Source organism: Epargyreus clarus, unplaced genomic scaffold (assembly GCF_041222505.1).
Source record: "Epargyreus clarus isolate Ecla_fem2 unplaced genomic scaffold, WU_Ecla_fem_2.2 ptg000007l, whole genome shotgun sequence".
NCBI classification, from domain to species: Eukaryota; Metazoa; Arthropoda; class Insecta; order Lepidoptera; family Hesperiidae; genus Epargyreus; species Epargyreus clarus.
The window spans coordinates 4,244,751-4,533,108 of record NW_027332215.1 but is presented as its reverse complement, the minus strand read 5'-3'; the positions used below and the strand labels follow the sequence as shown (position 1 = coordinate 4,533,108).

At 35.3% G+C, this 288,358-nt stretch overlaps 5 protein-coding genes and 1 long non-coding RNA gene across 12 annotated transcripts; 3 read left to right on the top strand and 3 right to left on the bottom strand.

Annotated features, from left to right (window-relative positions):
• Positions 1 to 12,076: 12,076 nt before the first annotated feature.
• LOC140743092 (ras-related protein Rab-21) lies at positions 12,077 to 40,928 on the top strand. Its single transcript, XM_073074156.1, has 4 exons — positions 12,077 to 12,378; positions 19,802 to 19,969; positions 25,570 to 25,688; positions 40,622 to 40,928. The coding sequence occupies exons 1-4, from the start codon at positions 12,247 to 12,249 to the stop codon at positions 40,827 to 40,829; spliced, it is 627 nt and encodes a 208-aa protein (XP_072930257.1). The 5' UTR covers positions 12,077 to 12,246; the 3' UTR covers positions 40,830 to 40,928.
• Positions 40,929 to 58,321: 17,393 nt separating this feature from the next.
• Positions 58,322 to 80,396, bottom strand: bor (ATPase family AAA domain containing bor). The gene is made up of 10 exons (XM_073074415.1): positions 80,065 to 80,396; positions 73,008 to 73,162; positions 72,547 to 72,659; positions 71,889 to 72,095; positions 71,401 to 71,558; positions 70,663 to 70,922; positions 70,077 to 70,200; positions 69,317 to 69,608; positions 65,854 to 66,052; positions 58,322 to 65,502 (listed from the first exon to the last, which is right to left on the bottom strand). The coding sequence occupies exons 1-10, from the start codon at positions 80,261 to 80,263 to the stop codon at positions 65,335 to 65,337; spliced, it is 1,875 nt and encodes a 624-aa protein (XP_072930516.1). The 5' UTR covers positions 80,264 to 80,396; the 3' UTR covers positions 58,322 to 65,334.
• Positions 80,397 to 90,494: 10,098 nt separating this feature from the next.
• Positions 90,495 to 95,804, bottom strand: LOC140743263 (LITAF domain-containing protein). 2 transcript variants are annotated; one of them, XM_073074414.1, is made up of 4 exons: positions 95,579 to 95,804; positions 95,245 to 95,391; positions 94,290 to 94,443; positions 90,495 to 92,404 (listed from the first exon to the last, which is right to left on the bottom strand). In XM_073074414.1, exons 2-4 carry the CDS (start codon positions 95,387 to 95,389, stop codon positions 92,299 to 92,301), a joined length of 405 nt encoding a protein of 134 aa, XP_072930515.1. In that variant the 5' UTR covers positions 95,390 to 95,391; positions 95,579 to 95,804; the 3' UTR covers positions 90,495 to 92,298. The 2 variants fall into 2 exon arrangements, with proteins under 2 accessions (XP_072930515.1, XP_072930513.1); XM_073074412.1 differs by having other exon boundaries at positions 95,573 to 95,787.
• Positions 95,805 to 97,790: 1,986 nt separating this feature from the next.
• Positions 97,791 to 108,087, top strand: parvin (beta-parvin). The gene is made up of 8 exons (XM_073074411.1): positions 97,791 to 97,908; positions 98,031 to 98,162; positions 100,106 to 100,195; positions 100,712 to 100,983; positions 102,254 to 102,444; positions 103,197 to 103,311; positions 104,039 to 104,282; positions 107,821 to 108,087. The coding sequence occupies exons 2-8, from the start codon at positions 98,045 to 98,047 to the stop codon at positions 107,895 to 107,897; spliced, it is 1,107 nt and encodes a 368-aa protein (XP_072930512.1). The 5' UTR covers positions 97,791 to 97,908; positions 98,031 to 98,044; the 3' UTR covers positions 107,898 to 108,087.
• A 3,869-nt stretch (positions 108,088 to 111,956) lies between these two features.
• On the bottom strand, positions 111,957 to 254,717 carry Evi5 (ecotropic viral integration site 5). 6 transcript variants are annotated; one of them, XM_073074404.1, is made up of 17 exons: positions 254,584 to 254,711; positions 202,632 to 202,689; positions 171,675 to 171,834; positions 162,118 to 162,279; positions 151,403 to 151,635; positions 141,337 to 141,528; positions 140,055 to 140,219; positions 139,118 to 139,312; positions 136,154 to 136,312; positions 135,003 to 135,236; positions 132,546 to 132,764; positions 130,504 to 130,611; positions 129,015 to 129,206; positions 126,834 to 127,097; positions 124,057 to 124,155; positions 120,038 to 120,087; positions 117,091 to 117,159 (listed from the first exon to the last, which is right to left on the bottom strand). In XM_073074404.1, the coding sequence occupies exons 3-17, from the start codon at positions 171,766 to 171,768 to the stop codon at positions 117,153 to 117,155; spliced, it is 2,373 nt and encodes a 790-aa protein (XP_072930505.1). In that variant the 5' UTR covers positions 171,769 to 171,834; positions 202,632 to 202,689; positions 254,584 to 254,711; the 3' UTR covers positions 117,091 to 117,152. The 6 variants fall into 6 exon arrangements, with proteins under 6 accessions (XP_072930500.1, XP_072930504.1, XP_072930501.1 ...); XM_073074399.1 differs by lacking the exon at positions 120,038 to 120,087 and having other exon boundaries at positions 111,957 to 117,159; XM_073074403.1 differs by lacking the exons at positions 120,038 to 120,087; positions 171,675 to 171,834 and having other exon boundaries at positions 111,957 to 117,159; positions 254,584 to 254,717.
• Positions 218,809 to 220,002, top strand: LOC140743257 (uncharacterized). Its single transcript, XR_012102425.1, has 2 exons — positions 218,809 to 219,202; positions 219,381 to 220,002. It is a non-coding gene; the product is annotated as an uncharacterized LOC140743257 (long non-coding RNA).
• Positions 254,718 to 288,358: the final 33,641 nt, after the last annotated feature.

The following is a 288,358-nucleotide window of genomic DNA, read 5'->3' as shown; positions in this document are numbered from 1 at the left end:
TGTGGACTAGAGATGGGTTATACTAAGTAAATTTGGGACTAGGTATGCCTGTTCCTAGTATTGAAAAATACGTGATCCAGAAACCTGTTCCACCTATTCCCATAAAGTCTCATTAGAACAATTTGGTGTGGACTAGGTACTTATTCTCGGACTAGGAAGCTAGTTTGTTCATGCCTTAAACGTGTAATGAACCGGCGCGGCAAGCAAAAAAAAAACGGTAACCGTGTCATGAGCCGGCGTCACGAGCAAAAAAAAAACAGGAGCGCAACAAAAATGTGACACTATGTGGATCGAATATTTATAACTTGTCATAAATACTACCTAGTCCACAAACTACCTAGTCCGAAAAACTACCTAGTCCGAGAAACTACCTAGTCCGGGAAACTACCTGGTCCTTGAACCTATTCCACCTAGTCCCATTATTGGACTAGGTACATTTTAAACTTGGACTAGGTCCGACCTAGTCCAGTAAAATACTTCGTCCCTGAACCTGTTCCAGTATATACGCCTCACCTCTAGTCCTATAAAATGATAACTAAACTCATCATGGTCTGAACTTTGACTTCAGAGGAACTGTTTTGTTTCTTTTATACTATAGGACTTAGGAATCGCAGACGAGCATGCAGTCCACCTGATGGGAAGTTGCTACTGACGCCCATGGACATCTGTAATCAACCTCAGATAGGATTCCTGAGGTCGGCCACAGATGTGTCGCTACTCCTGAGGACTAAGCTGGAACGTCTTGGAGAAGTATGCCTCCCTTACACCCTTCAAACCAGAATACAGCATCGTTTAACACTGCTGTTATGAGGTAGAAATAAGTGTGGCAGTGGTGCCGCCGGAGTCGAACCACAAAGGGTTCTACCGCCTTCAGCTGTACTGTAGCTTTTCAGTCGCAAGTTTCTCACTCACCATAATTATTTGATGAATCTGTTTAAATAGAACTAGGCTAAGTAGTGTACGTAAAATTTGAGCACAGCCTCGATAGCTTAGTTGGTAAAGCGATTTTAAGGTAATTAAAAACATATTTGTGATTCCAAGTTTCTCCAGCAAAAAAAATGAATTTAAACAAATTATTTAAAATTATTGGCGCATTTTTCTCAGAAAGAAGCCGCGGGTGCTGCTAGTGTAAAATATAATATGTATAGCAAAGACACATGTCTCTTAGTATTGCGCCGCTATCCTGAAGACTAAGCTGGGACGCCTCGGAAAAGTATGTCTTCCTTACCACATCTTTCAAACCAGAACATAGCAGCGCTTAACACTGCTGTTATGAGGCAGAAATAGTACTCAGTGACCGTGTCGGTCAGAAATGGCTGGAAATGGTTAACTAAATCGACGTGAATACAACCTTATTTCCAACCAAACATTTGGAATTTAAGCTCGTTTCTGTGCCGTCAGTGAAAGCTGACGGCTTACAAAAATTGGACAATCAGCCCACGTGTCGTTATACACCGATACAGTTCTTCTTCTTCTTCCTCTTTTTATACTTTCACGAAATCATCTCGTTAGCGTGATTCAGAAATTGTACAACGCCATCTGTTGAAACTATGCAATAACTCATTGCGATCTAACCACAGACCCACAATACAGGTCTGTGGCTCTAACCCTACCACTTAAGTTTCAATCAAACTTAATTTCCAAATGTGATGTACTGCAAACTTTATATGGTGATTCTCTATTTGGAAATATATTATTTTAAATTGAGGCATATTTTCAGGGTTATAATACAAGTTAAAGATATAATAGTGTTTTTGGTACAACTACATCTAGCGGGTGGTGAATGAACTAGCATAAAAACAACTTCGTGGTTGTGGAATGTGGTTTTAGCTACAAAAATATTTTTTAATAATGAGATAATCAAATGGACAAATAAAATATCTCCCCAATAAATATGTATTTATTGACTATTAAAATAATTGTGAACACTCGTCTTATATATTTCACGTAATGTAGTGATTATATTATATTGATCCATATCTTGACGGCTCGCAACACGTGTATTGTGTTCCTCTGTGGTTCGCAATCTCATATCTCAAAACCTCACCTATCAACGTCAAAAGTCCTCTTATGTCAAAGGGTTATTTTTGATCAGTCATGATTTTGATTATATCATTAAGCTGCTAAAAATAAAATGATTACCCATGTAATTATTATTCAACACAAAAACATTGATTAAATTAAACAACACAAGTGATTTTTCAAAATCACATAAATTTCCACTAATAAAATTAGCGAGACAATTGATAATGGTATTCAATAATCAATAATTAAAGGTTTAACATAAGTAATACATTACAGTAATAAATTAAAGTAATCATATAATCATAAGATACCATGAAACAATTAATTTCATGACCAAAACCATAGATACATAATGTCAGCGAAAAAAATCTGAGTGTGACTAAACATTTAAAACTATTAACATTCCTTATGGGGCGCCTAGCTTTGGCGCATGCGTAACCACTGACGACTGTTTTGGCGCTTTGTTTAAACTTCTGGAGAAGTACGTCATTGTCCATTACGGAAATCAAAGTACGCAGTATTCTCCTGATTACCACCATTGCCACTCCTGTGGTATATAACCAACAGGATAGCAAGTTGGTGGTCGAAGGTCGACCCACTCTAAATCCGTTTTAGGAATCCATCCATCTATTTGTTTAACGATAAGCTGGTATAAAACAGATTCAAACAACTTACCAAATGCAGACAGCACAGCTATAGGCCTGTAGTCACTGACATTTGATTCAGAACTATTCTATGGAACCGGAACTACACGGGATAGTTCCCATATATCCGGATATGTACAACTAGCCAAACATAAATTATATATGTACAATAAAGGCTCCATAAACACCGAGCGACAATCTCTAATTATGTATGTATGGTGGGATGCCGTCCGGTCCCGCAGAGCTTTTCAGTTTAATATTTTTCAATGCCTGGTCTAGATCTTCCTAAGTTATAGAGCCTATCTACATTAAACCCTATATCATTAACTGCTGTTATTATTTTTTATTACCAAGTAATAAAAGCTTGTTTTTAAATATATTGTTTTCTTTTAATTTTATTATCGATGGGCTTGCAACAAATTTCATATATATACTCCTTAATTTTATATAAATGTCACCTTTCAAATTCAATACCGCTATGAGTTTTTCTTTTTAATATACGATAAGTCGTAAGTGGTTAGGTAAAAACATAAGATGTCAGATAGGTCACACAAAACATGAAATGCCTAAAAAAATAATGGAAAAGCATGGGCGCCTTTGGGGGGCACATGAAGGTGCATTTGCACGCCACTGACCAGACAGAAAGTAGATAGGCGTAGAAATCTCAGATATGTTTATCAACGAAAAAATGTGTAGGAATATTAATGAATAAAACCGTCGCCAGGATCCAAAAACCATAATACCACGGCTACATAGCCCCAGTCTTCAGGATCATTATAATTACCAAGCCACGACCGGACCTGATGGTAGACTCGGAAAGTATGAAAGCGAGCTGGGTCTTGTGTCGGAGGAAGTGAAGATAAGATCCCTTCAGAGCGCTGTAAAACCTTAGCTATTGACTTAATAAAAAAAATGTTGCTAATAAAAGTTGTTCCTCAAAAAACGAGCTGCAAAAATGGTCTGATATCATTTTTTCGGTTTAGAAATCTTTATTCTCAAAAGAATTTACATTAAGTGAATGTAAATTCTTAATGAGAACTTATCTAAACTTAAAATTAAGTACAATATTCGGCGTGCGTACAAATTGGTTATCTTAAAATATCTTAAATGTTATATTCACATTACTAAACATTTACAATGTGGGTAGTTTTGTAAAATGCAAGGTATACGAAGCGCAAGCGACGATAAATTACACGGATGCAGAGTGACTAGAAGCGGCTTGGTACGCAGGAAGTATTTTGGTTTGTAATTAAAGTTTTGTATTTTAATTTTTACTTTACATTTTATTTATTTTTTATTCATTTATTTTAATTATATTATTTTTATTTGTGTTTTGATATATGTATATTATTATTATTTTTATTTTGCGCTGTACAAAATATTTTCTGTATGATTTTTTTTTTATTTTATTTTTACTATTATTAATTATATTACAAATTTTACTTTCTTTATTTACTTTATTATTTTTGGTGAGTTAAATGTAATTTAAGTAGTTTTTTAAAAACATGTAAATTTTTTGCTTGTTTAATATTATTAGGTAATTTGTTATACAATTTTGCTCCATTATAAGTTATATTATTTTTGGCAAACTTGGTTCTTGTTTTACTTAATATTAAATTATTTACACTTCTTAGTCTTTTTAGGTACGGATGATCTTTTTTTTAGTATTAAATGAAATGTTGGTATGTATTTCGTTGGAAAGTATTTTATATATTAGAACACACGTGTTATATTCATAAGTTTGAATTATGTCCATTAATTTAGTTTATCTATATATTCGTGATGTTGGTGTGAGATAATCATAATGAAATAGTGTTTTAATAAGCGTATTTTGCGATATTTGTAACGAATTAATGTGAGTTGTTTAACTAGTGAATAATATATTGTAAATCTAACATACAACAATAACAACAATACCTCGGAGTGCGCCTGTTAAAGATTTTAATTTGGATTTATCTTCTCAATTTGTGGTTTCCAGGTTAATTGGTTATCAAGTATAAGTCCTAAATACTTCTGAGTACACGTCCTATATATTTTTTTATTGTTAATTTGGAGTGGTTCAAAATTATTATTTTTTTTATTTTTGGCTGCAAATATTACAAAATTCGTTTTTTCTGTATTTATAGTTAATAAATTACTATGAAACCAGATGTTGAGGAGATTTAGATCTTTTTGTGCTTGATCAATATTTGATTCTATTTTACGGCCAAAGTAGAATAGGCTAGTGTCATCTGCATACAATGATAGTTCTCCGTTGAGCTCAAGTTTGCTCACATTATTAATGTAGACTAGGAAAAGCAATGGCCCAAGTAATGAACCTTGCGGAATTCCATATGTCATAGGTTTCATAGAACTCTGAAATTCTGCTATCTTTACTATTTGGACATGATCCCTCAGATATGATTCGAATATTTTATGCGCTGTATCAGTAATACCTATATCAGGTAATTTATCAAGTAGAATTTTGTGACTTACTGTATCAAACGCTTTTTTTAAGTCTATAAATATACCTAGACTGATTTTCTTTTCATCTATATTAGTTTTAATTTTCGTAATTACATCAATTATAGCTGATAAAGTATTAGATTTGGTTCTAAACCCATATTGTCTGTTATATAAAAAGTTAATTGAATTTAAGTATGTTTCAAGTCGGTTGTACAGGATTTTGTTTCAAATATCTTTGATTTTACTGGCAATACCGATATAGGACGATAGTTATTAGGATCTGATCTATTCCCAGATTTAAAAATTGGTGTGACTTTAGCGATCATTAAACTTTTTGGAAACGTCCATTGCTCTAGACAGTAGTTTATACAATTTGTTAGTTCGTAGACAATTTGATGTTTAACGCATTTAATCGTTTTTGTATTGATGTTATCGATGCCTGAACTTGAAGTAGTATCTAAGTTATTGATTATATTTAAGACTTCATTCTTGGTGGCTGGTTTTAAAACTGCTAGGCAAAAATTGTTTTGCTGTTTGTTAATTAAGGCTGTAGTATAAATCTTGTTATTGTGATATTTTACAGGGATCGCCTGAGCAAGAGATGATCCGACTGTTGAAAAGTAGTCGTTGAAATGTTCGCAGATGTCAATTCCTTCAGTAACAATTAATCCTTCTCTTGCTAATTTGGACGGCATTGAGACATCTTTTATTCTATCATGAGTTAGACTATCGATTAAGATCCACATCTTTTTAGGTTTAGTTTTGCAAGCAAAGAACTTTTCTTTGTAGTATTCACTTTTCATCTTTTGTATTTCATCAGTAACTGCCTTTTTTTCTGTGATGAACGTGTGTTTAATATTTTCGTCTTGTGGGCGACTCTTGTGTAGTTGATAAAGATGGTTTTTGTATTTTATTTTGTTGTTTATTTTCGTATCTATCCAGTCTAGTCTTGGTGGATTAATCACTTTGATTTTTTTGACTTTGCATTTCTGTATATTATTAACGAATAGTTGTTCAAAATTGGAAAAAATGTTATTTTCTCTGTTGGCCATGATTTCCTCTACAACTGTTAGTAGCTTTCTGTAGTCAACTGCTTCGTAATTTATTTTGAGCTTTTTGGACGGCTGATACTTACTAATTTCAAAGAATATTTGTTCGTGGTCTGATATTGTTGACTCGATGATAGCGAGATGGAATTGATTTTCATTTAAATTCGTAGCAACGTGATCTAATAAAGTCTGTTTATGCGGTGTTTCACGGGTACAATATTTCATGGAAATTTTATTAACTATCCTGTAACCATTTTCCTGAAGAGTTTCTCTATATTCTTTGACATCATTGTTTATGTGTAGCAAGTCAAGATTAAAGTCGCCAAATATTACTGCTCTATTTCTTCGATTTAATTGCAGCGAGTAGGTGTCAAGGAAACTTTTAACATTTGTTCTCCCTGGTTTATAAACAGTTCCAATATCTATGCAAAATTTGTTCAGATGGATCCATAAAAAGTTTTTCGTAAAATGATCAAAAAAAAAAGTTATATCGAAAAATATAATTTCTTTTCTCGAATTTCGAATTTTCGCTTATAACTTTTTTATTTATAGTTCTACGACAAAAAGTTACTGAACCAAAGTTGTAGAGAATTTAGTTTGCAACAAAGAATACTCATACATTTTTTTATCTGATAAATAGTTTAAGAGATATATCGTAAAAACCATTTCAACCCCTATTTTCAAGATGGCGGCCGTGTGACAAGGGTGGCGACCCCACAAACTTGGTTTTAGCTTTACACTGACCCCCCCTACACTTCAAAAAAATAAAATTGCGTCCTCTATAAAACGCAACCCCAAATGTAACTTTTCAATGGACTATATCCAAAGGGTAGAAACGGAACCATATTACTAAGCCTCCCGTCTGTCCGTATGGTAAGCAGTAAGAACCTGTGCCGGAATTTTTAGACCTGGGAGGCTTGAAGGAGCGGAAGCCCCAAATTATCTTCCAAATGAAAGAAATGTAGCAGTTAGTTAATTGTAATTATTGATTGTACTCGTATAATCGCGAAAAATATTTTTTGGACAAATGAAACGTAAATGTTTACTAGTCAACATTTTGATTTTTTCTCTATTGTATGACCTCTAGTAGCCTCTTGTAGCCTCTCTCTTTTAGAGGACCTGGAGCGTTAGCCCTTTCTCTAATTAAACGCCAGATATGAGTTATAACCACCTACCATTCAATTAATACCATAATTAATAAGCTAAACACCGCCCATTAGCTAATGGAATGGTTCGAATGGCACGTTATAATCATTCCATTACAATAACATTTAGATTTTTAATAATGACTAGCTGACCCGGCAAACGTTGCGTTGTCATATAAATAAAAAAATATTAAGGGTGAACAACCCTTATCACTTAGGGGTATGAAAAATAGATAGTAGCCGATTCTCAGACCTATTGAATATAAAACATATAAAATTTGGTGAAAATCGGTAAAGCCGTTTCGGAGCAGTACGGAAACTAACATTGCGACACGAGAATTTTATATATAAGATGTCTATCATTTCTTTTACAGTATTACGGCTTGAAGGAGATGAACTACTACTCCGTAATGTTCGGCGTGTCCCGCGCACTCGGTGTGCTTGCTCAGCTCATTTGGTCTAGGGCTCTCAGTCTGCCCATCGAATGACCCAAATCCCTCAGCACTGACACGCTGATTAAGTCAGTTGCCAAATAAATCAACCACCCATACGGCTTAGGGCCATCTAGGGCGCACGACGAACGAACACTAAAATTTGCACATGGATAAGTACTGTCTAATAATATCAATTGTAATGCTGTGAAATTATATGGTGCGTATTATATGGTTTGCGTTTAAATCAAATATTAATCAACCATAAACTTACATAATGCAAATTGATTGCAGAATTTTTTCAAACTTTTACCAAGCGCTTCGTTCGTCGTGTGGTTTTTATAACTAAAGAAGAATATTTGAAAGTATCTAACTAGTCAATGATGTAATTTTTTACTGTTTGACACGTTGTGAGTCGATAGTAAGCGTAGTTTAAATAAAAACTTCATCGTTCTAGTTGGTTTCAGTCCCTTTCATGCAAAAACAGCCTTAACTTTTTCATTCATTTACATACATGTTTTAACCAATTTACATTTAAATATGGTAGACCAACTATCAGATAGTATTTAACAGAAAAAATAAACACTGCATCACCAAATTTGTACACGCAGTTAACGAAAGAAGATGAAGAAGGCTGAATTTGTAAAAAAACATAAAACAAGCGATAGTGCAAAAACGGTGACACTTACAACTAAGTTATTTTTTAATATAGTACTTGAAAAATGGTATTTATGAGAAGCTATCAAAGAAATCTACGTCGTACACTCGTTAGCGTGATTCAGAATACAGGTGACGCCATCTAGCGGCACCACCGCCGCACCTATATCTGACTCATAACAGCAGTGTTAAGCGCTGCTGTGTTCTGGTTTGAAGGCTGTGGTAAGAAAGACATACTTTTCCGAGGCATTCCAGCTTAGTCCTTCTAGTCCTAATCTTATTTATTATTATTTAATTTTATAATTAACATAATAATATGAGGTTCGTTTTGTTGTTTAATTACATAATAATATAAACGTATTTTTAAGTCCGTTCTAAAACCTAAATGCATTTTAAATACAAAACAATCTGAATGAATGTTGAATAAAATGTGTACAATATGTGTTTTACGAGAATTATTACATAAAAATGTCTATAAAATGTAAATCGCAGAAAAAGATTACGCAAATGCCTCAAAATGGTTTCGAGTGTGAGCTTATGTTCGATATTGTTTGCGTTATATTTCAACGGAACCGAGTGCAGTTTAATCCTAGCTGTTGTTAGTTTTTCTTGCACTAATTGCAATCCAAAGCCCTCCGTGTGTTGCGCCGGCACGCTCATACTCCCAACGTTTGTGTTAACATCGAGGACTTGCGCAGAAACTTGTCACGCCATAGAATTTGAAGGAAGAGAGATACCGCTAACAAATACTTATGTACATGTGCATCACGGGCCACGCCTAAAAGGAATAACTGGTGTAGACGGCGCTGCGATAGTGCGGATTTCAAACACGATACATAATAATTACTTTAAGCTATCCCCCTTAGAAGCTTTGTCTGCGATTGGCTTTAAAGTTTTGATCCCCAGATTTTCCAATAAGAAAATAACGTTAAAACCCGCCGTTATAACGCTATGTGAAAAAGGTTCCATGTACACTGACGGGTACTACATATGCACTGCAGTTAATGTAAATGATAGGTGCAAAATAAAACAGGGTTCCCCGCTGCTCTTTAACGGAAAAATTATTGGCATCATGGGCATTCGGAGTTTTAAAAATTGCAAGTACTTACAAACAGCATTTATTGCTATAGCCCCATTTATATCTTGGATTCAAACGGTTGTTAATTATAAAGGCTCCACAGAAGTACAAGATACGAAAGAAGAATTTTTGATAACTGCGACACTAAACAACAGATTGATTGTCTCCAATAGCTCCGTAACAAAATCAGTAGCACCATCATCTGTAGAATCTGCAATTTACATTGATGTTACAAAAGAAAATATGTACCATCACGTAAACATGGAAACGGGCTTAAAACCCACAGGGCAGACTTCATTGAATCAAACAGACACCGATCAAAATAAAATTATTAATCACCAACCATTAATACTAACGACTGATAACGAGTTAGAGTCACATAAAACCATATTTCCTCCTGCAAGGAACGTATTACGGACGAAATCCAACAAAAAAACAAAAAAAAAGTACTCTGTACAACAGACCAGCAAAATAAGCTTAATAACTAAAATAAAACCAATCAAAAGAAAAAATACTATGTCGATTGCACAGAACAGTTCAATTGTAAGTTCTACAACTAGTAAAATAAATGCAAAAACACCTAGCATAGGAAACATGGAAACAATACAATCAACGACAACAATAAAAAATATAACTGCAAAGACTTCCAGCACAAAAACAACTAATTCTACTTTGATTTTAAAAAGGAATCTTACAACAGCAGAAAAAACTACAACAATGCGACCAACAGAAACAGTGGAAACTACTGAAAAATTAGATGCAACAACACATATCAATACAGTAACGTCTTTATTATTAGAATCGAATACTAAAAACCTGAATATAGGATTATCAACAGCTACCCAGGTAACGAGTGCTATGGATTGGTTCAATAACAACATTCGAAGTAAGCTTAGAGACAATCCGCCGGTGTTTGTGCTAACAACAGAGCGGACTTCTCTAGCCTTTACTACAGAGTTTATTGATCTTACATAAAACGCACTACGAAATAAAGACAAAAAATTGTTAACATAAAAAAGACGATCTACACTCGCTACCCCACAAAACAAGAAACATACAAGAAAAATAGTCGAATACCTGGACTCAAAAACAGAAATCTATATTGATGATTTAGATATCTGGACTGGCGCGCCAGACAGGTATGGTGACCGCTCCGCCACACGGGGCGTTAAATTCATTTTAATACTTTTTATAATATACTAGCTGACCTGGCGAACTTTGTACCGCCTCAAAATGTTTATATCAAATATATTTCATATAAAATATAGCCTATGTTACTCGTGGATAATGTAGCTTTCGAATGGTGAAAGATTTTTTAAAATCGGTCCTGTAGTTTTTGAGCCTATTCATTACAATCAAACCAACAAACAAAGTATTCCTCTATATAATATTAGTATAAGCAGAACCCGCGGCTTCTCCCGCATAAAAAATATGATATGACATACAAATAACTGTAATTGTAAATTTGTACCTTTAACAATTTTAATGACAAAGTAAGTAACATTACAAAAGCCAAAACTAAACTTTTTCAGTATTCGTACAAAATTGACTTATTTTGAAAGGTTTTATCTGAAGCACCTAATTAACTCTTTAGGAATGAAATTTCCAAAATTCCTTTCTTATTGCTCACTTCAGCTATAAAAAGAACAAAAAAATCAGGATTTACACACAATCAGTACCCCTACTATTCTACACATATGGACTATTACATGCTATTCTTAAACATAATATATAAGAAAGGATCCAAGTATGGAAAAAATCAATTATTAAAACTTTTATGTCACTATATATCCAAACTCAGTTTGAATAGATTATGTCACTATCGGATACTAAAGTCGTTTTAATTACATCTTATTTTGTTTATTTTTTTTTGTATGGTGTCAAATCCTTGAAATACATTTTTCTACAGGTCATTCTGAATCGAGTGAGCCGTCATAGATTTTGATGTTTTTGTACTTGTTGACTAACAACATGAGTAAAGAATTTTTTTTACTCGTGTGACTAAACTACTTAGCACGTTGGCTCCCGGCTGCCGCAATTTTGCGCGAGTGCACTATTTGTTGCGGCAGCCAAACATTATTAGAGTACAATACACATTGCCATATAAAACCGCGGCAGTTTATTCCTTTAATATTAAATTATCGCACTGAAAATAACGCAAAACAACAGAAGACCCTTTTAAAAGAAGACAATATTTATATGAGTCTCATACAATTTGATAACATTTTATAACTTTAAAATATGAATTGCAACAACAAGATGATAATTATTATATTTCTACAATGATACCACTCTAAGCAAAACTACAATATTTTGCAGTGTAAGAACCATTATTAAAATTAAATAAGAGAAGGATAAATAGCATAAACCTTCACAAACTTTTGTATTCATAAAAATCATCCTTAAATAAAAAAGGTTGTCAGAAAAATTATTGTGTGGTAAAAATACCGTAATTTAATGTAAACCATCGACAATGCGTCTATTTGAAGATTGCAAGTATTGACAATGGCAACAAAAATGTGTCACTTTTGAAGTTGATAGATATTTGACATGACATATGATTTAGTTATCGCAGCTGTCACAGACAACAGGTCCGTGTTGACATCGCGCTTCGGAATAATATTGTAAACGCGGCGCGTACTGCACTTTGCAGCTCTGCTTTACGGAAGGCAGTCGTCTGTGAACCTCAGTTACAAACTAACCGATCATAGTTACTATTGATAAACATTAATATTTCATTTAACGGGATTAACTTTAATTGAATCACTAACGATGACGGTAAATCCTAGTGGTACGTTGAACTTCAAAGTGGTTCTGCTGGGTGAAGGATGTGTAGGGAAAACATCCCTCCTGGTCCGCTACATCGAAGATAAGTTTACCGAACGGCACATGAGCACCCTCCAAGTAAGTCTCCAACTTATAAACAAACAAAAGTGACAGTTATCATCTGTCCAACGTTGCGCAATATCGTTACAAAGTTTTAAAAAAGTTCCCATTTGTTGCTTCAATAACATTAACATTAACCTTTATTCATAAATACAATAGTGCTGTCTCACTTGTGTGTGTTGTCTCTTTCCTTCATAATGTTTATAATACAGAAGACAAAGTAAACAATGGTTTAAATACTGGTTTAAGCATTAATAAATAAGGTGATAAAAATATGCAACATAAGAAGTATCACAGTCATGTAAATTTTTAAATTTAGTTTCGTTCCTCAGTGCTTTCTTTGTTTTTATTTGTTTTAAAACTTAACAGCAGACATAAAGGATAATCTCATTTAAAAAAATTCTTAAGCGAACATTGAAATCTTATAAATTTTTCAATTATCTAACTATATCACTGTAATTTAGTTATCCCTACTAAGTATATAAGATAAAAGTTTATATTCTACCTTTCAAAATTTAAAGTGTAACTATAGGGGCTGTTCAAGTATTACGTAAGCAGATTTATTACAATTATTTACCCAATTCCTCCTTGTCAGCAAAAGTAAGAAAAGCTCTTACCCCTCCCCCACGCTTACGTAAACATTTTTCAATTAATATATATATTTTTTTTTATATTATAATTATAGTGTTATAATTATAATTTTAAAAATGCCTAAACATATGCATGATTTGCGGGAACCCCAAAAAATGTGTTTCGCTTTCAAGTAAAGACAATGTGAGGGTTGCTATTCGTGTAAACAAGTAACAAACTACTGATGATGTAATCATCATATAGACTCCCCTACCCCCCATGTCATCCAAAATAAGTAAAGCAAAGACCCCCACCCCCCTAAAAGCGCTTACGTAATACTTGAACGACCCCATAGAAAAAAGAGTGAATGGGCTGGTCAAATGCTTACTTGCATTAGCATAGCACTGTGTATGAAAAAACATATCGATACCTTAATTCGCAAATCAGCCAACTCCACTTTTTTCATAATGTTTTTTTTATTTATTTTGATTTCGTTTAACACCATTTATTATCAAAATAAATAAAAAAAACATTTTGAAAAAAAGTGGAGTTGGCTGGCGTGCTAATTAAGGTATCGATATTAAATCTGAATACGTAATAAAATCAGTAATGCTACTCCAATCCAATAGCATAATATGGGTTTTCAGAGAATTGGGTGAAATTTACCTTGCAAGATTTGATTACAAAAACTGGGACAGGTGAAACTAAATAACTGTAATGAAAAATAATTATGTTGGACAAAGTTATCCATTTCAAATTGTATACTTCCAAATAATAGACACAGTTAATTAAACAGGTTAAAAGGTATAGGGACATTCCGGTGTACCATATGGTGTTTAGTTCTAAAGCATTGGCATTGATCGCAGATGATGACACACCATACCTACACCTCTGGAGTGAACTAACCCCTACCCAATGTTGCTTCATATTGCAGATCAGTAAAGATCTACACAGGCTGTGGGCTTACTTGTACTTTGCTATTAATTAATACAGCCAACTGAAAACAATTTAATTTGTGTGACGTGGTAATCTTCGAAAATGTTATTAATTCAGGATAAAGTCATGATGTTTACCCACACATTTGTTTCATGTGTACTGATAATAAAATAACATGGCAAGGAATTATATAAGGATGTAGGTTGGGTAGTAGGTTGGGTTGGGGTGGAGGCGTTGTGTTTGGGACTGCGACCTGTGATTTTCATATACCCATAGTTCCAACAAAAGGCGTCCACAAGAACACTATGAAGTTTCAGTTGGTAGTCATGCCGCATATTCTTTCTGTTGCCCTCAAGGCTGACAGGAAACCATGAAGGGTTTCTCAACATAAAAAAGGAACACCCTGCCCTGGGCAGCTTGATTTAGGAGCTACAAAATCAGTTTTTTCATTATATAATGTGAACTTTAGTTTCTACCTCGGTGTAGCATAGTTCGCTGGGCATTACAATTTTAAAATGTTAGACATTGTATGTCCCTGAGGTGAGAAGTTCATTTTTGTGGCTTTGTACACATTTCAGAAACTGTTAGGTTCTGCCTTTTTTTTACCAATTTTATACTGGGGGATGGCAAATTCAATTATTCCGAATAAGCTGAAATTTGGCAGGTATCTTAATAACGCGTGACAATGCAATCTTGTAAATTTAGTGATTTTATTAATCCAATATTGCTACCGTAACAAAATGGCGGCATACATTCGAGACAACCCACCCATTATGGGCATCAAATGAAACGGCTTAGCTTGTAGAATACACATTATAAAAAACTCAAATCCAAGATGGCCGCCAGTACGAAATGGCCGATCAGGTACCTACATATTTTTGTTCAACCAACCCAATATAGGTATCAAATGAAGGGAGACGGATTTTATTTCAACAAATACTTTGCTGCTAGAAATCAGGGGCTGAAGATGCAGCTCGAAGATGGCCATAAGAACTCTGTAATTATGTGACTACAATGTAAAGTACAATTTAGTTAAATGAGAACAATAGAGCTAGATTAAATCAGAGAGCAATTGTTTACTACATGCCATAAAATGTATATTAATATGACAATGACTGATAAGGAAGCAGCACTAATCAATAGATAAAATATTGTGAAAATTATTACATTTTTTCATTGCTTTGTAAGCCAAAATCTGTGTAAGAAAAATTACATAGATACAATGAACATAAAGGGTACGGCAGAAAATTTTACTTAACAGCACTTAAATTTAAGCTGGGTTTGCGTAAAGCTAACATACTACAGTTTAAAAAAAAAGTATTTATACCATTATTCAATTCTATCATTGAACATCTCATAGGAATCTGGTTCTAAGATGAAAGGTACTGAAATAGGTGTGTATGATCCTTGTTTATCAGTGGATTTTCCAGAGTTTGGTACGGAACTCAAGATGTTTAAGAAAGAAGAGTTACAACTCATACACTCATACAGTCATACAAACTAAGTAGGTTATCAAACTTTGTATCCTAAAAGGCTTAAGGTTGTAATGCTACATTGTATTACAAAGAAACGAGATAATATTTGTAGCGTGTAGCGTGTAGAGTGCTATTTGGCAACCTTGAGTCTAGAGCATAGAGCAATGATGTTTCTCAAAGTGGTCACTAACAAAGGGGATGTTATTTGTGACTGGGCGCATGATGCGTCAATATCCGGGCGCTGAAACGTGTTATGGGCGATGGTTTAGTTAAAGCTTTTATTTAGTGTCACCTGTCCCTGTGTTTGTAATGAAATTTTGTAAGCTAAATTTCACCCACTTCCCAAGTGATAAAAATATGCAACATAAGAAGTATCACAGTCATGTAAATTTTTAAATTTAGTTTCATTCCTCATTACTTTCTTTGTTTTTATTTGTTTTAAAACTCAACAGCAGACAAAGGATAATCTCATTTAAAAAAATCTTGAGCGAACATTTAAATCTTATAATTTTTTCAATTATCTAACTATATCACTGTAATTTAGTTATCCCTACTAAGTATATAAGATAAAAGTTTATATCCTACCTTTCAAAATTTTAAGTGTAATTATAGGGGCCGTTCAAGTATTACGTAAGCAGATTTATTACAATTATTTACCCCCCCCCCCCATCCCCCTTGTCAGCAAAAGTAAGAAAAGCTCTTACCCCTCCCCCAGTATACGATTGAACCGAAATTTGGCATGTATCTTTATTATGTGTGACAATGCAGTAATATAAATTTAGTTTTGTTATCAATACAATATGGCCGCCGTAACAAAATGGCGGCGTACATATTGCAAGATAACCCACCCAATATGGGCTTGTTTCTAAGCAGAAATAGGATCTTTTTTTGCCGACATCTTGTAGACAGATAATTGTAAGATCAAATTCTTTTTTTGATCAGATTTTAAGGACACTAGCAAACAATTTATTTAAAAAATGGGTGCCATAGGAAATAATTTACCTCTGAAATGAAGTATTCAAGACTATAAATCCTGAGAGCGACATCAAAGTATGCATCGATAACCTCAATAATGACCATATTATTCAAACATTGACTTTTAATTATGCAATAAAATGTTTGTATGTTGTGTGTGACCGAAACCGATCAAAATATCGGTATCGGTCAAATAGTACATTACAATACGAGGACGAAAAATTTTTTTCTGACAAGTGTGAGTTTGCAGGCCGAGCCGCAGGCGAGGACTGCAATCACACGAGTTTTTGAATCACACGAGGGGTTTTGCGCACGCGAAGCGTGCGTAAAACGTCAATTTACGCACGCCGTGATATAAAATATTTTTTTTTTAACCAAAATTTATTTCTTGGCCGAAACGGAAGCACTGAAATTTACGTTTCCGGGCACTACTTTAAATCACTATTTCAACTTTTTTCACCAAAGCCCTTGTTAAAATTCCCCAATATCCAGAATTACCCATCACTATTACAGGAACTTCAAACTGTATTACGATAGTATATGACAGTATTCAATCTAAAATCAAGGTTAAGCTTTGTAGAAGGCCATTGTATGGCCTAATCATCTTAAAATTGGATAGCCACAAACTCAATGCGCAGTTATTTCATACATTTTTTGGGATATGTTGTATTTTTTAAGTTTATTTCGTGTTATTTTGTGATATTGTTACTTTTAAATGGATAAGTAGAGTTCATCGGTGATTTTCTACCTGAAAAAATAGTCAAAAACGTATTCTATCTATTTACTTACCATAACAATTAATATGAAATACTATCTATGTATAAACCATTTTAGAGATTTTTTGGATTTGCACCTTTACCCTATTCACTTTACACTCGTTCGCTAGATTATGAGGAAATAGGTTAATTATGCAGTTTGGCTACTTTTCCGAAAATCAATGCAATCATTTTTTTTAGCATGGGTGGCTTCAATTAGTCACCATTGATGATATTCCGTCGGGGGAGGATAACATTGCATAATTACATTTTTTTTCACCCTTTTTAGTGATGACATACTAAAGTCTATATTAATATAATATAAAATTGTATAGACGTGATCATGAATAAAGGTAAGGTCTGGATTGAACCCAACCGCTCGCAGGGCGCGCCCGCGCCCTGCTCGCTTAGTTTTATATTGTCTTATATGTTCCAACCTAACCTAACCAATTCAATAGGAAATGTTAGCCTCCTCCGACGGAATATCGTCAATGGTGAATGATTAAAGCAACCCATGCTAAAACAAAAATTATTGCATTGATTTTCGGAAAAGTAGCCTAACTGTATAATTACCGTAAATAGTAAATATGTAGTTGTTACTTAGATTTTTAATAAATCTATCCAGATTATACATAGGTTAATTCATATAACCATCCGACAAACTTATCATATTATGACATACTTACATATTATGTTATGTTATGTTTATGCTATCGACAACTTATATATTATGTTAAATATTACGCTTTGAAATTTACCACTTCTAAAGTAGTTTTGATAAGCTAGCAACACTAAGTGGCCCTTGCCACACGCACAGATGAGTTTGTCAGGCTGTACGTAATTGTTACTCATTTGCATCAGACACTCTGTGCTTTTCTTAGTTTTAATTCCACCACGCACGCTAACATGCTCACAAATAGCAGTAAAGACGCACGAACACTAATTAAAATAGAAAATGGCCAAGAAACTATACTTTGATACTACTCGTAATAATATTTCCACCACGTTTATAAATACCGTTCCTTATTATCGGGTCAAATATTACAAAAATCTATATAAATACAAATAAATTATATATTTACAATAAAATAATTTACTTACATGCATTATATCGACACGACATAATTTATTACGATATTCAATGAAATTACTAAAATCAATCCAGTTTTCAGTTGAATCCAGTAATAAAAAGGCAATCGCGGTTAAGCGTAACGACTCAAAACTAAAAAAGTACCCTTTTTTAATATGTAAACAGAGAAAAACACTTTATGTCACTCTGATGCATATGCATAGAAAAATGGTTTCGCTGGTATACCAAAATAATTTACACACATTCCTATGACGGCTACTGATTATTAAACGATGGACTTACTGCCATCATCACTACCAAACGACACTATACTATGCTTACCAAGCGCTAACACACGTCACGTGCGTCACGTCGTCTCCGTGCAACAGATGATTATTTTTTGCATCCTTTTTATAATTTTTTCCGTCTTCATTACACTTTTGTAGAAATCAAGTAACGTTCGTCGCTTTACACATTTGTATTAGCGTCATGCATTGCGCCATTTTAATCTATTTCTCCGACTAAACAATCATCGGAGGCATGTTTGTTTATATTTTTAGGCTGAGAATCTCGGAGTCCGGTATAGCAGTAAGTCCGTGGTCCCAAAGCGTCTCCCTTGTAGGTTGACGCCGCGGCACTTACCAGCTACTCATCGCCCTCTGGCCCGGGCTGATTCTAATTCTAGTCTGTATGAGGATGCCCCAATAATGCTGCAGTCAGGCTTGGTTTTGGTCGATTTATCTTTAGTAAGCTCTATATTGGTTTTGGCCTTATTTATAGTATAAGATATGAATACTGAGTAAGTACACGTTATCGCTTCAATTGTACGATCAATGACAACACCCTCTAGACGATTGAGCTCTACCGCTAAAACGTCCTTTGGTGCGTATAAGATTTAATTAAAATATTAGCAACGGCAATGTTCGTGCAATTTTTCGATAACTATTTAAATTTAACCATCTCAATAAAATCAACCATTTTCACTAGGTTACAGTTATTGTATGTATATAAAATAAAGCACTGCATGTTCATTACCCGTATCTCTTTAGTCTTTCCTCTTGCTCTTGCTAAATTATTCATAGGTTCTACCCCGCACGACAATTCCGCCATAATTGAAATTTATGCAACCCGTAAAGCTGTGTATACAATAAACTTTAGCTCTCTTGCGTGCATCGGCAAATTATGATTAAATGTAAAAAAATACATACATAATCGAAAGCTTTTGTTGTTAACAAATCTTATGTTTATTTTATTTTCCAGACAAAATAATTACATTGTGTAACAATAATGGTGATGATGTAAAATTATTGTTTTCATCATTGGCTTAGTCTATCGCTTTTGTCAAATGAAACGTCAACAAATATATGTTTTAAGTTGGTTTGTTCTTCGATTCCTTCCCCTACCCTTTCTGCAAAATGCGAATTATAAAACGCTTATCTATTTTTTTTTTAACGTTATTTTTTTGTTTGTCACATTTCCCCATTCTTGTCTAAACTTTATCAACAACGTTCAAGATATTTCACATATAATATGATGTATGATTATTGTTAAAATTATATTATGTGATCTATATCATAGGTTAGTTTTAAGTGAAGCGTGAAATATTTTTTCAATATTTTCTCTCTCGGATAATATTCTAATACAAATATTTTTTTATATAGGCGACCTTCATGAACAAGCGCTTGAACATCAACGGGAAAAGGCTGAATCTGTCTATCTGGGACACGGCCGGCCAAGAGAAGTTCCATGCCTTGGGCCCCATTTACTATCGCAACTCAAACGGAGCCATTCTCGTCTACGACATTACAGATGAAGATTCCTTCGCCAAGGTAAGTCCTTTGTTCTCAATAGCAATTAAAGTAGGCTGTTACTGAAATGACCGAAAAACATATTTTATGCTGTAGTATCGTTAAAAATCAGATCGACGACGAATTGGCAATAACTCCTAACTCGAAAAACCCTACTTTACATAAGAAGAAACGCTACTTTAAAAAGACATAGAACGTATTGGCCACACTTTAATATTTTGCTCAATTTTGAACCTTAGGACCCAGGTCCTTAAGCTTAAGATACCAGTGTCTTAAGGACGACCTGTGATACGTCATTTTAAGTCCAAATATGCAAAAATCGCTTTTTCGTAAAAAAAGAATGAGATACGAGTTATTGCTACTAACTACATCTTCGATATATGTAAATGTAACCGTGATTGTAAACATAATAATCATTTGGAATTGTATAGATTTCCAGCATTTGACACCGCAAGTTTTTATACCAAATACTATAAAAAATGTAGAAACATTTGTATTTTTCTTGATGTTGAACACACTGAAAAAATCCTGTGCCTCGCGATGACCTTGTTACTTATTTTATAATCAATATATGTAATTACGAATATTTCTAGGGCTTCTATTTTCTAAGGCGCTTGAAAATTTTCTCTAATGGAAAATTGCTTTTTCCTTGGATACATATATTACTTCCGTAATAACAGTATTAAAGATATTAAGCTCTGCTGGTAGCTTCAATAGCAATTGGCGTAATTAGGGGGGTTGGCGGATGAGGAGTATTGAATTTATTTTATAAGCAGATTATTCAATGTAGTTGGGATATAGGGGAGGATAAATGTCATCCACGACCTATTACAAATTATGTACGTCCACGTGAGAACAAAGATATAGTATGAAATCTTGAAAATTTCTACTCTATGGCCCCATCCCTTTGTTCATACTGGTATTCTGCAGAATGCTAGGCATTAGCTGACTTTAGGTATTAAGTGAACTGAACCCCTTAAAAGGAAACAGATTGCAACACTTTCGCAATTCCCCTTATAACTATTCTAGCTAGTTCTAAAGGCTTCCATTACGCCTGAAACTATCGTCTTCAAGAAGGGAGCTCTTTTCTCCACAATGTTTATTTGTTTATGATATTGACTCGGATATAGAAAATCATAAATATATTAACGTGAATATTAAGCTTCTCGTCGGACATAAATATCAGGTGTTATTTTGTAAACTTCAATTTATAATGAAACTAGCTGACCCGGCAAACGTTGTGTTGCCGTATAAATAAAAAATGTTAAGGGTGTAAAATCCTTATCACTCAGGGGTATGAAAAATAGATAGTAGCCGATTCTCAGACCTACTGAAAATGCACATAAAATTTGGTAAAAATTGGTAAAGCCGTTTCGGAGGAGTATGGTCACTAACATTGTGACACGACAATTTTATATATAAGATTCTAGTTTCTTTATAATATCAATTTCACTACTAAACGTGGAAGTTTTCCCAGAGTGGGCGATTTAAGACCAGAAACTACAGCGCTGAACAAGTGGGAATTGATAGACTTCACACATCACTAATATTTTTTTTAAGAACTTTCAAAGAATGTTGGTTTTATCATTATGTTTTTGCTGTTATAGCAAGCGCTAGTTTTGTTTTTAATGCACCCTTTAAAAATAAGTTGTACTTCCGAGATTTGATTTCTAGGCAGACATTATCTGCCTAGAAACCCGGAACGTTAGAGTGATAGACCGTGTTTCAAAAGTTTCAATTACTAGGCTATCACCACATCACTATATTATCAATAGAATCAAGATTATTGTTGACTTCCGCAGATGTCTAATTGAGAAATACCATGACTTGGCAGTGTGGTCGGTAGTCCATACTTTGTCTGAGGAACGTGAAACTAACTTAATAAACTATTAAATAGAATCTTCAACTATTGATTCAACTAACTAGATGAATTTACTGCATCAATGCTTCAAAGCTCGGAGTTGCTTTCGAGCGTCTAACTATTCTACATCTGACTGTCAAAGGCGGTTATCTTAATTAAATAGTTGTTTTCGAACACTCTGCCTCCGACATATCAAATTAGTAGATACTGTCAATACTAGCAGATATTACATTTCTGAAATTCTGTCTTTGCTGGAAATGATTTAATTTCTCACTATTAGTTTACGTTTGCCATTGGCTACTAATATTTTATAACTATGCAGTATAACGCCACTCGCGGACTTCTCACTACGGTTTAAATTGATTATGAAGTTGTTTAGTTTGGTGAAGTAAACATAAAAAGTTTTGATGACTATTTTAGAATTAAGATATTAAGAATAAAGAAATAGTACTTTCACGTGGTCTGCATGCATAATTGCAAATGTCGACCACAGATGCGTTGGTACCTCTGATATTCATCAGATGCTAAGATGGGACGTCCTAACAACCCCCGGGAGCACATATATTGCAGCATTGTCAGCATAAGAGCGGTCGGCAGGAAATTCGCGTCTCGAGGATACCCTCTTTGCCCGGGCAGATTCTCAGGTGGTCAAATGCCCCCTGGATTCCAAATATTTATTCATAATAATATAACGTTATTTAAAACATCATAATATAATGAACAAGTATCAAAATTAAACCAACCCCACTGTTATGTGGGTGGTTCATGAATAGGTTGGAACGTCTTGTATAAACCTGAACATTGCTGTTAAAAGCAGAAGTAGGAAAGTTTGGAAAATCCAAAAGTGCACGACTCATAATGCTCATTTAATTATGAAATATAAAAAAAATAAATAAACTTAAGTCGTTCAAAATTAATTGCCGAAAAAACAGCTGTAGTAGGAAGAAGGTACTGCACAAGCGCCCCTGGTGGAATAAATGTACATAATATCTATAGATATACAGTCTTGTAGTTTTCGTTTTTTATTAATTGCAATTAAACGACACTGAATTAATTAATCATTCGCATTCAGTGACCTACAATCGTCGATTAGAATTTTTTAAAAAAAAATTTAACTCAATTGATGGATTTTTTCACAAGTTACAGTGTTTTCAGGTTTCACACATGACGGACAGGAAATTTTTTTGACCTATTGTGGTGTTTTTTTCCAATTCTATTGCAGTAAATCAATTTTTAAAAAGTATGGAATTAATCTCCATTAAATTATCTCGACAATAGTATGCAAAATATCTTGATTCCGTGAACTATCAAGGCTATAATAATAAAAATAGCCGCCAAAATGAAGCGAAAAAAATTTTTCGATCGTAAAGCACTCTCTGATGCTTCGCATCATGAGTCGTGCAAATTGGCGGTGGCCAGTCGCCAAAGTCGCACCGCAAAGGGTTCCACTACTTTCAAATAACTTACACTCATATTGCAATAGTTGCGTGCCAGCAAAGAATATAATTTCTTTTAAACTTTTTCAATACTGAAAGTTACATTGTTTAAACTGGAATACTGTGATAACATCGGTACTAGAGCAAACCATGAAGTGCTACAAAAATAGATACTTATAATAAACAAACATTTTTTTAAATTTATAACATGGGTCGTTTCGCTGAAATGCAATCTTGTTTTCTATTAGCGGTGCTCTGAAGGATCATGTTTTCAATTGGATGAGTGTAACCTCAATGTTAATTTTTTTTTTCAATTAAAATCCACTACTTATATAATTACTAGCTTATTACTCGCGGCCTTGCTCGCGATCAAACGTAATCAAGCGTAAACGCAACAGAATAAAATATACTCTCCCAATGGTATACTTTATCGAAATGGAATTAAAATTATTGCGATGTCGCTGGGACTGAGCGGCCACTTCTATCTAGTGGACTGCAAACTGGTCGGCTACTGCTGTTGTGGTATAAACATTTACATATAATAAACATCTTGATGCCTGATATTTCTTTGCAAATATGATTAATGTATTACGATATTTTAACTAAGCTTTTTAAAACGCGTGAAGATTTCTCTATAACACTAACCGACGGAAGTTTTTGTATAAGTTTAGCTTGCGTGTCGAAATGACTTAACGGATCAGTAAAGAAGATAATGAATGGTTTCAGCACTGCTTATTAATTGTACTAGTGTCATTATCCATATTGTGTCCAATTAATGTATCATATGTCATATGCATTGTTTGTTTGTAGAGTAAGGGGGGTGCATCATATAACTTTAACGTTTACAAAACCCTAAAAAAGCTGCAAATACATGGTTAAAAATTTATTACTTGCACCATTAAATTAAAAAAGCAGTGATAGCCTAATAGTTTAGAAACTCGGCCTTTCGAACGAGGTGTCCGTGGTTCAAATCCTAGGCACCTCTGATTTTTCAAAGTTATGTGCGTATTAGAAAATAATTATCACTTGCTTAAAACGGTGAAGGAAAACATCGTGAGGAAACCTGCATACCTGAGACCTACTACCGACCTAGTCTACCAATACGCACTTGGCCAGCGCGGTGGACTATGGCCTAATCCTTCTCATTCTGAGAGGAGACCAGTGCCCAACAGTGTGACAATAATGGGTTGATGACGACGACCATTTTAGTTATGGCTGAAATCACAAGCAACATTTAACATTAACTGAACTATTTAGGTCGGTTAAAGTTTTTTTTTGTCAATTTCCGTAACTATCAATATCGACTAAAAAAGATTTTTTTTTACATTACTTTGCTATCGTCAATGTTATTTATTATATTTAACTTTAACGCAAAGGAGAATGCCCATTCTTGGTACTGATTTTTCTCATGCGTCAAAATGAAAGCAATATTAAAATTATTTTTTGATTTTTTTACATAATTTGCGGATCAGAATAGTTTCTTTGAACAGGAGATTCCATTTAAGATAAAATAAGACGAAATGTTGATTGTCGTTCTTAAAAATTAAAATGGCGGAATTTTATACTCGGAATTCAATAAGATCTATTAGTGTTTTGACTAATGATTTTTCTCATGCATCAAAATGAAAGTAATATTAAAATTATTTTTTGAAATTTTTACACAGTTTGTCGATCAGAATAGTTTCTTTGAACAAGGGGGTTCCATTTAAGATAAAATAAGACGAAATGTTGATTGTTGTTCTTAAAAATTAAAATGGCGGTATTTTATACTCGGAATTCATTATTTTAGGTTTTTAGGATTATTTTAGGTTTTTTTACCTACTACCTTTAAAAGTAAATGGAATATGTTAATCGAACTACATTATAGGTACCTACTATCAGTTAAAACCGACCATCAATCTATCGTCGGATATTTTCGATTTTGAGGTTATGTAACATTTCGGTAAATAACTTCAGAACCCGGGTGCTGATCTAAAAAATAATTATTGGTGGCATTGTCCTTTAAGCGGGCTTTCGATGCAACCCACCCAATGTTTAACTCTTTAGGCAGCCCGTACACGGTCCACCTAGATTGCGATTTGTGATCGAATTAAATGATCGCGATCCAGATTGATAATTCACGTAGCAACGAGAGATTGAGGCATCAAAAATTATCTAGATATTTTGTTTTGAAATGAAAATCGCATTACGGCTGAGATGTGTCATTTAAAAATAAATTATATATTGAAATATATATATGCAGGTCCAGCGCACATTTTATCAAAACCGCACCCTTAGGACGAACTGATATAAGTTCGAAATTGATTTCATTTCATTGTACCCAGGTTCGCAACTGGGTGAAGGAGCTGAAGAAGATGCTGGGCAACAACTTGGTGCTGATGATCGCTGGCAACAAGATCGACCTGGAGAGGGAGAGGACTGTCGACATGCAGGAGGCTGAGGAGTGAGTATACATACCCATATCTTCATTTTTTTATTTAGTGTTTAGTAGCTCCGAACGTATTGGTCATGCCATGGAAGACGTTCTACAGGGAAGTCGTAAGAAGCGTGGTATTGTAACGAATGTAACATATTTGGGCATCGATTAAACAATTTGTCAAATGAGAGTCGAAAGGTTCACGGAACATTCCGTATGGAAGCGCAGAAAAATAGCGATTTCTCGTATGGCGACCCCAATTATTTCCTATTTTTTTTAATTTTAGCATTTGTTGTTATATCGATATATGACATAGCGCCCTGTAACAGACGGACAGACAACGGGCCCTTAGTAACTGGGTTCCGATTTTACCCTTTGTGCATGGAACCCTAAAATAAAGAGTTTTCATTTAAGGTAATTTGTAAATATGTTACGACAAAAAACACGAATAGCCTGATGATGTGATAACTTGTTACAAAAACAGGAAGAGGTTAAAGAACATACAGTGAGAATCTTTTTTCTAGTATGACGAAAATCTTAAGAAAGCAGTTCCGTTGCGTATTAAATTGAAGCTGGTAGAACCCTCTGTGGTTTGACTCCGGAGGGATATTTCGGCTTCAACTCATTATTACATTACATTTTTATTACCACCGCCACGTCTTTATTTGCCTAATAACAGCAGGCTTAAAGGCTGTTGTGTTCTGGTTTGAAGTGTGTGGTAAGCGAGGCATTCTAGTTTAATCCTCGGGGGCGGCGGCGCATTTGTGCCTAGTCTGTTACGCCTAAATAAAAAAAATACATATATTAGGAAGTTTTGTAAGTAAGGGTAAGGGAAGGGAAGTAACCATCCACCATTACGGCCGAGGGGTATATTTAGCTTAAATATTAAATCTGCTTGAATATATCCGTTCGCATATTCTTCGTCCATAAATATAGGGAGATCTCTTTGAGGGAATGCAACGTAAGCCCTTTACTTTTGTATCTTCTATATAAAAGCATCCTGCCACAAGCTCTCTCACTCAAGTCCAAGCAGATTCCGCGTAGATTATCTCCCTTTGATACTAGAAGGTACTATTCATGGTTAACTTTTATAAATTATTTTTACATCTTTTAACAAGTATAATTAATTAAAAAATCAAAAACCCGACTGCACTAAAAAGCTCAAGTAGAATTTCCAAAAAACGGTGAAATAGCGTTTTATTATTTTATTATTTTATATATATTACAAAGTTTCATAGTAGGTATCTGCTTCAAAATCAAAAGATGTTCAAACAATATTATCCTATTTTATCCTCGTAGTGCTCATTTACGCTACATAAAGAACCTATGAGTAAAATTCCAGCACTCTAAAGTTCAGCGGTTTCCCTTTGCGTTGATCTTTATCACAGCAACACTACTCATATAGTCAGACAATCATCTCGATGTGTTATATATATATATATATATATATATATATATATATATATATAGGTATATATATATATATATATATATATGTATATATTATATAATGTATGTGTAATCTCCTTTAAATTTCCTTTATTTTGATATGCTACTCGATAGGTTTGCTTAACTTTTAAAACGTGTTGCTATTTCGCAAAAACAATCCACCATTTACGCTCCATAAGATATATAACTTCAGTAAATCAAAGTTCCGATCATTATTTTACCTCGTCAGAGGTAGAATTTCATTATTTTTATCCAACAAGCCAGATACAACATAGATTTTAGATTTCATAGTGTTTGCTTCAAAATGGACGATTGTTTAAATGAACTTTTAACCCTTATTTTACCCTCTACGGGGTTAATTTTGCGGATGGGGATAAATAGGTGTGTCCTTGTTCCTATCCAGAAAGCCAAATACTAAATTTTATAGCAGTTGCTTCAAAATTAAAGGATTTCAAAAAAACTGTTTTCCCCTATTTTACCCTCTTAGGGGTAGAATTTCCAAAAGGCCTTTCTTAGTACTTATTTACGCTGTATAGCGAACCTTTGTGCAAAATTTCAGAACTCTAAGTTGAGCGGTTTTGGCTATATGTTGATTTTTGAAAAATGAAAAAGTCATTTAGTTAGTCAGTCAGTCAGTCACCCTGCTGTTTTATATATATACAAATATGTTTTTATAATCTCCGTTTAATTTCCTTTCATTTGATACCCTCCTCGATAAGTTCGGTTAGCTTTTGTTTTGAAATGTGTTACTATTTCGCGCCAAAAGTCCGCCATTTTGTTTTTGTTTTTCTAACACCTATCTAAGGACACTCACACATCTAAGGTCATTGAGACGTATATAATGACACCTTAACTGTCGAAATTCATCCAGCCGTTTGTTAGATCCTATCAAATAAAGAAAGACAAACATACAAGATACGCGCGAAAAACATAACCCTTCCTTGGCAGTCGGGTAAAAATATATAAATGTTAAAATCCTTTTCTATCTGATATGAAGGTCGTTCATTTAGTCGTGTTAGTCGCGGTGCTATTTTTAGAGGCAACCCTTTTTAAGTCTGTTTGCTTTCTCCCCACTATTAGAGGAAGCCTAGATCGTGCTAAACCACGACGCTGCTGCATTGGAAATGTGCTGGAAATGTGCGAATTTACGGCAAGAAATATTTGTAGCTAATTCATTTCCGATATTTTCAAACTTCACCACAGGCTTCATACTCTGTGTTTCAAATCTTAGGCACGCATATCTAATACTTTCATATTTAAGGAATTAATTATCACGTGAAGGAAGGTATCGTGAATAGACCAGAATACCTACTTGAGATATCTAGCTACCTATTCGCACTTGGCTAGGGCGGTGGGCCATAACGTGGATGGAATATAACGTGGATATAACGTGGTGGATAACCTCTCATTTTGTAAGAAGACCCATACCCAGCAGTGGGACAGTAGTGGGTTGAAGAAAAAACGGTGTACTATGGGCACTATGGCCTTAGCCCCATTCATTCTGAAAGGAAACCCGTGCCCAGCAGTGGGACAGTAGAGGGCTGAAGATAGAACGATGTACTATGGACACTATGGCCTTAACCTCATTCATTCTGAAAGGAGACCCGTGCCCAGCAGTGGGACAGTAGAGGGCTGAAGATATAACGGTGTACTATGGACACTATGGCCTTAACCTCATTCATTCTGAAAGCAGAATTATGCCCAGCAGTGGGCTAGTAAAGAATTGACGACACAGTAAGTTATTATCACGATATGCTAGATTATAATCGTCTCCGGTTTAGATCTTATCGGCCTTTGAACTCGCCGTTCTCGCGTCTTACAACAATAAGAGTCACGACACCGAGCGCGTCTCCTATTCTTACCTTCTCCAATATAAGATATTGGAAACTGTTCAAAGAGTTTTCTGTTACAAAGGTCCTCAGAGAAGCGGAGCCTTTGTAATTTTCAAGAACCACAGTGCATTTTTCGTGTAAGTTTAAACTTTCTTTATATTGGTGTCGCGGAGGTATTACAAAATATTGGGAACTGCTGGGATTGTATTTCGTCTAAAAATCAATTTTATTGGGACGTATAAATAAATGAGTATTAGGAAAACCGTTAATTATAAATTTTTGTTTACTCGCTAAAAACATAGTTAATAGAGGCGAAAAGCGGTACAAAATGGAGGACATATTTTGTTAATGTAATAAATCTTTATATCACAAAATTTAATTTTAATTCCTTTAAAGTTTTCTTATACTAGCTATGTTTTAGTGGACTTTCATGGCCAACTCCGAAACTATGAGAAATAGCTGAAAATGCAGAAAGGAATTACAAGGCCGATTTAGATCAAGACAAAAACTGCATCATTCGTTTTTTAATCTATTTCCCTAGCCGGGTTCGAACGAGTTCATTTTGAAATAAATACACCCTGTACTATCGCGTCATCTGATAGTGCAGCACGCACTATAACGATGATAACAAACTAAATCGGAAATAAAAACAGGGTGGACATATACCCCTAGGCATATACAAATAGGTTACAAAATAAATATGAAACATTTTATACTAAACTTATTAGATACGCCACCCGTCCGTCCTATCCACTAAGGGCCGGATGCATTGGACCTTAAACAAGCCTGTTAAAATGTAGTTGAACAACACCTAGTGCTATCTTTTCATGGATGAATTATTCTTAGCGGCAAATTTTATAAACAGTACCGTATTATGAATTATTTCTGCCTAATAACGGCAATGTTAACCGCTGCTAAGTTTTGGTTTGAAAGGTTTGATAAGGTATATTTTTCTGAGGCATTCTAACTTAGTCCTCAAGGGTAGCGGCGCATCTATATATTTTTCTGAGGCATTCTAAATTAGTCCTCAAGGGTAGCGGCGCATTTGTATATTTTTCTGAGGCATTCTAACTTAGTCCTCAAGAGTAGCGGCGTATTTGTATATTTTTCTGAGGCAATTTAACTTAGTTCTCAAGGGTAGTGGCGCATCTGTATATTTTTCTGAGGCATTCTAACTTAGTTCTCAAGGGTAGCGGCGCATCTATATATTTTTCTGAGGCATTCTAACTTAGTTCTCAAGGGTAGCGGCGCATCTATATATTTTTCTGAGGCATTCTAAATTAGTCCTCAAGGGTAGCGGCGCATCTGTATATTTTTCTGAGGCATTCTAACTTAGTCTTCAAGGGTAGTGGCGCATCTGTATATTTTTCTGAGGCATTCTAACTTAGTCCTCAAGGGTAGCGGAGCATTTGTGGCCGACCTCAGGTGGGAATCTGGTCTTGTCTGGGGTTGATTGCAGATAACCATGAGCGGCAGTAGCTACTTAATATCAGATGGACGAATGCTCATCTGCTACTTCAATGTTATATATAAAAATCTCGTGTCACAAAGTTAGTTACCGTACTCCTCCGAAAAGGCTTAACCGATTTTCAGCAAATTTTATATGCATATCCAGTAAGTTTTAGAATCGGCTACTTTCTATTTTTCATACCCCTAAGTGATAAGGGTTGTTCACCCATAACATTTTTTTTATTTATATGGCAACACAACGTTTGCCGGTCAGTTATATATATAGGTAGACTAGCAGAACCCGCGGCTTCGCCCGCGTAAAAAAATATAATATGACATACAAATAACTGTAATCGTAAATTTGTACCTTTAACAATTTTAACGATAACGTAGAATTAATATTTAATTAAAAAAAGCTTTTTTTTCGTCACTGTACCTTACGTGTACCTAAATTGGTCAAGCTTTCCTCAGAAACATACACTAAAACTCTAATTAGTGGCCTGTAGTGAAACTTTCTTTAAGTTTCATGTAGGTTATAAAAATTATTACTTACACTATTCCATAGGAACCGTCCATGTTATATGGGGCCTTACATACAGTGGTTCTTTCCAGGGTCACTGCAGGACAAAATGTTGGTACGCAGTGTGTCCAAAGTAGTTGCGATGCACCTAATCAGTATACCAAAATGTAGGCCAATTTGAATAAACTTACGCATTATCATATATGAAATTTGCACCCGTCCACGTTGTCGTGTATTTGTCTGAATAGACGTTATCTGAAATTTCACGTTTCTAACTTCGAACGTAAAAGATTCCCGTATACATACATATAACACTTCTTTTACCTCCTTAGTAGAATTCCAAAAACATTCCTATGTACATATGCATCTATTATACATATTATACATATTCCTATGTACATATTCAACACCAGCGGTCGGCAACCCGACACCCACGGGTGGTGTGTGGCCCGCGACTTTCCCTTGTGGCCCGCGGGTCTGCGCGTTACTAATAATTGGCCAAGTGCAAGTCAAAACCGCACCTGGAGGGTTCCGTACAACCAAATTTTTTTTTTTTTAATTTCTAGTATTTAATATTGCAGCAGGCATTAAAGAAATTTGAACTGTCTACCTCTAACGGTTCAAAAGTTAGTTGGAAAAATATCGAATAGCAGTTTGTTGTATGGGGATTCCTTTTTGTTTTCAACTTTTTTTTTATTTTTAGCGGCCACCGTTATGCATCCTCTGCAAGAATTTCAAATGTCTATTTATTACGGTTCCATAGATAGAGCGCTGTGACACATGGACAGACGGACAGACAGCAAAGTCTTTGTAATAGGGGTCCGTTTTTATCGTACAGAACCCTAAATAACCGCTGTTCTGCACTTCAGCACGCGCAATATATTCCCATGTTAAAAATATATGTTACGACGGCCCGTGGAATTTCGTCCTAAACTAAACCTCTCTGCACTCTGTTATTTTTCCAGACACGCCAAAAGAAAGAAACTTTCTTTACTTATAGTAACCTAATGGGGTTGTTTGTTGAGTTGCTAAAAATGCTGAAACAGATGTGTAAACAGAAAGGCATAATGCATACACCCTTTTATAGCCGTCTTAAGGGTTGATCTAAAAAAAAAGTGACTCAGATGCTTCATTGAGTCTAATGATAATTTTTCATAGTGGTTGCTTCCAAATTAACGCATTATAAAATAAAGTTCCATCCCCTATTAAAACGTCCTTAAGGGTTAATTTTTCAAAAACGGTGTAATAGGTGTTCTATTATTTTCAATCAGAAAGCAGAATAACATAGATTCCATAGACTTTGCTCTAAAATCTGCGAACTTCTAAACGAAGTTTCTACGCCTATTTTATCCTCTTAAGGCTAGATTTTCCATAAACGTTGTTAAAGAAGATCTATTATTTCGTACCAGAAAGCTAACTCCTATTTTTACAGTCCTTGTTTCGAAATAAACGGATTTTAAAATAAAATTCCATCCCCTATTAAACAACCTAAGGAACCTTGATGTTCCAAAAATAATAAGTGAAATAGGTGTCCTATTATTTTCAATCAGAAAGCCAAATAACAATTTTCATAGACTGCTTAAAAAGCTGCGGACTTCTAAACGAAGTTTCCACCCCTATTTTACCTTCTTAAGGGTAGATTTTCCATAAACGGTGTTCAAGAAGCTGTATTATTTCGAACCAGAAAGCTAAATGCTATTTTTACAATCCTTGTTACCAAATTAACGGATTTTTAAATAAAGTTCTATCCCCTATAAATCGAACTTAAGGGTTGATTTTCCAAAAACGGTAAAATAGATGTTCTATTATTTTCAATCAGAAACCTGAAAACCAATTTTCATAGACTTTGTTTCAAAATCTGCGCACTTCCCAACAATCTTTCAACCCCTATTTTACCAACTTAAGGGTTGATTTTCCAAAAATAGTGAAATAGGTGTTTAATTATTGTCTATCGAAACCCCAAATACCGATTTTAATACATTTTACGTCAAAACTGAGGGACTCTCATACAAACTTACAACCCTTATTTAACCCAAATAAGGGTTGATTTACCAAAAACGGTAGAGTTAAAGTTCCACTATATCTAACCAGTGAGACAATGTCTAACTTTCATAGTATTGGCTTTCAAATTGGCAAATTTTAAAATAAGCTGTCAACCCTCATTTTACCAACTTCATTGTTCATTTTCCAAAAAATGGTGAAATAGGTGTTTAATTATTTCCTATCTAAAACCCAAATACCGATTTTCATAGGGATTACATCAAAACTGGGGGACTTTCATACAAACTTACAACCCTTATTTAATCCATATAAGGGTTGATTTTCCAAAAACGGTAGAATTAAAGTTCCACTATATCTAACCAGTAAAGCAATGGCTAACTTTCATAGTGTTGGCTTTCAAACTGGCAAATTTTAAAATAAGCTGTCAACCCTTATTTTACCAACTTAAGGGTTGATTTTCCAAAAATGGTGAAATAAGTATTTAATTATTTTTAATCGAAAACCCAAATCCAAATTTTCATAGAGTTTACATCATTACTGGGGGAATTCTATACAAACTTACAACCCTTATTTAACCCACATAGGGGTTGATTTTCCAAAAACGGTAGAACTAAAGTTCTATTATATCGAATCAGTAAAGCAATGGCTAACTTTCATAGTGCTGGCTTCCAAAATGGCAAAATTTAAAATAAGCTGTCAACCCCTATTTAACCACCTTTAGGGTTGATTTTAGAAAAACCCTTAGATTAGATTTTGATTACTTTAAATCAGAAAGCTAAATACCAATTTTCATCCAGTTTGTTTTAAAACTGACTGACTTTCATACTATCTTTCAACCCCCATTTAACCCCCTTAACGGTGGAATATCAAAAAATCCGTTCTTAGTGCGCATCTACATTATAAGATGAAACTATAGTCCAAATTTCATGATTCTAGCTTCAGTAGTTTAGTCAAAACCTTGATTAATACGTTTTGAACGTGAGTATCTTTTCGCTTTTATATATATAGATAGGTGTAAACGTTCGCGGTTGGTTGTTATCTTAGAAGAAAGAAATGTTCCCGTTTCAATAGTGAATTCAATCTTACAGCATCCGATAGCCGACGAGATGGTCACTAACATATAAACCAGCTGGAGTATGTTCGTAGCCCGCTTCAGTAAAACAGCGTCGTACATACATACATACAAGCATACAGACGCTCGAAAAACATAGTCGCTTTTTGTGGTCACAGCCCTCCGAAGTCGGTTAAAAAGAGACGACCACGACCAGAGGTCCTATACTAAAACCATCCGACATCGACCGCTTCGGACCAACATGGTAGTTTTTTTATAATATAGGAGTAGCAGACGAGCATGCAGTCCACCTGATCGTAAGTGACTACTGCCGCCCATAGACATCTGTAAGCAACCCCAGATAGAATTAGATCCCTACCTGAGATCGGCCACAGATGCGCCGCTACCCCTGAGGATTAAGCTGGAACGCCTCAAAAAAGTATGTCTCCCTTACCACACCCTTCAAATCAGAACACAAGAGCGCTTAACAGTGCTATTATTAGGTAGAAATAGGAGTGGCGGTGGTGCCGCCGGAGTCGAAGCACAAAAGGTTCTACCTCCTTTAGCCTTTTACTTTCTTTCTTCTTACTTGTTTGCTAAGTTATTACAGGGAAGCCCACGCGCAACACTGTACAAAAGCCCGGTATATAATGGCCATATGAATTATACAACGTCTCGTACCCATATAATATCGCTCGAATGCCCTAACTAATTGATGTTTACATAATCGGTTTCGCGCTCGTTTTATTAACTGAATAGTATTACGCGTGTATTTAATAATAATGACTAAATGCCAGAATAATTAATAATCATGACATTATCGGGTATGAACGAACTCTGTGTATTTATAGAATTTGAGCTGGAATCGATCTAAAAAAGTAATATTTTTTTACATACAACATTTATATTTATTACAAAGATTTTATTAACTTAAGTGGTCAAAGGTCAAAGGCGAATGCCCATTTATGGTTTCAAGTTGTCCACTAATGGAAATATAACTAAAAATCATTATTTTTTTCAATCAACTTTGCAAAATATCGGGCCATAACTTCGCCGGAAAAAATATTCTTTATAAAAAAGTAATTATTTTACTAGAGACAAATATGTTATGAATATTGAATCGGCAGTTAAAACTCTACAAAATGATGCAATATACGACATGGTACAAAAATATTTAAAATGAAACCAAACTCCATACTACAGTGGGCATTCTCCTTTGATGAATTTAATTTCGGGGTAAAATTGTCCTAACTCGATATATAATATAACACGACCTTAATAGGAAAGCCGGGTTATGTAAGGTTTTCACTTACTATTTATTTAATTTAATTTAATTTAAACCCCCACCGTGGCCACGTTGCGCATTTAGGAAAACCTCAGAATCTCATACAGAACGCATCGGTGTTTCCCTTGCGCGATGCTCCTTTTTTAATTACCCACTTCCGCTTAACCAACCGATCTGGAATCTTGTGTAACTTCAGTGCCAATGCAATAATATTATTGAGGTAATCTAATGTAAGATTCGCGGATGCTGACATCGCAACATATCAAGTTTCTCGTTATGTAGGAACTTGTTGACGTCTATTATTCGATTTACTTGCGTTAAAAAAAAATCGAATTTTGAGTAGGCACTGCCGTAAACAGACATTCATCAATGTGCAGACTAGAACTCCGACATGAAATCTGTCGCGTAGTAACATATGCGTTACTACCCCTAAAACTAAACTAGAAAATTTCGTGAGTGAATCTGACATTACCCCACTCTACAAAGCAGAACACTACACCGCTACACTTTATCATCATCATCATCATCATCAACCCATTACTGTCCCACTGCTGAGCACGGGCCTCCTCTCAGAATGGGAAGGATTAGGCCATAGTCCACCGCGCTAATGCGTCCAAGTGCGTATTGGTAGACTTCACATACCTTTGAGATTTTTTTTTAAATCTCTCAGGTATACAGGTTTCCTCACGATGTTTTCCTTCACCATTTAAGCAAGTGATAATTAATTTCTAATACGCACATAATTTTGAAAAATCAGAGGTGCGTGCCTGGGATTTGTACCTCGGACCCCTCGATCGAGAGGCCGAGCTTCTTAACCACTAGGCTAGTACTGCTTTTTTTGCTACACTTTATATGAGTTACAAATAAGTGCGGTAATAGTGTATCTCTAAGCACGAAGTGTTCTACCATCTTCACAACGTTGTACTTTATAATTGCATATATTTTGTAAGATTCGATTAATTTCTATATGATTCTTAGATTTGGCTTTGTCTTACTAAGAAAGTACAATTTAAAACCCGTTAATAATAATAAATCCGAAGCATTTTTTGGCTTCTTAAGTTCGGAACTGACAATTATAAGAAAAACCTAGTTTAAAAAAACTGTAAAATTCCAGCTTCGACAGACAAAAAATGCCTAAGATTGACGATTACTTACGAGTTAAGTTAGTATCCCATTCTTACACAAAGTCCAAGTCTGTCTCTAACTTAGTATAGTTAGCTAAGTTACAAGCGCAGTGAGCCTCCTCGCGTGTTCTACAGCGGATTAACATAATCCCTTCTAAATTTCCATATTAGATTGCACAAGTATATTAAATGGCTTTGTCTGCGTCTTCTAATTTTTAACTCATTGACACGATACTTATGTTAATACAACATATTTTTTAACCAGTGGTCTCGTACGAAACGAAACCAAATCGATAGAGTCGCCCACTAAAATCGGTATATTCGTAACTAAAATCGGTATATGACGCAACAATAATATAATATTCAATTTTGGCTACCTGTCGTCGTCCTGACGAGCTCTTTTTCGCTGATAACTGACTTCATCCCAATATAGTTCTAAATTATCAGGAATGTTTTAATTTAGACAAAAAAATTCTTAAAACTGGCCACTTTGGAATCGAAAATCGGTAAAAAAAAATCAGGATCATCTTTTGCATCCTCTAAAAATGTGGAAAATCAATGCATTTCGGTAGGACAGGGCCAATATCGGTAGAAATACCGAAAATCTGTAGGTTTGAGAACACTGTTTTAACTGAAAAAGGCGGTTCTGTTTTCGATTGCTATGTCCCTATGTATGTAAAACTAAACTTCAGAAGTGTGTCTGTGTACCCAACAGACTTGTATTTAAATTATAAACTTTACAGTGATACTGGAAACGGTTCTGTATTTGTTAAAAATGAAATGTTTGATTGCAAAATAAAATTTTCGTAGTATTCTAATACCACCGCCATCATTTCCGTGAAATCCTTATTTTGCTATCGATATCAGTGCGAAAAATAAAAAATAGAGAGTTACCAACCTCTTACGATTAATGGGAAACCATTAACAGAAGTTGCTACAGAGAAATACTTAGGCCTAATCTTGGATAATCGCTTCACATGGAAACCCCATTTAGAAAAACTACAATCTAAACTATCCTCACTCATGGGCACACTTCGGGGGACATCACGTTGTTTCCCAAAGTCAGTTCGTTACATCATATACAACTCCATGGTTAAGCCACATCTTGACTATCTAATAGAGATTTGGGGTTCAGCAGCAAAGACACACCTAAAATCCTTACAAATAACACAAAATAAAATGATTAAACAACTATTTCATTATAACTATTTAACTCCTACAGATAAAGTATATAAAGAAACAAAATTAATGACTCTTCTCCAAACATACAAATATAATACATGTATGCTAGTTCATAAAATCTTAAAAAAAAACATACACTCCAAAATATCATTCACTAAAAAAGGACAAATACTTAAACATAAAACTAGACAAAGCAACAACATACGAGTATGTCTTAGGCCGCCGCGAACTAGTTACGGAAAGAAAAACATATTATATGAAGGAGCGCAGATGTATAATAAACTTCCTAGCGACATTAAACAAATACAATGTTTTGCACTATTTAAAAAAAACACTTAAGTACCACATCTTGAAGGATTTTGTAAGACACTGAGTAATTATTTATTAAACTCTAAATAAATATATGTTTTAATTAAAAAAGTTCCGGTAACACTAAATATGTTAATAATCAATAATTAAACTTAATTCATTATTATATTTTTCCATCACAATTTCTATTTAAACGACTTCTATCAATGTCTATCTAAACCATACTTAATAAAGTAGAAGCATTTTTGATTTTTACCCACATGTAAATTGTTGAACTGTTAACCATACCTTGTAATATTCCACTATTCTTATTGTTAATAATGCAATCCTACCTACAATTGTAAAATCTCAAGAATTTTATTTTGTTCCGATGCTTGATGTATTTATTTGAAAATGAACATGTATTTTCTTATGTAAGTGAGTTGTACTCTTTTAGAAAATAAATATCTTAAACCGTTTTTTTACCTTATTAAACTAGAACGAATGCTTTGAATAAATAACTAACTAGCCAGTATTACGGGTCATTTCAGTATTTCAGTCCCAGTAATGACAGGATAGAAACGTCCAGCTTAAGTAATTTTTAATGCGGTAACTAGGTGATACCACTAAGGCATTAAAAATGCAACGCTTGCAATGGCTGTAAGTGGCTATTGTCGTCTAAGGCCGTTTGTCCACCGCCACGGTAACCGAGCCGATACAGAGTACGAGATTATTTCGGGTCGATTTTGAATGTGACGTGATGGCGATAGTTAGTCCACCGCCACCGATATCGGCGGATTATTTTGTTCCAGCAGTCGCGCGTGTGACGACAGTTTATGGACAAGTGCAAACGTGTTTTATATTGCCCGCACATTGGCCCGTCACAATTTCGGCGATCTGGCGGTCACGCCGATCTACTCGAAATATCGGCGGCCGGGATGACGGTGACGGACGTGCGGTGGACAAACGGTGGCTATAGTACCCAAATGTATGTACGCTACTTCGGCGCCGTCCTTAATTATCGGTATCGGCTGGGTGACCTTGGCGTGGGACAAACGGCGTAAGGCAATCAATATTACATATCACCTAATGAGGGTAAAAGTTCTACCTATGGTGTAATATAATATTGATAGGGTTGCCACCTGTACTGTAACGTTTATAGTGACGCTTGAAAGTCAAAACAGGAGATTGTTTTAAAGGTGAAATGTAAAAAATAAACTTACCGAATCGTTGGTTTGAAATAATTTTGACATAAGTAGAAATAATTTTCAATCCGACTATTGTGTGATTTCTTTTTATTTTTTGAAAATATTTTCATTTAAGTCCAAATCACTCTCCTCTAAATTGAGCTTAATGTCGCCTAGTAAGAATTGCCTTTCAAGCTGTCGATAGTATCTGAGGTAATAAATAGTAGCATATAAAATTATTTAAACTTTATATTTTTATCGCTAATTCAATTGACCCTCTCCCCAAATCGCTTCATAACAGTCGATTAGTTTAGGTTGGCGAAAAAATAAAGTATGTAAACATATCGTCTTAATAAGTGAGTTAGAAGTACCACCGCAACACTTTTTTTATTATATAGGAGTAGCAGACGAGCATGCAGTCCACCTGAAAGTAAGTGGCTACTGCCGCCCATGGACATCTGTAATAAACCCAGATATGATTAGATATTCCTACCTGATGTCTCTTTACTTTCTCTCTTTACTACCTTAGGTACGCCTGAAGTGTAAGCTGGAACTTCTGGGAAAAGTATGGCTCCCTTACTATACCAGACCACTTTTCAAACCAGAACACAGCAACGTTTAACACTGCTGTTATGAGGCAAAAATAGGTGTAGCGTTGGTGTCGCCGGAGTCGAGCCACAAAGGGTTCTACCACCTTCAACTTATTTCTGCCTTGTACCAGCAATACTTAGTGCTGCTCTGGTTTAACGAATTTGGTTAAAAAGAGGCATTTCACTTAATCTTCGTGAGTACTAACGCACCTGTAAGCGGCTGAAACGGAACTCTAACTTTGTTTGAAGTTGATTACATTCGCGATCCAAACCAATCTTCAAGGGTAGCAGTGCATCTTACCGTCGTAGGTAAAATGTCAATTCTATTTTAGTTGGGTTAAAGATGTCTGCAGTGGTCTACACTGTGTTGTACCAGATTACTTCAACCTAGTTTGCTCAATAATTTTATAAAAAAAGATTTGTACACAAATTCGAACCTGGTCTCTGGATTTATTTTGATAGAGGAAGCCTTATGATATGAAACTTAAACCTAAACAGATACATTATGTTTAGCCCAAAGAAAAAAATGTGCGTATTGGAAATTCATTATCAATTGTTATAATGATGAAGGAAAACATCGTGAGGACACGTTCTTTAAAAATATTGTTCTCGAAGGTGTGTCTAGTCTACCAATAGGCACAATTTTTTTATAATATTGGAGTAGAAGACGAGCATGCAGTCCACCTCATGGTAAGTGGCCACTGCCGCCAATGAACATCTGTAACCAATCCCAGATAGGATTAGATATTCCTACCTGAAGTCACAGATGCGCCGCCATCCTTGAGGACTCAGCTGGAACACCTCGGAAAAGTATGTCTCCCTTACCTCACCCTTCAAACCAAAACTCAGCAGCGTTTAACACTGCTGTTATGAGGCAGAAATAGGTGTTGACATGTCCGATGGAGTACGGCCCAAACCCCTCTTACTCTGAGAGTTAAAACACGCTTACTTTGCGAAGAGACGCACTTCGAGAGCGTTAGTAAAATAAAATCTCCCTTCCAGCTACGCGAAGGCGGTCGGCGCCCGCCACTACTTCACCTCCGCGAAGCACAACATCGGCGTTGAGGAGCTGTTCGTGGACCTGGCCCGCGAGCTCGTGGACCGCATGGAGCAGGGCCCGAGCAGCGAAGATGACGGTCGCAACCGCGTGATCGTCGTCGACGACGAACCCGCGCCCCAAAGCTCCTGCTGCGGCACCTTCAGGCGTTAAGTGGAACGCGACTTGCCGGCACGTCAGTACGTAGATTTAACTTATAGACCGTAGCGCCTGTTTTAAGTTTATTCAGATTTAACATGTAACCTATGCAGTAACGGTTGACTAACTTGAGACCAAACCTTTAACCGTTTACTTAACTATTGTAACTTAAAGAACATTGCGTTCGGATTATATTATTTGTGTATGTACTTTTTGAAAGAGACTTAATTGATCTTCATGAAAATAAGTTTAATATTTGAGCAACTGTTAATAAAAAAATGTAATAATCCATTAAAATAATGATAAGTGACCGACGTAAAAGTACACTTAGGTGTTATTTATTTTCATGACATGTTACTGATATGTCATTACTTTTCCAAACCTCCTATCGGAGTACCTTGTAACATTTTTAAGTGCACATCGCTACGTTGTGACGTCACACGTTAGATTTTTTTGTAGCTCCAATATTTTCTTAAGTACTTAATAATTTATTTCACGTCCTATTTTAATTTTATTGCGTTTTATAGTGTATTTGACGGCAAGGAACTTAAGTTTCCGGCCTCCCCTTGTTACGAGTATGTCTTTGTGAACCTCATTCTACCCCGGAACGTGTGACGTTATCACATAGCCTAGATATGACCGTATTGGGAGAACGAGCTGCCGCGCTAAAGTAGGTCTGATAATTGAATCTACGTGCATATATATTGTTAGCATTATTTATTGTGTATGTTAGATGACAGCGGACACACTGCGGAGTATTTTCAATCTTAATGTTTTATGGACGTCTATCGTGTATCAGTAGTGTTGTAGTAGTGCGTAGGAAATATCAATCTTCTCTATCTTCGATTAACCCAATCTTCGATTATTAGCGATGTTTTCATGAAGAAAATCTCTACTTGTCAATATTTTCTGGCTCGATTTTAGAATCGAAAATTCGAATTAATAAATAAAATCGATGCTTCTGTCATAAATTGGAAAGCAAATGGACACATGCTTTTACCACTATCTCCATATCATTATGATATGAATTTAATGTACAATTTAATTTTATGTTCTTTCATAGCGTACAATCTGTACAAATTAAAATTGAAATAAGCACCAGAAAGAGCTCTCAGCTTAAATACGCTTCAATCTCTCTCCCTTTGACTCATTTTCATCTCGCCTTTGAGAATTTCTCTAAAATGCGCTCCGGACTTGGCGCAGGTATGATATAAAATTCAAAACAAGTGCTCTATTCTGTGCCACCATTCCGTTAGTTCGTCCGAAGTTTCGGGGTTTTCCTACTACGGTATATTAAGGTATGTCTGTTTGATGCTTCACTGAGAATGAACGCCGTAAGACAGTTAACCGCTCTAAACCCTATTCTTCATATGGCTTCAAGCCATTACACGAACTAAAAAACTAACTCATTTCAAGAGGTTTACTGTATACTCCCGAAATCCGTAGTTTCGTCCAATTCTTCGAACATTTTCTACTCTGATGAAGTCACGATATCCTTTTAATCCGTCTTCACTAAGAATCAACGGTTTTAATTATTTAACAACAAAAGTCTACTCCATATTATATACAATATTGTATAACAAATTACTTTCGAACGGATCCGAAACTTCGTCGACGGATGTCCGGAATAGTATGTTCTTCTTGACTGCTTTTATTTAAGCTCACCGGAAAAGGGAAATACAAACTGGAAATGCACCGAGATATTTATTTTATGAAGTGAAGTGACTATGACCAAAGAACGCGACTCCGTAAAATACACAAAGCTCTTTGATGAGCACCTACACCGTAAAGAAAATGTAAAATCATTTTACATTCCAGACTAAGTTTTGCCTGCGACTTCGCGTCGGATAATCTGACACTACAAGTGGTACAACCAATCGACTATTTTCTAAAAAGTGATGTTTCATTCAAATTACCATGTCTTAACTAGTTATTTTTTTTACAAATTCATCCTTTGGAGCTAGCCCATAAAGAATGAATTTCCAAAAAAAGCCTTAATACACGTTTTGTACTATAAAGAACTGATCGAAATTTCATACGTTTAGTCACATTTATTTTTATTTACACGTGAAACAACGCGCTCCTTTCGTGCATTGGTTGTGCTATCTCAAAAATATGGTATAGTTCAGTAATGTATTCAGGACGAACAGACTATTAACATTTTATTATACGTATACCTACAGCCAAGGTTTCCATGATAATATGAATAGTGCTAGGAGTACTAATAAGACGGCGCTCAAAGCAGCGGGGCGTATTCAGTTCCACTGACGACTCCTTTGTCGTACCTCCGCCGTTATTATCGACGATGCCTTGATACCGTCAAGATCCTAGATGCACATCAACCGTATCTGTTTTACAAAGACGTTTGCTCTTTGAATGCGCTAACGATACGCCGACGTTTTCCAAGGATAAACCTGTTCTTCACGATACAAAATAGGTGTTGCCCACGTAAAATCGGAATTTCAATATAACGCCGCGCAAACAGAATATACAACGCTATTTCAAGGGAATATTGCATGTTTATAAAGTGATAGCGCTTGTGTACTTCATTTTCCAGCGCGCTATTTATATACTATTTGATGTTACAATGTTTATATAATGCAATGTTACGCATTTTTATTACTACAAAGTTACACTTAAGGTATCGTGCATCGTGCAATTTGTCGCTATATAGGATAGCTAGCGGCAACATGTGTGCTAAAGCTGTCCAAACATTAAACCAATGGTTCTCAATCGGTGTTTCGAGACGAAAATTTAATTCGCAAAATAAAATGAATAGTGTTCCACGTTGGGCACAGGTATTTTCTTACAACTTGGCTGCCAACAGCACTCTTTTCCATGCTCCCTTATTGCAGATGGATGGAAAAGGTGTCGGATATTTTCAAATTGCCTACTACTACTTCCATAAAATATTATGGCCGCTAACCCCTAAACATTTTTTAAGCCTTCCTAAGCTTGGACGCGCGTATGCATCTCTTACCGACTAAAACTCCGCGGTATTCCGCTGAAAGCTCGATCACGAGAATCGTCAGCATTACCCAAATTCGCGAGCCGGTAACGTCAGTCGGCGCTGACATTAACGCCAGTCACATTACGAAGGGGAGTGTCTCTTCTCATTGGTTTCTTTCAGAGATGAGCGTGCAGAACGCAAACATGACCTCAGGAGACTTATACACCGGAATTGCATTTACCTAATCCGCCTCCGCGGGCTCATAGGACTGCGAGTTGGTGGTTTCAGCAAAAACCGCCCTCGGGCGTCCTGTGAAGAAGCGGCAGGGAAAATTCATTATCTTCCCTGGCTCTCTCAGCTGCCTCTCTCGTGAGCATCACTGCTTCGCAGAAGGGGCGCACCGCATGACTATCACTCATCATCTCCTAACCGCGTCCAACTTTGCTCAACTTTACAGAATTGTTATATCAACACGTCAGAACTCCCCGAACTTGCGCACTCCTAACTTCGTGAGGGCAAAGAAAAATATAATAACCGTTTAAGGACCACTATACCATCTACGAAGATGTTTGAGAACCACTTTGTATGTAAAGTACACTTGCGATCTTACCTGGCTCATCTAGTTAACGCCAAATTGCACAATGTAAAGGAAAATAGTGTTGTAGTTGTTAAACGTTATAGTTCCGCAGTGTGATCCAGTAGTTCAACCCCATGAGTCTACGAGTAGTCGTCTTATTATTAATCTATTTATGAACATGGGTTGGCATTTATGAACGTCAAGTATTGACAGATAACTTTAGTCGTATCTAATTTTAACTGTACGCGATTACTATGACGTTGACGGTAAATCTATTCGTTTTCAATTGGACGTAGTTATGCAAAATGGATCCAACCCACAAAAAAAGTTTTTTTAGTTACTATCACAAATGGCATCACCACATCGACTTTCTATCAGTATCAGTGATACCAACCATAAATTAAGCAATGTAACTTTTACTAAAAGACATTTTCTCAAAAAATAGTTTTTGTCGTTGGATATATTTTGCATAAGTATATCCAATTCAGGGTATGTTTTGGAACTTTAAATATTTTATCCTCTAAATAAATTCTCTTCGTTTCACTTGCTCTGTTTTAGTAGGACTATTCTACTTTTACTTACATACTGGCCGCGTATATTAATAACCTTTTCATTTTTATGAAACTTTGTTACGTCATGCGAAAGTTTAGTTTTTCGCGATGATTATATCATATTGACTTACTAAATGTAATACTAAATGATCTTTATCTGTTTTCAAATGCTCATTGTGGATTAGAGAAATGACATCCTGATGTCATATTTATGTGTTATTAGAGGCATTCCTTCTAATTATTTCTAATCTATGTTTATTCCTATCCCGTTCATACCAAAGAGGAATGAAAGAGATAAGAGGAAACATTTTATTATGTAAATACTTAATGTAGATAATTGTTGAATTATAAATTATGCACCTTATTCACTATTTTACACGGTAATGGACATAGGGTCTACGCCAAATAACGTCCGAACCGAAAGTGCTACAACGGGGAAATCATCCAGTCCAGTTAATTACGCAAAAAAACGTAAATGAAAAATAATGTTTATTTAAAATCTTATTTTTAAAAAGTTTTTGTTGTGATCTTAGCACGCGTTCACATCATGTTTGACCGACAGTTTACTGAGACGATCAATGTGTCGGATGCATATTAATATGTGTATTACAATACCATGTTCACATTAGAACGAGCTCCGATGTCCGTTTATTACTAGATCAATGACTTTATAATCATGTTTCTTATACTCATACATACTTGTACTTGTACACGCATACGCTTTATTGATCTTATGCCTTCTACGAAATTGTTTTTTTCTTATATATATGTATAAATAAATGTATATAGCAAGTTATTGTCCTATACCGTGTCCATGTAGTTTTCCAAAAGTTATGTAACACGGTTCCATGTTTCTAAAAACTTGCCTGACACATTACCTCGTGTTTATATTTAACGCATCCAACCATAGATTAGTAAAGATACTTCGCCGCCTTGAAATTGAATGAAGCCGCAAATGGCTTATTATAGTAAGTGCTTTTTTTGAATTCTTGACAAATAAAAACATTTTTAGAGAAAATTTACGAATAAATAACTAATACTGCGTAATTTACATGATAATTAAATAATTTATAATAATAATTTCAAATATTTTAGGGACATTTTAGCACGGAGACGTGGCAAAACTTTTTTACGCAACTATTTCAATTCTCAAAACTGGGTACATTTTCTTGTTAGGAGTGAGTAATCTTTACTAATCTATGCATCCAACAATAAAGATGATAATATTGTTCTATTTTCCATTTTAAGCATAAAATATGCATTTTAATCAGATGTTGCATAAAGGTATTAACGCTCTGCTCTGGCTCTTACAGTTTGTTTAAATTTTAATAAGTCGGGCATGCTACAAAGGTTTTAATGAACCTACGAGTTTGTAGTAAAACAGATCTTAATTTGTAAGTACATTACTTAGGAAAAAATGCTTGCTATAAAGTTGAGGAATTATAATACTTTGTGTGCAAATAAAAAATAAATTTTATAACTAACAGATTTTTAACTCATGTTTACCCGAACGTTTTTGCATTATCTTGCTTATATTGGGAACGTGTTAACTTATTATAAATTTATTTATGTAGCCTCATAGGTGCTTCTAAGATCTAATTAAACGGAAAACTATTTGGGTGCGGTGTATGTTGTCACTGTGATCGAGTGGCTAATGCTCTAATTTTTAATTCGATACACTTTTTTGGATCCTCAAGTAAATTTACTTTAACTTTGATCTCATAGTTACAACATATTCGCTTTTTAATAGATATTTTATTCTCTCCGGCAAATTTTAATGTTCTAGAGCTCTCTTAAAGGATATTTTATTCCAACTTGTTATTGGCAAAGTTTTTATTAAAATAAGAACACTTTTATATATATTTTAAAGAGGGAAATCTTCGATAAATCCATTCGTGGGACGAGGTAGTCGATGTTAATCCGTACTTATTCCCGAGTTCCCGACCGATTGTTGAGATGTTGTTATAAATTTCCAATGAAAATACGCGATGGAAATAAATTCTATCAACTGGTACTTGGTGTTGAGCGCTACCTCGAATCCTTTGTAGTTGTTTTGTTTTTACGTTGTTTTTTATAAACACGCTAATACCGCTTTGTGTTTGTTTGAAGTGCATTTAAAATAGTTGTAATATGTATTAGCGAATACGCTGCAAAATGGAAAACAATTTTAAAGTTATTTTAGATATTTAAATAACAAACGAGCGCGCAGTTTTCCACATGGTAATTGCAACTTGTAACCAACCATTAAATCGAGGAAATTAGGACAGGAAACCTACGTAAAGTCAATCTCAAAATACTTCTTGTCAATTGGACCAGACAGTATCACCACCATCTTTGTCGAATTAAAAATTTGAGCATAAGTTACTAAAGTTACCTTTTGGTGGGAAGCAGGAAGTTTTACCCAAACGAACCATTAACCCGACTGACATTTTGAAGTATTTTATAACAATATTATGAAATTTGATACAACAAGAGTCTTATTGAAACCGAATTCATAATTCGATTGCGTTCCACCAAAAGGTATAGGTGTGTGATTTGAAATATCTCCATTTTCGGACGACAGGGAGGAATTATTGTTTCATAGGTAAATATTATATATTTTCATATATTTTCTCATAGTTTTTAATCGTTATGTTGTAACTACTTTGTTGTAAGAACAAAATAAAATTAATCGACTCGACTTGTATTTGTATACCCCAATTCCATTTGATGATCATAATAACTATTTCTGCGCTTTCTTATAAGTATTGGAATGGAACGTCCAAATGACAGCGTTGTGGTCGCTTAATAGAATGGTCCCTTAATAACGTCATTTAACGTAACCGGAATCTGATATTTTCGTCTAGAAAATAACAAACAAAATTAAATCTCTAATGATTTTTCATATTTCCTAAATACGCGATTGCTCAAATTAACGAAAGCATATTATAAATAAACAAAATATATTTTGTCTCAATCAGTCGAAACTATGTTGTAAAACATAGAAATTAGTTACTTTGTGTAAATTAAATTGTAATTCAAAATATAATTCGTATACTGATATAATTATTTAAATGTTTTTCATCAAATATGTAATAAAACAATATAATATATTCATAAATTATCAGATATTAATGGAATTATAAAAGTATTTTCAGTTGAGATTACGTACTCGTATATATAAAGTTAATATATATTAATTAAACATATTTAATGATTCTAAATGAATTATAAATATTGCAGTATTTTGCGAATGTTTTATAGTATAGATATACGAGTAGTTTCATTAAAAAATATCTATTTGGATTAGAAATATGTATTAATAAAATTGGTATGTATATAAATTATAAACATATGTTATTTATATATTAAACGAAATGACTTAATCTACCGACACGTTTTAAATTAGAAAATATATTGTAGTGCACAAGTTAAATCCCCAATTCATAATAGGCAGAATTATAGATATTCTACGACTTATATTCCGGTATTGCTCACTTAAGTGATTACAATTTTATAAATAATAGCGCAATATAAGATCCCGGCTTACGCTGTTGCTTTCTGACATCAAGTAGGATTGTTCTAATTGACAATTGATTGATCATTTTCATTGGACTGTAATAATTGAAATAACCAAATAGAACTAACTAACTCCTAATACCGGTAATCATATTTCATACGGTAATGCTTGTGAACTTACCGCGGTAGACATATGAAAATAATTCCATTTTACATAACACCTTTTAAAATGATGAAATACCAGATAGTGTCTTATGGCCGTTGTTGGTACTGAATCTATCCAAGTTGTGTGTACCTAACAACGAAATTTTGACAATTTCTAGTAGGTATGAAGTAATTCTTTGATCTTTGATAGTAAAAATGTTATATAGATATATCATTAATAACGGGCATTAAATTATCAGCGTATTGGTTATTTCTTATTTGGCTGCATGGAAGATGATATAAGAAGTTCTAGCTATGTATACCTCTTGATGTCTGAACCCATGAGGAGTAAGTTGGAACACCTCATATAAAATCTGACTTAGCACCTTTCACATAACATTACCGCTATTGGCGGCGATGGTGATGTACGCAAACTATAAAATACTACCACCCCAAAATTAAAACTATGTATTTGTAAACTTGTATGAGATAAACAATACAACATTCTACTAGGTATGTGTCTGTCATTGGAGGGAAAGGTAAAGTAAATAAATATATGTTTTGTTTAAAATATTTCAAGTGCTCATTAAATATTATATTTAATATTTTGTATCTTCAAATTTCACCTACTATGCTACTTGTATTTAGATAAACTTATACTTGGGTAATGTGCCAAGCTTAACTATTATAATGCAATGTAGTTTATGTAGATATCAAATAGATAACATGGATGTTACATTTTTGAGATCTATCGTTATCTTTACGACACTATAGTTAATACAATTTAAGTTTATAGATGTTTTTCAAGTTATGCACATGTTTCAAGCATTCTAGATGCAATTTGTGTAGTTGAGGGCGTAAACGGGCACTTTGCGGCAATTTCTACCTGCAATGGTATAGCCGTCGCATTACCATCTATATCGGAAAGTGTAATATTTGCAACAATCGCATAACTCGATAGCATTTCAGTTATAGATTGATGCAACAGTCACAGACTAGCGGGCTATATAATGTTGTGCGATAACACATTGCAGCTAGAAAGTATCGCTAGCAATATTTCTAAACAATTTCTCTGCGACATTTCCAGCCAAACGCATTTTTATTGCCCGTTTCCGAGCCCTACAAAGTATGTCATTGCACACATATTTCTACATGTATTATTGAAGTCTGTTTGTATTGTCAAGCGCCGGAGCTTTCATCGGACGAACAGTATATATCGTAATATGTACGTAACATTAACATAACAAAAGTTCTCGTTGCTGAAAACCAGGTCATTGTTCAATTGGAGCTTTTGTATTTATTGACGATGTAAATGTAAATTGATAGGCCCTGATCATCATTCTGCCTAGGCGAGCGCAGGATTCCATAACAATCAAGCGAATCTATCGACAACTGATACATCAATTGACAACTCTGCCTACAACGGTTGTATTGTAACTCTATTGATTTCTGAATTTCTCCTCAAAGAGTACTTTAATCCGTAATATCATAACTTTTGGGCATAACATTGGATAGTTTGATTATAAATATCGGGCATTAGTAGGAGCAGGATCATATCAGTAGCCACCTTCCGGAGTGGGTCCTCTTATTTGGTTATTGCAGATGTTCATGGGCGGTAGGGACCACTTACCAGCAGGTGCAGGTGCAGTGCAGCAAGTTATAATAATCTTTAAAACGTGAGATCCCAGTTTGTTATTCATTTGCACATTTCAAAGAGATGCTATTTTTAAAGATAGTTATTTTTACATTTCAATAAGCAAATGTTATCTATTTGCGTGACAAACTACAGCAAAGTTAGACTTACAGCAAACTGGATGGAGAATTTTCAGTTGTTGCCCTAAATTAACTATTTTATCCATTTGATGAACTTGATTTCTAATTGTAAATCTCTTGCGGTGTATTGCCCTTAGAATCTACGGTTGTTTTATGAATCATTGGAACTTCAGGGGACTTTTAAAGAAGACTACCTAAATTTTAATAACAAAATGATATTATTCCTATCCATTGTATACAACTCACATTTTACTTTTACGTGACAGAAAATGATAATGAATATAGCCTTCAATACTATGTGTAATGTAAACCAACGATAACCAAAATAATTTTATTACTATTTATGTTAACGTTAATTAGGCACATCACAAAAATATGAAATACTGTAGGTAATTAAACATCATAATTACGTCACATTGCAAGAAACAAATAATTGTATAATGTTTAAAATTTGTTTAAAAGTGTAGAGCATTTGATATAATGCTTTATTAGATTGTATTATTTAAAATGTATTTCTTAAGTTTAGTTTTATCTGTATCTGTATAATTTAATGAATTAAATAAAATATTCGTTAGAATGTTCTGTTTTATTTCCTTAAACCTAATTTTATACCAGAGAAGTCAAGTGGTTATGTAAATATAAATTAAGGCATTCCAATTCAATGGGTGATATAATAATTAACATTGTGTTATTAATTCGTATGGGTATTAGGACTATTTAGGTAAGTGGTAAGTAGGTGATTATCTAGAGGTTTGAAACGCAGCCTGTCAATCAAGAGACCCAGGTATAATAAAGTTACGTGCATATTAGAATTATAAATTATCACTTGCTTATACGGCGAAGAAAACATCGTAAGGACACGCCTGAGAATTCTTTGAAAAAGCAGGTTCACAGAGGTTCGTGTCGTCTACCAATCTACACTTATGCACCATTTGGTGGACTTTGACCTTTCTCACTCTGAGAGGAGACGCGTGCCCAGTAGTGAAACAGCAATGGATTGATGATGACGACGGTCGTAACTTGCAGGCACTAGCAGTACCCCTGATTGAATCTTATACACACTTCTAAGCGTGTATGATTTGAAAGACGCGTATCTTAATAAGAGTCTATTATATAACATGTCAGTGTCATGCAGCCTCATGCAACTATGCTGCTTTTGTTAAATATATAAAATCTGACACTAGACATTTTAAAATTAAAAGAAATAACGATTCTTAAGTCTACTTCTAAGTCGAAAAGTCAAACTAGAAAAATATACGTGCAGCCAAGGATGCATTGTTCTGTAGCATTTCGTGTGTAAATTCGTACTTAATCCTCGGGTAGAATTATGATAAATGAGGCAAGAAAAGCCGCACGTTTCTTTGAATTATGTGATAGAGGTCTATTACTCGTAGTAACCATGTTTATGAACATAAATATCATAAGCTGTGGATTGAACTGTCTTCTGATCTTTCGAAGTGTATGAGAAAATAATTGTATAACTTTATTATTTTCTGTATTAATAACGGAAAACATCGCGAAAGTACTAACTTATATAATGATATCAAAGTACATTTATATAATAATCAATAAATGTAAAGGTTTTTTTATGATATAGGAGTAGCACACGAGCATGCAGTCCACATGATGGTAAGTGGCTACTGCCGCCCATGAGCATCTGTAATCAACCCCAGATAGGATAAGATATTCCTACCTGAGGTCGGTCACTGGTGCGCCGCTACCCCGAGGACGAGGCCGGAAGGCCTCGGAAAAGTAGGTCTTTCTTTCCACACCCTTCAAACTAGAACACAGCAGTTCTTAACACTGCTGTTATGAGGCAGAAATAGATGTGGCGGTGATGCCGCCGGAGTTGACCCACAAAGGGTTCTACCACCTTCAATGATGTATAACGAGACCGATCTTTTGTGTGCCAAAGATCGACATTTGACAATTTTCATGTAATAGAAAATTGGATAGATCGGTTATTAATAACGGACGTGAGTATTACAATCAGAATAGGGCTCTGGAGTTAACCCTTCTTAATGTCCAATATGAACAGTATTGTTCATCTTCTTAACCCTATACTTGGCAGAGAATTTTATCCTAAAAAAATTATACTTTTGCTACTTCCCTGCGTTAATTGGGTTATAAGGATATTAGGAAAAATAAAATAAAAAATCTCTGAATTTCAGTTTTCAGAATATAGTATGTGTCTTTAAGTGCACACTGCCAGGTTCACGAGAAAAAAAATATGTGTCTTTAAATGCACACCGCCAAGTACTCACTAAACTAAGAAATAATTAAAAAATATAAAAAAATATCATACATTTTGAAAATACTAAAGATAAAAGTCTCGGAAGTTATGACATGTCAACAAGTTTTGAGATATTTTAGTTGAGTTGAGAGATTAGAAGACCTCCTCCCAAAAAAACACAGTTCCCACATAAAGCGACTCGAAACTTTTTCAGTGGCAATAATTTTTGTTTACCGCTGTTCCCATGACGAAACAGCAACCAGGAATTACAAACGAAGATGTCCAGGATCTGTGAGGACAATACTAACAATGGCCTATCACATTTGTACGCTATAAAGCGACTTGTCTGTTTAGACCTGCATCCATGTTTCCGTTAGAATGTTGTATTAAATTTGAGCATATGATTGGACTTTATTCCACTTGTTTTAAGGATGTGGTAAGAAGATATACTTTTCTGAGGCATTCCAGCTTAGTCTTCAGGGCTAGTGGCGCATCTATAGCCGACCTCAAGTGGGAATTTGGTCTTATCTGGGATTGATATTGCAGATGTTCTGGAATCATCATTATTGGAGATGTTTACATTTTTGACAAAAGACGCTATTGATTGGACAGGACTTGAGTTCAGGGACGTCTTGATGGGACCTACACATCTGGAATTCATCTTTCTAGGGATTTGCTGGATTCTACATCCGATTTAATTACGCAATTTAGACACCAAAGCTAGAATTTTTCGGCCTCCAGTCATCTGAAAAAAATATTGCAAGCTAAGGACTGGGAATTTAGTGGAAACGGGGAAATATTAATTTCAGTCATGAATTATAAAAAAAACTCTGTCTGAACTTTGTTCACCCAACCCCCTACCTTGTGTGCAGAACCTTAGTATATAGTAGCAAAGTTGGCAGTGTGCATTTAAAGACACAATATTGACAAACAGTAATATTGTATGTCGTTGGCAGTGTGCATTTTAATGCACACATAACAAAAGTCATGAATTACTATATATTCAAAACATTATATCTCAAAAAAATATCACCAAAACATTGCATAAAGCTTGCAGAAAGTAAGATTATATAAATTTCGTACATATAACTTAATTTCATTCAGATAAAATAAGATTCTTAGAGAGCGTTGCGCAGGCGCTGAATGACGGCTCGCTATTTTGTTTACCATTTACAATGTGTGAACGAGACAGATATTGATTTCATTTTCTTACATAAAGAAACGTTTGCTAATTCGCTTTCAATTATTATTAGTAAGATTCGATGTCGCATTATCCGAAAAAAAAAATCTGATTCTAATGTGCATTTAAGTGCACAATGTCAAGTATAGGGTTAACACACTGCATGCTCATTGGTAAATAATGATTGATGTGTAATAATGATGATTTTATTTTATAAAGAACAACCACGTCTCGGTCAACCATTGACTGAAAACGAAGAATAGACGTTAAGAACTAATTATAAAGTGGGTTTGCTCGTTTGCTGCTCCTAGAAAATAGGGAATGAAGCTGTAGAGACGCTGTGTCCAACTTTCCCCTTTCATCCGCTACGAACATCCGCTAAAGTTTCTTTGAATAGATTTCTGAACGGAGCCCGTCACAAAGCGGTTGGTAAGCTTTAGTTCAACTTTCAATATCAACACTATATTATATTAATCTATTTATTTAGACAGTGTTGTTAGTGAAACTTAGGTAACTGTGTTGGTAAACTAACTTATATGATTTCTTATATAATTTTCTTTGAAGGTTTTACTTTGTAGGAATGTGCTAACCGCTAGTTGTGTAATATGAACACATCATATTCCCGATTTCCCGATTTCCCGATTCCCGACGTATTACAGGAGCGCTTTGACATGGAGATCTTCAAACACGTGTAACGATTTCTTCTTCAAAGCCGGCGGTGCGTTGGCGACTCCTCTTGTGTTCCAAAAATACGTAGGATACATGTTACGTGTTAACAATCGATGTTATTCAATTCAGAATTATCCACACGATCACCGCCTACATTCAAATACAAACAATACAAGTAGTAAATACTTTCAGTCCATTCGTGGGAAGCATTTAACACTAGAAAGCCCGGACATTTTGCACTACCTAAAAAGCCCGCTGCCGTCAAATTGACGGCAAGTAATATAATAGTGATAAATGTTAAAAATAATAATTAAAGTCGCAAAAACTGCTACTTTATTTCATAAGTAAATATATGGCGATATAAGTTAGCTTTTATTTGCTTAATTTCTTAATTCTTGACATAGTGAACATGGAGTCAGTCAAGGATTCACTTGTAGAGATGACAGAGCTCTTCAACAGCAGAATGAATGAGTTTCAGAAGGAATTAAAAAAGGCTAGTCCTGCAGTTGTGTCTACCACATCCTTGGCATCGGAGTTCACAGCTTTCAAAACGTTTATTGTGACTGCTTTAAGCACCCTTCAACGTCAAGTTGAATTCCTGGGGCGCGAAATGGATCGAACAGAAACTACGGCACGCCTAAAGATGCTTCGGCTGCATGGTGTTCCTGAGGATGACTCTGAGGATACTTCTTCTATGGTTGCCAGGATAGTGAGGAAAAAACTTGACATAGGAACATTCACATCGGCCTCCATTAGTCGTTGCCACCGACTGGGTCGTCCCAATGATAAAAAACCGCGACCAGTTGTTGTGAAGTTTTGGGAGGCTCCTCTGCGCGACAAGATATGGTTTGCAAAAACCAAACTTAAAGGTACGGGGATCACCTTGTCAGAATTTTTGACCAAAACAAGACACGCTGTATTTATGGAGGCTCGTAGGCGGCATGGTGTCAAGCAGTGCTGGACCCGCGACGGCCTCATCCATGTTCTGGCAGCGGATGGCTCTCGTCATGGCCATCTCACCAGGCCTACTGGAATCTGGCGAAGTCGCTCCGATCAGAGACTGTAGCGTCAATGCGTCCGTTGACCAGACCGAACCTACCACCAGCGTTCGATGATATAGAAATGGCCAAACATCTGGCCGATAGTCTAGAGAGCCAATGCACACCAAGTACTCAACCGACAGATCCAACACACATCGCCCTAGTCGAAGCTGAAGTCGAGGCACGGTCTGGCCACCCGCCAACCCATCCCCCACTATTACCTGTCACGTTAGACGAAGTGCGAGCAGTCATAAAAGACATGCACGTCAAAAAGGCCCCAGGCCCAGACGGAATTACAAATAAGGTGGTTAAACGCCTCCCCCCACTCCTGCTAGGACTTCTTTTGGCAATATTCAATGCCCTCCTATCCAACTGCACATTTCCAGACGCCTGGAAGGAAGCAGATGTCATAGGAATCCCCAAACCCGGTAAACCGAAGACAGAGCCTTCCAGCTACCGTCCCATCAGCCTTTTGAACACGTTTGGAAAAATCTATGAAAAGCTACTTCTGAACCGACTTAGAGCGGTAGTCCAGTCCAAGAACCTCCTAATGGATGAGCAGTTTGGCTTTAGAGCCAAACACTCCTGCGTACAGCAGGTGCATCGCCTCACGGAGCACATCCTTGTAGGGTTAAATCGGAAAAGATCCAGAGGCACAGGTGCTCTCTTCTTCGATGTAGCAAAGGCGTTTGATAAAGTCTGGCACCAAGGCTTGCTTTATAAACTCTACCATATGGGAGTGCCAGACAGGCTCGTGACCATCATACGAGACTTTTTATCAAACCGTCGATTCTGCTTCAGAGTGGATGGCACACGCTCATCCCCTCGCTTCTTACGAGCCGGAGTCCCCCAGGGCTCCGCTTTATCCCCACTCCTATACACACTTTATACAAGTGATGTCCCGCGCCACCCAAACGTGGAATTAGCCTTGTTTGCGGATGACACCGCTCTCTATTACACCCACCCAAAACCCTCAGTCGTCACCTCGAAACTCCAGTCCGCAGCCACCGCCCTAGGCGAATGGTTTAGGAAATGGAGAATTGAGGTAAATCCAGAAAAAAGCCAAGCGGATCACTTTGCTAGAAGGGCCTACTTCCTCTCTGCCAAAAGGGACTGCTCCCATAGGACCAAACAGGTACTTAAGCAAGTATCACTTTTCGGAAAGCCCATCCCATGGGCTAAATCTGCCAAATACCTAGGTGTCACATTAGACAGTAGGTTGAACTTCACTGAGCACATCAAAATAACGCGAAATAGGGCCGCTTTCGTACTAGGGCGACTCTACCATATGTTAGGCAAGAAAAGTAAAATGGCACTTCGTCATAAAGTGACGCTTAACAAAGCTTGCGTTAGACCCATCATGACTTACGCCAGTGTAGTCTTTGCACACGTAAAACTCATTGACAAATATCAAAAGCTTCAAAATCGATTCTTGCGCATGGCCACGGGCTGTCCCTGGTACGTGCGTAATGTAGACCTCCATAGAGATCTTGAGCTGCCCACCATAGCTCAACACATGAAGCAGCTTTCCAAAAGCTATTTTGATACAGCTATTGACCACCCAAATAAGCTAGTTGTCAAGGCAGCCAATTACATCCCTGATAGGGATGCAAAGGCTCTACACAGACGCCCAAAACATGTCCTAGACTACCCTGATGATAAGATCACATTAGATAATGCTCCCCAACAAGGAGAATCCTCTCCCCAGCCCCCAAACACACTCAACAACAACAGATATTACACACACCGACCCCGCCGGCGGAGACGAGGACCCCACTACAGCACAACCGTCACAAGGTATCCCCGCGTGATAGGTCGTGTCTCCCCTGTGCCCCACATTAGCGTAACTGACCTAAGCCGAGGCCCGTACCTCACAGGAGGTGCCCTTGGATCAGCCGCAATCCCCATATGACAAGAGGTGGATGGTCAGGACTCCGGCAGTAGCTGGGTCCGCAACCGTCTCTCCCTCCAGCGAAGGTGGACGGCTTAGGAAACCGGCAACGGTGACCAAAGCTATCCCTCCCTTCCAGCCCATAGTCTTCTTGTCCCGGCTGAGCCTTAGGTTCGCCTCCTAAAACCCGGTGAAGCTGTACAGGTCGCTAGGACCAACAGTAACTACACAAATCGAAAAAAAAAAAACGGACATTGTACAGTCGAATCCTGAGCTTCTATGAATAAACGCGTAATTGGAGACAAGAACATTGGAAGGTTTTCTTCGGTCGACCGGCACCTCTCCCGATACGTCACATATGGTATAATTATTTCTCAACAATATATTATAGTGCAATTGACTAAAATGTAATACAATACTTTACATTTTCCAACCAGTGGCAAGTGACGATAGCTTTGCAACACGACGCACCTGCACATTTTCCTGAGCACACGTATGTGGCCGCGCGGTATAATTTATATTCGGTCGTCGATTGTTATTCCAAGGTCGATTTTTATTCGTACGTCAATTGTTATTTCAAGGTCGATTTTATTCGAACGTCGATTGTTATTCGAACGTCGATTTTTATTCGAACGTCGATTGTTATTCGAACATCGATTGTTATTCGATTGTTTTTTGTTACTACGAATAAATCGACAATCGATTGTTGATTCCGTCGATTGTCGATTTAATCGATTGTTTTTTTTAGAACAATCGCCCATCGCTACTTTAGTTTCAAGAAATCCCAGTTTTTATTTCAACTTATTCAGAAATAATGAATTTAAATATTTATGATCTAGGTGTTACACCCAAACAGTACACGTTTGGGTATATGGTTTGAGGCGTCCACGTAGCTATGTTAAGTTTAACACAAGTTCAAATTAAGAAAACTGTCTACAAAAACTTTGATTACCTGGTTTCTTCTTTTTTGGGTCTACAAGGGAATAGAAATGAAACAAATATTCCGACTAAAAATTCTAATAGTTGCTACACACGTAATAGATTTGACAATCAATTTACTTTACCATTCTGTAGCGACACAAAACTACATTTACCAATCAACACATACTCAAGTTGAGACACCAATTATCTGATTAAACTTACATAAGTGAATATGACCGGTTCTCAAAAATACAGAAATCAATCACCACTAGTCACTGGAATATCAGAATAACTGAACATAAAGAAAAAGGAATTCCAATAAATAAGTATTGTTCCAGCATTATTGGCATCATCTATCAAATGGTGAGCGGGACTAGCCAACAGCCAGTATAAATAAATTTGATAGTTCTAGGTGATATATAACAAATTTTAATAGTTAAAATTATACACAGAACACACTTTATTCCAGTCTAATTAGCACTTTACTAATCAATAATAATTAAACTGTAGTTGTGAATAAGAACCGGTCAAAGAAGTGGATTATATTAATTGTTTACATGAAGTAGACATATAATTAGACGCACAAATTACAGTTATCAAACATTTTGGGCCACCTATTTTAATCGGCAATTAAATTTAATGACTAATTCAGCTTTGATACTTAGAATCACATTTAAAAATCGGATTAACTTTAGACATTGAAAACGATGCCGCTTTTGGCACTATTAAGAACATTATGTTAAATACTGGCATATGAATTACACATTATTATCAGTAGCAGATAACAACTGAGAGCCTTATATTAAGTTTCCATGTGGGAATTTTAATATGAAGCCGTACTGCAAGGAAGCACACACAATCGACATAGAAATACCAATTATCATTAAAATATTAATTGTAATCAACTACAAGTGTTTTAATTTATAGTTTGCATAGCATTCTGGGTACTGTTCTTGGGTCCTTATACAGATCCAAGACAAGTCCCACAGCCCGAAATTAATCTCAAGGGATATGCTTCAAACTGTAAATATTTACATGAACATCAAATATACAACTAATTGGATAATGACATCAATACCAATCTTACCACTAGTATATAAGAATCATCATAATAAATTAGGTTCACGTATTGTAATTCCCAATATATAATGGGAATACTTAAGCAAAAACATCCAATGCAGCATTAGACATATATAAGTGATTACTATATTAATCTGGTAATCAGTTTTCCGGTAACTAGACTCGACACTACAGAGTCCACGGGTCGAAACCATCGTATTAGTGCAATAATTAAATCTAAAGATTATTTTCTTTATACCAATACAATTAGACACACAAGTGAACACAGGTAATCGTTAATATAATTATGTAAGAACATTTACAATAAAATAAATGCGTTACTACTTCCTGACACATAATATTACTAGAAAGCAACAAACTTTCAATTTACAAATTATTTGGAGATGTATTCCATATCATTATCGATCGTTACATAGTGTACTCGGCCCACTATAAAACCTTCTATTTGATGTTTCCACGTAACTAGCGCATTTTGTCTGTAAGCAATGCTATCCACAATCGGTTCGATGATCTGGATAAATCAATCCGTCAAATAGAAACAAATATAGTATCGGAGTATAGTAAAATTGTCGCTGGCACATCAAAACACTCACTGTACATAAACTGGCCACATAAGAAGTACCACGGGCAACATATTTTTAGATTCATAATCAAAATTTACTTTAATACTAAACACTCAGCCGTAAAACTATTACTGTAAACATTTATTTCGGTTGTAGAATTTCATAAAGTACTTCTATTTACAGAAAAATTATCGACGAAGAGGATCATTGTCACTCATTCTTGATTTTTTTACATTTTTGTACGTGTTCGGTGCATGTTTTGAATATTTCACATCATTTATCTTATTATAATCAATTATGTAACTATTTATTAATCACTATCAAATATTATGTCGGCACTGTATAACACAGTGGGTTTCGTGTTACATATATGTACATAGTGCAAAAGTACACAGGGCGGAAGGGCAAATTTAAAATCATTTTTTGATTAAGGCATATTAGGAGTCATCGATAAATTCTCATGTGCCCCATGTTCTTATGTTACGTGACACGGTGTGACATATCTTAAGCATCGTGATGTTACATGTCCCAAAATGTAATAATAAATCTAGAAACAACAAAGAAAGAAAGATAGAAATAATGCCATGTCACGAAATTAAATGTAATAATAAAACTAGTAAAAAATAGATTATTTCTATAAAAATTAATAAAACGATATTTTAATATCATTGAAGTAATTTTCAAACATATTTTGTTATTAACGACACAATGACACAATTTGAGGTGTCATAATGTAAGAGAAATCGAAATACAATAATATTACATATCGGAATTTATAGATGACCCGAATTTAAATCACTGTAACGAAAAACAGGGGTTTAATATAGGAATATTATAATGTTGTATATAAAGACGTTGCTTATGTATTATTTGACATGTATGAACTTAATTATAAACCTTACAGTGGAAACATAATGATAATGTGTTTTGAATTTTGCAATGGACCAAAGCGTCTTTCAAAATTATATAAAGCAATACAATTGTAAAGTAACGAATAGCATATTTACATTGTGATTTAAAAAATATAAGTGTCCATAATTTTTTACTTTCCATTTTTGTTCTGGATTTAGTGTTCTAATACGTGTAGGCTACCATTGACCACTACAGCACGAGGTCACCTGTCAGAAAAACTAAATAAGACTGCAGTCCTAACTGAAGTTACCGAGGACTAAGTTGGAACATCTCATGAACATCTCTCAGGTGCCTCACGACACCCTACAAACCAGAACAAACACAGCAAACAAATTCAACGAGGTTGACCCAAACATCACATGTAGATAGTATTCAAAAATCAAATCATTCTTATCGATTATCAAATCATTACACCCTACACCTATCTACGTACTATAATTAAAGAACCATTCATACCTCTACACTTCGCAAATTCAGATGCAAAAATAAAGTAAAATGCAACTTATTCGGTCAAAGTATGCGTTCTTTCAGAACACGTGAGAATTTTCATTCATCATCTAACGTAATAAGTTCAGTTATGTACAGTCGATTCGAAATCGTCTATAGATTAGGCCTAGAATTAGTCACTATTCAAAAGTTAGTTGAAAGTATTCATGTTATGTTAAATATATGACGTTATTCTTTTTTGCGTTATGCGCGACGTTAAATAGAGTAGGAGTCCTCTTCAGGCTTCCTTGAAGACTGGAGTTAGAGGAGGTAATCCGAAAAATACGTTAAATCGAAAATTACACTCAGAGATCTTTTGTAAAATGCGCCAAAAAGTGCAGAGTACTTCAATATAAATAAGTCTGTGCTGAAGCGAGCTAGTCATCCCAGATCAGATGGGCTGACACACTAAAAGAGCTCTTGATAATGTGGACCGTCAGGGATTCAGAAGTCATACATAGGACCAATTGAAGTAACGCCCATTAGTAGAAACCTGTATCGAACAGAGAATTATTTAGGACTCATATGGATGAATGGGTGACGATGGAAACAACCCTCTCAAGCTCTTATTTCATAGAATATCAGGCATACCATGCTTAAATGAATAACACCATACATTTCCACAACAAACAAAATATTTTCAACTAACTTTCTATAATGAATTAAATTTACATTTACTTTTCATCCCAAAAAGGTAACAGTCTTTATCACCCGACTGCTAAATTAGGGTTTGATCCCTTGATCTCATAAGATTACCGAAGATGGCCGAGCCGTGTTAGAACAATTAAAATTAACTATTGAGAGGAGGAACTTACGAGAGTAAAGACGACCGGAAAAATAGTGTTTATATAGTCAGAAAAAACTTCTTACCTCAGTCTTCTTTTGGACGTGATTGTAGAAACTTTAGTTAAATATGTATTTATTTTACAAAGTAAGTAGTGAATTAATTGATATATACTTAAAGGGAGATAGAAAGGTAAGGTTAGATTGAATAAGAATTTCAATTCTCGCGACCCCGACCAGTTTAGTCCCAAAATTTTCGGGATAACTTTCCGTTACAGAATATATTTAGTTTTTATTTAATTTAATGCTTAGCTTATAGACCAAGTAACCAAATGCATCATTTCCTTACTCAATGTTTGGTATTATGTCAGCAAAATAGACTTCACCCAATTATAGGAAAGACCTGGGTGTGATGAACGGCCTGTGACCATTCCATAAGTGAACCCTTACAAGCCCCTGATAATCCTCCCATCGAAAAAGAAGTATTCGTAGTGCTTGACTGTGCGTGTTGGTGACCACAGTTGTTTGGTCGAATCGAATGGAGAAAAAGCTAATTTATTTTTAGTATTTGTAATTTAGAGCCTGATATAAAAAATAAAGCAAATCATTAAGTTAACAAACATATTGAAATAACTGACAAAACCGGTCTCCTATTGTAATAGTCAACACTGTCGCAGTCGGTTTGAAATCCCGAAATTGCGGGATTGAAAATCAGAATCTGAGGTGTTTAAGTATATGTTTATAGAAAACCCTAAAAATAACATTAAAGATGATACATTTGTGACATTTAAGAAGAGACTGCAAGGTTGGAATGTCGAATTACGATATATAAAGCCCAAAGAAGTAGCGATATTAAGGAACTTGTGGTTTATGTCCAAGTAGTCGACCGAAATAAAAAATTAAAAACCAACTTAACGGTAGAATTTCTTTCAAAGATTTTCGAACGTTACTATTACTTCAATGTCAAAAATAAATGCTTTAATAAAGTAAAAATAACAAACATCAAACAAAAACTCAAAAAACGTAAATAAAACAAATATATTAAGGAAATCATAACTTTCGACCAACAATATTTAGTTTGCCTTTAACCATAGAAACGAAAATCACCAATGCCCGAGTTAAAAATAGATTACTTTCTTTATTTCATATTTATTAGGAACCGGTTAATCCGGGATCATATTATATCGAGATAAACGACAAAAAATATCAAGATATTACTACTGATAAAATCTTTTTCGAACGAATTTTCTTAGCGAAGATACCAGACTTCGGATCTGCTTAAAAAATAAATGCGAAAATGCCATAACCGCGTGTATAAGTCGAATCTAATGTATATAATATTTACTATGACCAGAACCACATCATCATCGCGTTTCGTCGAACGTTCAAATTGCAATTCTGGTCATAGAAAATATATAAATTTTATTTAACTCAACAAAAATTGTGCATATTGTAATAAAACATTACCCCAAATTAGTATGTAACACTAGATTTCGAATAAAAATCTTTAATAAGTTATATATCTAATAGAGATATATAACATGATTACGTTTTTTTCGATTACGTTTACGATATCCGTTTAAAACGTCAATGAATAAATATCAATTCAATTTCTTCTACGAATTGAATAGAACGCACCAAATGTCCATTTATCGCACCTCGCTCACTCGGTAACGACGAGAGCTACTTAAATGTTATGCCAGATTAGGATACTCGCGCATATTTGCCCGAGTAACTCGCCAAAGAACACCGAGTATGTAAACAGCGCGCACGAGTACACCCGAGTGAATTATTTACATACTCGAACTCGCGCTTGCGCACCTGTATGCAAGTATGTAAACCTGGCAAAGTAAGACAAAAGGGGGCGAAAAACCACCCTTGAAATTTAAATTGTTATGTGAACTTTTTTTAATATCGACTATACTTTTCTCAAGTGTTTGTAAAAGTTAATTATACAAAGGAATTAATACCAACTTTCAGATAATTTCATGTGTTAAATTAAGAAATGTTTCAGGTATCCAAATTTTTATAACTCTTAGCCGAATAACCCAATATTCCTTATCAGGCTATCCAATTCTTACCGATCTAAAATGTCTGGTATTAAGAAATTGATTATTAATAACGGGCATATTCGAAGTTGGGATAATCATTATTCAAATAATCTGCATTTATGATATTGAAATTTAAACCATCAGTTCCGATAATCGACATTCTGACACTCAATTTTATTGTTGAAATAGCAATGCTTTGCTCTGTTTATATTTTAACCAGCAAAAAATTCGCGAAAGAATTACATGTACACTACCAGTTACATAAAAAAGTAGCATATAGAAAATGTATTTACATACATTGTGTATACAAATACTAAAAAGTGTTAAAATTATTACTTAATAATTTCTTATATTATTAGAAAAGTATTTTGAGCAAGAAGGGCTACCTACATATTCAATGACACGAAAATACCATCTCAAGTTTCTAGAAACCTGAATGTGGTATTAATTGTATCCCTTTTACCAAATACCCATATCTTGGAGCTAGCAGATGTACTAACCCATCTGACTCCTTATCTCTTAATTTTCCACATATAATGACTATTGTCTAACTTTATTATGATATCCAGAGTTCCAGACGATTTAAGACCGAGACTACTGTATATTATATTTACATAGTTAATCTTATTTGTGCTTTATACCGAGGCAATATAAATGGAAAAAAAATTAAGCGAAATATTCTGGCTCATTACCATATGTTTTGTATTGGTACAACCTATATCTTGCACTCCTACTTAAATGGGTATCCAGCACACCAGCTATAGACAATTCCAGCTCTATTGCTGGAGACAGCTGATCAATGCTACGGATGTCGATACAGTAGGACCAATCTTGTGGCAAACCGTAAATGATATAGATGGCACCGCCGAATGGTACGAGCCAAAGGAAAGCTTTGACAAAATACTTGAATTTTCGCCACAGATGAGGCCGCCATCGAATCGGTCGGCTTATCCTCTGGGTATCTTTATGTCAGGCGCTCTTACCCTTACGCCTTCTTTTCGGGGCTTGGGTCTTAGTGTTGTCGGCTAAGGCGCGGAGCATCGTCATTTGGGCATCGGTTAAGTCCACAAGGAGTAAGGTGCGGTTCGCGAAGTCGATCTCTACTTTGAGGGGGTCCGGTAAGTGTAAGGTGAGCTTGGCAGTGGTCGCGGTTGTGGTCGTCGTTACAATCGGTGGACACTGGGGACCAGATTTGTCTTGGCCCTCAGACGAGTGTTGTCACTTATCCATATCCACATCTTTCGACTTCTTCTTGGAGACCTTAGTCTTCGGCACTTCCTCTTTGGCATCGTCGAATGTGGCCTTCTTGTCGCTATCCAGGGGCGGCAGATCCATAAGGTAGGGCATCATGCTGCGAGACTTCTCCTCCGTCGACAGCCACTCCATCTGAAGTTACATTGTGAGGTATAAATAACCAAAAAATCCAGGTGGTAATAAAAGCTAAGAGTAATTTAATGACTACAGTTTGAAGAATAGAATAATGAATGAGAAAATCCTTGTTACATGGTACACATATACCTCTGAGATTAACATAATAGTTCGAAAATCTGGATTTATTTGGTGAGAGAGTTAACAATTTACAAAAAGTATGCCTCCCTTACCACACCCTTCAAACCATAACACAGCAGCGCTTAACACCGCTGTTATAAGGCAGAAATAGGTGCTGCGGTGGTGCCGCCGGATTCGAATCACAAAGGGCTCTACCACCTATACTTATATTGTTTATAAAGAGCGTACCTTCTGTCGGTGATCCTGTACGGCGTCGTCGCATATCTCGATACACATGCGCTCGGTGAGGCGTCCGTCGTCCGAGGCGTACGCGGCGGCCTGCCACGCCACGCCCAGCTTGGAGAGCGCCCGTCCGCTCATACCGGCGGTGCGGTGGGCCAGAGTCGAACACAACGCACCGTAGTCGAAGTGGTCCACCGTTAAACGCCTGCAAATATAACAGTCGTGTCATCATCAACACAGTAGTCTTCCACTGCTGAGCACGCGTCTTATCTCAGAATGATGGATTAGGCTATAGTCCCGCTAGAGTTCACATTTAAAACGTTTGGAACTTGTTTAAACGCCTGGAGATATAATATTTGTGTCATCACCAGCCCATTACTGTCCCATTGCTCAGCACTGGTCTCTAAGAATGAGAAGGATTAGGCCATCGTCCACCCCGCTGGACAAATGCATATTGATAGACTTCACATTTGAAAACTTTTTTTTAAGGTTTCATAGGTATGCCAGGTTTCCTCACGATGTTTTCCTTCGCTGTTTAAGCAAGTGATAATTAATATCCAATTCCCACATAAGAAAGATAAGAGGTGTGTGCCTGGGATGCCTGGGGTGCCTGGAACCTCGGACCCCTCGATCAAGGAGCCAAGTTACTTAATCAATAGGCATCACTTCTATTATTTAATATTTGTTTACTAATTTAGTATTCGTTTTGAGTTTGTAAAATATTGAAATCAAACGTACATTCGAAGTGTCCATTATTTTCAAATAATATAAGACCAGAAAAAACACACAGACAAAAAACAAGGACAGCATCTTCTAAACAGTATGTGTTAGCTGTAAGTTTAGTTTCGGATCCGTAGTATCTACCATAGCATAGTAGAATGAATTTCTATGTATAACTATTTATTGTTTATACAATATAATTGGCCAACTGCAAGTCAATCGCACGCAGAAGGTTCCACACCATCATATCTTTATTTTTAGTATTTGTTCTCAGACGGACAGACAGCCAGGCAGCATAGGCTTAGTAATAGGGTTCCGTTGGGTATGGAACCGTAAAAATAATAGTATTTAAGAATAATAGACTCAATTTTATTCCCAAATACATTTTTGTTGGGTTCCTGCATAGTTATAATATCTTTCAAAAGACGACAATATGAAGCACTATGACCTATGGGAATACACAGAGAATATGAGACAACTTAAGCGTAAATAATTTAATAAGCGTTTGGCTTCGTTGTATCTTTTCTATTTTCTATTCATAACTTAGACATACATTATTTTCGCAAATTATTTTATTTTCAAATTTAATTTTTTTTGCTACCACGAGCAATCATTTGCTTATACTAAGCTCGCACAGTTTTTGCCTTGCCGCTTAAAATCTTTATAAATAGTTTTTTCTACAATCGTACGGAATAATAAAAATGACGAAGTAAACAATTCACTATTTGTAATACCCAAAATAAAATTTTATTTTGGGTATTACTCGAATGAAGCGTACAAACGCTTCATTCGAGTTTAATAAGTGCGTGAAGATAGTTAAATCGGTCGCAACGCATGCTATAGCAAACACGTAAAACATACTCTACGCTATATAACTTCGCTATATATTACTTTCGCTGTTTTTAAGCCACAATACTTGTGTTGTAAGCTGGTCGTCACTGCATTCGCAGTCACTGCCATCGTTAGAAGACCTTCTATCGTCTTCTCGAACCTTCCGTCGCGTATAGCGCCATCTATCACAACTATCTAAAGTATTTGACCTTCGCTCATAATAAAAAATGACCAAATCTGCGTCGACAAATATAAATATTAATATAAAATCGCATAGTATACTACAAAGGCTTAGTAATAGGGTTAATTATTAACTAGGTTTAACATTTGGTATAGTCTACAATTTTTAATACTATTCGCATCTTAATTCTTAAAGCCGTTAAAATGATTTCGTGTGCCAACTTTTCGCTCGACGCAAAATACAAAAACATCTTTATTTACCGCTCATCTAAAATTTATTTTCTAAGTCTTATAGTATAGCAGCCGCAGTTCACAATATTATGTTGTTTATGGTTTAGGAGTTGAGTTGGTAATCTATAGTCTGATTCATAATTAGGTGTCCAAAATGTAAACAAACAAATGTCACTGTCAGAATTAACAAGAAACATAAACTTTAACAAACTCAACAAAAAACGAAAACTTTACAATTATTCACAATTTATCGAACGCGCTATGAAAACGATAATACATTTGAGTTCGATTACAATCACGAAAATGAATAACATCAGCTACGAAACTTAAAAATGACGGCACAAGAAATGTATTGGGTTCCGATTGTGTTACCATTATCACATTTTAATTTTCTACCATAAACCTTGTTTTATTATTATTACTGTATGGAAGGAAATTGAGGTAATATAAATATTAGAAAATTTGAATTGATCTTAATTTATTTAGATTATTATTTTATTATTGTTGTATTAATTTTATATTGTTAAAAATAAGAAACTACCATTTGAAACGTATTTTCTTGATAGGACAACACCTTTGTTTACATTTTGGACACCTAATTATGAATCAGACTATAGTAGTCTATGGCACTATTAATGTATTGTTACCATTATGCTTCACATTGGTCACAACCAACCATTAGTACGAGTATATTGCTTGCAGTAAGCGACTTGTTTGATGGGGTAAAGCAAAACACTCGCAAGATGTGAATGGATAATGGACAATAAGCTTATGGAGCTTGCAGTAATACAGGTTACAGGTTCGAATCCTGGCTACAACGCAGTACCTATTTCAGCTTACTTAGCTCAGCAATGTTAAATATTCTGGTGTTCTGGTGTGAAGGAAGAAATAGACATTCCAACTTAGTCCTCAGTGGGTAGCTATACATCGATGATTGACTTTTGGTATAGCTTCAATTTAATATTTTAGAGATGTTTATGGGTGACAGTGGCCATGCATGTAGACTGTATGTTTATTTGCTTCTTCTATGTTATAAAAAGCTGTGCTTTTAGTCACTACAGAGATGCAATGCAAATGAGAATGAATGAATGAATGAATGCAATGCAAATGAGATGAAACTTTACTATCAGTCAAATTTGTCAGTATTCATTAGATATTGACTTAGCACATCCAAATTTAAGTGTGATGGATTAATGCAAAGCATTCGCTGAATATATTATGGACTTTTGTCTCATGAAATAATTTGTAAGTTTATTAGCAATTCTTGAACACTAATATTCATAAGATAATATTTACAAATTATCGCACATGTCAATGCAAAACAGAGCAGTGCCTCATAAAGAATATGAATGACTCCTATGCCTCCTGCCAAGCTGTAGACTTTACTTTCGATTTGCTGACCCTAAAGATGTAGCGGAGTTAGCGTTTTTCTCGACCTTAACAAAATCTGTATTTTCCGGTCATTGACTCATCAACCCTAAAGTTAAATTGAGGAGTAAGCGCTTACCTTTTCCCTTCCGAGGCCGGTTGCAGCACAAACGTATCAAAGTAAAGTCTGATAAGACGCTCGCGCTCCTCGAGTCCTGGCAGGCCGAACTCTATCATCTTGTCCAGGCGGTCGTTGATCGCGGAGTCAAACTGCTGCGGTGTGTTGGAGGCGAGCACCAGCATGATGCGGTTGCTCTGGTCGGAGGTGCGGTAGAGGAATGCGTTCAGAGCGGCTCGCAGGTCCTCGCTGATGTGCTCGGACGAACGCTTGCGGAGGAACGCGTCCGCCTCGTCGATGAACAGTAACACGCCTGTAGAATGTCATCGTTTTTAATAAACAAAACTTGCTGGAAACGTTCTTTATTAAATTGAACGTCGAAAACCGTTATTTATTAATTATTGACCCTCCATAAACATAAGCCTGCCTGTAGTTGATATTTAAGGTGCTCCTTTAGAAGTTTGATATGTATTAATAAAATTCTTGTACTTTGTGAATAATGTACCTTTTATACAAATGTTTATACATATAATAAATTAATAACAGTCACTCAGTTCGTTTTCAATAGTACAGGCCACCCAGAAACCTAATGATCTGTGATTACTAACTGTAGTGTGGAGCTAAGGCTTCCCAATAAAAGATAGGTTTAGAGTAATGTTAAGTTAGCTACAATAAAAACTTTAAAGTAACACGCCTCTCAATACACAAAAGCCTATGACATCACAACACTAACAATAATAATCTCACACGCTTAGTTTGTATTATTACCACAATAGCTTACCTTTACGACTGGTGTTGGCCCAATCAAAGACCTTGTGTATCGCGGCCACTGCCTCCTTGCCCATAGGCGCCACGTCACCGCCGGTCAAGATAGCGTACTCCATGCCAGAGTGCATAGCCAATTTCTAAACAATAATAATAAACATCAACCTAAAGTAACAATCATAGTATTGGGCTGAAAAGACTAATAAGAGCTAAATAATGGTTCCCTCAACTTTATCAAGACAAGATAGATCTTTTGAATGTAACGTAACTCCAAAAAAATCTTTTTCTCACTGGAGAATTATTTTTCTATATCTTATTGAAAGGAAAAATTATCAGTAGATCCATACATATTTGTATCCATACATATACATATATGTTTATTTGTTCCTGTCCCATTCTCGCAATTTGCCTCAAAATATGCAAGATTCCCTATTATTGCTTTATTTTTACACCTATCTTCATCATATCCTCTTAGTTTACCAGAAAATACCTATTAAACAACATTCATATTCAACCAAGTTTATAACGTAAAAACTCACCAGCAGATTCCACATTCCATACATAACCTAACTTAACCTAACCAAAATGTATCAAAAACTCACCTTAGAGAAAAGCGTCTTGCCGGTACCAGGGGGTCCATACATCAGCAGATTCCTGTAGAATCCCTTGTTCAAGCGGGTATTCTTTGTGGCTATAGCGATGTCCCGAAGGCGATTCTCGAGTATCGGAGAGAGGATAACCCCGGATAGAGCATCGGATGGCTTCTTGAAGCGTGTGACCACCCGGGACGCGGTCAGGATGGGGTGCTTCACCGCTTCCAGGATTGAGAACCGGGATGTCTCGTTCACGAGCGTTGGTTTACCTAGTGAGGATTAATACCATATCTATAAGAGCTTATTTTCATAACAAGTGACGTTTTAGTTAATTTTATAAAATAGTTATTTCGATAATAAATTTCAAGCGATCACTGAAGACTTAGTTAGAATACTGAAAACAAACTGAAACCTAAAAACGTTAACATTGACGTTTTTATTTTACTCTATTTAATGGAAGCTGCACATTATTATACAATCCATTTAAGGATAAAGATCTCTATGATTCATCCATATCTGGTTTCATATTGAACAGTGAACAACCTGAATTCAAACAATTGCATTTGTAGCTGGGGACTAAATTTGAACACCGCATTCTGCCTTAATATACTCAGAACAGATAACCGTTTTAACGTACCATTACAAAGACATAATATACTAACATTTCCTCTACCATTACGAAGACATAATGTGCTAACAATTCCTATACTTTCATTACATTTCGTTTAAAAAATTCAAGATGCTTACCAATTCTGGCCTCGATGAACCGCGCGGTGACCGAAGTGGCGCCCTTAGCGGCGTACACGCCCAGCGCGAGCAGGGAGAGCCCTCCGGCGGCCGCCAATGTCTTGTTCCAGTCCGTCACCAGAGCGTTCAAGCCCGCACCAACCACGCTCCCGGCAGTCCTGTACGAAATAATATTAGATACTAGCTGACCTGGCAAACGTCGTGTTGCCATATAAATAAAAAAATGTTAAGGGTGAACAACCCTTATCACTTATGGGTATGAAAAATAGATATATGGTGAAAATCGGAAAAGCCATTTTGGAGGAGTATGGTAGCTAACATTGTGACTAAGATTGTGTGTGTAAAGGTATGTGAAGTCTACCGATACGAACTTGGCCAGCGCGGTGGACTATGGTTTAATCCTTCTCATTCTGAGAGGAGAACCGTGCCCAGCACAGTGGGACAATAATGGGTGGATGATGATGATGACATTGGGTACATCAACTCACTTGATACTCTCCAGAATGGTGGTTCTGTCCTCAGCCGCCTTGAGGCGTATCTGTTCAATGGTGATGTCTCTGTTCTCGCGGTCGGCCTTCGCCCGAGCGCGGGCCTCCGCTTCGATGGCCTTCAGCTTGTTCTTCTCGCGCAACTCCATCTCGTGCTCGATGGTAGCGCGACGCAACGCCTCCTGTTTTGCAACGCTCTCCTCCTGTCTGTGAGCGAAATGAAATAATAAAAAAATGTAACCAAAATTTAAAATTTCTTCATACATGAGATTAATGTTTAAAACCAATGATCCACATCCATTGATGTTAAGAATATAAATAACAAGTCACAAATACTTTACACCTATATGAACTATGCTACAAATAATTTGTGCATTCTTGTTTGATTAATAAATAACTGTGAATTTAAAATATAATTAACTAACTTTACTCCATTTACACAGTTTACAGATTGGTCCACTCTTAAAGATCCATATAGTAAATAGTCAAGGCACACGTTTTTTTTATAGTATACAGTCCAACTGACGGTTACTACTGCCCATGGTCATCTGTAACCAACCCCAGGTAAGATTATATTCCTAGCCGAGGTCGGCCACAGATGCGCCGCTACCCCAGACGACTAAGATGGAACCCTGAAAAAGTGTGTATGTTGAGTTACCTGCGCAGAATTTCTTCTTGGGCCTGCTGTTGTTGCGCCAACTGCTCCTCATACCTCTTCTTAGCGAGCTGGTCTGCATACTGCGCCCTCATCTGATGTTGTTTTGTCTCCTCCTGTGTTTCAATCATGCTTAATTGGGGTATGGTGCTCAAGAAATATATATAACCATGTTAGTTTTTATATATGAAATTAAAAATATATTAATTTAAATTTGATTATGTTTAATGTTAATATAAAATATGTGTTATTTGAAATAGTTGGGCTGTTTCAAATGGTGAATTTGAAATGTTGACGATGATATGTTACTTATATAAGTTACATACAATATGTATAATTATTTGGGGAACTTAATTAACAAATTTTGTAATTAATATTCCATAGTTAATTTAACCTAACAACCATATTTATCTCTGCTAGTCAATCTCAATCTCAGTCAGTTTGATGTGAAGCTAAAAACCCACCTGCAAGGTTTTTCTCTTCTCTTCATGGTCAATGCGCCTCTGGTCAACCTTGGACTGCTCGATGGCGGCCTCGTACTCCTTTATCTTGGCCATCTGCTCCTGCTGGCGCGTCGCCTCTTGCAGCTTGCTGAGCTCCAACGCATCCTTCGCATGTTCTGATAAACAAAAAACATCATCATCAACTGTTTACAATTTTATTAACGAGGTTTGGTTCTTACAGATATTATGACCCACGGAGCGTTTTCCTTCCGCCTTTGCGTAAAATAGTTGATTTGTTCCAACTCACGAGATTGCAGTTTTACGCGTTTAAATAATCGCAGCTGGATTATTTAAGATGGAAAGAGATCGATAAATTTTATCCTCGGTCGCAGTGGAAACAGCAGATCATTTCGCCGATGCGGATATAAATCGCACCGTAAAAACTGCAAATAACATTTTAATTTTTATATTTTTATTTCTACGCGTGGTGCGGTTCCGCGTCCGCGCGCTATGGCAAAAGAAAAACGCTCCGTGAGTTACACCTCTAAATTAGACAGCTGCGGAAACATGAACTATGCTTATTAATATATATAAAAGTATATATATATGTATATATTTTCTTCTGTCATGCCCTTTTTTTTTTTTGTTTACGAGGGGGAAACCTTCAAAAGGTACCCGACGACATGCGAGCGACGCCGGGTTATGTGGGATTTTTACCGCACTAAAACCCCCCCGGTGGTCGTCCTCAACGCTTGTTGGAGAACTCCGGGATCTCCGAGGGAACACAACCGGAGTCCTCCAAGCGCAATGCCCCGATCGGGCTCTACCCTGGGGGAGCACTTTTGACTCCTCCCACACCATCTGGTGTTTACGACGGTATGCGACCACACATACCGTCGTCCTTCCCGGGGTTGCTTGCTGGACGGTCCGAGCTCCCACTCTTGCCACCCGCAACCCCGGAAGCCCCCTTTTAGTCGCCTCGTACGACAGGCAGGGGATACCGTAGCCCTATTCTATTCCCGAGACTACAGGGACAAACATCTGTCATTGCCTAGACGCGCTAGGACCACCATCGTCTGTCATAGAAATTAACTTTTGATGAAAATGAGGGATTTTTGTTTCAAGTACCCGACTTACCACAAAACTTCATATTTTTGAAGTTAAGCCCACATAATTACAATAAAAAAATTGTAAACGAGCGGCGGTACCGTAACAAACGAACCATGAAGTCATACCTCTATCACCTTTCGTGTTCTGAATTGACAAGTATTTTTTCTAAGACTACGTGATAAAGAGCGACTACATATCTATGTCGCCTTCAGGTAAAACACGTACGTATTTCTGTTTTCAATAATTTTTAAATCTTTTAAGTTCTATGCTTTTCAAAAAAAAGCATTGACATTTTTCGTTTAGTTTTCATAATCTTGAAACTATAATTAAATCGTACTTATTCTTCAATCTACTAATAAGAACTAGTAGTAATCGAAGTACTTATTCTTCAATAATATGTTTTTTATCGCAATTAGGCTATCGTAATTGAATTAGAACTAAATCATAACATACATAACTGCATAAACTGACCAGCAGCTAAAATTAGCTAGCCGGAGGACGAAGGGGTGCGCGAATCAATAACGAAGTTTAAATCCCCATACCACCCTACCACCCTTCCTCCCTTCCCATATTTCATAATTATATTTAACATCAATCACCCCATCCATCGCTCATCGTATGACGCCGACACAGCATCCAATAGGAGAGCTCGAACACGCGCAGGTCACGCAGGTGACCTGTTATATCTAGGGCGTCTAACTTATAGCGTCCTTAACTAATCGATACAGTTCCTGGGATCCGGGCGGCTCCCCATGCTTTTCGTGTATTCAAAATGGCCGCCGAACAAAGAAGCTTCCCGATATCGCGGCGTGTATTGTAATAATAGATACAACGACCACAATCCTGTGATCATTGTATCTATTATTACTTATCTTATCAATAACACTATTGACCCTACAATAAATAAACCATGAATAAATAAAATGACAATTTTTTACTAATCTTCATTTCCTACTGCCTACCCTTAGATAAATCCCTTCTGAGTCCTTACTTAGTTATGTAAAGAACTATTGTGCGAATTTTTTTGCGAGTTTTAGAATCTGCGATTTTGCTTGTAGCTTGCGATGCGGGAAATGACTTGAGGCCCGCTTTTTGTAGACCGTAATGTAAAATTTACTAATTAAGAAGCCTAGCGGGCGTAAACGAGCTATGACTTTATCACAATCAAGTCAATAATTTAGTTTTATCATCCTTTTTCACAACTTTTTGAAAAATAATTTTAGATGTTTTTTGTAAAAATAACCTGAGGACCCTAAGGGAAATGTACCAAGTGACTGCTTAATCATCAGGGTATTTGTTAAAAATATTAACTCTTATACTAGTCATTCTAGAAGTTTTAATATTGACTTCACATAACAATGTTAAGAGCATACATGCCTATTTTTTAGTCTTAGGATCATAAGGATGATCTTTTAAATTTAAGTTAACAATAGAAAATGCCTTTGTCAAGTGCACTAAAAATATCTTGAAACACTTGATTACCATTTATCCATTTGACAATTTTACCAACCAGCACTTAGTCATGTTAACAGTTAGATTATTGCATGTTTTTTTTTCAGAAAATATCCCCATTTTTTTTTTTAATTTATCATAAATGTACATTGTCTATATAATGCCATTATTGCTGCATGATATGATGACACTTTGAAACATAATGAGAGGCAATGACTGTAGCTAATGTCATTCAATATCCTGAATAATTGTATACTGGTCCCATGCTACAAAATGGTCTGGTGGCTCTGGTCAGAACTGCTTAGAACTATCTAATAACAATTAAAGAGCTCTTTAATTAAATTAATTAAAGAGAATTAAATTAAGAGAGAGAGTGAGAGAGAGAGATTTGAAGGTGGTAGAACCCTTTGTGGTTCGACTCCGGCGGCACCATCGCCACACCTATTTCTACCTAATAACAGCAGTGTGAGGTGCTGCTGTGATCCGGTTTGAAGGGTGTGGTAAGGGAGACATACTTTTCTGAGGCGTTCCAGCTTAGTCCTCGGGGGTAGCAGCGCATCTGTGGCCGACCTCAGGTAGGAATATCTAATCCTATCTGGGGTTGATTACAGATGTACATGGGCGGCAGTAGCCACTTATCATCAGGTGGACTGCATGCTCGTCTGCTAATCTTATATTATAAAAAAAATTAAAGAGCAATAAGTCTATGGAGAACAGATTTTGAACCTCAATTTTATTTGTAAACACCAAAAAGAAGTTATGATCAATGACACACATACATTTTTGTAATAAATTTGATAATTGGTACTGGTTAAAAAGACATTGTTGACAATTGTTACATTTCAAATATGTATTTAGTGTATTGTGTATAAATATAATCTACGCCATTATTATTAAAAGATAAGATCTTCAGTTACTTTAAGTATTATTTGTTATCTCTGCATCTACTGAATGGACTCTAAAAACTTATCTTTAATGAAAAGGTTTATTAGACCTATTTTACTCAAAATACCCAAAAAAAAGCATGATCCAAGTTCCAAGCCACTATTATCTTGATTCAAATGTGATTCAATGATAACATATCATGTTACAAAACTGTTATTATGTTTTAAGTCTATGCTTAGTGTGCACTAGCTGTGATAACCTATTAGTTGAAACTCATCATCTTAATTAAAGGGTCCAATGTTCAACTCAGGTGCACCTCAGATTTTTCAAAGTTATAAAAAACATTGCGAGGAACCTGCATACCTGAGATTTAAAAAAGGAAGTTTTGAAAGGTATATGAAGACTACCAATATGCACCTTGGCCAGAGTGTTAGACTATAGCATAATTCTTGTCATTTTGATGGGTACCCGTGCCCAGAAGCGAGGCAGTAATGGTTAGAAGTCAACACTTAATGTCATAGATACAAAAAGACGATGAAGAATAGATATAGTACATATAGAACAAAACAATAGTATTGGACAATTCTAATTCCAGGGAGTTTATTGATTTATGTCTATTTTAGATAACCTTCAAAAAAGGTTAATCTAAAGGAGATGTTTCATTTTCGGCCATCTCATGTACACTATATCTAAAAAATACGAATAATTTGTATAATTGAAGAAAAATACACATATATTTTGATAACCTGAAGTATTCCTGTTTAAAAATATTTAAAATAAGCATTCCTCATTGAAATATTAAATATGGCGGAATACTGTCAATGTCAAGTTTTCAAAACTGTCGATGTCGGTCAGGAACCTATGTGTACACATAGGTTACTATACTCTTTGGATGTCGGTAATTCAGTATTTCGCTGTTTTTGTCGTAAAGTTATTGTTACCTTAGTACTTTACAACCTGGCTTTTGTTTTAGGTATCCCGTCATTATTTCAGAATTTAATTAATTATTTATAATAATTATAACAAAACCACCACTTAAATAGTATCTGGTTTTATAGATGTAAGTGACATGTCAAATTAAAAAAGAAGAAGTTGTCAATTTGATATTGGTAAAAGTGAATATATACGTATTATAATAATATAATAGTGGACTCCAATGTAAACGTTGAATAAATATGTACTGATGAGAAGATTCTATTTTAATCCTGAATATGTTTCTGCGCTGTGCTGCTTATAATTTTGGACTGATTCTACCTTACTTGTTTACCCAGCTTATGTTTTATGGACTCTTGTCATTTTCGTGCGATCGCTGTGGATTGTGTTGACAAGGATTCAATATCATCAGGTAAAATATACATCAGTTAGTTGTATTAATCGTGAAATAATCGTTAATAATTTTAAACTAGAGAAGCTAATCTTTTTACATTTCTCTTCTTTTAGATAATTACAATAGCAAGACAAGGACATTCTTGGGATGACAAAATAATCAGTTATTATTGCAACTGTATCGCTGGGCAACGAACCGTACTCGTAGGTAGTTGCGCTCACATTATGACCATTGTTTGATGTTTGGGCTGAGCTCGTCACAGGATATTACAGAACCTGCTACATGATTGGATGAAAATATTGATAAGGGAAGATTTTGAAAATGAATAAATAATGTATCTAAGTGAAGAATAAGTAAAATATTACCAAATGTGTACTTAAAGTTGTTTTATTTACACACTTAAATGTTTTAACTAAAATAAATTGGTATAGAAGTACATATTTTGGTATGTTTGTTTTAAGTCAAGATTTATGAAAGTAAATATAATTAATGTTTATCAAATATAGGCATTGTTTCTCAATACATACAATACAATATTTATATATCTACGCCCATTCGCGTAAAAAATATATTAAAAAGTATATAATGTATATAGTAAGTTAAAATAGAATGACAGATGACATTATTACGGTAATCATTACCGCCATGATGTTTTTCCACTGTTATGTTGCAAGTTTAAGTGTAAATTATTGTTTTTTAACAATTAAACGAACATGATTTGAAGAAAATGAACCCCTACGAATTGTTCTTTGCAAGTTTTCTTAGTTTTTAGTATAGTGTACAAAAGGTGGCCGGGAGCCCATACATTTTGAAACATCTCCTTTAGAATGATTTTACGAGCAAACTCTTCGGTTGTGGCTCAAACTCGTTTAAAATATTCATATTAAAACATAGCAATAGATTCAATGAAACATATATGATTTTACCACAATGAAAAAGCAAGTTTTTATTTTATAAGATTGGAGTGACAGACGTCTAATGCCAAATACAGATGTACTGCTACTGCCACATCTCTATCGCCTAATATGTAAGTCAGCTGCCATCCACCAAAATGCAGATCATCTTCTCGTTAGAAATGGATATAGTGTATATACACTATACACACGTAGCGGTTGATATATGTATTTGCATATCCATATGGATATGCAAATACATATATCAACCGCTCCTACTTATAATATTGTAACCCACAAAAGTACCTTTTCGTTTTCATTGCATAAATTGCCTTATTTTAATGTGTTGTATCGACACAAGTAATGTTATAAAGCATTTAAAATAAAACATATTTACCCTGACTTTCATAGACATACCTGCAGAAATGCAGATTTTATTTGCATTTTGGCATATTCAAAACTTTGAAACGCTCTCCTGTAAAGTTGTTATTTTGCAGTTACAATATTATATGTAGGAGGGGTCGATATAACACTCGTCAACCCTACAATTAATTTGCTTATATGATAACAATATGGTGGGTGAGATGACAACACTGACAAAGAAAGGTCTTTTGACTAGTAATCCTTATCCTTTCTATTATTATAAATCAGAAAGTAACTCTGTCTGTCTGTCTGTCTGGTTGTCTCTTCTTCACGCCTAAACCACGGAACCGATTTTAATGAAATTTTGTACAAAGATAGTCTGAGACCCGAGAAAGGACATAGGATAGTTTTTATCCCGGTAAACCCACGGGATCTAGGGTTCGATCTGAGAATCGATCTTCTGGACCCAAAATATCGATTATTTTAATCGATATTAGTAAGGATTGAATAGTAAACTATGCATTTGATCAAGTGATGATCTTTAGCAAAGTTGAAGGTACGAATTTACAGTTTTATGTATGTTAGTATGTTATATTATTTTCTTTTAAACGCGGGCGAAGCCGCGGGCAAAAACTAGTATTATAATAAGTTCTAATAATAAATCTTATAGATATTTCATAGCTATATGACATTATAACTCTATATGTATCCTACGATTACTCTGATATAAATGTGTATTGTAAATATTTAGGAGGTCTCCAAAATCCCTATACATTAACATAACAATATTCCAGAAACATAATAATACATTATAAACGATACTTACATATATCTCAATACTCATCAAGGACCAAAAACGCCAAACATCTAAACATGTTTTGTAATGACCTTCATCCCTACAAAGTGAATATATAAGAAAATAAAACAATAATATTACCTTTTTTCCCGCACAAATGTACTACAACTGGTCACCAGGGTCGGGAGAGGTTATGCCGTCGCGCATTATGCAATACCGCACAATGTGACCAAAGTAATTAAAACGACTTACTTGATCTCTCTAGGTCCTTGGCCGCCTGCGCTGCTCTCTCCAGGGCACTAGAGTCGAATCTATACGCCTCCATTGCTTTTCTTTCGGATTTTGTTAGGTTAACCGGGGGGGCACTCGCGGCCCCTCCGTCGTTGGGAGCGCCCGGCGGCTCATCCCCCGCCAGTTGTGTTGGCCGCGTATACCCAAATATCCAAGACATAACGAAATATTATGTTGTTAATTCATCGAATGACTAGCTAAACTATAATACCGATGGACCGCAAACAAATCTTTCACGACTTATCCGAACCCGCACGAAACGCCATTCAACTGATTTAGTCAAAGATTGCCAGTTGCCGGCGGCGGCACAATTTTGTATTTAATTTTCAATGAAAGTCAGTAATGCCAACCGTACGGATATGATGTGAAGATAAATAAGAAATGCAATAAGTTTATACGTAAATGTCTGTTAGCATATGATTGAAAAAAAATCATCATGTAGCTAGTTATAATATTATGTATATTCTATTGAACGCATTTGTTAAATAAATCACTGGATACCGAATAGCGTGCATGTCTGACAGATAACGCCTGACAGCACTTTTATTCTTATTGGGATTCTCTGACAGTGAACGACATTAGAGACAACTGACAGTTAATAGTCGTGCTGCCATCGTATTACCTTTCCCAAGTAAAAAGAAATCTCATATTTCTATAAAGTAAGTGAGAACAGAATATTATCATTGATCACTAAAGTGACAGTAATATGACAATAGTTAATTAGAATTAGTAACGGAGGATCGGAATCTATGATGATATGGAAAAATATAATAAAATTACTCGTATATGGCAATAGTATAAATCAATTGACAGTTGGCGTCATCATCCTGACGTTTTATTGACAGTAATCCAAGTCATAGACTAAAATATCATAAGTCATAGACATAAGTACTAAGCACAATTAACTGTTGGTTTATATCGATAGGTAATATTTTGTCGATATATATTCTACACTTTCCAGATTAGCCCATAGCCGGACCAGGGCTCAAAGTAGGCTAATAGGTCATATGAAAAATCGATAGAGGTTTACTTCACACGACGTGTATGTATTGAAAATATACTAATGAAATCAAGATTCAAGATGAAATAAAGACAAAAATAATTAATTTTATCTAACCATTTCTTTATTTAGACAATATTTATCACTAACCAATTAAATTTAACTGACGAGAGAAAAAATCATAATTATGTACTAGATTGAAATATTATAACTAAAAGTATTAGGAAATAGATTTTTGGGTATAAATGCGTTCCGCTTACGAACATTATTATTTTGTTCCATGTAAGCATCAAAAGGCTGAGTCTTATGGTTTAAATTGGAATTACCCCTGTATCATCAAAGTTGAGGAGATCTTTCATGTCCCTGCTCAGTTTCATTATAATCGGGTAGGCAGTAGGCAGTTGTCCCTGTAGTTCCAGGTTAAGAATAGGACTACGGTATCTCCTGCCTGTCGTAAGAGGTGACTAAAAGGGGGCTTCCAAGGTTGCTGGCGGCAAGAGTTGAAGCTCGAACCGCCCGGCCAGCGAACCCGGGTAGGACGGCGGTATTTGTGGTCGCATACCGTCGTGCACGCCAGACGGTGTGGCGAGCGCCATGCTCAGTTTGCTGAATCCCCACGGGGCAAGACGCTAAAAGGATTCAGGTTGCACTCCTTTGGAGATCTCGGAGTCCTTCACGCAGCGTCAAGAAAGGCCACTGTTCGAGTTTTAGTTCGGTAAAAGACCCACATAACCCTGCGTAGCTCCCGAGACATCGGGTACCTTTTGAAGGTTTCCCCCTCGTGAACAAAAAAAGGCAGAAGGTAGGTACTTGAGGGACCTTCTGTCTTAACAGTCCTAACATCTTATTATGTCCTATTTATAGAGACCATATCAATATTGAAAATCTTTTATGTTTTAAGTAAATAGATTGACTTGGCATTCTTGAAGGCCCCTTATTAGGGACCGAATAAATGAACCGACCTGGTATTACATGGATCTCACAAGGTTTTACGGTATAAGAACTGAGTTTCAAGACTTGTTTTTTTACGATTTATGTTTTTGCTAGCATCCGTATGAATTCGTTTCATCACACATGCAACTTCATCGTTCAATGAACTTCCTTAGCTTTGCAAAATGTGTCGGCCCAATTTCAGAGTTCCTGTAGGTAATATGTGCACGTCTAGTCGCCTTCTACAAACAATGAAATTATTGATCGTCTGTCATAATATGTATAAGTATGCATCTATGTATTATTAATAATATTTAATTTTAAATATAATATTGAAGTAACAACTGAGTAGGTATGCAATCCACCTGATGGCGACTACTGCACCCTTGGGCACCAGTAATCAATTTCAGATAAGATTACTTTCCTACCTGACGTATGACGTTGGCTACAAATGCGTTGCTACCCCTGAGGAATAAAACACTGCGGTTAAGTAAATATATCTGCTTATAAGAGAGCGCTTTATTATTTGAAATGACTTAATGAGAAATGTAACAGCAGTTTATATGTTAACGTATATCATCATCAACATGACGACATTTTTTATTATGCATACAAGAGTAGCTGCCTACCCACATTTTCTTTTTCCCCACCCACATACCTGAGGGACTAAGTTGGAACGCCTCGGAAAAGTCTGTCTCCCTTACCACACCCTTCAAACCGAATCTCAGCGATATACTCTCTTAATTTTTGAAAGCCATTTTCTCCGTTGTCCGCCGTCACATCTCAACACTTTTGGTGTCCACGGATTCTTCTCTATTAGACCTTTCAGTAGATACCTCATTTGCTTTTGTCAGATTAATAGTTTTCAAATTAATTCAATTCTTAGTTTTTGCACTTTTTAGAATCAGTTTTTCGCCTATTTCTTGGCCCCCCGTCGTTAGATTTCTTCCATTCTAGTATTAATAGCTCTGTTATAATAACACCTATCCGCAGACATCACTCACGTCTCTGTAGGAGTCGTTCTCCCGGAATTCCTGGTTTTATACCGGAAAATCGGAAAAAAATTTACGCCCACCCGCCCTTTATCATAACACCTTAGGTGGACGATATTCGGGTCCGCGACTAGAAATTTTTCCGATTCGCTGAATTGATTTCTTTTCTCCTTCTTGTTTATCTCCTACCTATCTAACACTAATTAGAGCCTCCGTTTTACATTAAATTTAAGTCTATATAGGGTAGTTTCTGAAAATGGCGAGCACTTCGGCTGTGCAGCCTGAAGTCGTCGCAGGCGAGGCGTTTTTCGATGCTCAGGCCACGAACGAGTCAGACAGGCTGAAGCTAATCCAGCACCTGTCAAGACGCATCGTTTGCGCGTTTACAGCTAGAAAAAGCGTCTCCTCCGACAACAAAAAACTAGTTATTAACTTGGCGAAGGAGATAGAAAGGCTCTCTCGCGAAACGATGCTGTCTCTGGATCAAAGCAGTATGCTGAGTGAAGTGAAAGCCGCCATTTAAACACAATTAAGGCAGAAATAACCAGATTGGCCGCACCTGCACCAGCATTAAATAAGGGAGCGCGTACTTCGTACGCACAAGTGGCCTCCTCCAGGGTTATCAGCCCACCTATTGATACCCAAACCATCCTCCCCAACTCAATACCTAAAACTAAGCCCTCGCTGATAATATATCCGACCTCAGAGAGGAAGAATAGGAAAGAGGTGACGGAGAAGTGGCGCAGTGGCATAAGTTTTAAGGAAACATCTTATGCGCCAGCTGGCAAAAATCAATTGAGGGTCGAGTTCGACACTGCAGAGCAGCGCGATGAGACCCTCAAAAGACTAGAATCAGCACAAGACATCCGAGCGGAACCATCCCGGAAGTTAAAGCCTATGGTGATACTGAAAGGCATAACCAAACAGACTACAACAAGTGAAGTAACGAAACTCATAATTCAACAAAATCCGGAAGTGGGATTGCTGAGTCCCAGCGCCGAGGACCTACAATTCAAGTTCGAGAGGCGCAATAGAAACGACAACTTGTACAACGCAGTTTTCCTGACCTCCTCCCACGTCTGGAAGAAAATAATTGAATTGGGAAGACTCGACGTGGACCATCAACAGGTCCACGTCGAGGAATTCGTGCCCCTGCTGCAGTGCCATAAGTGCCTGCAGTTCGGGCACCTGAAAAAACACTGTTTCAAGGAGATGACTCTTTGCACACACTGTGGTGCTGAGGGTCACATCATGGACAAATGCGCATCAAAAAATAATGCAGAAGCAGCGAGCTGCCACAATTGCGCCAATAAAAACAGCAAATCAAAAACCACAACAGATATTAAACACTCTGCTTTCGCCAACAGATGCAGAAAGGAAGACGTATTGTCTTTAACTAACAGGTTACTAAAGTGCTCACCTCAACCTACACCTCCAACTACCCTAAACGTGGGGAATAATCAATTCACTAAGACAAGTGAGGAGTCAGCAAACGCTCTTCTCGACAAATTTTATCCAATAGACACTCCCGACTCGCTGGAAACTCAAAAGAACCTAAGAATCAAAGTTGCTATAATCCCCGAAACACCTAACGCAGTCGACTTCACAATAGAGGAGGTCATGGACTGCGTATTGTCCATGAATCCAAACAAAGCCCACGGTCCTGACCACCTCACAGCAGATATATGTTCCAAATTCATCGAAACCTACCCTGATATCATACCTCAAATTATGAATCGCTGCTTACATCTCGCACATTTCCCAACACCCTGGAAGAAAGCTTTCGTTAAATCCCTACCAAAACCGAATAAATTAGACTTTAATTAGATTTCCTCGTACCATCCCATAGGTTTATTGGATATATTCGGCAAAGTACTAGAAAAACTAATAGCAAACTGACGCACTTGCTCAAGCTATAACGCAAATCAAAAATGCCAAACGAGATGGAAAAATGGTCATAGCGATATCTCTGGATATTAAAGGCGCGTTCGACCCTGCCTGGTGGCCAGCGCTGCTAAACAGATTGCACGACATCAATGCCCTTCGAATTTATATAGATTAATACAAAGTTACCTCAGCAACAGGTCATGCTACGGCCCATAGAACCTTGTCGTGCGGCTGCGTACAGGGGTCTGTTCTAGGACCCTTGTTTTGGAACTTAATAGTGGACGAACTCCTGTGCGCAGACCTTCCCCCTACTTGCCATCTTCAGGCTTTCGCTGAGGACCTGTTGTTGATAACTTCATCGAACAACATCAATGAGCTGGAAAACGATACCAATGTTGCCCTTAAAACTGTTACCGGGTGGGGTAGAAAAGTTAAGTTGGAATTCGCGTCCAGTAAAACTCAAGCCATAGCCTCTACCGCGAGAGCCACAAAATGTAAAATCACAGTAAACAATAGTCACATACCTTTCTCAAACGACATAAAATACCTTGGAGTAATTATAGATAAAAACCTAAAATTTATTAAACATCTCAACAACTCTATCACAAAAGCACAAAACATACATAACAAACTCAGTCTATTCGAGAGAACCCCATTGGGGAGTTCATTCAGACAATATTAGTATAATCTACAACAATGTTATAGAGCCCATAATCACATATGCTGCGGAAATATATCAACTAGTCAGAAACAACCTGAAATCTTTACAGAGAAGCTTTGCCATTAAGAAGATCAGAGGTTTCAGAACCATCTCCGCAGCCGCTGCTATAGCCCTTGCAGACTTCACCCCCATAGACCTCAAAATCAACGAAATAGCTGAAACTCAAATCACTAAACGAACAGGAAATACAAAATTCTTACCTCACGACCTTACATACGACCGACCAGCTCACCCTTCTAATCTTCTACATCCGTCTCAAAGATTCCACATCCCATTTGATAGCGTCAGCAATCAGGACGAACTTGATGAGAGGGTGCCGTTGGACACTACAAGAGTGTACACCGATGGTAGCAAGCACGATGGTCTCGTTGTATCGTGGCGTATCACCCAGATGGCAACATAAAAACCAGAAAGCTGATATTGCATAGCTGTTGCTCTGTATTTCAAGCGGAATTGTTGGCCATCCTAAGAGCACTCGACTACTGCGCCGCGAAAGGCATCGCCAGCGTTACCATCCTCTCCGACTCTAAGTCTGCCCTGTTGGAAATACAAAATCGCAATTCAACTAACTCCTTCGTAGTAGAAATTCACAACTTGATACACAATATCCAACTCATAGGTTCAATTGAATTTGTTTGGATTAGATCCCACATCGGGCTCATCGGTAATGAGGCGGCCGACCAAGCTGCAAAAGCAGCAGCCAGCTTGCACTCTTCCCCCGATTTCTCAAAGTTCCCCATAAGTTTCGCAAAATATAATTTAAAATTAGAAACCGACCGACTGACTAACGACAGATACTGAGCTGAAACCAAGGGCGCACATACGCGTCTTTGGTGCCCCAGCATCAATATAATCAGAGAATTGTACCAATTTACAGGACCAACCTTCCAATTAAGGCAAATATTGTCTGGACATGGGTATCACCTCGAATGTTTACATCGTTTTAAAATTACCTCCAGCGAAAAATGCCCTTGCGACGAATCCACAATTCAATCAATAGACCATCTACTAAAACATTGCCCGATCTTTGGTAACGAAAGAATGCACCATGAATACATTTGCAATAATTTAAACATAGAAGCATACGATCCCTCCAGCCTCATTAAGAAAGAATCAGCCATCGCATCACTCATTAATTTCAGCAACAAAGTAGTAAATAATTTGAAAAAAATCAACAATACATAAGTAAATTTTGATTCGTATCCCTCTCTGATTATTGATCTGTGTGAAATTATTCTCAGTTATTGTCTTGTGTCCATTGAGAGTATCACTCTTACTTATTATATTTGTTACAATTTATATATTTTTACTCTTTATTTTATTGTGTCGGAAAAAAAACACATTTATTAAAACCAAAAAAATTACCATTGTTAATCAATTCGCGTCTCATATGATTCAACATTATATTATGATTATTATAATCAGATGCTTACCAAATACTATATTGAAATATAAATATAGTATATTGAAAACTGTATCTCTAGATAAATCGATAAAACATTTGTTATAAAACTCACATTTTCAAAGCTTTGAAAATCCGCTTCTTCCAAGCGGTATAAAACCGGATCTCAGCAGCGCCTAACACTGCTGTTATTAGGTAGAAATAGGTGTGGCGGTAGTGCCGCCGGAGTAGAACCACAAAGGGTTCTACCACCTTCAATAGTCTGTGTGCCCATCAGATGGTAACCGGCTACTGACGCACATAGACATCTTAAATCAACCTCAAGTAAGATTAGATTCCTATAAAATAGAATAAGCGCCGGATAAGTATGTCTCCCTTACCACACCCTTCAAATCAATACATGGCATATAACACTGCTATTATTAGGCAGAAATAGATATCGCGGTGGTGTCACCGGACTTGAACCACCTTCAAAAATCTTCGTCAGGTTGTGAGGCTGCGGTTCGAATTCCAAGCATGCAAATAACAAATATTGTTATACATTTGTGTTTAATTTTTTGGTACTCGTACCTTTTGTTTTCTTAAAGGAACACTTTTCAAATCATTCACTTACAGCGTCAAATCTGAATTAGCCAGTGTTGCATACGTTACTCTCCTTTCCGCAGTCGAAGTTTTTGAGGAGGCGAGTGACGGTAATATATCACATACTTATTTATCATAGGTATTCCAGGTAAAGCTATCGATTTTGTTCGCCGTTCACCACCCACTTTAGCCTATCTCGGACGCCCGCTCAATTTAAAATCATAGGGGTTATTGCACTCCATAAGCGAGTATCTAAGGGAAAAATATGAATAAATAATTGCGCTGGCCAAACATTATCTTACTTTGAAAGATCAGAGGTGCTTGCCTGGGATTTAAAACTCGAACCCCTTGATCGAGAGTACAAAGGTATTACTGGTACTCTGCCGTTTAGTGATTTAAAACCTTTCAAATGGACGTCTTACAAGACGACAGTCCCCAACATCCATGGCTATTGGCTAAGCAACATCTACGTTTGAACTCAATTTAGGCTAGACCCAACAGAGAATTTCTAATCTTGCCCTGATGGAATAGATTTATAGAGAAACTACTAAACAGAAACAACTACGCTTATCTTGGCTAATTGAAACCAAGTGCAAAGATTTGTTTGTATTTGAACTTATCAAGATATAGTTATACGATACTTAACTGTCGAATCCATTTCCTGGTTGCGGTGTTAACGCTTCATTCAATTAATCAATAATTATTAGTGGTCGATGTGGGTGTTGCTGCGGTAGGGCAGGGTGGGCCGCTTGCTACCCCCCTGGCTCAACGCTGTGTATGCACTGATAATGTCTATGTGTGTGTAGGATATTGCACTCATATACTATTTGTAGGTCAGTTCAGGTTGTAGTGGCGTTAAATAGGTGATCGATGAGGGCAATATTATAAATATCTAGTTCCTTCCAGTTTCCAGTTTCGTCCAATTCTTCAGAGCGTTAGTCCTTATATTCCTTTCTCTTAGCAGGGGTCTACATTAAAGCACTTTTCTACCCTATCGGACAATAGATATTCGTACTATCTTATCGGCTGTAACCTTTTTTATATTGCACAGCTGGACATGTTTCTCATGCCATAACTTTGAGAGGCCTAGAGCGTACTCTACCAAACTTTAACAAATCGAATTGGTGGAAAAAAGTTCAAGTTAGTATGAATATCCTATATTGGATGTTTTCTTTAAAGTCGTAATCATTATAAATATAAATTTTGAATATTTTTATTGATAAAACGAAGAATCATCCACACAGCTTCTAAACAATCTTTAGCCATCTTTATTTAGTGACAATTATTGTAACTAAATAAAGGTAAAAAGGGTCAGCTTTAATGGCGCAAGATGATCTCGCGTAGCTTAGCGTAGCGCTGTATTTCCGCCCCTTCCTCCTTCCACGTAACTGTCTAACATCCAACGAAGACGTAATTCAATATGCCTAAAATGAAGAAAGCAATAACAAAGAATTGTAGATTACAAGATAAACGAAAAATCTACAACCAACTGGTTTCGTCGCAGCCATAGAAATAAATGCATTGTAAAAATTTTAACTGTTTACCTATTACGATTCAACATATAAAGTGAACAAACTCGGTCATTAGAAATTAAGACAATTAGAGGTTTTCTTGTATGGCATGTTCCATGGGTTCCATTTTAACGATTTCAGTACGAAACTCTAAAAAAGTCGTGTAGGTATAGGTACTACCTTGTTCATTTGTTACATCTTATTAAGTCTACGTCGGCCGCTCGTCTGTCAGTCAGTCCTACCTCTAAAGGCTACCTTTTCTATTTTTAGAACGATAATATGTAGATGGCTGGCATTTTTATGGAGCCTAGCCTCACTGTGATCGCGTAACAAATTGTAAAAATATATAAAGAAAATCACATGGTACCTATTTTCAACGTAAACATCATTGTTTTTGGTGAAATTTTAGTGCAATCTGCACAAAGTAAAAAAATCATAAAACGAGATAAATTAAGTGAATTTTAAAAATCCGGAATAAAAAAATAGAATTCATTGTAAATAACCAAAAACCGACAGAAAAGCGCGACCTATATCACGGGCACCGTATAATATAGCAATGATGCAAGAAACTAATCAACGTCAGGCACTGTCAGAAACTACGAGTATTTCATTAGCGCTCCTGTTACGGGAGACACAATATATGGTAGAAGATCCCGATATAAGACTACCTTCATATCATTGAGTTGCTGTCGTTGCAAACTTTTTTAAAAGACTTTATTGTTTCAAAATGTCACAAGTAGTCCCTCACTAAGCGTTGAAGCAGTTTTATTTTAATTAATTTATTTTAATAGAGCCGGATTGGGGGGTGGACAGACGGGGCTACTGGGTCTCCACGAGACGGGTGTAATAAAGAAAAAAAATCCAACTTTCGACGGGTCAGCAACTTTTACGTTTTTTCTAAACAGTTCCTATTTTTTCTCACTATACAATATATTGCATTACATGCACTTAACGAATTACTACATACTTTTTTGAAATAATTTTATTTATGGGTAATATTTTTTGGTAGACTTAACAGAAAGAAATGTTCCTTTTATTCCGAAATATTTCAGGGCCAGCACTCCTTCATTGCCCCAGTTTTCAGACCCTCAAATATTAACTTTACCAATTAAAGTCGTGATAGGTTGTTGCGGACGTGAACTTCTCTTACAAGTCTCGTATAGTCCGCGCGAAATTGCTAGTCCGCTCTGAAGTTGTTGCGAGCAGATGTAGTCGTACAATTTGCTATGGCCACGCGATTCATTTCTATATTCAGAGCGGACTAGCAGTTATACGCGGACACCCATCGTTGATACGACAATGGGATACTATTGATTATAAGAATGATTTGGGAATATTTGGAAGTAGTTACAATAAAACCAACATAAAGATGTAAACATTTATTATATTTTATTTTTATTAAATAAGTTGAAATAATATCATCAAATCATATTAAGAGTGTAAATATTTGTGATTTTATAAATACTTATAAAAGTTGTAAGAAAACTTATAATATATACTATAAGTATAAAGTGCTACTTGCATCTAGTAGTTTCAGATCTTAAGTTAAGTAGCTTGAAAGCAATATTAAAAAAATATTATGCTTAGATATTTAACTTACATGCTAAATAAATGATACTGCAATTGAGATTGTTTGAACAATTTTAAAGGCCGTTTAGGCGGACATAAAAGTGGACAATGTTACTTAAAAAAATAAAAAAATCCTGAGCTGCATAAATAGTTACCATAGACATGGCATAGACAATAACAAGCAAATACAGTCAAATACAATCAGATGTTGGTAACACACATAACAGAAATTGAAAAATGCTATTTAAGTTAGTCATATTAAATACTTAATACTATATACAGATGTTACGACGTCCAGAAGCATATAAGTTACACTAACATTAAATCTATACACCAATAGATTCAAAGATACTAACATTTCGATTACATTCAATGATTCAAACATTAAACGGAGTTGTCGATGCATAACGCATTATATATGAACAGACATCTTCACTAGGATGCGATGTCACGCAAATAACGACGAGAATCAATTAACTTAACCACAAGACTAAATAAAATACGCAACTAAAAAAATAAATACAAAAATGTATAACATTAAAACAACTTGAAGTCGAGTGTAAATATAAATAAATTAATCACAACAAAACGGCAGTTTGATAGCAGCATATTTTTGGTAGATATGATTTCTAAACAGTCCATGAGTTAACGATAACCTTATTCTTATAGAAATAAAGGCTGTTGAAAAATCAACTCTAAAATATGCAATCGAAAAAGTTGGCCTCCGTTCAGTCTAAGGGTAATTGTCTTACTAATTATAGTACTACAAATGTGATGTCATCGTGTCTGGAAACACCACGATCCTTCTACCGGTCAACGCTACTGGGTCTGTTTAAGTTTGAAACATTTATTTAGAAAACACACAAAGATCCTTTATACTTTACTTACGTTTCTCGTACTAGGGAGTGAGTACGATAGTAGAAAGTCGTGTCGAATGTAGGGAACAGGAAGAGCGGATTTTTCGGGACACATATTATAAGAGGGATATAAGGATTGAGGGACAGTACGGAGGTCTAAGGAACAGGAGAGCAGGTCAATAACGTTACATAATGAGGATATAGGAGGAGGCAGATATAACTCCTAAACCTATAACTATAAGGGGGAGGGGGGAAGGATTTCAACAGTACGAGAAACTCACACTATGTATTTAAACTACTACACATATAATCGTTTCACAAATGGTTATACTTATTTCGACATCGATACGGTTATCATACTATTATTGGGATACAATATAACACTTACCACTACTGAATTTTTAAAACGGGGATTTGTGTCACAAAAGCACTTTTTTATTGCCGGGGTCACTACAGGGTTAATATAATGAAAACGACATCAATCACTCAGCATATCGGTTTGAATAGTAACTGTGCTAAATCCTAAAATATCAAGAATCAGGAGAGTAAATACCTGCCTAATTTGTTGACTCATTTCGAGAAATCTACCAGTTATTCAAATACTTTGTAGATAACCTAGCTAATGTAGATAAATTATGGATTTAACACGTTTACATTTCAAGCCGGCGTTATGTTCACGACACGTGCTGTTCAGACCCAGGCGAAAGATGTTGACCGGAGGGTATAAGTAGAGTGGCGATCTTCTCATCGCCTGTAACGACCGAGATATGCGGAGCAGTTCGGGCAGCTGTGGTGGACGTCCATGCAGCTCTCAATGCAGCATGGGATCAGACAGCAGCCGCAGAAGCACCTAGAACAAGCCACTTGACTGAGCTTCAGTGGAAACGAATGAGAAGCCGATAGATACCCGGTGCCGTACGAGCGACACGGGGTTATGTGGGATTTGTACCCCGCTCTAAGAATAAGGGCACCACGGCGAGGACTCTGATCTCCAAGGAAAAAAATGGAGTCCTCTAAGCGCATTGCGCCGTTGAGCTCCGCTCATGTGAGCATGGCACTCGCCACACTGTCTGGCGTGTACGAGGGTATGAGACTTACCGCCGTCAGGTTTACAACAGGCAGAAAATATCGTGCCCCTATTCCGATCCCGGAACTACAAGGGCCAAATAATGAGAAACCTATACATTTTTAATAAGTTTCAAAACAAAATTGGCGCTGGTAAAGTATGCTAAAAGTATTTTTGTTTGTAGCTGATAATAATATGAGTGAATTATTGGAGTTATGGCGATTTTGTTTACTTTAAAATTTATCCTTGTCTTATCTCACACGCACGACTGTAAAGCAATGCTTGAAATACAATAGGGCCATCTGCACAATTTAACAGCTTTATATCAGTATGTAAATGTATCATGGCAAAAACAATTTAACAGTTTGCGGACAATGGCCGCACGATAATTGCGACAGGCAAGCGGCATTTTTTTTTATTTACTAAAAATTGTCTCGCCAGATTCCCCTCGCGTACACCCGCATATCCTTTAATTAAGTGAGTTTCGCTAATTCCAAATGTAAAACCCAAATGAAACCCTATGACTTTTTAAAAAGGTCTGACTTCGCTCAATAGTTACATGATTGATTGATTTTATGCTTTATTAGTCCATTAAGAAATATTGGCAGTGATAAGTCGAAGCAGGAAGTTAGTCACCGGTAGAATAGGCTTCTTTGAGTGTGGTCGCGTGAACTCCCGCGCACGCTAAGATTTATGTAGGGCAATTTTAGGGGTACAAAATAGTTCATATTACCGTTTATGAACTATCTTTGCGTTAATACCTTCCCAATTGATTCAGCAGCTTTTAAACTTAGCGCGTCAAAGAAATAAGAACGGTTTCTATGTCTTTCTTTACATTTTTGGCTTCGTAGCTTGTATATAAGTTTAGAAAGATCTATGTTAAGTACATTGGCTCTCCATCATAATATACATTTTACATAAATACCTTTATTAAAATAAAATGTATATATTGTTAGGAAAACAAAATACATTTATTTGACTGAATTCTTTAGAACTATTAATACCATTCTAAAACCTAAACTGACATTTACTATTGCGTTAAGATAATCCTTGCTGATGTATCTAATGGTTCCAAGTACCTTCACCTGACATTTATATAACACTGTAGAGATTAGAATAAAGTACACTTTACTTTGTTATGAGTAGGTACATAATGTGACATTCATGTTATTATCTCCTTACCTCAAGTCGTGTATTTTAATAGATGTTACTTGATAACTTGATCTATTGACATCATAATATCACATCAAGTGATAATATAAGTTTTTTTCCGACTGCAGAGAGTGATGCTTTTCGAAAATGTATTTATTTGTCATTCTTTGAGAAGACCTACAGCGGCTTGACAGATTTTAATATATGAGGAGTTTTTGGATTCGCCTGTGTTCGATGTCTCTCCCACAACTTGTTAAAGAGACATAAACAATACTTGGTTTGTTTTTTTATTACTTTTAATGCTAGTTTGTATTGTAGTGTGGTTGAATGTTTGTTGATTCCCTTTAAAATTATTTGAAGTTAAGATTTATACACAAAAATATTTATAAAATTCAAAATATACCGGATTCCTACAAAGATTAAACTCCTTAGTAGTAAATCTGTATCTATAGTAAAGGTCACAATTACTTTGAAGTTTATTCAGTTTACTTCAATTTCAGATATTAAAGTAACTTACCCCAATATGAATATGATGGCGCCAGAGACCATGGCAATCAGGCCAGGCTTGGTTTTGGTCTCGGTGTCAATCTCGGCATGGCAGCTCGGGCAGATCATGTGGGTGGGCTGCGGGCCCACTGGCACCACAGTCGTCACTATCTGGGGCCCAGACGCTATAGACAAATGTTTGTGTTGTAGAAATATTTACCAATTTTTAAAGTCTTGCAATGATTTGAAAATTTTTTAATTAAAAAGTCACTTGAAAATAAAGAAAAAAATATTCCTTGAAAACTCCTCTATCAAAATAACTTAATACCATTTTTCTGCAAAGAGACTAGAAAAAAGATTTTTTAAATATTAATTTTGTTATTTTAAATTTTCCAACAAAAGGTTACAGAACCAATGTTTCAATCATTTTTGTGAAAACCATTTTTCAATATGATGGTCGACGGACTCATACCACACAATTACGATTTAGGTTTACACTACACATCACCCGTTAACATCCAAAAAATTAAATTCTGTCCTCCAACAATTCCAACCCAAATTAAACATTTCAATGAACTTTTTTTCAATAAGTTCGACACTAAACAGTAGTTAATAAGTTTTAACTACAATAATTCTTCCATGTTTCTTTTTTTTTTTTCTTTTCATTGTCTATATTGAAACTGCAAAACATTCTTATATTTCTTTTACTATAAAGAATTTGAATTTTTCTATCATACATCTTCCCAGAAGTTTTGTTTACTAATGAATAGGTACATTTTGGTGAATGTTGGTCAAATATCAAGGCCGTAAGAAATTTACGAATTAATAAATTTTAACAGTAAATTCGTAAAAAAATAACAGGAAATTTAAATTCGTATTCACATGTTCGACCCGTTTCAAGTGTGGCAATAAATAAAACTGTTACAAGGACGAATGAGATCACTGCTTAAAATTTCAAAATTCGCTCATTAGATTGTTATACTCACATGGTGTGTACTGTGGTGTGTAGGGGCTCGAAGGTCCCACCCCGCCCACAGCCTGCGAGTAGCTCGGCGGCGCCGCCGGCGGGGGCTGCACGGTGCCCTGGCCATTTGTCAGCCTGTACGGTGGCGGATTCATGTCTTTGACCATGTCTGACAACAAAATAAAACAAGTAAACAACAGACACTAGCGCCGATGCTGGTCGTCCAGCCTCTATGATGCAATACAATCTCGCTATTTTTAGGTATGATTCCACCAAGCAATCTTATGCAGATGTTCCTGTTACCGCAAGCCACAAGCATGACGGTGACTAAAGCTTAGAAAAATACTAACACCGACCACTCGTCGACTTGAATGTATTGGGTACTTGTTTCGTTTATTCAACTCCGAGCGATAAATTACAATCGCTTTCAACGACCGATCTGCACAGAACGAAGATCCTTGCGCAAATGCTGCGGCCGCCAGTTACAGATAAGATAAAAGATATTGTGTCAATTTGAAAATCAATACGAAATGTTTTTACACAGACAACGAATTTAATGTATTAGGTACGTTGTGTTGCACATCCTAATTTCACACCCTATATTTCAAAATAAGCAATCGAACTCTATATAACAATAATATTATTTATTTTATTATATATTTGTAAAACCTATAACTGGCTTTAGTCATTATTTATCTCACAAGTCATTTTTTATCCCATAGTTTAGTAATACCAGCTACATAAATTTTCCTTTTATAATCGGAGCTATACTAATAAAGCTAGCTCAGCTTACGTACAACTAATAATACCTATCTGAAGATATTTTCGTTATAAAAAAGTGATCTTTTGACAAAAATAATTAAACATGTGTATTATAAAACCATGTAGGCACGTGAGAAGTTATTATATTTTGTCGTAACAAAACAAAAAAAACTCCAAAATTTTCATTCTGTCTATACTCTATGTTTCTAATAACAACAATAACAATTTAATCGAATAAATAATTGCTAGTAGTAACGTCATCTATACTGGCATTATTAAACTTTTCAGTCCGTTTTGATTATCATTATAAATATACATTTATATGGCGTTAAGTAAAGATTTATGGTGTAGATATGAAAAGTAGCTGTATAATAATAAATTAACATAATTCGCCAAAGGCGAATCGAACTCACACATGGAGGCTTCCACCTAATAATCATTATTTGTTAATTATTTTTATTCATTTTATTATTTTCAACAATACTTAGTTGTATGAAACAATGTCATCTAGTCAAGCCTCAAGAACTACCGATACTTACGCAATCTATCACTATTTTCTGACAATGATGAATGATACGTAAACAATATATAATGAAATAACTATATTAAAATACGTTTTATTTGTCTTATTTGTATTTATTATAATAGCTTTTTAGTAGTAAATGGATTGTAAAAATTTTAACTGTCTTCCTACCATGGTTCAACTTAGATCTAAAAATGTTCAAGTTAGATCTAAAAATGCCAAAAACCGGTTTGTTGTATGGAGGTCTCCCTTTCATATTCAACATTAATGTATTTTTAATATTTATTGTTATAGCGGCCACCGTTATGCATCCTCCATGAAAATTTCACGTGTCTACCTATCAAGAGGTAGAGCCCCGTGACAGAAGGACAGACGGACAGACAGCGGAGCCTTAGTAATAGGGTTCGGTTTTTACCCTTTGGGCACGGAACTCTAATGATTTTCAATAATTTTCCGAGTTATTTAATATTGATGTAGTTTTTTAACTCAAGCCATCAGCATTTTATTGCACTTCATTTATTAACTTATATTTCAATATTTATAGATAGTAATATAACTTTGGTTTACACACATTGCTAAATACATTCATATGTTTAAGCTATTGCAAAATTTTGCTTTATGTTTTTTTTTAAAAACCACGGTTATTTACAACAATATTCTATACATTGACGAAGTAAAAATAGCAGAGAATATTATGATAAGGATAAATAGATTTTAAGAAATGGCAATGATGAGTAAAACTCTCTGGTATGAAAACGTATAGAGATAACGAAATAGTATAGTAACCTAAAGAGTAAGTAAGTAACCTAGTAAAGAGATAACCACGGAGATAACAATACGTATCTATGGTGTTTAATATTTCACTACACTTTACAATTTATTAGGTAAGTGTCTGGAAATGCCTGACAACGGTATCGCTCTCAAAATAAATATAATAAATAATATACTTGGGATAAGATTCATCAATTTGCACGACTAAACACTATTGTTTATTACATAAATCATTCCATAACTGCATATTAAAAATAACATGTTTTAAATAGAAAATCCAGGCCTAAACAAATAATACTTTTTTCTATTACTTTAATGAAAAATGAAAAAAAGCGCTTACATGTTATTCACTATACAGAAAAAAATTAAAAGAATATTTCTAATTTTTTTTTCTTTGGAAATGATATTGTTTATGTATGTTTTATAAATAAATATTATTATTAGGTAAAATTTTGTTGAAATGGCGGACCTAAAGTTTTAAGTCCTATGCCAGTGACCATAGACTATAGATAGAAATAGATAATATTCTGTCACTCATCCTCTATAGTATTCAGTGATGACATTTTGTTATAAACTTGTAAATAGTGATTTCTAAAGAAAGTGATACTTTTTAGTTCAATTACTTTTCAGGTAAATAGAACGAAACTTATCAATATTATCCGTAGAAATGAAATTAAATAAAGTCATAAATTGCATAAACAGTAACGTGGTACAAAATTGGCGATGATTCATTTTCATTTTGTTTTCCTCAGTGGCCGTGGATAAGATGTCTTCACCACGCCCGAAATCGCCTCGGACGCCCGTTTTGCCTAAAAAGGAAGAAAAGGAGGAGTCGTTTTGGGATAAAATCGGGACTATCGGACGCAAGAAGCGCATAAAGGAAGGTAAGGGTCGTATTTTGTTGTAAATGTGAGCATCTGCGCGTGGGATCCTAAGTAATTAGATCATGACTCGCGATTACCTCATACGAGAAATATGAAACATGGAATCTTGACCTATTTAATGCTGAAAAGTAAACATCGACCTACATCACGTGTCATTGATAAACATATTGATGAATGCATGTCATTATTGATCACTTATATTAATCGTCACCCAAAATAGACAAATGAGCTTCAAATTAAATTTTGAGGAAACTAAAAGAACCTGCTTTTCGTTAGACCTAATATAATTCAAATAAATATCATATATGAGCATAACACAAGTTACATTACAAAAGTAAACTTGAGATCCTCATTAATGACAAATTGTAAGGGAATATTTTGTCATAGAGAACAGTTCGCAAGGCAATAGTCTGTGAGGATGGTTAAGCTTCTTGTAGCCTCAACTCCTAAGTGATGAAACTCTCCAACAGTTTAGTTTACATTAGAATAACATTTAGACTAAAATTTATAAGGATATTGTGTGGTTTTGTCGCATGTCGCAAAATATCTTGAAAGCTGTCATAGTGTATGCTGCCTAAACAGTTAGTTACACGAAAGTAATGTATGATGAAATTGTTTGTCTTAAATAGTTCTTAATAAAAGTCCACGACAGTATATATCTATCTTTTACGTGGTCGTAATTATAGCCGAAGTAACCAAATATCATAAATTACTAATTATTTAGATGCCTTCTTACTTTGCTTATTTTGTATCATTGTATTGACAAATTGTATTTGTTATCATAATAAATACCCTTATCACCTTTGACATTGAAAGTAAATAAACTTTGTCTCTAACACTTAATAATTTGGATGGATTGTTTAAAAGTTATCATGCTAAGAATGATTTGATCAGAGCGATATAAAAACATATGAACATTGCAAACATGTGTATTGTGTATTGTGTATACAACTTTGGGTACTTATACTATGTATGTCATGTTATTTTGTTTAACGTGATTGAAACCGTGGACACAGCTAGTATCATAATAAGAGAAGGTTAGCTGAAAGGTAAGAAATTTTGTAGAGATCTACATTGGCCACTGTTAGAAAATGATAGAAATTATTTGTTAATTAGCATATAAGCTTTGGTTTTTACTAAATAACTGTGTTGCGAGCAAACATTTTTTTATTCATTTACAGTTTTCGTAATATATTATTATAATTGAATTATACCCACTCACCGTCATATATATAATATACTTCAGTTAAAAATTAACAAAACTAATGCTTAAACACAGCTCAAACATTTAAATGGCGTCTTTAAAAGGATGTTGGTTTGAAATGTTTGGGTTTTTCCTCAAGTTTTACGTGCTTAGGCATTTACCTTATTTATAAATGGCCAAGTTATTTGAACTTGAGGTTCCAAAGCTCAAAGTATCAATTCAACATTTAATGCTCAGCGCTCATGGTGTAAAACACCACTACCAGAGATCTTAATGTCATTCTGCTCTTAATGGAGCTTCTAAGTAAGACCATCGTCATCAACCCATTATTGTCCCACTGTTGGGCATGGGTCTCCTCTCAGAATGAGAAGAATTAGGCCATAGTCCACCATGCTGGACTAGTGCGTATTAATAGACATCACATACATTTGAGATTTTTTTTTATATGAATCTCTCAGGTATGCAGGTTTCCTCACGACGTTTTCCTTCACCGTTTTAAGCAAGTGATAACTAACTTCTAATATGTACATAACATTGAAAAAAATCAGAGGTGCGTGCCTAGGATTTGAACCTTGGACCCCTTGTTCGAGAGGCAGAGTTTTTCACCTACCACTGCTTTTTAGATGGCCATACATGGATATATGTGCGCCAAGTAATATAGATAAAAATAAAGAGATCAGTTTATGAAAAAAATATGTATAACATATTTTCATAATATTAATTTGTTGATCTGTTTCAGTGCAAGATGTACAGGCAGAGGGCAAATATGCGATCGACTCGCCAGGGAGCCCCACAGCTCCAGAGATCCCACCGGAAGAATACAGCTTACGTAAGTAACACGGCTTTATGAGAGCCTTGTAGAAAATAAACATAATATATAGCATCATACCTCACAAATCTACTTTTTCCTGTGCTATTATAAAGCTGTTGCCCATTTGTTTCAGTGCCACTATATACTAATTTTATTGATACTATTTAAAAGTTTCTGGCTAAACTTATAAACTGGTATAAGTTTTAATTAACTGGGATTATGATACTCGGAAATATAACAAAAAGCTACCATTACAACTTTATTTGTATTAATGATGTGCCAAGTTTGCCTTGCATGATTTGATGAGGTGACAGGCATATAACTATGTTAATAAAGCAACTAATTATGACAGAATACAACTGATTTTTTTTACGGTCAGCAGTAAGGCCATGAAGGAAAACGTAAATGTTCAAGTCATAATCGAATCGAGTTTGAATATACAAAAGTGTTAACACACTTATTGCATATAGATATGACATTACAGATTTGATTGTATCAAATAATTTTGCTGCAAATATTGCTGCTCCATTACAGATGACAATGAAGAGAGAGCCATTATAGAGAGCAGGTCTCTTCAAGACCCTCGGCTAAAGGAGTTGATGCAGGTGTTGATAGATTGGATTAACGATGAGCTGGCGATGCAGAGAATCATCGTGAAGGACATCAGCGAGGACCTGTACGACGGGCAGGTGTTGCAGAAGTTGCTCGAGAAGTTAACGGAGACCAAGCTGGACGTGCCCGAGGTCACGCAGTCCGAGGAGGGGCAGAGACAGAAGTTGGCGATTGTTCTGCGTGCTGTTAACAGGGTAAGATAGTTGTTATTATTTTTTTTAATTAAATAGGTGCTGCTGGAGTTGTACCACTAAGGATTCTACCATCTTAAATATACTATACATAAACTGAATATTATTATATATTGTTGTCATTATTAACAGATAGTCAAGATATTTGGTGCTTAGGAGTTTCGAATGTCAAAACGTAAATTACTTCATTAGTATAAATTAATATTGACTTTATAAAAACATACAATCCTGTATAAATTAAAATTGTAATGACTGTATGATAAATGAATTAATTGATGTTAAAACTAAATATTCATCATTCGAGGAGTATGTTATTCTTATAAATAATAATTAGCTCTGTTTCTTGATGATGATGAATCATTGTTATGATGTTGTTGACCAGAATTGTATGAAACTTATGTGTTACACTATTAGTCACTGTCCTATAGGCACAATATTATTATTTTAATGTTGAACTTGCAGAATTATAAATAGCAAATGTTTCAACATGATATTTTATTACCATTTTTCATAATAGAACACAATGTCTACAACAGTGTTTACAATTAATGAACATTTGAATTCTATTTCTATAATCAAGGCCATAATGATTAAATAAGTAATAAACTAATTTGGGTATCACATAAGGTATACTTTGTATGTTCATACGTCACAACTTATTGTTATTATGTGAATGTCTACTTTTAACATTTAATAAAGGATAAAACAAGCTCTCTTAATAGTGGTGATGCCACCCAATTTGAGATGCCTTTTAGGTAGGAATCATAATGATAGTTTGTGCTGTTCTGATCATATAACATTAGATAGACTGTACACCCACTCTTTGTATTGGGTGTCATATACCTAATGGTTGAATAAAACTTGAAATATGTATGATGTATTATAATGAATGTTAGTTTGTTCCTATAGGACTGTTTTCAATTGGAACACACACACAGCTTTTATATGGTGTGACAGACAAAACTATAATTCTTACCAATTCTATTAAATATGTGTTCTGTTAATCCGGTCTCTCTTAGTCTTAAAGTTATGAAGTCCTTGGGACCAGTAAAGAGCCAGAAAAATTGGGTGGTCATAAAACTGTTTAAGGCTAAACAATATTTTTTACCTAAATAAGTACTAATAAATCAAAATATACCGCACTAGAACAATTATTCGGATTTCATTCCTGTAATATAGGTTACAGAGAAATTCATTGCTTGAAAATAATTAAACCTTATAGCATTCGAAGAAATACCTATGAACATCCGTATTAACCACGTAACTTTCCCAGGTGTTGTATGGGAGTTCGAAGCCAGCGCAGAAGTGGAGCGTGGACTCTGTTCACTCGAAGAACGTAGTCTCGATCCTGCACTTGCTGGTGGCGCTCGCGAGACACTTCCGCGCGCCGGTGCGTCTGCCCGAGAACGTGAGCGTCAACGTCGTCGTCGCTAAGAAGGACGCTCCCAACCACCTGTCCCACAGGTATGCGACTTTATACCTGCGGGTATTGAATATACATCGCTGTGAGTACTGTATGGAGGACACCGTTCAAATAGACTATAGCATAAAGCAGAAGTTGGCAAACATTGTGAATATCTAGAACTGACTTAAATCCTTCCAAAATTACCCATCCAAGATACGAATAAAACCAAAGTAATGCAAGTATAGTCCGCGTAAAACTGGTAGTCCGCTCTGAACGTAGAAACGAGTCGCGTCGTATAGCAAATTATAGATATTATCGGGACGAGGATAACGCGGGATCTATCCTGGCAGTGTGCCACGCTGCCGCTCTCGCCTGCGGGTACATAGCTGCGTTAGTATGCCTTTACGTTGCTACGGAATATATGCTTGTAGTTGTGCGCAACAACCTCAGAGCGGACTAGCAGTTTAACGGGGACTATATCTAACTACAACAAAACATTACTACTACACTAGTGTAGTAACCATAGATGAGGAAGGAGAATTGTGCAGCGTAGTTTCCATGATGACTTAGATAAGATTGAATTAATACTAACTTACACTAACCACCAGCTCTATAGTTTATTGGCATGCAACTGGCGACAACTTAAAAACACGTCATTTGTAGATCGTTGTTGTACATTCCTTGGCATTCGTGTTGGCAATATCTATCTATCAAACAGCCTTTAAAAGTCCACTGCTGGACATAGGCCTCCCTTAATCTGCGCCACTCCGACCGCAGGCAATATGTGCTAATGATATTATATATTTCATAGAACATACATAGAAGACATCACAACCACGTACGACGACCTCGGCATGAAGTGCGAGCGAGACGCGTTCGACGCACTGTTCGACCACGCCCCGGACAAGTTGCAGGTTGTCAAAAAGGTAAACAAATAAGTTGATGAACAGAGTTACATGAAAAATAATCATAATAGAAAATAGCTTTTGAAATGTTGTTACTTAAGAAATGATACAAATACGTTAGGTATATTTATGTACGATCTTCGTTACAAAGGCTTTAGTGTGTGAAGCAGAAGAATAAGCTATCATATTTTAATTTTGCTATCATATTTTAATTTAAATAGATAGACTTTCCGAGATGCTTTTGTGCCCTAAAGATTATGTTAGAGCAGATAAGAATTTCATATAAAAATAATATCGATAGTAAATCGCTTGATGTAAGAAAATGTTAGATCTTCTGAAAGACAATAGTAATAGACAGACACTTTAATGAAGTGTCAATTAGTCCTCAAGGATCAAACAACGCCTCTGTGGCTGACCTCATTTATGACTGACATTATCTGGGGCTGATTATTATAGTCTATGGTATGCTGTCGACCCTGAGATGCAAATTTATATACGTATGGAGTATGGAGTTACTTGCGCCGCTTCTTCTCCATAGCGAAACACCTTCCGAAGCGGTGGTAGTTTGTTGACTTTCAAAAAGTATTCTATATGAATCAATTTTGAATAAATGAGATTTGAATTTGATTTCACTTACCATAAGATAAACCAATTAAATTCAAAGCAGCAACATTTTTATTGTAAGGAATAACTTAATAACGACAAATTAGTTAAACTATAGTTAAATTTTTATCTATTTCTCCTTCAGTCGCTGATCACGTTCGTGAACAAGCACTTAAGCAAAGTGAACCTGGAGGTAAGCGACCTGGACACCCAGTTCCACGACGGCGTGCACCTGTGCCTGCTGATGGGGCTGCTCGAGGGGTTCTTTGTGCCGTTGTACGAGTTCCACCTGACACCGCAGGACTTCGACCAGAAGGTCCACAACGTGGCGTTCGCGTTCGAGCTGATGCAGGACGTTGGACTCGCGAAGCCCAAAGCGAGGCCCGAAGGTTAGCAAGGCTTTGGTAGAGGCGCCAAATTTCTAGTCCGCTCTGAAAATTTTAAAGGTGGTTCGACTCCGGCGGCACCACCGCCACACCGATTTCTTTATAACAGCAGTGTTAAGCTGCCGTGTTCTGGTTTGAAGGGTGTGGTAAGGGAAACGTAGTTTTCAGAGGCGTTCCAGCTTAGTCCTCGGGGGTAGCGGCGCATCTGTGGCCGACCTCGGGTACGAATGTCTAATCCTATCTATAGTCTGATTCATAATTAGGTGTCCAAAATGTAAACAAACAAATGTCACTGTCAAAATTAACAAGAAACAAAACCTTTAACAAACTCAACACAAAACGAAAACTATACAATTATTCACAATTTAACAAACGCGCTATGAAAACGGTAATACATTCCAGTTCGATTACAATCACGAAAATGAATAACATCAGCTACGAAATTTAAAAATGACGGCACAAGAAATGTTTTGGGTTCCGATTGTGTTACCATTATCACATTTTAATTTTCTACCATAAACCTTGTTTTTTATTATTATTACTGAATGGAACGAAATTGAGGTAATATAAATATTAGAAAATGTCTTCGATCACTAATAAGAACTAGATACACAATCAGCGACAAAAAAATGACGCGACGAAAAGAGCACCCAAATAGACATTTGGTTGCGCTTTTAGGTTAGGTCAGAATGTATAAACCATTTAAATTGTAAAGTCTGTTACTAAACGTACAATTCTTACTATTGCATGCCCACTTGATTTGTTCGGGTAACATGGTGACTCTGTTCTCACTTGAATGGAGACGCTATTGTTTTATATTTTTTTATTTAATTTAATATATTTTTTTTGTTATATAAAAATATTTGTTTTGTATAAACATATGCCCGTAATACGGGCATATGTTTAATTATTATACAAATTAAATTATTTGTATAATACAAGTTTAATTATTATACATTATTAAAAGGTTAGGCAATGAGTAAATAGTAAATGAGTGAAATTAAATTATTAAGTAAATTATTATTTAATATATTTTATGATGTCTTTTCATCCAACTGCCGCGGCAATAGTCATCGAATTATTATAATAAAGTCTATTGACGAACGATACACTAAAATAAGATTGCTAAACATAGCCAAAAAAGATACGGAAAAAAAAATAAAAATCCATCGAAAAGACTGTTTTCCAATAAACTCACTTTATTCAAGGGAATTAATGGCACCCTGTTGATTCCGTATTTTTATTTTTACTCGACTGCCAAGGAAGGGTTATGTTTTTTGCACGTATCTTGTATGTATCTTTATAAGAAGACTTTAGCTGCACTGCATTTTATTCCCTCGGATCTAACATACGGCTGAGTGAATTTCGACAGTTAAGGTGTCATTATATTCGTCTCAAATATCCAAATGTCCTTAGATAGATGTTGGAAAAAAATCTAAATTTAAGAAAAAATATACAACGGATTTCTGTCACTACAAAGTAAGCAAGTAATTTAATTAAAAAATCAAAAACCCGACTGGCTAAAACTACTACTACTACTATAAAGGCTGAAGTAGAATTTTCAAAAACAGTGAAATAGGCGTTTCATTATTTTTATCAAGAAAGCCAAATAAAAGTTTCATAATAGGTATCTGCTTCAAAAACAAATGTTCAAACAATATTATTCTATTTTATCCTCGTAGTGCTCATTCACGCTATATAAAGAACCTATGTGTAAAATTCCAGCACGCTAAAGTTCAGCGGTTTCCCGTTACGTTGGTGTCTGGCGCAGCAACTTACGCATTTAGTCAGACAGTCACCTCGATGTGTTATATATATATGTATACATCATATAATATGTGTGTAATCTCCTTTTAATTTCCTTTATTTTGATACCCCACTCCGTAGGTTTGGTTAACTTTTTTTGAAATATTTCTATTTCGCGCCAAAAATCCGCCATTTTGATTTTTTTCTAACACCTATCTAAGGACACTCGGGTCATTGAGACGAATATAATGACACCTTACTTGTCGACATTCATCCAGCCGTTTGTTAGATCCCATCAAATAAATAAAGACAAACATACAAGATACGCGCGAAAAACATAATCCTTCCTTGGCAGTCGGGTAAAAATAATTTAAATAAATGTTGGTTTACTACATATTTCTTTAGTCGGCGGCAATATATTTCGTTGGGTAACGGCGTAAACAGCTTGTTGATTTTTTAATTAAATTACTTGTATTTGGTTATATTTTAATTTAAACTTATATTTGCATTATAATAAATTGTGTCTTCACGTTACTTTCATTGATATATTATTTTTATGTTCATTAAAATTAATTACTTCGACCTAATAAAAATATTAAGTTATAATTTATAATAACCGTATAAAGTAATGACAGTTCGTCTCCACTAATTCCTTGTCCAAGTGACAAACCTGTAAAAGTGATAGCTAGCTTATGTCATAAAAATTTAATGCTCTTGGTAAGCAGTTTTTGAAAAACATCGTTAAATAATAGTGATAAGGTTGATTTTGCATTAATTTTAGGTTCTGTCGCTTAGAATTTAATAAACACGTTTGACGCCACTTTTTAAGTTCATTTTTGTATGGGATTGTGTATGTAGTTCTTATTAGTGATCGAAGGAAAATGTGAAATAATGTGAATTAATCTTAATTTATTTAGATTATTATTTTATTATTGTTGTATTAATTTAATATTGTCAAAAATAAGAAACTACCACTTGAAACGTATTTTCTTGATAGGTCAACACCTTTGTTTACATTTTGGACACCTAATTATGAATCAGACTATAGGGTCGATTACAGATGTCCATGGGCGGCAGTAGCCACTTACCATCAGGTGGACTGCACCTTCCGTCGCCCGCTCTCGCCCGCGGGCACATAGCGCAGTTAGTGTGCCCTTACGTTGCTACGGAGTATATGCTGGTGCTCGTGTTCGAGCGCACTGGCTCTCTAGACCCCTGCGTGCAACAATTTCAGGGCGGACTAGAAGTTTGTCGCGGACTATGTATATCATAATTCGACTTAGTATTCCATCACATATTTTTACATTGAGTTGAGTAAGTTTATGATTTATGATAAATGCCATAATATGTGGTTGCTTATCATTTAGCAATGCACAAGTCCTTTGTCTTTATTAAAGTTTAGGTTCAAACCACTTATCCATTAGTTTCTTTTTAATATTTCATTTGTATAGGTCCCTCTTAATATATTTTTATTTTTAGTATAAGTTGTTATAGGGGCTACTCTTTTTCATACTCTGTAAACATTTAACGTGTCTGTCTATTACGGTTCAGAAGAAAGAGCCCTGTGACAGACGGATAGACAGACAGACAGCGGGAGCTTAGTAATAGGGTTCCGTTTTTACCCTTTGGGCACGGAACTCTAAAAAGAAGAGGTTTGCAATAAATACGATTATCTGATCATAATTATTGAGTGCAGTGAATAATATTAATTACGGTAACGTTGCTGAATATATGCTGAGGTATTAACAACCTTAGTAACTTACTAAAAGCTCCTAATGTTTATATTTGTTTACAGATATCGTGAATCTCGACTTGAAATCAACTCTGCGTGTGCTGTACAACTTATTCACGAAGTACAAGAATATGGCGTGAAGATCTTATCACAAGATTGTTACTAATGTGTGTTCATAATAATAACTAATTAATAGTGAAATTAACGGGCTTAGTTAAGATGTATACTAACAATTTGAAATTGCTATTTATTAACAACTTAAATGTATTGTGTATTGTGCCTTACAAATAAATGTATGCTTTATATTAATTATATGACTAAGTTTTTAAATTGTCTTTAATTTAATCCCTATAATTATAATAATAATTATATACATATCATTATCATAAAATGTTCAACTTTGTGTTTTCTTGAGCATATCTCGTCAATGAAACGAAGGCAGCAGATCGCAAGTGCGTGTTTTAAGAACTCTTAGCAGGCAGGTTTCCTCACATTTAAGATGATAATATTTTTTCATATGTACAACTAGATTTCAATTCAAATCCGGCCACCAGTCTGCCAAAATTCACGGCACTTGGCTGAAGTTTCATAAGTTATCTAAAGTGGATAGGGGTAATCGAATAAAACAATATGTAAACAGAAGTAGTTTATTCACTTAAAATACACGACAATAATACAATTCGAAGGTATTACAGCTATAGTATGAAATTACGAAACAAAGCGGACTTAGGCGTTATTGAGATGTAAAAATCTTCAGAATTACTTGACACCATTAGAGACTCGCATCACATTTGAATTTTAATTATGTGTTCACACAATGTGTACATTCCAATAAGTTTATTATGATTATAATAATTATTATGTCTCCGAATACAGTCAAAGGTATGATGGTAACATACAAATGTCTTTCAAAACTTCCGTGTTAATAGCTTACTTGCCAATACATCAATAAGAAATGTAATCTCAAAATTTATTTTAAGTATAATCAAAGTAGATACAGCACATTACTGAAATTTTACCGTTAAGAATAAGCAGTTTAATTAAATAATAAACACCGAATAGAAATGCTTTATAATTTGACGCAAGTAGCAATGTATGCTAGAAATAAGAAAAATAAATATACATATAATTAATAAATTAAAACATTGCAAAAGTTACTAATTAAATGACTACTTTAAGTCTACGAGGTCAACATAATTAAGTACATATTTCGTCTCAGCTAACTAAGTATAATTACACCAAGATCCAACTTTGATTTCGTATTTTCAAAATTTGCTTTTATTTCCACATCTGGGTCGATTGCGCTGCCACATCGATATTGTTTTAAAGTAAATAGAAATCGAATCCAGCATTTGGTATGTCATAATAAAACAAACATTACATATACGAAATAATATAATATTAATGCTATAAAGTATATAAAATGAGCTGTTCACTTAAATTTATAAATAAATGTGTCAATTATCTAAAAGTGATTTTATAAATAACAAATATATAAAATTGTAAGTGTGAAAACCATAGTAATAAAAATTTTATTTACATAAAGCTGCTAAACTTTTTATTAAAATAAATAGGCTTCGTAAGGTAGATCGTGCACAACTGAATACTAAAATAATTATAAAACATTAATTAATTACATCTAAGTAGCTTGCATCGAACACGCGTCTCGCAACATACATCGAACATTAAACACGCGTCCATTTCGTTTCGAGATATTCTTACATCGTTTGTATCGTTCTGCTGAAAAAGTGAAGGATATAGATACCCACCTATTGATTTTACATACGGACGACGTAGAGGTCGCTAGTGGTATCCGCATTTTTCGAACACGTTACTAATCTTAGCGTTAGAATTGGCGACGGTAAATAAAAAGTGACTCGATCTAGATGTTGACAACTCTCACAGTGTCACCTTGTCACCAAACAAACAATAATATAAAATAAAAAGCTGCCACACCTAAATTAAGAAAGGGTTACGATCGGTAGCGCTTTGGACAAGTACGAGGTACATAATTATAACAAACAAAGGTACATACATAGTTGCCGACCGCGTTCATACTAAATGATCAACTAATTACATTGGGATACGTTATTAATCTTCTCAAATAGTGTGTGTATGTGCACTGTGTTGTATGTGCATCTCAACTTAGTTATCACTACGTTACGATTTCTATAAAAATGTTGTACAAATGATTACCGAGTAAGTACGCAGTCGTGAAAACAGAATTATAACTAAAGTGTGGAAATCTCATAACAGCTTAACGGTAAATTATGATTAAAATACCTTAATAATAAGACGTGACATCAAATATTTTATAGACAAATACTTAGATCATTTTGAAGGTTAGCATGCTAATGTGATGGAACAAGATAATATGGTAATAATTGGGATAATGTATAAGGTTTAGTGTGTCGCGGAAACTCAATAATCCAGACATTTACAATTAGTTAGACTGGCATGTATACGAGAAGTACATGTATATTCCCTAAGTAAGATAATAGCACATTGTCTTGCCATAATTTACATTAGCATGCTAAGCTTGTTGTCAAACTTTAAATTAATAGCTATTGCAGTAGACTAGACAAGATGTGAAAGGTGGAAAATGTCATTCGTGAAAATTAGTACTTGTGGTATTTCACTGTTGACCAATGCTATGAGCATATGTTTGAATGACACCAAAGGCATCTATTCGGCCGCCAAGCAGCAGTGCTATAATATAATACAGGCCGGCGTAAATAATTTCATTTAATCGATTTATAAAGTAATGTTTTTTTGTTACTCCATACAGACTTGCAGCCGTTAAATTATTGGGGTATGTGCGGCAATATCATCATACACCTAATATTTTTTTCAATTTCAATACTTCAAAGGAATATACTTGAACTAAATTGATTTACACTTTTAGTATTTAAAAAATAATTGACCATTTCACGTATAATCAACATTAATTATTGATCTTTTTTTATGTCAACATTTTTGTAGACAATATTAATAAATCAATACATTATTAAGATTTAAGCTACAGTAGGAATCCTGCGGCCGCTTTCTGGGTGGATAATTTACATTAGTAAGTAAAATGGTAGTACATATATTAATTACACTGTCATTGTTATTGTACTACATATCGTTTCATGCAAAACATATAATATGGGTACAATATTGCATAATTAAATATTGTTTGTGCAATATTGAACATACAAATATTGTTCGTTTGATGCGATATTGAATTAGACCATACATGCACAAAATCTGCATCCGTTGGTACATTATAATAAATAATTTCCCTATAATTGTGAGTATTAAGGAATTAGCAATTATAAATCCTAAACCTTATAAATTATCTAAGAACATTACATTGCAATTATAGTTTCACTGCTTATACGGCGAAACAACGAATTTATCTGAAATTGAATGTATTGGTGTGATGTCATAGATTGTATTGGTTATATGTTTTATATTTAATTAAATTTTTATACTTAGAGTTTAATTTTACGTGCACTTTATACGAATGATCGACCGAATCACTTTGACCAGATGACTATTGGCCAACAAGTTTTTGACAAATATAATCAGTAGCGTTCAAAATTTACTAACAGTAGATAGCGTATGCGTGTGCATCGTGTCCGTAAATTGCAATGGTAATCCACAATTCCATTCAAATTAAATATTTATATATTCATGTTTCTAAGCAATATTGGAACAAAACGTTAAATTGCAAGCCGGCCTGAGAAACGCAGTGTTTCTATACATAAAAAATTAACTATACAAATTCCTACGCTCCCATATAAAATTGTACCTAGTCTTAAGCAAATATATTAACTTAAAATAAATTAGTAATATACAAAATGGAATGTTCCAGTGAGAATTGATGTGGCCGCGTGGAGGTGTAGTTTAATTATTAATAATACTTATAAAAATACAAAAGTGTTAGAAAACACGTATACTGTCTGTCTGTCAGTGTTTGTAGTTTAAAGGTTAACAGGTAGAAGATATTTAATAAATGCACCTAAAGGGGCGTTGTAACTCAAAAATATATTGCAGCAATATGAATATCGGGGACAATATGACCGCCTGATTGTGAGTTATCATATTATCCCGGTACCTTTTTGTCGCATTATTAAGAGAATTCAATGGGTGAGTATAGTTTCGAACGAAAAAATATGTAACTGCCCAGCTATAGATAGATACGTTAATATCTACAAGTTCAAGGTAAAAAATGGTTAAAAACATGAATGCATGAAGACTTCACAATCCCGACATAGATGTCTGTAGCAGGATGTATCATCATCATCATGACTGTTTCATAAATAAATCAATATCGTAACATATGAGTTCCAAGGGGGCAATATTTCACTATTGTACGTACGGAAAGTTGAACGTAATTGAATCGTAACTAACACCGGCCTCTCCACATTATGTTACTTAATCTCATGTTAGAACGAAATCCTTATAATGTCGGTCGAAAACAGTTATAAACTAAACATACCTATACCTACAACCCTAAATCACGTGACGTCACGCGCCTCCCTCCCCGCGTCTTGTACAAACGTACCACACCTATGCTAACATACAAAAGGGTTACATCCTATCAAACGACCAAAACTTCTAATTTTGATTAAGTTGGCATCGAGAATTACTATGTGTTATAAGGATAATAGGGGGTTAAGTTTATTCTCTACGTGTGGGGCGGCAACATACCTGTCTAGATAACGTCACTACTCTATGAGCCAAACGGTTATAATCAATAATTACATATAAATATTCAGCGTCCGATTATACAACATTAAATGCAACTCTGTATAAACAAGTTTATACACTTTTTATCCAGAAATCCCGCATTTTTTTCGAACATTATCAGACTGAGACATTTGTTATACACATGTTGAATGAGTGAATGTCTCTTTCGTTCTTCTCTTTTGTCACTGTGTACAAATACAGTCTGTTATGAAAACATCTAACAATTTTGTTACAAGAATAATAATACTTGATGTTACATAAAAATACGGACATTTTTGATACCAACTGTCTCAATTGATCGAACGACCGAAATACCGAATCAATAATTTGACCAAATATATTTAAATAAACTACACGTCAAAAATTTAGTGCCGTTGATAGAAGGCTATATATTTATTGTAATTACTCATCTTTAACCCACTATGGAGGGTCATTTTATCCGAGCCTGTATGCATATGCATATGTTTCTTTCTTTGACATGCCCGGTGAACCAAAAGGCTTTGTGAATGTTAACGTATCCGCTGTCATTGGTTGTTAATAATCTGTCTAGTTACAACCGTCACTACTTTACCGACCTCAAATTACGCAATAGCTCATACAACAGTGGCGCCCCTAGCGACAGTAACTGCTAACCGCCCCTTGATATCGCTAGTCTAAGGGAAAATTACTTAGAAAACAGTTACTTTTCTTATAAGTTTTACTACAGGTCCATTAACCATAGAAGTGTCACGTGAACTGTTAAAAATGTTAAAATCGTTCGTTTTGGAGAGAGAGAGAGAGAGAGAGAAGGAAATCATTATGAAGTTTATGTAACTTAAAGCGGCTTGCGTTTTATATGTTCTTTTTTAGTTATTGTTTAAAAAAGTAGAGGAAATTGTAGCGTCTTATAAATTGTATCTGTATGCCTTTACAAACAAGATGTAATTATTTGTAAATGTCTCTGTCTTACGAATGTCCTTAAAAAATCGTTTATTACGTTTTTAGTTAATGTTACACATTATATCGGTGATTATTTACTCCATATGTCGTTGGCATACATTGAAATAAGAGATACTCTCTTATATTTAATGTTTCAAAATATCAAGAGCACGACCGTGGCAGTACTGAACTGAAAGTAAGAGTATTGCCATGACTGTATAGAATTCATGATAAAACGGAGTTCAAATAGCGACAACACTAATGAAATAATTCCTTGTAATTGACATACGACAGAATGTAAATTTTTTGATTCCACGACATATCTAATTATGTAGTAATTGTAAATTTTACGTTACAATAAGATCACGTGACACTTCCGCATACGTGTACATAGGTATACAAATTGACTACACTTATATATGTATAACCGCGTGTTCAGACGACAGTTATACATTCGTTAAGAAGTACAGTTCGCTAATTCTATACATACAAAAAAATGAAGAGTACCATCGAGTTCACTACATCGTTACAAATAATTCGTACTCGCATAGAGAGACGTTACTGCCAAATGTTACGTTACATCGCCTAGTTACAGGATAATTTTGAGGATAAAATAATAGTTTACACAAATATTATTAATTGTCAAGAAAGTATAAAATGTAATTGAAATCGCAATTAGATTAATGTTCATTATTAAGAATAGAAGAATTTAACTTTCTATTAAACATTAGATACAAAATTTTATTCAGTTTTAGTATTCGTTTTATTTTCAATCGAATCTGGTGAAATACGGGCCTTATTAGTTGTGTAAAATATAGAACAAAACAGAACAAGAAAGATAATACAGAATTTGAAATTGAAAATACATACTGGTAACTTAGGCGATGTATTTACTAGAGTATAGTTATTACGGTGCACCTAAACGGGAAAATAAATTTAATATCTTTCATAAATAATTTAATTGTATTTCAGTATCACTCAAATTTTCCGATTAGTATTACATTAGGACTATGCAACTAGAAACATGAATTACACAACTAAAATAGCCGTTTAGGAGCACCATCGTATAAATAAACAGGTATATACCGCGTCTAGCGGGTATAACATAGTATAGTCCGCGCCAAACTGCTAGTCCGCTCTGAAGTTGTTGCGAGCAGATGTTGTCATACAATTTGCTATGGCGACGCGACTCATTTCTATGTTCAGAGCGGACTAGCAGTTTCGCGGGTACTATACTTATGTTTATTGACACTTCAAAATAAAGTTTATAAGCAATCCAGTCACATGTTGGCTAACACGTTGCCCATTGATTGAATAATTATAATAATATTCAATTAGTGTACCTAAATATTATATATAAATTAAATAGACATATATTACAAAGACCTGTTTAAAAGAATTAGTTGCCAGTCAATTTAGGTTTAAATTTATGTTTCATGTTAAAATTAGTACTTAAAATTAATATAAAATTAATATAAATAGAAATAATAAAAATTAATTAACACATATATATGTTACATAAATAAGTATTCATGAAAATAATTATATTAAAAGCCAGCCGAGTTTTAGCGATAGTGATATTTTCTAGTTTTGTACACATTATGTTTTAATAGGGACTCCTGGTTGTTTTATCTGTCTATGTATTTCCATTTTTGGAGCAGTTCGGAGTTTCTACAAAAATAATGATGGTGATCTTTTATCGATTTCATAGCAATAGTAATAAATTTTAAATGAAGAATGAGTGGCAATACAATAATGTTGTTGAGTTTAAAATATCAAATCAGGTGAAACGTGTTAGCCATTTAACGTGTATCTCAGGCGTTAATCTCAATTTGTATTGAAATAAATTATGATTAAGTGCATTTTGAATACAAAACAAATGATTTCACATTTTAAAATAATGATATATCTTACAAACATTCGTTCAAAGATTTGATGGTTCACCAGGCCATCGCGTAAGCACATAACAAGCCTTAAAATTATCTCACTCACTTATAATTTCTAATAAATTATTAGCCTGGATTTATTACCATTTCCTAAATGATAATTATTGGAAAGCGTGACTGGATTGTGCACCATACAGTACTTACATTCATTTAATCTTATGGTGTACAGATACTATGCGCAGTTTTTATGTTTAAACACAATTTAAATCGGTTTTCAATAAATACATTTGAAGTTTTTGAATGCGCCTGCGCAAAAATTGGAACAGATATCAAGCAGATATGCCATTATTTTTGCAAAATTCCTATAAACATTTTAATTTTGAGGTTAAATTTAAATCCATTTTGTTTAGAATAAGCGCCAATTCATTGCTAAATGCCGCACCTGCATGCATATCCGCTTTATATCTGTTACGTTATTTTGTAAAAAGACTCTTCTCGGCAATCAGAAGTAAGCAGGTTATACAATTATCGATTAAATTATAGATCAAAAAATCGATATTATATCTCCGTTTGTGTTTTAAAAAACAAGTGATCGTTGCCGAGGGACAGTTCACGTTTTTACGTGCAAATGATACACGTACAATATCCAATACAAAAGGTTTCGCAGTACTGTAGGTGTGTGAGTTGTCATTTTTACGTGGTAAAAATCGCGATTATAGAGTGGATGGTCCGAAACTTTGTGTAGAGGGTGCCACTACGCATGCTCTATAATCCTTCAGCCGGGCATCACAGATCCGTACATAGTCGCCGACGCTTGGAAACCTCATGTTTGAATTTTGATCATAATTGATTTTAAAATTTTAGACCGTAATTTACTGAGAATTGGAACAAGGGAAATTTTATAAAAACATATCATGCGTGTTTTCTCACTGAAAAAAACATAGGCATGAACGAGATTTTCACGTTGGCGACTTTATGCTGTAGTGGCGGCATCATATTCATTGCGCCATTAAACTGAGGGTATGTCAATCAGTCGCTGCCCGCGGTGCCCTAAATCATTGATGTAGTTTAGAAATTAACTCGCGCGGTATACCAAGCGCGGTAAGGTTATAGGAATCAGATTATTGATGATCTGATAATGGTTATGAGTTACAACCGACGGGAGCATCAATGAAAGAGAAACTTGCTCATGCGCAAGTGTTAACTAACTTTGTTCAGTTACATAGAGATGATATCCACAAGTGGCTTGGTGAGTCATTATGCCGTTCGTAAGGATCGTAAGTATGACAAAGACCACAGAAGGCGGCATCCCGTCTGTTCGTAATATTGGTTCGCGGGCAGCAATTGTTTTATATTGTAATTTGAGCAATATCACACTACAGGTAGAATCATAAATCACATTTTGTTCAATGAAGTGCTTTGCGGAATTATTTGTTGTTTATATACCCGTCGGAGAGAGTGACTCACGCGCGTCGTATATAAGTGATATTGCGCAGAGAGTGTTGCGTAGTGATGTGCGTTATGTACGTCAATTTTAGAAGGTCACCGATTTTAATAAAAAAAATCCGCAATGCACTTACTGCACAAAATGTGATTTATGATTGTACTTGTAGCGTGATATTGCTCAGAGTGTGGTGTAGCGACGTGGGTGTGGGTGTGTAGTACCATGTTAGAAGGTCACCGATCTAGTCGGTGGCGAGTATCGCTACGAGGTCTTCCGCGCGAGGTCGAGCGAGGCGGCGGACTCGCGGCGGATCACGAGCCGCAGCTTGTCGTCCTCCTCGAGCTCCTCCTCGACCGACTCCGCGCGGCTGATGGTCCGCCCCAACGCCCGCGCCTTCCACGCCTCTAGCCTCATGACCTGATAACAACTAAAGCTCAAACACACGTTCACAAATTGAAAAACTCCGAGCGCAAACTATACGGTGTACACACGTAGCTGGAATATGTAGCATTGACCGCGTTACACTCGTACTTACATACAGCATGTGCATATATAAGGACCGCGACACACAAAAGAGTTGCAGTATAACATCGCCAAATTCGGCGATGCCATACCGCAACGCGTTTATGTATGCAGCATATAAACATAGTTTCTATAGTAAAATGTGAATATAAAAACTTTATTACTACAGAAAATATATTCAAGTAAATTTTGTCGTAATATTCATAGCTACATGTGTACAGTAGAGTCCGCTCCAAACTTCTAGTCCACTCTGAAGTTTTTCCACGCAGGAGTAGTAAGCGTGGGTGAGAGCGGGCAGCAGTCGAGTACCGGGTAATTGCCGCTGATTTCTACAATTTGCTATTGCGACGCGGTTCCCTTCAATATTCAGAGCGGACTAGAAGTTTGGCGCGAACTCTACTTTGCAATTCTAACGTCCCGTATCAAAACGTAATTGTTAGTTTTAATTGTACACATTCTCTTGTCTAAAATTGTGGTATAAGCCATAAAATTTTATATATATTTCATAATAATTAAGAAACAACAGAATTATGATTTAAATTAAATGTTAAATAAACAGTAAGTTCTTTTTGGTAGCGCCCAGCGCCATACTCTAAGTCTACAATATATAATTTATTATGAAAAATAGTGGTCATAATAGCGTCTGTAATTCAATCATCTACGTTTTAATATAGGACATTAGAACATACATTTCGTCTAGTTCTAGCTACGCCACGCACACAATCACAAATACGTAATAAAGTTTCAACAATTTTGGTTCTTAACTTTCATCTATCAATGCATCACTTGACAAACAGCTTCTTCAAACAATCTTGTAACTGCGACATTTAAAGTATGACAATTTGGAAATACTGACACGATGCAGTCCTAATTCTAGGTATTAGAATTGTCATATCGCTGTTACAATGTTACTAAAATATGTGTGCTTGAAGCGTAAGCTTCGCGAACAGGAGCTTCATGGAGTCTCTAGTAATCGAAGCATTTCCACGTACACTAAACGACTCTTCCTGGATAGTTACCTTTCACTTGTTCAGTAATGTTTAATTTATAACAGAATAAATAGTGTATTAGAGAAAAAGAAATATGCCAGTAAAGTATGAAAATTAGTAAAGGAATTAAAATAGAAAATTAAAATTGGCCGAAATAGAAGAATTACAGTGCGGCGAAGTGAAGAAAAGTGTACGCAGAAGCGAAAGTTTTATGCCTAATTCACATATTGGAAGCATGCATCGTGACGTCATAGTTATTGGAACGTTCCAAATTATTATTATTAACGTAATAATTTAATAAAATTAAGTTATTACAATAATAGTAAAGCAAATTTTGCAAATTATTGCAAGGCATTTTAAAGAATAGTAATTTTAAGTGATTAAATTGTCAATTTTATTACAGCAGCTGTAATTATTACATCACTGTAATTATCTTAAACTTCAAAACTTCAAAATCAAATAAGAATATTTTCCTAGTTTTACACACGAAGTAAGCTTGGTCTGCAGGTTTCCAATATGTGATACAAGACATCGCACACACATCCAGCATTAGAAACTAAACTAAAAGGACAGCAACATGCAAGCGCAAAATTAATCGACAAAGTGGCAAAATTAATTACGAACATTGCATGCGGTCACACAACAATCATGCACAATGTTGGATCGTTCCTGAGATGTTCGTGTTATAGCCGAAGACTATGACATTAAAACATATCACACTATTACTTTATAATACTATAAAAATATTATGTTTTACCAAAAAAAAAAAAACAGTCTTTTACAATTATATGTAATGTATAGAAATTAAAATTTAAAAGAAATGAAACAGTTTTGAAACATAACTATAAGATAACTAATAATATTGTTTTTTCCGATTGAATTATTATTATTTATTTATCGCTATAAACCCTAATAGCTTATAATTTATCGTACTATAATGGAAAACAACGCCTTAAAATTATATATATTTTTTTATAGCGTCAACTAAGTGAAGATTTTGTTTAGAAGATGTTATATACCAAATAGTGTTACTAAATAAATTTAGAACGATCGTGACTGGTATTTTCACGTATAATTCTGGTATATCACGATATAATTCTGGAAACGTGAGTAATTGTACTAATAATCTTATGTGAATAGGCCCTACCCTTTGGAAGTTGAATTCTAAGCTATTATATTATAATAATAACAATATTAGCAATCTATGTACATCAACCTTTGCAATACTCGATCTTTTGGTAGTAAACAAATATACCTTCTATATTGCAAGACAATGTTTCGAATGGGGAGTTCATTCATTGATTGATTCATGAAATTCGTTGAAATATGGAGCGCATCGTTTTTTCATGAATATCGAAAAGTCTTTGTCAGTCACTATTTATATCATAATTATGATATCGTTTTGTGTCAAAAAGTATTTACATACGTTCATGTCGCTAATTTATTAATCAGCCATTTTTTTAATTATCATAAGAGACTTAGAAATACAATCTGTGTCTTACGATAGTTGTTAAAATAATAATAATAATAAAATAATATGGCAATATACACTTATGAAATGATGATCCGTTGTTTATATGTTTGCTGACTGTATGACTAATTTTGAGACGTTTCGATATTAAATTTTGAAAAATCGCTAACTTTACAAATTTGTAATCAAAATATTCATGCAAAATCTACTAAACACCAATTGTCCGACACGCCCCGCCCTCCCCATTCGAAGCCGATAAACACAAGCCAACTGACCAATGTACCGATATAACTCGATATAATGCAGCACTTACTCGAGCCATTTCCAGGGCTCAGTGACCGGAGTGGTGATTGGTGTCGGAAACTGTGCAGTGCCAAACATACATCCGTCAGGTACACATTAGAAGCCGTCACAATGTTGTGTTGACAGGTCGTAATAAAAAAATCACTAATGATGTGAATGATGCGTTAAGCACGATTGTTTGTTGAGTCTCACTGGGCTCTAATCGTAATAGGATGAAGCGTGGAGAGCCTAAAGCATACTTGAACTCTATCCAATGCCACCATATCAGTCATATGTAGCAACAAAACACTCTTTCAAATAAAAAAAAAATTGAAATTGGTCTAGAAACATTCGAGTTTTTCAAGATTATATTCAATCCGGTTTTCCCTATTTTCCAGGAAAACACTTGGAAAATTCCTAATGTATTGCATACTAAAACCTGTCTTGTAAAATATGCTTTCAAAGCACCAAAACCCAGTTGAAATTGGATCAGTAGTTATTGAGGAAATCGCGGACATACAAACAAACATACATACTTAGCGGTCTAATATAGACCTTTATTAAAGTCGGTTAAAAATCATAAAATCTACAACTTTACTTTAATTGTAAGGCTTCTAGGAGGAAGAATTATTATCATAAATAATAAAGTTAAGCAAACTTCGATATAGGGCGCGTCTAAGGCGTTCTGCGCTACCGACTTTACATTATAAGCAAATGTTTTTCAGTCTCTAAGTCACTTCGCACAATTAAAACATGGAACAACTGGTCCAATGTGTATGTCCAGCTACTTAATTGTATTTTAAGGTACATACTTTACCTTGACAATTTAGCCAAGGATGACAGTGTGCGTGATGGATGTACGCTATCATCTATTTTTTTTTATATAATATAGGAGTAGCAGACGAGCATGCAGTCCACCTGATGGTAAGTGGCTACTGCCGCCCATGGACATCTGTAATCAACCCCAGATAGGATTAGATATTCCTACCTGAGGTCAGCCACAGATGCGCCGCTACCCCTGCGGACTAAGCTGGAACGCCTCGGAAAAGTATGTCTCCCTTACCACACCCTCCAAATTACTGAAAACTATAAAATCTGTCTGATACTTCTAAAATTTTAGACAATTGTTAATTAATTTTATAAAGGTATCTCTGAATCTAGTAAATCTAAAGTTACTTAATAATTTCTATTAATATTTATTCATGGTTTTTATTTTTACATAAAAAGACCCCTGACATTTCGAATCAGAACTTACTACGTAGTAATTATTAAGTTTTACATATCACACCATTCTATTTTACCATTTAAGCTGGTAATTATTAAAAAATAGAGGAATACTTATAAATGTATACTAATTTGAAATTTTAGTAAAAGTATGCTTTAAGATTCTTCTGAATTTGTTATAATACTTATTTACATATAATATATAATATTCTTTATTACACCTGACAACATCAGTGGTAGAACACCACACTACTGGATACAGTTTTAAAACACGAACAACGTCTAAAGCATAAATACAAGTATGACTTTAAAATATCACTATGCGCCTTTCACGCAATAAAAACTTATAAGAAATTATAGAATGAAATTAAATTTAAAGGATTTCAGAAGTATGCGTTAAACAACTGATTTTTTGTTGCCATATTAAGACAAGGTCCTGAATGTAGCCCATTCTAAATGTTTTAGTGAAATTTTGTTGATAGAAATTGCATTGGTTTGTCATTTTGTGGACCGTTCCAAATTATAAGTACAATATGTATTTCTCACTTTGCACGTATTTTACGTACTATCTCCGTATACTGAAGGTTAAGGGTGAAATCCTTCATGAGCATAATGCACAAACCCAAATTATCTATTAAATAATACTAAATTTAAATTAATTTCTCACAATGTCTTTCCTTGCTTCTTCCTAAAAACCTAAATAATGGCATGAGAAAGGCTTGTTTTTTTAATGATTATAAAATATTATTGTTTTCATGGTTACATAAATATCCAGTTAATGTTAAAATGAATATCTAACAAAATTATTGTAATACTTAGAAACCAGGCAGAAGTATATTTTAAACTACTTATATAGAAAACGTAACGAAAAAGTATATAAATAGTTTGATACTATAAATTCGTGTGTCACTTGTCTTAAGGGAATCTTACGCGATTAAAAATATGAAAGAGGTCCGCGTAGAATGTAATCGCCCCAGTAAAGTCAATTATAACCCAGATCTCCTGCCGAAATAGAGTTTAAGGACGAATGAACATTTCACCCAACTCTGAGAACATTAATTTCTGACATTGAATACGAATCCGGCCTTGTACTATCACGCAGATCAAACGCACGAAACGTATAGTTTATTTGATTATTTAATAGTATGGTTTTAGGACTTTTTATCTATAGAACTATAAGAAAACATATACTTTGTATTGATTATACACCCCAATTGCAAATTGTTTGGGGAAATTTGTACGTCTTTCAGGCGGAATAAAAGAAAAATGCGCACAGCATGTACATCGGAACGGATATTTAAACATTTAATTTAATATCACGCCCTACTTGACCACGGTAAGACGAGTGACATATGTAGATATATAATATTGCATCGGAATATAGTAAATATCATTTACATTGGTATAGTACCACGTAAATCTACCTTTCATAAGAACGGGCCATTGAGTTAATATAATTTAGGCAAAACAGTATTTAGACATAAGGTTGATAACCTTGCTATATTGATTAATCAAACATTTTTTAATATTCTTTAAACAGTATTTAATATTTTAAATATATGACGTCCGTTTTTTGTTGTTACATTAAGACTTATATGATATGCTTATAGACTGACGTATATTTATTACATTTCGATGCATTAAAAACACAAATATGTATGTGGATATATGAGGAATACTTCATAATTACTTAACCACTGAGTTATAATTTTAACCAATAAATTATAGTTATTGTTATATTTTGTTATGTAAACGGTCAGAAACAAAAGATGGATAATGTGAAATTGAAAAGGGTCCTAATTAACAATTACCAAAAAATATATTATTCACATCAAACTGATTACAAAATTTAATTGCTTTTGTACTTTTTATCAATGTTGAAGGATTTGAGCATTAATAGGCCTATTTCATCGTAACTTATAAAAATAGGTTATGATAAAAAATGGACACACCATTGAAATTTGGTTTAATTAACAAATACATATTTGTAATGATATAAGCCTTTTGTGTCTGACCGTCTGAGATTAGTGTTATATACAAAAGCGAATGGTCCACGTTAAAAAACATGTTATACAAGCAAAGCATACAGATATTGAATGAAGGGGAAGATGAAAACGTAATATACCGATAACTTGTTACACACATATTCAAAACAGATACATATTTCTTGCTTACATAGGTTTAGTGATGACTATTCATATTACATAAACAATTATTAGAATAAATTAATATTTTCATATCAAAATAAAATCGCTTGTAGATTATGAAACAAAGAGAGTTTTTTACTTAAAAATCTACTGCTAATATCAGTTTCATCAAATAAAAATATAATATTTAAAACAAAATATTTTGATGAACAAGAAATTAAATTATGACACTTATTTAAATTTCAATATACATTGTGTCAAATTTTGTTATTTTGTTTAGGCGCATAGTTGTCTGTAATAAGCTGCCATTATTTAAATATTATCCATTATCAAGCACATGTGTAATTAACTCCAGAAGTTGAAGACGCGTTACTTGCTTTCCGAGGAAGCTCAAACCTCCGATAAAACCAAACCGTATGTTTCATATAACTTCTATTCGTGTTCATTGTGATAGATTTACTATATTAATCATTGCGTTTCAACATAGATGGCGCTGTTTATCTAATTCTATGATATTCTTACGATTTGTCTCAAAAATGTATGCTATCTAAAATGGGGGTGTTTTCGTGTCTCACGTACACATCATAAAGAAAGAGCAAGAGGAGAATGGAAATACTACCATTTTGATTGAGGATCTTTATCGAGACATTAGACGAATATGGTATTATAATATTTGTACCTCGGCCTTGAGTTCGGCGACCTGCTCTTGAAGCTCGCGGACTCGCTCGGAGTCATCCATGTTGGAGCGCAGTTCGCCTTCAGTGGCCATCACCTCGTTCTGAAATTCGTTATAATTTTTTTTTACAAAATTGAGGTAGCAGCATACAGGCTAGTTTAGTTCTAAGGGGCATTTCAGTTTTGTTCTCAAGGCTAGCGACGTATCTGTGGTAGACTTCAGGTAGGAATGTAATCTTATTTGAGGTTGATTACAAATTTGCATGGGCGGCAGTAGCCATTTGCGGGTCTAGCTAGTCGGGTGGACTCCATGCTCGTCTGCTACTCCTATATTATAAAAAAGCTACAGTCTATCTAATGAAGTGGTGACCACCACAGATGTTCAATCACTGCTCACTACTCATGGCCCACTTTATTTAAATCCAAACAGGATTCAATTCTTATTTAAAGCCAGCTTATGGCCGGAGTGTTATAGTTTTCCCTAGCAGATTCTTCAAACCAAAAAAGAAAAAGATGGCGATCTTAACTTCGGAACATTAGAAATAAAGAAGACCAACCGATGTACCCTAAAGATAGACCAATCTTTCAGATTGGTCTATCAAAGGCCAGTCTCACAATGCAAATTCGGATGATGTCGAAGATATACTTAAGGACAATTGGAATGACGACATGTATAAAAAGTTAGTAATCAACTAGGAAGCTAGGAAGTGGCGCCCGCACTGTGCTCTACGGGGGCCCTGCGGTCTGCGGGCGCCACTGTGCTCTACGGGCGCCACTGTGCTGAGTGGGCGCCACTGTGCTCTACGGGCGCCACTGTGCTGAGTGGGCGCCACTGTGCTCTACGGGCGCCACTGTGCTGAGTGGGCGCCACTGTGCTCTACGGGCGCCACTGTGCTGAGTGGGCGCCACTGTGCTGTGCGGGCGCCACTGTGCACTACGGGCGCCACTGTGCTGTGGGGGCGCCACTGTGCTCTACGGGCGTCACTGTGCTGTGGGGGCGCCACTGTGCTCTATGGGCGCCACTGTGCTCTACGGGCGCCACTGTGCTCTACGGGCGCCACTGTGCTGAGTGGGCGCCACTGTGCTCTACGGGCGCCACTGTGCTGAGTGGGCGCCACTGTGCTCTACGGGCGCCACTGTGCTCTATGGGCGCCACTGTGCTCTACGGGCGCCACTGTGCTGTGCGGGCGCCACTGTGCTCTACGGGCGCCACTGTTCTGTGCGGGCGCCACTGTGCTGTGCGGGCGCCACCGTGCTCTATGGGCGCAGCTGTGCTCTACGGGCGCCACTGTGCTCTATGGGCGCCACTGTGCTCTACGGGCGCCACTGTGCTGTGCGGGCGCCACTGTGCTCTACGGGCGTCACTGTGCTCTACAGGCGCCACTGTGCTCTACGGGCGTCACTGTGCTCTACAGGCACCACTGTGCTCTATGGGCGCCACTGTGCTCTACGGGCACCACTGTGCTTTACGGGCGCCACTGTGCTGTGCGGGCACCACTGTGCTCTACGGGCGCCACTGTGCTCTACGGGCGTCACTGCGGTCTGCGGGCGCCACTGTGCTGAGCGGGCGTCACTGTGCTCTACGGGCACCACTGTGCTCTATGGGCGCCACTGTGCTCTACGGGCACCACTGTGCTCTACGGGCGCCACTGTGCTCTACGGGCGCCACTGTGCTGTGCGGGCGCCACTGTGCTCTACGGGCGCCACTGTGCTCTACGGGCACCACTGTGCTCTATGGGCGCCACTGTGCTCTACGGGCGTCACTGTGCTGTGGGGGCGCCACTGTGCTCTATGGGCGCCACTGTGCTCTACGGGCGTCACTGTGCTGTGGGGGCGCCACTGTGCTCTATGGGCGCCACTGTGCTCTACGGGCGCCACTGTGCTCTACGGGCACCACTGTTCTGTGCGGGCGCCACTGTGCTGTGCGGGCGCCACTGTGCTCTACAAAGGTACCCGACGCCATGGGAGTGACGTCGGGTTATGTGGGATTTTTAGCGCACTAAAATCCCCCCGGTGGCCGTCCTCAGCGTTTGGTGGAGAACTCCGGGATCTCCAACGGAACACAACCGCTGAACAATCTAACCGTATTACCGGATCAAAGTTCCTCTAATCAGTACCTGGCGCGCACCTATAAAAGCGAGAGCGCACTGAGCCTCGTTTTTATTTTTTACGTGGCGTACTGTGGATCGGTAAGATTAGATTAAGAAGGTTGGATTCTGTCAGTTTTCTTTAAATCTGTCTTTCATCTACAGAGTCTGACATTAAGACGACGCTACACCACCTTGTCTAGCCGTGGGAACAGCTCCGTCTACTACTTCACCCAGGACAGTCAACGGACCTGCACCTGTACTGCACGCGTACAAGGCAGTTCCTGGGTCTACGCGACGTCTAAAGGTGCATGAGAAGTGTTGTATATATGAGGTACTGGCAGCAACTCTTTGGCAAGTGTCAGACTTCAGTTATGATTTGAATATATAAAATGGTTTGAAAAATATAAAACGAGTCTTTCTCAATATAGATATTGTATAAATTAATTACAAGTCTAAGATATAACAAGAAGAGTGTGTCGAGGACGCCACACCGTCAGGAGGCCGTGTTAGCAACGACGGTAGAAGAAAGAAAATTTAATTATCACGGATGTGCGTGACGCGGATTAATGATTCCGACTGACTACAACTGATACGAATGCTACTAATGGGCGCTAGTGGCGGGCGCGGGATTAATGATGCCGTTACTACAACGGTTATATTCAGCTGATATTTACGGAAAAGATATACTCACTTTGAGTTTATACTCGGACACCTCCGTCTCGAGCTCGGCTATCCTCTGCGCGTCCTCCATGTTGCGTATGTTCGCTTGCATCGAGTCGTACTTGGCCTTGCTCTCGAGGTCCGTGTACTTGTGTTGGAACTCCCTCTGGCGCGCCTGCAACGCCCTCTCGCGTTGCATCGCCGCGTCTAACGACTCCCGCAACTGTCGCGCTTCCTCGTCCTGCCGCCGCAGCTGGTTGGTCGACACCTGGACTTGTGTGGACAGCTCCATCACCTGGAAATAATATTGCGTTGGGGTTTTAGTGAATGAGCTTTAAATCCTACTAATATAATAAATGCGAGTTTGCTAGCTTGCTTGTTTGCTTGCTTATCTTATTCAAGGCTTGGCAATTTCTAATAAGTAGAAATTGTGAGTAGTTTGGGGAATAAAAAAAGGACGAAAATAACATCTGATTGAGCCCGCCAAAACGTCAGCCAAAACTAGCGACAAACTTTCATGATGTGCGTCAGTGGCGGGCGCGGGATTAATGATGCCGTTAGTCTGCAACTGATATGAACTTTCATGATGTGCGTCAGTGGCGGGCGCGGGATTAATGATGCCGTTAGTCTGCAACTGATATGAACTTTCATGATGTGCGTCAGTGGCGGGTGCGGGATTAATGATGCCGTTAGTCTGCAACTGATATGAACTTTCATGATGTGCGTCAGTGGCGGGCGCGGGATTAATGATGCCGTTAGTCTGCAACTGATATGAACTTTCATGATGTGCGTCAGTGGCGGGCGCGGGATTAATGATGCCGTTAGTCTGCAACTGATATGAACTTTCATGATGTGCGTCAGTGGCGGGCGCGGGATTAATGATGCCGTTAGTCTGCAACTGATATGAACTTTCATGATGTGCGTCAGTGGCGGGCGCGGGATTAATGATGCCGTTAGTCTGCAACTGATATGAACTTTCATGATGTGCGTCAGTGGCGGGTGCGGGATTAATGATGCCGTTAGTCTGCAACTGATATGAACTTTCATGATGTGCGTCAGTGGCAGGCGCGGGATTATGATTATGGTGATTGAAAGTAAAAAGTGTAATAATAATGAAAGAATAAAATATTGTAATAATTAAGGGAAAATAACCCTAGTACGGAGTTTAGGAGTAAAGGAGTATAGGAGTGAAAGAAAATGTGAAAAGAAATTAATACTGTGTTAAAATATAATAAAGATGTAAGGAAATAGTATTGAATAATATAAACGTATAGGAAGGAGAAAGACAGTAATAATTATGGAATTGAACTATATAACTGGAAATGACATAAGTAGCTACATATTTACTCGGACTTGACTATAGGCGCCTAAAAATATATTATACCTAAAAAGAAATATACCTAAATAAAATGTATATTTGATAATACTAATACGCATAAAACGTCAGCGTAACATAATTGTGTAAAAATGGACATGACTTAATTTTTGTTTTCGGATTTGACTTTTATAAATATAATAGTAATGTAAGATCTACATGTATAAGGTAAATAATGTAATTAGTTCGTAAAAAAAAATCTATTTTCCGTTTTCTTTTATTGGTTTACGTTATTTTTATTTTGTATTTTTTTATATTTGTAGTCTTAACGCATATTACACGATCCTTACTATTATTTCATAAATATTTTACTGTTTTCAAAAAAATGTAAAATTAGAATTTTAATTTTTTTTCAATAACCCGTGGAGGTGTAGTGTGTGTAGGACTCATAGTTATATAATTTAGGTTAAGCTTAGTATTAAGAGAGTAGTAATAAAGACATCATACAAGCAAGACTCAATCCCTAAGAGCCTGCTACATTCATTACAATGATGCCGATGGACTGCAACTGATACGAATGCTAATGATTTGCGCTACTGACGGAGGCGGGATTATTGATGCCGTTGGACTACAACTGATATGAATTCTAATGATGCGCGCTAGTAAGAAAAATGAGGTCGGCGTAAATATGGGGAAGAAGTGTTCTATAGAAGGCTAGAAATGGATACAGAAATGTGAAACGACAGCCCACGCGCTGGACGGTCAACATTAATAAAAAATATCAGGTACAGCTTGTAAAACTAAAGTCCTAAACTGAAAAACTGACGTGAATTAGAAGGGAGCTACACTCAGCAGTGGGTGGCTGACTGATAAAACGAAGAAGACATAAGACAGTACCTTGAGTCTAAGCTCCTTGAGTTCGGTGAGGGCTTCCACCTCCCGGATCCTGGTGGACATGAGTTCCTCGTCAAGTTTCTGCATGTCTGCTGAGCGGCCCTCCCACGCCCGCAGCAGTTTCTTGGGCGTCGCCATGATGTCCGACACCACGTTCGACTGCACCGGCGGCGGCGGCGCCTCTTGACGATGCTCCTGTTATGTCATGGCATAAATGCGATATTATAATCCAGCATAAATATGATAGGTTCAGTTCGAGTTGGTCGCTACCTCTCTTCACCCACTCCGCTCTAGAGAAAAGTCAAGTTGCGATTATAACTCAGAAAAATGATATTGAATCCGCACCTGAAGGTAAAGCAAATGTGATAATGAAGGCAAGACTGCTACAAATAACAACACAATTGATCTATTCGTTGAATGTTATCTTAAACATGGAATCTATGCGTTCACAATGGACAATAAACGATATAAAATTAATATTTAAGAAAGGAAACAGTTCCGAAATAGCCAATTATCAACCAATAAGTCTAATATCAAACATATATAAGGTGTTCTAAAAAATAACATTAAAACTAATTTGAATTGGATTCTCAAGGATAGACCATATCTGTGTGGTAAAATATTTTGATGAATATTTTGATGAATAATAATAATTCCAAGAATATCCATTATGCAAGGCATTTGTGAATGATATACGTAGGATTCGGTTCAACATTGAATTGAATGAATTGGAACATCAATAGAAGCCTTGAAAAATCAAGGAATAGAAAAATTCATAAGGCAAAAAAAAATCTATATCCTAATAGAAAAGTACAAATAAGAATAGAAACAGAGGGTCTACCATTCCAAATATCCAGGGGAGTGAGACAGGGAGACCCGCTCTCGCCGAAACTATTATCGTCAATGTTAGAGGAAGTCATCAGATTGATGAAATCGGACAACATGGTAATTAAATAGAACACGATTAAATCATCTGAGAATCGAAGATGACATTATGCCTATAACAGATTACCCAAACAACCTTCAAACCATGCTCCAAGCTCTTTCATGGAAAAATAAAAAGGTGGGGTTACCTATAAACAAAGCAAAAAGCAAAACAATGACAAACAGATTCCAAATAAACATCTTAAGGGACGAGGAGAATATAGAATATGTAAATTCCTGTGTGTTCTTAGGTCATCTTATTGCCTTCGATTACACAATGTACTCAGAGATAGAAATATGGGAAGCAAAAGCATGGAAGAGACATTGGTCTCTTAAAGGAGTGCTAAAAGTTATACAACACAATATGGCAATTAATTAGTAAATTTAGTGGTGTAATATTACAAATAATGCTAATATTAATTACTGGTCACAGGGCCGTGGAAGCTAGTGCGTCGTGGCTGACCAGAGGTATATTGTTTTCACCTGTACGTTATGATTACTGCAAAAGCATCTAAATTTTTCAAGAACCGATTAATCAAGGTAACAAATATCATACAGTAACACTTACCTGAAGATGTCTCTGCCAAGATTCTGAGAGTTCAGCGACGCGCTGACCGAGATCCTTCAAAGAGAGGTTGGCTTCCGCCTCTCGCAGCTTAACAGCTATCAGCTCGTCCTGAAATTAAAGATTGATTTTTCTTTTTATTTTTCTAAACGAAGCTTTTTAATATACAGGAGTAGCAGACGAGCATGCAGTCCACCTGATGGTAAGTGGCTACTGCCGCCCATGGACATCTGGAACCAACCCCAGATAGGATTGGATATTCCTACCTGAGGTCCAACAGAGATGCGCCGCTACCCCTAAGGACTAAGCTGGAACGCCTCGGAAGAGTACGAATTGTTATAAAAGCTTTTAATACACAGATTAAACTGGATTTCTCTTCAGAACAGTTTAATTTTAAAATACCCAGCAAATCTCTGGTCGCAAGTAAACAAAGAAACGTTTCAATATGTATATAAAATTACGTTAATCTGATGGACTGCATTTATGTATTTAATAAGAAATGTATGTGAATACTCGCAAGAAGTAAGTAAGTATACCTGAACAATAAATCTATATTTATAAGGTAGTAAGGGAATAAGGGAAATAATACTGATTGTGCCAATTCAATCCAATATTGGAAATTCTACCTCGAAAGGGATAAAATACGAGGAGAAAAATTGTTCGTAAAGCCGTCAATTTGATAGCAAACAAATTTTGTATTTGACTTTTGGGAGAAGCATAAATTTTCTACGCAAGTAGCGGGTCGAGGGGAGCCAACGACCGCGCCCCGGGAGCATTGACCTCAACCTCGGCGCAGACGCACGCTCGACCGTTTTATAATTTGTAACAATTTCATTACGATATTATATCGCTCGTACCAAGACCGGGTTTTATTGCTGCATAACATCAAGTCAACTTGCTCTTCGAACATAAATAAATATCTTATTTGGTATTTTCTGAAAAAAAAAAACAACTCCCATGGCGCTAAAACGGGGATTGAAAGTTTGTTTGAAAATCTGATAAATTTGAACTAATTCCACACGTGGCGAAATGGCCGGAAGATATTCTGGCTAGCTGGAGATTACAGTCCCCCACCAGCATCGACAAAATAATCAGGATTAAGTAGGAAGTCTGTGGAAGAATAAACTTAAGATTGAAGAAACTGATGAACATATTGAAGGCTTACACCATAAAGACATTGGAATTATCAGGAACCCGTATTGGTGTCAAAAGGCTAGGATTAGAGTGGGCCACGAGACAACAAACCCGATTAAGATACAAACAGGGGTACCACAGGGCTGTATCTTATCTCCACTGATATTTAATGTCTATGCAGAAGTAATTTTCCATAAATTACCTGAAAGCAGTGATACGACACCCCATTACCAACATACGGTACGCTGACGACACCGCTTAGATTTCTGATAATCTGACATCAGGACAGGAACTTGTAAATAATGTTACTAAGACAAGTAAGGATATAGGGCCGAGCTTCAATATCGCTATAACTTTGCACACAGGTTGTATATGTATATAATGTGGACAAGCAATAAGAAAGTATTTTTTTGTAAATTACACCCATAATAAGGGGGTAGAATGTTTTTATAGAATGGAAATTATATGAAATGGATATAAAGTTGAAGAAAAGATTTTTGGTTAGAAATAAAATTAATGAATCGTGTATGGAAATTCCATCCCTAAGGGGTTAAAATGTGGGTTGGCGAAAATTTTGTACTATTATTTCATTTTATTATGTACGTGTACGAACTCGCAACCAAATACAAAAAAAAAATCAGTATGACAAATAAAAAACCTAGTATAAAACCTTAAATCAAATAAAATTACTTTGTAGCCACACAAAACTTGTTTATTAGCCAACTCACTAGTGTTAATACGAGTACATGTCGGAGTTGTATAAATTCACTCTCATCATTCATGCCAAGCGCGCGAAAAGGAATGTATCTTAAAAAAACAACAATCTGCCGCATACAGAACCTCCTCCTCCTTTTCGACCTTCGTTAGTCAAATAGAACAGAACAAATCGATGTTAGTTAAAATAGACGTACTTGCAAGTGCGCCACGTTATTATCGACCCGTTGTCGCCGGAGGCTCTTGTTCTCGTTCTCGAGCTCGCTGATCCTCGCGGTGAGCTCCCGTTCCGCGGCCTCTCTCTCGGCGGCGTGAAGGCGAGCTCGTACCAACTCTCTCTGCAGACAACGCGCAAGCTCCTCCCCCTTCGCGCTCGAACCCTCGGTGCCCTCTAGCGACGATTGACGGGAGTTGTTCTGAAGATTGTAATAGCAATATTTAGTGACATAAAAGATGTTCTTTTTTTGCGATTTTTGTCATAATCCATATTTTTATTGACCCTCTTGGCCACACAGCTCATAAGAACAGGACGCAAGAGTTTAATGTAATTGTCAATTGTAGATTGGTAAACTTCAGTGATCTTAAGGATTTTTTATGGAAGACTCATTTTTAAATATAGAAGATTAAATTCATATGTACATTATTAATCTTTTAATATTATTTTCAGCATTATTCACATTGTAAAACTGTAGTTTTGTCACGACTACAACATATAGTCGTCACAATTTAATAGACCCATTTTGACACATGCCATCGCTAGGCTCTAAGCATGTGACATACAAATCGATAACCAAAGAAACTAATTTTTACGACAAATCGATTACAACCACGCATCGTATTGTATAAATTACTTAATATTTTTTAAACAGAATATTTATTCTATATTTTTCTAAACCATCTAAATATTCAATAAACAGGAGAAAAGAAAATAAATTCTAGTGTAATTTAAAAATGTAATCCTTACAAGATTAAATAAAGCCTCGGTCGTAAACTGTATTTTTTTTTGGTTTTATCATTCATTAAGAAACAAAGATTTGATTATTTTATTGTTGTTATAATGAAAAAGGGATAAATAATTAGTTATTGCTAATTCTAAGTTTCGATTATTTGAAAGTTAATCGATTATGGGTTCTCCCGAATGCTTTGAAGCTGCAAGCTCTAACCGTCATATGGTCGTAAGTTCCCTACTAAAAAGTTAGTTTAAGACATTAATGACATTGGGATGGCATGTGTCAAAATGGGCCTATTAAATTGTGACGACTATAGTTACTTACATTTTTAGTCTATACACTGATTTAGCAACGAATGGACCTCAAATATGCTTTTAATGTGTGAATTGCAAGTGTTACAGAACAAAAAAGGGGCTACAAAGCCGACAAGGTATTATTTTACAAGCATTTATTTAACTTGCAATGTATGTATGTTAGTTCGAGTCAAATCTTTCAAGTTGAATTTGGCCAACTTCCAGGTATCTGATCGAGGTAAAATTTTGCAAGCACGTGTAGATAGCATGACGATGCATGTTATAATCAAATGGCAATCTATAGCATGGCGTCGGTGACAGTTGTCAATCGTGACATAATTGTTATTGAAAACTGTCAATGTGACACAATAAGGCATGTTAAATATTTTTTAAATCTCTCATTACAATGTAACTGGAATGTCTCTTTAAGTACTTATGTGTGGACATGTTTACATTGAATTTCGGCATTTCGACACATTGAATTTATGAAAGTATTATTCATGGGTCTTATTAGTGGTATTACATAGACAACTGTTATACTATCATCTGCATTAAGTATATGCACAAGTACATGCATAAGAATTTGCACGAAAAGGGCAAAATATGCAGCGAAGGGCAAAATAGGTCTAAAATAAATATAATCCGATGTGTAGTTTTTTTATAATATAGGAGTAGTAGACGAGCATGCAGTCCACCTGATGGTTAGTTGCTACTGCCACCCATGGACATCTGTAATCAACCCCAGATAGGATTAGATATTCCTACCTAAGGTCGGCCACAGATGCACCGCTGGACTAAGTTGAAACGCCTCGGAAAAGTCTGCGTCCCTTACCACACCCTTCAAACCAGAACACAGCAGAGCCTAATACTGCTGGTATAACCGAAATAGGTGTGGCTAGTGTCGCCGGAGTCGAACCACAACGGATTCTACCTTCAAGAGTGGAGTGTTCCTATCTCGTCCTGCGCGACAGCGCCTGCACCTCGCGGGCGACTGCTAACGTCTCGACGCGATTAAATTCAGAGTGGACTAGCAGTTTGTCGCGGACTATACCCACCTCAGCGATAGTCATCTTCAGCGATCGTATCTTGTCCTGCGCGACGGCACCTGCACCTCTCAGGCGAGCGCGTGCGCAATGCGATTAAATTCTGAGCGGACTAGCAGTTTGTCGCGGTCTGTACCCACCTCAGCGATAGTCATCTTCAGCGATCGTATCTTGTCCTGCGCGACGGCACCTGCACCTCTCAGGCGAGCGCGTGCGCAATGCGATTAAATTCTGAGCGGACTAGCAGTTTGTCGCGGTCTGTACCCACCTCAGCGATAGTCATCTCCAGTCCTGCGCGACAGCACCTGCACCTCGCGGGCGAGCGCGAATGTCGCGATGCGATTCAATTCAGGGCGGACTATACCAACCTCAGCAATAGTCATCTCGAGCGAGCGTATCTCGTCCTGCGCGACGGCGAGCCGCTGCTGCGCGTCGACGTGCGCCCGCCGCAGCGCCTGCACCTCGCGGGCGAGCGCGAACGTCTCCTCCTCGCCCTCCGCGCGGTCCACCTGCCCGCGGACCAAGCGCTCCGCGAGCGCCGAGCTCTCCTTCTCCAGGAGCTCCACGCGCTGCTTGAGGAGACGGTTCTCTTGCCGTAGGCACTGTTGGTTAAAATATAAGGATATATAAAATTCTCGTGTCACAATGTCAGTTACCGTCCTCCTCCGAAACGGCTTTACCGATTATCACCAAAGTTTATATGCATATTCAGTAGGTCTGAGAATCGGCTACTATCTATTTTTCATATCCCTAAGTGATAAGGATAAGTTATAATTATTCACCCTTAACACTTTTTTATTTATAGAACGTTGTCAACTAACTACTATCACACGCTGGCTCATACGCCCGCGAGAGTGACCAGCGTGGAACTTCTTCTCACTTCGAGAAAGGCCCATGCTTCCTCTCAAAGTGAAAAGGATTACGATATAACTAGTCTGTATGATTAACTTCACATATTTTTATTTCTCAGTAGGTTTTTCACGATATTTACTTCGACAGCAAGTGCAACCGATAATTATTTTTATAATAGAACTTTAAAAAACATAAAAATTCAAAAAGCTTGGGATTCAAACATGGAATACCGGTTAACACATAGAATTTCAAACTTTAGTCAATTGAACTTGTTATCCTTGATTCAGTTAATTTTTAATAATGAAACCGTTATCATACTTTACTTACATACGAATAAACTAGTTACTAAAAATAAAATAGCAATTCATTTAGTCGATATCGTATTATACGAGTACAATGACAAGTATAAAAATGAAAATTCAACTAGTTCGTAGTTTAGTAAAAAATATTAAAATTAATAGATGTGAGTAATTAACTAGAATTATTTTTCTTGGATGTGGTACATCTTCTTAATAGAGATATTAATAATAGTTATGAGTACAACTACTTGCGTAGATATAATTATTTAGAAGTCGACATACGAAAAAATAATCATTGTGTAATGAATTACACATACACAAATAATATTTAGCTAACGCAAGTTACGAATAGTAAAAATTCAACTTACTCTAAGCACTGCGATGTCGCCTTGCTCCTTTGTCTTGATGACTGTGTACTCCTTCTCCAACTTCTTCATTTTCTTTGGATTGACCTTGATAGAGTAAGCGAGGTTCATAAACGTGTCCTGATCTGCCTCTGCCTTCGCAGGCAGCTCCTTTTGTATGTACTGAAACAAATGACAAACAGTTTAGTGATGCTATCGTCATAGTTAACCTATTACTGTGCCACTGCTAGTCCTCTCAGAATGAGAAGGATTAGCCCATTGTCAACCGCGCGGGCCAAGTGCATATTAATATGCGTCATGTTTCTTTGAGGACATATTTTTTATATCTCACGAATAACGAATTAATATCTAATTGAAAATTCAGTGGTCCTGCAGAGGTGGTTATATTTCTACAGAATTCATAGGCATGCATTTCTTAAAAGAATATTATTTTGTCTTACGACGTTATCGTCGTTTGTGTAAAATTAATAATAAGAATATAAATGAAATTTAATTAAAAATAATGCGACAAATGTGAGTCAAAATCTCATATCGGTTTCGTACCAACAAATTTTTTTTTTTTTTTATTTTTTTTTAATATTTATTATCATAGAAGTAAATGAAATGTGAAAATTTAAATTGTCTAACTATTATGGTTCAATAGAAAAAGCGAAAAACGCCGAAAAGTAGCGGTATCTAATATGACGACTTCCATTTCTTTTGAAGCATTTTTTGTTTCAAGTGTCTGTCCATTCCGGTTTAAGAGATAGTGCCCTATGACAGACACACAGACGGACAGACAGCGGAGGCTTAGTAATAGTGTTCAGTTTTTACCCCCCGGAAACAGAACTACGGAGTCTTAATTAATTAAAAGAATAGAAAGGAAACGAGTGTCCATGTAAAACATTACGGTTTTAGTCTAATTAAAATGTACACTTAGTTTTGATAACAGCAGTTATGAATTAAAACATTACAAAGAACAAAAGAAATTATTTTTTCACAGTATAAAATTATCCAGCAGTATTATGCACAAAGTAATTTAAAAATAACTTTTTGAGCACAATGCAAACACTAACATTTGTAAAGATTAATGTTTACAAATAGTTAATATTCATTAATTTATCATTTCCATGTGATATACCGTTTACACACTAAAATAAACTTCACAAAAATAACAAACCTTATTTTAGCAGAACTATATTATTATAAAAACAATAGAACGAATACTGTATTGAAATTAGTCTGGTGTAATGAAATAATTGCACCTTATCAGTGTGATAGCGAGCGATAACACTTGATACGGTAGATGAATCATACCTTATAACGAGCTAATGTATTTATTATGTGTAATACGTTAACTGGAGTGTCTGTCAGTATTATTTGGTAATTGTATTGTATTATATGCTAAAATCTCGTGCTATAATGTAAAGTTTTGCACAAATATGTAGGCGATATTTTGATAATTGGAATAGATTTTTTTGCTACATAATAATTTCAAGTAAATATACAAATAATAATAATGGTAATAACCATACGTTAGTTATATTTATGAAATAAATACTTATATATTGCTTAAAATTTTTGTCTTTTTCAATGTGTTTGCATCTTGACTGATGTAGAAATATCTTCAAGGCGGATGAACTGATTCAAATGGAAAATTCATATTAAGGTGACGAATTGTTCAGGGAGGTAATAGCAGCTTTTTACATTCATTCCGAAAATTTGTTTGAACATGGGGCACCCTTCGTGGCTCCTAAATGCAAATAAAATATAACCTACGAAGGACGCAGCAGAGCACGCGCATGTCTTTTACCAAGATTAAGAATAATTGTTATCTTTAGTCTTTCTATAAATATAAACGTTAGGAGCCTCTCTGTAGTAGATAACTGCTGTATTTAGGTTTAAGATAAGATACATTCAGAAACTAATATGAGGCAAAAATGCATCAGTAGTTGATCACAGGTCGCAATTCGTATACATGACCTATTTGTGGGTTACGTCCAAGAATGGCAGTGGCCGCTTAAGACCACAAGGATCGCTTGATTGCTCGCTCTAATAATTTAACATTAAATTGCTTATATACATATAAGATCACATGCTGAATTGTTTATAAAAAAGCTAAAATGTAGATAAATTCCAAACAATTTCAACTGTCAACATGAACCGCACGGTTTCACTTTTTGCGTTTTTACACATTGACACGATTTTTTTTTATATTTTCCTATTAAATACGGCAAAGCAATACACGTATAGGCGCACTTTTAGGGTTCTGTGTCCAAACGGTAAAATCGGAACCCTATAACTAAGCTTCCTTTGTCTGTTCGTCTGCACCCTGTCACATGGCTCTATCTGTTGAACCGTGATAGATAGACACATGAAATTTTAACAGAGTATGTGTGATGGTCACCACTGTAACAATAAATACTAAAAATAAAAATACCTTCATAATAAATAGGGGTCGCCATACAAGAAACCACTATTTTTCAGCGTTTTAGGATTTATCTATTGAAGGTAAACAGTTTTAATTTTCACAATGTACTTCCATGGCTGCTGTGATAAAAAAAATACTAAAATATGTTGGTGGTACGGAACCGAGTGTGCGAGTGTACTCGAGTCAACGCCCGAGAGTTCTATAAGTGCGAACTTAGCCAGTCAAATTAAATCATTTTTTAAAATTCAAAATAGGTTCTTTACATAGCACTTTTTGAATGTCAATACAACTACCACCAGTTCATAAGGTGTTTCGTTATGCAGAGCAATACTTAATAACTTATTAATATATAATGTACTAAAATTTAAATCATAATATTGTTAATTCGCTTTTTTTAAATAATAATAATGTAGTGCCATTACGATTTTTTGAGAAAATAAATATGTAAGCTGTGTTCACCTGTGATTGCAAGAACACGATTGAACAATAAATTATATGTTTTGAAATTAAGGACCGATCTAGTGTTGGTGAACCTTAAAATAAATAAATATATTCACCTTGAGTATGCTCTCCATGTCGAGCGAGAGCAGATCGTTCTTGCCGAGGGTGAGCATGGCCAGTGCGACCTTGAACACGATCTCGATGCCCTCCGAGAGGAACACGTCCATGATGCGGCACGCGAGCGGCAGCGAGAGCGTCGTCGTGAACAGCGTCAGGAACCAGCTGCTAGCGTATATCGACGTGCTGAAACTCTGTCGGGCAAACCGCTTCAGTAAGTTACAAAAATATTTAATTATCTAGCTGACCCGGCAAACGTTGTTGCCATATAAATAAAAAAATGTTAAGGGTGGACAACCCTAAGGACTATGCTCCTAAGGACTAAGCTGGAACGCCTTGGAAAATTATATCTCCTTTACCACACCCTTAAAACCAGAAACATTGTGTGTTAAGGGACACATACTTTCTGAGCATTCCAGCTTAGTCCTCAGGGCATCTGTGGCAGACCTCAGATGGGAATCGGATCTTATCTAGGATTTAATGGGGTCTTATAGTAAGAAAAAAGGTGACTGTCTTATAAAAGTTAACATTAATGTTAATGTTACATTATTACCTATCAGTGACCGCATATATATTTTCTGTCCTTGGGGTTAATACGAATACTTAGAAAATCCTTAACAGTTAAAGTTAGGTCAGCAGTAGTGTAAATCTCAATGGACGCTATGGGCCTTAATTCCTCTCCTCCTATTAGTAATGTCCCCAGTGGCGGACTAAGGCCGTCGGAGAAATGACAAATATGTCATAGAATTATTCGCCTGTGATACCTTTTTTTTCGCTGAGTGATACACATTTCATAGATTGTTTGGTTCTGACGACCTTTTTTCACCAACTGTATTTGGAGGCCCCCAAGATCGGAGGTCCGGGGCGGATCGCCCCTTCCGCCCCACCTTAAGCCGCTAGAGAATGTCCCTCTTAGTAATGAGGCCGGAGACTCACCTGCGACTGGAAGTGCACGTGCAAGTCGGGCAGCAGCTCCTGCACGAGGTTCTCCAGCTGGAACATGCACAGGCCGAGCTCCGCCATGCTCGGCTTGAACATGTCCCGCATGCGATGCTGTTGCATTATCTTCACCAGCACCGCGAACGCCTCCTCCTCCGGCATCTGGAAATTACAGCTTTGCTATGAATAATTGGCCGAATGCAAGTCGAACTAGAAATTAATTATTACTTGCTAAACGACGAAGGAAAACATCGTGAGGAAACCTGCATACCTGAGAGATTTATAAGAAAAAATCTCAAGGTATGTGAAGTCTACCAATACGCACTTGGCCAGCGCGGTGGACTATGGCCTGATCCTTCTCATTCTGAGAGGAGACCCGTGCTCAGCAGTGGGACGGTAATGGGTTGATGATGAAGTTGAACTCGCTACGGGAGGGTTCCGTACCACCATTTTTTTAGTTTTGTTATTTGTTATTATAGCAACCATTGATCTGTATAAGTTATGAAAATTTGAACTGTTTACTTATTAATTCAATAGATAATGCGAAAAACGTGGAAAAGCAGTAGTTATTAAATACCCCCATTTATTTTCAACTTTGTTTTAATTTTAAGTATTTGTTGTAATACCGGCTACTATTATACATACTCCGTAAACATTTCAAGTGTCTATCTATTACGTTTTAAGAGATAGAGCCCTGATAGCGGACGCTTAGTAATAAGGTTCCTATTTTACCCTTTGGGAATGAAACCCTAAAAACTATCTATTAGTTTTGAAAATCAATAAAATAATTTAGGAAGGCCTAGAGAGGCTGCATGGCGATAGTCGAATATTATCTTCTGTTAAAAAAGTGGCATAGACATAATGTTTTGACTGTGCATCTACCACCGCCACATGTATCTAGCGTGAGATAGTTTTGCCTGGTGACATATATGAGGCGAATATTTTAGTCCTCAGGAGTGGCAACGTATTGGCTCTAAGTAGAATCTCATAAATATGGAGTGATGAATTGTGATGAATTTTCATGAACGACAATCACTATTTTTATAAAAAGTTTTCACTTAAATCTTAAATACGACAAGACATTCAGCAAAAAGGTAGAAAAATCTGAGGTGCTACGGATTCGTACCCTCAGCTCCCCGCAAGAAGAGCAGATTGTCAACTCTTCACTCGTATTCATGATACAAGATTGTACTTAACCACCAGAGTCAATATCACTTTACGTCTTTGACTAAGAAGGATTTCCAAAGCGATTGAGATGAAAATTATCAACAAACGTTACCTGCATAAGCAGCAAGCCGACTATGAACCCGGAGCCCTGGCAGTAGCCGACCTCGCGGTCGTGGAGGGAGTAGGCCTTCATCACGTTGAACAGCGACTCCTGGCCGAGCCCGTCCTTCTCCTTGAAGAAGTCGTGCTCGGGGTACGTGCGCGCTATGTCCCTACGGATCACTTTCTCGCACGCTGATTTCGCCTGTGGACAAAAGATGCGATTAAAATCTGGTCATTGATATATCTATGGAAGACGATGGGTCTGCTCACAAAAATATAATAATAATAATAATAAAATATAATAAAAAAAAATAAGTGATAAAAACGAAAAGGTACTATAAATATTTAAATGGCATTACAATTTGAAGGTGGTAGAATCCGTCGTGTTAAGATTCCGACAGCACCACCGCAATATTTATAAGTAAAGAATATAAATGATTTAAGAGAAACACAAAACATCAACATACTAATTTTGAAATATTACGTGTAGGCGAAATTATTGGCTTTACAGAGCTCCTGTCAAGTCGGAAGCCTAGTGCATAGGCCACCTGTGCCCCTTAGGGTAAAAACGGAACAAACTAAATCCTACGTTGTACTGAACATTCTAAAACAGGTAGCCTGTATACTATAAATATACTATAAACTATAAATTCTTGGAGAACAAAACGTCCGTTTCGAATGATGTGAAACATTGAGCCAAAAAAATGTTAATTACGCGAAATGTTTAAATTGATTAATGGCGGGAACTTAACTGCCAAATTAATATGAAAAAATATGTATTTTCTTAAAATTGAGGCTTTTCCTTTAGTTTGTGATTTATCATTACTTCCCAGATTTTGATCCTTATAAGCAACACTATCAGAGAGTGGAATAATATACAGGTTGTATTTTTTTTTCAAAATTAACTTGTTCGATTCCCGGCTAAGGAAAAAGATATTTAAAAAACTAATGGTGCAGTTTTAGTTTTTATCAAAATCGGCCTCGTAACTCCTTTCAGCATTTTTCGCTAATCCTTATGGTTTCGGATTTGGCCCTGAAGGCCTGTTTGAAAAATTCACCCTGTATACAGTAGTTTAGTTAGTTTTCATTTACTATCATATCATATCATTCCAGTAAATCCACAATACACCATACTAATTCATAAACAAACCCCTATAATGTACGACAAAGCGTGAATTTCGCAGAAATCATCATATCTTCTCATATTCATAGTGTCGCCATGAATGTCAATTGAATAGGAATACTCCTAATTAATGTAGGTAATATAACAGTTTCAACGCTAGGGTTGCCAACGTTATTTTACGACAAATCAACTACGCAACAATATAATTCATAAAATAAGGTTTATAAAACGATTGCACTGCATTTCTAACTTTGGTATTTTCAAATATTTTTGACAACCTCGTGTTAAACTCCTGGAATCACTTAGTATGTAATTTACAAACAGCAGAGGAGTCAAATAAATATTTGCAATCTGTAATTTCATAATGTTGTAAAACGTGCATGAAAACTACTGCTTTACAAATTTATAACTTTGATCTTTTTGTGTTTTTATGGATAACCATATCTCGTCAAAATTGCGTCAAAATTGAAATAACCTTTATATTAGCAAGAAGCAAGTAAAATATTTGAAAATAATGATATTTTTTATAAAATAGGAGTAGCAATAGTATGGAAGCATGAAGTCCACCTGATAGTAAATGACACCCCCACAATAGATTGTCAAATCTACTCATAATCTTCATACCTGATGTCGACCACAGACTGTTCTACAACTCGCTTCACTCGATGAAAACTATGTACGCCTCGAGAGCTAACTTCCCGAAGTCTTTCTCGTAAAACAAACTGTTGCAACTCAGTTTCATTCCTATCAACGTTTATTGAATAACCATCTCAACTTGCCCATTGAAGTTATTTCATATTAACTTTGAACGCGGAGTTGTACGACTAAACAAGTTTTGCTTTGTTAATTTAACTTGGGGCATTCTCAAAGATACTTAAGTAATTAAGTATCCATTGCTATGCTATTTTATTTCGTTAACTCTTTTATACAAAATATAAATGTGCCTGGATGTGACAAAATTCATTCACCGTCCGCGTATCTGCATGATAATTACACTGACATATGTTAAGTTCCAGTTTGGATTCCTGGCTATGAAGACAATTGAATTTAGGTCTCTATGTTGCGTCTAGTTGTTTGACCTTAACACTCTAATCTTATCTGGGGTTGACTATAGACGTCTATGGTCAGCAATGGCCACTTAGCATCATTGGTCTTATATATTAAATAAAAGTACTTGATCGTTTGCAGCTTTGAATAAAATGTACCTATAGCAGAAAAATATAAACTTCGCCAGCCCTAATTATGACGTAACTAAATTAAATGGTCGGGCGTGACGGATGTCGTCATTGCACCTCCCCTCGCGTGTAAACATTTTGATTCTTCCGTGTAATTATAAAAATATACGCATTATAAAACAGACAGGTGAAGGTGGTAGAACTGTTTGTGGTTCTACTCCGGCGGCACCACCGCCACACCTATTTCTGCCTCATAACAGCAGTGTCAAACGCTGCTATGTTCTGCTTTGAAGGGTGTGGTTAGGGACATATACTTTTCCGAGGCGTTCCAGCTTACTCCTCGGGGGTAGCGGCACATCTGAGGTCTCAGGTAGAAATATCTAATCTTATCTGGGGTTGATTACAGATGTCCATGGGCGGCAGTAGCCACTTACCATCAGGTGGAGTACATAGGTCGAGAGTCAAAGCACAAAGGGTTCTACCACCTTCAAAAACCTTCTGTTACATCTATATTATAAAAAAGACAGTGCCGGCACGTCACTACAAACAGTACAGAGGTGACACAGTTTTTAGGAACAAACACCTCTCTAGTGAGCTGCGACTTTTGAATTGGAGAACAAAAAAATCAGTTTCAATACAGACCGTCACTGCTTAATTACAAAATTTTAAAGTCACGTCAATGTAATGACGATTTTCTTTTTGTATGTCATAATTCTAGGAATTTTGTAGGAATAATCGAATATTCATGAACTATGGGGAAATCACACCCTTATTTCAATAATAATACATAGTAATTATGTACCCTTAGATAATAAGTGAACATAATATTATGCACCAAAGTTTAAAGCCTAAACCCGATTATTATTGGCGGAAAATATAAAGGTAATAAGGTTTATTATTGATAGGGTAATTTGTGTTAAGTTATTAATAACTTAAACATCAGCAGTGTCACGAAGTAGAAATACCTAATTAATTTTATATCACGTACGTCGTAAAATCCTCAAAGGGGATTGAATCCTACGTAGTTGGCCTTCAGAGGCACCACCACCACGACTATTTTATCTATTAAAAGCAATGTCAAGCGCTACAGTGGTCCGTTTTGGATAGTCTTACTCAGTATGGGCATTTCAACTTAGATTTTATTGGTAGCAACGCATCACGAACCGACTTCAGGTAGGACTTCAATCCTGTATGGAGTTGACTATTTTACGAACGGCGTGCATCCTCGTTTGCTAGTTCAATTGCCTAAAAAAAAGAACAATCGGGCTGAAATAGTTGGTGGAAGATCCAGGTTCTAAACAATTGAGATTTCGCCACCGCATGCATCTGCCAGGAGATGACGCGACGTTGCATGTACAACTTGAACAATGCATATCAAGTGTCTGGTTGTTGGCTCCTATGGTTGGATTTTAAAGAATGGCAGTTGAGTTTCATAGCTTCTTATTCTGTTTAACATTTTATTTAAAACTCTATGATACTTTAGTCCTACAAAATGCAGACATTAAAATTTCAAAAGAGGCATTAAAATACTGAAAAGCTACCCAATATTCCTAGTAATAAAATTCTATGTAAGAGATTTAATATTGTTTTTACAGAATACATAGCTTAGTATGTATAATTTTTATGAAATATGGTAAAACATAAACATTCGCAATATAGCTAGCTCCATAGTTATTTTATGATGCGAAAGTACTTTGTTCGACTACCATGCGAAAATCCTAAAGTCGAATTTAGACTTCTGTCGTCTGACAACACAATATACCTATACCTACCAATATACCTATACATACCTATAAACCTAAATATTCTGTATATATACCTTTATTGTAGTTATATGCCAATGAAGATGCCTAGAAATAATGTTATATTTTGGAACATGTCACAATCAATTAATTATTTTCACAAAGCTAGACACGGGTCTCTTTTCTGCTGGAAATTCGCGAAATGTCAGATTTCACCTTTAAATACTTTTTCAGAGAACGCTCAGTTGTGTAGGTTTCTTTTTTATTAAAATTTCACAATTATTTCTAATAACAATCCTCGAGAAATTACGAGAGTTGTGCCTGGCATTTGAATCCCGGATTTCAGCGTTAGACTGAATTCCATAAGTACCAAAAGAGTTTTGACAATCATTTCTAATAACAACCTTCGAGAAATTGTGAGAGATGCGCCTGGTATTGGAATAACGGATTGCAGTCTAAAATCAGATGTTAGACTAAAATCTATATGTACCAATGATGGCATTGTATCTCGACTGTGGCATTTACACGCCACAAACAAAATTACAAATACCACTTTATGATCCCAAACGTGGATGCTTTCTAGGAACTGGAATGCTACCTAAGATCTATTTCAGATGCTTCGCGACCCCTAAGGACTAGCGCTGAAAGCACTTTCACGTCACACGATAACTCTATAGGGTAACATTAAAGTTTCAAAATCCTCTTCGCACAGACACAAGGTCTGTAGATAGACCGTCATCTTCGTATCCTTTGAGCCAGTTTGGTCACCAAAGCAACGTCGCTAAGGGTTGCCCTCGTAAATATTATGATTAAGGCTTGCAAAGACCAAATGTGCGCTTATTAGTAGTATTGGTCCCATTGAAATAAATATTTTTAGAGTTCCGTATATCCAAAGAGTAAAAACGGAACGGTATTATTGAGCCTCCACTGTCTATCCGACTGTCACAGGAGCTTTTACAGACTATGTATAAAGGTGGGCGCTATAACAAAATATACTAAAAATAAAATAGTTGAAAATAAGTCAGGAATAAGTGGGAGTCGCCATATAAGAAAACATATTTTTCTGTATTTTTCACTTTTTCTATTACCGTAATAAGTAGACAGTTCACATATTATACTGCTATGGTATCAAATACTAAAGATATAAAAACAAATAAAAATTTGGTGGTACCGAACACTACGCGCGAGTTAGACTCACTTTTATAATTATTTAAATTTGATATGTCATTAATTGAATAAAATTATAATTTAAATTCCGAAAGGCACCTGACAGAAGTGTTAGTCAATTTTAATGATTATTTATTATTGGTATTTGATCTATTTTTCAAGTCAATACTTTTTCTTGGTAGTAAAAATACTTAGGCATCAAGGTATGAGTACGTAGTGACTTCCAGCTACTTATGTATAGCTTCATCATCATCATCATCATCAACCCATTACTGTCCCACTGCTGGGCGAGGGTCTCCTCTCATAACGAGAAGGATTAGGCCATAGTCCACCGCGCTGGCCAAGTGCGTATTGGTAGACTTCGCGTACCTTTGAGATTTTTTTATAATTCTCTTAGGTATGCAGGTTTCCTCACGATGTTTTCCTTCACCGTTTAAGCAAGTGATAATCAATTATTTCTGTCAACTATATAAGAATTACCATTTTTCTACAGAAGGAGGTCGAATGACCAAGAAGATACAAACAATAATATGTTATGAACAAAAACATATCTCTATCACATATATAGTACTAGTAGTAATAATATACACTGACACACTTCATCAGTATCTATTAAATCACTTGAACTTTAGGTAATTTGTCACATTCTACGCACAAAAGGTGCTTTGACCCTATCTGGTCGATGTGTGAAACGTAAAAGGAAGTTATTCGTTACTCCCCTCTTATCACTGATACCGGAGCCCGATACGCCGGATAAGTTTATTTAACATTTTTGTAAAACTATTATTTTGATCAAGATAATAATAGAAAATCGTGTATGTATAATCGTGTATGTATAATGTAGAAGTTGTTGCGAGCAGGTATAGTCATACAGTTTGCTATGGCGAAGTGGTTCATTTCTATATTCAGAGCGGAAGAAGTAGATCTTCAAAAAAATTGGTGACCGAACATTCAATTGTGGGAGTCATTGTAGACGCAACACACAATGCAACACTCGTATTAGTTTACTCGTATATAGCAGCAAAGGATGCACTTCTGCGCTCTGATCTAGTGTAGAGTTATAAAGCTTTCACTTTTCCAATTAACAGTACTTCTATAGGTATTCTTTATAGTGTTATATAACTTGAGAAGCTCAGCTGAAAATGGGTTGGGAGAACTATTTCAATCTCGAAATAAATCCTCGGAGAATTGCATCGCGGCCCTATAATAAACGAGACCTTGCCCCTATTGGCATTGAAGACTGCAATAGACTAGTAGCAGCAATAGATATAATAGTAGGAGTCGAATTTTATCCGGGGTTGATTACGGATATCCATGGGCGGCAGTATTCACTCACCATCAGATGGACTGCATTTATATCGTTCGTTGACTCGTTCGATTCGTTTGCTACTTCTATGTTATAACAAATGAGGATATAAAAAAAAATCCTCGAGTGCCGGCACAAGTGAAAACTTTTAAAATCCAACCTGGAACTGACACGCATTGACATATTTTTTCTATGCTGACTGACACCCGATGACAACTTCAATTTTGCAGTTTGCTTTGCCGTTTTACGACTTTTCGATCAAGCCACGTATCCTGATGCGAGTTTAACATTTTTACCCATCACAAAAAGTGCACAACGCCACTAAAGAAGTTTTCACTTCAAAAAATTTAAAGAGACTTATTTAAGAGTTAGATCCAAATGGAGTAATTAACGAAATCTTTGACAAGTCCAGAAACGTTTTAATACTTAAGACTTAAGTGGAATTATAATTTGATAGTATTAATACTTCTCATAAGAATGGATGGACTCTTCTATTGATTACAGTGTGATTTAACATTGTCAAAGTTTAATATAGTTATATGTAATTTTTTGCTTCGATCCCACCAGTATATACTCCGGTGAATAGATTTTGTTTTTGTTGTAGATGGATTTTAAATTTGTACCGATTACAAGAAAGTTGTCAAATAAATTCAACAGTCCAAAAAGTGTTTGTATGATCCGATCAAATAATAAATGGTCTTTCATGTTCCCAACTCGTGAAGAAAATATATTTTAGAAATTACGAACACTGGAATTTTCGGTATAGAATAGACTATAGATAATAATTTATTTGCCTTCTTTTATTTACATTAATACAATAATATTATTATAATATAATTTATTACAAAATGAATGTATATGCCATCTTCATATTTGCTTAGATAACTTTGTTTAATCTTATACATAAAGAAAATTCTGCATTGTTCGGTGAATAGCCTTAAGCAGCCTCATTTAACGTGAATTGTTCTTAGAAAATGTACTATAGCGTTGACAAGCGGTACACTTAATGTCAGTAATCGACTTGCGATCTAACAACTTTATAGTAATTGTATTTACCTACTTGGTTTTTCCTATTTATTTAGCTTTCTTTTTAACATTTTTTTGAATTATACCCTTTGGGTACGAAATTTTATTAGTAACAGTCCACTGTGTGTCCGTCTGTCAGGGTAACTAACTCTTGTCCCTGTAGGTCCGGGACTAGAATAGGGCTACGGTATCCCCTGCCTGTCGTAGGAGGCGACTAAAAGGGGGCTTCCGGGGTTGCGAGTGGCAAGAGTGGGAGCTCGAACCGTCCAGCAAGTGACCCCGGGAAGGACGGCGGTATGTGTGGTCGTATACCGTCGTAAGCACTACATGGTGTGGGAGGAGCAAAACTGCTTCCCCAGGGTAGAGCCCGGGGAGGTTGTGTTCCGTCGGAGATCCCGGAGTTCTCCAACGAGCGTTGAAGACGGCCACCGGGGGCGTTTTAGTGCGGTAAAAATCCCACATAACCCGGCGTCGCTCCCACGTCGTCGGGTACCTTTTGAAGGTTTCCCCCTCGAGGGAAAAAAAGGGTAACTAACTCTACTAACTCTTGAACCGCAATAGATATACATTTGATTTTTTACAGATTACGTATAAGGGTGGTTGCTACGATAACAAATACTAATAATAAAAAAAAATAGATGAAAATTTGATGGTACGGTATCTTCTATGTGCGAGTTCAACTCATGTGTGGCCATTACTTCTCTAGCAAAGCTCGAAATGTGACAATGTCTAGTATGCAGAAACTGTCAAATAGCTATATCTGACAGACAAAATATTGGCTTGATTGATATTGATAACGTGTGTAAGATCATATATAATAATTAATAGGCTTACGCTTGTTAATCATAAACAACTTTCGATCGTTGATAAAACATTGGATAGACTGTTTATAAATAATAGGCGTAAGTCCCATTTTCTGTTTCGTTTGCAAACTGATTTCGTTTGCTTTAATTTTGTTTTAAAGCTATTGACTAGCTTTAGTGGTGATCTATTTAGTGGTACTAATATTATAAATCCGAAAGTAACTCTGTCTGTCTGTCTGGCTGTCTGGTTGTCTCTTCTTCACGCCTAAACCACTGAACCGATTTTAATGAAATTTTGTACAAAGATAGTCTACAACCCGAGAACGGACATAGGATAGTTTTTATCCCGGAAATCCCACGGGAACTAGGGATGGCGATCTAAGATCGATTAATCGGAGAATCGATCTTTTGGACCAAAAAGTCGATTATTTTAATCGATATTAGTAAGGATTGATTGTAAACTATGCATTTGATCAAATGATCTTTATCAAAGTTGTTGTCCATGAGCCCATGAAGGTTTCAGAGTTGGTACAACCAATATTCGCCAGACGGCGCCACTGTCATTCCAATGAAGGTACGAATTTTCAGTTTTAACTATGTTATTGTCATTTTATTATCTTTTAAACGGGCGAAGCCGCGGGCAAAAACTAATAAAAAATATATAGTAGTCCAATTTCGGCAACTGGGCGATTTTCAATATAAACAATTTTCTCATTTGTTTGTCATCCAATATTCTTTTTTAAATAACACCATTTAATAAAAATATTATCTTTTATAATTATTAGAGTAAAATTTCGATTACTCAGCGAAAATGATTGGATTGTCTAACGATTTTAGTGATTTATGATTTTGTTAGAAATTGTATTGCATTTTACATTCACTAGAATCAAATCGTATGTATGTAATGTATGTTTAAATAAAAATTATAAGTCTTTTATAGAACTTACTATTTGATGTGATACGTATATTATCAATTATGTGAGTTAATCCGCGCCCAACTTTGGAGTAGTAATGAAATGTTCTTATGTAAACTTTATGTAAAAACCTTATTATAATTAAAACTACTACTACTTAAATGATAAATCCGCATGGCATGACATATATGTACCACTATGTAAAATTGTATAATATATACTTTTTAGATGCACACGCATGGAGTTTCTTTCGCCACTTCTTCTCCATAGCGAAACACCTTCCGAAGCGGTGGTAGTTTGTTGACGTTTAAAAAGTGTTTTATATGAACTGAAGAGATTCGAATTTGAATTTGAAATGATAACAACACATATCGTTATTGTCACTTAATTTATATATATTACTTCAACTCTATCATTATAACAACAATAATAACGTAATCCCGTGATTGCGATAGACACTCCCGTTAATTTAGGTGAAAACTGCAAATCCATAAAACTGCCGAGTGAATTTCGAATGTGATATGCATAGCGATTAATATGGCGTAATCATATTTTCGGCTTTAATCAATTTACCTACGATATTGAAACGCGAAAATAAAACTGAAAATGAAATACGTCCACGGTAGGTACATGGTGGGTATACATTTTAAAATTTTATGTATACCTATCTCAAATAAATAAGGTTCGGTTCATAATCATGTGGGGGTGTGTAATCCCACATACTTATTGTTCATAAGTATGTGGGAATTCATTTATTTCTCCCGAACACACGTTTAAACAAACAGTCGCTAAAAGCACACACACTACACAGTAATCCTACCTTAATATACGAGGCGTAGAGCTTCTTCTCCGGCGAGGAGTCAACGCCGGCGAGCAGCTGCCACACGATCCCCCTGAAGTGGTGCGGCACGCCCTGGCGGACCAGGTCCCGCACGAACTGGTTGCGCCTTTTCCACTCCACCTCCCAGTTGGAGACGATCCGCCCCCACAGACCCCACAGGTCCTCTTCCCCATTGCTGCCGATCCTCGCCTCCTCGTGACTCGAACTGGTCGCTGTGAAGATTAAGATGGAGAGTTATGTTGCATTTTGTAGACGGTGCATTCTAATTAAGTAGTTATAAAGTCTTTTATTTCCGAATAGTTTAGGTGTGGAAAATCTTTTATTAATTACGTATTACTACAGGTTCCACTTCATGATTGAGACTTAGCATATAATCCCCGAATATCATTCAAGTGTCACTTCGAATTATTTATGCAACCCAATTCAAGAGAGATTTTTAGACTGCTCTACCTCATGGTGTCATCTATGTACATATTATCGTATAGAACGAAAATTAATCTTGCCTGGCACTCCTTCACCTAAATCTCAGTTTTAGAATCGTACCAGCCACTGAACCACTTACGAAATAGTTAACAGTCTACGAGATTGCAATAATTATATTCAATTGTATACAATGACGTGCCTCGTCCGCTCCTTACGTCATGTCTGTATATGAAAGTATAGTAATATCCAACATGAGTAACATCGTAATGTATTCAAATTTATGATGAAATAATTAGCGTTATAAATTTAATTTTAATTTTAAGTAAAATAACACTTTCGATACATCTAACTTGCTGTTAATGTTAATTAATTAGTGAAGGAATCAAACAGTTGCTTAGTAAGACAATTTCAAAGATTTTCTTATGTTAGTTATAATCTGTTAGTTATAATTAATTTCTCAAATGTTTGCCTACAAGCGATCTTCAATTTTGGTCTACTAGAAATTGCTAATTGTTGATCATTGGCCGACAAAACATTGGATAAATTTATTATTAAAGCAGCGCAATCGAATACCGGGAAGGAGGTCAAATTTAACTTAAAAGATTTGACCCGAATTAATATACATATATTGCAAGTTAAATAAAATCCTGTAAAACTGTAAGCGAATGACAATAAAAACAGAACACAAAATTGCCAATATACTCAACAAGAGCGCGCAGATAACGCAGAAAACAGAAAAAAAAAACAAAAAAGAAATATCTTTTGAACTCGCAATGCACTATCACGAACCTCGCGATTCGTCATAACTCAATTTAGCAAACGAATTCAAAACTATTAGCACGGACGCAAAGCATCAGTCGCGTTACATGGAAAAATAGAAGAGAAAAACTCAACACGGCTGCATGTCTGAGTATAATAGTGCTGCGGATGGAAACCCTGTTGGTTTTCATTTGGTTATGTGCAGGGCGTTTTGGCGGTGCCGCGTTTACACTGAGCAAACAACTCGCTTAGCGTACTCGTATTTGCTCGCAAGTTTAAATATAGACTATTTAAACTTGCATACTGCTTAACATACGATTTTCTTCAACAAAGCGAAAATTATTCGCCTGTAATATGATTTAGCATAAAATAATATGTGATGGGTATTGTTCAATTTTATGAATGGAAAAAATCTCGTTTATTTTATTTTTAACTTCTTTGAGTTTTAGATTATCGCATTTGTTTTGATAATAAAATTAATAATCACTAGTTATTTTATTTTTGATTCAATCTTGAAATATCTATCACGCAGTTGCAGCTGCATGCACACCCGTGTCTTATTATAAGAGACATTGCCATTGACCTGCATCCTTAACCAAATTCATAAAATTGAAATCACATCTGCAATTGACCACAGGTGTGCACAAAATTAGGAAGCGCAATATGTATAAGCAAATATATCCTATCGCACATTTTAAACTAGAACACAGCATCGCATATATTAATAGTATAAGCGAAAATGAATTTTGGATTTTTATACAAGATGATATGCAACTACATGAACATTTTTTAATCTTTGTAATACCCTCGGCTCTAACGACGCGTACCGAGCCGATGAGCATGTAGGTCAGAGCAAATAAATTGTAATTAATAAAATAAAAATTCGCATTTCGCAGCATAGCATAAGTACATTACTTGGTACAATTTTTTCGTTATACAATACATACCATTTAACCGCCATCCATAAGGAACAAGAGGTCTAATGCAAGTTCAATATTATTATCATAATCTAAAAGGAGCCTTTTTATATTCAAGCTCCAATTCGATATACATAATACGACACAACATTACCTGATACCAAAGAGTTTCAAAAGAAATTATGAAAATATACCGTTTTGTATAACTATTTCACGCTTCATAATTTAAATACTTATTAAAATAGCCAGTAAACTTGAATGATCCACTGACAAGGCCTAGTACGTACCCAGCAAAATGTTGTCTATAACACTCGAAATGTAAAACTCCAGGACGCTCGTGTTGAAAACGTCCGATTTTTCGCTCATCTCTGCCAGAACGTCGAGTTACAATGCGTAGAATCGGCGATAACGGGCTATTGTGGACATTGTGGTATCAGATCGTCGCGTAAGATAAGCGGGGGCACTCTCGTGAGTAATGTAACATATAAGCTATATGCGTTGCTACGTCGCCGCTCAGATTGTTCTGCAACTAACTGGCACTCACGAATCGCGGTACAATTACTAAACGCGTATTTCGTGTCGTAAAGTGTACGGGCAACACATTAAGAGTCTCGCGTAAAAGTAAACGTGAAGAGGTATTGAGTAAATCGGACGCGCATCGCCTACTCTATAACGCAACAGTTATTATCTGTGGCATGACTGAAAAAATAAAATGAAAAATGCTTCTCGTTAGACCGACGGCCTGTGGCGGTGCGGTACATATGAGTATAGAGATTCCCGCTTTTATTTATTTCGCCTGTAATGAGTGATATTTAAAATGGAACATCAGATTTCACTAAGCTTCTTTTATAATCCGTAACTTTATATTGTATTTCGGGCATTAATAATTGTAAATTGTTTATTTAATACCATTGTGATATACTTATACTTAATGCTAAATATGTTTTGAAGGACCATTACATATTACTATCTCAGTAAGGTAGGTTGGAACAACGCAGTTAACTACGAGTATCTATCTTACCACACCCTTCACACCATAACACAGCGGGGCTATACTGCTGATTCGAGGCAAAAAGAAGTATAACATTAGTTCCTGTTTAATTTACACGTATATAACTCGATAGTATATCCTATAATTACTATATTTTTGCTAGTGGGCGTGGCCAAATTACCATTGAGTGTTTTGTCCAATGAACTTCTTGGGGCCACGGTTCAGACGTAAATGGTGTTTTAAAAATAAACAGGACGTCTGTTGAATGTACAGATGAAAACACTGCAGGGGCAAGCAGTTGTATTTTGAACGAGTATTCCCACGCGGCTTCGGGAGCACCCTTGCACGGACTTTTATTTTCCAGGAATCGTAACTAGTAAATGTTTTCGGAGAATAATAGCCTCCGTCCTATATGTTTGTGTAAAATATTTAAGCCAATTCGGTAGTTACCAAGGGATGGAGAGGGGGAGGTTTTAAAAACGTGTTATATGAATTGTTATCGCTAACTATCTTTATCAACAGCTCCTCATTCAATATTCTACGACTTAGGAAATAAGTCTAGCAGATATACAGCTTGCGAAGTTATAAATCTACTGCAGTCATCAACACGCACAGCGAAGCGCGCTGGCTACGGTAAAAATGCTCTTTGTAGAGAAACACAATTCTCTGTATGATGGACTTTTTGATTGATTGATTGAAGTATCGATGATGGATGATGAATATACCACCGTAAACATTAGACCTAATACGAAAAATAGAGAATTATTATAAAAGTTAATTCCAGTGCCTTAAAATAGTCTTTGCTACGATTTAGACAAATCTAACGATACCTCATATATTACGAGTATAATCCGTCAAGCCGTTTGTATTGCATGGCGCGCCACACAGTCAACCATACGTACTCTCAATAAGATTACTCTCCGCAGTTGGTTAAGAGAAATACATTATTTTTCATAGGTAACATACTGTTAGTATAAACCATAGTCTTCAACACAACTTTAAGTTAAGAAATCACAATGTAGTAAAAAATCTTATTCAATAACCGCATTGTTTATGATCAAACCGAATCGCCATTGATAATCTACGCAGTTAATTGCAGATTGAATACTTGTAAAGTGCTGGCGAATTAACTACCTTTTTAAGGTCGGGAACAGCTGATTGATACGAGATAAGGATCGATCATAAGGTCGGCGGATTTTATGAAGGTTTTGGTTAAGAAATTATATTACTTTACCCATTATAAGTCAAGTAGACTTAGATCCCCATTAGAGACAACTTTAATGAATTTTAGACGTAGTCACCGCACTTAATTGGACTTGTTGGCAACTGCAGTAAAAATAGTGTGGCGGTAAGGCACTGCTGCATCTGGCTACTTCTGCTTAACAACAGCAATTTTAAACGATGCTGTGTTGTGGTTGTAAAGAATACATACTTATCTGAGGCTTTCCAACTTAGTCATCATGGGTAGCACTGCATCTTTGACCGACCTCAGGAAGGAATATTATTTTCGCAGCAGTAGCCTCTTACCTAAAGGTTATTCCTTAGTCTCTCTTTAACGAAATCCATGGCAAGACTATATAACAGCTGTCGATGATTATTTTAGTGCGTCTCGCATTATACTTTAACGTAGGAATACTTGCAATCTTTAAACTACAGCTATGTATTTCAACCGGCAAGAGTGTGTTTCGAGTTAAGTTAAATTGTGCGTTTGTATCGCGGTAGCGCCGGTACCGACATTAATGTGGTTATACTGGATCAAAAAAATACACAAAGCCTTGTAGAACTTTGGACTTAAATGCAATTTGCATTTGTATATTTGTGACTTTTAGAGCTATCCATGTTTCGTTGAGACGTTTCTCAAATGCAGCCTATTGATTCATACATAATTTTGCCTGTTCTTGAACGCTATTGGTACGACTTGGACGTGCGCATAATTCATATATGCTACGTAAATCAGCACGATTACCAAATACTGCTGATTACGTACAAAAAAAAATAGGTAACGTTTATTCCTTTTTAAGTGGATAAATCAGTATATTTAAGTGTGAGAAGAGCAACATGAAAGGGTTACATTGTCGCGTAGATGTAGAGATACCGTAGTCTAATAGACTTGTGTATATTGGAGCAAAAGGGGAAAAAAACCGCATGTGCTCCGAGCGCTTAGGCGGGCCGTCTCCCGCTCGGTAATTGCACCGGCCCTTGTAATGCAGCGATGAATTTGTAACGGCCTGTCTGTATATCTATTACGTCTATAGATATATTATGCTGAAATGATTGTTTGGTTGACACGTTAATCTCTGAAAGTTGAAGGAGAAAACTTTTTGAATTCGATAATTGAGAAAGGTTTTAGATTTCTAACATAGATTAGTAAAGATACTTCGCCGCCTTGAAATTGAATGAAGCCACAAATGGCTTATTTTAGTAAGTTCTTTTTTTGAATCCTTGACAAATAAAATCATTTTTAGAGAAAATTTACGAATAAATAACTAATTTACGTAATAATTACGTAATTTACGTAATAAATAAATAATTATTTCAAATATTTTAGGGACATTTTAGCTAGGAGACGTGGCAAAACTTTTTTACGCAACTATTTCAATTCTCAAAACTGGGTACATTTTCTTGTTAGGCGTGAGTAATCTTTACTAATCTATGATTTCTAATAAATGTATCAAACATTCCGAATGTGGATCTGAAGATTCGGTCTGACCTTTAGTAGAAAGCGCTATTTAACAAGCGGAAGTCAACAAAAATAGTTATAGGGAATTTTACGTGGAGTAGTGGAAGAGAGAGGAGAGTGAAGTTGCGTGGCACAGCTTGTTACAATATCAAATAAGCTGCGTAAAACGCTTAAGAATTTTCCTATAAACACTATCGACGCGCGGCGTTGCTAGCATACAACCACATATCCGGATCCAATCTCGGAGCGACGCGCTTGCTCGATTGCATTCTGTGCTCGACTCGTTACTACCCTATACCGCGAGATACGCACTAAATTTTTAGCTGTGATTAATCAAGAGCGTATCCATATATTGATTGATTGATCCACACCTATTTCTGACTAAAAGCAGCAATGTTTAGCTCTGTTTTGTTTTGGTTTCAGAAGTGTGGTAAATGCGAAACAATAAAAACTAAGTGGTAAGGAAGATATACTTTTTCCAGTCCAATACATCTGTGGTCGACCTCAGGGTTGACATTAATCTAATCTGGGGTTAATACTGATGTTCCTCAGCCGCAGTAGTCATTTAGTATTAGTTGAACAATATCATAAAAAGCAAAAAATGCACGTAATCCACATGATGATAACCACTATCCACTACCTTTAAACTGATGTGATCAAGCCCAGGTAGAGTTGGTCTGATTCATGCTTCGCCGCCGTCGCTACGTCAGATCATCCTTTTAACAGCCGTATTAACCGCTACTACGTATCTTGTATTGGAAGTATATGATAAGGAGACACATTGAGGAGTTGTGCTTAAACTTAATATTACTTAATTGAATCTTCAGGGATGCAAAATTAACAAAACATCTGTGGGCGTAGGACTGCAACGAAGTTGGTTAAACATAAATTGGCAGGCGTGACCACTTACCATCATAGTAGGTAGCATGTTCGTTTGCAATGGCATTGTCATGAATAACATGTAGATTTCTTTCTGCAGGATAACTAAATTGCCCGTTTGCTAATTAAAATCTAACGGGCGCATATCTACAGTAATACCAATAGAATACGTGCTCAACCTGAAGTCCATCGCATCCTTTAAACGTCTCTCAAGAAGTTTGCCTTACCACTTACTTCAAACGAGAACACGAAATAGGTGTGGCCGTAAAGTCGCCGTAATCGAAAGTTTTATAACTACTGCTCGTTTAAAAGTACGATTGGTGAATCTAACTCCAAATCCAACAATCCAACACTGATCCGAAATCCATCTTACATAAACTTTTTATGAAAGTTGGACAATAAAAATGTGAGGCATCCACACTAGGATTCCCTGTGGGTTATGGACGTGGGTGCCACGGACATACACATAGGCAAATACACAAACACCCAGAACCAGAAACAGAAATCTAAATCTATCTTATCATTTAGATATCTGTCTGGCCGGGGATCGAACACGGGACCCTTTGCGCGTCAGACCGGTATGGTGAGCGCACCGCCACGCGGGTCGTCATACCTAAAAACATACATACATAAAAAAAACATAGTCTACCAGTGAATTTACATTGCATCTCAGTACAAATCCTCTATAATATGTACAGTCACGAGCATAAATATATGACTATGGGCAGATTAGCAAAAATATCTGACCCAAGAAAGAGTTCAGTTATATGCCTCCAAGAACGCAGCAAAAATATCTGACATTAATAGGGAGCAAAAATATCTGATGATAACGTTGATCAAATAATTGTGACCACCTTACGAAGCAAAAATATGTGACAATATTAATCTATTCACTTTTGTTATTCCGGCTCAAAATACAACTCGAACGTCAAGCCGCGGTCTTTTTCTTTTTTACGCCTTTAGGTTCGTACACAAAACTGCGATGCGACGTCGCATCGCAAAAATCTGCGAGCTCCCTCGACGCATCGCAAGAACTTGCGAATTGATTCGCATCGCACAGTGGTTGTTGTTGTTGGTCACCCTGAGAGACGCTACGCCGCACGATATCGCATCGCAGCAATTCGCATCGCAATTTTCTGCGTTGCGAATTCGCATCGCGTCGCATCACAGTTTTGTGTTCGAGCCCTTACGCCTTTTCTTTTTTCTTTTTAAGTCATAGTATCATATCAGCCAGTGACTTCATACATAAGAACTTATTATTATAAAAATAACACATCATTAAAATAATATTATAATAAAAATAATTGAATAGGTTTCTAATAATAAACTTTCAAACAATTCCAAAACGTTACACGTTTGTTGAACACGTTGGTTGAACACGTTGGTTGAACACGTTGGTTGGTTACACACAGCGTTGGTTGAAAAGATCCACTACCCACTTTTTAACGATAAAAATATATCAAAGTGATCTCAAAAACCTATTTCTCCGATAATATTGCTAATTGTAGAACTTGGTATTGCTAATATAAATAATAAAAGTTACATGTATCTATTAATTGTTGCGGTAACTTTCTTTTTATATTTTTGTCTTAGCAGAATATTCGTGACCATTTTAGTTTAATAGTATATAATCTATAGATTATTGTAAAAGTCGTTAGGGCATATCATTTTTGTTGTACACAAGGTGAAATTGAAGCTTTCCTATAATTCGTCATTTATTCCCAGAATTTAATCCTTATAAGGGACACTATCCGATAGTGAAATAATATAAGGAGTGTATTTTTTTTTTAAAAAAAGGATCTCTCGTTCGATTCCCGTATAGGTATATTTTACATAATTCGCCAAGTACAACTCAAACTCGCACATGGAGGATTCCGTACCACCAGATGTTTAATATTTAATAAGTAAAATACTTATTTTCCGGATCCCTTTTTACCCTTTGGGTACGGAACCCCAGAAACGAATGATGCAGTATTAGTTTTTATCAAAATCGGTCTCGTAACTCCTTTTAGCATTTTTCGCTAATACTTTTAGATTCGGATTAGGAAAATTCACCCTGTTAAAATACATTAATTATCCTTTCTTTGTCTTTAACCCTGTTTTTTTCTTACTTAAAAAAATATGAGAAAATATTTATAACGTGCTTTTTTTCTCATATTCTTTCTCCGACAAAATACATTGGCACCTTTGACCGGTAGGTTGATATATTTACATCAAAGATATTTATAAATTTTGTCAGATATCATTGCACCGTAGTTGACGTCACATGTCACAATTATTTGATCAACGTTATCATCACATATTTTTGCTGCCTATCAATGTCAGATATTTATGCTGCGTTCGTGCAGGCATATGTTATTGAACTCGTTATTGGGTCACATATTTTTGCTGATCTGCCCATAGTCATATATTTATGCTTGTGATTGTACCTATGGACGTAAAATTAATACACGAACGTGATTACATTAGGTTAAATCGACAGTCCACGTTAATGAGATTGAATCGACCAACCAGACTGGAATAGTGTGGAATATTCATAAATTGAGAATTTAAACACATAGTGCATATTATTACGCTTGGGGTGATTTAATCATGACGCAACCGGAGTTCATTTTCGGCAACAATGCATCTCTGTAATGGCCGAGTCGCCGTTAGAAATTTATGTATAGACGAGCTATGCCTGCAACTTCGTTCGCGTACATTCATAATATAACGCCCATACAACGCCCTCTATTAAGCTCACCGAACACACCCGTAAATTGAAATTCTCCGCTCCGCACGCCTGTCATGTAATAGAAAAAATGCTTGCAGTGACTAATAGTAATAATGATATAGCTGATCGATTTTAATAAACTACGGACTTTATTTTAATCCATTGAATAACAGTTTAATAGTTTGGTGCTATTCAAACGCACAGACAGACGAAAAGGTGAAAAATGATAGACATTGCCATTATTACTTAATCTCAGTTTTCCTCACTCCTATTTTTACAAATATATTCAATGTACAGACACGCGTTCCTTACATTTTTATTATATTTAAAATATTTATAGAAAATTGGACCAGCCTTTGTCATTACTGCTAAAGGGTAAACCTGTCAACTCGTTTAAATCGACAATTGCCCTGAAATTCTGTGTCGGAAATATCAAGTAAAATTGTTCCACTGAATAAACAATGATTAAATTATAGTTACAAAGAGAATAACATTTTGTTATTAAATATGAACGATAATTTAGTAAATATAAACGAGTATTTACTCTTTTGCTACTTTACTTACTGTAAGTTATATACATATATCGGTATATAGTATGAAGGTAATTGAGCACAAATAATTTAGTAAATATGAATAAAATAAATTGCGATTTCATTGCATACAGTGAGTACCTACTCTTATCAACTTTTCATTAAGCATTGTTTATATAGTTAGAGTTACTTAATCTGTAAACGTTACTAAATATCACCGGAATTACAATTATACAACTATATGGTAGTTATTTCATTAATTGAGAAGTTTCGAATCCCATACTTAAGAACATAAGAGCAATGTTAAACTGCAAAACCAAGGGTGGTAGCCTGTTTTGAAGGTTCACACCTGTTCCAACCCAAAAAAAAAATGAGATGTTATTTCAGGTTAATTTCTGGTTCTTATATTACCCAACTTTCATGCTTACAATTATGAGGAAAAAATTCTGAGTTAAAGATATGACTTGCATGAACAATCAGATGTTAATACGGCAGACTCATGCTATCGCATGTGCCATATCATCAACTCATTATTGTGTCCCTGCTTCGCACTGGTTTCCACTCATAATGACATAATGAGGACTGCGCTAATAGTGTCCCAGGCTCCTACTGACCAAGGCCGGATTGACCAGATTGGCGGATATATACATACATACACCTATTGCAAACATTTTTACTTAAAATATTTCTCAAGCATGTAAATTTACTAGGCTTTTATTTACCATTGCTTCCCTTGTGTTCGCCAATATCACTAAAATCTCATAGTCACGGCATGGGGGTTCTGAATACAGTGGTCACTTACCAGAGGCGAGCGATATCTGCGACGTGTCGGAACTCTTCCGACTGTGGACATTGGTGAGCGAGGCGGTCTTGGCGTCCGCCTCGATCCTCCTGTTCTCCTCCTCCAGCTTGGCGAGCAGCGCCCGGTCGGGGCTCGGTATGTCTGACACCGCCCCGCGGCAGTCTGTTGACATACAAATGGGTCAGACCTACAGACACATCAAGATTACGAAGTATACGAGGCGCAATACGACACGGGTGTGACGAATCATCAAACATTAGAACCATTGTAGTTGGCGAGCGAAGTATTTCTATTTATTTTTTTAATATATAATTAATAATAATTAATATTAAAATGAGCAAACAGTTCACTTGGTAAATGGCTACTGCCACCCATGGGCACATGGCAGTTATCAAACCCAGAAAGGATTAGAGATAGCCTGAAGCCCAGTACAAACGGGTTGCTACCCCTGATGATGTATTCATTACCATGCCTTCCCAATCGAAATGCAGCATAACTTAACATTGTTATTATGAGGGTGAGTGGAGCCACATTGGGTTCTCTCATCTTTGTTTAGTTGTGTACAGTGTGACATGTGTGTGTCGTTTGAAATATATGATGATGAATTTAAATATTTAATTTATTAAATTTAAATAGGTATATTTTATAATTATAAACTAATTTATATTATGCAATAAATTTATACGCAATAATCTAATTATTTAGAAAGTAAGAAATAAGGTAAACTTATTGTAATTATTACAATAAAAATCTTTGTCTTTGCCTATTTTACTACATATAATTAAGTGTCCCAATTTCGACATTAATGTTTGATGATTCGCTTTATACCTGGCCAATCCGTGACGAGTTCTGTACATAACATCTAATATTTACAATCTGTGAATAGACTAGATAAACTTAACGACCTCACGACTGAGACTGTACAACGACTATTGAAGTTATTGCAACAATTTTCGATTGTAATATACATGCAAAATATATAATAATGATAAAATTTTCCACACTCATACCCCCTCTATGATTACCTGTAAGATGGAGACAAAAATACAAAAGACAGACACCCAGAACCGATTTAGATAAATGACTGACCGGGCGTCGAACCCGGAACCCTCTGTGCAGCAGACCGGTATGATCAAACATTGTGTCGCGCATAAAAACTCAACATCGATAATATGATGCATTTATTCTTAATATTCAGAGCGAAAGTTGTAAATAAGTTTAAGAAATTGTTTAAGTTATCCTATGTTATTGGTGCTTCGTAAGTAAATGATTAGTTTATATTATAGTGCCGATAACTTTTCTCCGTGTTAATAATGGTGCTTATTTCACGAAAGAGATTTGTGTGTATTACAGAGAGGAATGTCATGTCGACGGTGCGTAATGGATTAGACTTAACAACAATATTTCTGTTTCAAATAAATGAAATCTCAAAAGGTCAACGGCCAAAAGTACGGTCAAGTCCGGTCAACATTAGAATGAGGTTAAGATTGTAACTTTGGGGTAGGTACTTAGTCCACAAACACCTTAAGAAATAATTAGTTCGTTATATTAACTACCTTGGTAAGTGTCGGTGTGATGCAAGATGGTTCTTAAAATAAATATATTTCAAAAAACTAAAAAAAACACGCTTTTATGATAAAATCAACTAAAAAGTAGAAAAAAATTTCAAATTAAGAATCAATTATCAGGTTCGAAAAGTTCGAAAAATCAAAGTCGATAGAAATCGGGTTCAAAGATTCCGTTACTTGTTACTTACATACATAGATTCATACAGACCAAGCTAATAAAAGCATGTTAAAAAAAGAAATTATTCATAAGATTTATTTTTTTGTCATCACAATAAGGCAGCCCACTGCCCAAATGATATTCTTAAATGTTATGCTCTTGCCTACATTTAGCAAAGTAAAGCGAACGTAGGACGTATTTCGTAAAGCATCGCAATTATTGTACTGACCGCATTATGGTCATGTCAGGGTCGAAATATTACTTTTGTACATTTCGTTTGGAACCTATTATTTGTTTTCTTTTAAGGTCAGAGACAATTTACGGAGCAAAGGAAAATTGGGTAAGAATTTCAAGTACGAGTTTCAAATTACTAATTAACCTGCGCCTGTTCCGGTGTCGTCAAAGTATAAACTGAAATTTAGCGAATAAACAGTTTTATTTGGTTATGTATTTAAAAATAATTTCTTGGAATTTCTTTCTACTACATTTTGGTCTTAATAACGTCTGTCTGTTTACTAGGTCATACAGGATTCCTGTGTTCAGTAATCAGTTCGAAAATTTTCACAAGTATTAATTATTTGATACTGATTAAAGCTGCAGTAGCTTGCGAGAATTCTTCCACTGGACCTTGATGCTAATGGAGTAATTTGCATTGAGAGTTAAACAGTACATTCACCAGTTAAGAGTACAAATCAGAGTCTAAGAGCGGTGACATATAAATGATCGCATACAAATAATTTTACTTCTACCGTTACTATTTCTATCACTATAATAGCAATACACACGTATCTATAATGATTATTGCTATATGAAAATCTATAATAATATCCAAGTTGACGATATAGCTGTCTGTCTCGACGTTTGACCGACGACAATAGCAGTTATTACACACTTTCGCCAACATAAGAACAGTTGAACACACAGTGTATGCACCGGGTGTGCCCTACATGGACGAATGGCTGCGATATTTCAATCGTGTTCTACTGAGCTATAGGACGGATAATTTCTTTTCATCACAGTTTTATGTAAATTCGTTAAAATGCATATGCATACTCGTACTGCATTTTTGAAGATTCGTTCAATTGAGAGGCTTACTTGAAAACAAATATACGTACCTACTGTATTAGTTAAGACAAGCAACATATTAATTGTACTCATACGTTTTTTGTACCTATGTAATGTAGAAGTAATAAACAAGCATGCAGTCCACATGATGGGAAGTGGCTACTGCCGCTCATGGACAAATGTAATCAACTCCAGATAACACACCACAATTGCGTGGTTATTCCTGAGGACTAACTTGGAGCTCTTCGCAAAAGAATGTTTCTCGTACCACACCGGAACAAAGCAGCACCTAACGTTGCTGTTATTTTGGTTCGACTCTAGGGATGGTACCGCTAGAGATACGAGTAACGAACAATACGAGTAAATGGTTCCACCACCATTAAAGTTTGCCGATATGAAGACTAAACTTAACACTAATCTGATCGTATACCGTAAGGAACTTTTTGAATACTAGTACCTATTATAAAATAGTTTTAAAGACTAAAATCTCCAAAGGAATTTCAAAAATATCATATAAAGTGAAATTGAAGTACAAGTACATCGATTTCCTGTCACAAAGCTGCTATTTTAGTTACAAAACACTGGCCAGTGTTTTGTAACTAAAATTGCAAGTAATGATTACGGCGACGGCAAACCTTACGTAGTAAATTAAATACACGAGCCGTATTATTACTGTGTCTAAATGTAGTTTTGATAGACATTAGTCCCGTCGAAATCATTTCAGCCGTTCCAATACTAACGAACAACATGGAAAATAAACGTATGATATTGTTAAAAATCTACTTTAACGTTTTGCTGTTCATTAGGTAGGCTCAAAAACAGTTTTTTTATTGTCATATCAATAGGTGTACGAAAATGTATCAAACCATAAAAAAAGTAGCGTACAAAAGGTTTCGTATTAATCGTGGGTCATTTTACTTTGCTGTTATTGTTTGAGTTTTTTTTTTTTGAAACATTGATCAATGTCGGCTGTAAATAAAGGTCTACTAATAGCTAAAACAAATAGAAAAATCACATGTAAAACAACCATCATATTTACCTGACATTAATATTGAACACAGCAGGAAATATTGTGCTGCATAAAATATTAAAGAAAAACCTTTGCTCAATTGTATCTACCTAATTGCGCAAAGGTTTTCTTGCAACGGAATATACTAAGCTCATTACACCCACTAGAACATAAAAATTCCATTTGTACAAATACAAATGCAGAAAAATTATTACTCATTTTCAATAATATGTGTGTATTTTATATGAATGCTGAAACGGACGTCTAAAATAAATAGCGACACTCGTGATACCGAGGAAAAATATGAGAAATGTTAAATGTTATTTCCTTTAAGGAATATCTTCTATACGGCTTATGACGAAGGTAAACAGTTCTAGCGGAAATCATATATTCTTCATATATAGCTTCAATTTACTTCAAACCAAAGGTAGTACGACTTTCGGTGCCGTATGTTGCACTCATATTCCGGATAAAAATTTGGGAAATATACAATATCGTTCCATTCGAATTATGTTACCTTTCCGGCTTGTAATGAAGATCACCGCGCATTTTATTCTTTAATTCTAAAGTAACAATCAACCTGAAGCTAAATGGCTACTATAATCAACTCAAGGTAAGATTGAAGTCCTAGCTGAGATCTTTTCAAACCAGAACAAATGTGGAAGGAGGTGGCGATATCCTTGGAGTCGAAACAAAGAGCGCTATCACTTTAAACATTCGTGCATACGAGAATTATATCAGATCTATATACTGTAAAGCAGGCAATGATATGAATTTCTATCTAAAACCGTTCTGAAACTAATGCAAACATAGCGCACACTTTGATTTCTCTACTATGTATACCAATGCGCATATTAAAAAATAAGTATTCACTTCAACGGTTGTTGAAAATACCTTTAGTCGCGTCCAATGAAGTTATTCCTCAAAGTTATATACGTCCTTACCTACTGATATGTTCAATCTACTGACCGACTCTCGACTATGTCGACTAAGAACAATTCTAGTTCATGTAATTCTGAAAGATTCATTCAATTTCAGCAGTTATACATTGGGAGATCAACACGAGACACATTTGATCGACGCGCCATGCAAGTCGTTGTATCGCTAGGAAGTATTACGCAATGTCATTACATAAGTAAACTGTCATTACTATCACGCGAAGCAAATACAAGAACGAGGAAACCGAACTGTAAAGAAATCAGGCTTGAGGCAGTTGTACCAATGATAAGAACGACGTCGATAACTTAATGGGATGAATCACATCTTGATAAACCATTAGTATGAGTTTTTACGTTTTGATAGACTTGATAGACTACTGTTTTTGTTTTTGTTTTTGTTTACGTATTTCCCATATATTTCCAATCAGTTCTGATACAATCCGATAGGGGCGCTGATTAGAAATGTATGGGCAAATACGTAAACAAATACCAAAACAGTAATTTTTGTAAAAACGTAAAAACTCGTACTAAGGGTACAGCACGTTTATGTAACGAGAATTTATCGCTTATATAGTAGCAGTAGAAACTTTTGGGAGCCGCATGTACCTGCTATTAATAATGAATATGGATAAATTGATGTTTACCTACCAAAGATCGAAATTTGACAATGTGTAGTATGATGTCGATGTTTGGTAGCTAAACATTGGATAGATTGTTTAATAATAACGGGCGATAGAGAACATGCAGTCATGTTGGTATCTTAGCGATATTTTTGTTTATTATGATGCACGTAATATTGAAATTCGGCATATTGCGAAATGATTGGTCGAATCCTGATGAAGGTGAAAATACTTTTTTAATAGTTTTTCTGTCCGAACAAATAATGTTGACAATGGAAGTAGGTAGGCACTTGAAACAAGTATTTTGCTTTTTTCAGTATTCACTGAGATGCCAATATGACAAAGATAATTTCGACTTATACTCAACCTCCATGCTACACCAAAAAAACTTATATTTTTAATATATGGAATCACTAGATTTCTTTTATTACGAAAAGTAATGTGGGATGGAAGAACATGTTGTCTTTAAAAAGAATCTGCGCAAATATTTTTAATTTATAGAGACCTGTAGGAGTAGCACCGTATTGTTGATAGCCTTCGGGTAGAGTTTCCATCTATTCGCAGTTTATTGCAGATGTCTGTCGCTTCCAGTGTCTACTTAACATTGAGTGAAGTGCTTGCTCGTTTTCTACTCCTATTACATAAAAAAACTGAAAGACCCGTCGACAACGCCACTCGAATACGTAGAATTTACAAAATACTTTTTTACTTTTCGTGCAATTTTTTTTTGAAATTTACTAAAAGTGTAAAGGGTGTTTCAAATGAAATATACGATGTCATTAGATATAAGGAGTTAAAACTTCGTTAATTTAATTGATTCATTATATATGTTTTTCTTTAAATATTTTTCCATTAAGATAAGACGTTACTTTGGTATCTTTTCATTGGACCATATTGGTTAATATACGAACGGCGGATTCAATTCGCTTTTTGTAATACATTGAAGTATTAGCGGCATTAGATAATACACGTGATTAAGTCTTACGTCATTATTGTCACGGATTTTCTATAACAGCATTATTGTCTACACGTGATTGCATGTGACGCTGCCCTTACGCATATTGGAGCCTGAATCTCTAGTCATTACTGCGATACTTTGAACGATAATTTGAACTGTTTTTTGGAGTTAAAACTTCTTTAGCGGTTTTGTGATGGGTAAAAATGTTACTCGCGTCAGGATCACGTTCTGATCGAAAATTCGTAAGACGGCAAAATTCAAGATGTCATCCGGTGTCAGCATAGAAAAAATATGTCAGTTTCATTTTTTATTTATTATATTTTACTATTCAGGTTAAGTTTGGAAATTATCACTACTACCGGCGCTCCCGGAGTGCAACCCGTTGATTTTTTTATTGCCTTTGGATATCTACGTACATGTATATCTATTCGGCTATTTATTAAGAATACCAAAACACCTTTCGAATATACATCCGACAGGAATCAAGTCAGAGCTTGTATAGATCCTTTGTCTTCTCCACAATATTGGGTTTACGGCTGCTTGTGATTTATGAGGACTGAGGGAATGTATCACGTGTCAACTGTTATGAGTCAGCAAATTAGTATGCTACCTACCTGTTTAGTGTGGCTCATGAACATTTGTAACCGATCTATAGAAATAAACAAATTTCTGTTTGTAATTTCAAAATCACAGTTTTTTACTACAATGCATATGAAAGTAGGTGTACTGGTAGGTAGAAAATACTTGTAACAAAAAGAAATATTTCACCGTTTTTTGAGTAATCTCCAAAACGGCTAGACTGATTCAGTTATAAGAAATATAGTTATAATTATGATAGCATAATAATAGCCCACTTTTTTCTTATATTTATATCTATAGAAAGAATTATGGTTCCACGTAAAAAGAGAAAACTTATGAAATCTTCAAAGTCTCTACATTTTTGAACGCGGTTGAAATCACGGGGTCAGCTCGTTTCAAATATAAGAAGAAACCTATATTTGGTCCATCATTTATGATCTATTTCCATTGAAATTCGAATTGTACATTTTATTACTATCTTTGCCTTATCGCACATTTCTACCCAGCACACATTAGGTTCAAAACACTGTTATTATATAAAATAGATATAAAAAGTTCAACTGCCTTTAAATATTAATGTCCTTCAGTACAAGCCGGCTGCTTGTTGTATGAAATAAAAAGGCCAAGGAAAATATTACAAATAATACGAGTAACACATAATGATGTACATTTTAACAACCTACACAAAATACAAGATTATTTTTGTAGAAATCGTTTCGTGCAAGGTTGAAACGTACTCGCTTATAGATTTTAATTACTAGGCACTCACAGATCTAGGCACTGTACTTTTTAAAACAAAGAATAAAGAGTTCTGGACTCCGTAGCGCATTTCAAAACATTTTACACAAAAAGAAAATCTCTTTACAGCGCTCTACTCGAGATTTCCGTTTTTTTTTGTATCGCTATAAGTTCTTCATTTGCGAATAAAACTTCAAAATGCATTCACGTTACAGTGACTGTTAACCTACGACTAGCAAAGTATAATTAAAAGGTATAAGTTCACATTTTTAGGGTTCCGTACCTCAATGGTAAAAACGGAATCCTATTGCTAAGCTGCTGTCAGTCCGTCTGGCCGTTGGTCACAGGGCTCTATCTCTTGAACCATAATAGATAGAGGCTTGAAATTTACAGAATATGTGTAACGATGGCCGTTATAACAACAAATAGGTACTTAAAATAAAAATATCAAAATTAAAGGGGACATAGAAGTAACCGATATTTTAGATGTGACAATTTCTCTCTGCAATGCACACTCAAATCTCTATATTTTTGACAAACTTAAGATAACAGATTATTCTATTCGCCCTTAAAATTTGCCGGCTACTTTACCAGAAAATAGTAGATTTTTTAGTTATATTTCTTACTTATAGTTGACAAAAGCTACATATGATTTTTCCGTGTTTATGAAATAAGGATTCTCTATAACAATTTTGTCTTACGTCGGAATATAGGGGAATTCCTATAATATAATATGGAATCTTATTACTTTTATCTGCAGGAAGAGATCTATGGCTTAAAGTGTCCGACCGAAATTATTGGAATTGACAAAAAGTTAAAATCTTGATAAACCTCCATATCAAGACTTAAGCTTTACAGAATGTTTTCAATTTTATAACATATTTCCCGTCCATTTCGCTCACGCTATCACCTTCGTTTATGAAACTAAAAAAATATACTAAGCCCTACTCTTTGAACAGACGCGAGCTTTATGCAAACATCACTTCTCGAGAACAATTGATTAGTGTTCACGCTGATGCGCCAAAATAATTGCACGCGATATCCAATTTGTGTCATTTTTCAAAATAAACAATGGAGAAAATAAATGTATGAAAAAACCACGTCAAAACTGTACCCTTAGTATGAGTTTTCAAGTTTTTACAAAAATGACTGGTTTTGTTTTTGTTTACGTATTTCCCATACATTTCCAATCAGTTCTGATACAGCTCGCTAGGGGCGCTGATAGTTCCAAAACCTATAATAACACATAATAATATAGTATGCCAAATTAATACAAGTACAGTCTACTACTACCAACATTTATGATGATGGTATATATTTTAAACCATGAAGTATGAAACGTGGAAAAATATACACCACCATAAATAACACAACTATAATGATTTTGGAGCGAAATACGTGTGCATTTTGCTACAAAATCATCATTATATTCAATCATCTGAATGAGCTGACTCTGTGACGTTTACTCGTCAAGATAACTCTATTGATCTTATAATATAGATTTCCGAAAATTAACGTTTGTAAATCCTTATATTAAAAAACTATATAAGAAGAAGTTAATAACGGTGCATACAGAAGCCTGTGTGTTATTGTTAGTGTTTTAATGTGGGGTTATACATACTACTGCAAGCTTATTAACACTGAGCTGGGACGCGGAGGCGCATTGGAGGCGAGTAAATATGTGCCTATATGACTACCGAAGCGCCTGCAATCTGCTTTACTATTAAAATAAAAAATAAAACTACAAGCGTCTACACACAGCAGCTCACATGTACTACTGCGAAGGCTTAGCTTAGGGATACATACGTAAGACAGACATCTAACAGAACACCGTAAATCCTTGCTAATACGTGGCCCGCAGTCCCGCACTACTCACCTCCAGTACATTTCCAAGCTTGAAACATATTGTTAGTTTGCACACAAACCGTCAAGTGAGGAAACCGGTGATTCAGTGTTACTAGGTATCGGTGTCGTAGGGCCGGCGGGCGCGGCGTCTGTAGCTTCGGCGTCCACCTTCATCTCGGCCCGGCTCCCATATAGCGTCCGAGGGGCTCGCCTCGCGCTTCACGCCTCGCGGACTCCTCTCTGCACCACACACTCACTCTCAGTTCTGCGTTACATCTCGGCGCCGAGTCCGTCCGTATCCGCCTCCTACCCTACCATCTACTCGCTCCTAGCCTAAATGTATGAAATTTTAATGAAACGTTGGACAAAGTGAATTGAACGTCAGCGTGGTATTTATTGTGTGCCAGACCCGACAATTTTTGGTAGCGTCAAATAGGTATGTGCGAGAAATAATAATTATAATAATAGTTTTTAGATGACATGTATATTTGTAAGCCACTTAGTGGCAGAATAGGCGACTATGTAACAAAAATGTGTAACAACTAACAATTACCTTATTCACAAATAAACTGATTTGATTTGATTTGAAAAATGAACTTATGACTGCGTTATTATAAATGTTTACAAAATTACACATATTCAAAATGAAGTGCAAACACATTAATATTAAAAGATTTGAACAACTTATAAAGAAGTATAGAACGCACTACAATTTGAAACGCACTACAATTAATAAAATATAAATTTCGGTTGTTAATTTTACAAAATTTTATTACTATTGTCCATCCGTATATACTTTTGTTATCTCAATTTATTTTGGTCTTTAATTGGTCTATTTTAGAATTATGAATTACCTAATATAATTAGAATGAAGTAATTTCATTAAAACAATTAATTACAAATAAGGACAACTAGTTCAGCACACGAAGGTCTACCCTACCTTCCTGTTATGGTGAGGCCAATGGTCAACAGTGTATGTATTGTGACCTATCTGTGCTATAAAAAATAAGGAGGTCGGTAAACGCGGGCCTATCTTTAGGATTTAAGGGTTTTGCTCTTCCCCGGTCACTGACGTTTCCCTTTAATATAATAATAATCTAATAAATAAATTGTACTTTAATATTTAACAATTACAAGAGGGCGTTTCTATTAACGACCCTGTTATCATCAAAACTCGTATTACATTTTACAGTAATTACTCATATTTACTACAAAATACCGACAAAAGTATCTAATGAGCAATTACACAATATTTAAATGAAAATGAACGTGTAATACTGTATTCACGTTTTATATTTAAAGCGGCATATTATATCCCCTAGATAGCAAAATTAATTGTATTTTGTGACATATAGTCACATATTTGCATACATAGCAAATATTTGAACGCGACTATTTTTTATTTATATTTTGTTATGTCCTTATTATTACACGCCAGGAAGTTACTCTATTATTCTCTTACTTTTGTACTTTGTTTCGTGCGGTCCAAAAAGTGCAATTTCAAAAGTCATCAATTCCATGAAAATAGATATTTGTTCAGTTACTAATATAATTAAAAACAGTTGATATTAAATTAAAAGTGAAATTCAGGTCATACCACAAACTTTGACTGAGCATGTTTCGCCAAAAGAGTTAATTCATTCGTAATTTGTTTCATTCGTTGCCAATTAATATGAAACCACAAATTGTCTCATTGTCCCATAATTAATGATTTCTACAAATTGTCCAACTATAATTTTACATACTACTTTGGATAATGGATGAGTCATGTAGCACAAAAGAATGAACAATATCTATTTTTGTTTACACTATCAACATATCTTGTGTTTGTTAATGAGACATTATAGGTATTTTCTTATTTGAATATTATGATGCAGTTACCAAAAATGTAATGTAACATTTTATTTTATTTTGTTCTATAAATACAAATTGTGAAGCGCTTAATATATTAAAATACTAGAAAATAAGCTAGCCTTAGATTGACTTGGTGACTCAGAAGCAAGTTTTGCAAATTACTTCATCATCAGTAGGTTCAAAAACTACTATTAAGTCTAAGTCTATCATATCATAAATATTATATACAATGCATCTATATATGAGTAAGAATAATAATAAAATAATTAATAATTCAAATATACAATAAACTTTATTAAGAAATCTTCGTAAGATAGCTACCTACCTATTTGTAATTATACCTGTTAAAATCTTAATAAATTAAGTGTTAGATCGTGACATCTGTTCACGATTAACGATATGATCACATATTTACTACGTACACACTCACAAGTTTTAATAGAAACTAGATAATAATATTAACACTAAACTAAATCCCATATATCGTTAAATAGTACACTACAATTTGTCATTAATTGTAACAAGGTAACATAGTCCAAATTTAAGCACTAGTTGACCGTCCAAAATCGGTACACAATTTAAACACTAATGAAACGTCCAATATCGGTTCGAATGAAATCGTAACACTAATTAACCGTCCAAAATTCGGTAACGAGAATTTTAAACCGTCCAAGAGTCGGCAAGAGTTTCGTGCCGTCCGACGGCAGACGCGATACACTTGTCCGATGTTTACAAGTGGTTACACGGCACGCGAGGTGAAAGTTGGTCCGATCGGAGCGTCGGCCATCCGAGCACTGAGCGTGAAGGCCGCGCACGCTCCCGGACTCGAGTGACGGCGCGACGAGGCTCCGCTATCCGACAGCGCTCCGCCGCTCACCCGCGTACCGCGCCGCCTAGGCACCTACGTGCATCTATTGTTTTCCGAATTCCATTTTCGTATTCAATTCAGTACCAAAAGATACGAATCCACCCTGCCTGAGTGATTGTAATAAAAATCACCCGAGGAGAAAAATAAAGAATTTCTCGCCTACGGATTTAGATTTGCATACTTGACTTGGTTTGTACATGTCGCTGTTTCAGTTTGATTTTAATTATAGTGATACTATTGCATACTGTGCAGTTTGAAACCGCTATTTTACTATTTGTATATAATTTCCTCTGAAGTTTCGATTAAATTGCTCGAATGGTAAAAGAGAATTCAGTGTAAAAAATCGAAAATGTGTTATTATTTGAAATCGAAAAATATATTTCGTCATATATTTTATTTTTTAATTCCTTGCAAAATTAAATTATAAATCCTAATTTCGCTACAAAGGATCGTCTTTCTAAAGACCAGCAGTTTTCCATCATGTACCTACTATTAGAAATTTGTTTACGGTCCCATTGTTGGAGGCTGCTTTCCTCTCAGAACGAATGAGATTTAGACCATTACACTACACCGGCCAAATGCAGATTGACAAACTCCACGCACATTTATTTCATTGAGTTCATGTTTTCTCTGGTACTTAGCAAGTGTATTGTGATATATAAACTCCGTTGCTCTATTTACACAAAACAATATTTTGTTACACATTATTGACGATTTTACATGAGCTTTGCTCCAATTTAACATCAACAATGAATTTTCCATGCTCAAGAAAACATCGGTATTTAGCTACTGCAGGTTAAGAGGAACGAGATCTAATCATTAAAAAAATAATCACACGTGTTTTTGGTCACACTGGGTTTTCAAATTAAAAAAAGTTCCTCAAAATCAGATCCTGAACTTTCTGAAGTTTCCTGTAACAAATCCATCTTTAATTCCAAGTCATAAACGAGACTTCTTAGAGAGATAACACACGAGCAGTAAGCTAATACACAAACGACATTGAATCTCAACGGCAACGGCAGATTATCGCTGACTGTCTTCAACAACAAAGGGCATCCGCCGGCGACATTCACTGACAACAAGCTGCTGCAGTCAATAATAATCGCATTCGAACGTGAAGTTCTGTAGTAGGAAGTCAAAATTCATCCGGCTACTAGTACCATTTAATTCACTAATACCATTTATTTGGTTTATTACGTTCTTTGTTGAGCCTGTGCTGAAAAATGGAATGCTACGGAACACAGTTGAAGATTCAGCCTGAATGGATTGTATTTCACAAAGCGAAGTCTTTTGAGGCATCCACGTTATTCGTAATGTAGTTTGGGAAATATTTGACTCGATTTAATTTATGATCTGTGAGAATTGATTTTTGCTTTATTGAATGGAATGGAGCAGTTGCAGCAGTGATAGCCTAGTGGTTAAGAAACGCGGCCTCTCGATCGAGGGGTCCGAGGTTCAAATCCCAGGCACGCACCTCTGATTTTCAAATTTATGTGCGTATTAGAAATTAATTATCACTTGCTTAAACGGTGAAGGAAAACATCGTGAGGAAACCTGCATACCTGAGAGATTTATAAAAAATCTTAAAGGTATGTGAAGTCTACCAATACGCACTTGGCCAGCGCGGTGGACTATGGCCTAATCCTTCTCATTCTGAGAGGAGACCCGTGCCCAGCAGTGGGACAGTAATGGGTTGATGATGATGATGATGAATGGAATGGAATGCAGTGGAATTTTACCTCCACAGATTTTCGCATAATATCGGGAATTCAGCCCTTGATCACGTTAATAATGACAATAATTTTATCCGTCCGCTTGTAATTTCAAAATAGTTAACATTTTAAATTCATATAAGTTACCCCTGATCCCTAACAATTGTACTTTTAGGGTTGCGTAGCTAAAGGAAAAAAAGGGAACCCTATTATTAAGCTTCCTCTATCTGGCCGTCTTTCTGTCTATCAAAGGACTATATCTCTTGAGCCGTAATAGTTAGACTCTTGAAATTTTACATTGTATGTATAATAGAGGCCGTTATAGCAACAATAAAAAGTAAAATATGAAAATTTGATAGTACGGAACCCTCCGTATATAGGCATAATCCCTATATAATCCAAATCAGTTCGATAATGGTAACTTATAAATATTAACTACTAATTAATATTAATAGTAAATATTAACTTACTAAATATTTCTTTCACACGTGGATAGTCCCCAAGAGTATGCTCTTTTTCAATAATATTTTCGACGTCTACAAAGTCAGAACATCTAGAATCAACTCTAAATCGAACAAAAATAATATCTAAGGTCGATCCCAGATACAAGGCTCCCTTTGAGGATTAAGTTGCTGAGATTGAAAAAATCCCATCATTCAACCAATATCATTTTTGCCAACAAGCGCATTTCTCGCTTTCAGAGCACAACTGATTCTCTTGGGTTTGCGACATCTAATTAAACGTTCCGATGTAGTACAATTTGAGAGTTTATCTCGTCAGCATAAATATTTTTGTCGATATAAATAAAACCGGACAAGTGCGAATATATTGACGAGGAAAGCGTTCCATACGTTGATTATCTACGTTACATAAGTTATTTTAAAATTTACTCAATTTGAAAATATGTTTGCCAAATGAAATGTTTCATCGCATAATAGTGCATGTCGAGGTATTTACCATTTTCTTTTAAGACCATAGACTTTCGCATAGGTTGTCTTGTTATATTTAAGCAAAGCCAATTTTCTATGTTTCTAATATATATTCGTCTTTAAGGCACGGGGGAAACACATGAATACGAAATTTGGACTTATTTGCTCCAGCAGTTTTAGAGTAAATTGCCTGTAACAGGCGAATGGACGGATGCTCCAGTGATCCTATACCTAACGGTTCCGTTTTTTGATTTTTTGTGGGATTATGCCAAACTCCATTGAAGAATAATGGAATTGAATGCATTTTTTGTTTGGTACGAAATTTTATTAATTCTAGTGCGTAAACTCGTTGGGAATATTGCTTGTAAACGGCTTTTGTAAAAAGTGATCCGTGTCCAATAGCGATTTCGCCTAAAGGTACACTTTTCAAAAATAATAGAATTATAAATATAACATAATATTTATCAATTTTGCTTTTCATATTCTGACATTTTCCAACAATAAATAATATGTATAATTATTACTCATGTGTAAGACCTACTTTATGTAAAAATGTTTAATATGGCATAGCGCCGATTATATTCATTTTGTCAAAGCAGCATATCCTTTGATAAAATTTCTCAGTTAATTAGCCCTCGTCGTTTCATCTTTTTAGAGACAACTTTACAGATTAGCATAATTGTCTTTTAAAAGGATTTTATGTTTAGGGACAAAGTAATAGCTTTGAAGTATTTAAATTACACTTAGATCTTTGCGGGCGGCGTTATATTCCGATATAATTAAAAATTGATTTTACATGTGATGTGTTTCACAATTACGACTAATGGAACTATAAAATCCAAATATACTGAATAGTCCAGGAGGAATTGGCGCATGAGTACCGAAAACTATTCCACCTCAATTTTTTTATGCGATCCTCTTTAAATTGTCCTACTGGTGAAATAAATGCATGTTGCCATGGGGCAACCCCGTGCCATATTGTTTAAACTGAAATTGTTTAAACAATTGCAAGGAATTGTTATTTTTCAACCGGACAATTTTTTTTTATATTCTTTATTGAAATACGAATAAAAAAAGTCCTATGACTTTTCACGATAAAGTTAATATTTTTAGAGATATGAATTTTTAAAGGTTCGAAAAATCTCAAATTTGGGTACTTTTGACCCATGAAAAATATATTAAAAAAATAAATAAAATATAAATAATATTTTTTTTTTAATTCTTTATACAATTGTTAATAATATTCTTAATAGAGACTTTTAAAAATTTTATTGTTTATACCTGTTTTATAATTGTTAATTTCACGCGCTCACAAGTATGCGCCGCTTACCTTTAAGTATCGCCGTCTCTCTCTGACTCATGCGCTGCATCGGCCTTACTTAATCGCCGATACTTAAAGGTAAGCGGCGCATACTTGTGAGCGCGTGAAATTAACAATTATAAAACAGGTATAAACAATAAAATTTTTAAAAGTCTCTATTAAGAATATTATTAACTATTGTATAAAGAATTAAAAAAAATATATTACTTATATTTTTTTTATTTTTTAATATATTTTTCATGGGTCAAAAGTACCCAAATTTGAGATTTTTCGAACCTTTAAAAATTCATATCTCTAAAAATATTAACTTTATCGTGAAAAGTCATAGGACTTTTTTTATTCGTATTTCAATAAAGAATATAAAAAAAATTTGTCCGGTTGAAAAATAACAATTCCTTGCAATTGTTTAAACAATTTCAGTTTAAACAATATGGCACGGGGTTGCCCCATGGCAACATGCATTTATATCACCAGTAGGACAATTTAAAGAGGATCGCATAAAAAAATTGAGGTGGAATAGTTTTCGGTACTCATGCGCCAATTCCTCCTGGACTAGAAAGATGTAAATCCATTTATAAAATAGACAATGTCATGACAAGACAGTAAATAAGCGCGCGTTATATTTTTATGCAAAAAGTGAAAGTAGAAGAAGCTTGTGAAAACAGTTTGTGACAAGTTGTCTCTTTAATTATACATTCGACTTAACAAAAAGGGTGACCGGGCAGCCTAAATACACGTCAATAACGGGTTTTTTTATCTGTTTTCTTTCTTGCAAAGTGACCTGTTGGCTATTATAAGATCCGAAACTTTTAGTAATTTCAATATAAATGACGTAAACTGTCGATAGTGATAAATATTACTTGTCATTAGTAAGTGGGTGGCTACCCGTAGGTAGGTTTTAACGGTATAATCCGTACCATATGAGTCAATGTGCGAAAATACAATAATATTTTCAAATGAAAAAGTGTTTTCCGATTTTCCAGAAATATATTCGTTTTTTTCCATTCCATAAAGCGAAATAGGTATTAGTATAATAAAAAGAAATAATTTTAGATGAAATGTTTTTTTTAGTTATCTGCCACAACGTTAAACGTTTAACTTCAGCCGCGCGTAAAGGTTACACGCACTTGTGTTATAACATACAGTTGGAAAACTTACTTTTTACAGAAGTGGCGGGAACGTGGTGCAAATTATTATATGCTGTATATACTAAATAAATGTAACTTCTATTCAGCGGTCCCCTATTTGATTATTTGGTTTCGTACGTGTTAGGAGACTGACATTTACGTCACCTATGTCCTTTGACATTTATGGTAGAGCCTTAACAAACACTTTAGTTTTAATTAAGTTGATCGCAGGTTTAACATCACGGATATAAAAGAAACGCATGGCCTTGACTTATTCCAATGATTATGGTTCGAAAATGACACTCATATTGTCAAGAAACTCAAGTAGACTTGCAACTACATTTCGTTTACAATGATTGGAGGGTGCTACTCGTTGTTCACCAGGAACGTACTTGCGTGTAATGTAACAAAACAGATTGTAACATTAAATTAGTGAATAGGAAGAACCTATAAGGACAAAAACAGAGTGGTAGGTACACCCTTGGTCGTACGACTTTAGAGGCATCACTTCTACACCCATTTCTGCCAAATAACAGTTGTTTAGTGATACAATATTTTGAATGGATTGATTGATGTTGATTGTTGATTTGATGAAAATATTGCCTTACTATATAGAGGCGAATGATTTGTTGAAAAAGTAATACATAGATAATGAAACGTACATACATTATTGTGCAGACAAGCATTTCGGTGTGTTTGGCGGTTTTCGGAAACAGTCGTTTTTCGTCAGTTTCATCAACCACACTATTAACCACTTACCACTTTATCAACCAAAATTAATTTAATAAAATTACGATCTTAAAAAATAGATGTTATTTGTCAATAAAATTTATTTTGAACAACATTATACGGCATGCGAGATAATATATTAAATACTAGCTGACCCAGCAAACGTTGCCATATAAATAAAAAAATGTTAATGGTGAACAACCCTTATCACTTACGGGTTTGAAAAATAGATAGAATATTTGAAACTGCGATGGTAGCGAAGTCTGTCGAATCCAATGTGAAACATTCCAAAATCAACAACTACTTACTAATTAAAAATTAATTTAAAAAACCTTTTCCCACGGACTAAATTGTGAATCTAAATCATTCTCAAGTCCCCTTGAACACACACAACAAATTTAATCATAATCAGTCCAGTCGTTTAGGAGGAGTTCAGTGACATACACACGCACATAAGAAATAGATATATATTAAATATTGATAAGTGTAGTCAACAATGCAGCAATCATGATGGCCAGTGGCGCCCCTACCTCATGAACAGAAAAGTTTGTCGGACCATAATAGTTTACAGCGTTTACTGAATCTGTCAGCTATGAAATGCTATAGAGCGATACGTAACTTTTCACTAAGCAGGTTAGCATCATACTCTGGAAAGGGTTAGTGTCAGTCTACATTATAGTCACTCTGATTTACCATACATTCAAACTATGAGCATTTTAACTCAGAATTTGGGTCGGAATAAAACATGTATTTCGTGATTTAATCATATAATGTTTTAAATTTTATTCGTAGCCTTATTTGGGTGTTGACCACAATAAATATTATGTACGATTACTCTTTTTATAATATCTCTCTTTAATTAAAATTTATATTGGAGTCCTAGATTAGTAAAGATACTTCGCCGCCTTGAAATTGAATGAAGCCACAAACGGCTTATTTTAGTAAGTTCTTTTTTTGAATTCTTGACAAATAAACACATTTTTAGAGAAAATTTACGAATAAATAACTAATACTGCGTAATTTACGTAATAAATAAATAATTATTTCAAATATTTTAGGGACATTTTAGCACGGAGACATGGCAAAACATTTTTACGCAACTATTTCAATTCTCAAAACTGGGTACATTTTCTTGTTAGGAGTGAGTAATCTTTACTAATCTATGATTGGAGTACGTCACATGGGTTGTGAATGGTCGCTGTCGCTCTTGGTTATTTGCAGGAATAGAGCTTCCCCTGAGGTCAGGCATGAAGTAAATCGGATTGTTTTATGTACCTTACCACTTTACTTTGTGCCTTACCAACCCTTCAAGTTATAGATCGTCCTTAAATAGTTCAATAACATGGCCGAAATAGATTTGATTGTGCTGCTGATGACAAATCACGAAAACAGCCAGTCAAGCTGACCCTAAGCTTTTCACTTAGTCTACCACTCTCAATCAGTGACATCAATCTATTTCAAAGAAACGGTAAGCGGGGTTTAAAAAAATCTTGGAAAGAAAAATCCGTGGTGTGAAAAATACATCTTAATGAAATATCTTTCATTTCAATGCTGAATATTCGAATATATACTGAATATTAACATACTACGTGAATAACGAGCGATATTACAGCAGTAAGGGAACACACGAGGCTTGTAGCTGACTATCGGTCTCCCAAACATGTCCCTATTACGTTAAGCTGGCTATCGGTGGGCAGGGCAGGAGGGTGCGACGCCAGACAGGGCGTAACGGCCGAACTGCTATTTATTAGACACTGTTTTGGGGCATTGGAATATAGGCCAAATAAAATTTAGAAACCATAATCGTGAATCTTCTATCATCGCACGATTATATCACTTTTTAATAATGATTGTAAAGTAGCAAACGAGAATGGAGTCAACCTGATTGTAAGTACCTACTGCTGCCCATTGACACTTACAATTAAGCCCAGAAAAAATATAGTCCTACCTGAGGTCGCCACAGATGCGTTGCTAGCCCCGGGGTCAGTTATTAGGTACTACTGCATTAAGCTAATTACAGAATAAATTTTACGAATGCAAACACGCTGGCTTATTAACGTAAAACCATTTAATTAGGTGATTAACGTATTGTCTATAATTATCATATAAGTAAATTCATTTCCTATTATTAGCTTCAACGACATTAACAGAAATCGAATAGATACAATACCTAATGAGAAAATGGTTTTAATTGATTTAACGATTAAATTAAAATATAACTGTTATATTATGATATTGTAGCGACCAAACTCTGCAGTATATTTCTGTATAAGTTTCTAAATCTATTCTTATTCTATCACTGTATTTCTAACTGATATTCCCACAGAACCATTTTTCTTTTAAACTTCACGTTTACATTTGCAGAATAGACCACGTTTAGAACTCTAACTGAGTCTTTCTATTACATTGATCGGGGTTTAAAATAAATTGTGAAACAAAAGGTCAGCTCTATTTTCTATTTTAGGTAATTATTTTGTCTTTACAAGATTTAGAAATATTTATGTAAGTAGGTATTTTAGACTTATCACCATTTACCATATAGAAAATGCAATGTCCCGGGTTTAATTTTTCGCTAAGCAGACATTTAGACATTTTTGAAGGTGGTAGAACCCTTTGTGGTTCGACTCCGGCGGCACTACCGCCACACCTATTTATGCCTCATAACAGCAGTGTTAAGCGCTACTATGTTCTGGTTTAAAGGTTGTGGTAAGGGAGACATACTTTTCCGAGGCATTCCAGCTTAGTCCTGAGGGGTAGCGGCGCATCTGAGGCTGATCTCAGGTAGGAATATCTAATCCTATCTGGGGTTGATTACAGATGTCCATGAGGTGTACGCCATGCTATTCCTATATTATAAAAAATAGGTTATTAATTATTTGTTCCGGGTTTGGGATTTTGCAAAATTTTGTATATGACATGAATGTAATTGTAATTGTAATTTACATGAATAAGTGCTGTCGCATTTGCATTATCGGGGAGTTTTGGTACGGGATTTTAAATATAGCAAGGGTCTATTTTTTATATTTATAATAATATAACAGAACGACTTGTAAATGATTGTTTGTCTGCATAAGCAGTTGAACTTAATTCAATTTTTCCAATAAACCAAGTTATGAAAGTTACTAAGTGTGTAGTTAAGATGCTTGCTATTTATTTCGCTTCGGCATTGAAAGTCCTTATTTTGGGTCGATATTTCTATAGCTTTAGTATAAATTTACCGCGCACTAAAATGCATATAAATTTTAATTACGGAAACAGGACGTATAAATAACTCATATGGTAGTTATGTAGAAATAGTTCTTCAAGAACTGTTCATGCAGATTTTATTCATTTTATTTTAAGTGAGACGGATAAGCGTTCTTTTTCCTTGAGTATGCAAAACTTTGAGAAGTTGGATGGTGTAATTACAAGTACATAAGTTTTTAAAATATGTTATATACAGTTTTCCACTATTCATTTCAATAAAATGTGGTAGTCGATTGTGATTGTAAACTTATCAGCCCACTTATTAAGGGTTTAAAAGGGGAGTGTTGCTGTTCGCAGAGCGTGGACATGTAGTAGTAATGAGAGGAGTAAAAGGACTTACTGTATTTTATATTATGAAAAGTAATTAACATTTAATAAACACGTTTTATACTTTTAGCGCTATAATAGGATTATGTGTTGGTTGCAATTAATATAATTGAACCAACATATCTAAATGGAAACCTATATCCAGAAAATTTAATTATAAGTAAGATGTTAGTTGGGGATTAATACCTGATATTAGCCGGGGCTCTCAAAGCTACTGCGTAATATAGCGTATAGCTACGCACGCACGCACGGCACGCATTCAGGCAGACACGCGCTAAACGTTCCTATCATATCCAGTAGAGATACATACAGTAATGATATTTGGTAGTAACTGATGCATAGTTCATTGACACAGGGAGGTTCGTCGGCGGGCGAACGGTGTGAATAAACATGAAGCGGCCGCTCTAACGTATGCCCGGGCACAGCCTCGCGAGGCTATGCAGAATATGATTTTTCTATTTGGCCACACGTTATATACGTCCAACTGTACGGGTTTCACTCGTTACTGAAGCTCCATGAGGCCTGCACACTCCGGCTCAATGCTTTGATGTGTGTTGGAAAATGTACAGATTTTCAGCCTGACGTGCTTAAGATTTTAAAGGCATGAGCGTAGCTTTATTATGAGAGGGTTCTTGTATTTATAAAATAAAGAAATTAATAACTCAATAGCAATGAAAGAACTTAGAGCGTATAGAGAGCATAGAGTACATAACATACGGAATGATATACATATATTTAGTACTTAGCATAGTTATAGTAATAACTACATTTTCTCGATTACGGAAAATGGTTTCGCTAGTATCCGGTTTACATAGAGACTGCTGGGCATATTTTAATCAAACTTCCACCATCCACGGCGCGCATTATAAACGCTCGTCCCTGCATCAAAGGATACCGAGTAAAAGTTTAGCTACATTAAAATTTTGTTCCGCGAAGTCGCATAACTAATATTTATAAACTTTTAATCCGTATAATTAAAAATACTGGAAAATTCCCATTAAGGTCCGTAATCCAGTGTTTTGGTATCAAAGATCGACAATTTGACAATTTCTGCCTTCTAGAAATTGATGTTATTAATTAATTACGGGTGTCAGTCTGTACAAAAATGCCTCAACTAAAAAAGGTACGTTGCATTTAAAAAAAATAGTTTGTTTGTAGAAAATACACATGAAACTTTAAAACACAATAATCTGGCTGACTTTCATCTAAGTCTTATGCACTGCCACCTGCACTGAATGACAGATGATGATTCTTTTAATACTTAAGTAAAATAATGACTTAATATATAGTACGCTTTTTTACCCGACTGCCAAGGAAGGGTTATGTTTTTCGCGCGTATCTTGTATGTTTGTCTTTCTTTATTTGATCCGATCTAACAAACGGCTGGATGAATTTCAACAGGTAATGTGTCATTATATTTGTCTCAATGACCCGAGTGTCCGAGTCCGAGTTTATTCTAAAATAAAAAAATCAAAATGGCGGATTTTTGGCGCGAAAAAGTAATACATTTAAAAAAAAAGTAAATCGAACCTATCGAGTAGGGTATGAAATGAAAGGAAATTAAACGGAGATTATACAAACATATTTGTATATATAAAAACAGCAAGGTGACTGACTGACTGACTAATTAAATGACTAATTCATTTTTCCGAAATCAATGTACAGCCGAAACCACGGACCTAAGAGTTCTGAAATTTTGTACATAGGTTCTCTATATAGCGTGAATAAGTACTAAGAAAGGCCTTTTGGAAGTTCTACCCCTAAGAGGGTAAAATAGTTCAGTAGTGTCAGTTTTTTTTTAAAATCCTTTAATTTTGAAGCAACTACTATATAGAATTTAGTATTTGACTTTCGGGATAGGAACAAGCACCTATTTATCCCCTTCTGAAACTTCTGAAAATCAACCCCGTAGAGGGTAAAATAGGGGTTGAAAGTTCATTTGAATCGTCAATTTTGAAGCAAACACTATGAAATTCTGTATCTGGCTTGCTGGATAAAAATAATGAAATTCTACCCCTAACGAGGTTCACCGTTTTTGGTTTTGGTTTGGCATTTTTAGTGCAATCGGGTTTTTGATTTTTTAATTAAATTACTTGTTTCATTATTTTAAATATCAATGCACAATTTTATTTATGAGCATTATACAAGTATTGCTCGTGTCTACTTCAGGAAATACTTCAAAATACAAATGAGGAAAGATATCAAGAACAAGTCCTTGAAACGAGCTTTCAGTAAGTACGTCAAGTCGAGCTTTAAAGATTCATAAATGAATGTTCGCTCTCAAGTTATTGAAAATCGATAAAATCTATTGAAATGTTACATGTTAGGTTTTTGATCCTTAGCTGCAAAAGCCAGAAGATGCCATTTTTTGATGTCATCGTTCACGTGTCATGTGTCAAGCTAAGTTCAAGTTTGTGAGGTCGCAACTCTTACGTACCTCGGCCGCCATCTTGAAAAGGGGTACAAAAATCGTTTCCACGTTCTTTTGTGTTCATACATTTTTGTACAACAAATAGTTTACCTGATAGAGCGTGTATACTTTTTTAAAATGGTTCCCGAGGGACAAGATTTGCGACCACACAAATTAGTAATAATGTTTCCACACTTGACATCCCTAAAATATCATTGCGTTCAAATGTAACATTTCAATCGAATACAGCGTCCATTATTAATATATCAATCTGTCCAATGGTTTGAATTTGACAATTTCTGTCTACACATGGTTCAATTTCGATCTTTGGCAGGCAAGAGCGGATCGGTTGATTAATAACGGTCGGTTAGTAGAATTCCAAGGCTTCCTACCCTGTATGCCATCATGTGCTATATCTTTGTTTACGTAGAGGGAGTGGTGTGGTGGGCAGAGAAAATTTGTTATTCATATTATATTTTATATATAGGTCTCTAGGATAGTCATTTTTCTGGATTCTCGGTGAGGTAAATAGTTTTCTGATGTTTAAAGCTTCAAAATATTTAGCACAATAAAAATAAGCTAGCTCTACTTTTAACTTCAAGATTAAAATGTTGTATAAATTATGTTACTTGAGGTAGTGGATAAAATAGAATATGGGTTTTGCAATATAATGTACAGTCAGCTTCAAAAGCAGATGAACAGATTTGGGTTTCAAAAATACCTATACACCCATCGTCATAAATAGCTGAACTCCCTTTTCATCATAATTAGATGAACATCATAAAACCAAAATTAGATGAACAATAATGCGTCAAAAGTAGCTGAACACCGAATGTGCTAAATGGCTAAAGTCACTAATATGATATGTCATTGTTCAGCTTCTTTTGAGACTGTAGTGTTGACGCTTTTGAACTTTATGACGTTCATCTAATTATGGTGGTTGTGGTATTTAGCTAATTATGAACGCTTGGTTGTAGACATAGGTATTTTTGAAACCTTAATATGTTCTACTTTTGGAGCTGGCATTATAACAACAACAACAACAAATACTTTTTATTTGTACACTATATAAGATACATATAACACAATAAATGAGATAGCGTACAAAAAAGGCGGCCTTATCGCTTAGAAGCGATTTCTTCCAGACAACCTGTGGGATGGAATTAAAGAAATTTGAGATCGTAAGAAGGTCATTATATTATGCGCCCGTTCAGTAACAACCTTTATGTATCCATTTTAAGAATTCTGTATCCGTATTTCATATTCGTTTAAGCTCTAGTAAATTAAAGTTCATTTACTAGTTGTGATTGTGTCCAAAATATTGCTTCGATCTTTTTCATAATATTTATGATCTTGCTTTAGATACATATTACATAAATACGTTAAAAGGAATTTAACGATATGGAAACTTGGCGGTTATTATCAATCAATACGTCGTCGTCAAACCATTACTGTCACACTGCTAGACAGGAGTCTCCTGTCAGAATGAGAAGGATTAGGCCGTAATCTACTCTACTGGTCAAGTGTTTATATTGGTAGACTTCACATACTTTTGGGTACGTTTTTAAATCTTTGAAGGTTGGTAGAATAAGTATGTTTACTTTAAACTAGCTGACCCGGCAATCTTTGTACCGCCTCAAAATCTATTTACAAATATATTTCATATAAAATATAGCCCATATTACTCGTGGATAATGTAGCTTTCGAATGGTGAAAGAATTTTTAAAATCGGTCCAGTAATTTTTGAGCCTATTCATTACAATCAAACAAACAAACAAAGTTTTCCTCTTTATAATATTAGTATAGATAAATAAATGGTCCCCTTTGGTATGGTCCGGTCGACATACGAGGCGACCATCTTCGTCAGGAGTGCAAACGCATTTGTGGTCAGCTTAACGTAGAACTCCTGTTCTATATGGACTTGTTCAAAGAGATCAGATCAGATGAGATTCATTTTTTTATAGCAGACGAACACGCAGTCCACCTGATGGTAAGTGGCTGCTGCTGCTCATGGACATCTGTAATCAAACCCTGATAGGATTAGATATCCTACCTGAGGTCGGCTACAGACGCGCCGCTACCCCTGAAGACTAAGCTGGAACGCCTCGGAAAAGTATGTCTTATTGTCTTCCTTACCACACCCTTCAACCTAGAACACAGCAGCGTTAAACGCTGCTGTTATCAGGCAGACTTAGGTGTGGCGGTGGTTCATTCATATTCTTTTGCTACTTCTATTTAAAAAACCACAATGTTTTTCCACTCACGACCTGTTACAACATCCTTATAATCGTACATTTAACCACAATAAGTGATTACTAGTATGTAACAGTGCGAAACCTTTAATCTGCACATATTCAGGTAATTCGCAGATTAGGGACTAAGCCTTTGTAAAAGCATTAGGTGCCATTGTTTATATCTGAGATTTTATATTATTAGGTTTGAACTGTGTTTACGATGATATTCAAAGATTTTTTTATGAGTCAAAATCAGTGACTCATAAAAGAACAATATTAAATGGAGACGACGCTTAATTATCATAAAATAATTTGGTAATGATTTACTTGAAGTGATAAATGCGTGCCATGATAGACTTTTTTTGTATACAATGGATAAGAACTTATTTATATTTATTGGTCTCAACCCGTCAGACATACACCGTGAGCGTCCAGTATAAGAATACATTGTCTGTTAAGGCCCGCGTCTGGCATGTTCGTCTATACACGTCCGTCATGTCTATAGATAAATGTGCACCATTTCCCAAATTATTAAAAGCGACGGGATTTTTACACAGATTACACGATATAAAATGATACGGATAATATCATAAAGATATTTACTCCAAAAATGTTTCAGCTTTTACGCTTAAGCAAGATAATCCGTGTTCGAGAATGTATGCGATCTGTACGCGTAACAAAATAGAATTTACAGGGAAATAAACACACTACAGACACTTACAGGGAAGCCTGTGGAAAGAAACAGCGGGTACAGCGGAGAAAATTCAAAAACTTCCAGTAATTCTGTTCACATCTCGGTAGCATTTCTGTGTCCGGAAAGAGACCTACAGAGAGTCCAGAAGCGAGTACAAAATGAAAACCTGTGGCGAGCTCAGGCTAACTAGTTGAAATTAAAACCCTAATTGCAGTGGGCTCCCAAATACCAACTTTGTAATTGTTTTTGAGAACAACGACTAATGAAACTTACTTGAAGTTGAGCTGAAATAAACAATATACTTTTATAAATTTTAAAATTAAAAAGATTTTTTCGTGATTCGAGTGATGCAGCAACAACTTCACGCCTAAACGTAGGTTTAACAGCACAAAAAAGTTGCTGTTACGGTGAGAAAGCCGGGGTAAAGGAGAAATACTATGCACGAGGTGTTCCAAATTCATATTCTGTTTGAGGGGAAGCATTTACTTAACATTTGTAAACAACGATTTTTATATACTCTATATAAAACGCTATAAGATATCTTTAATACGGTATACGAGAGAATTCTTTGTTGAAGTGTTTACCAAAATTCAAGATGGCTATGGAAAGTGGTGCAGCTGGGCGTCTATTGGAGTCGGTTAATTAGTGCACGACGCAGACCGGCGCGAGTCGTCGAATGGCGTCGTTACTCTATTAATTTAAGGGGGAAATAAAAAATCGTACTTTACGACTACGACATATCGTTACGATAATATTGAATGTCTTAAGGTGATTTAAAATTAATCCTTTTCAATTATATCAATAATTAGTTTCGCAAAAGGTTCTAAAATTTTCGTACTATCACCTTGTCCTCAAGTGGGTAAATGATTTTATTATTACTTTCATAATACGAGGAACAGACTTTCATAATAAAGACAGAAAGTAGAAATATACAATATACATACCTATATCATATAGGCCACATTTTTGCAGTGTAAGCAGACCTCAAATGTAAAGGTATTATATGTTTTAGAATATCAATGAAAGTCATACAGTATAAGAGTACAGAATGAAAATTTATTTCGGTTAAAGCTATTTACAGTGACGCACGAGGCAATCGAATATCATAAATTTAAGACTTTCTTACTCTTATTACTCAATACTATGAATCATATAGTCGTATGGTGCGAACAGTCGCTTTTAGATTCAACTTTTTTTTTTGGGAAAGACAGAAAGGAAAATCACTAGTTCTTATTCAGATTCACGTTCTATTTAATTAAAGCCCCAATGCAGTTTTAAACGATAATCCTTTAACCACTTATGCGTTTATCCCGGGATATTTTTAGATTGTACGATTAAGAGCTTAAAACCAATCACCTTAATCACTTTACAGCTACTTTTTATTATTTTATGAAAGTATAAGTTTTTGCTCCGTTCCTTAAATACATCTAAAACTTAACTTTATCGTAATAAGCAATCCCTTTAAAGCTCTCTTCATTTTATGGTTTTTATTTTGAACTGTAATATATATAACACGATATCAAGTTTTCCTTTAACCTGTTAAGATACATGTATGGGTCATATGTCGCAACTAATTCTTAACTATCTCTAATCATTCGGTTGAACATAGATATAGCCTTGTTGTTCAATTTTATTAGTACATGGGTTAAATAGAAGGATTTGAAAAATAATATTTTTATACTTTATTATATCAAGTAAATAAAAGTGGAGTGTATTCGTTGAAATCCTATAAATATTCTCTCCCAGTAGTGTTTTCAGTAAAATGTAGATATAAGTAGATAAGTAGGTATAAAAATATATGATTTTCCGCGAAAAACACTGATATGACTTCGACTAAATAATTGGCTATTATTGTTATAGATAAAAATATAATTGTACAAGTCAATAACAGTAACATGATATTGTTTCTCACCATAGGCTTATAGGGGATATTAACGTATTAAGTTGCGGTATATTTACGATACTTACACGTGCTTGATTTTATCTGGCAATGGCGTAAGAATGACATGATTGCCCGATACTTAATTATGAGGTCGGTTTTATTTTGATTACAAGTTAGGTTTCATTCGTATTTACTACTGATATAAACATCGTTTATCGAAAATTTGAGAGACTTTTTGTGTGTACGTATTTGGAACGAATATTATGCACATAAATAACAACAAAGTCGGAGGTGGTAGATCTATATAATATTCTGCAAATTTCTTGTTTGAGCGATATCTTACAGTCCGCGGCGCAAATCTAATAAGCTGTTTGTGTAGTCAAGTAAGAAAGCCACTAGTAATTAATATACAAGTACCTAATAATTGCGATCCTACGTACCTAGGAATTGCATTCCAGGTAATATTTGCTAGGAATGCTGTAGAACATGTCTTTCGTAATATAATATAATAATAATAATTTCATAAACTAAAAGTAATTAAAACAGGTCTCAATGTGTGATGTATACTAATTTGCACTTAGCCAGCGTGGTAGACTAAGGTCTGAACCTCCCGCCCTGATATCTCCTATCCCGTGCCAAGCAGTGAGACAGTAATGGGTTGATGTCAAGATTGTCAATATTCATCACCATCCCCTGGGTATCTCGGTTACGGTCTCTTCTTTGAAAGATACTGAAATTTATAATAATAAGTTCCGTTGTCAACGTTTATCTAATTCAATCAGTCCTCTATAAGTTATACTACTAACTTTAACTTCACATTTCGTTACATGTCGTAAGCCTCTGGAAATTTCAAAATATCGCCATATACAATAACGTTGTCAGTTTGATCCTATCTCTAGTAAAGCTATTTACCTATATAGTGTATCGCATCCGTCTGGCGCAAGCACGTCTTCTGAGAGAACCGAACACGCTACAGTGAAATGCCTTCAGGGGGCGCCTTTGTCCACTACGGACACTGGCAGTCGGCTTCAAAGGCAATAAGCCATACAGGATCTTGTACATTGTACATCACTTTATGAGGAAAGCATACTCGGACGGTAAGGAGCTTATCAATGTGAATGCGATTATTTTGTCAATATTTATTTATAACAACATTCCGTTGTTACATAATGCTAATACAAAGGTGTTCATTGTTACTGTGTTTGCAAAACGAGGTAGGACATTTACAGGCAGTCACTTTAAAAACTGCAACAAAGCAGAGCCAAATGAAATGTACTTATTTATTTTTGAGTTTCAATATATCAGCTAGCCTCAGATGGGAATCAGAGGAAAGTTTAACAAAACACAGAAAAAATCATCAAAACTTTCATGCACGGGCTCTGATAGGGGATATTTGTAAACTTTTTGACTGCAATTCACAAGTACGTTTATACGATTTATTTTCAGCTTCCATGTTTAGTCGTCCTTACTTTTTTACTGCATGCTAGCGCCCTGTTCAATTTGAAAAACGTATCGAGTTCGTTTATGATGGAGTTATTTTTGAACTCTCCGGTACGAGTGGGTTGCGTTCAGACATGTCGAGTGCTACGAAAAGTGCATGCAGGTATGCAGTATGCTTAATTTGGAAACATTGAATGGTTACATTTGGAAATATATTTTGCTTATTCTTTATGTTTTAAAGAGATTATATAAATATTTTTATGACTTCCGGCCATTTAGGACATTGACCTCATTATTAGTACGTTATGTTCGTATATGCTATTAGAAGTATATTAACTATTTGAAATGCATTTTTCACTAGAAAACGGCCAATATGTTACACAAGCGATAGAGGACTACTCCAATTAAGTTTCATTTGTATCTATATTAAACATCGCGCGGTTAAGAACAAATTCATTATAATTATAAATAACACTAACAAAGAGAATGTTATTTATTTAGTTGCACCAACAAATACAAATTATCACAAGGCACAAAACAAGTGTTACCTCAATTATAGGCGCAAACAACAATGCACAGAGGATAGCAGAAAATAATGAAAAAAAGGATTTTTAAATAATTACAAAAATATGATTACAAAACAATTCAAGATTAATAATAATTATTTATATACAGAAAAAAGCATTACTAAGTATAACCAATTGTTATTATTTGACTAATTATTTACTGAATTTATAATTTGAGATTATTATTATTATTAGATTATTATATTAATGTTATGATTTGAAAATAACAAAAGTTATTTAGAAAATTATAATAAATTATAACTATAACTTATAATCATATTACTTATTACATTGTAACAATTATTTTAACAACCACAGTTATACCACAAGTGTATCATTTTAGTATTTTGTCCATGCGGTGCAGACATTCTATTGAATTGAATAGTTCTACTGAATAGAATAGGTTGATTTCAGGACGCAAAACTTTGGCTTCAGACAAAGCTCCCGGAAGTCCGTCAGTATTTAAGGCTTCGGAGACCAAAGCCCTAGTTCTGATTTTAAGCTATTAAATTTTGTGCGAATAAAGTTCGTGGCTCTCTGTACTTTGTTTTTACTTACGTTAAACTAATTGTTTTATTAGTGGCAATCTACCGAGTACTACGGAATTTGTAAGGAAACTAACAATTTTTTTAATGTTTAGATTAAATTAAAATATTTAAGAAAGTAACATTACGAACTCTAATAAATAACAACGTTTTTATTAGGTTTGTAGCTAGAATACACCTACATCGACTTCGGAAGTTAAAGACTACTTCATAGATGGAATGGAAATGTCAATTTATATAGAAATGGGTTCAAAGCTAAGCTTTCTACGGACTCTGAATCAATTTGTACGTTCATTTTTCGCTTTTACTCCTAAGCTCCTTGACGACCGGAGTGGAGTTAAACCTAACAATCAGAATCGGACGACGGACCAGGATAATTGTCACAATTCCTCAATTAAGTCAGATATCTTCGTTGTCAGTAGGCATGATGGATTCGTCTCAATAGGTATCATTATCCTAGTAAGGATCAGCGTGTTTACAATACAAGTATTTCATTACTTTTCGTACACATTTTATTTCGCATAAAGGAGATGTTTCATTTTCGGCCATCTTATGTACACTATATCTAAAAAACACGAATAATTTGTATAATTGAAGAAAAATACACATATATTTTTATAATCTAAAGTATTCCTGTTTTAAATTATTTAAAATAACCATTCCTCATTGAAATATTAAATATGGCGGAATACTGTCAAAGTTTTCAAAACTGTTGATGTCGGTCAGGGAACCTATGTGTTAGTATACTCTTTGGATGTCGGTAATTCTGTATTTCGCTGTTTTTGTCGTAAAGTTATTGTTACCTTAGTATTTTACAACCTGGCTTTTGTTTTGTGTATCCTGTCATTATTTCTGAATTTAATTCAAAGATTTCAAAGATTTATTCAAAGATTTATTCATCATCATATACCTATATACATACAAGCAAACTTAATATCGTAAACAGCTGCTATAGTTATAAAACTGTGTTGCAGCTATTTACGCCCACCTTCGGACACAGCAGAAGTACATATATACTAGTAAAACATTTGATTTACACAAACACGTGATTTTTACAATTCTATAGCTATATAATCGTTACTAAACAGAGAATAATAAATGTATAAAATTAACTTTGTAGTAATACATAAATAAATAAACAAAATAAAATAAATAAAATTAATAAGTAAAGTAAAGGAGTGAATGTGTTGTGTAAGTGTGTGTGTATGTTAGTGTGTGTGTATAGTGTATGTGTATATGTATGTGAGTGTGTGTAGTGTGTCTGTGTATATGTATGTGTGTGCGTGTGTCTATGCTACTAAATGTATATCTTGTGTGTAACATATTGTTAGAGTCCAGTCAGAATAAGTTCAGTCTGATCGTATGTAAGATTTTGTAGATAGTCTGTAATTAAGTTCCTGCATTCACGGTATGAAAGTGGATACATATTTAATTCTTTATTCATTTTATTATATATTGTACAGGATAGATACTCATAGTGTCGTCGTGCAAGTGCAGTGCGACAACTTTTTATTTCACAGATCCGGCGCACCCGTCTTGTATTAGAGATTGTATTAACAAAAGGTAAGTTTAAATGTTTGCGCAGAATAATTTGACGGATAAACAGCTGTCTCACAGTTAACACTCTTGCAGCAGCGTATAAATCCTTTGTAGGAAATCGATTCGGTCTCGATAGCATGACTTTTAGTACTGCTCTTTGTGCTCTCTCAAGTCGGAGGAGGCTAGTTTTACCAGAGCCGCCCCATGCCGTAATACAGTATGATATAATTGACTGCGCTAAGGAGAAATAGATTAATTTCAAAGTTTGTTGATCAGTAACTCCCCTCAGATTTTTGAATATGTAAATAAGTTTCCTTATTCGAGCTACAGTAGCATCAATCTGATCATTCCACGACATAAAAGAATCCACAATAACACCAAGATACTTAACTTTGCGTGTATACGTTATTTTGGGGCATGTGCAAAAACTACGACTGGGACAACAACTGTGTGCAAGAATAGAGAACGAGTCATAGGGCAAGGTAGATGTATTTGTGGCAAAGGTAGTAAAAACAGTTTTGTCTAAATTAAGGGTGAGCAGATTGTTTTCCAGCCACCTTATTACTTGCCTCATTGCATCTTCAGCATGACTACGGGCCTCAACCCAAGAATCAGCATGTATGAGTAGAGCAGTGTCATCTGCGTACGACAAGATCTTACAGTTATTTATGGTCAGCTTGCATAGGTCATTGACGTATATTAAAAATAAGGTAGGCCCAAGAACACTGCCCTGGGGAACAGCACACGTGAGAGGCAATAATTCACTAGAGTAGGTACCAATTCGGACACGTTGTTTCCGGCCACAGAGGTAGCTTTCAAAAATATTAAGAGCCAGACCTCGCACCCCAATGTGTTCCATCTTTTTCAAAAGGATGGGAACAGAGACAGTGTCGAAAGCTTTAGAGAGATCTAGAAAAATACCTATCGTTTTCAACTTTGAGTTAAAATTGTTAATAATACAGTTACTAAGCTCTAAGACCGCATCCTCTGTAGACTTCCCTTTCCGAAAGCCAAACTGATTATTAGAAAGAATAGAGAAAGCGTTAAGGTATTTAGTTAAACGAGTATTCAAAATTTTTTCAAGAATTTTAGAGAGGGTTGTTAATACGGAAATTGGCCTGTAGTTGTTGACACTACCTCTATCCCCACCCTTGTAAATCGGATGTACTATGGCCTCTTTGAATACCGAGGGAAAGATACCAGAGGTGAGACAGGAGTTAAAGATATACGTTATCACTGGAACAAGGACGTCATGTGTGGCTTTCAAGAGTGATGCTGAAATATTATCCCAACCGACCGCACATTTTTTAAGACCTAGGATGATGTTTCGAACCTCGTCAGTATCTGTTTGAATCAGAGCCATAGAGTTTATGCGCGAGGTACCAGGTAAGGCATCAACATTAGATGGACATGTGAATTTTGAGGCAAGCTCTTTCCCAATACTGCTGAAATACTCATTTACCTTATTAATAGACTGTTCTGGATTTGGGTGTTGCTGTAACAGGTCAGTAGATGTATTTTCTTTGTTGTTTAGATTAATACGATTTTTAATGAGCTTCCAAGTTGCCCTAGGATTGTTTTTCGCTTTTTGAAATTCCCTTCTTTCATAGGCTAGTTTTATTTTTTTCAGTAGGTTGGTACAGTAATTTCTGTAACGTGTGTAAGTTAGCCTAGAAGTTTGATTATCAGGATCTTTTTTATGCAAATTAATTATTTATAACAATTATAACAAAACGACGTTTTAAATAGTATCTGGTTTTATAGATGTAAGTGACATGTCAAATTAAAAAAGAAGAAGTTGTCAATTTGATATGTGTAAAAGTGGATATATACAATATAGGTACATATTATATAAAAGTGGAATCCAATGTAAACGTTGAATAAATATGTACTGATGAGAAGATTCCATTTCAATCCTGAATAAGTTTCTGTTCTGTGCTGCTTACGATTTTGGACTGAATCTACCTTACTTGTTTACCCAGCTTAAGTTTTATGGACTCTTGCGATTTTCGTGCGATCGCTGTGAATTGTGTTGACAAGGATTCAATATCATCAGGTAAAATATATATCAGTTAGTTGTATTAATCGTGATATAATCGTTAATACTTTTAAACTAGAGAAGGTAATCTTTTTACATTTATCTTTTTTTAGATAATTAAAATAGCAAGACAAGGACATGGGATGACAAAATAATCAGTTATTATTGCAACTGCATCGCTGGGCAACGAACCGTGCTCGTAGGTAGCTGCGCTCACATTATGACCATTGTTTGATGTTTGGGCTGAGCTCGTCACAGGATATTACAGAACCTGCTACATGATTGGATGAAAATATTGATAAGGGAAGATATTGAAAATGAATAAAATACGTATCTATAGTCGTCACAATCTAATAGGCCCATTTTGACACATGCCATCCTAATGTCATAAAATTTTTGAACTAACTTTCTATGAACGCTTAACACGTAATTGAAAAGTCAAATACTTCTATACAAATAATTTATTAACAAGAATAATTAGTAAAATTTATAAATTGTATTAAGTACACATTTTATTTCAATAAAAATGTGTCCAGAAACCAATTTATCCTACATCAAAAAGTATCATAGGGCGTCGTTGCAATGTTATATCAGTCGGGTAATTTAGCAGTTTACGACAGTTTCCGGCTACAGCTTGCATCTTCAAACCATTCGGAAGAAACCATAATCGATTAACTTTCAAATAATCGAAACTTAGAATTACCAATAATAATTTTTTTATCGCTTTTTCATCATAACAATAATAAAATAATCGAGACTTTGTTCTTTAGCGATTGTTAAAATGAAAAAAATAAATACAGGTTACGATAGCACGGACATGCTTTATTTAATCTTCTGAAAATGATTATTTTTTTAAATTACGAAATAATTTATTTTCTTTTCTTTTTTTTATTTAATCTTAAGATGATTTAGAAAAATACTAAACAAATATTCTGTTTACAAAATATTAAGTAATATATACAGAAAGATATGGAGTTGTAATCGATTTGTAGTAAAAATTGGTTTCTTTGGTTATCGATTTGTGTGGCACATGCTTAGTGCCGTAGTGATGGCATGTGTCAAAATGGGCCTATTAAATTGTGACGACTATAAGTGAAGAATAAATAAAATATAATCTATATGTGTACTTAAAGTTGTTTTATTTACACACTTAAATGTTTTAACTAAAATAAATTGGTATAGAAGTATATATTTTGGTACGTTTGTTTTAAGTCAAGATTTATGAAAGTAAATATAATTCATGTTTATCAAATATAGGTATTGTTTCTCAATACATTAAATACAATATTTTTATATCTACGCCCATTCGCGTTAAAAATATATTATGTATAATAGTAAGTTAAAACAGAATGACAGATGACATTATTACGGTTATCACTACCGCCATGATGTTTTTCCACTGTCGTGTTGCAAGTTTAAGTGTAAATTATTGTTTTAAACAATTCAACGAATATGATTTGAAGAAAATGAACCCCTATGAATTGTTCTTTGCATGTTTTCATAGTTTTTAGTATAGTGTACAAAAGGTGGCCGGGAGCCCATACATTTTGAAACATCTCCTTTAGCTTTTGTTTTAAAAAGAAATCTTTTAACTTACATAGTATCACTTTTAATGGAGTAGGTATAGGTCCAGAACTAGAGAACGGAAGGTATTGAATATAAAATACGAGCAGTATGCGAAAAGTTTAGAATGCCATTTCCTCGGAACAAAGGAATCTTCACCACGCGAGCAGCTACACATATTTAACTTATTCTATTCAGTGATGCATTTTGATGAGCTCGTCCTAACACTATTGAAGTTTCGAGTGCAATCTTCCATTTTCATAAAACTACATATATGCCTTGTTATACTTGTTCTTTGATTCTTTGGTGTTTCAAGATGAAATGCATAATACATATTCATGTATCTATAAAAGTTACCAGTATTTATTATTTTAATATTGGATATTTTTAGTCAGAATAAGTCAAACCTATTAAATCGATTCATCTAAATTACGATGCTAAAAAATCCAGAAAGTAAGCATATCCCCAGTTTAACATAATTTTGAGTAGCTATAGACTAAGCATAGTGGACGTTGAGTACCATATTACAGTACAGGTATAGTTGTACCTACTTCACCTTAAATTATAACAGCGTTACAGTCATTGCAGAACTCTGTAACAAAGGGACAGAAAACGGCCGCATTCTCTAAAAGCAACTATTAGAATAATCGTAAAAATAAGCAAACAACTAGTAAAACTAAATCTACACAAATAAAACTAAGCTAGTAAATTAATGACATAACAATTAAAAAGTTATTTAGTTGAGACTCGTCAATTCATCTTAATCTCATTTGAATATTGAATAAAACATTCAAACTGTATGTTTGAATACAAACATACAGTTAAAAAGTATATTATTTTATATTTTAACTGAAAGACGCATCGAAATTAATATTTTGATTTTTGCACACTGCTTGAGAAAATAAAGAAACATTTTGAAATCATAATTTTCTAGCAAGTGATAATTGATTTATTATATAACACTTAAGGAAATGTCAGAGGTGCCTGGGATTCAAATCTCGGTCCCCTGTTTAAGTGTTAAGCAAACGCAAATGTTACACGTATGTTAAGCAAAAATCTAGTTGGTACTGGACATTTATGGTATTTTGAGCCAAAAACTGGGCTAAGTGGTACGCCTTTGGAGACTCCTATATTTAGCAGTGGATTGATATCGGCTGATCATGATGACGTGTAATTGTATTTTTCTTGTGATAAAAGTGCCAACTCTATTTTAATAAAATCTTAGCTAAATTTATAAGTAATCGAATTTATGGTTCTCATATTATGTTCGTCAATGTTGTGTTATGATACATGCAGAATATATGAGTGTTTGAGTGCAACGTGACGCATGAGGATGACGTGTAAGACGGATGGCGCGAACGAGCTCGTTTCACCGAGACGAACACAGAGAGACGAATTTGGTTATTATTTCGAGCATAGACATGAAATATTGTTAGAACCAAATATAAGTAGTAATAAACCATAGAAAGCAAAAGTGTTATCCACTGTTTATTAGCTACTGATAATGAGTTCTTCTGAAAATTAAGTCAAGCGTCAATTAATCCGAGATGTTGTCAGTTTTAAGCGGGATAAAAATTCTGTTGGAAAATCTTGACAATATCTGCTCAACAGAGATCTATATAACAATATAGATCTTTTTAATTAGAAAAGATCAATGAAAATGTTTCATATTATAGAAGATGAAATGAAATATTTTTTTGTCACTTGACGATCCTTTAAAATGTGTGAGATCTGTAATTTTAATTTAATTTAATCTGAGATTTTTAAGGTGGTAGAACCCTTTGTGGTTCGACTCCGGCGGCACCACCGCCACACCTTTTTCTACCTAATAAAAGCAATGTTAGGCGCTGCTGTGTTCCGGTTTGAAGGGTGTGGTAAGGGAGACAGACTTTTCCGAGGCGTTTCAGCTTAGTCCTCAGGGGTGGCGGCGCATCTGTGGCCGACCTCAGGTAGGAATATCCAATTGCCAAATATTAGATTAGTCAAAATAGACAAAATAGTCGTTATAAATTACTTATAGTGAGTCTCGGTAGTAAGAGTTCATTATCCGAAACGGAATCTACGCGAATATTTCAATCTATCCAATGTTTTTCTTACCACAGATCGACCATACCATAGATTTCTTCATACAAGACATAGTAATTTTTCAATATTTGGTAGGCAAAAATTTAATATGGATAACGGGCGTTAGTCAATATAGTTACAGATCTGTGACACACCGTCACAATGCACTAGAACACGGATGACAATAGAATCCATCACGATGAATCAATTTCACTGACAGACTCTAATACTTCGCTCGCACGACTACATCCAGCGTATAACAGTATAAATATTGAGTCATTACAGTTACTCGCGTCACGGGCATCCATTTGTGTCCCGCTAGGCATGGCTAAGCACTGGATACATTGTGTTATAGGCGTTATAGCATTCTTTGCGCACCGAGTATGAAGGCCGACCCACAATAAAATTATAGGGAGTGACGTATTTCGAAAGAAAATGTAAAGCTCCATGTTTGGCCGTCGTAGTTTCTTATAAATTAATGTTTCACCTTAATGACGACTGTACATAATTGTATATAATTTACTATAAATACATTAACAATAAGCTACCTATGATTTAGTTACTAGTATAAAATTATTTTATTGTCTCCAAGGTCCACTTCGAAGTGGACTTTCATGTGCTAATTAAATGGAAAATACAATCATTGACATTATTCTGGTTTGATTCTAAAAAATGTTGGTCGGCCTATATATATAAAACTTTAAACATCACTACTAAAATACTGTAATATAAAATACTATAATATAAAAGTACATTTTCCTAATATTAAATTATAAAAATAAAGTACATTTTTTCTTTACAGACAAGCTAAGCTAAACTTTCGATTTTTATGGACAAGGAACTACTCCTACTTAGTTAGCTTGCTAGTTAGTTCTGCAACAAAGAAGATTCTGATAGATATCTCTTTGAATTTGAGCCTGATATGTCAGTGTTGTGTTGACACAAGCATCTCGAAAATGCATAGTAGGGATGTTATGGAAATGAAATTTCGGATCTGGATACGGATGCGGATATATGAAAAACAGTGTACCGATTTCGGTTCCGAATATGGATTTCGGATGTCACTTTATCTGATTAGTAGCATATCAGTTTCAAGATATTTTAATGAACTGTACAGAAAATACAAATAGGTAATTATTGGAGTTTATTTGTAAGGGAACGCGCGCGCTTACTGTACATGGTCTTATTACGCCCGAAATTAATGACCAAGTTATCTACCGTTTTGCCTACATAAGATCGATATTTGAAAATTTCTTCATACTAGACGTACTAGGCGTAATGCTCCGACCTTATGGGTAATTATTCAAAATTATATCGTTACGTTACCGTAGTTACGTTTTTTGGGATCTATATTTTTATTTCGAATATCCGATAATTTCGGTTACGGTTACAGATGCACGATAACATCCCTAATGCATCGATGAGCCGACACTCACGCAATCAGATCCTGGTGGCGATTGCTTGTTTATCAATGTCACTGTGTCAGTTATTAATTTGAAATACGATTTTGTATAAATATGTGACAACGTGGATATATCAAATATGTGCTATATAAATATGTGGTTGCACTAGAAGCCTTTATAAACCTATACCTACTTATGTGCCTGACTGATCTGACGAAATTTCACTATAAAGTTTGCTTCGAAAGTACCTAATATAAATTTGGGTTAATTATGTCCGGTTCTTAACATGAGTGATTTGATTTTTTGACTTGAATACTGATAAGTATATTGTATGTAAGCTTTAACGTACAAGTTCACCGGGAAAGGTTAAAAGAAATATTGGTAGTAGATGCATCATAATGAAAAGCGCACCGCTACCATTTTATGAGTGCACTCGGATTTACTGATGAATTGACGAGTCTCTTCAGCTAGACTAGACACACTACAATCTCATACTTATCAATCAACGTAAAACAACAATGCACGGATAAAAAAAAAGTTACGCACCTTTAATTAGAGTAAAAGTCTGTGTACAAGTGACGACTGGCGCTGTCTCGAACATTAACTGAAACAGAAAATAACATATCAATCGTGTGGCAATCAGGGCCTAAAATAAAAGTAATTAAGACCCGTTTTTGAGGATGAAGCGATTCTTTCAGGCAGTTTTTCCTTTTAAGTTCCATTGGGTGTGGAGTTAATACCAAGCTCGCGTCGCGCTATGAATGGTTGAAGTAAAACCAAGGGTTTGTTAATTTATTTTAATTAATTGGTAAACGGCGGGATAGCTCTCGTTCGGTATAGTTTCAATCGAATGGCGTTTTTTTTATTACACAATATTTAATGGTCAAATTTCATGTTCTTTCATGAATTACTAAAAAATACGATGAAACTTCGGGATCCGTCAATTTATCGTTACTTTTTGGCTTTTGTAGACACAAACATACGAAAGCGGAACTTTCATATAAAATTGTATAATATAGTGCTTTAAACATTTTAAACTATAATTTTAACTAAAAATGATACTCTAAATACATATAAGACTTATTTTCAGCAATATCAAGTTCACTTAACTAGTAGGTACTTATAACTCGTCGTGTACGATTAGCAGTTCTCTAAAACTGTTATTCAAAGGCTAGACAGACTAAACATTATACAATAGTAGCAAAAGTAAACTACTGTCACGTAATTAGATACACACTTCCGACTGTCCAATCAAACAGATCATGTTGGTAGCAAGTTACATCAAAGTATTGCCACGTTGCCAGTGGGCAATGTTTGATTTAGATCAGCCGGCAAATATTTGGCGACAGGCCACCCTAATGTCTTTATAAAGTTGCTAAAACATTTTTTCTTTATTTTACACTTTATTTTAATAAGATTAAAATAGAAAAACATGCAGTCCACCTAATGGTCATTACCGCCCACTGATATCTGTAATCTGTGACCAACCTCACAAAAAGACCTACCTACAGAGGGGTTCTGCCTGAATCCGATCAAAGATACGTTGCCAGTCTTAACGACTAACATGGTCGCTTCATATTATTATCCAAGTGATCCGGCATTCACAATTATCCATTGTAGCGCCAAACGACTTCACGCTAGAACTATAAGTAGGCATTACCTAGTATTCCCCCGATCGAACCAAATTGGTTCTACGACCTCTAAAAACAGGATAAACACGCCTTCTTTTGAAGTCTATATATTATATTACTTATTCAGAATAATGGAATATGAAGGATTTTATAAGGAGCGCTTAGTCTAGGTACTATTTGCTGGACATAATTACGTCACACGTAGTTGGAGCGGAAGAGCGAATGAATGAAATATATTTTTGAAATATCTCTACTGTATTCATTTCATTATATAAAATGCTCATAAACGATTATTTTCATTTTTTTCTGCGTAGTTCCAAATAAAGATAATATTCGCCTTAGCCTTAGCCCAGCTTAGTCCTCAGGAGGTAACTGTAGATACATCTGTTGCCGGGGTAGATTACAGTTACTCTATTACTATGTACTCGGACTAACACAAAGGCGGCTCTTTATACACAGATTAAAATCTCGATGTACTTACAGTTGATCTGGCATCTCTGAAAAGCCTAGCACCGTAAAGTTTAGATAACAGCACGATTATACTTCTCGGCCTACTACTATATAGATGACCGCTAATATATAAATTTTAGGCGCGCTGCTGCGCTTTGTATCACACGTTAATTCGACGATCTCAGGTATTGTAGCACTTGGTTAGCAGTGGTTAAACCTTGTTAGAGGCCATATGAATAATGGATAAAACATTTGACATGGTTCGGCCACTAATCTGTACGTCTTTCCACGTATCCGTATAGAAGAGTAGCGTAGTATAATAAGGTCCAGGTCTCCCCCAGTTGCAAGAAGTGGGTAATTCCCAGAAATAAGAGTTAGAAAGGTTGGAGACATAGAATTCATAATGTTTTGAAGAATTCCCGAGTTCCCGGGAATTCCCGGGAAAATGTGGTCGGGAAATCCCGTGAACCGGGAAAAAAATATGCCGGGAAATCAGAAACCCTAGTTATTACGTACAAACTGTCTATTTACAAGGACCGTGTGAAGAGTATTATTACGTAGTTTCTATAAAGTAATTGTTCGCGAAAATCATATTGTTCTTGAGGCAATATAGCTAGCTATCGTAAATATTATAGCGGGAATCAAACGTCTTTATTATTAGACTCTTTTTTGTCTATTTGTTTGAGCGTCCCGTAAGAAATACTGGGACTATTTTGAGCTAGTTATTAATAATCTATCTATCTAATGTTTGGCCTAGAAAAGCTCGAGTCTTGACAATTAATTAATTTATACTACACATTGGAAATGTTTCGTATTGTACTTGATAGATTTTACTAGATTTTTTAAGACACCGACGCGGACATAAATCCGAGTGTACGGGGGAAAAGGCCTTTGGATCATATCTTGATGTATAATAGATATATAAAGAAGTGAACAAACGAAACGTGATACAACTAGTATGGTCCAACGGGGGTAATAAAAGAACCCCTCTTCTTTGTCCCCCACCGCCCAGCGCTAAGTTGAGTTCGCCAATATATGACCGATTATAACATTACATTAATAAGCGCTTTAAGGTACAAGCGGTTACCAGCGGGAGCGGCTAGCCGCTTTTACAGTTTAATATGAAACCGCCTGTGATTGTACGCACATTACCGACTGAATTTACAATCGCGGCGGTTGAACGGAGAGGCGCGGCCCGCTACGCGGCAGGCCGCCATCTTGTGTATACGCACTGGCGGTTCAGTTTGCGGCGTACCGCCGAAAAGTTTGTATCTTGTTATATTTAGTATCTTGTCCTTTGATGGCGTGATATAAATCTTTGAGTAATTATTCAAATGACGAAACACTTTAACATAACGAAATAAATACCAAACGATTTGCAGCAATTGCAAATTGACCACATTCGATGCGTGTTTCAAGTAAAGGATGAATCCAGTATCGTTTTTTATTTTTCGATGGCGTCCATTTCGCTAATGGAGCCAACTCGTTCTCGAGCGGTCCAACCGCTCTATGCGTTGGCCGCCGTAGCGGTCAACCGCTGTAGCAACCGCGATAGCAACCCCTTCAGGCGGCTAGCCTCTGAAAAGAACCGCCTAAGCGGCCAACCGCTAGTGCGTAACAGCGCTAACAGGCCTTAATAACATTATGAAGAAAATCTCTTATGTTGAATGTCAGTCGATATACAACATAAGCCTATAGGACGTAATGTTCATCAATATCACTCAAAATAGCACTGCATTTTGGAATACCGTACTTTTAATCATTTTAATCATTTTATTACTGTAGAAGAAGTCACGTGAAAGTTATTAAAAGGATGCCACGTCACACGGAATGCACTGGCTCGGCGTATAGGGATTTTACTAGCAAAAATTGGAAAGCGGCGTTGAAAATAAAAGTCACCGAAATCATAAACGTGTAGGGTTTCATTACTTTCATTCAGGGAAAATGAAATATAATTTGCCAGTGGTTAGTCTGCAAATAAGGAATAACAAACATCGCAATATGCCTTTGTACCTCCTCGGTTTTATAAATAAAATTTTGTGAAATTTTCTTTACAGACATATATTTAAAATTTCTCCCAACAACAGTAAATATGTGGCGTGCGTATTTTCCTACAGCTGGAATACTACTGAAATTATATTAGCATAGACTATAATTATAAACAAAAAAATAGAAAATATAAACTAAAAATCATTTACAAGGTTCTTTTCCCAAGTGTAAAAACGCAATACTATTGTTTAGCTTTCGTTGAAAGTCCGTGTATCACTTGATTTTTTACAGAGTATGTATAATAGTGACCGCTATAACAACAAATACTAAGAATAAAAATATTGAAGATGAATGGGGGTTGATGGGGAAAATTTGAGATAAACGCCATACAAGAAATTTTATTTTTCGCCATGTTTAGACTTATCTATTGAACCGTAATAGGTACACAGTTCAAATTTTCCGAATGATTTTATGGCTGCTATGATAACAAACACTAAGAAAAAAAACAAGTGAAAATTTGCTGATACAGAACCCTCAGTTCGACTTGCGCTTGGCCAATTATTTATATTGGGTATTTTTCAAATAACACGAAAATTAATGTAGAGGCGAAAAGAAAACCTTTGTATTATGTAGAAAACAGTTTCAGGATTATATATACCTCAACAAAATAAATAAGGTTTCCAAGGAGAGGGAAAAAAATCTAAGTTGAGAACCATTCGAGAGTAAACATGAATAGCTAGTGCAGCTGAACTGCTCTTAAAGATTAGTGTTGACTTTCATTGCATTGTAATCAAATTTAAACCACTACGACGGCCGACCGGCTAGGATATTTTGGTTTTCAAAATTTTATGACACAACCGGTATGGTAAAATTTAAACGTGAAAAACATGAAGTGAAACGCGAAAAATATAGTTTCATATCAATGTTGGCGAGCGTTTCAACATCGTTAGCAGAAAAGCAATAAGCCCTAGAGGCAAACTACGCGTAATTGACACTTAAGCGACGTTAAACTTACATTTTTTTACAAAACCGGATCTCCTGCAGCTGCAAAATATCCGATTTTATAGGTCAGCGAGCTTGCGCGGACAGGAGATTAATTTTTTTCAAAAATAGTCCAACAGTTTTGAAGGATACTAATAAATAATTTTAACGATCGCATATTACGACATGAATACCTATTTGATTTAAAGAAGCAATAACATGATTTTCTCTAATAAATCCAATCCCCTACCAATATACCAACTCTTACTACCTACTAGAATATATTTCGAGTTAGTTAGGTCATACGTGTGTCTGGTTCATACGACGGAATGCGACCACACGGCACACATACTGCCGTCCTTCCCGGGGCCGCTGGTCGGGCGGTTCGAGCTCCCACTCTTGCCGCCCGCAACCCCGGAAGCACCTTTTTAGTCGCCTCTTACGACAGACAGGGGATACCGTAGCCCTATTCTGGTCACGGAACTACAGGGACAAACATCGTTTTACCAACCACGTATTTTTCTACTCCGCGACGTGTTAAAATAATTTGTATGCTGAACCTTTGAGCTTAAATTTTAGTGTACTTTTTAAACATAAATAACATTTAATGTAATCGACATAATTATTATGTAGGTGTCTCAAAATACAGTTATAATGAACCAACACAACGTATAATATATTTTGCCATATACAATATTAATCTGATTAAAATCGTTGCACGTTAACATCCTATGTTAATGGATTATAAAGAAATTCTGATTTCGTAATAACAAACTCTTTTATTTTGAATACAGAGAGAAATCCTTGAATTTGGTGGACGAACCGTTCGGTTCGTCTACCAAATTCTAGATACAAGTGTAGTTTTGATACGAAGATCGACAAATAAGTGAATAGTGATAGTAGTGAAGTGAGTGAATAAGTGAACCATAATTTACGATGTCACGGGTTATTTATCTACGAAAATAATGGTCGGTTGACATAACTTGATTACAAGGTCGCCGCAGACAGGCCCTTTGTAATGCGCCGAGACAGCTATTTGGCGATCGTGTTTCAATTGATTGATTAGTCTTTTTTTTTTTTTTCCTTTTCGAGGGGGAAATCTTCAAAAGGTACCCGACGACGTGGGAGCGACGTCGGGTTATGTGGGATTTTTACCGAACTAAAACCCCCCCGGTGGCCGTCCTCGGCGCTTGTTGGAGAACTCCGGGATCTCCAACGGAACACAACCGGAGTCCTCCAAGCGCGATGCCCGAATCGGGCTCTGCCCTAGGGGAGCGTTCGCTCCTCCCGCAACATCTGGTGATTACGACGGTATGCGACCACACATACCGCCGTCCTTCCCGGGGTAGCATACTGGACGGTTCGAGCTCCCACTCTTGCCGCCCGCAACCCCGGAAGCCCCCTTTTAGTCGCCTCTTACGACAGGCAGGGGATACCGTAGCCCTATTCTGGTCCCGAAACTACAGGGACATGATTGATTAGTCTAATGAAACCAGCGCTGATTATACATTAATAGTTACCCTATAATATTGTATGCAAATAAATATTATAACTTAAAACGTGAAAATAAAAAAAAATGATTTTGTAGAGCAAACAACTGGAATGACCAATAATCTAAAAATAATAATATGTTTAATATCAAACATTTTGATTTTGACTTGTAGTAATTAAGGTCTCATAATGCGCTTATAAATAATTTATTGAGTCAGCTTAAAGTGAAAATAATGTGATTGTCAAAAAATTAACCCCTTCATCTTAATGATTTTATCAAGCATCGTATTTTAAAGTTGGACTTCATCGACAGTAATCTTTTTGATAATTCGACCTTACATTGCCACAAACAAAATTACACCAGACAGGCGCTTCCATCATGACTTACATGTTTTTTATTAAAGTTCATCTTGTTACTTTTAAAATTCAGGGACATTAGTAAAGTGTCATTACTTTCATGACTAGACGCAGTAAAAAAGGAAGTGTACTTTACAATGCATAAGTGCCTTCATATCAGTGGCTGTTGCTCACTTGTCATGGTTGAAATTTTAATACTACATCGACAACCAGAGATCTAAATTCGACAATAAATTTTGGAGGAAAACATGAATTTGCCTTTTACAATTTTTCAAAGGAGAGAAAGGTATTAAATAACCTGTTTTATATTTGCCTATTTATACATACATACTACTTATACTTATACTCTACAGGTTTCAAATGATTGTTGGCTGGAGATTGCTTACTATACGTTATAATCGAAAATAGAAAAATTTATTCTAAAATTTAATGTAATTGACGAGGGTTAATTGAAGCGAAATCAAGTATATTATTCAGCCACGATAACTTGGATATGCACAAAATTGGGATGATAAATATTTCAGCCACCTTCCTGACGATTATGACACTGGACACGATTATTAATTTAACCACATTTCAATTTTGTGAAGCGAATCTCCGCTTTAGTATTTACACGAATAGTTTGTAGGAGATGGAAAATCAGTGTTTGCTGGTTAATGGATTGACATTATTTTCACGGTAATTTACTTAACATAAATACAATATATGTATATGTATGTTGAAAATATAAATCTGCAGATAAGATAATATGGCAAACATCAAATATTAAGTAAGAAATATGCTGCTTAAATGTTATTGAAGAATATAGAAATTTATTGAAGACGTCTGTCATATTAATGGATAATATTTCTAATATTAAATCTCTATCTCTCTCTATCTCTATAATTTAAGCCAATATACAATTACCTAACATCGTGCGTTCGATAGAAATTGAGTGGATTTTGTACGTGTGTATGGTTGGATCTTGGAACTCTTGGACCGTTGACTCTTGGACTTAATTGGATTAAAATTTGGTCCAAATGTCTGACACGTTCAATGTCTGTGGATATAAACGTAGCTTTATTGGATGAGTTACGAGAACCACCTGTCGGACACAGCGGGCGATCTAAACCAATCAAGATCGCCTTGGGAATTCAGGAATTGAGGAAATCCGATATTGAATTACATTCGAACCAAAGACATTTAACTATATGGCAGCAAGGAGAGGAATCTATGATATTTCGTACGGCTGCAAAATCGTATGCCGTGGACTAAGCTTCATAGCAGTTATGCTTAACAGTTTCCTTTAGAAAATGCCAAAAATCCAGTGCAAAGTTATGAAAAAAGGGTTATAAATTTTGGTATGTGTAAGCAAACACAGCTTAATTATAAATATATGTAGTTATTATTAAAATATGCCAACGTTCAATTTATTAGAACTTAATTAGATACTCCGGAATTGTGAAGTCAGGCCACTTAGAATAAATTTATGAAAGGTTGTTTTTTAACTTAGACAGAACTAACCTTACTCTCAGAGACATTAAGTAAAATACCAAGAGGAATAAGACGTTATCTGCCTACAGGTATAGTTCCGTTAAACTGATTTCCGAAGAGACACGGTTGAGGATTACTGGTATATTTCACAATGATATTCAGTCTAGTGCGATTGAGAAGCTAGAGTGAGGATTCCTACTGTGTAAACATAAGGGAGCTTACACACGAGCGACACCTCGTGTCGGTAGTAATATCGCTCGTGTATTAGTTCATTAAGGAGGAAACATTTTTAAGAGGTGAAAGTATTGTAGAATACCTATATTATCTATAGCCGTTTTACCCTCATAAATATGACTGTTGTAGCGAACTTGTGGTGTATTATTACATAGGTAAATAGGTACTTTAGATATCCATAAGAGTATATCTTCATTTGCATACTCTGTTTTGTATTTTTCTATCCTAGCAGGAAATAGGTCTTACATACTATACTTAAAGATAGTAATACATTGGAAAAATAACTTGTGCTTAATATAGACTAGCAGATAGTTGCAAAGTACATAGCAACATATTGTATCTTAGTTTTTATTGCAACATATTGAATCTTACTTGAAATATATTTTGTAATATTCGTTTTTACATTACAAACAGTAAAAACTTTATGTTCGAACTTCCTAGTAATCAGTAGGTAAAACAGAAACGCCGATAATACGGAATGTTACTGCACTGTAAGTTCGGTTCGAATGCTGAATAATGTAGCTAGGGTTGCCGACCGTATAATATAAAAAAAAAACAGATTTAGGCGCGTATATAATACGTGGACAAATTATAAGGCGATTATATTATTTTATTTATTTAATTCGTCTGATTTTAAAGTACGTTTTCAATTAATATTATCCCTATTTTTTTGTTACAGGGAAAATACACACGTAACTTATTTTGTCAAAATCTTTCGCAAAATATTACTAAATTTAGTAGCGTACTTAATTTTTATAAAAAAAAACTATGATCATTGCAAAACATGTCGGTAACCCTAAACATAGTGCCAGTCGTATAAAGCGAACACTAGTGCCCTAAAGCGTGGCTCGAAGCCGCAACAATCACTTTACCACCACAATCCCGGTATTTGCCGGCCCGCTGGCTTCAGGAGGGCGTCTGAGTGCGACGCTGCTTTCCACCGGACGGATTATTCCGGAACCGGCGAAAGCCGTCACAAGTCCGCATTTCATGACTTTGTGATGTTTACATTTATAGTTGCATTCCGAAGTCCGTTTGAATGCTACTGAATACTAAAATATCGTATTACATATTCAATGGTTAGTAGTTGATATGAATCCTGACCTACCTCACTGCATATTCGTGCCTAAGATTCTCTCGATCTTTATTGTTTTGCAGTTAGGTGTGTATTAAAAAAAAGTTTCACTCAAAGATGAAGAAAGTGTGTGAATTTTATGAATTCGCACCTTATTGGCATCGTAGTGAACTATTGGAGAATTGCAACCCGTTTAATTGGCAGTGTCATTTAGTATCACACCGTTTTAAACTTTTGTTCAACGAAACTGGAATTGTCTACAATTCCACAGAGGTATAATGAAGCCGTGTTAATCACAAATCCGATATCTAATTTTCTGAGCGTCGCTCGACGTACGTGAGCTTCGACTCAGAAGCGATGTGACCAATCAATTGTTCCGGTGCATTCCGGCAGGAACAATGCATATAGGAGAATAGGTTTTATATCCGTTCTTGTGACGTAAGCTACGCAGTGATTGTTTACTATTATCGCCATTAACCGTGTAAAGTTATCGAAGTCGTATATTTTCACAATTATTATAACAGTATTTATTTACACTCTCCAGTTGAGGAATTTAAATTAAACTTCCTCCGTTCAAGGGAACTATGCGGTGTAATGTACTACTTCGATATTATGAAATATTGTAAATAACAGGGCATTGTAGTCTGAAATTATTTTTCTTTTATCAAAACACTAGCTGACCCGGCAAATTTTGTACCACCTCAAAATCTATTTATCAAATATATTTCATATAAAATATAGTCTATGTTACTCGTGGATAATGTAGCTTTCAAATGGTAAAATAATTTTTAAAATCGGTCTAGTAGTTCTTGAGCCTATTCATTACAACCAAACAAACAAAGTTTTCCTCTTTATAATATTAGTATTATATATATTATATTAGGATAGACAAAGGAGCAATAACCGGAATGCAATTCAAATATCAGCGATAATATTTATTTACTTATTTTTACAAGTATGTCTAAATGTAAAGTATAATAAAAATATAAATTAGATTAAATATCCTTAGTCAATTATGATTATTTGTCAGTAAATACAATAGCTTATAGACCTATTCTTATTGTTCTCGTGTATGAAAAGTTGTTCTCGTGTAATACGCTTTTATAAAAAAACCAAAGCTATGAAGATTTCAGCAAATTAAAGTTTGTAAAATATATACGTAGGCAGTAGGCAGGCATCCGCCGATAGGTAATAATTCAAAACTGATATTTCGAATAAAATTTTCAATTTCCATGAACTGCTGAAATGCTATTCGAAGTAACTCGAGTATAATTCAAATTACACGAATTTCAGAAAGATACGAATATTATGACAGGATATTTTATACCACCTACATTATTGGAGAAACATGATAGTCCGAGCTTTCGAGAGAAAGAAGATGAGAATCTTCTCAGTCTTTACGTCACACGAGTTCTGAATTACGTTTTAGAAATTTTCTAAGCATCTTTGTATTTTTTTATTACATTGAAGTAGTTGCTCACATTGAAGAAGAAGCTGGTTAGTAGCTACTGCAGCCCATGGACATCTGTCATCAACCCAAGATATGATTTGGTGATGATTCTGAGGCTTAAGCTGGAACGCATCGGGTAAGAATTTGTCACTTACCCTTTTTTCAAATGGAATATAACAACGCCTAACACTGCTGTTTTTAGGTAGAAATACGTGTTGCGGTGATGCTTCCAACAAAGAGGCCGAACCACAAGGGGTTCTATCACCTTCGTACATTATATACTCATTATTTCTATATTAAACCTAGTTTCCGTAAAACTTTAAAGTGGTAATATAGTGGCAGAAGACCAACTTTGTAGGTACAAGGTGAAATTGCTTTTGCTTACATATCAGCTTGCAATCATAATAATATAATGTAAAGCTAGTGCTAAACTGGTCTATTCTACAGATTTGTTGCTACCCCCGAGAAATAAGTTCGATCTCCGAAACAAGTGTTTTAAGGGAGATACACACTCGTCAAGCCACTATACATTAGAGTTTGACACTCATGTTACAAGACAAAAATAGGTGCCACAACAATTGATGTCCTTGTTGCCGAATCACTGATTGTTCTACTACCTACCTTTTTGATAAGGTAGAAGTAGAAAACGATCATGCCGTCCACCTGGTAATAAGCGGCTACTGCTGCGCATGACCATCTGTAATCAACCCCCGATAAGAATAAAGTCCTACCTAAAGTCGGCCATAAATGGGTTGTTACCCCTGAGGATTAAGTTAGGAAGCCTCGGAAAATTATGATTCCCTTTCCATACCCTTCAAGCTGGGTGACAGCAGCGCTTAACACTGCTGTTATTAGGTATAAATAGGTGGGGGTGGTGCCGCCGGGGCCGATCCACAAAGGGATATCCCAACAAGAATTCATTTATAAATAGAAATAGTTTCGCCGTTTTCCAGACTCCAATTGCTTATTTTTTCCAATTGCTTATTTAGGGTAAATAACTACTTAAGGATTTATTGTTATTTTATATAAATTTGAAAAGTGAAATCATCATTTAAATAGAACATCAAAATTGTACACGCGAAAATGTATAAAAAAATCATAACTTGCTCCAAATATTTTATAAAAATTATTACACATAGGTAACTCAATTTTAGTTCTTAAAATTGTCGCAACGTTAGGACAGATAAACTTCGTAACTGCATTTAGCAAGTCTGTGACGGCACCGCCGTTCGTTCATTGAATAATTAACTTAGTTTTGTAGTTAGTTTGTGATAGAGCCTAAACTTGTTAGGTCGCTCTAACACCGCCTTTGAACTATGTTTGAACGCAAAATTTGATCAACTGTAGACCACTCAACGTAATGGATACATATATTTTTATAAGATTAACTAGACTACGGCATCGCTTAACGTTGCTGCTGTGAAGTAATGTTATGTGAGAAATTAAAGGAAAATGAAAATTTTGAAGAAAGTACATATTTTTCCATACATTGGCATACTAGGATTAGTATAGGATTATACATAACAAATGATCTATGTATAATTCTTTGGAAACATACATAAGTCATACCATTGAAGAATTTGTTGGTAATCAACTAATTATTCAATGTTATGACCATGACAAACGGTTTAATATGAGAAAGTAATAGTTTGGCAAATAAGTTACCGCCGTTTTTAGGATTTATTTCTTAATAAAAATAGATAACTGATTAAATAGTAAATTCTTATTGTTTGTTGTTTACAACTTCGTTTACAAGGTTAAATATGATTTTCTATATCTCTTTGTTTAATAATCACTCGGATCTGACTCGAAAAAGTCATTCTCGCAAAATGTCAACTTTACATTTGTATTAAACGAAACTCCGCCCTTAGCAAGTATAATGGTCCTAAAAATAACCTTAACTAAGACGGACATAAAAATATAAATTCTTGGAGAACAAAACGTCCGTTTCGAATGATTGAAACATTAAGCCAAAAAAAATGTTAATACGCGAAAGGTTTAAATTGACGAATGGCGGGAACTTAAGTGCCAAATGAATATGAGAAAATATGTATTTTCTTAAAATTGAGGCTTTTCCTTTAGTTTGTCATTTATCATTATTTCCCAGATTTTGATTCTTATAAGCAGCACTATCAGATAGTGGAATAATATAGAAGGTGTATTTTTTTTTCAAAATGGACTCGTTCGATTCCCGGCTATGGAAAAAGTTATTTTAAAAAAGTAATGATGCAGTCTTAGTTTTTATCAAAATTGGCCTCGTAACTCGCGTAGCGTTAGTCGCTGTTATTTTAAAATTTTACAACTTGACATGATTGTTTCCATTGTAATGATAGAATGTACGAACTTCTCTTGCTGTAACTAACTTTGTGTATTACATTCTTGCAATAACTAAATTTCATTTCATTTCATAAGTGCGTTATTATGTTCTTATCAGATGTATTATTGAATAAAACTAGTTGAATACATTATGTGTGAAGTTAAATCAAAATAGTTGTAAAATCGAGAACCAAGAACCACTTTGCGAATGGATTTACCAACTTTGTCTACGAAACCCGGAAAATTCGATGTAGCTTTAGAACAGATTTCATCAAAATAAAAATTATACTCGTGCTTTTTGTGCTAAAGTAGGTACCATTATTAGAATATTTTAATAGTTTTCAATATGGAAATACTCGTCCGGATATCCAGTACTTTATTTTGAAACTGCCCAGGTATTTGTTTCGTATTAACTATGAACATAAGATTAAAGTAAAATCATACATATTAATTAGTCTGATATTAATGTTTTAAAAAAAGCAAGACATTGTTGTGAATTATTAATTCCTATACAGTATTATTGAATTGAATATTATAATTGCATACGTTGCTAAAGGCATACAATATATTCACTTAGTGTGGTAAAGTCAAAGGACTCAATTTTACTTTTTGAATATCGTGGGACGGTTTGTATGAAGCTAAATCTAAGTTTTTGGGATCGCAACTCCTGTCCCTCGATGCGCTATCCTTGAAAATTCTACGTTGAATCAGGAAAACTATTCGTCATTAAAAATGGCGGGAGAGGGACAAGAAATGCGTTCCCACAAATTAGGACATAGTTTACACTTATCCACCGTTGCGACTTGCGACTCAAAAATAAAATTGCAACCTCTGACTATTGTAACCCAAATGTAAAAATTTCAACGGATTAATACTATAGTTGCCGATTAAAGTGCTAAAGTTGAAAACCAAGAAACTTGGTTACTGCATTCACCAACTGTGTACGGTATTCCAGACCAACTATCCACTACCTATCGATTTACAGCTTCGCAGTTTGGTAAAGCCGCAACACCAGGGCTTTGATATACCGGTATAAAGTTTGTACGTGATTATAGTTTTGTAATTTATCATTACTTCCCAGATTTTGATCCTTATAAGCAACACTATCAGATAGTGGAATAATATAGAGGGTGTATTTTCTTTCAAAATGAACTCGTTCGATTCCCGGCTAGGGAAAAAGTTATTTTAAAAAAGTAATGATGCAGTTTTAGTTTTTATCAAAATCGATCTCGTAACTCCTTTCAGCATTTTTCGCTAATCCTTATAGTTTCGGATTTGGCCCTGAAGGCCCGTTTGAAAAATTCACCCTGTATAGCAAATGATAGAGGACATAGTCCTTTGAACTCTATCCACATATGACGGCACACTGGTGTTTAAAACGGCGCCAATACAAGTGGCATCACGGCTGCAACAAAGGTACCAGCAGACTAGATGCATTACTAGCATTACTGATTCACGATTCACCTGCATTTTGGTAGCGAGCTGCAGTCCACATACGTTTGACATTCCATCTTAACTACTTTTGAACACTCGACGCAGCATCTGAACTGGAGAAATGCAATGCAGCATTAACCTGAGAGGTATTAGCAGCACCGCTCAACGCTAATTTGTCTGCGACAGAATCGTCAGCGTTGAGCGTAAAAAATGTATGTCTTATGTCTTGAATTCAAAGCAAAAAAGTATTTCTTTCTTTCCTTCAAACTGCGAATAGAATTTATAGGGAGGCGTATGTTTCGTACTCAATAGTTTTCGATACCGTGACGGAACGCAACTAGTTGCCAAAACGTGAGGCAGCAGCGAATAAATCGTGAAAACGCGATGCTTACCGTAGTTAGTCTGTTAGGGCCGAAATCCGAGCCGTACAGCTTTGAAACTGCATTCGCCAACAACACATGCCACTTTGGGTAAATTGTTTGCTACAAGCGTCCTAACGCGACCAGTTAGGTTATTCGACCCAGAGAGCGTAATTTCAGTATTTAGAGTGATTAAGGTTTAAGATGCATAGTGTTCTCTTCCTGTAAGTGTGGTGGGAATTATAATAGTTGAGTGATTTCTATGATGTACCTATAAATTAATTATATCTATGTTCAGTATGGTTTTAATATATAAATAAAAATATTTTTAGTACCCAACAACGACGGTAATGTTTTTTAATTATGTTTTAGGACTTCGAAATCAATAAGCAACCTTTAAACAAAGTAATTTAATATAATAGAGGACATTACATGTAATTAAATGTAACTCGTTTAGCGCCGTTCACTCATCAATTTAATTATGATATACACTCGATTAGCAACAGTAATCGCTATCTCAATTTGTGAATAATTGGATCAGAATTCGATTGTTCTTGTGGAAGTAGGTACGTAGGTAGGTATATAGTATGCAATCACTTGCTTAATCATATTCAATTGCAAATGTGTATATATGTACGTACACAACAATTGTACCGGATTTGCGCGTACATGTACGTGACTTTGTGTGTCAATGGCACACAAAAATCAGAAGTGTTGCGGAACGGGGGTGAGGTGGGAATGCTGGGAGGGAGGGAGCAATGTGACCTAGGGCGATATGTTACGAACATTCACTGATAATTTAATCAGTCAGGTAAACAATGAGCTTCCTCGTCTGCTTTTACAGGAAGACCCTTTTTTTGGGCCTCTCCGCCAGGTGGCAGATTAAAGAAGCACTTCTTTTGAAAGTAGGATTGCGTAACTTTAGATTACTTATTGACGTGACCGAATTAGACATGTTAATTTTAGCAAGTTCCCTTTTAGAAGTCAACCTGGTGAAATTTCGTAAACATATCTGGTAAAATATCTACGTGAGTAAGAATTACTCAACACCCTACAATTAGAATTTTTTTCTGATAAGAATTTTAAGGTCAAGGTGAAGGTATCGAGTAATAAAATGTACACCTACGTCACATAATGTGCAGTCGCTGCTTCCCGACGGAAACAAAGTTCCTTAATCTTTAGAGCACAATTGCGATAATGAGACTATGTAAGGGATGTATGATTAAAAAATAAATTTCAACAAATATTCCACGCGTTTAGAATTGAACTGATATTATCACACGCACACACACCGACTGATAATAAGTTTGTGAATATACTTATAGGTACATAATATAGTAAATCAGAGAAAGAAAGTAACTTGTAGGGTATAATAAAGCAGACAAGGACTACCTTTAGACTAAAAGTATTTCCTTTGCTTAGACACCGAAATCAGATTATAAGGATTTCGTAAATTGTTTAAAAATTGGGTACTGGACAGTTATAACAATAAAATATGAAATATGTTGGATATGATAGCTTATAAGTAAACATAAATTATGCAGTATTTCGTTTATTTTTTAATACGTTCTAAGTATTTTAATTTTTAAAAAGAAATTTTCGATTTTTTATCTGTGGATTTTAAATCCCAAAACGGCGACAGTGCTGCCTCAAATGTCATGTGACGTCACTACATCGAAACCAAACAAGACAAATAATAATTAAATCGTTTGCTGTTAGAGTTGGTTGAATTTATGTTGTGAACCGAAATGAAGCCGTACTATATTAAAGCTGATAGCGTGAACCTGCTTAAAGAATCTCCACATATGCAGTGCAATAAATCAAAATGGATACAAAAACTTCCGTGAGATAACCTATGGAAATATCAAATAAACAACGTAAGTAAAACATTCTTTATATTTTCATTTAATCATATCGGACAATTAAAACATTTCTTAACTGACTTCAGACAGAAGAAAGGTTGTCTTCAAGTGATTATTAAGATTTTTTTAAATATACTTATATTCTTATGTGAACTGTTTTAAGGTTATTAATTGGTTATATTTATATTTACAGATCTTCCCGACAATCGTATAGTGACGACGTTATAGAGTATGTGCAGTTTAAGAGGAAGGCAAGTTTGTGTTTTATGAAAAGTAAAAGTTGTCCTGAACACAAGGTACATCAATGAAAATGAAAATGTGATGACTGTCCTGCCTAGAAGAAGTGAGGAGCCAAAAGTTTCGAAAGTGGGCACCAGTCTGAAATACATAAAGTAAAGTACACGGGAAATAGTACTTCTTTACTTGCGTAACCTACCCAACAAGATGAAGGAAGAAAAGTGACCATACAGTTCCTATTATTGCATTGCAATTTAATTCTGAAAATGACAGTGATAAAAATATATATCCATTTGTTACGGAAAATAATTTTAGTAATGAAGAAAAGCAGACACGCAAGCAGCACAAAAATTTAGCTTAGGTGATCTGTAGTAATTATTATAACTGTAACATATGATAAATATATACAAAAGTTCTACTGTGTGTACTCACTAATAGAACCATATAAACCAAATAAACAAAGAAATCGGTTAATAAAATACTAATATTAGCAAATCATGTATTTTTAATTATACAGTCATGTAACTTAATCAGTGCACATGCACCATCAATAATAACACAGTCATGAAATATTTTAATTGTGTCCTATTAATTACAGAATGGGCCCTTAAAATAGAATTCTCATAGACGTCTTATAATTCTATTCTTATCATAGATATCTATATAATATATTAAATATATGAATACTTCCACTTGCTGTTTTGTTTTGATTACGTCCCGTTCCAATGATTTGGAATTGACGAATCACTCGAGAGTTACTAAATTTATTCCTTTTTTTCAATAATACTTCTCTTACATAGATAGTATAAAATGTCATTGCTTGCAAACAGAGGATTTAAACATATAAGAATCTGCAAGTTCTTTAACGTTTATGAGATTTGGGTTTAGGAACTTGTATAAGCAAATTTGTTAGGATATTTAGCGATCGTACTTGAACACATCGTCACTGCACACGCCTTGTAATTTGACATTCTTGCAATTGTACTAATAAAAGTTAAATAATTCCCAAGATTTCCCCTGAAGTATGTGTAGCGTCGAAGTTTATTTCTATATTTTCAATGTGTTGACGTCACGCTACGAAATGACACTTGACCGCCTGTTTTGGCGTAACGTTCCGTTTACCGTAATAAAAATATGTTTTTATTAATAAATAGCCCTTTTTTCGAAAAAATGATCAATGAAAGGCAAATATAATACGTATATGAATTCATTAAAACAGTTTCCCAAAAAGTGTCAAGTAGCCAATTGTACTTACATATTTATTGTCATAAGTTTTAAATTTGCGACGTCGCATAGAAAACTATATGTTCACATGCCAACACGTTAAGGTGAATGAACTCCGAGAGCACGCCGGATTTTGCTATAACAGTTCAATACTGGTACCAGCGCTTTTTGTGTGCTTATCATCGTCCATCACATAAACCTTCCTAAATATTTTATATCTTTGGCTATTTATATATTGAGGTACGAATTTTGGATCTAAAAATAGTTTATCAATTCATGGCGGCCAACGAAACGTAAAGGTCACCATAGGTATGAACCAGAGGTGACTGACATAAGATTTCCGGGCGTTTGTATACTCGCGACACACACTCAGGGTCCCACAGGGGGGTGGGGGTGGCGAGAAGGGGCTATTAGTGTGTCTAAACTAAGTGTAACAGTTCTTGTATAGTCTTCTTAATTATAAAAAAAAGTATAGCTAATTCTACAGCGGTGTTAATTTTGGCCTATAATAAGTTAGCTGCCAGCAACATAGGCGTTTCGAACCCGATAACCATCTGTTCACAGCGACAAAAACATAGCATTCGTTCAACCGTGCTGATACAGTACAATGTTCAGAACGTTGGGAAATTGTATTTGTCACGTGCTGCGGGTTTAATCATATTGTAGAGACTAGAGATGAGGTTGCAAAAGCTTTAAAAAAGCTTGTTTCACAAGCTTTTTTGATAAATTTCCTTAAATTCTCTATTACTTTTTAATGCCAACGTAAACAAAAAATAATAAAGAAGTAAAGAACAAAGGTTTAAATTGGACCGAACTCGGTCTGACAAGTTGCATTCAAATCTTGGGCAAAAATCTAAAATCAAGAATATGAATTAAGGGTCATCGTGAATATGCCGTAAGTGCCTTACGAAAATTATGCAACAAACTGTCAACCATATCGTGTGACACACATAAAATATGCAATTAATTTCGGATGGTCCCACAACTAGCTATTATCCGCGCCGTCATTCGCATTTAGAAGTCTACCTATATCCTGTTCTGAACCTTTGACGTGCCTACAAATTTCACGACCATCGGTTATGTAGCTAAGGCGTGAAAGTGTACCTTCTAAACAAACTAACATATGTAACATTAGTTATGATTAGGATTTTTGTATTATCACCTTTGGACGTAAACGGCGCGGGTGTACGGCCTCGTCAACCGTACAGAGGCCCGACGGAACTCTGGCTTTGTGCGTGCGTTGGTTTTTGTATCGCCGCTGTCCTCGCCCGGCCACGTGGGTGCCGTGAGTCACGCTACAAACGAGTTTTCCGTTCTCTTGGACCAACCCCACAAGTTGGGCAGCTTGTATGATCAGTTTCAATAGTGTAAGAATACGATATCGTCATAGTACTAATATTGTTCGGTACCATACTGAACTATTGTATTTTATAATAGCATGACAATATTTATGTAGGTAGAAATAATTATTATTCAATATGTTTATACCTATAATATGCTGTTCTACTGAATTTTACTAATAATATGAAATTTATATGGCAATACTTGAATTTTATAATTGTTGGTGTTAGACAAGATATAGAACAAAATAGACGGTAGTCAGTTGTTCTTGTTTATTAATGTATAGGTAATTATTATTAAATATACATTATTAAAGAAATAAGCGTTTTACTTATTAAATAACAGTTCGTATGCCATATTAAAAAAATGTCTTATTAGACATTTTGTATTCCGTTCAAGAGATAGAAACCTGTGACAAACGGAGCGGAGGCTTAGTACTTGGTTCCCTGAAAAACACTTAGCTGAGTAACTTTTAACGAATTCCCCAAAATCCTAAGCTGTCAAGAATATTATGAGTGCTTCTCAAATATTACAAAAACTAAAAGACTGGCATGCTATTTCTCTTATGTGAATACGAATTGATTGTAATCTCTATATACGGCAGCGTAACGTTAACCAAAAAAATATCAGACAATCAATAAACATTCATTAACCTGCCTTTATATTTGTCTCTTATATTTGCTTATTAACAGTCGGGTAATTATATTTCAAATTATGGTATGCACCTAGTGGAATGTATTTTTTTTGGCAAATTAGTCCAACGTGTAATAGTGGCATTAAACGCGTCGGTCCACCGACCAACTTCACCTGTATGCAGAGCGACATAAGGTCGGCGCCGCGGTGACTCATTAGCCCATTACGCGAGATGAAATTGTTTGCGCGAGCAAAAAGCGTAATAGTTGATAACAAAGTAAACGAATAACCGTGCGGTTGAGGATACGACATTACTCAATAAGTCATTCATACAGTCATACTCGGAAAATAAACCATATAAGATAGATACACTTATTCACAAACACACGTTTCAATTTACGCCCGTTTGTAATAATCAACGTATCCATTTTTTGTCTACCAAAGACAAATTTTAGGCATTCTAGCAGGCAGTAATTTTCAAATTTCAGAATTTGGTAGGCAAAACATTGGGCAGATTAAGTATTAATAAAGGGCGTTAGTCCTCAGGGGTACCAACGTATCTGTAGCCGACCTCAGGGTTAATCTCAAATCTTAACTTGATCTCACATAAAATATATGTGCGGCAGTGGCCATTTACCATCAAGTGGAATTAATGTTCGTTTGATACTTATTTATTTCACACAAAACAAAGTATTTAATATCAGCTTCAGATATAACCGATATTTACTGATGTATGTATTATATCGCCCGATATATTGGAACGATACTGCTATTATCTCGTATATCTTCAACGTTATACCGATACCTGTGTGTCCCAAAAACAGAGAACTTTCATATATCATTAACAGATGGAACAGGAAATTGGAGTGACGTGACAGCGAACTCTCATTCAGAAGTAGAACAATCTCTTTAATTTGTTACCAACGCCTGTAAGTATTGACAGACTATTCGAATGAAAAGTGGATTCTACGATGGAATGCCAGATTCTATTAACATATGTGCAATTAAGTCGCAGTCGTAGTACAGTTAATAATTCAACATTTTAGATAGGCAGAGGATATTAAATTTCAAACTTTGGTAGGCAAAATAGGATAGATAGATTATGAATAAGGAGTATTACAAGTGAGTTTAAATTAATTCCAATACAGTACCTAGTCAGGTACTGACGCTATGTCAGAAAGCCTGATTTACAGGCTAGGTCTATTGCGGCTAGCCTGTTGTAGCGTTAATACAATTAGGAGGCCCTTTAGAGCCGGTAATGCACTAAGATTACGGAAATTGCTTGCCACATCCACTGCCAGTTGTTTACGTATGGGCCAATACGATTTCCTAGTTCTGACACAATCCGCTAGGGGCGCTGATTGGAATTTGTATGGGTAAATACGTAAACAAATACCAAAACAGTCATATTTGTCGAAACGTAAAAACTCCTGGTAAGGGTACAGTAGAGTTGCCCACTAAAATCGGTATATTCGGTATATGACATAACAATAATACTCAATTTTGTACAATATTAAATTTTGGCGAACTGCCTTCATCCCAAAATAGTCTTAAATTATCAACACAATTTATTAAAATTCGCCACGCTGTATCAAAAATGTGTAAAGAAATCGGGATAATTTGCATCCGCTGAAATCGTTGAAAAATCAATGCATTTCGGTATTTCGGAGGACTGGGCCAATATCGTTAGAAATACTGAAAAATTGGTATCTTCATCATCAATCTATCAATCCAATAAGCTTCACAAGGCAAGGTTCACCTCTTAAAACTAGTCACAGTTTATTTTTAATTTATTATTGCCGGTTACGTGACGGTATTCTGATGGTCTAAACTAGGCATATAGGTCAGCAATAGCGGAAAATAAAATCTGATAGCCCGATATTGCTTTTAACTGAAAGATTGACGATCAGTCCATGTACCCTTTGAAATAAAAAATCTGAATAGGGCAATAGCTTTGACGGAGCCTCGTGAACGAAATCTGCGTATACCTACAAAATGTTAACATATACTTAATAGTTTTTATCGATTCTATATAGGACCAGCACGTTATTCTATTAACTGAGGTTTTTGCAGCATGAGTAGGGTAAAATAAATCTTCGATTAGGTCTGTAATTTGAGATGTTTTTACAAAATCATTGTGAAGGAAAAACTGGAAAGGATTGAGATTAGGAAAAAGGGAAAAGCGAAATATATACAATGATTTTGTAAAAACATCTCAAATTACAGACCTAATCGACCAAATCTAAATCCTTTGCCAATTAGTAGAGAATTTGAGTTTTAAAATAACTTCAGTAATTAGGATTGTCGATAAAATAAACATTTGTAAACAGCGTGAATATATATAGATAAGTTATTGGTATTTTAATACTCGTACCAATAAGTTTCATTTCCTTCCATCTCACTTCTGGACACATGTCTCCTATTTGGAAAGAATTTAGGCCAAATTCAACTACACTCGTCAACCGTGGATTGGTAGACTTTTAACATGTCAAGCGTGTGGAACAGCAATAATATATCTTGTGATCCTTTTGGTGCATATTGTAACAATAGAAGCAAGTTGTTGCATTTGAAAAATTGGAGGTACATTATTGGTTGTTATTTATTGAGGTCTTGGATTACTCGTGTGTATTGAAAATTCATACCACTAAAATATAATCGTCTATTACTACTACGCTATTAAAGTAGTAAAATAAACTATGTAATGTGAAAACACTCGCTTTGTAATTGATTAAATAAAATTAACCATAACAGCTCAAGAACCAAGTAACGAGAGAACATCTCTCCGTGCGAATCAGAGCGGATCACTTGCACGCACGCAGCACATCTCGGGTTAAATTCATACTACGTACGAGTACATTCGTATTTGCCAGTAATTATCTTAAGTGCACATTAAAATTTTTCGTCGCCTTCAAACCGTTACTGCCCACAATCGGGCCCGAGTCTCCTCTCAACGTGGAAAAAGGTCATAATTCATCCATACACACATCTTTGAGAACACTTTTTTTAAAGAACTAACGTGTGTAAGTTTGCTCTCGATGTTTTTATTCCTCGTTAAAACAAGTGAGAATTTCTGATACGCTCATATCGTTGAAAAATTAGAGGCCTGGGGTTTGAACCTCAGACCCTCCAATTGAGAGGCGGATTTCCAAAGCCTTGTTTAGATTTGTAATCAACAAGGTGGACTTTCAAATTTAACAAAAGACACCAAATTTGAAACTTATATCCGATATTATAATAAACGTACTACGTACATGTACTTAGTTTTCAGACATTGATCCGACGGCGGCGAACTAAAAAAGACAAACTTGACGGCAATTTACTTCTGCTAATGATGGTAATAAAAACCATAGAATCGTGAAAGACAATGAATGTCGCAAAACTATTCACACGTTTTTGTTTGGCTCGTGTAAATAGACCGGGGATTGTGGTTCTTATGACATTTTATAGTTATGGAGAAGTAAATAATCATGTGACCTCCTACGAGAAATATTTGAACGAACTGCGGATCACGTACAGATAATCATCTACTGATTAGGTAAAATTTAGTTTTACGTATTTATTTCAGATACACTATTGATTATGTTTGCCATAAAAAGTACATACGAGTATTATTGCAAATTAAAATCTTTCATTAATATGTATATGAAGAGATATTGAGTATTAGCTTTTTAGATAGATCTTACTCGTGAGGCCTATCTCCAGCAAACACGCTACTACTTTAACACCCAAGATCGACGATTTACTTGATTTTCTGATACTAGATACAGCGTTCAAATAAAACAAACAGCAAGTAAAACGTGATAAGGCACCGATGCAATTGTCGAAAAGCAGATTGCCGATGTTCAAAGTAGCATGTCTGCTAGGGTGGAATGTCTCACTTCGGCTTCGCTTTTTTATCACCTTTACTTTGCTATCATAAGACGCGATTAACAGTGGTAACTCATCTACAGAAATATCATTTAAAATAATAATATATTTTGACAAAAAAAATGGTTGCCTGTAAAGTCGGTTTTACGGGCAAAGATTTTACGTGACAACGTCTTTTTCTCGGTAGAATATTTATTGATATGAATATAATTAAATTGCACAATAGGAACAAGGAATTGAATGAAAATAAGAATTGCACAAATTTTAACTATAGAAATATATTTTGTTTAGTCTCTAGTGCTGCGCGCGCGGCAGACCGATCATAGTTGAGTGGGAGAGAGACGCAAGGCATTCGGCGGCCCTCTCTCTCGTTCGGTGACTCATCGTAACGTTACCGGGCGTTACACTTTTTCATAAGTGACTCCCAGCCGCAACCTAATTTAAGACGTTGTCACGTCAAAAAACTTCTTTTTGATATCTATCCAAATCATACATTTGTAATTGCGCAAGTTAAATAAATGATTGGTACATTAGGCAGCAGTTAAATAAACCCTATATTTGCAGTTCTTGTGCATACATAGCTATCCTAACTGCGTTCCTGTATGTTAGAACACGGTCGGAAATTCCATGTGGGTGCTGTCAATACATTCAACCAGTATTTACCAGTGTATTCGTAGACCGTAAATTTAATTTTAAATGTGAAGCTCTTATATACCTATTTAGATGCTCTGAATTTGTAGCACAGGCATTTAATAAACGAGTGCCCTGGGCGACCGCGCTTCGTCCCTGCGTTTTCGTCTAACTATGTTTTGTCATACGTGAATCGTGATCGAATGTTACGATAGCTAAGCATATTTCGGAAAATACTAACGCTGTTAATAATCAATCTAACCATTTATTGCTTATCAAAGATCGAGATTCGATCATAAATCTTCTAGAAATTTTAATCAAACTCAAAGCATAAGGGCATAAGAGATAGCGTAAGTTAGCTTAACTGAAGTAATGATTTTACATATATCCGGAATCGCCGAAAAATCTATGGTGTGGACGTAATCGGTAAAATAACTTACTAATCGGCTCTAAATTCACAATAACAACATTCAACAAGCAGTAATAAAAATAGATGTTCAGAATACGTCATTTAAAGATTCACAAATGAGATTTGCAACGTACTATTTTTGGCTAAGAAATAGACGGGTCAAATGATTGATCTCAAAACGAATAAAGCAGAAAGCATCTTTGCTTTCTGCTAAACGTATGATAGTAGACATAAGCTAATGTACGATTCCATGTATACAGGTTTCGCGACAAGATTTCACAGTACAATTCGCACAGAATCCAGATCACGTCCGCAATTAACAGCGCGGCGGCGAACGACAGCCATTACCCCACCACCACGTGTTTTTAACGAGCGATAAGATGCTTAGAAATAACACTGGTTTAAGATGTTTATATGAAACTTTATTTTGCACAGGCCTACGAGCTCGCTTACAATCAGTTGCAATATGTTTTCTTATAGATAGTACCACCGGATAAGGAACAAGTAGAAACTTTATGAAAACAAATATTCAAGAGTGAATTATAGAAATGTGTAAATATTCAAATAGTATCAAAACGTTTGCATACATAGTTTGTTGGAGGTTTCTCAGAATTTAATAACTTAATATTTTAATAACAAGCATTTTACTAACTCGCTATATTACAAACAATCACAAATAGATTAGTACAATTATTATCATCATCATTATCAACAATCAGTTACTGTCCCAGTGCTGGGCACAGGTCTCCTCTCATAATGAGAAGGATTAGGCCATAGTCCACCGCGCTGGCCAAGTGCGTATTGGTAGACTTCACATACCTTCGAGATTTTTTTTTATATATCTCTCAGGTATGCAGGTTTCCTCACGATGTTTTCCTTCACCGTTAAGCGAGTGATAATTTATTTGTAATACGCACATAACTTTGAAAAATTAGAGGCGTGCCTGGGATTTGAACCTCGGACCCCTCGATCGAGAGGCTGAGTTTCTTAACCACTAGGCTATCACTGCTTTTTTTTCTTCGTACAATCATACGATTGAAAAACATTACACTCCGGAGTAGTCTGTCGCTTTAGTTCTCTTTCAGGGTATTCTCCTTGTTAAACAATTGTTACAATATATTTATGCATATAAAGGATCTTTAAAAATGTATCTTAAAAATATTCGTAAAACAAGCTACACCATTAACCGTTGACCCAAGAGCTGGGTCAACGGTGATACATTTCACTCAAACAATTGGTATAGCAATTCAAAGAGGAAATGCTACCAGCGTGTTGGGAGCCTTGCCCAAATACAGTGATGGCGACAATTTTTTATGGTAGTTTTTGTTTTTCATTTTTGAATATATTTAAATTTTGTAAACAAATTCTTTTTTTAATTTATAGTTTAATTTATTATTTTTTACTTTATTTTTTTATGTCATTATTAACTGTAATTTCAAATATATAGACTTAACGGGTTAAGGTTTCGGTTATTATTGAGCTGAATAGCTGCCACTCATTACAATTGAAAATGATTTTATCAGCGTCATTGTACGCGTTAATCCATAGTTACACTTGGACTAGTAAACCTAGAGTAAGAAAGTATCAACTTCGTCATAAGTATGTCATTAATAAACTTGGAGTAACCTCGGATTAACTATTCATTTCTTATTCCGGGTTTATCGAATAAAATATAGCAACACTCAAAGTAAAAAGAAGAATGAATGTTTTAAAAGTAAAAAGAATGAGTCAATGAATTAATGCATGTATAAAAATGACAGTGATAACGTATATTTTGAAATGACAAATTCAAACTCGACAGCTTTCAAGAGTTCAAAATACTCAAATGCCTAAGTCCATACTAGCTGTTTGTCGTTATATTTGAAATACATAAAATTTTAAACCAACTGCCAGGAAAATTGGTTAATTTTCGTCACAATCGTTTGATAAGTAATCGATCTTATCACTCCATATTTATGGAGAACAGTTATTAAATTATATATTTCAACTACCCTGTAAGGTAGCGTGCATCATCAATATATATATAGCGGCATAAAATATTTACATCATTTCAAAGACCGTAGTCGAAACCCTGTGGTTCGATCACGGGGATGTGTCCGTCACATTTAGTTCTGCATAATAACAGCAGATGCTGAATAAAGCTCTGCTGCGTATACTTTTCAGAGGCATTTCAACTTAGCCTTCAGGGGTTAAGGGGCTTCCGTGGCAGATCTCAATTAGGAATCTATTCTTAACTGGTGTTAATCATTTGCCCATGGGCAGCATTACCCATTTACTAGTCCACCACTAGGTTGAATACTACTCCTATATTATTAAAATATCATGAAATGCAAAATTAACATTTCGTATCAGTTAGGGTTTCTGGTCGGGAATTCCCGGGAAATTCACGATGAGTCGGGACGGGAAAAAGGGGCCGGGATCCCGGGAAATTTCAAAGGTCCCAAAAAATCTTTAAAAAATCGTAAATTACTCCTGGATTTTAACATTTATGATGCTCTTGACATGCAATCAATCAGAACATATTTACAATGTTCGAGTAGACCTTATCACGTAAGAATATGTCATTTGAGCCCAAATTAATACCGAAATTTAAACTACACATATTGTTATATTATGGTAGTGGTTACAAGCTGAGGGATATGAAATATGTTTAAAAAATTAAGAATCAGGACAATATAAGAAATACATTTTTAAATAAGGCACTAAATGATATCTTTAAAAAAATATAAATAAAATTGGGCAAGTGCAAGTCGAACTCGTACCAAGAGGGTTCCGTACCACCAATCTTTTTTTATTTTGAGTATTAGTTGTTATTGCAGCTATTGAAGTAAAAGCATTGTGAAAATTAGAACGGTCTACCTATTACGGTTTTATAGATAAATAGAAACACGTCGAAAAATAGCGGTTTCTTGTATGGCGACCTCCATTTATTTTCACCTTTTTTATTTTTAGTTATAGCGGCCACTATTATACGTACTCTGCAAAATTTTCTAATGTCTATCTACATATTACGGTTCAAAACTGATGGAGAAACAGCGGAGGTTTAGTAATAAGGTACCCGTTTTTACTCTTTGGTTAAAAATAACGCTGCAACCATGGTTTTTCATACCGAATCCCATCCGATTTATACTTAGTTACTCTTTTATTATTATAATCAATTTTTATTGTCTTCAGAAGACAACATAGATCTAGTACAACTCTGGTTAGAAAAGGCTGTGATATTTAATTTCTCATTGTTAAGACTGAAACATTATTTTGTTAAGGCTCCCCTGTACGCCTGCCTGCGGTGAAGTGCGGTGCCATATATTTTAAACTCTGACCCATAGATTTGACAGGCAGAGTTTCTAATCACTATTATATTAATAGCATAGCTACTTAGCGACACTCCTAAATGTCTTTAAATATTTTAATCCTAAATGGTTTTCTACTATTTTCTTCAGGTTATTTGTGCACGTGGTTGGTGAGAAACTGTACTCCTTTTACGTAAATGTCATCATTCAAAAACCATTTTCCCCACTTATTCGACACTTCTGCTGGCTAAGCTACGCCTATAATTCCGAGCATAGCTCCCTCCGTAGTCCATAAGTCATCATTAGCTCAAATACTTTCGAATTCAGGCATTGAGGAATTTGGGATAAGAAATCACTCCGTACTTTTCCGGACGTAAACTAGCTGAATTGGATTTTTCAAGTGACCTCATTCGCACAACAACAATGTATACGGGTGTGACATGGAGTCATAGACATGATTTTTGCCTTGTCCCTGTTGATTTTAAGTCCCGTCCGTTGTGAGATATTGTGGACGTCACGTAGGTTTTGACTGTGGTAGAACCCTTTGTGGTTTGACTCCAGGGGCACCACCGCCACACCTATTTCTACCTAATATCGGCAGTATTTCGGCAGTAACGCTGTTGTATTCCGGTTTGAAGGTGTGGTAAGGGAAACAAAACTTTTCGAGGCGTTACTAAGCTAGCTTATTCCATATTAAGTATTAGAATGTATTTGCCATTAGTGTTAACTATTGCTACTTTATTGATAAGGCCGTCAATTTATATTTCTTACTTTTATCTTTGTATATAATAAAGTTTTGTGAGAGTGACTGCTGCCGATGGATTAGATTCTAGCTTTGGTTTTGTTACTCTGACTAACACAAGGGCCCCTCTTCATACGCATTTCAAAATCTCTATGTACATATAGTTGATCTGGGATCACTGAAAAGCCGAGCACCGTCAAGTTTATATAATAGCACAATTATACTCCCTAGCCTACTACTATATAGATGACCGCTAGTGGCAAAATTTCATGTGCACTTCTGCGCGCGCTTGTAGCACACGTTAATTCAACGATCTAGCTATTGAACCACTTGTTTAGCAGTCGTTAAACCTTCTTAGAGATCTTATGGATAATAGATTAAACATTCAACATAGATCGGCCGCTAACCCGTACTTCTTTCCACAAATTCGTATAGCGGAGTAGCGTAGGATAATACGGTCTAGGCCTCCCACAGTTGCAGGAAGTGGGTCATACCCAGAAATAAGACTTAAAATGGTTGGAGACATAGAATTCATAACGTTTCGACAATTTCCCGAGTTCCCGGGAATTCCCGGGAAAATGTGGTCGCGTATTCCCGTGTGCCGAGAAGAAAATAATGCCGGGAAATCAGAAACCCTAGTATTAGCGTAATTATCTCAGCTCCGCCGAGCAACGCGATTCGAGACGGCACTTGCAATTGGAGAATCTGCATCGCAACTTCGTAATATTTCGATTGCAAGTCCCGGCTTATTGCTCTTTATACGTATCTAGCATACTATAATAAGCATTTATGTCATTTGATTTTTTGTACCGATATTTTGACAGCTTTATTTTTCTAATGTAATAATAATCTATAAAGGGTGCTTACTGATTGGTGTAAAATACAGTATTTTTTTACGACACAATATTAGTCATTTTTTACTTTTCTCCAACCATTTAAATTTTATTTTTATGTTACCGAATTGGGAGTATATGGTTTAATTTAGTTGATGTGTCAATTTAATAAATATCTATCAAATTGAAGTCTTACAAATCAAAAGTAGTTCCGGAAACCAGATCAAAGAAGCCTCCAAAAATTAGGAGAGAATATTACATAAGTAGCTACTGCAGCACATAGAAATTTATAAATATCCACATGTAGTGTACCATTTATATTAGATCCGCAATAATATATTTTTTTTATATTTAACCTAACGATTAGGCAGACGGACCACCAGATGGAAAGCAGTCACCGTCGCGTATGGACATTTGCAACACCAAAGAAGTAACCAATGCATCGCCGGCTTTGAAGGAGAGCTCTTTTACACCCCTCTTGAAGAGCCCCATGTCATAGTCCTGAGGGAATACCTTAGGAGGAAGTCCATTCCACATTTTGCACCTACGCGGTACGTACGTATATAGGTATTTTGATAGTTTGACAATAGAATCACCGAGAGTTCTATGACCTTTGATTACAATCACAGCAATACAATTACGCCGGAGAGATAGATTTCTGTTTAAGGGTCTATCGTTAGTTGCCACTTGACAACTTGCGCCCTCTTCAAGTAGGGTTGGCTGATATTACTGTTATTACACTACTATATTTAATTTTAATGAATATTAATTTGATATGAAACATTTTTAATAGTCTGGCGACTACTTTGAGCTGCCAACTATCTTCTCTCGGCCAAATAATTCTTTGAGACTTAAATAATAGCGCCCAAACCCAGTAAACGAATATTTTAAGAGTTTAAAAGCTTTTAAACGTGTCCTGTAAAGGGTTGAAAGAAAGCTTGTTGCGTATCTACACTAATATTATAAAGAGGAAAACTTTGTTTGTTTGGTTGGTTGTAATGAATAGGCTCAAAAACTACTGGACCGATTTTAAAAATTCTTTTACCATTCGAAAGCTACATTATCTACGAGTAACATAGGCTATATTTTATATGAAATATATCTGATGAATAGATTTTGAGGCGGTGCAAAGTTTGCCGGGTCAGCTAGTGTGAAACAAGTTCGTTGCGACCACGCCACGTGGTCGGTGCGTTTCTTAAATCCCAACCCTGATGTGCTATATTTTTCGAATTCGTATATCGAAATTTCTGCAATAAGTTTCGTATATCATGATTTTGACAATACGCTATAATTCTATAGTCGCATTCTATGAGGATTATTTCATCAAACTTTATCTTTACAGAGTTTAAAACTGCCTCTTCAGTGTTGTCGAGGCGAAGTTCAAAGACGTAGTTCACGTAGTCACGTAGCTTCAAAACTTGGGCAACTTTAAATTGGCAATCTCATAATAATATAATTGGCAATCTCAAGTAAGTTGTGAAATTTTAAAACGTCGTATCCATACTATAGCCATAATAAATATTATAAGCTACATATTAGAGTGAATGATTATTAATTTTAATTAGATTGGATTAAATAGACCGATATTAATTACTATAATGATTATCAGATTGAGCTGTGGCTCCTCATATATAACCTCATATTTGGCCCTAGCATAGATTAAACACGTTATTTTTTGTATCGGCAATTGGCGAATAGGCGTTCGTACCGATTCTTTATTACGTTTTAACAATTTGCTGCGTTCAGTCCCGATATAAAAAAAAACAGTTTTTGCATTCAAATGTTAGGTACATGGAGCATAAAAAGTGTGATCGACTGCAAAATATATGCGGGGTGTAGTCTTTTATCACTGTATCAGGCTCCTGCTTGCAGATGGACATCATCATCGATATGCAATAGATCCTCTATTGTTGTTTATTGTTGATTGTCGAATAAATGCACAAATCTATTTCGTAATCGTAACTAATAGAAAAGCAACGTTCGGACTCTAATTACTGCTAGCTTGTATCTGGGAGACTTCTCCCTCGTTATGAATAAAATCAATCAATCCATTTTTTCCATCATTGCCAAATGTCCATCTTTGTTACACAGATCATTTCATAGATTGCTTATTAGCAACGGGCGTGTGTAGTATGCGCTATGCGTATAAACTTCAGAAAGTGAATCATCACTCGACATGAATCGCATTGGGGAAAATTCACACATTTTTCAAGTCAATCCAGACTACATAATAATTCCGGAAAATACTATCAATTTATATAGTACACTTCGTATTCAACTTCAAGTAATTTTCACTTCTTCAGAAGGAATGTTCTTCTATGTGAGGAATCAGGATAAGAAATTCCGCACATACTCGTATTACTGTGGAGTTAGAGGTAAGCTCCATTTCTTATATTATATTTTATATTTCGACAAATCACAAGGCGATATCTAAATACTCGTAGCAACAGGTACTGGACACACAAATGTTCTATACACAAACTATGAATACATACATAATTGTGTTTTCATACATAGGTAAACCGGAAACGTCTGTGTTATTTTTCTAGTCAATCATGCACCCACTTGTCACGATTCAAGTGATTTACGTTACCAATCCACTAATTCGTATTTATTGTTCGCTCGCGTGTTGAAAATCTACGGATATGAATTGTAAAACATTGCAATTTACGCTGTTGATTTCACACGTAACACCAGATAGCCTTCAGTATAATTGTTAGTATTCGTATAATAATATAATTAATTGATAATATGATATACTTAACTTTGGATGAATCGAAAGGGTTCTTTGAGGCTGATCAGTGGTCAAGGCTTGCATATTTATATCACGTTTTGTTTCGCTTTGAGCAGTAAAACGAATATAATAATGGACGCTGTTAAACCAATTAACCAACAAAAATCTGCGTATGGTATAAAACAGGCAAATTCCCAAATGTGAAGCGAGATCAATGCATGTCTAATAGTGGTGTCATTTTCTTTGTTACTTTATCCAACCATCGCAGTGTGAGATTTTATAAGCATCATTTTCGAAGATTATTTTAAAACTTAGATATAGAATGACTAAGCTACCTTACAGGGTAGTTGAAATATATAATTTAATAACTGTTACCCATAAAGATTAAGTGATAAGATCGATTATCAAACGATTCTGACGAATTAAAAACCTCTTTCTTTTTGAAGTTGGTTTAAGTAAAGAAAGGTGATAATTACAATATTTTTTAATGAAAGCAAAATTGTAGACAGCAAATTCAACTTGTATTTTCTGTCTATAAATTTTAGTTTCAATGCCTGTATTCACTTCAGATATAACTGCAAATTATAAAATATAATTATTGTCGATGGAATGACTGCCTAGAAAATATCAAAAAAAGAGTATAAATATCAGTTTAGGACAGTCGCGCTATTAAATGTAGGCAAACGTGAGTGTGAACTAGCGATTAACAGATCGATTGTTCATTATACTTTCATATATAAATTATATACAATGTACGTAAAGGGTAATTTTGCGTTTGCGCTATATAATCGCCACCCCGAGCACGTTTTCGTAGCAAATGGGAAAGCTGGAGCATATTTTATGACGCTGTTCCATAGTTTATTGAAGATACTGTATAGTGGTCAACTGATGTACCTATCAGATTTGAAGGTATCTCTAACGAGGTTTAATAAATGTTACTTGATTAGCTAACGTAGTTATTTCGTCGTTACTACGAATATTTGCCGGTGAACTGGCGTTTCCCGACTTTATTAGATAAAGGTTCAGTTAAGCGCATAATTTAGTTGTTATCCATGTAAGACATACTTATGGGAACGAATATTTTACGGAAAATAAGAGAAGTCTAGAATATGTCCTGCTTTATAATTTTAAGACTGATTTTCTATAATAAGGTGGTAGAACCGACACTACACCTGTTTCTGTCTCATAACGGCAATATTAAGCACTGCTGTACACCTACTTATCTGAAAGAGACGTTCTTATCCAAAGCATTCCAACTCAGTCCTGTGGGGTCGTAATGCATCCGTGCACGAGCTCAGGTAGGACTCTAATATTTTTGGAGTCGCTTACTTACATGGACTTACGTACATGGGCGGCAGTAGCCACTTACCATCAGATGGATCGAAGCACGTTTCGCTCGATGTCTTGTTTCAATCTAAAAATAGAGGCTTAAAAATTAAAGTATGATTATTATTATTACTCTTAACCTGAGGCTTACGTTGATTGAAAATATATACGTTAAAAGTTTGGAAAATCCAAAAGTGCACGACTCATAATGCTCATTTAATTATGAAATATAAAAAAAAAACTTAAGTCGTTCAAAATTAATTGCCGAAAAAACAGCTGTAGTAGGAAGAAGGTACTGCACAAGCGCCCCTGGTGGAAAAAATGTACATAATATCTATAGATATACAGTCTTGTAGTTTTCGTTTTTTATTAATTGCAATTAAACGACACTGAATTAATTAATCATTCGCATTCAGTGACCTACAATCGTCGATTAGAATTTTTAAAAAAAAAATTAAACTCAAATGATGGATTTTTTCACAAGTTACAGTGTTTTCAGGTTTCACACATGACGGACAGGAAATTTTTTTGACCTATTTTGGTGTTTTTTTCCAATTCTATTGCAGTAAATCAATTTTTAAAAAGTATGGAATTAATCTCCATTAAATTATCTCGACAATAGTATGCAAAATATCTTGATTCCGTGAACTATCAAGGCTATAATAATAAAAATAGCCGCCAAAATGAAGCGAAAAAAATTTTTCGATCGTAAAGCACTCTCTGATGCTTCGCATCATGAGTCGTGCAATATTATACAACATATTCTACGTGTAGCTAACATATTCTAGCTTACATTTATGCACTTATGCACAGAAAATCTTAGTAACTTGAATCAGGACATCGGGATGATGCACCTGACGCGATCGATCCTTAGACCGGAATTACATTGAACTTACAGCCTGTCCCAAGGCAATTAATTACAAGAAGTATGAGGAAGGTATAATAAATAATTTTAAGGTTGAAAAAAAAAACAAAAAGAGATATAATTCCTAAACTCTTATTACTACTCTATAGTAAAGCGACTGTTAAGGTTCTATAGTAAGTACGTTCTATAAAAGTATAGTATCGGATATCATTGTCATAGTTTTATATTGAAATAAAGTAGCAAGCGAGCATGCGGTCCACTTGATGGTAAGTGGTCCCGGCCCCACATAGACATCTGTAACTATGTCCAAAGAGTTCTACTTGGAGACTATCACAGACGCGTTGTCACTTCTGAGGACCAAGGTCGCCCCATACGTAACTGAGCCGCGCAGACCGTTTTTTGGTGCAAACAATTTAATAGTAATTTGGCCTTCCTGGTTTTTATCAAGCGTAGCAACATATCTCTGGCGTACCTCAGCTAGGAGTCCGATTCTATCTGGAGTCGGTTATTGATGTCCAATAGTATGCTACTTAAAAGAAATAACGGATTATACTTATATTCATACGCTCCCCAAGGTACATCAGCTTAATGAGAATATGCTGCAGGGATAGTAACGCAGCGAAAGATTTCTATTTTCTTTGATCACTCCGAACCAATTCAATTCCTTTTATAAAACAGATTTTTTCATCGTATCTTGCATCGGATGAAACGAATTTTATACTTCAAATGATTGGATCTTGGCTGTTCAGTAAAATGAACATGACATAATTCATGGTTCCTTTTACAGCTTCGTCTCAGTATCTTCTGATATAATTTCTACGTACAAAGTAAAAATTTGAATGAGATCTGTCCTATTATAGAGAAATAGTTGTGGCATTGGTCCAATCCACTTTTATCCGTTATTAATTATCAAACAATACAATTACTAGATAACGAGCGGTGATCGTTCTGACTTCAAGTCAATATAAACTCAGATTCACGTTATTTCAAACCGAACATCATGTGACCATTGCCTGTCTACAATCAACTGCGCTGCTAAGTAATGTCATAACAAAGGGGTAGAAATTTCGCAACAAGAAGTCGCCTGAGTAGTGTTGCATTATTTTATATTATACTCGTAATACCTGAAGCCACGTAATTGATTCCGTGTAGGCGGCCGGCCAACAAACAAATGCACGATACGCGGATTAAGAGGCCCTGGCCTTGAGCGGCATCATGCGTCGATGGTGATAAACGAGTACCTACAATTATTGCAAAACATTCCCGTGGACACCATAATAAGTGAGCATAGCCGTACCCATTTATATGTCCCACTGCTTGGTGCTGGGCGCTTTACAAAACCGAAGAATATATGTTTTTTTTTAATATAAGAGCAGAATGCAGTCCACCTGATGGTACGTGCCCTACGTTATTTCTACGATACACATCTCGATCTTTGACGGTTCAAATACAGCGTCGAAGGAACTTTCTGTGAAGCGATTAGAAATAATTTATCTGACAAATATTTATTTAAAAAATATTTTTTCTTAGTAGTGGTAGGCTGTCTGTGACTGCAGACAATTTTATTAGCAAAACCGTGGTATTGACAAAAGATTTCTAGGGGAACACCGCGGGGTTTTAGCCGGGAGGAGACCTGCATATCCTCTTTGCTGCCCCAAAAAATTTGTTGCCGGAAAATAAATGGTAAATGCCGGCTGCCATTGGAAATCTGTCACTAAATTAAAATAGAATTGTAGTTGATCACGTGTTGCTAGCGATAAATATTAAGTTCAAACGTCTCGTGTCACTAATCCTTAAATTATTTAATGCAAAAGTATTTGCGAACAGTTGTTCCCTCGTTACGATGATACAACGAAACGAGTGACTCTGGTAAAATAAAAAAAATCTAAGATAAAAAGCGTTAAGAAAGAATACTCAAAGAATATTTATGTCGAAAAATTGTATTATACACCTAAAGCAGCCTACATAAATGGGTCTGAAACCAAATGACGAGGTATGACAAAAAGCTCAAGTAAAATAGTTTGTTTACAAAATTAACATACTCATAAAAATCAGGCATCCGTGTAAGCAGCGACTATAAATTGAAAGAGTTCTTAAAATAAAAACGCAAAAATGTGTGGAGTTTTGTGTCTTCTAAGTAATGTGTGTATTATCGACACAATCAGGACGACGTGCGTGGCCGTTGCGTATTTATATTGAGTGACACACCAGTAACACCTTACAAATCTACAGCTACAGCTACGCATCACTGTGTGCTTATAAAACACATATAATCATAGTCTAAGGCTATGAGTGTAGAAATCCTTAATATTCCTCTAGGCTTTAATATCGATAAAACATTTTGCAAATACCTCCGCCGTACTAATGCGAATTAAGCGCAGAGCAATGCTCTTAATAGGACTCGCAGTATCTGTGCAAGTTGTTTGGTGGAGCCACATACAAAATCGACTTCGCGCGGGATAAAGTGCGGTAAAAGCCACGAGGCTGTATGAATTGAATGAGATTACCTGATGTCTGGTATCGATCCAGGCAACAAATATCTCTATGCTCTCGGTTAAAACCAGTAGAACTAAAGATGTTCCGCCAATCTTGACATGTAATGTGTACACTGTACACGTCTAAGCGATCGCGTCAACTTGAAAACATTTTTATCTTTATTTTCTCCTTTCTTCCTAAATGTATTTTAATATATATTTTTTAACGTTTCACTTGAATTGTTTTTGCTAGATACGACCAATGTCTTTTGGGATTTCTCACATAAAAACAGGTAGTTACATTTGCTTCCCATTAACTGTCAATATTTTTATTTGATATACTTTTAATACAGGTACTAATAGAAAATTATAATGATGTTAATAAATATTATTATTCGAGTATATAGAGATATAGAGCCCATGGGAGGCAGCGACTACTTATCATCAGTGGGGCACCTATCACAAAAAAAGTAGTATGATAGTATTTACCAAAACAAAATCAAAAATTAAGAAATCCTGAGAGTAGGTAAATCTAATCTAAACACGTAAGCGTAGGGGTTTGCGAGGTATAGATTTAGGGGTCTTTGGAATCAGATCTCAGCGCATTCGTAAATTAACGGCAAGTTAAATGTAATTAAAGCGCGATGAATACGGAAATTATATTCATATTTTATAAATAACATCTCTAAATAGTTCTTTGACATGACCGTTCATAAATAGTTTGCTAACTTCACACACATGATAAAATATTAAGTCCACCGGCGGCACGGACAATATATCGTTGTCTGTTTTGCAGAGTATATAAAATTAGATTCGACATAGTCTAGCAAAATCGATTTGGCCCTCTTAAACAGAAGGGATGACGTTTGAATCTGTTAAATATGGAAAAATCGCTAGGAAATAAAATGCCTCAATGTTCTCCATGAAGTTTTCAAATGTGCGTTCGTGACGTAATTAAGCAATGTCGATATTAGATTTAAAAAAAATAGTGTATGTATGATTTTAACCAACATGTTTTCAGGTTTTGAGATTTCAGTACTTTATTATAACAGTAGTAGCAATCGAGCATATAGTCCACCTGACGATAAGTAGTCTCCCATGGACACTATTAATTATCAACCCCAGGTGAAATTATATTCCCACCTGATTTCGGTCACCGATGCATAGCAAGTTTGCAACTCTTGATAACTAAGTCGGAATGCCTCGTAGAGGTCTGTTTCACTTACCACGCTCTTTAAACCAAAATACAGATGCGCTTAACGCTGCGATTATTAGGCAGAATATGTGTGGGGGTGGTGCCTATAAGACGAACCACAAAGATTTGTACCACTTTAAAAACGTAATAAAAAGGATATAAATACAAGTAGGTCTAAGGCTTAAAGACTTATTACTTTGATAGCGTCCAGGTATGAGATAGGAAACATTTGATGACGATGAATTACAGTAAGCATTTGGCTTTGTGTTAAATTTAAAACAGTACAGATTCAACAATCACTTTAAAAATCAAAAAGAATATGGATTAAAAGTAAAAAAGACACAAATACCGTTACTATCATAAAGTTATACCTGAATATTTCTGGATGAAACTTAATAAAATCACCCACCGAGCTATAAGACGCACTCTTATACGAGAAATGCAATTTTCTTACATAATATTCTGGGCTAGTGCGGCATATTCCTGCAGTAAAATGTTGAAGTAACTGTTGTAGAAGCTAGACCTCCTATCTTTAAATTTTATTTCACATCATATTTATTACAACATTCGTAACTATGAACGTGCTATTATAATGTACGTATGTGTTACTAGAAGAAACCGCAGCTTCGCCAGTGTTTAAAGATACAAAATAACATACATATAAATGAAATTTTGTGCCTTCAAGAAATGTAAATAAAAAACAGTGATTACTTATTAAAAATAGGATAATGACAGGTTTTTTAGTTACTATGTAACTTTCGACCCCTATTTTACCCCCTCAAGGGTTTATTATTCAAAAACGACAAAATAGGTGTACCATTATTTTAACGAGAATGCCAAATATAAGTTTCAATTGGCGGATTCTGAAACAAACTCTATACAACTTAGTACTTTAATAAACTTTCATACCAATATTACCCCTTTTGGGGGTGGATTTTCGTTTCATCAGTCCTAAAATAAGTATTACCGAGCCCTAAAATCTACATGCTATATGTAAATTTATGGCTACTTAAAAATTACTTGTTATCTCTGAAATATATGAAGATGCCTTGAATGTGTGTTATAAGGGGATGCCATTTAAATCAAAATATAGCGAGGCGTAACTCTGCTGTTATAAGGCAACATTAAGAATTGGCGTTGGTCCGCAGTCGAACCATGAGGAATTCTACGATCTTAAATCTTAATTCAATATGATTGGATACATTAATACATATATCGTATGAACGCCCCAGAAAACCAAATGCCCATGCCAAGCCTTATTAGTTACGACTAAACATCAGCGTAATTAAACTTCTTCGTAAGTAATAACGTTGCATTAATTTTTATCTGTGGATCAGTAACTGTAACTGCGGATAAGCACGTAACCAGTATTTAAAGTAGATAAACGGTTCAATATTATTCCCGAATGGATTAAAAAATAGATAACGGCATTTTTTTCGCGGAAAATTAAACTATACTAAATAAATTCTAGGAAAAAACGCCACACAGACCTTTTAAATGAAGAGGTTAGGAACAAAAGGTGACATTTACACTTTGTCTTTTATTTCAGGAAATGAGAAAAATGTAAAACGGCTGTGCACATGGAATATAGATTAATTTTCTTTTTTAGGGCCAGAAACAGTTTAATTGAACTAAATGATGTATTAATTTATGCTAAAATATATTGATAAATGTACCTAAGACAAATGTCACCTTTTGATCCTATACATTGTAAATTGATTTTTGATTCAATTTGATTCAATCGGATTAATATAATATAATAAAATGTCACCTTATGAAACTGACTAAATCACATTTTGAAGCTAAAGATTACATAATTATGGTAAAAAAGACTTAACTTAAAATATATTAATGTTAAACATGTAATTCTCCACAGTCTCACATGACACGTTTTGGGTCAGAACTTTCAACTAATATACAATACATTCGTTTAAACTAACGTAAATGTTGCCTTTTGAAGAGAATACTGATTTTATTATACTATTTTCTCTTAAAAGAAGTCAACATTCGAACCAAAGGTGTTCGGAAATTGATAAAAATCATGATTTTGAGCCCGATAAAAAAAACTTTTAAGCTGAATGCGTAAATGTCACTTTTTGTTCCTAACCTTCTCAAATATAAACTTCAGCAAAAAGTTTACAAACAAATTAAGAATTGACGGAACACGATTTTCTACATTTTCTGTACTGTTTTCTAAGCAACTTTACGGTTATTCAAAGGATACTTATAAGGCTTAGCAGGTATTTTTGCTGTATTTAAGATTTAATACCGAGAACAGGGTTTTGAGTTTCACTTTGAAAATTCAAGTTATAGAGGAAGAATATCAAACCAAGAAATATTTCAGAAATATATTTAAGATTTCGTCCTACAAATTAGATATTATGTTATCAATTTGACAACTATAGCATATATACCATAGTAAGTACGTAATAGACACTATTGGTTCTTTTTCCCGTGTTTTTATTAGGTTGACCTGTATTTATGTATATGGGTATGTAACGGAATCTTGGAACTCAGTTTACCAACTTTGAAAGGCCAGATTAATTCAAAATTTTGAACAATTATCAAGAACTGATAACAATACACGGTTTTAACCATTTTTTCCCAGTGTCTTCACTAGGATCATCAGGTTTAACGAACTTCTTTTCGGAGACGCGGCCTGAGAACTACAAAAGCGTGATTTTTTGTTTTTTTAATACAATTTATTATATTACGGTAACGAAATTCAAGTAACAAATAAAATGAAGTTGAGATAATATGGCCGATTTAAATCCCTTTTAATCTTTTTGCCACAAACCTAAATGCAAATGTCGCGTCTGAATAGCACTGAATACTATTAGCATGCATTTACGCGTGGGAGCAAACGAGGCAACGAATTGTGACCACCAGTAGACAGGCTTGCTACTTATATAACACTAGCTATCCGCGCGGTTTCATTCGCATTTAAAAACGCAGTGATCACAAAACTTTCTCCAGTCACACAGTCCATGTAATAAACATTTTCATTGATCTTTTATATATATGACAGAGCATCAAACTGTTTCTCCGGTGAATATTACTGATTTTTTTGAATCGTTGCCTAAAACTTTCTTTAACAGATGAACTGTCGAATGAATTCAAAAAGCTTTTTTTTAATCTGACTAATAATAATAACGGTAATAAGAGATTAGCGCATTTAAACTCTGTTAGTTTTGTAATAATGTACGCATATGGACACGCAGTTTCATCTGCTTTCATTATTTTATTTATTATTATTCTCTAACAACTTTTATGCTAAGTAGTCACTGCGTCCCATTAGCACCTATAGCCAACTTCAATTAAAACAAAATCTTATCGGAAATCGGTTACAAGTGCTTTGCAATCTCTGAGGATTATAGTGATCTTACCTTTTGTCTTAATGATATCCACCTATATTTCTAAATAAACAGAATTTTATATAGTAGAGTCATGAGTGGTATCTTAACAAAAATACTGGGACATTTGGTACTATTATTTCTTTTTAGTATTCTATCCATTCCAGTATAGGTCATTGCACCCTTTAGAATAAGTAATTTGGTTTCTACATTTATTATATTTTGGACTGTAAACTTACAATTACAATTGTATCATACAACAACTGGTAACACATTTCACTTGGATCTCCTATGATTATAGGCGTGTGGTTGATATTCAAATTAATTTTACGTTAACACTATAATAAATCCGGAAAGATTGAAACCAGGAAAGTTATCATTTATTTATCTCAAGTCAGTTTAAAAATATGTTATCGTCGTTAATAAGAAGCTTGGATATTAACGATATCACATTTTTATAACGTTACATTAAAGTAATAAGTGACTCATTTGATACTACAGTTTAAAAACAGATGCGGGTAGGTGAAGTGGGGACGACACCTTGGCGGCGCTCGAATTAACAGAGAGCGACATTCTGGTCGGAGACTTCAGCAAGAGCAGTCGAATAACGGAGATACTTGTGTAGTTATAATACTTGTAATCACTAGTGTGAACTTACTTACGTATAATTGTTATATCGTTACTCTGTACCGTTTATGTGACTATATTATTACATGACTTCAAGACCTTCAAGATGAGTTTGATTTCATCAGAAGTGTACAAGAACCAGCTCACAATCATGGACGGCGATTCGTAAGTACGAACATACTTGACACAGGAATAAAAACCGTGAGTTAAAACATTATTTTGTCATATGTGAATTCATCTTGGTAGAATAAGTAAAAATGGGGGTAGATAAATGTCGTTGATGTAAGGGCAAACTCATTTGAATTAAGAACATGGATAGATTGAGACTAGTAATTCAATGAGATGTTAATACCCTCTGAAAATGATATACTTAAATTTTGTGAACAAACTTTACTCTTATCAAATTACTTGTTAACATTGTAATCTGAGGTGTTTACTTCAAAATAAGTGCATTTTCTGTGAAGAAGTGTCTAAAAGTAATTTTGCAAGGCAGTTCTTGTGGTAAATCTGTCCATTTGGTTAAAGTCTGTAGTGTAAAAAGTAAATCCTAATTGTTCTAAAGTTACACCTACTTTGAAATATATAGAAATACATGTACTTATGAAAATATTTTAAGGATGTTTAATCTTAAATGTTAGGCTTTATAGATATGGGAACCTAATGGTTGTTAATATAAGCTAATGTACGCCAGAAATTGCATACAGGTTAGATTTGAATTTATTTTTGATAACTTTTAATGTTTCAAACGGGGGTTACGTATGCGTTTGTTATTATTGTATGGAAGGGACTATGCGGTAGCAACAAACGCAGTTACAGAGTACAGTATACCTACTTGATATAAGTGACACGTTTATTAAGTTGCAAAATTTTGATTATTCATAATTGTACAGAAATGTATAATATCTACGTGGTACATATTTAACTGCCTGCAAAAAAGTATCACGACCACGGTATTGAGTGGCTGAGTGTACCCAGGAGGGAAATGGTAAATGAGTTTAAGGTTTATTGTTTTTTTTTTTTTTGGATATTAATTATAGTCAATTAATATCAAAAAAAAAAAAATTTAAAAATAAACTTGCATTCACATCTACATTGTTCACATTTTCATTTTATAAATCAATGAAAGTTTCCTTTTGATTTCATATACTTGATACGTAATTGTTATGAAAGAAGCATACGTACGTTGCCAAATTTAGATTTCCATCAATTCTAGGCGAATTCACGCAGTACTGTGTACTACTGTGTTTTGACTCCCATAAAGTATAAATGCACATTAGTTAATGATCTATAAGAAAACTAAGAAACTTATGCGCAGCGGTTTTTGGAATATTATATATAAAAATATCTCTCTTATCTCCCATTCTACTTCTGACTGACTCACTTATACATAATATTAAATGTCTGTTTTAAATTTAGTATGCAACGTTTCGTTTTGTATTAATGTTTCTTTACATCTCGTAATTTTAAATCTTTAAATTTCAATTTGAATTTGACACATTACACGTCCTTTTGGTTTGAAAATTGGGCACTATCAAATACTGGTAAATGAAGTTTGTACCTTAAACGTTGAGACGCTTAGACTATCGATATTATCAATTATGTGAGCCATTTACGAAATGATAAACGGGATCCACTTTGTATGGGATTGAGAATAAATTATTTTAAGTAAAATAATAATAATAATAATAAATTGATGCTTTTATAACTTGAGCTTAGTTCTATTTACAAGTTACAGCAATTAAGTTATTATACGTATTAAGTGAGAAACGGTCACTGAAGCCTACATTAATTTAGATAGTCTCTTGTATACCATATTTAAAATGAGTCTTGCCTGCGACTTTGTTCATGTGGAGTCAGAATATAATTTGAATTGCATTTTTAAAACGAGTCTTGCCTGCGACTTTGTTCATGTGGATTCAAAATATAATTTGAATTATACAATGCCCTCTGTCAAGATCACGGAGTACGTTAGTAATTTGGAATTCTCCATTACCTGGTCATGTAATGTTTTTAAAAAAAAATGTATACTTTTGACATCAACTTCGTAGTTTTGGTTTTAATGCATTTTCAAACATACAAACCGACAGACAATTTTTCTTTTTCAAATATATTCGATGTAAACACGTGAAGATTTCATTCTTATTATATGTATATCATAGCCAAATGAATAATAATGTAATCAAATAAAAGCATAGGTACATTTCGATGGGATTTTCTTATACAATAATTTACTTTTCATATAAATTTCATACGGTTCACAATTGCGTCATGTCTAGGTTTTCTCTATAGAAACATCGAGCATCTCCTTGAGAGTGTTGGTTGTAAATGATACATATTATATTAATATAATCTATACAGATATTACGCACTAATATAATTTTTATTACAAACTATATAAAAGTCAGGTGAAGCCGAGGCGTTTGAAATATATATAATAAATATGAATTGTTCGGTAATAAGGTGTATCATAAGATAGTTTGACTAACTGTTTGTTTGGCTGGCTGGTATAAAATCATGATCAACTTTAATAGACCTTTTTCAGGTCATAGAAATTTTAGGTTGTGATTGATAAGGAGCCACATGTTATGTAAAACAGTTATAGTTTTAAATCTGACGATCGTGATGAGACAAAATTAGAATCGGACAAGATTATTAAAATCATGTCATGTCATAAGTATTTCAAAATTTTTAAATAAATCTGACCGTTCAAAGTAGGTAAAAATCGAATTCAAATATTCCGTTACATACATACAGGTCAAGTTAATAAAAGCGTGGCAAAAATAAAAGCGTGTTTAAAAAAAATCTTTTATCAGTTGTAGATACAAATAAGTATAGTTAAATAATGGCCGGTTTCTGAAGTCATTTTTCTTGGTAGGTAGTTTACGAGTGTGTATTCAATAACACTATCCGTTTGATAACTACCTACGGAAAAAAAAATCCGCTTCCGAGGAACTCAATGTAAGACAAGGTCTGTTTAAACTCCGTTTAGATTAACGGACCATTTTAATGTGTTTATTCTTTCCATAACATTATTTGATTTTTTTTTTAAAACGACGTTTGCGTAAAGTCTAGCAAATCTTCCTTAGTATAATGCATAACTTTTACAGTAAAATAGCCCAAACTATAACTTCCTTATGGGAATCTTAATTTAAAACTTTTGGTGAAATAAAAAAAAAAAAAAGTTAAGTAGTTAAGCCATACACAATTGACAAGTATGTCGCTGACGTGAACGCATGGGTCCTTTGCTTTGTTAATTAAATTTTGAAATTCATGTAATAGTATGTATTATTATAACTGAATATAAATTCAATTTAATGTAATGAAATTTCTTTCTGACTTTCAAAAGTGGGTTATGTGGCCCTACTTTGAAAGAAATAATTTGAATTTGTGATAAATAACGTAAAAAAATTGGGTTCATACAACTTATACGTGTTATATTGTGTGAAATTCATGGGTTGTTTACCATTATTTAGTCTTTAACTTTGATATCATTCATTTCAAATATTCACGATATATTATTATTTTGATACTGCTTCATCAGTTGATAAAAGACGTACATTGGAAAGGCAACTATTTGTATAAAATAACATTGTAATAATTAAAAGAAGTACTAAGTAGTAATAAAATAATTTTATAATAGTATTTTGAGTCGCACAGATTCATTTAGTGGCCAACTATAGATCTATCTATCTATCAGTATAACAGTTATTGAACAGGTTGTTGAGCATTCCGAAATGGACTAATAAGATTAACGTCGTTATTCTGATGCGTAACTTTATCGAATCAATAGTTGTTGGAGATTTAACTATTGGACTTAGAATCCAGACATAAGTAAAGTGGGCAGCTAGATGTTGTCATTACTGTAGGTGTAGGAAACTTTTTTAGTTTGATTTTTATTTATCTGTAGTTAAGATGGATTAGTGCAGATGCCTCGAGCAGTGTAATGTTCGCGGGTGTCTCTTGGTGATGCATATGGTTGGGTGTATGTATGTATGTATGTTGGGTGGATGTATTACATTGAGTGAATATTGCATTTTTAGAGTAAATTTGAGTTGAGCACTGGCCGAATGTTATCGTAAACAAGGTATAAAAACTGCGGTGATACATGACTAGAGTGATCCTATATGAACATCACCTAGTTATAACCGTGTGTTTTATTATTTAACAATGGTCTAATGCATTCGCTTCAATACCTGTCGCGCATATGACATTTATGTAAAGAGTCCTTATGAACTATGCCTGCAACAGAAATCCGTGGTGAACACTGTTGGGGCAGATTTATAACCTAGGTAATACACAACTAGTGTGATTCTATATGAACATCACCTAGTTTAAGCCTTGGTTCGGATCAACAGTTCGGGCTTTTTACATGCGAGTCGGTATTGCAAGAAAATGCGTAGAGTTTAAGCCATGTTTTTGATAAACAGTTCGGGCCTCTTACGTGCGAGTCGGTATTACAAGAAAATGTGTAACTCTTCTGGACTTAGGCATTAAACAACTGGTTTTCTTTTGCAGCTCTTGCATCAGACCATACACGATCGAGGACGAACGTGTGAGCAGGACGGCCGAATGTTATCGTCGTTAATAAGAAGCTTGGATATTAACGATATCACATTTTTATAACGTTACATTAAAGTAATAAGTGACTCATTTGATACTACAGTTTAAAAACAGATGCGGGTAGGTGAAGTGGGGACGACACCTTGGCGGCGCTCGAATTAACAGAGAGCGACATTCTGGTCGGAGACTTCAGCAAGAGCAGTCGAATAACGGAGATACTTGTGTAGTTATAATACTTGTAATCACTAGTGTGAACTTACTTACGTATAATTGTTATATCGTTACTTAAGATATAGATCTGTGCTCTGTACCGTTTATGTGACTATATTATTACATGACTTCAAGACCTTCAAGATGAGTTTGATTTCAAATAGAATTTTGATTTAGCCAAAACTTTACGGAACTCCAACTTTCTTGAATCAAGAAAACGGTAAATTAAGAAAAAGGTAAATTTTCTTGGCTTCACTTTTTTATTTGATACAAATTTACGAACATTCGTGTTATTAAAAAAGGAATATTTTTGTAATTTGATATTTATCCTCGAAGGGACCACTAGACGAACGACTCGTAGTTGTTACACAAAAATTGGCAAAATCTTTTGATACTCTTATGTCAACCGATGCTTTTGTATGGTAGGTATCTGTCAACAGATCATCAATGAGCTTCGGTGTAATAAAATAACCTCCAATTTTGTGAAAGTGATAATATTAATTTATTGTCAACATTAACGAACGTTGTAGATATATCTTTTAACATTATCTTAAAATATAAATTTATACAGCTTTTGCACAATCATACAATTATTATTGGGGCATTTCACGCCAAGCGGACAGGAAAAAAAAAGTGAGGTTCTGAATTTTGTTCATATTGGGGTCAGTTATAGTCTTAGTGGATAGGAATGTGAACGTACAATATTATTATATATAGTGATTATTTGTCGAGTTATGAGCTTCTAAAGAATGGTGAAAATTGAAATCATGATTTATTTAAAGATTTTTTTCGTACATTAAAATAACTAAATAAAGTATTTAATTTAGCGGTTTTTATAGAAAATTGATTGAACTTTTTAATAAAAAAAATATATTTTGAAAAATAAATAAAAATACACGTACAAAACCGGAAGTGAAATTTTCAAAATATTTTTTCAAAAACTTCGCCATTTTTTTTTCAATTTTTTTTATCCCAAAATATAGCCAAAAGTATATTAAAAATACGCTAGAAGTTTTATCGTGGGATCTCCAGTAGTTAGGGAGATAGGTAAACTAATGTACATGCATGTCGCACATAGCGTGAGGTAGAATATAAACTCACTTTTTTTTCCTGTCCGCTTGGCGGGAAATGCCCCTATTTTGATATTGGGTCGGTATTGTTTTAAAAGTTTTTGGCTGAGTCTTAGTTGTAACTCTTAAGTCATAGCCCAATGTAAATATGTGCAAGTGCATGAATTATGTAATAAGTAATGACAATTACAATGTGAAACACGAAGTTGCTTCAGTGTGGTACCAAGGCATATTATGTTCAGCTTTAATGCGGACTCCGTTAAGAATAAAAACCGTGATTTGAGAGAATTCTGACTCACATTTACATAAAATTGCTTTTAGACAAAGAATGCGTTATGTTGTATTTCAAACACGTCATTTTTTGTAATACATACTACATCTGTATGTACCTATTTATTTTGTTAATTTACGTAGATACGTTCACTAACATAACATGAGGATTATAACTGACTGCAGTAATAATAGGTCTAACATCATATTACGTGATATTAAGTTTGTTAATGTGGTTGTGTTATAAAAAAACGCTTAGATTTGTAGTTAATGATCTAGAGATAAGCAGCGTCAAAACATCATCACCGTCATAGAACCCATTACTATGGGCACGAGCACTACTGGGCATGGATCTCCTCTCAGAATGAGTAGGATTAGGTCATAGTCCACCGCGCTGGCCAAGTGCGAATTGGTAGACTTCACATGCCTTTGTAAACTTTTTTTAAGATTTCTCTGGTATCGCGGGTTTCCTCGCGACATTTCCTACACCGTTTAAGCAAGTGATAAAATTAATTTATAATACGCACATTACTTTGAAAAAAAAACGTGTCTGGGATTTATATCTCGGACACCTGAACTAAGAGGCCGAGTTTCTTAACCACTTGGCAACACAATAAAATTATAGTGCTTACTCTCATTATTTGGATAGAGTAGTATATCAATTTAGGGCTTTTAAATTACAGTAGCGTAGTTGCTACTTTAGATTACGGTACTCGTGATAGTCCAAAGTAATCATTACTGATTTAAGAGAAAGAAAATATTTTAAATATAATACAACAAAAATCGTTCTATGTTGTTTGCAATCAGGAGGGACCAGTGGCCAGAAGTGGTATAGTAAAAATTCCATAGTAAATCTATTATTTTTTATGCCTTCCAAACATCCAAATATGACAATTGTATAAATGTCGATCTTTGGTCCACGAAAAATTTAGTAAATTGTTATTAATAACGGGGATTGTAAGTTTTCATTTGACATTTTAATGAAGCTTCTGTATTTATATAAAATTCCTGTTAGTTTTTATGGCGCGTGTATTATTAAGCGTGCGGATTGAGCGTTCGACCCAGTCTGTGAACGTTTGCAAGCGTTTGTCGGTTTCAAGCTAATCAAAGGGAATTTGCCGCAAGCACTTGCGACGCGTCCACCCATTTGTGCGTTTGGGGAGGTGTGGAGTTTGCAGCAAGTGATTTTGACTTGGACTATAATGACTTTGACCTATTGCTATATATGCTATATGCTGTAAGTAGTATATATATGTTATATAAGTAGTATTGACTAGAAGAGACTTATATAATACTTAGTACAAGGACCATCGAAAAAATTGGCAAATTTCCAATGGCGCATGTCAAATGTCAAATCTAATTACAATATAATGCTATTTATAATATGGCAGCCCATTTAAGATTTAATCAAGGGAGAAGTAATTTATATTAATTTTAAGGTTTTCATACTAAATAGACAATCTTTAGAAACACTACCTAATTTAATCTTTCTTCATAAACAACTGTGAATATCTAAAATTCCATAAGTTCATATTACTCATATACTTATCAACAGATTTTTTTAACAAGATTTAATGCAATAAATATACATATTGTAGATTATAGTTTATTTATTTACATTAATATACGTTGTTGAGATATTTTTTGCACTTTTGTATTAATGTTTCATACCCAACTGAAGGTAACATGTACCCTTACTATTGTACATATAACTTTATGATTTTATATATCAGATGGGAAACAATTTAACATATTATAATAATGACATAATTATGAATAGATGGTAACCTTTTATCTTAATTTATTATATTTAACTTTGAAGAAAACCGTTGATCTCTTCAGCTTGAGTGACTCATTTCAAGAATTCTATATTTATCAAGAATGACAAATCTTACTACAATAAGATCATAAAACTATTATATAAATTATGCATTTTTATATAATCATTTAATAAATTGATGAGTTTCTAATAATTTATGTAGTAATACTACATATCAACTCAATGCACATACTCACTTAGTATCCATTTCATATATTGGAAATGGGTATGAAAATACTAAATAAATCTTATTTTTGAAACTATTATAAGGTTCAAAACAATATTTGTATGAGTGAGATACTATAGTTTAGGTCCAAAGTATTAGGTATTATAATTTGTTATCTCAAGAGAAGATATAGAAGCATCTGATAAAAATTATAATTTTATAAGTAATCTTATACAGTGTTTTTAAAACAATTTTGTTGTGTATAGGGTGACAGAATATATAAAACATTGACACAATAAATAAAAAAAAAAATTATGATTAGAGAAATTTTGGGACATAACTTTGGTTGAATTTAAGAGAGTTCTGTTACAGGGTCATGAGAGTTGTTTATTTAACTTTAAGAATTAAACAAAACAGCTAAAAATCTATATATTATCAGTACAAATTTATGATTTTTACAAAATATCAAATGTTACACAGTGTCGGTGCCAACCCCTCCTTGTCAGTGAGGGGACGCTCCAAGCTCCCCTTTGCTACAATTGTGTGATGGTAGGAACCCTTTTTATTTTGACCCAGATGTGTTGTGTAAGTCTTCTTATACAGAATCAATAATGTGATATATATATATATTATATATTTGTGTCATGGGATGTATGTTATGTCGTGCCATCGTCACTTGTCATACCACCTTCATATCATCTTTCTTATTTCATTAGCCTAAGAATGGTATGCTCTTACCATTGTAACCTCCAATGGACCTTTTATAAACAATTTAGAAGATTTTACTTCTCTAATGGGAATATACCTACAAGTTAAATTCATAGAAAAGTGTAATAAGTATAGTACTACTAAATAATTTCTCAAAAGGTGTCCCTTTAATACATTTTAAGGTTAAGCATAAAAGAGAAAACAGGTTTAAAAACAGTTTTTTAACTATCTAAAGTACTAAAATCAAGAAAAGGTCTAGGTAAAGTTTTTAGGAATTTGATTATAAGTTATCTAGAAGATTTTAGTGTTGAAAATGAATATCGAACGACAAAATCAAATTAAAATCACAATCACAAAACATATTTTTTACGTTTTTACAGTTTGGTAAACAAATAAATTGTCGTAAACATTCAATACTTTGGAAGCGCAAAAAACTGCTTTTAACAAGTTAACTTTATTGGAAACTTCACTTTTGTGAGTGGAAAAAGTGACTAAGAATTTTAAGCGCAAAAAACAAAGTTACTAACAGTTGTTGGGCAATAGTTCTGTACAAGTTACAAAAGTTCTATTTAGGCCAATATGTTTACGATACTCGATGCAAACATTCCATTTATTTACAGTAAAGCGGTAGTTTAATCTATTTTTTTTCTAGCTCAACAATCGAGACATGTTCCGCGTTCTATCTGGTTCCAATTAAATTTCCCACAGTGGTACTGTTACTTTCGTAAATCTACAAAGACCGCACGTTCGTATTGATCATAATTAACGATATTTCACGTATAAACTAAGTAAAGACAAATCAAATATACTCACATTTCGCAGTTTAGGCACTCGATGGCAAAAATATAATTTTCACAACTTTAAATATTTCGGTTAAAACACTATTTTGATTGAAAGTACAAAAATAAATAATATTGGAACCGCCCAGCTGGCAGAATTGTGTACAGTTGCACACAGATTAAAAAAAATGCAATCACTGCGACAGTCACGACAGAGCTATATAAACTTTCGTTCATAAACTTTGTTTGTAAGTACGTGTAATTTTTACATTATTACATTTATTTTTTTTATTCAAATAAACTTCAGAAAAAAAAAAATCATAACTAAAATAAAATATATAAATCTGTGAATCGTTCCTTACATGTAATTACATACTTACTGACTTGTAATTTAAGAATTTTGTCTTATTACAAGAACTCAAGGTATCCAGAACTCGATGTAATCATATTACAAGGTATGGTCCGCGTGGGGTATTGTAGCGACATCTAGTTAGTAGAATAACAAACTATTTTATACAGAGTAAAGTTTCAAAAATTAATAATCTGGTATTCATAATATTTTCGGTATTTAAAATTATTGAAATTAAACAAACGTACTATACATTAACGCGACCTCTAGCGAACAATTCGTAACTAAATAGTCCCACGTTATGCTTTAGCTTTACTTGGTTTAGTCACAATGTTATTTTTGCTGTCACTAGATGGCAATACAAACTAGATGAATTTATAATGATTTGAAGTTGTAACTTTTGTTGTAGCATACCGTCTAAAATAATCTCGTAGATTAGTAATAAATCTAATCGAATCTAGACAATATTATACCAGTCACTTCGGTATCTTGTGATTATTGTGGCAATATACTTAATCATAAGATTTTTTTTCACAAGCCGTTACTTTTTAATACAGTATTTAAATATACCCATCATACATCTTCTCTATTCTATGTCTGTTTACATCTTCTAAACCAAATTGCAATTTTGAAAAGTTTGCAGAAATAAAACTAACAGACAACTTGGTTCTATGTTATTTAAAAACTGCCAATAGATGGCGCTAGTACATATACGCATTCTGGTAATGAACCGTTTTTATACTTATTTGAATAACGTATTTATTGGCGCAATACCTTAATTGTCACTAAAAATCTTTCATATACATGTTTTATTCTTATTACATGAAGTCTTATTAGGTACTTCGGTTTTTTACAAAAGTACAAAATTATATTTAATTACACTTTTAAATTATCTTATTTATTATTAGAAACTTAATAAGTTGCATGTACATAGATCTTCACTTTTAATCATCATGTTTATAATGGTGCATTTTATAGGTATGTATTGTAATTTATTTAATTTTACGATATTTGTAATTATAAAATACATAATTTCAATTACGATATTTTTTTTGTGACATAGATGTATAGGTACTGGCTTAGTTTCAGTGAATTTTGTGTGCCACTATTTAACTCTTTATGCGTCGAATTCGGAGGCACTAACGCCACACCTATTGCTGCCTACTAAGAGAAGTTTTGCTGTGTTCCGCTTTGAAGGGTGGGACAAAGGGAGGCATACTTACGTTACGAGTAGGTACACGTTCCGTTACGTTACGAGTAGGTAGCAACCTCGAAATCCAAATTTCGTGGCCATCGCCCTTATGTTGACAATGCCGCAATATACGTGCGCCCGGGGGGTAAGACGTCCCATATTAGGTAGGGGTGGCATCGCATCTGTGCTCAATCTCAAGTTGGAATCTAATCTCAACTGGGGGTGCCGGTGATTACAGGGTTGGGCGGCAGTAGCTAATTACCATCAGATCGACTGTACGCGTATCAGATTGTCTGTTACTCCTACATTCTATACTGTATAAAAATAGCAAATTAGTTTAAGTCTTAGATGAATTCCCCCACAGAGCTGAGATTACCTTGTGTGACAATTTATCAAGTAATATCAACACATTTGAATATTTCTCTACAATGCCACAAATGACTATTATTTAATAGCAGAAATTCAAACTTTAGTACACAACAGAATATAAACTGACCACAATTTATGCAAATATAGTCACAAGCTGGCGTAAAATTCACTTACCAACAGTAAATAAATTTCATTGACCCTAAATTTAGTTAACATTCGCAACCGATTGAAAACGGATTAACTGTCCCATCCAAGGCGGGGATAAAAGAGGTGGAAATTTTTTGGGTTGACTGTTCTGCGCCACGCTTGTTTAGCTGAGGTAGTTTAACTACTACTCGTATGTACAAAAGTAGGTATATTCCGTTTTGTCCCTGTAGTTCCGAGACTGGAATAGGGCTACGGTATCCCCTGCCTGTCGACTAAAAGGGGGCTTCCGGGGTTGCCGGCGGCAAGAGTGGGAGCTCGAACCGTCCGGAGAGCAACCCCGGGGAAGGACGGCGGCATGTGTGGTCGCATGCCGTCGTAAACACCAGGTTTGCGGAAGGAGCGTAAAGTGCTCCCCCTCCAGGGCAGAGCCCGACCGGGGCATCGCGCTCGGAGGACTCCAGTTGTGTTCCATCTGAGATCCCGGAGTTCTCCACCAAGTTCTGAGGACGGCCACCGGGGGGGTTTTAGTGCGGTAAAAATCCCACATAACCCGGCGTCGCTCCCACGTCGTCGGGTACCTTTTGAAGGTTTCCCCCTCGAAAACAAAAAAAATGGTACATATTAGACAATGTGGTACAGAGGTGATACTCATGAGATGTTCAAACTTAGTTTGTAGTATAATATCTTAAGCCCTATCTGTCATACTGTCATAAGTCACATCTGTGTAAAGATTCTTCTCCTATTTGTCCGTAGTAATTAAGGGCAGTCAATTAATATGCCAGGTGATTTGGTCTTGTTTGCTAATTCCTTCACTCAAGAAGGTACTCGTATATCCAGTTTTACTTTTTTGAAGATGAGAAAACCCTTTGTGATTCGACTCCGGCGGCACCACTGTCACACCTTTTCTGCTTAATAATAGTAAATAATAGTAAAGTTAAGTGCTGCTGTGTTCTGGTTTGAAAAACACTTTTTTGATTCCATTTTATCAAAAAAGTGTTCATTCCAGATTAGTGTATGAGGTAGCGGCGGTGGCGCATCTATGGCCACCCTCGGGTTATAAACTAATGTTAACTGGAATTGATTACAGAAGTCCATTAGCGACAGTAGCCACTTACAATCATGTGGATTGCTGTGATGTGGAATGTTCCGCTTATTTTAATTTTAATTTCCGATGTTGATAAAGTGTATCTAATTATGGGACTTATTCCATTCTTATTAAAAAACGGAATAGGAACACTTTAATAAAATTTAAAGTCTGTCTTTGTTTTTTTTGGATTAACCAAAAAGACCTTTAATGATACACCACCATTTAATGATAAACCAAATACAAAATTTTCGAAGATATTAAACGTATAAAACGTATTTAACGTTATATTTGGTTAAAGATGTTGCTGCCTTGCATGTAAGAATGAGGCGATCATTTTGGTCCTCATGAGTGACAACGCATATCTAATTAACTTCAGGTAGCTACAATCGTTATTCTATAATTAGGGAGTTGATTGAGTTGGGTTGATGTACACGGGTGGCAGTCACCTCTTGAAGGTGGTAGAAACCTTTGTGGTTCGACTCCGGCGGCACCACCGCCACACCTATTTCTGCCTAATAACACCAGTGTTACGCGCTGCTGTGTTCCGTTTTGAAGGGTGTGGTAAGGGAGACAGATTTTTCCAAGGCGTTCCAGCTTAGTCCTCAGGGGTAGCGGCGCATCTGTGGCCGACCTCAGGTAGGAATATCTATCCTATCTGGGGTTGATTACAGATGTCCATGGGCCGTAGGAGCCACTTACCATCAGGTGGACTGCATGCTCGTCTGCTACTCCTATATTATAAAAAAAACCATCAGGTGGACTGTAACCTCATTTGAGTGGAATTGACGGGGATTTTATAACAGATCAAGTTTACATGACTTTTCACTGTGAGAGAAACTGTACACAAATACAAAAATAACTATCTTACGAGAGTTACATTTTGAATAACTCTTTTCTTTTCAAACCAACAAACATTGCTTAATTAAGACGAGTCTGTAAAATGATTAGATGGCGACAGAAACTCGATTAGGCCGAGGGTAAGCGGTAATGAATTTACACGTTAACTAGCTTGATTGTAATCAAGTTGCGGACTCATGTAAATCTAGATACCTAATGTTAAATGTGACTGGTTTCTTTCTTAGTTCATTTCAATAGATTTATTACAATGTGAAATTAGGGAGTCATTATTTTAGTTTTAGTACAAAGCTAGTATAATTAAGATATTTTTTTGATCTTATATTTTTTGATCTAAGGTATCCCTTTATTTTTTCCTGATAGTGTTAGTTACTTATCGACACATCAAAAGTAATGTAGGGCTGTACAGGAGCAGCGAGGGAAGTTAGCTGTGTAATAAAATAGATGTCGGGGGTAAAATCTCACTGTGTCAATCTTAAGAGCATACGTATATTTAAAGAGCAGGCGTTCTTAGATTTCAAAAAATGTCTTTAACAAATTAAAACACATGTTTATTTAACCTTGTAAGTCTTGGTTATGATAGCGTTTACAATGATTTCTGAATGCACATCTGTATCTGGACCTACTTAATATATTTTTTGTGTTTCAACTCTGATTTCGGCGAGTGTCAGAAATGAAACCAATTTCTGCCTTAAAACAATAATGTTAAATAGCTGTGGTTTTTATGGAAAGATTTTCTTGAGTAACCCTCATGAACAGTCAAGCATCTGTTGCTCATCTCAGGTAGATTCTTAGGTAAGTAGTTCTTGCGTTTCGATGGAAGAGGTTGGATGCCGACTGAGTTACATAGGAGAAAATCGTTCTAGTCCCCAGTCCACAGGAGTGGCATCGAACCTGATCGGCATCAGGCAGAATCAATGTAACACAATTAAATCAATCAATCATGCTCGTTTGGTACTTGAATATTCTGAAACAAACTGAAATGTCGTATGTTACAAAGTTTATAATACTCATTAATAATTAAGTTAAGTTAAAATTAAGAATCAAGGTAAATGTAAGCAGAATCCAACCAAACATCCATCAGTAGCTTATTGGAAGTGAAATAGAAACTTGCTAGTCTTGGCACAACCTCGGTCAGATACGATAATGAATTTACAAACTTCCGCAACTTACCACTCGAGTATTGGACACTTGCGTAACTTAAATTCCTCTTTGGTAGTTAGTGAATCTAAACTAACTACATTATACTTATGTAAGTGATGTTTATCATAAATCCAATCTGATGTATCGAATGTGCCGCTCAGGAAGAAAGACCGCTGAAAAAGTCTTACTGCAGGGAATAATGACTCCATGATATATGTGAGACATACTTAGTCGGGACGTTTCAATTTAGTCCTCAGGGGTGGCAACGTATTTGTGGCCATCATGAGGTAGTAATGAAATCTTATCTGGGGTTGACTACAGATTTCCACGGGAAGCAGTGGCTAATAATTAGTTGGACTGCATGTTACTTTGCTACGTCTATATAATAAATAAATGTGTTTCGCACTTATAGCTTGAAATGACTTGTTAAAATTTGCTACACCCTTGAAAAACCCTGTTACCCCGGGTACGCTATGTTTCGCTGTCCAATATAAATGATACAAATAGCTGCAACCCTTCATATATTCCACTACGGGCCCCTTCCTAAAAATGGAGTAGGTCTGTAGGTAAGTGATGTTTCAATACGGAAAGGAATGCATGACATGATAGAGAAACAATCTTACGATTAATCTGTAGATATAAATTCTTCACAAATTCAACAGTGTGGCTGTCGTACGTAGACCACGTTGCTATGATGCGGATTGCATTTACAACTATAGTATAGATGCGGACCCTAAACTCCGCAAGTCTCGGTTAGAGATACGGTAAATTTACAAAGTTTAGTGTAATTATCTGCCGACTGCTGACTTTGAATGTAATGACTTTAGTGTTGGCGTGCAATGGAGGGTAGAAGAGGTCAATTTCTCAGAGTTTAATATCCTATGAGAGGATATGAATCATCATTATCATCAAGATATTGCCCTCTTAAAGAGGATCCTATTTATGCTATGGTCATGCGCATTGGGAATGTGTTTTGTTTTTTAATTTTACAACCCGTAAACAACTTTAAGGTTTTTTTTACAAAACCGTCACGGATGCTGGTTTCCTCGCGAAATGTACACACGCCTATAAAGCAAGCGAATTATGTAGATATAATGCAGTGAAATCTTGTACTATCAGAGATGAGATTGTTGTATATTTTTTTTTCATCTTCGACTACATGCAACGCAAAATTATTATCTATACATTACTAATATAAATTATTATTATTATATTATACATTCTAATGTAAGTATCCCCATGTATAATAAGATATTTATAATTCACATTTTTTATTACTTATAAAAGGTTGAATAGAAAAAATAAACAATTTTATAGTATAACAACAAAATTATCGTTGATATCGATAAGTATCCGGCATCCGAACTACTCGTATTGTATAAACATCATCACGGTATATCAGAGTGAATTTCTATCCTTATATTTCTTGGGAATGTATGAAAAATATTTATTGCAACACAATTCTATCATTCGCTTTGGATATTTTATAAATAGAATCTATGTACTTTCACGACATGAATTCCAACGAGCTTAGTGAATACGCCTCAGTAAACTAATTAAAACTGTAACAATCCGACGGTATCTGGACTGGATGTAATTTTAATAAGTTCTTCCATTTAGTAATTATCATTTTTATGTAGTGATAAACTAGCAACTGATATTAAGTAGGATGTCTGTAATTGCAAGTAATGGGGACTTATTTGAAGTTCACCACAGATACATTGACCATTTACAATACAAGATCATATGTATATAGGTACAATCAACAATATATGTAGATATGTACAACAAAAATTAAGGAGACGACCCAGAGATGAGACTGGGACGTCTCCTTGGTTAAAATTTTTACTTTATACTTAATTATGGTGTAAACCATTTAGGCTTTTAATTCATAGAATATTAAAATAATTCATGATATAAACTTAGTTTCATGCCTGTACCATTATTAATTTATGACTTATAGGGATTGTCGACATCGACCGGATGTTCGCGAATGTTTATGAGGGTGTAGGAGTATAAGAAAGTATATAAGCCGAATATAGAACAGAAACGTTTAATTACCCTCTCTACATTATCCGATCTCCACAAATATTTCTTTGTTAGAAAATATTTTGTGAATTATTGTATTTTATTTCACCAAAATTAAAATCGGTTCCGAAAAGGACATCTAGCGATGGATTTTTACACAGGAATTCTTTAGTACCTATAACGTAAATCTAAAAGTAATATAGGATTGCTGAAAATACATTCTCAATGGTTAATAAAGAATGAAAGTTTGTGGTCCAATAAAAATCGAAAGTAACGGACCATCTTTTCTTGTTCAGTTACGCCGATCGCCTTTGTTGTAGAGTCTCGTCTTAGTTCTAAAAGCTTCTTTACAGATATCCGCAGCGACGTGCAACTGGACTTCATGGGTTATAGGAATGTTTCTACTGAAGCGTTTCTCAAACTGGGGTCACGTCTGCTATTAAATGGGATCGTAATCTGTTTAAAAAGTAATCGGTATAGAAAAGATTCGCGTGTCGAAAGAATGAATTTTAGTGTAATGGTATAAAGTTGAATATCATTCTGTAAAGAATTTTATAGCTTACCTTGTTTAAAGTGGTTAGTCATTAACAGGATGGCATGAATTTTTAAGTACTACTTAAACTTTTTGGTTTTTTTATGAGTCGCGATATAAAGACGGTTGAGAAACAATGTTTTAAGATCTTAGTTAATCAGATTCATCCCCCAGCAACTGCACTGGACTTGAAACTAATAGCATTTGGATTTCAATAGCTTAATTTATCACTGGATCTCACAGACGATCATGAATATATTCTACTTAGTTTTGGCTTTATATATTATGTATGAGTAGGATTTGATGACTTACAGTCAGTGTTAACTGACACTAACGAATTTTTGCGTATGAAAGTTCGAAATTGTTAATTTTTGCCTAATTATTTTAAATTGATTATTTTATTCACATATTATTAGAATTTCCTGAATTCATGATTTCTAGTAATGTTTAGTGATATTATATAAATTGATATTTTCTACGATTCAAGTCTTAGGTGTTTGGCGTATAAAAAGGCTGTTTTCAGCTGCAACACCTTTTAGATGCTACTGCTGATCAAGTCTCCCCACAACGGATGGGGCCTTGGAGTGTAGTCCACATACGAGTATATCATATCGCGTACGCATCGCGGCCCTATGACGCTTCAATCAACCCAACACAACCGAGAATTAATGAAAACAGAGAAAAATCCTTCAAAGAATATGTAAATTTATACACAAGAAGAAACAATTGGATCTAATAAATAAAACATCTTGATACTAATGTGTTTCATTAAACTTAGTATTTTATTATTTGTTATAAGTAAATATATTTTATGGGAACTTCATACTAATAATTACAGAGTAGTACAAAGTTCGTAGCAACTTGTGTGTACCGAGGCATGGCAAGTGGAAGTTTGCTAAGCCTGCATATTTAATAAATCACAACACAAGGCAAATTCAAGTAGTTATTACAGCAATAATTATGCATTAAACATAAGTTATACCGCTTACTTAATTCTCATATATTCTAAGTGGGGTTTATTTATATTTTTTATAATGAAAATATAGGAAACGAGCTTGCTAGTCCACTTGACGGTAAGTGGCTACTGCCGCCCATAAACATCTGTAGTTAACCCCAGATAATCTTACCCCAGATTTCTATGCCCCAGATAATCTTACTATTATATCATAATATTTTTATATACTAAAGAAGTAACAAACTTGCCGTTCATCTGATGGTAAGTGGCTACAGCCGCCCATGGATATCTAAAATCAATCGCAGATAGAATTAGGGTCCTACTTGAGGACGGTCTCAGATGCATTGCTACCCATGAGGACTAAGTTAGAACACTTGAATTGGACTGTACGTTCGTTTGCTGCTGTATTATAAAAAAGTCTAATCATAATAAAAATTGTTTTAATGAAGCAACACTATCTTGCTACATAGTAATAACAGTCATTGGTAGTCATTACTTGGGGCAGGTCGGCCTGCTCCAATCACGATGATCGTATTGTATCACAAGTCAATGTCCAAGGCAATCCCTACATTGTATGTTATAATGGAATTCCAATTCAATTTCCTGCAATAACATCTATCTAGTTAGTAAGTTTCATAATCAATGTGTGTTTGAACTCCGTCATACCTATTTCTGTCTAATAACAGCGATGTTAATCGCTACTGTTTTTTGCCTTGAAGGGTGTGGTAAGGGAGACATACTTTTCGAAGGCATTCCAACTTAGTTCTCAGGGGTAGCGGCGAATTTGTGGCTGACCTCTGGTCGGTATTTAATCTTATCCGGGGTTGGTGTACATATCACCAGATGGACTGCAACCACGTCTGCTACTGTTAAGTATATGATAAAAAACGCTGTTACAAGTCTGTATGCTGTCGCATATGAGTGAAATGACATCTAATAATAAGGACTTTTATATATTTTAGTAGTGAAAGTCGGCTTTCCACTTTGGAGGTGGAGGTTCATTTCACCGGTCTCACTGGTCCGACGCCGATACAGGCGCCTCCGAGGGCAAGAATGTCCAAACAACCCACTGGGACCGAAGATACCCTATCGGAAGCACCTCAAAAGGATGGGAAGGTGAGATAAGGGGATGGATTGGTTTTCAGAAGCAGTACCGAAACACGACGCGTCGTTATTAGTGGTGGACACCGGCCGTTGGTCCGAGGCAGATCCGAAGTATTCTCATCTTATCGAGCGGAATACAGCCAGCTTACGGCACAGTTCGTGTCTTAACTCCTTAAGCGAATTAGGTTTTATGATCTATTTTTTACACAAATAAATATATAATAATTTAGAGTCTTGCTATAGTCCAAAAGTTGTCAACTCTTTATTGCACCACTGATCTAGAATGAATAGGTATAGTGTGAGTTCAGGCCATAGCAGTCATAGTTGGCCGAGTGTGAATTGATAAATTTCAAACAATCTAAGTATAGTCCGCGTAATACTGCTTGTCCGCTCTTAATAAAGAAATAATATAGAAATAATCGCGTCGCTATAGCAAATTGTATGACTACACCTGTTCGCAACAAGTTCAGAGCGGACTAGCAGTTAGGCGCGGTCTATTACAGGCCTGTTTGAGCTTATGATAATCAATGTTTAGTATATATATTCAAACAAATGTGCCTTGGGAATGTGCCTCAGAATCCCTGATGGACGCTGACTTTCTAACCACTAGACTATCTCTGTTTCTTACCAAAGCAAAAGTGCATTAACCTAAATAGTAAGAATCCATAAAAATCGTCATAAATGCTATAAAATATAGTTGATTGTTCATTTCGTAGATACGTTGAGCAAACGTAGTTCATAAAACTTGCGTTTGCAGTTCGTAAATTAAATAATAAGGTGCGATTATAGTGATACCTTTTTACTTCAAAGCCATTTGACATAATATAATCCATTTACATTAATAGGCTTATGTGTACTTAATGCATGATGCTATAGAAAATATTATATAACCTTAGTATAAGTTTTTACTATTATACAAAAATGACTGTTTTTGTATTTGTTTACGTATTTCATATACATTTTCAATCAGTTCTGAAACAGTCTGCTAGGGGCACAGATTGGAAATGTATGGACAAAAACGTAAATAAATATAAAAACAGTCGTTTTTGTAAAAACGTAAAAACTCCAAATTAAGGGTACATGTCTGGCGATTCTAGCAATTGACCAGTCAAACTAAACTTTGCAATTTGTTGCGTTTGCAGCAGTATTCGTTCATCCGGAATTCCTGCGCTCTGTTTGCAAATTCCGAGCTTTTGAAGATCATTTTTTTGATTGATATTTTGTTTTGCTGGCTCTGTAGACAGGTTATTGTTTTAACTATTTCCGTTTTACTCTAAAACTAAAACCTATAAAAGGAAAGAACTAAGGTAAGTTTTCAAAATTCTAATGGATAGATTTCATATTATGTATCCTAAATCTATATAATGATTTAGTGAGCTTAACAATAAATATTGTATTTGTTACTATAGCGATAACACATATATAAACGAAATATGTGACTATATTATAAGTATCTACATCAGAAAAAAGTATATCAATGTATTTTTGGTGTTTAGTTAATAGATATTTAAGATCATTGAATAAAATTAAGCCTTATTAAGTTAGTGTTATAAATAAATAGATCACAAGAGCTTTATTAAGTCACTTGTCAGCGCTCACAATGTGATTCTCTATAAATGGCCTTTAACCGCATTCATAGATGGCAATAAATTGGGCAGATAGCGGAGTGTCAAAGTTGGGAGGAAACTTTGGATGTGTCCAACCGGGTCGGTTCGGCGCTCCAATAATATTGTACTCCAGTTTTAAACTAATTTCAGGTTAATTCCTTATCGTTGACTCGGATTTCAATTTATTTGTGCAAACATTTTAAGTGGCTGAACGAGTTTTGGTTTTATAAGATTAATAGTGGCCGATTTGAAATAGTTTTTAGAGCTAAGTTTTTTATTCGTTTTAGTTCTTACAAAAATATGGTTTGAAGATATTCGATCTAGCACCAATAACCAGCTGATAAATTTATTTCAAGGTGCATAACATATTCGTCCTTCCTAAAATGTAAATCATAACGCCATGGCTATTATTTGGTCAATCGAGCATAGTACCTGGCCGCTCGAAATATACCCATTTCATTACAACAATACTTTGATTAATTATGATTGTTAACACGTTCCAATATAGTTACGCGGTGTACGTCACGTCTGACATACACCGCGTAAGTTATGATTGTTTCAGAGTTATCATTGGGTGTGGAGTAAACAATGGACCAACCGCTATTAATTCCCAAAATTGTGCGCGACACTGGTAACTTCGTGAAAAGCAACTTAATGAGTCTGATGAACAAAATCAGTCTCTATTATACACATTTACGTAAATTATTATAAAGGATACGTGAAAAATATTTTCGAAAAATAGATTATTGGAAAGTAGGTAGTGCTGAATGCGGAGAGCTGAAGGTCGGGCCCAGTGGCGTGCCTTGGCAGAGATTGTCCAGTGAAACGTGGGCTGAAGAGAGATAAATTATTGTTAGATTTCACAATTAATCGACCTAAACTGAACTAAACAGTTTCACCATGATCTTAATACAAGAATTATCGAGAATATGTCTAATTAAATTTGTATCTTTCTGACTCGTTTAAGAAGAGGTGTATGTATTAGTATACGGCCTACATGCCATAGACTTCTTATTTCGAGATAAAATCGATACTAAGCCGTGGAATCGTATTAGGGAAAGAATGGCATTATTCATTAGAGTAACAATGTTCTACACACCCACACATACCCCACACACACGTATACCGTACTGGTGTATCAACATCATCATCATCAACAACCCATTACTGTCCCACTGCTGGGCACGGGTCTCCTCTCATAATGAGAAGGATTAGGCCATAGTCCACCGCACTGGCCAAGTGCGTATTGGTAGACTTCACATACCTTTGAATTTTTTTTTTTTATAAATTTCTCAGGTATGTAGGTTTCCTCACGATGTTTTTCTTCACCGTTTAGCAAATGATAATTAATTTCTAATATGCACATGACTTTGAAAAAATCAGAGGCGTGCCTGGGATTTGAACCTCGGACCCCTCGATCGAGAGGCAGAGTTTCTTAACCACTAGGCTATCACTGCTATAGAACTGTATATAATATTCATCAAAAAGTAGAAGTACTGGTATATAATATTCATCAAAAAGATAAAATCTTAAGGTACGATGAGTTACTTCCCAAGATAATTTCCTTCTACCATACTTTCCAAGATAGAAATACGCTCAAGTCCTCGTTTCCTGAGTTATAATTATTTTATCTAGCGTTCTATCTTACGGCTTCGCTCCAAGTTAATTGTTTTAGCATAAAAAATTAGATCTCCTTCTTTCATCATAATTTTTAAATTCTAAGACTGCACGTAGGAAATGTTCAGTCTATTTCATTACTACTTGTGATGTGTTTAATTAAAATTTCCTTCTTGTGTCTGACAGATTCAGACACAATTTTAATGTCATTACGATAAAGTGTTTTTATCAAAAGCAGTAGCCGATAAGTACGTAGCTTATCCCATTTTAAGATGATTGCCGCCTTGGAACATCTATAACCAACTTACATGAGCCCTACTCAAAATTGATTATCACTAGAGATGGGCAGAGGGTTTAAACCCATCGGGAATAAACCGGGTTTTTACCCGGTCGTTGGGAAGAAATTGGGTTTAAACCCGAAAATGGGTTTTTATTCGGGTATTTACTATTTTCACGCATATCTATCCTTTTTAAGCGCAATTATTACTTTGATGATGATACTGTACTAAACATGGAAGGTAAAAAAACATTTACAGCGCCAAAATGCTATTTTATCACGCCATTATAGATGCAGACTTAAGTAAGAAGCCAATCAGCGTATGCTTTTGATGCAAATTTCAAACAATGTCCACGTCCCATTATTATTCTAGAATATATCCTGTGGCCGCTATAACAACAAATACTAAAAATAAAAAAAAACATCAAATAAATGGGAGACGCTGTACAAGGACCCGCTTTTTTCAGCATATTTCGCTTTATCTATTGAACCGTAGACAGTTCAAATTTTCACAAGACATTTAATTCTATGGTTGCTATGAAAAAATATATGACAATTGGGTGGTACGGAACCCTCCTTGTGTGAGTTCGACTTGTATCAGGAAACGTGTATGTTTCCTTGATAAAAAGTAGTATATGTCGTCCTCTGACTACAGTATACAAAATATTTATTATAGGGTGAAATTTTGAAGTGAGCCTTCAAGACCAAATCCTAAACTATAAGGATCAGCTAAAAAAGCTGAAGAGAGTTACGAGGCCGATATTGAGAAAAACTAAAACTGCATTAGTTTTTCAAAATATCACTTTTCCTTTAGTTTGTGAATATCACTACTTTCCAGAATTTGACCCTTGTAAGTGACACTATGCGTTGATGGAATAATACAGGGTGTGATTTTTTTAAATGAACTCGTTCGATTCCCGGATTTTCAAAATTTCTAATGATGCAGTTTTAGTTTTTATCACAATTGGCCTCGTAACTCCTTTCAGTTTTTTTTTAAACTCCTATCTATGAAAAAATGACACTTAGGTATTTTAGACAAATATAACGACACCTTAACTGTCGAATTTTATCTAACCAGATCCAAATGTATTAAAAAATTTACAAACATACAAAATATGCGCAAAACACATAACCGTTCCGTGTCAGTCGGGTAAAAAAGTAGGTAAAACCTCAAAAATAAAATTAAAAAATGTAAAAACGTTGAAAATACCGTATAAACTTCTAGTACATCTATTCAATAAATATTTGAACTATTTTAAAAACTGTCTACAGATTTTATGAAATCATTTTTAAATACCCAAATAAATACCCTGTGGGAGGGTATAAACGGGTATTTATCGGGTTTAAACCCAGTACTGGGTTTAAACCGGGTGTTTTGCCCATCTCTAATTATCACAGACCTATATCTAAACAAAATACAGGTCTGTGTTGACTACCGATGCATTGCTACCTTTTTTAGTAAACCGAACTTATCTTTTGAGATTGAACCAAAACACTGCAGTACTGCACTAGCAACTATTATTATTTAGATTACATATTATTCAAGTCACAAATCATCGAGTACTAGTCCATTTAAAATCTACGTATTTATTTAATTACTTTTGGAATAAATTATTACCTCCTAAAAAATCTCCAAAGGCTTATACGAATTAACAAGAGTAAAAGTAAAAACCGTGTATGCAGTTTATTTAATGGTAAGTCACTGCCAGCCGTGTAATTAACCCCAAATATAATGCATTTAGCGTACACATGCCACACATACATCGCTACCCCCGCGGGTTTACGAGATGGTAAGCCACAGCGACTAATGGAAAATTTTAATTAACCCCAAATATAACTCAGGGCATGCCTATGCATACATTTTTGTACTTTTTATAATAAAGGAGTAGCAGGCGAGCGTGCAGTCCACCTGATGGTAAGTGATACTGCCGCCCATGGACATCTGTAATAACCCCAGATATGATTCGATAAGATTCCTATCTGAGGATGATCCTGAAGTCGTCCAAATAGCTAAGTCTAATAGCTATGTCCAAAGGGGTAGCGGCATATACGCTGCTAGTCGCTACCTTTTAACTAGAATGCTTCGGAAAAATATATTTCCTTTACCACACCTTTCAAACTGGAACACAACAGCGTTTAAGATTGCTGTTATTAGGTAGAAATAGGTGTGATGGGGAGCCGCCGGAGGCTCGGCGGATGCTTCAAATGACCTCTGTCATGGCATTCAAACTAAATATAGCGTTAACCTGTTATAGGTTAACGCTATATTTCTGAGATATATAAAATGCACGTACAATAATGTAAGGCGGAAGGCTTCGTAATTTCGCCATCAAAAGTTATATTCTATTTAACAATGAACGCGCTTATCGCTTGTAGGGATGCATTTCCATTAGCTAGCGGTGAATAGCCGTGAAATCCATTTTATATTGAAGAAGATTTCTATGACCCGTGTCCGGCTTTTCATACGACAGACCAATAACTGGTAAGGCAGCATTGTAGTATGAATTTTACTTTATAGAAATATATTTTTTTTAATGTTAACTATTGGGCTTCTAATATGAGTACCTTTTTATTTGTAAGATTAAAATAGCAAAGGAGTATGCGGTCCACTTGATGGTAGATGGCTACTAACACCCGTGGAGATTTGTTACTACCTACAACTAACTACATTCAGAACAGGGGCTCAACATGGAGCCGATCACAAATAAACGCTTTTTTTATATAAACGCTTTATACACTTACAGCCCCACACTAGGATTCCCTGTGTCGTGGGTGCCATGGACACACACATAGACAAATACACAAACACCCAGACCCAGAAACAGAAATTTAAATTCATCATTTAGATGAATGATTTAGAGATTTAGAGAATCATTTAGAGCTCTCTGGCCGGGGATCGAACCCGAGACCCTTTGCGCGTCAGACCGGTATGGTGACCGCTCCGCCACGCGGGTCGTCAATGTGATGACACTACTGATTTTCAGTGACTCAATTAACCAATCGTCAGCTCATTACTGTTCCACAGCGGGTCTCGTATCAGAAAGAGAAGGACTCACCGAGCTGGCCAATTGATGGACTTCATATACCTTTTGAGATTTTATTTTTCGTGATCCCTTAGGTATACATTCCACAGTTTAAAATAAGTGATAAATAATTTCTAATACGCACATAATTCCGAAAAATCAGTTCTGCCTGGGATTTGAACCTTGGACCCTCGATCGAGAGGCCGTGTTTCAACCACTACGCTATCACTCAGTATTCAGTAAGGATGAAAGCGTTAGAAATGCAATGTCAAAATTATTTATTTCAGCTTAACGTACAGCAACCCTGATTGGAATCACTCCAAGGTTTCCAACTTACGTTAGATCAGTGTTCCAAGGCAGCGGGCCGCAGATGACTGGTACTCCCCGGCGGTTTTAGAAGACCACTTCTAGTGCTGCCGTGAAGCACTGTCAAAGTAAAGTATGTATCTTCTACGCGTATTCGTGAACAATGTTATCCCCTTTAGGTTTTCATACTCAAAGGGTAATAAAAAGGAGCTCTTACTTAAGTTAAGAACGTACCTTTCGGAGATTTAGAACTCCGTTTTCTGTCTGTCTGTGACCGGTATCTTACTCTTTCTTTTGAAAAAATCAAGTGTATTATAGACACATAATTTTTTATGGAGCATGTTGATTTCTGGGGCTGCTAACACGATGTATAACAAAAATACTTAAAAATTAAAGTTTTAATATAAATGAGGGTGAGTACCCATGACTGACCGACAAGAACCCTATTTTCCATAATTTTTCGGTTTATCTATTGAACGGTAATAGATACTACAGTTAATATTTTCATAATGATACTAAAACTAAATACTAAAAATAAAATATAATATTACAGTATAAACTATCTAACCTGGAAAACTTTGTGTTGCCATATAAATAAAAAAAAATGTTAAGGGTGAACAACTCTCATCAATTAGGGGTATGAAAAATAGATAGCTGTTTCTCAGACCTACTGAATATGCATATAAAATTAGGTGAAAATTTGTAAAGCCGTTTCGGAGGAGAACGGTAACTAACATTGCGACACGAGAATTTTATATATAAGATATTAAATATAGTATATATAGCCTTTCCTCCTCCTTTCAAACGAGTCAAAATGGAGTTACGACGTCTGATAATTAAGCCGTCGCTGATGGCTATTATGCAGTAGTCTGTTATGAAGGCCGACAAAGCTAAACTACAACAAGGGTATCATGCCACGGATAAGTGTGTATGGGGTTACTTCATTAGGAACTTAGATGTATTTCTCGATCATAAGGCAAGTTAGTCGAATGAAACGAGCATCTTGCAAGTTAGTTAAACTGAATCACATACTAAATATCATATATGATTACGTAGAATCTTTTACGATAGGTGTGGGCAGCCTTTTCGTACACGCGTGAAGTAACTTATATATGTAAAGAAAAAGTGTATTTTATTCAATATATTTGTCTTTGTTTTGTCTCAATATTTTCTTTTTATTGTCTATTATTTGTGACGTTCAATGTGATATAAAAAAAATTAAAAATAATTCCGTGGAAAAGTAAACTTTGATATAATTTCTCTATTTTCAGGTATGTTTTTTACTTATTTATGTTGTTTAGTATGTTTACTTATTAATTATTTAATCATTAAAAATCATTAACAGAATAAAAGTTCTAGACATCCATAGACATCTGTAATCAATCCTAAATAAAATTAGATTCCTATTTGAGGTTGAAGATTCCTCACACATGCGTTACAACTGTTTTCCCTTTAGGCTGTTCAAATTTTTACAATGGTTGCTATGATAAAAATACTAAAAACAGAAAAAAAAAATGTGGTACGGAAACCTAGCGTGCGAGCCCGACTCGCACATGGAAAATTATTAGTTTCGTGATATCAATTAGGAAGGTTGGAATTTCGATGACTCCTCAAATCTCGTACTGTTTAGAGTAAGATCGGATGCGCAGTTTTTGACATATTAACATGGCAGGTCAACAACGGCTATCGCGGCGCACGCTCCGCTGAGCGCTGATTTATATTCACTAAGCGGTCCCGACGCCCGGCAAACCAATTGCATTGTTAACACGTCGCTGAAATTTAAAACATGTGCACGATGCACTTGTACAATTTCAAATGGACCGTGTTAAGAAAACATTTCGCATTTCCATCCTTTTTACATTGAGTTACGAAAGTAGTTAATGGGCAAATTACCGACCCGTGTGCAACAACACCAGTCTGTTCACCGGTCAGACAGGTATCAGAATGATGAATTTACATTTCTGTCCTGGGTGTGGGTGTTTGTGTATTCGTCTATATATGTATGTCCAAGGTGCCCACGACGGGAAATCCTGGTGGGGCTGTGAGTGTAGAAAACTTCTTTAAAAAGGTACAGGTTTAAGAACGATTTACGAATATAACAAAAACACAAACGATAGGTTACCTAATTTCTTAATGTTCTTGACCACATGATGTCAGGAAGTACTTCCTTTAGGATCTGCACATGCGACGTCCTTGAAATATTGGAACCGTCCTCGCAAATCATGCAGAAAACATTTTAAGTTACACACTACCATATTATATCCATTTTAAAACCCGTCTATGTAATTATTTAATCTGTGTAATATAAAGCAGTTTTTTTATATTAAAAATCCTTTTGTTTAAAATCGACAAACTCAATTTTTTTATGGAGTCGGCGGAGTGTCCAAAATAAATGTAACTCCATTTTATATACGTGTACACTGTAGCCCCTAAAAATCTCGTACACCGTACAGATTTTCGTGTACCCGTTAATTTCGTAAGCCGCGTAAGCCGCAACAAGCCGTAAGCCGCAAAAGTTCATTACTTTTAGTCCGATACCCCGATGGTGTTTTACGAGCGTTGGCGATTATCCAACGTCTACGCAGCGTCGTCGCTGCGCAAACGTGTAGTTTTCTTTGCGTATCCAGTAAACGTAACGTTCACGTCGCGCACATACTGCGATTTGAGTCGAACAATCAGCCATAAAATGAATTTCGACAAGGAAGTACTACTTGTTTTGATTTGCTGGCTTTGATTTTATGGAATTTGATGAAACCTATGTAAAAGAATAATAAAGCAGCGTGTACGCTTGCCACTGGAGACTCGCGACAGTGTTGTCGCTGCTCAGACGTTAAAGAAACGCCATCGCTCGTGAAACGCCAGGGAATGGCGGCCTTAAACACAAATATCTGCTAGGAACAAGTTTATCCAGTTCAATTATGTATAGACTCATTACGGCCAATCGCGTCCGGCTGATGAGGGAGTAATTACTCTTTGTGATGGTTTCGGTAATGTTTCAATGCATAAATTATCTCGTAACGATGCTCTGCAAGTATTCACACACTTTAATCCGTCACTTACAAATAGAGTTTAAACATTCGGCGTATTTAAGCGGATTGTATTGAAAGTGTTGGTGGCAACTGCTACCCATGGACATTTGTAATGAATTCCAGATAATTCCTTCTTGTGGTCGGCCACAGATGCGCCGCTACCCGTCAAGACTAAGCTGGAATGGTTCGGAAATATATGTTTTCCTTACCACACCCCTGAAACCTGAATACGATAGCTGAATATTGCTAGTATCATGCGGAAACAGGTGTGATGGTGGTGGCGCCGAAGTTGAACCAGAGAAGATTCTATCAACTTCAAAGCTTAGTATAGAATTGAGAATTAATATAGGAAGGCGTGGATTATTGGCCGATCATTAAGGCTGTAGGTTACACTCTCTTGAAAACCTAATATTTAGTATGAAAAATAAATAATGGCATTAGGATGTCATGTCATGTCATTATATATACGCAAATTAATATTTTAATAGTTTAATTTCTCTGTCCTCTTAGTTTCGCTTCCTAACTGTAATCTATACACCTATAGAATATAGTGTGTTGTGTAAACTGTTTCGGACTATTATTTTAAATGACGCACCACACCCATTATATAATGCCTTTCGCAAGGTTTAACAATTGCTATCCTATGATATCCATGAAAGCATAATTTCCTCTGGAAGGGCACATAGGGAATACCTAAAGCAGCGCTTAACACTGCTGTGTGCAGAAATAGGTGTGGCGGTGGTGCCGCCGGAGTCGAACCACAAAGGGTTCTATTACCACCTTTTAAAACTACAAGTTCCCGCAGACAGACATCCTAAGATTCATTAACTAATACGTATCTACTAACCTTTGAATAAGTAACGACCGTATCTCAAAGCCGAATATCTTTAATGATAGCTTTAAGTTAATTAAAAGTTCTCAGCCTAGGCCATTATGATATTAAAAGCCCATAGATTTGTGAATGGAAGGCTAAACTGGAAGATATGCAGGCTGGCGCCGAAATAGGGTTTTATGTTTTTTTCTTTTGCACGCCTCATAAGCGAAGCGTTGAGGTTGTGCTCTACTCTCGACATTTCAAAAAAAGCAGTTTTCTCGAAACTGAAATTGATTTTTTGTTATTTATATTGCACTTATAGGTTAATTTGAGTGCACTAATATCAAGTCAAATAATTTATCAGGCACATAAAATATATTTTAATAACAATTTTTTTGTTTAACATAGTAAATAATAATATTAAACATAATCTTTTCTGGACGTCCGTGTATGGACGGGTTTATGTGGCATCAAAATTGGTCGAAAAAATGATCGTATCGGAATATTTTTTTTTAATTATCTAAAGTAACACACGAAATAATTTCTTAGTCAATATGAGCGTTTAATTCACTGTCTTTAAATTATTATTTATAAAAAACTAATAAAACAACAACCAAAAAAAAAAAATTGCTAAACTTCTTTAAAATCATTTTTTTTATTTGTTTATTGAATAGAAATAAATAATAAAAAATAAAAAAAAAAGTCAAATGTAAAATCTTAAGTTGTAACCTCGTGAATATAACTCCATCTGATATCTATAAATGGTACTTTTTTACAAGACACTGTAAAGTTACATTGACTATTGAGGTGATTTTCTATTTTCGTGCTCTGCTCTTAATTTGTTAATTAATTACCTAGATTAAAACTTTCGATAGATTTGTAGTGGTGGAATGAGGGTGGAGGTGGGTGTGATTACAAATTGTTTTCATTTGAGTCGATTGTTATTGAGCATTTAACAGCTTTCTCATAAAGAGTCTCTAAAATTTTGAATTTTTTAAACAAAACGATTTTAAATTCACATGTTGCTTCTTTATACTACACTATACTTGTCACCTGGATCTCCTTTACTCCATTTATTATTATTTAAATTTTTAATTTAAATTACCACTCAATTCAACAGTAGTGACACCGTGAAAGATCTTGAGACAGTACAAGAACTTGGCACATGAGAACGAGTGTATTTGTATATTTATATAATATACACTTTTACAAATAATCAATTTCATTGTAAAAAAAAAAATTAGATTATGAGGCGTGCACTTTTGGATTTTCCAAACTTTTTGATACTATTTTGTATCGAAGAGAAAGACTATAATATAATGTCACTTTTGACTACCAAAAAAGATGCGCTGTTTTTCTTGTAAAAACCAAACACATGAAAAAACTGTAGCTCTACATACTATGAATTCTTGAGCAACATACGCCGAAGGAAGAATCATTTACTTTATCAGCTAGAGTTGAGAACATGGTGATCAGTCAACCATTGACACAAGTCTCAGTGGAATTTGGTATCGAGGAAGACTTACCACTGAATCATTACTACTGGACACGTCATCAAATTTAACTACGTAACGAGTATAGATTATAACGATAAATATCCTCGGGCAACAAAATCGCATTTCACAGCGCTTAGCAAACATGTTTCGAAAACGTTGGCTAAGGGATGCAGACTCTGATATGATACCTAGATACAAGTGGCAGGCAGAAAAAGAGCCTTTACGAGTGAGTTGTCATTTCGTTGTTAGTGTAATAGTCGGACTTCGCAATATATGACTACGAAGAGTCGCACAACAGGTATATCCAGGTAAAAATGGACGGATCAGAATGGTGGAGGTTACAAAAAAGTGTAGCATAATGAAGAGATCGAAAGCCCGTGTCGTCTTAATATTGTTAGGTAGAGAGTAACGATAACGCATCACTAGAGTGGAAAATGTTGCCGAGGGCGACGCGTAATAGGCTTTCTTGTAAACTAAAAATATAACAAAATTCCTCTACTTCGGTAAATAATTGGCCTTAACAATACTATTAGCCGCCGGAGCGCTACAAGAGATATAAGAATAAAATAGATTATTATAAAGTCGAAAAACTCGACTTTTGTACAAATAAGTACCTGCTACAGTAATGAAATATAATTATTATTGTTAAAATTTTGTACTGTTGCGATGAAAACAACTTTCCTGTAATATTACCATATTGACGTGGTTATTATTAGAACAATTATACTCGTATTACACTACATACACTACAATACATATACAAAATTAACAGTTATTTGATAACATTGATAAGCTAATGCCATAATTATATTGTTGTGTATAATTATTATTCTATATACCTAATAAGCGTTTAGGTTTAAACATATGTTGGGTTACCATGATTCTAGCGATTTCCGGATTTGTCCTAGCTTGGAAAGAATTGTCGAAGATTCTATCCAGGATTTACTCTTATATTCAGTTTAAGATAAAAAAAAAACAAGGTTCCGTATGGACACCCAACATGTTAAGTTAATACCTAAAACTATTCAATGTAATTTGCGAAAGCAATTATTAGCGTTAGTATGGTTTTTACCCGACTGCTAAGGAAGGGTTATGTTTTTTTATCGTTGTCCATCACTAGCAACAAATAAATATGCATATAGCATGTCCGCGACGCTCGCGAGCTCCTAACATTTTATTTTTTCCTAAAGACATTTTAGTATAAAAATTACAGTCAACAAAAAATGCATTATATTATGTAGTTGTAAGTACACATATAACCAATAAGACAAGAACAAATAACACCAAAAAGTATGAAACGTTTCTCCGCCGAAACTCCAAGAAGCTTTAAACTAGAAACTTGAAGCTTAAGTCCGAAGTAGTTTCGTTGTCCTAGTTTGACAGTTTAATAGATGCTAACCGAATAGGTAGACGACAGTCGGATATACATAATTATATATACACTAGTGGTGACTGCGGTTTCGCCCGCATTTTAAAGAAATAATATGACATACATAAATTGGTAAAGGACAATGCCCATGAAAGTATGGACCGCCGTCCAGAGTTGCATCAAATTGAAACTTGTTGTGGACGATGTATAATTAACCAAATATTGCCACCAATAATTATTTTTTAGATCAGCACCCGGGTTCTGAAGTTATTTACCGAAATGTTACATAACCTCAAAATCGAAAATATCCGACGATAGATTGATGGTCGGTTTTAACTGATAGTAGGTACCTATAATGTAGTTCGATTAACATATTCCATTTACTTTTAAAGGTAGTAGGTAAAAAAACCTAAAATAATCCTAAAAACTAAAATAATGAATTCCGAGTATAAAATACCGCCATTTTAATTTTTAAGAATAACAATCAACATTTCGTCTTATTTTATCTTAAATAGAACACCCTTGTTCAAATAAACTATTCTGATCGACAAACTATGTAAAAAAATCAAAAAATAATTTTAATATTACTTTCATTTTGATGCATGAGAAAAATCATTAGTCAAAACACTAATAGATCTTATTGAATTCCGAGTATAAGATTCCGCCATTTTAATTTTTAAGAACAACAATCAACATTTCGTCTTATTTTATCTTAAATGGAATCCCCTGTTCAAAGAAACTATTCTGATCGACAAATTATGTAAAAAAATATAAAAAATATTTTAATATTACTTTCATTTTGACGCATGAGAAAAATCAGTACCAAGAATGGGCATTCTCCTTTGTACATGCATTCGAATGACAGCGGTGCCATCTGTCGAAAATTGGTCTTACCAACTCCCAAACCCCTAGTGGGCTCTTGGACAATAACTTTGTTAAAGATCATCACTTGATCAAATGCATAGTTTCCGATTCTATAACTACTTGCGAATTAAAAATTAGTTAAAAAAAACTTTTTCCCACGGACTAAATTGTGAAACTAAACCATTCTCAAGTCCCTTTGAAACACACACAACAAATTTCAAAATTACATATATATATATATATATATAAAGATTTATAGTTATGCTCTTAAGTCAAAATGATTAAACATGAGAATGAATGGATGAAATTAAAGAATTGGGAGCAAAAATCGATTATTTCGGATAAGTGATTATTACTATTAAGGTTAGATCGAAATTTAAGCTTTGCAAGTTAACCTAAAAGTCTTTGAAAAGATTTTAGTTGATTATCAACGATTAAGTAGATCAAGGAATTTAGTCCCATAACTTAATTTAACTGAAATGTAACTTCGAAACAACAGAAGCGAAGAATTCATTTGGACTTATATAATTTAAAGAAAAAACTTTAAACCACTCGATATATATCATAAAACTTGCTATTGCTAGCTATTTATATGTAGAACAGGATATAAAATAATGTAAACGCTGATGGTTACAGTACCTTTGATCGTATCAAAGGGAATGATCGTCTTCTTATGGAAGAATACTGATATTAATGCATAAATTTTAATAATAGAAAATAAAAAAGTAAGAAAATCTTTAATCCTAAAATATTGTATTGTCATGGGTTCTTGAATATTGTTAAAAAATTTGAATTAATCTGACCGTTCGAAGTGGGTAAAAATCCGTTACATACATACGTACTTACTTAACTAATATATACTATATTATTAACTATTATGACTATGATATAACTGGTGGACTCGAGCAAGCAGTCTACTGCTCCAATTTTATAGAAAGCGCTTTCACGCCATGTATCGTCGATATATTTCACACTATACAAGTTTGGAATAGTGTTACAAACGACGTAAAAGCCGAAACTCTATTAAAAAGGCTTTACCTATGACCTGTGACGTAAAAAGCGCTACACATTTCATGAAACCTATACCCCTCACTTTCGCTTTGTAGCTGATGACTAAAGCAATTAGCGCTGCAACCCCGCTACAAGTGCTACAACAAGCGCCGCCGCTCAATCCCAGCCGTGACGTCACTTGTCACGACCGCCGTGACAAAAGAACGTCGCTTTGAATTTCGCATTTCAATTATTTTTGTTAGACGTTCATACGTTTAAGGGTGAGTTGCACCGTAGGCCCGTTAAAAGTTTCTGTTGAACTTAATTACTTTGTCGATAGCGATGGAATGTAACGATTCTGTGTTGCGTCAGAGTATTTTTCATAACGTCATTTGTGACACTGCCATGTCCAGTGAACCACTGTGTGTCCAGGAATTACCTACTTAACCTTAGATTTGATGAATGATTAGATTATTGTTAACGTTTAAGTTACATGGTGCAATCCACCCTAAATGTTTAAAAACAACTATGTACTTTTATGGATTAACTTAAATTATCTTTAAAGGTCCTGTTTCTTAAGGGAATCACAGCATACCCTTAACCCCTTATTAATTGTTAGGCACTTACATATACAAACTATATTTTGATCACTAAACTAACGAATAAGGTTTCGCCACACCTATTTCTGCCTAATAATAGCAATGGTAAGCGATGCTGTGTTATGGTTTAAAGGGTGTGGTAAGGAAGACATACTTTTCCGATGCGTTCCAGCTTAGTCCTCGGGGTAGCAGCGCATCTGTGGCCGACATCAGGTAGGAATATTTAATCCTATCTGGTGTTGATTACTGATGTCCATGGGCGGTAGTAGACACTGGATTAGATTGCATGCTTGTCTTCGACCCCTATATTATAAAAAAGGTAGAAATCATAGAGCTATCGATGTAGTGATAATTTAGTCAAACTCATACTCATACATATTTCGTTATAAAAACTCTTCTTCCTATCATAACCCCACAATGGGAATCTGTGTCGTGGGTGCTATGAACACACACAAACACAAATTGTGTATTCGTACAGCCAAACCCAGAATAGAACCCGGAATCCGCTGCGCGTCAGAACGGTATGGTGACCACAAACCACGGGAATCAGGGACGGGCGACGGGAGGCTTCTCACTACTGAAGGGGTCTGACTAGAGCGATGTTCACCTCGCTACTCCAATGTGGATTGGACATTAGGCCATCTTAATGCCTTTATAATAAATCAGGTGAACAAATTAAACAGTACCTAATAATATTGTAAAACCTCAAATTTAAAACCAAATCTTGTTGAAACTTTCGACATCGTTATTACAAACGTTGAATGTAACATGTAGTGTACATGTAGGGCACCTCTTCAAACCGGCTAATGAGAATGAACGAGCTTCCAATTTATATTCGTGCATCCCATTATAGCAGCTTCCTGAGAGCTAATAGGGACTAATAGGGTCTAACAAGGGCGGAAATACCCAGCCTTGAAGGGTGTACAAGCCGCCTTATATTTGTTGAGTATTCATATTGCGGTTACGCCGTACTTAATGCGAAGTAGGGATTAAATAATGTCTACGATTCGTACTGGCTGCTATTAATTAATTTATTGTCTTAACAGAAGTATTAGGGTACCGTAAACGCTAATCCTCCGCTGTCTGTCCGTCTGCCACAGAGTTATATCTTTTGAACCGTAACATATATGCACTTATTTTTTTACAGAATATGTATAACAGTTGTCGCTATAAAAACAAATATTAAACATAAAGAGCTTGAAAATAATAGGGGGCTATAAAATATTCTATTTTTCGGCGTTTTTCGCTCTAATTAACCCTAATAGTTTACATGCACACTAAATTTATTTCTTTGGCTGTTATGGTAACATATGTTAAAATTGTGTTTTCAACTATGATTTATTATATTTTTTTAGCATTCTTGCATAAAAAGCCATGGTGGACTCAGGCGGATATACTCGTATTTATAACTTAAAAGACTCCACTTCCAGCATCGAGGTTTAAACTCTATCTAGATCGGATACCAACGAAACTCGTTATAAAGTTAAACTATTTTAATTATTGTAAAGAACTCGGGGATTTGAATTATATTTAAATCTCATTTATTAAAAAGTGATTTCTATAGAACATTTTATACGTTAACAATCTACTACCGCTTCGAAAAGAGTTTTGTTTTGGAGAAGGGGATGTACCTGTACCAGGGTGTATCTGTTGGAGGTACCTATTAGTCGTCAACCCATTGCTATCCGCCAGCTGCAGCAGCGGTCTTAAGCAAGTGTCACTGTGTATGTCACTTATTATTTTTTTGGAATATTCGTCTTGCTTTGAGTTATAAAAGGTTATCTGATCTTTGGAATGTATTGTTAATGAAAATGTGATAAATTAGAGGGTAGACATGTGTTATTGTATATGTTGATGATTTTGGAAGAATTTATTGTATTTTTGAAGTCCCTTCAGAGCTTATTAAGACAAAAGATGATGAATTTCAAATACGCATGTAATTTTGGGAAATCAGAGGCGCGTGCCTAGGATTCGAACCTTGAGCGCCCCGTTTGAGAGATCCAGTTTTAAACCACTAGGTAATAAATTTTAATTAACTGAAATAATGGAGATAAAACTTATTTTCTAACTTTGTTCCGATATAACGGAACTACGAGTATTCTCCAACCACTTCTAGAAATTAATCACTTGTTTAAACTATTGGATTTGATCAAGAAAACCACACGATAATGTTTGATTGTACAGAAGACTCATAAAGCCAGTTGAATGTGTTTTCTTATGACGTATAATTCATGTATTTAAATTGTAACATCATATTTGTTATGACCATTAAAAGATGCAAAGAGCCTGGTAGAAAATTATTATTATATTTTGTTCGGTTACTCAATTATTATCATTAATTTCCAAAGTTTATTTTTTTTTCGAATAGAATCTTCGATTCATGATCGTAACTATTGTTTTTTATAGTCTTAGTGAGAATACAATTTTAGTTTTTAGTAAATTCAGCGCTGTGACTTGTTTCAAAATTATTTCCGCAAGTGACAAAACAAACAGTGCTCTTATACGAGTAACTTTCTATATTCGCTTCTGAAATGATCACGACTGACCGCAGCTCTATCGTTCTCAGCTCTGTTAGTTACGTAAGGCGAGACCAAAAATACGAATACGAAAATGTCGAATTAGCCTCGTTCAAGACGTCGTCGGAGATTCCACGTTCTCAGAATACTGCCATCGATCCGTTGCTTTCGTGTCCACTTAGATCGAAAGCTTTTAAGGCCGAAGCAGGCTATCTACTTTTAGCAACGGCGATTCAGAATCTGGCGAAAGTATTGATGCTCTTTTAGTGACTCCATTAATGTTGGAATGCGCTTTCCGTGCACAGCTGCTACATCGAGTGTCCAAAAGTAGCTGGAATTAGCGCTAACGGTACAACGTGACTGACCAGCTCTTAGTTACTTATCTGGCAATAAAGGTAACTCGTGACATAGTTTTAAAGTTAGCACAAACTCATAATGGTTTTGTTCATTAATGTATTTCCTGTTTAAAAATACTTTATCGTTCACGTGACTCAACCTTATTAAAGAAAATATTTTACATAATTCATACTACAACCAAAAAACCAAAAGCAACAAAAAGTAAATAATTATTGGTATTTATAAAATGAAGTCTTAATTCCGAAGCTTCAAACCTTTCTAGAAATCCAGGGGATAGTTAAGTTATCTATAAGCTTTTATCCCATAAATCCAGTGGAAAGCCGTAAATTCGCAGACCAATCCAGATAAATGTCGGTGGAAAGAATCTCTTTGAGCGTCGCAGTCGTTTGAATAATCAGTTCTATTGTAACCAACGTGTGACACAATGGCGGGCTGTGGTTTTGGATTTGAAGTTCGTTCTAGGGATTGTGTAACACTTAATGTGCAGTACTGTAGCTGACCGGCATCAAGTAATCATTTCCAAAAAAGAAAACCTCCACAAATAAAGTGATTAGTTCACCGATATTTTCGCTCAACCATACATACCAAGTAATAATGCAAATTTTAAAATATATGTTATAATCCAATAACAAATATGAAGAAGTACAATAAAGTAGTGTGAGAAAAGCGTAAAGTTTTAAATTCAGCGCACAGGCACATTGGAGACGAAGGTTTTAATGTTACTATATTTAATTTCATTAATTGTCTCTCTATTATAAGGCAAAAATAGTAATTTTAAAGGTGGTAGAACCCTTTGTGGTTCGACTCCGGCGGCACCACCGCCACACCTATTTCTGCCTAATAACATCAGTGTTAGGCGCTGCTGTGTTCCGTTTTGAAGGGTGTGGTAAGGCAGACATACATAGGGGTAGCGGCGCATCTGTGGCCAACCTCAGGTAGAAATATCTAATCCAATCTGGGGTTGAATACAGATGTCTATGGGCGGCAGTAGCCACTTACCATCAGTTGGACTGCATGCTCGTCTGCTACTACTAAATTATAAAAAAAATACCTATGGGCGTTGTACCTCTGTAGTGGAATTATAAAGGGCACCACCTTCAATCATTACCACTTTATTTAATAGAGAGGAAATCCTAAACATGCGTTTACAATAATGTTGCGAATCGTAAAGTAAGAACTCGCGCTTGATTAGTATGTTGGATTCATTCTATGAAGTCGTGTCACTGTATCTCAATCAGGCTACATATTGCAGGTTATGATTTGGGGTAAATTACGTGACTGGCATCTATGATGCAAGCGAGGTTGTTTTTCGAAAGTTTTAACTGAGTTTATGCATTGAATTATCTCATTATGGCCACAGCTGACATGATACTTTTAACAGCGGCGTTTCGCGTTTTGGAGATTGCTTCAATGCTGCACTACGTTTTGGCGGTTAGTTTGGAGGGCCACAGTATACAAAACGCACAATTTAGCAAGTTGAACGGTGTTTTTCGCGTTCAATTGCTGAATTCAATGCTCAAAATTAGTCGCGTCCGGCACTCTAAAGCTGTAGAATGTACATATTGATCGCTGCATCTAGATTCTGAAAAGCAGCTAAATCGGGGATTACCTAAAAGTAGCATGTGTGCTGGTCCCCTAATATAGACTGCGATACATGTTGTTGAAATTGAAAAAATTGGGTTATACAAGTAAATTCTAGAAATCTTCATAGCGTATCAGAGTTTTCGCTTGTCAAACATTACTTTGATGTTGCGTGTCACTGAACTTTGTTAGGCCCGTGCCAGACATTAACACATATTTGAAAAAAGACTGCTCACACATTTGAAAGCTTATTTGTTAAATTTTTTAACCAGTCTCTCATGTCATGGTCTCCTAGCAACTGAACTTCGCGCATGTGTAGCAGGCTCCTCACATATGTGAAGTTTGAACGCTTTGTTGTGCGCTCGAAAAACTGACAACAAATAGCAAAGTGCAAATATTTAAAGCAAGCTTTGAACAAATACTCAATTACCGGTGCTTCACTGAGTTCAATTTAAACACATGTCTTCAAATGTTTGTGCTATGTCTGGCACGGGCCATAGGGCTTCTACATGATGTGAGTGGTAAAAACAAAACGTCAAGTGAATTCTTCGCGCCGCTATCACACGGTGAAATGATGATATTCGTGTCGAAAATCGAATATATCCGAATATATTACATACTCAAATTCGCGTTTAATCATCTGCTGAATCGGGATCTGAATGTTGCATAAATTATTACGGTTCACGTAAAGCCTAAAAACAATTTGCCTGCTTAGGAACCGTGGATGTTGAAAGCATTTGTTATCATCAGATTTTTTTATTGTACTGAATATGAGTATTGGAAATGCCATCCTATTGCTAGCAACTGAGCTTTTCCTGTCACGCGTATTTACGCCGCAACCCCGCACGCATGTCTCATGCAAACCACATGCATCCAATCATTTCATCCAAGGGACGCCAGGACGTTAATGAGACGCGCGTGTGTAAATACGCGCGACAGGAAAAACGTAAGAAGCCAAGGGTGAAGTAATATTATCAAATGTCAATCTCATTATCATTTTTGCCAATACCGGTAAAAGCGGTTTTCCTCATACTTCTGCAACACACGACAATATGCAACATGGCGACCGGCCTGAAACAAAAGAGCTTGTTACACATTTCGTCTGTTTGCATACAGATTGGTCTCGTTTTGTACTCCGTCTATATAATTATCTTCTCAACAAAATGAGTGTCATTGTGTCAGTTTTTTTAAATAGTCGTTTATACGTTGTTGTATTATAGTGCTTATATTGTTATTTGTACCGACTCCTAGAAAAAGTCGAACTTTACAAAAGCAGAAATCAAATGAAACAATTAACGTTTTTTTTTTAATAATATTGTTTGCAGGACATCTGTGGCTCCATAAAGACTCCATATGGAACAGGCTCCTCCTAAGCCAATGACAGGATGCGTTGACACACCTGATGCCAAGATCGTCGTCTTATGTATGTAGGGCGACCACATACTTCCACCGAAACACACAAGTATTCTGGATAAATGTGGCAAACTTCATCGAAGGCATAGAACATCATGTAATCATGTAGAACAATCGCAATCGTATGCGAAGAGCCGAAGACCGGGCTCAGGCGTGCCTTGGGAGAGGCCTATGTCCAGCAGCGGCCTAACTGGGGCTAACAGAGTAATACAACGCCTGTATTTTCATTGTATGACTGAAAGGAGTAAATTAATAAATCTGTATATAAATATTAAATATGTAATTTGTAATTACACTGTGACATCAAAAGTAATAACTTAAATAAAGTTCATAGCCTTCAACGGAATTCAGAAAAAGGAAGGTGGGTGTAAAATAAAATAAGAATGAATTGTGACGGCCATTATTTCCTAAATACGCCATCTATTGATATTCAAAACAGATTTAATAAAGATTCCCAAAGGCTCCATTCAATTTGACTACGCTTCAGAATTTCTTTTATGTGAATAATATGCTATAAGTAGTGTTTTATTTGCAGGAAAAAATCATAATATATTTCTTCAGTATTGGAGTTTCTTCAATAACATCTTAATGCTAGATACCATAGATGCTACGGACACGCGTAAACGAGGATAAACAAGTAATTAATTTAAAAAATCAAAAACCCGACTGCACCAAAAAGGCTGAAGTAGAATTTCCAAAAGCAGTGAAATAGGCATTTCATTATTTTTATCCAGAAAGCTAAATACAAAGTTTTATAATAGGTGTCTGCTTAAAAAACAAAAGATGTTCAAACAATATTATCCTATTTTATCCTCGTAGTGCTCATTTACGCAATATAAAGAACCTTTGCGTAAAATTCCAGCACGCTTAAGTTCAGCGGTTTCCCTTTGCGTTGATCTCTGGCACAGCAACTCACTCATTTAGTCAGACAGTCATCTCGTCATGTGTATATACGAGTGTATATGTACTACCTGACCCGGCAAACGTTGTGTTGCCATATAAATAAAAAAAATTTAAATTTAATTTTTTTTTACCCCTAAGTGATAAGGGTTTTTCACAACCCTTATCACTTAGGGGTAAAAAAAATATGTATATAAAATTTGGTGAAAATCGGTGAAGCCGTTTCGGAGGAGTACGGTAACTAACACGATAATTTTATATATAAGATATATAATATAATGTATGTGTAATCTCTTCTTAAAATTTCTTTATTTAGACACCCTACTCGATAGGTTTGGTTAACTTTTTTTAAAACGTGTTACTATTTCGCGAAAAATCTACCATTTACGGTCTATAAAATATATAACTTCAGTAAATCAAACTTTTGGTCATTATTTTACCTCGTTAGAGGTACAATTTCATTATTTTATCCAACAAGCCTGATACAAAATTTCATAGTGTTTGCTTCAAAATTGACGATTGTTCAAATGAACTTTTAACCCTTATTTTACCCTCTACGGGGTTGATTTTTCGGAGGGGTATAAATAAGTGCATCCTTGTTCCTATCCAGAAAGCCAAAATACAAAATTTAATAGCAGTTGCTTCAAAATTAAAGGATTTCAAAAAAAAAATTCCCCTATTTTACCCTCTTAAGGGTAGAATTTCCAAAAGGCCTTTCTTAGTACTTATTAACGCTATATAGAGAACCTATGTGCAAAATTTCAGAACTGTAAGGTCCTTGGTTAAGGCTTTACGTTGATTTCTGAAAAATGAAAAAGTCATTTAGTTAGTCAGTCAGTCAGTCACCTTGCTGTTTTATGTATATACAAATATGTTTTTATAATCTCCGTTTAATTTCCTTTCATTTGATACCCTACTCGATAGGTTCGCTTAACTTTTTTTTTTAAATGTCTTACTATTTCGCGCCAAAAATCCGCCATTTTGACTTTTTTTTACTAACACCTATCTAAGGACACTCGGGTCATAGAGACAAATATAATGACACCTGAACTGTTGAAATTCATCCAGCCGTTTGTTAAATCGGATCAAATAAAGAAAGACAGACATACAAGATACACGCGAAAAACATAACCCTTCCTTGGCAGTCGGGTAAAAATCAGTGACCGACGATCGCTGCACTACACACAGCCCTCTGAAATTCATCGTTTTTAATATGCCGCGGCCGCACGTATACTCCATAACAAATTGAAACGTGTAGGTAGATCGGTTGACTTGGTTTGTGTACGTTTT

What these genes read in the sequence shown, in the direction of transcription:
- LOC140743092 (XM_073074156.1), top strand. Translation starts at nt 12,247, where the DNA reads ATGACGGTAAATCCTAGTGGTACGTTGAACTTCAAAGTGGTTCTGCTG. An exon ending in ATGAAGATTCCTTCGCCAAG is followed by an intron (nt 19,970 to 25,569) that starts GTAAGTCCTTTG and finishes CATTGTACCCAG; the next exon opens with GTTCGCAACTGGGTGAAGGA. An exon ending in GACATGCAGGAGGCTGAGGA is followed by an intron (nt 25,689 to 40,621) that starts GTGAGTATACAT and finishes TCTCCCTTCCAG; the next exon opens with CTACGCGAAGGCGGTCGGCG.
- bor (XM_073074415.1), bottom strand. Translation starts at nt 80,263, where the DNA reads ATGTCTTGGATATTTGGGTATACGCGGCCAACACAACTGGCGGGGGAT. An exon ending in ACCATTCTGGAGAGTATCAA is followed by an intron (nt 71,559 to 71,888) that starts GTGAGTTGATGT and finishes TATTTCGTACAG; the next exon opens with GACTGCCGGGAGCGTGGTTG. An exon ending in CCGGCCTCGGAAGGGAAAAG is followed by an intron (nt 66,053 to 69,316) that starts GTAAGCGCTTAC and finishes TTATATTTGCAG; the next exon opens with GCGTTTAACGGTGGACCACT.
- LOC140743263 (XM_073074414.1), bottom strand. Translation starts at nt 95,389, where the DNA reads ATGGTCAAAGACATGAATCCGCCACCGTACAGGCTGACAAATGGCCAG. An exon ending in CACACCACAGTACACACCAT is followed by an intron (nt 94,444 to 95,244) that starts GTGAGTATAACA and finishes ATTTGTCTATAG; the next exon opens with CGTCTGGGCCCCAGATAGTG. An exon ending in GCCATCATATTCATATTGGG is followed by an intron (nt 92,405 to 94,289) that starts GTAAGTTACTTT and finishes GGCTTGTTCTAG; the next exon opens with GTGCTTCTGCGGCTGCTGTC.
- parvin (XM_073074411.1), top strand. Translation starts at nt 98,045, where the DNA reads ATGTCTTCACCACGCCCGAAATCGCCTCGGACGCCCGTTTTGCCTAAA. An exon ending in CAAGAAGCGCATAAAGGAAG is followed by an intron (nt 98,163 to 100,105) that starts GTAAGGGTCGTA and finishes GATCTGTTTCAG; the next exon opens with TGCAAGATGTACAGGCAGAG. An exon ending in CCCAACCACCTGTCCCACAG is followed by an intron (nt 102,445 to 103,196) that starts GTATGCGACTTT and finishes TATATTTCATAG; the next exon opens with AACATACATAGAAGACATCA.
- Evi5 (XM_073074399.1), bottom strand. Translation starts at nt 171,768, where the DNA reads ATGAAGGTGGACGCCGAAGCTACAGACGCCGCGCCCGCCGGCCCTACG. An exon ending in TCGAGATGACTATTGCTGAG is followed by an intron (nt 132,765 to 135,002) that starts GTTGGTATAGTC and finishes TACAATCTTCAG; the next exon opens with AACAACTCCCGTCAATCGTC. An exon ending in TCAAGGAGCTTAGACTCAAG is followed by an intron (nt 127,098 to 129,014) that starts GTACTGTCTTAT and finishes TATTATTTCCAG; the next exon opens with GTGATGGAGCTGTCCACACA.